This window comes from Lepidochelys olivacea, assembly GCF_965140295.1.
Source record: "Lepidochelys olivacea isolate rLepOli2 genome assembly, chromosome: 14".
NCBI lineage: Eukaryota > Metazoa > Chordata > Testudines > Cheloniidae > Lepidochelys > Lepidochelys olivacea.
In genome coordinates this window covers 371,687-649,759 of record NC_140424.1, presented here as the reverse complement: position 1 = coordinate 649,759, position 278,073 = coordinate 371,687, and the positions used below count along the sequence as shown (strand labels likewise).

Below are 278,073 nucleotides of genomic sequence, written 5' to 3'. Positions count from 1 at the left end.
TGAATTTCATCCTATTTACTTCAGACCATTTCTCCAGTTTGTCTAGATCATTTTGAATTTTAATCCTGTCCTCCAAGCACTTGCAACCCCTCCCAGCTTGGTGTCATCTTCAAACCTTATAAGTGTTCGCTGTATGCCATTATCTAAACCAGCGGTTCTCAAAGTTCATTGCACCGCAACCCCATTCTGACAACAAAAATTACTGTACAACCCCAGGAGGAGAGACCGAAGCCAGAGCTCACCCAAGCCCGCCCATGGGTGGGGGTAAAGCCTGATTCACACTGTCTTGAGATGGGGGGGGGGCAAAGCTGAAGCCCAAAGGCTTCAGCCCCAGGCAGGGGCCCTGTAACCTGAGCTCCACCACTGAAGCTTCGACTTTGACCCCAGGCAGTGGGGCTTGGGCTTCAGCTTTGGCCCCAGGCAGTGGTGTTCAGGCTTTGGCTTTGGGCCCCAGCAAGTCTAAGAGCGCCCTGGTGACCCCATTAAAATGCGGTCCCGACCCACAGTTTGAGAACCGCTGATCTAAATCATCGATTAAGATATTGAACAGAACGGGACCCAGAACTGATCCCTGCGAGATCCCACTTGATATGCCCTTCCAGCTTGACTGTGAACCGCACATAACTACTCTCTGGGAACTGTTTTCCAACCAGTTATGTACCCACATTACAGTAACTCCATCTTGGTTATATTTCCCTAGTTTGTTTATGAGAAGGTCATGCGAGACAGTATCAAAAGCCCTACTAAAGTCAAGATATACCACATCCAGTGCTTCCTCCCTTTCCACAAGGTTTGTTACCCTGTCATAATGGTCCTGTCTGGCTTTAAAAATATATGAATCTATAAGAGCTCTGGATCTCTCTAAAGGGTCCTAAAACCCATTACACTGCCCAAATAAAACACAGGAGAAACATCAGGTTATTTCTTTTAGGTCAGTAAGGAGTAAGTGCAGTTTTTCTGCTACTCCCTCTTACCCTTCGTCTTAACAAATTAAAGAGTCTTTGGACCAAATTCTGTTATGGCAGAATAGGTGAAGCTCCCCAAGGACTGAATTTGATCCCTGGTGTTTTCAATTTAGCTTTGGATGGAACTGTATAGAAGTTGCCATAGTGGATCAGACCTGCAGCCCATCTAGTCCAGCATTCCATCCCTGACAGTGGCAACAAAAGATGCTTTAGAGCAGTGGTTCTCAAACTTATTTGATCATGCCCCCGCTTCTTTGTGTCCATAGTAGTTTATGTAATACACATCCTTGCCAGGCAGGTACATATACCGATTAAAGAAGAAGAAAAAAAAAGCAGTTTTCACTAAATATTAAAAACAGCAAGGCATTGATTCAAACAGAGCCAACAGTCCATTGTCATAAGAGCAAAAGCAAAACTGTGATTGTGGTCGATGCTTAGAATTAAATGTGCGCACTGCGTCGTAGCAAACGGATTAACATACAGATGGCAACAATTTTGTATAATGCTATGCAAGCTTAACAGAAATCTGTCAAAATACACAGCACCATCTGGAGTCAACTGCACAGTGCTATCTGAGGATCTGTTATGTCTGGAGAAATCAACTTTGCTAATTATTTATTGGTGTGGGTAAAATATGCCCAGTAAAGTTTGTTTTTTTCCCTAAAGTTTCTCATGCCCTCACAGAATATATTTTGCACACACACACCCCTCCAGTGAGGCCTTCCCCACAGTTTTGAGAACCTCTGTTTTAGAAGAAGGTGCAAGAATTAGGTAAGAATATCTCACATTAGGTAGATGTGGGATAGTCTACCTCCTCCAGTGTGAGGCCATTATACAGGAACATGCTGTGAGGGGCTGGCAGAATAGGGTCACATCATTAGGGGTGGAGTACCTGCACTTAAAAAAATCAGAACTACACCCCTGTTTAAAGAGAGGCCTTACAATTATATTTAGAGATTGTTTCAAACCCTGAAGGGTGAAAGTTAATATCTCTGCCAAAATGTGTTACAGTTAATAACTGTATCAGAGGGGTAGCCCTGTTAGTCTGGACCTGTAAAAGTGGCAAAGAGTACTGTAGCATCTTATAGACTAACAGACGTATTGGAGCATAAGCTTTTGTGGGTGAATACCCACTTCGTCAGATGCATGTAGTGGAAATTTCCAGAGGCAGGTATAAATATGCAAGCAAGAATCAGGCTAGGGATAACGAGGTTAATTCAATCGGGGAGGATGAGGCCCTCTTCTAGCAGTTGAGGTGTTAATAACTGAATATTCTTATCAATATAAATGTCCAGTTTCTGTATGGATTCTCCCCCTCCTCTCCTACATGGATGCCTCTAATTATTTTTGTTCCCCTTTTCTGGCTGGCAGATGAGGCAGCTAAATCTAAATGTACTGTCCCTGATGAGGATTCCCCTTAGATTAATCAAATGGGTGTCATGGGTTCCAGATTAGTCTCCTTTCTTGTCAAGGCTACGGGGCTACTTGCACCTCCTTCCCTTTTCTAGTGTCTCTGAGTGCACACCATCAGGCATTAGGGCTTTTGCTCATACCTGTCTTGGGGTAAGACAGGTGTTATAGGAGACTAACGGGTAATTTCACAATTCTCCCACAATTGGACTGAGGTCTGGGCACAATGGCATTATGGGGGGAGGGGATAAAGGTGGGGCCCAGGCTGAGCCATATCTCCTCTCCCACTCCTCCTTGCCCCAGCATACCCTGGAACCAGAACTGTGCAGGGGTGACCCCCCCACTTCACTCTGGAGGCACTAGCATCCAGGTGGTGCATCCCTGTCTCTATGTTGCCTTGGTAGAAAACTGGAGAGAGGAGCCAGCTGGAGACACCAGCTGGTAGGAGCAGAAGCAGCCAAAGCTGGGACTTCTGTACATTGAGAGAACTTTCTACAGTTTTGACTAGACATGTGCTAAAAGTCTTCTGCCCAGGATTGCAACACACCACCTCAGAAACCCTACACAGAAAAATACATTAGCATCCAGATCCACATTCACCACCAAGCATACTCACATCAATCACACTTCTTCTTAACATCTTATTTGCTCTTTTGATGGCCACAACTGCGCAGACATTGTCATCAGTGCACAATACCTAGATTGTTCCTAAGATGTGACCTTATTTAGGCCCCAGCACTGTGTCTGAGTTGAAGTTGCATCTTTCTGTGTCTATACAAGACATTGAATTTCACCTGCCTTCCTGCTGCTCAGATACCTCATTCTGCTGGACCTCTCTGCAGTTCCTTACTCTCCTTAGGCCATATCCACACTGCCAAGTTTTGTCAGCATATCTGTATCAGTCAGGGGTATGAAAACATGGAGTCCATAGTGGACATACCCCCTAGCAAAACCCCCAATGTAGACACAGCTATACTGACAGAACAGAGCTTTTATTAGCACAACTAATATTCAGGAAGGTGGTGTTACTGTGCTGACAGAAAAATTTCTGTCAGCATACACTGTCTACATTAGGGGGCTCTGCCAATATACAGTGGCTATATTGGCAAAACATTTGTAGTGTAGACAAGACTTCAGTCTCCTATAATACACATCATTTTGTATCATTGGCAGATTTTTCCAAGTCCCAGGTAATTAGTTCAGAGTGGTACAGAATCCTCAGAGCAAAAAGACAAACAACAAAAATACAGCCAACCAAAGAAATTTAACCAGGGAAGGAGACTCCAATCAGCCATAGCTGCTGACTCTGTGGGCGCTCAGCATCCACTGGCAGCCCCACAGATCAGCTCCTCTCCACCCCCAGCACCTCCTGCTGGCCGCTGATCAGCAGCATTCAGGAAGCTAGGAAGAAGGAGCAGGGGCAGGAAGAAGTGAGGGAGGGGGCGGAGCAGGCAGGAAGAGGCAGGGTGGGGGCGGGAAGAGATGGAGTGGGGGCAGGGCCTGGGGTGGAGCAGGGGTCGAGTACCCTCCCCCCGTAACTGGGGAAGTCAGCGCTGTGACGATCCCTTCTGGTGTTATCTGGACCAGTGATCTGCTAGGCCATTCCAATCCTTGATTCTGGGAGCCAGCCTGACCCTGCTCTGCTGTGAGAACCCCCACACTTGGGCTGTTCACACACAGCCTCTGGCATGTAAGCTGCTCCCAGCTACTTGCAAGCGAATGATGCTAGTCAATATCTTTGGTCCCAGACACAACCCTGGGAACTTCTGTCTTGCAGTGTCCAGTTATGCCTGCTTGACACTGCAAGTTTATATAAATTCGTCAGTTTAACAAAGAAATTGATATGTACCAGGCTTGTTCTCCCAAGGGGAGTCTCTGACACTGCAAACCAAATGTGCTGTTTAAGGTAGAATAAACAAACAGATTTATTAACTATAAAGGTAGATTTAAGTGATTATAAGTCAAAGCATAACAAGTCAGATTTGGTCAAATGAAATCAAAGCAAAACACATTCTAAGCTGATCTTAACACTTTCAGTGTCCTTAAAAACTTAGATGCTTCTCACCACAGGCTGGTTGGTTACATTTCAGTCAGGCTCTCCTCTTTGATCAGCATTTCAGTTGCTTGGTGGTGGTGTCTGTAGATGTAGGTGGAAGAGAGAGAGAGCATGGCAAAATATCTCTCCCTTTTATCATGTCCTTTCTTTCCTCTTGGCTTTGCCCCCCCCCCCTTCAGAGTCAGGTGAGCATTACCTCATCGCAGTCCCAAACTGCCCAAAGGAAGGGGCTGACTCCCTTGAGGGTCTTAACAGATTCTTTTGTTGCTGCCTAAGCCAGTGTCCATTGTTCCTGTGAGGCTGGGCTGGGTTTGTCTCATCCTTGCCCTGAGGAGGTGTGAACTGCCTCTCTGTTCTTGGAGAGTTTTTGCATGGGCTTGCTTTAAGCCATGAGGATACATTTTCAGCCTCATAACTATATACGTGAAATTATAACCTGTAACCTTACTATAACATTACTGTAACAATTACTATAACATCACTATAACAACCATGCTCAGTGCATTATGGGCCTTCCAAAGACACCCAACATGACAAACTTTGAATTGGATACCACACAGTCATTTTATAAACATGAACATGGGGGTGAAGGGTGTTCCCCCGAGGTACAGAGTGTCACAGGTGCCTCTGCAGTCAGGCCTCACTGCACACAGCACTTAGTGATGTCATCTCCAGCAATAAACAGCACCTGCTTGCTGGACACCTGTTACTGGTGACCAACTCCCTGGGCTCCTGCCAGGCCTTTTATATCCACTGCAGATTCCTCAAAGACATGTTGTCTTAAAGAGACAGTATTTTTTTTCACTTGCACTTTTTAGAAAGCAAGCCAATAATTCCTGTAGAGAGTTCCACACCTTTCCCAGCATGTGGGCCAAGTCCATTCAATAAACACCAACAAAAGAAACATACTTAAATACTTTCAGTAAAACCTAGACTAGATGGGGTGTGAACAACTTTTTTTTATTTGGTGGGTGATAGAGTTAAAAATATAATACCAATTGAATATTTCTTTGAATAGTTTTGTACCATGACTACTTTTGTCCTCTTTTAATTAAGTGAGATAAATGCACTTCCACATTTGACGTTTTATTCATGCAATCCATAAAACACCCCTAGTTATCTGGTACTGTCACACTACATAGTTTTGGTCTCTTTCTATTACTATTGTCCCATTGAGCTGGCTGGCTCCATGTAGCTGGATGCCTTCCGATAGAGCCACTCATTCTCTTTTAGAGCTCCTGTCCAAGATGGGAATCTGTGCAGGAGGAAAATCCCCTGGAAGGCTTTTGTCTATTGCTCCCTAGTGTGGTGAAAACCCTTTTGGGAAATGTCTTTCATGCATTTTCTTGTTTGACTGTGGGAGCAGCTCTCTGTCTTGGGCTTGATAAAGCTTGTCCCTGGGGTTCGTAGCCAAAATGGTTGCTTCTAACCTGGAGAGAGAGCAGCAGAATCACCCAGCATCTCTCATATAGTTTTTCTTTAGCTGCCCAAACTCCATGATATACATTGAGACACTGTGAAATGGTTCCTTCCTTCCAGATTGCACCTTCTTCTGAGAGAGAGAGAGAACAGCTGGGATCTTTAGAGACCCTGGTACAGAACATGGTGCTCAGTGGACTTGACTATTAGATTTTGTACACCCACCCTAAGTTATGTTAGACAGCGCACACTTTATACATTAAAATATAAACCATAGGCTGTGCTTTTTTGGGAACAGGGGGAAGGTATGCGTAGAAATCTGTGTTGGGGGGGAAATAGAAGAGGAGTGTCTGCTGGTGTATTTTTGGTGGGAAAGGTAACGTTGGGGAGGCTGTATCTGGGGAGGGGAAGGTGGGAGTGTATGGATCTGCATTGTAAGGTTACCCTGTGACTTTATTTCCAGTTAAACACAGTTACTTTTGACAATGTGTCATTTTTATTTGTGGCTTCTAATCTGACCTCCTAATAGATTCACACACATTCTGCACAAGTATCTGAATAAAAGCAAACTGCTTTGGTTTCTTGCTGGACTGGGAATTCCTTTGGATGAAGAGCAGTTTCCATTGGGTGTAACCCTGAAATCCTGAGCCATGCTATAGGAGACCAGAGAGGGTGTTTGGTGGAGATGCAAGGATACTATCCAGTTTGCTATGCTATTCCTTTCCCCTATACAGAAGGGATGAAGCAAATGTTGAAGGGTAAGAAAGGTTGTTGTCTTCTTTCCAGACTCATCTGCTGCCCACCCATTACATCTTGTTCATTTACTGGTCCAGTCTTAACCTTGAAGTTTGTTACATTTATTGGTGTGTCTGGCTCAGCAGCTACTTTCTGTAACCCCTGTCTCCAACAACTCTGTTGTTGCTTGAGCCCTGATGGTTTTGCAGGGGCAGCATTGGAATTTAAGGGTGTGAGACAAAGCGGATACGTTGAGAGTATGCCAAGTCCACAATGTAAAGCACCAGGTTCACATAAGTAAATATAGCAATCACCAGTTGGCTGTCCCAGGGGCATTTGCCCTGGGAGCACGGGTAGGGGCGCCATGGGGACCCATACTTACTATCAAAGCAGAACACTGGCCAGATCACTGCTGCACTCACATACATGAGGATGGCCATGAATGTGTAAATGACCACAAAGCGCTCAAAGGGGCACCGCAGCATTGCTGTCCTTCCCGTGACATTGAAGGCCACTACCACCACTGTCACCACAAAGCAGAAGCCATAGACAGCCACACACCATTGGGTAGCCACATAATTGATGTACTGACTGTCATTTACCAGTGCCCCAAAGATGATGCAGGCCACAAAGGCCTGGACAATTTTCAAGAGGCCAGATACTGTGGCCATGTAGTTGGTCACCTGTCCTGGCTTGGCTCTGGTTAGAAACACCTCCACAGCATAAGCAATGAACATGAGCCCTGCAAAGACACTGGCTGCTATGCGGAAATCTCTCACCTTGCAACTGATGGAATAACAGCCAAACTGGGCAAAATAGAGCGGGTAGATCACAGCCGCAGTGATGGACATGAGTGTGGCCAGCATGGCAAAAGCAGCTGTGAAATTTCCCCAGGAGATGCTCAGGCAGCTGTGGAGACGAGTGAACTCACAGGTTATTATAAAGATGGTGACAGCAAAACAGAAACACCAGACGAACATGCAGAAGGTGCCATAGGCTGCACTAAATCCCCCCTGATGGGCCACCAGGCTGAACGTAGTACATCCAAACGCCACTTGCAACAAACGGGCTATTCCCACCGGGGATGCCACTGCTGCTGTGTTCAAATACGGCCCTCCTGAGCTCTCCATCATCTGATCAGAGCAGGTAACAAGGCAGTTGGAGACCCCAAATCTTTTCAGGTTAGCTCAGTTCTCTATCCCTCTGCCAGAATCTTCGCTGAGCGCGTATTTCTGGCAGCCTCTCAGAATAGCTTCATTTTCCTGTAGTAAGATTATTGACTGGTTCTGTTTTCAGGCTGAAGGTAGCAGAGAGCTATGAAGATCAGCTAACCCAGCGGTACCAGGCAGGATCTGTGAAGATTCTCTTACTCTGTCTTTTCACTGTCTCTTCCTTCAGTCTCTAGCATGGTCGCTTTCTCCTTGGTGGCTGACATTTTATTCTGTTTTAGCTCGGCAGCTGTAGTGCTCTGCTTTAGTGCTGTAGGAACGCAGCAGTATAAATAGCTGGCTATATTAAGAGTCCTGGAATGGAGTGAACTCTGTCCTCTGGAACTATGATGAGCTGGTGTTAGTTACACTCAAACTGTGGACTCCATCAGGGGTTCCTGATTAACAGCCTGCATTTCCTCTACTGCCTGTTTTGTCATTTAAGCACTGACCGTCTGTCAGCATTCCCAGACCCTGCAGAGGTCTCAGATCCTCTTGGGGAGAGTGCTCAGATCCTACCACACCACAGAACCTGGAATTTGGTGTTGCAGATTCAATGGCACCAGATGGGTATATGGATCTGGTGGGATCACAGAAGCTGTGGGAGGGAGGGGTGTGTGGACCCAATGGCACAACAGAAACTAATTAATTTTGCTTCATTTGATATTGGGCACTAGAGTAGTTTGGCAAATGGCTAATGCTATTGTGGTGGGTCCCGTGCTTTTCCTTGGTGTGGTGGGTCAGGGGGCTGCCCCTGCCCCTGTTCTTGAGCTCCACTAGTACCCTGGACAGGAAGAAAAGGGGAGCAGGGAAGGGACCCAGGTCCACCTCCTACTCCGGTCCCAGCCCCTTCAGCTTCGCAGGCTTCTTACCCTCTTTCCCCTTGGGCAGGGTTTCTCTTGGTCCTCTGTGCTGGGGAAGTCCCTCTGCCCTGCCTGGGCAGGGTCTGCCTGCCCCAGTACTTTGATCCTATGGTCAACACCAGTCATCTCCAAACTACAGTCAGCTCTCCTTCCCTTCTCCTGTCTGACTGAAGCAGGGGGGGTTTATTAAATCTCTGGCAGGGTCTTAATTGGTTCCAGGTGCTCTAAGTAACCTGCAGTCGCCTCTCCGTAGTCCACAGGAAATAAGGCTCTGATCATCCTGGGGCTTCTATACCTCCCATTGAGCAGTCTCCTTCTGTATCACAGTAGTTAGATGTAGGCCAGGGTCCTGAGGGGCAGCATCCTGGGGCGGAGATAAATGTTTCCATTGCCATTATGATCTGATTCTGTTCTGTGCTTGGCTCCAGCAGCTCTCTTATCTCTGGAACATTATATTCAATGGCTCCTACCAGCACATGCAGGTCTTTGACCCCTTGGATGGGGTTCACTGATCACTGGGATGCTGAATCTAGTGTGCCCTCTTGGCTTGGGATGGAGGTTTTCTGATCTGTGGAATTTCATGCCCGGTTCTTGTCTCACTGAAGTTTTGTTTGTGCACTGGATGTAAGGGTGTGGAGGAATATGTATTTTATTTACTTCCTTAAAGTGAAACAGGTGGTAGATAAATTGCATTTTTAGTCTTAGCCCAGAAAAGCAGAAAGGGTTAACCCTACAGCAATATGGGGATATTTGTCACTAAAAGGTATTGCTGTTGTTTTGTCCTGGACACCAGTGTCAGCCTTTAGTATGGGAACACCTTTAGAAATGGGTTGGCTGCTCGCTTTCTTGCTGTGTCCTGTCCTGCTCCTTCCTTTCTCTCTTACTTTAACAGTAAAGTGCAGGTTCCTAGAGCTTTGGGTGACAGGAAGGACTGCAACTGGCAAAATAGGACTAACTTTTGTTCTCCTACCTTTGCAGACTCCCCTTGACTTAACTATTGACCAGGTGCTTGAAGTGCCCACAGTAATTATGGCAATATTCTTATCCCCTATTCTCAAAGGCTCAGAACTTTCCAAAAAAGCCATTTTGGCATGTTTTTCCCCAGGGTTGGTCTTTACCCGAAGGTGGATTATATTTTATGTATTGTAATTTTTGAAAATTTTAAAACCCCTGCAGCAATTTCAGAGTGATGGAAGAGAGACAAAAATATACAAAAAATCCTCACCCAACTTTTTTAGACCCTGCCACAGCCAAAAAATGAATAGCTGGAGAGTGAAGCTTGGCCTGGACATAGTCCTCAGTAAGAGCTAGCATGTACTGAACATGCTCTAAATAGGTATGCACTACTAAAAGGCCCTGGTTTGCAATTGGATCTATGCAAGTGGGTCTTTGTGTGTGTATGGAGCTCCATGAACTTCAGAGGGAGTCTGTTCACTTGCAAGAGTCCATCTGACTAAGGTTTAGGGCTCTAGTCAGTAAAAATGCACTGATTGGTTGAAAGAACTTACAAGCTGTCCTGATGAAGCCTGTGAACTCCCAAAGTATAACTCTTGTAGAGCAGGAGTTCCCACATTTTATCATGACAACAGAGTGGCCTATGACCATCTATGAAGCCCTGACTTCTTGGAATGCAGCCTAAACTACCATCAGATAAAGTCATATAGAAAGGTGAGAGATGCTGAGATTGTCTCTTACTAGGTGTCTGTGCAGAGCCAGTTCTGATTGGGTCCTTTTTACTTTAGGCACTACAGCAGTATAAATAAATAATAAGAATGAATTTTTTCTGTGAGAGGCTCCCTAATTCCTTTCTCTCCTATAAAGATTTCCCTGAGTCCTTTCTCTGGACTCCAGTCTTGTGTCCTATATGGTGTTTTATACCATTGATCACAACATTCTTTAAATTTCACTGGAGCAGATTGTCATTCTTCCTGGCTGTTCATTTTCTGTTTTTTGTTCTTTTCAGCCCAATGGACTATGCTTTGTTTGGTTAGACTCACGGCTGATAGGTCTCCAGGTTCCATCTATGGGGTGAAGCCCAACACTGGAGTCATGCTCCTTCTGAGTACTGGTTAGTCACTTGTCTCGTATACTGGTGCCATTGAGTGGTTACTCAAGTTTTGTATGAGTCCAGAGAAAGCACTCTATTCCATCTCTTCTTGTTTTCAAGAGTTCTTGATGTTATTCATTGGATGGGGCTGCTTCTGAAGCCAGTTCTATAAATTTATTTTGGTTCCAGACATGTATGTTGTGTGTCATTGTTATTCTGTGAGTATCACATTTCTTACATTAGAAAGGTTTTGTGTTTCCCTGCGTAGAATTTTTCAAAGCTGTTCAGAGCACCTCTCGTTTTGTTACACTTATATTTCTAATTACGTTGTCTGTATTTCTGGCTCCAGCTGTCTCTCTGAGCTGGCATTTAGTGTAAGTAGAGTGGGGACAGAGACTACTCTTCTTTTGAAGATCAGGGGACATTTGTATTTCACAGAAGAGACAGCTCAGGGCCAGGAGAAGCAAAGATGACTTTGAGCCACATTTTCATTGCCTGAACTTTTGGGTTGGTTGGGGACAAGTGCAGCCCCCACAGCTATTCAAATTTATGGGTGCCCTATGCAGTCTGCATTGAAGCCCAGAATCTTCGTAGCACTCAGCACCCTGGATACTCCCTCCCCAGGACATCTCCCCATACACATTATGCTATGGGATCAGAGTAGGGTGGCTGGATGCTGCTCTTGTGCCAGAGAAATTCTTCCCCAGCCTGTTGCGATTTCTTTAAATCCCTTCTGTGCAGCATATAGGGGGCCAGAACTGGCCCTTGAGCTTATACACTTTCTCATTGTGAAACTGGTAGACATGGCTGATTTCTAACAGGAGTAGGAGTAGGCAGGATATTTTACCTCTGAATTTGGCACTAGTGTGACCACTGCTGGAATACTGTGTCCAGTCCTGGTGTCTACTGTTCGAGGAGGATGTTGATAAATTGGAGAGAGCGTTCAGAGAAGAGCCACAAGAATGATTAAAGGATTAGAAAACATGCCTTATAGCGGTAGACCCAAGGACTATAATTGGAATGATCTTAACAGAGAGAGAGTTAAGGGATGACTTGATTACAGTCTGTAACTACCAATATTTAATAATGGGTTCTTCAGTCCCCCAGAGAAAGGTATAACATGAACCAGTGACTGGAAGTTGAAGCTAGACAAATACTGAGTGAAATAAGGTGTAAAATTTTAACAGTGAGAGCAATTAACCCTTGGAACAACTTACCCAGCGTCAAGGTGGATTTTCCATCACTGACAATTTTTAAATCAAGTTTGAATGTTTTTCAAAAGGATCTGCTCTAGGAATGATTTTGCAGAGGCTTGTGTTCTACAGGAGGTCAGACTAGATGATCAGAGTGCTTCCTTCTGGCCCTAGAATCTATGAATGTAAAGATTTTTAAACACTTAATATTTGAAACTCTTTACTTCAGTTTCAGCTCTGCTCATAGTCTGGAACTGTGATCCTGTATTAATCAGTGCCATAGGATGGTGAATTCTGACTACCAAGTTCTGTAACTAGACGGTGCATTACATCCTTTCCATTCCAGAAATAACAACAAACATACTACAAGGGGAACATTGGAATCTAATAATAATTATAATAATGCCAATACTGCCCTCTCCCACACATGTGATCAGAAGAAAACCCCATCCCCAGGAGCAGTATTTAAAACTTTACTAAGACATATGAGCAGTTCTCCGGTCAGCCCTTATAAATAGCATTTACATATTAAAATAAATATGCCCACATTGCCATAGTAGCAGGAGGTTTTTTCATTATTTAAAAAAAATATGTTACAAAACAATATCATTAATTTTATATTTCTTGCTTATTTTTTTTAAAAATAAGTAATAAAAAAGTCATTTTATAAAATAATAAAAAAGTAAATTGAGTATAAGAGTGTCCGTTCCTAGCACATGTCCTTGGTTTGTACATTATGATACATCATGAGATGTTGACCTCTAGGAAGTCATGTAATCCTTCACTTCTAATTGGACAAAAAAATCCAGTGCTTTTTTCACCATATGTTGTAAGTCTATGATGTGAAACATTCTCAGCAAGGGTAAGAGTCCTTTTAGCTCTTGGGAAGGGTTCTCAAAGCTGGTGTTTATAGCATTGCTGCTCCCTGCTTCAGGCCACCTTGTGTATCACAGAAAGAGATTCTGAACAGCCAAGACTAGGCCCTGAAGTTTAGAGGTAATGAGTTTCAGTCAAATGGTGTAAGCAAGAATCTGTTCTTTTTTTTTTTCTTGACACACACTAAGCGTGCTTGTGAGTGTGCATGTGTGTAAGTGTGCCTGCATGAGAATGGAGAAGGTTAAAGAGTTTGGGAGAGAAGCTTAGAGCCTCCCCTTCCTTATCTGATCATTCTGCCCTTTCATAGAGAACCCTTTCTAGCTATCACTGCTCAGCATCCCCAGAAGTTTACTGGGCTCCAGGCCCTGTTGCTGTGCCATCTTCTGAACATCAAACCCCATGTGCATGAGGAACTGGATCACATTCATCTCCTGCCCCGTGAACTGGTCCCGGATGGTAGGGCATGAGGGGTTACAGTGGGGCCAGGGACAGCTGTCAATCAGGTGGATTGGGCAACCCTTCAAAGGGGCTTTCCCATTTTTGTTGCTGTCATGCAGGCTGCGGTCCCAGCAATGCAGGGCACGGGGTAACGAAGTTCCTTTCACCTGAATGTCTGTCCAGTGACTGCAAAATCAAACCAAAAGATTGTATCAGTGGGTTAGGATATCAGTATTACCATATTCCCTTTCTTGCTAATTCATGACATTTCATAGACTCCGTGAAGAGAGACACTTACTTGCGCGTAATGATCTCATGAGACAAACAGGCTGGAGCAAAACTAGCACTGAAAGGAAAACACAGATCAGGTATGGTGAGAAGGCAAAAAGGTGACTCATCTCACAGATAATTTCTGCCCCTGTCCTGGAATTGGCTAGAAGTTCTGCTGTCCCTGGCATGATGCTTGGATACCACAGTGCTGGGCATGATATAAGAATCTGAATAGACTAGAACAGGGTGGAAGTTTCAGAAAATGGCACGTTTCCATAGCCTTATTGGTCGGGTGCATTTATAGGGGCTCATAGGTGCTACAGTGACTCCCATGAATAGCTGATCTAGCATGAAGCGTCTAAGACATACGAGAGGTTTCATGTCATCCTTTCACCTGTTGCCGGGGTGTTTTATGATCAGTGTCTCTTAAAACACCCCTGTAGAACTCTGTTCCTGCCTCATTTTTTTTCAGATATGTTAAGAGCATGTTTCCTGATGCAGATTAGGTACAGATACCAAATAAATCACATTGGTATCAAGAGAGCCATTGTGAACTTCCCACAAAACAGCTTATGCAGGACTTCTCTTAGGGGGAAAAACACCCCAGCTTTTCCTACCGCAGTACTCACGTCACATCCTTCAGGGTATTTCTTAGCTCCCGGCCCAGATTCTGGATGTAGAGCCACTGCCCCTCCTGGACAGGCTGTCCAGTTAGGTGCACATTATCTACTGTGAGCTGGGCCTCATCAAAGAGCCATTGCACCACAAAGACTGGACCTAGAGGGGAAAAGAATTGGAGAGAGTCTTCATCAGGTTAGCAGCAGTAAATGAAGGAACTGCCCAGGACCAATTTCAGACTCTCAGGCAGGTAGGCCTTTCTTTTTGCACTTACATCGAAGAGTGGGATAAATTTTATAGCCAAAAAAGCAATTCCATTCCTCTCCCTCTTTAAACTGCAGTTTGCAGCGTTCAGGAACAATGCCATTCCAATATCTGAAAGATATAGCAATGGTGGGGTTAGTGCCATGCAGTCTCATTCTGCTTGGAATATGTCCTATTCACTAGAACACTGGGGCGTTTGCTGGTTGCAGTTGGAGAGTCCTCTGTGCACGAATGAAGCAGTGAGTGCAAAAAACCGTGCACAGAAGAACAGAGCTAACCTTTCTTGATTCAGCTGGAAGGCAAGCAGGTCTGAACAGTACTATTTAATCAAACTTGACTTATAAATGAGAAGAAGGAGAGCTGGCATTTCATTAGCCAGTGATACTCTCTGTTCTGGAGGTGGACTGGCTACTCTGATAGGACTTTTCCCGTCACTTGCTTTTATGATCCTAGGGTATGGCACCTTCCCCTAAATAACAATCAGATACTCAGTGATGGGAGCATTAGAGAGATGGCAATTTCAGTTTATTAACAGCAACATTCTTCCCTGTGTCTGTCAGGTCACATCAATGTATTGTGTTACTCAATACAGTGTCTGTAATGTCACACAGTCTCGTGAATATGCCTTTGAAATGATGTTTTTTTTCTTTAGAGGTAGAAGCTCATTAACAAAGGGTGAGGCATGTGATAGGTATCTTATAAATACAAAAAGGACGCAAGGAAGACAGGAAGAGTGTCAGAGCCCCGCCTCAGGATTTCGCCTCATCCTTAGCTCTTGGGGAAGGGTAATTTAGAATAGTTTATTGTACCTGATTCCTCTCCTAATAGCTTCTGTTGGGGCACAGGTTATGGTATCAATACAGTCAGTTCTGCGGTACTGTTTATTATCCAGGAACCAGCCAGAATCTGCCAGCCCTCGGACCTGAATCCCTTGGTAACCCATCTCCTCCAGCTGCTCTGCTACTCGATCCACATTCAGAAGCACCCCAGTTCCCCCAGCACTGCAATGAGAAGATCACTAATTCAGTTACAGACCTGACATTGTTGCAAGACAGCTACGATACATACTCCTTTTACAGTTTTGATGCATTGAGCAATTTGACCAGTCAGTAAGGGCATAATCTAGTCACTAGTCAGCAAGTTATTTCCTCACTTCATAAATTCTCAGAAATAAAATCAATGCTAACTAGTTCAGCAACCAAAAGCCATCCATTTTATTTTCTTCTTTCTGGCATAGCTCTTTCCTGTTATTAGCAAGAGCTTTGGCAGCTCAAAATAGAAAGACCCTGAAATTTGGAGACAAAATTTTCCATCTGTTTCTATTATTGTCTAATATTCTTTCCCCATAAATAAATTCCTCTGAACCAAAAGCCAGTATTTCTACATCATTCCCTATTGCAGCTCTTACAGGAAGAGGCTGAGAGGAGTATTTGTGCGAGCTTTCCCCTACCAGTGCTTCTGCCTCACTCCTCGTAGCACCACCTGCAGGCAGTGTCTGGGAACTAATCTCCCATGACTAATCTCCTGTAAAGACAGTGCTCCATTGCAGTTGCTCTTTCATATTCTTTATCTCTTCATTATAGGACAATCTTATGCAGACACTTACCTGCTTCCGGCCAGGAGTAGTACCTTTGCATTATTAAGGCCTTTTCCCACCAGCTCCTTTACTACCTCTTGTATTATGAGGGCTCCCATGAAGGCATATTCATCTGGAAAAGAAAGAGTTCACCATCAATAGGACTGTGATGTGTAGGCTAAAACTTTGCTGAGGAGGCTTCCCTCACTCATGCCCATCCCACAGTTGCTCTGAGGTGAGAGACAGTAGCTGCTTAACTGTTGCACAGCAACACTGAACAACAGGATAGGAAGTGAAAAAGAATATTATAGCCAATTGAAACTACAGGGGAAATTTAGAAACGGAGAATTATTTCATTATCTCACTTGGAATTTGGCCAGGACACCAGAGCTAATGCCTCTGTTCTTGCAAAAACTGTCGTGGGCACCCACAAGTGGTCAGAATATCAATTTCACATCAGTGGAAAGACGACACATCCAGCCAGCAGCACAATGGCTGACAGTACAGCATTGGTTCAAGCACTGATTCAGAGGAAAGCATATGTCCTGCTGAATTACTAGTACTACTTCATGCAGCACCTTCGGGCTGATGCTCCTCTTAGTTACACCAGGCTATATCAGGAATAACTTGACTAAAGTCAATGGAGATTTATCCAGTGTAAGTGAGAAAATAAGCCCCCTTGAGTCTTCTGTAGTGGTCTCACATCCAAGTACTAATCCTGGTTATCTTTTAAGACTCATCATATCCTGAGGTGGCATGATTCATCTGCAGGATGTTAAAGATATTTAATTTTATCTGCGTAAGGAAATGTCCATCTTTGTGTGCCAAGGAGACATCACAATGTTGCACTGTTGTCACAGTGACATTGTGTTGATCCAAAACCAGTATCATCAGGCAACAGCATCATATTATATTATAATGCACAGGTTTTTGTCTTGCAGGCCAAATTGCAAGCAGCTTCTGCCCAACAATGGGTGAGTTTCACATCCATTTGGGACAAGAATGAGACTGAATTCATTACACTTATCACTGAGGTCTGCAATATGAGAAGACACATTACAAGCCATGGTGCCCCAGCCACTCCATTTAATTTGCAGTATATGCAGGGTGGGAGAGGCTTATCTAAAAGGAAAGGCTGCTTCAGGAACTCCAGGTGCAACCTGCAGGGACTAGATGTGCATCTGTGACATCCCTGCATGCAGGGGCTCTGAACCATGTCCCTGCAGGATGTGATGAGGGGAGAGGGATGTTTTGTCTGGAGGTTACTTGTTATTCTTTCCTGCTTCTCAGCAGGAAAAAGCTTGTCTCTCATTCGAATAATTTCAGAGAAATCAGGCCATATCCTCTAATGTGTGATGACTGTCTGGCAGCCAGCCTATTGGCAGCACTCACTTTTTTCAGATTTGGAAGAGGCACCACTCCAAACATCACTTGAGCAATAGGGGATGAAACTGCAAGAGATGAGAAGTTTGTGAGCACTCATTTTCCCTTGACATACACGGGGTGAGGCTGGGGTCAAGGAACTGGAAGGAAATCCTGCGAAGAAGGGAAGGGACCGGTTTTTTGTTCAATGAGATGCTTATACCACCCCCTTGAATACTCAAAGGAAGGATTACCTCCAGTGGCGTCAGTTACAGTTGCTTTTTTTTTTCCTTCTGGATGTTACCCTTTTTACTGAAATCTTTTTATTGATCTAATTGAGTAAGGCTATGATTTAATCACGGGTATTCTTAGTAAAAGTTATGGACAGGTCACGGGCAAGAAACAAAAAAATCACTGTCCGTGACCTGTCAGTGATTTATGCCATAAATACCTGATTGAATCTTATGGGGAGGGGTGCTGTGGGGGGTGGGGGTGGAGCCCATGGCACCAGCTGCTGGGCAGGGGATCCCCAGGGGCCCACGGCACCAGCTGTGGGGGGGAGCCCCAAAGGGCCAGTGGCTGCTCCGGCTGCTGCCGGAGGAGGAGCCCTGGGGGGCCAGCAGCTGCTCCATCCGCCACTGTGGGGGAAGCCCTGGGGGGCCAGCCTCTGCTCCAGCCGCCCTGGGACTGTCAGGAGCTGCGGCTGCTCCTGCCACCTCCAGGACTGCTGCTCAAAGAGTCCCCAGGCCCAGCTGCATTGGCCCTGCTCAGACGGTCCCAGGGGCCACCAGAGCAACGGTCAGCGTGGCTGACTCCAGGGCTGGGGCCGCTCCAATGGTGGCTGCCTCCGGGGTCGCCTGAGCGGCTGGCTGCAGAGCCACTCAATCAGTGGCCATTGTGGCTGTCCCCAGGGCCTCCTGAGCAGCTGGCTTCAGGGCCAGCTGCTTGGGCAGCCCTGGATCAGCCGCACTGGCCGCTACAGAAGTAACTGAGGTCACAGGAAGTCATGGAATCACTGACTTCCATGACCTCCATGACAAACATGGAGCCCTAATTATGAGGCATCATGCTCTAGAGCACAAATCTAAATTCTAATCCTGGCTTTTCCATTGACTTGGGCAGCGTTGGGCAAGTGCTTTTCTTTGTGCTTCAATTTCCCTCTATGTAAAATGGAAGAACTCACCTACCCTATGTAATTGCTAAGTATTGTTATTAAATGTCTCTGCAGGAATGGAACTATTTTTCTATCTCTTAGCTTTTTGTCCCCAGCTGCTGCAATAGAAATTGTCACCTATATCCGCTTCTCTTCCCCTCTTGCAGCACTGCAGTCCAGAGGGTCTATGTATAAGCACAAGCAAGCCAACCTCCCCCTCCTAGGTCTCCCCTCTGGACAGAAGTAGCCATCCAAAGCTCAGAGAACTGTCAGGCACATCACCAGCCACAGGACCTGATATGGTATTTCCCAATTTATTCCTTTGGGGGATATCCTCTGGGATCTCCCCAGTTTTTCTTGACGTTTATCATTAGACCAACCTATGCCTTCAGCTGAACTGGACACAGGTCACTCTGGACCTTGTCAACACCAGTCCTGGGAAAGCTGAAGTGGTAGACAGAGAGAACAATATAGGGTTTTCCCTTTTACCAAGGATTAATTATGTTATCTGCCATAGTAGCACTCCCTGCTCTTGCTGTCCTAGGAAGCAATAGACCATGTTTGCATGGTCCACTCCCCATTCTTACACCATGTCTGGGGTATAATCCCCTTCCCTTTTCCTCTCATGGTGCCTCTTTGTACATAATTTTTGGAATATAAACTTGTTCCCCTTGGTGCCCCTCCTTACACCATGTTTGCGTTCCACCAGTGCGGATTTTCTTCTGGCTGTGATGACAGGATCCCAGTTCCTGCAGGTGGATGAAAAGAAATATACAAACGCTGTTCTCAGATTTTAAAGCAATAGGAATGAGCCTGGTGTGGGGGCTCTGGCCGTACAGAACGGGAACTTACACTTTGATAGCCATTGGTGAAGTGGGAGGAAAAAAGAGAAATGTGTCTGTGCCTACATCTTGGTGGATGTGATTTTCAGCCCTTGATTCACATCAGACGTGAACCCCAGCACTTCAAGAAGCCTTATTACCTCATGATGAAGAGGCGCTGTGGCACCTACTTAAAAGTACATTCTTCCTGTAACCCCTAAATTCTGGAAGGTAAATTCCAATACTAGCAATTATAGGATTTGTGTGAATGAGAGAAAGAACCTACATGTACAATCAGCCCTTGGCATAAACGGGGCAAGGGAAGGTAGAGACCCCATAATCCTGTGCTGACTCAGTAACTCTGGTCCACAGACATGTGGAGATCCATGGTGTTACCTCCGCCTTCTAAGCAGTATTAAAAGAAAATAAAAATTCATTAAATGCTTCCCTAATCTTACATCTTCACAAAGGCAATTGCAGTATAGTAGAACCTCAGAGTTGTGAACACCAGAGTTACAAACTGACCAGTCAACCACACACCTCATTTGGAACCGGAAGTACACAATGAGGCAGCAGCAGAGACAAACAAAAAAATGCAAATACAGTACAGTGTTAAACATAAACTACCAAAAAAATAAGGGGAAAGCAACATTTTTCTTCTGCATAGTAAAGTTTTAAAACTGTATTAAGTCAATGTTCAGTTGTAAACTTTTGAAAGAACAACCATAACATTTTGTTCAGAGTTACGAACATTTCATGAACACCCTCCGTTCCCAAGGTGTTCATAACTCTGAGGTTCTACTGTACATGCCAAAGGAATATTATGCAGTGATGAATGGGAAGGAAGGTGGGGCCTTCACAAGGCCATATGGGAGGGCAGGTGAGGCCCAGAAACTCACAATCTGGTTTCGCATCTACAGCAGTTTGGGGCCTCCAAGTCATAGGACCAGGCCTATCTGAGATAGATAAACCGATCCAAGTGAATTACATAATAGTGTGTGTGTGTCCCGCTGTGAAGGCCTCTCCCCCAAACTACAGTGAATGAATTTCTTCTGGAAATTTGACAGGCCAAGATTATTGTACAAGAATTTCTAAGAGCCTGTTATGATGATTACCCCTTTAAGAACAACAGATGAAATATTGAAGTCCAAAGGTTCCAGTGAGGCTGGCCAAAGAAGTAGGAGACACAGAGTCAGATTCTGGCCTGCACTATGACCCATTTATACCATTCTAGTGATGTAATAGAACCTCAATGGCCCTGATGGAAATTCCTCCAATGCAAGAGCAGTGTAGAGCTGATGTGGGCAGCCCTTCATCATTCTCCTGTGCAGTCCCCAAAGTAGAGCCATGTCAGGGAGAGAGCTGTGGTTGGTGTATTGAGAGCTGGATGGGGAGTGGCCCAAGTGCAAAGTACTCCAGTTATTTCCATCTGCAGCTATGTCAGCTATGCAAAGCCGCCATAAATTGAAGCACCCCCTAGGACTACTCTAATTTATGCTGGGAGTTAAGCCACCTCTTAGAGAAGCTCAGAATTAGGGAAGTGAAAATGTGATGTATATAGCTCACCTTTGCTCCCCACCTCCTGTGCTGCGCCTTCTGTGCTGTGCCTCCTGAAAGGTGCAGCATTGAATTTGGCCCACAGTCAGGGAGCAGTGGGGTATGAAGCTCAGCAGCCAGAAAAAGGAAAGAGGGGAAGGAAGGTTGGTAATCTGTATTTCTAGGCATTTATCTGATGCTTTGAGCATCAAGTATCATTCACCCCATTATACAGAGGGAGAGAGGTGAAAATAAAAATAAGATAAGGGAAGTCACCAAACAACAAGAATAGGAAAGCATTTAAAGAGAAACTGATGTAATTGCTTCCAGTACTACAAGAAGCTAAGCACAAGAACCCATATCTTTTGGTATGATCTACTTTCCACTACCCAGCAGCACGAAGTAGATGGATTCTGGCTGAAAATGGCTAACAAAATTCCCCTTGTGGAGGGAAATTCCAGTTGGCATAAAGGCAGCTGAGGCAGTGCCTGCACCAGGTTTAGGCACCATGTTAGGAGATGGAGGACGGCTATCTTTCTCTTACGACAGTGCTATCAGTTAAAGCAGCACATCAGCTGCTCTGAAACTGGAGCAGAATCAGGGAGCCAGTTGTGGATCGGCCCCTGTCCTGCACTGAGAGGAGTTTGGGCACAGAGAAAAATTGCACCTAGATTCACTAAATAAGAGTATGTACCATTAAACGTCAATTTTCAAAACAGATTCTGCTGCTGGCTTTGAGTGGCTCATCCATTATGGGCAGAATTGCTGACTGAGGCTCAGGTCTTTCAACATGAGGGTAAGGGTCTCAGAGGGAAGAAATCTGTGTGAGCATCTCCTTGCAGAGATCCCTTCCACCGCATCCTATTGGCGGTGAGGAGTCAGGACAGTGTTCTTCCCTAATCTTGACAGATCCCCAGAGAACCACACTGATCCCTGGGGATCTGCAGGAAGTCAGGGCCATCCACATGGTGGCACTGTCTGTCTCCACTGACTCTAGCTCCTTAGCACATTAGAGCCATGTTACCATGGTGGTCCTCCTGCCATAGCTCCCTCTGGGACCTCAGAGGGAGAAGAAAGGGAGGGACCTCCCCCCCTAGAATATTGTATATTTGATTGATCTACACAGGGCTGGAGGAGGGGGGTGATATGTAACCCGCAACCCACCCACCCGGTGTAGACCTTGGACTACACTTTGAAAGACTCTTGTCTCCCATGTGGTCCCGTAGGGCAATATATAAATCAATGATACTCCTTTATCTGGGATGTGTACCGTACTGGTCATCCCATCTGTAAAATGATATTGCAGAATTAAAGGGGGTTCAAAGAAGGTTGACATCCCTGCAAGTGTACATGCATACATGTATATGTTTTCATGTTTCTGCGAGAGCATGTGCATATGTATACTAATTAATGGCAGTGTGTATGCATGTACAGGCAAATGCACGTAAGTGACTATTACATTGTGTTACTATCTGAAGAGGAGCAATTATGGGGAAGTGACAGTGTATGTTGTGAGGAACTCTGCTACACTACACTACAAAATCTGTGTATCCCCCCTTTCTTTTTTTCTTTTGTTATTATGTGTAGAGGGTAGATGTAATGTGTAATGGTGTTTCTACCCCCTGCACAGAAAGACTTACCAGTTTTGGTAATGGGCCACTCCTTGGAGCTCATCAGCCTCCTCATCGTATCATAACGGGTATCACAATTTTCTCTGTTAAAGCAATACCATCCCCCTGGGTCATGAGAAAAAAAAAATCAAGTCAATTCCTTGCTGTCATTTTGTTCAGGGAAGGAGTGGCAGAGTATCACAGAGAGAAAGAGATGAACGTGTACAATAGAACATGGGATTTCCAGGCTGAGATGAATGGTGCAAGCAGTGGGTAAAGGAAATAGAAGAAAGAAGTAGTTGGATTAAGAAGCTCTGATTAGGGTCAGGTGGGTAGTTAGGATGCCAAGAAATGCACTAAATTGTCAGGCAGCGGAGGCATATGACAAAGTGATTGGGTTGCGTGGAAGGATGAAGACACTGGTTATGCAGAAGGCAGCCAGCACACACATTTTGCACAGCCTTTGAAGAAAGCAGCTGGATAGCTCTCCCCTACCCCCACCTCTTCATTTACCAAAAAAGGCTAAAAAGCTTGACCTGTGCTTAAATAAAAAATAACCCAGGCTCACCTTCCAGGAACAGCAGCCACCTTCTACTGCCTTTCGATTCTTTGAGGTAGTAGCTGAAGAAAAAACAAGCAGAGAAAGCAGCATTAAATTCATTAGGCAGACTGACTAGCTTAACCACAAGCTCTTTGATACACCAACTCATTATAATATCAAGAGGGTTACATAAAATATTTGGTTAAAGAACAAGAGTAAGAAACAGGAAGACTGTCAGAAGAGCTCCAAACCCTCTGATCAAAGGGCCTTCCCCGAGATCCTGAGCCAGGCAGATTGGCTTTTATCTGTCTCCAAAATAAATGCATTAAACAAATTCCTAGAATTCCTGAGAATTTCCAGGCAGGAAAGAGTTATTCCACCTGTTGCTTGCTGTGTTTTTAGTAATGACCACGAGGTGGAAGCAGAGTTTGAGTGCTAGACAAAAATGTTCATACTTTGTTTTAATATACATAAAGCAGGAATAGGAGAGGGCCAGCGATCATAATAATAAATAATAATTGGCACTTCTCTGGCTTCTTCCAGTAGAGGATCTCAAGGCACTTTACAAAGTGGGTAAGCATTATTATCCCCACTTACACACACACAGATGAACAGAGAACAGTGCTGGCTCCCTGAATTAACTACCTCATGCTGGTGAGGGTAAAAATAAAAGAGGGATGAAGATGAGGGTGATGAAGATAATGCAGAAGGAGTCAGGATCAAGTAAAATAGCCCCAGGCAGCTTTCTTTCTTAGGACTGTGTCCCCATGTCATCCTCTCCACCCCTGTGTCTGTGAACTTCTTTGGCTGCCTTTGAATGTGCCCTTAAATGCTTCGGATTCTAATGGATTTTGGAAAACTACTGATAAGTTAAAATGAAGGACATTGACCCTCCCTTCCACACCCCACAGCCTTCAGGGTTGGGAAGCAAGCACAGAGACCACTGTCCCTGCGAGGGATGTGAATGAAGTAGCTCTAGTAAAGTGAATGAAGCAGGATGGGAGATGAGCATGGAAGAGATGAAGTAAAGGAAAAGGACTAGAGCTGGAGAAGCAGGGGCGCGTGGGGTAGGTCATTCCCCAAGATCTCTGGGGATGGTTCTCCGGCATCCCTTTCAGTCCGCAGGAGCCCTCCAAGGAGGCCGCTCTGGGGCACAGGATAATGCGGGCAGAATCGTGAAGCCAATCGTGGGGAGATGAAAGGGCCCCTGTAGTGCGGGAGAGCAGAGGGGCCAGGACTCGGAACTGAGGCCGGCTGGGGGTGTATCGGGAAGGGCTGCGCTGGGGGCTGGTCGGGACCAGGCTTACCCCAGGGTCAGGGGAGGCTCGAGCTGGTTATGTTCTGGAGAGGACCCCAGCCCGCACTCACCCTGCCGGGCTGCCGTCGTTGCAGGTGACCGAGCTGTTGAGCAGGAGATGGAGGCGCAGCTCGTGGTGCAGGTTCTGGGCCGAGCACGGATACAACGACTGCGCCAGGCTCTTGATCTGAGCCATGAAACTGTCCATGTTGCCTTCCACGGCGGTGAAGTCCAGCGGGAAGCTCTCCACGGGCTGCCCGGTCGCTTCGCTCCGCTCCCGGGCTGCCGCCGCAGCCGCCGGCTGCTGCCCTCGCCGTCTCCAGTTCTTCCTGCCCTCGCCACCGGGGCCCCAGTGCAGCAGTCCCAGGAGCAGCAGCACTTGCACGGTTCCTCTGCCCATCGCGACCCGGAGCCACCTGCGGGGGAAGGAGCAGAGGAGTTGGGCGCTCGGACGGGCTCTGCCCCCTGCTCCGCTCGGCTGCAGACTGGCGGGGGCTCCGGGTCCCGGGGGAACTAGTCCCTGGGGGCGGGCAGTGCTCCGCGGGCTCCGTCTCCCCCGTGCTGGCCGGGGTTGGGGTCTCTGGCCCGGGCCTGCTCCCGCTGTTCCCAGGGCAGCGCAGGGTCTGGTCGCTCGGCTCAGTCCCGCTCCAATGAGCGGCGAGGGTAGCGCCTGGGCGTAGTTAGCGGGGGCCGGCGACTGGTGCCCGGGCTCTGCGGCGGGGCTCGGGGGCGCTCGGCTTTTCTTGGCGCACGGACTCGCCTTCTCGTCCCAAACCACACGCATGACAGAGGGGCACGGGGAGCCCGCCGGGGGCGCCGCCAGCCCGGGCGCCGCGTGGGGCAGCAGCCGGCCAGCCCCGCCCTGCCCTCCGCCCCTTGGGATCCAGGCGGAGGGGGGGCTTTACTGTTTCCTTGCCAGGAGATTCCGGCCTTTGCTCTGCCGGCTCTTGCCCCGCCTCTCCCGTCCCGTCCCGTCCCGTCCTGTCCGGGCGCTGCGAGGCGATGCGCAGCGGGGGGCAGCAGCGGCTCCCCGAGCCAAGGGGCGCTGCGCTCCAGGGCGGGCTGAGCCCGACAGGCCTTTGAAGTGCCCCGCGCCCGCCGCCAGGCCCTCTGGCCCGGCGGGCTTCTTTGCTCTGGGAGAAAGTGCCCAGCCGCGCCTCACCTCCTCTCCGCGGCTGGGCTCGCTGCGTGGGGCTGCGCGCCCGCCCCAGCCCCGCGAGCAGACTCACGGCCTGGGACATTTCCACGGGCTGCTTCTCCAGTGGCTCCTGCCCCCTGCCAGGGCGCTTCCCTGTCCCCTGTCCTGCCGCAGTGGCTCGATCTGTGCCCCCTTCCCGGGGCTCTCTGGCCCTGCGCGGCTCTGAACTGCTCCTCCCACTCTTGCACGCTGGCAGGGCTTGCTCGAATGAGTGTGGCAGCCCGATCCCCATTCAGGAGCCGAAGGATTCCCCGGCTCTGGATGTTTGATTGGAGTTTGAAACAAAGGCCTCAATGTTCAGGACTGTAGGGGGTGCAGGCGGCTGCTCCCATTGCTCCTCTCTTCCCGCCAGCACCTGCCTGGGGAACAGCGGGGCAGAATGAACTCCCCGCGTGTGAGCCAGGAGCCACCGGCCTCCCCTGGCCTGGAGGAACGTGCCCGGCCAAGGCTCTGGGGTAGGGTCCGGAGCTGGGGCTGCAGAACTCACCAGGCTCTGGAGCGGAGGCTGAGGCCAGGGCAGACCCGGTTCTGTCTCTGGTGCTAGAGCTGAGCAATCCAGAGTGCTGCATGGAGTGGGACCCCTTCAGGCCCTGTGCCTGGAGTCTCTCTCCTATGAGATGGGGTCATGGAGGCTGCTCTGCTGCACCAGAGCTTGGGGGAGAAGAGAATGAGCTTGGTGAAGGTTGAGATGGGACCCAGGACAGGTGTTCCTGGTTTTCAAAGGAGAAAGAAGCTGCCTTTGGTTAGCTCCAATTCTTCCCCTCTTGTGTCCTCCCTAAGGGCCTGTTATATTCCCCAGGGTTTAGATGTGCAGAGGAGGTAATTTGGTCCTTTTGGAATTTCAAAGGAAAACACTTGTTGCCTGGAAAAGCCACCCAGGCTTATATCTGAGAGATGGAATCCCTCCTCCAAGGATGGTCAGTACCTCTTTAATTATTGGTGAGGGTGGCTCCTTTGTCTATTTCACTTGAAGTTATCCCAATAGCACCCCCAGAATTTTTTCACCTGGTACACAAAACAGAACCTCCTCATGCCTGTCCCCTCCCCACAAGGCTCCTCACTGTCCCTCTCCCGGCTGGCTCCCCTGGGTGGGCACTAACTGCAGCTCCCCATACTTGTCAGCAGGTCTTGATGCACTCTCTGAGTGAGTCCTGCAAGCAGAGAGCTGCTGGAATTGGGGCAAGGCCACGCAGCGCCCTAGAGTGGGGTACCTGTGGGCAGGAGCTGGCTCTATGGCTGCATCGAGGAGGGGCAGAGCTGGCCACCCCCCTGCCCACTTAGGGTTGGCCCCACTCCCCCATGTTGGGAGTCATGGGCCAAAATTGAGTGAGTGGCATTGCAGCCTGGCATATGAGGGTTGCAGCACCACTCGTGTTTGGCCCTGCTGCCCCCCCCCCATGACGGTGGGCACTGCAGGGCCTTACCTGAATAGGCAGTGGGACAACCAATGCCCTACTTTTTGCTGCTGCTGTGGGGACAGAACCTACACCAGTCCTTCCACCTGGGGGCCTGCCCAGTGCTTGTGCCTCGGGAGCCCCTGCCAACGGTTAGACCACACATAAGGTGCAGGGCTGTGAGCACCGCTGAGTTATCTCTGAGTTTTGGAGCCTACTAGATCCTCTCTGCCCTACAGCATCAGCACCCCACCCCAGCTGTGATATCAGTCACAGCTCTCTGGGCTCTGTTACTCTCTTTGAAGTCTTGACATAGTCCCCAGCTCACTCAAAAGCAAAGGGGCTAGCTCAGGGCAGACCAAAGCTGTCTGTGGAAAAGCCGCTGTAAATGGTCAGCATAGCCCCCAAACAAGGAAATGCCAGCTGGGGAGTCTGCATGGCCAGGCAATCAGGAGGGGTGTGCCTTGAGTTGGGACCTGAGATCAGTCTGGGACTACTCATGTGAGAAAAGGATGCAGGATACAGACAGTACAGTTAAAATCTAACACCGTACATATACGTACAAAAGGAAATTAAAAATACCCAAATCAAATCAGCAACTTTCTTCATGGAGGCACCAGTCATGGTTCCATCATGAAGGCTGAGTTCCATTTTGAGAGATTCAACCTCATTGTTCTGTATGAAAACTACAGTGTATCCTCTCTGAACTTCCAGCGTTCACTCTGAGTGCAGAAAAAAATTCTTGAGAATTTACAAGTAAATCTGTTAGTTTATTAAAAATAATTTTCAGATGGGTCCTTTAAGATATGTAGCATCTGTATCAGACTTTTATTTGTCACAGATAAATGGCATAGACTCATCAAAGTTTCCTCATAGTTAAACTTCACTTAAACCTTGTTTGTAGGCTATATTTGAAGAAATTTAGGTGTAATTAAGCTAAAGTTATTAATGGCTGTTGGGTGTAATTGTTATGGTTATATAGACTACAGGCAAAGTCAGGTCAATGTCTCAGGTAACTTAAATGGGTCCATTTTTACTCCACTGATCACTCTTCCCCTACCAATCATTTGCATACAGCAGTTCTATTGGTTGTAATTAATCGATGGTATGAGGAAGACTGGACTCGTGTCCAAAGTTCTCATGAGTCCATCTGATGCTGCTGCTCTTTAAAGGTTCCGTGGCCACATGCTAGTGGTTCCACTGCACACAGTGAAGCACTGTCCGGGGGAATTGAGACAGGAGCATATGGGAGACCTCAAAGTGCAGATGTTGAGCTCTCCAACCTCTTCTTTTCCATAACACCAGTCTCTGTAACTTAGCCCTCTAAACCAATAGAGTAATTGCAAATTAAGGATCAGATCCACCAGTACACGTTGATTCTTTTTTGCTGCTATGGAGATGCAAAGCAGCTAGAAACCCAGCCTAACTAGCCAGTGTGCTATGGCTGATTTATGCTTCTCTAGTATACTGGTGAATTATTCTTAAAAGTTAACATTTTAAAAGTGATTTAAGTTTGGTATTATTTAGTATCAGATCATGAGGACTATCTCACCGTAGCATTTTCTTTGTGTGTGTGTTTTGGAGGGGTTAGTATTCATCATGTATGACATTTTTAATAATTAAAAAAAAAAATCCCAGGCAAAAAACTATGTTCAGATGGAGTTAGGGTTGAGAGCACATAACAGTAATTTAAGGATAAAAAATATTACATCCCCAAACGATGGATTGTAAAAGGAATACACTTAAAACACAAAAAGAAAAGGAGTAGCACTTGTGGCACTTTAGAGACTAACAAATTTATTTGTTAAAACACAGACAAATTCAGATAGGGAAGTGCACAATGAACCAAACAGTCTCCACTCTGCCATATAGTGACACCATCAGGGGAAAAAGAAAAACATCTACTTTTAAATCAGTTTAATCTAATCTGGGTCCACAAGAACTAAAATGCCTTAATCACATAATTATATGGTATTTGCAGGGGAGAGTTAAGGCTGTTTGGATGCAGGGAACGGGGCGGTTGGATAGGGCAGAGGTTCTGGGAGGGCAGTCAGGGGAGCGGGGAGGTTTAGATAGGGGGTGGGGTAGGGTCCCAGGGGGCAGTTAGGGGTGAGGGTCCCGGAAGGGGGTGGTAAGGGGACAAGGAGCGGGGGGGGGTTGGATGGGTCGGGGTGTTTTGAGGGGGCCAGGCAGGGGATGGGAAGTGGAAGGGGGTGGATAGGAGGCGGGGGGCAGGCTGTTTGGGGAGGCACAGCCTTTCCTACCCAGCCCTCCATACAGTTTCGCACCCCAATGTGGCCCTCGGGCCAAAAAGTTTGCCCACCCCTGCCCTAGAAACATGGGCAGCCAGGGAAGCTCCTCACTGTGTGCACTACCCTTGCGCCTGCAGACACCGTCCCCACAGCTCCCATTGGTCGCGGTTCCTGGCCAATGGGAGCTGCGGAGCTGGCCTTTGGGGTGGGGGCAGTGCGTGGAGCCACCCTGGCCGCCCATGCTTCTAGGGGCTGCAGGGACCTAGTGGCCACTTCCAAGAGCTCTGCAGAGCTAGGGCAGGCAGGGAGCCTGCCTTAGCCCCGGGCCTCCGTTGTGCTGCCAACTGGACTTTTAACGGCTCGGTCAGCAGGGCTGATTGCAGCCGCCAGGACCCTTTTTCAACCAGGCGTTCCAGTCAAAAACTGGACACCTGGCAACTCTAGCTCAAAGAGGGCTGAGGTAGGCCAGGTGGTCCCAATCAGCCAATTAGGCTGCAAGCTGGGAGAATTACGGGTGAGAGGAAAGCTCTAATTAGGAGGACGCTCATTTGAGTAGAGGTAGGATGGGCTAACATAAACTCAGGAAGCTGCCAGCAGCAAAGGCTGCTGGGAGGAAGTTTGTGGTCAACCCTTTGTTTAATAGAGAGAGAAGGAGGGAACCTAGGGAAAGAGTAAGACCCTGGGGGCCTGGCATAGCCCGAAGGAAAGGGCACATCCTGAAGAGAGCTGTGTGGAGAAGAGAACCTGTGGGGTAGGACATAGCAAGGCTGGGGACTGGACCGACATTGACTGCATATTGTAGGGTCCCTGGGCTGGATCTCAGAGTAGAGGGTTCCCCTGTTTGCCACTGGGGAAGGAGCAGTGGCAGGGCAGTGAACTGGAAGACTGCCTGGGTCACTGCAGAAGTGACAGGATCAGGGCACTAGGCATGAGGACTGCTGGATGCCCCTTGAGCAGAAGAGACTTTGAAGAACTCTATCCTAGAAGGGGGAAATTCTGAGTGACCTGGCTAGAGGGCCATGTCACAAAGAGACAGCTCCTGCAGCGAGAGAGGGGGCTGTAGAAGGAGAAAGAAGGATGGAGGGACAGCATGCAACTGTGGGTAGGGGTGTCGACCTTGTGAACCTAATCCTCAGAACAGCCAGGAGGAGGTGCCATACTATGAAGAGTAGAGCACCTTGTCACACTCCCCTAGTCATCTCTTTTCTAGCCTTAATAGTCCTGGTCTTTTAAATCTCCCCTCCATATGGAAGCTGTGCCATAGCCTTAATAATTGTTGTTGCCCTTCTCTGTACCTTTTCCAATTCTAATATATCTATTTTAAGATGGGGGTGGGGGTGCCAGAACTGCGCACAGTATTCAAGGTGTGGGTTTACCATGGCTTTATATAGTGGCTTTATGATATTTTCTGTCTTCTTATCTATCCTTTTCCTAAAGGTTCCTAACATTCTGTTCACTTTTTTGACTGCCACTGCACATAGAACAGATGTTTTCAGAGAATCATCTACAATGACTCCAAGATCTTCCTTGGGTGATAGCAGCTAATTCAGACCCCATCATTTTGTATGTATAGTGGGAATTATGTTTTCCAATGTGCATTACTTTGCATTTATCAACATTGAATTTAATCTGTCATTTTGTTGCCCAGTCACTCAGTATTGTGAGAGCCCTTTGTAACTCTTCACAGTCAGCTTTGGACTTAAGTATCTTGAGTAGTTTTGTATCCTCTGCAAACTTTGCCATCTTGCTGTTTACCCCTTTTTCCAGATCATTTATCATCTGCACCCAAACTTCCTTCCGGATCCTGTACCCCGCACCCCCACAACATCCCAACAGCCCTGAGCCCCTTCCTGCACCCCAAATCCCTTGTCCCTAGTCCCACCCCAGAGCCCACACCCCCAGCCAGAGCCCTCACACACATCCCCAACCTTCTGTACCCCAAACTCCTCATCCCCAGCCCCACCACAGAGTCCCCCCGCCGGAGTCCTCACTCCCCCTGTACCTGAACCCCTTGCCCCAGCCCAGTGAAAGTGAGTGAGGGTGGGGGAGAACAAGAGACGGAGGGAGGGGGATGGAGCATGCTGGGGCGGGGCCTTGGAGAAGGGGGCCCAGCAGGTGTGTTTGGTTTTCTGTGATTAGAAAGTTGGCAACCCTACCTGCAGTCCTTATTTAACTAGAACTCCTTGGTGGGGTTTGTATTGCTCACAATTGGGAATATGCACAAGCGGAAAAGGACCTAGGGGTGGCAGTGGACGAGAAGCTGGATATGAGTCAACAGTGTGCCCTTGTTGCCAAGAAGGCCAATGGCATTTTGGGCTGCGTAAGTAGGGGCATTGCCAGCAGATCGAGGGACGTGATCCAGGACCAGCTCTAGGCACCAGCACAGCAAGCACAGGCTTGGGGCAGCACATTTCTAGGGGCAGCGTTCTGGCCATCCTTTTTTTTTCAGAAAAATCCACCAATGTACGAAAAAAAATACATGATGATCAAAAAAATCTCCAGTAGTGCGATAGGAGCATGATGTGAAAAATATTGTATCACCTCGTGACATGGTCACTCATAAGGTGAACATGCATAAATGTGTAAACGTTAACGGTTATTGATTAAATCAGGACTCACGATTACTTGTGTGTACTGTGCCGCCCTATCGGCGCCATTCGCGCTAATTTCCATGTCGCGTCGGTGCCGGTGGTTATAGGGCTAAAATGCTGGGACAAAAACGAAAATGACTTTCCGGTGCTGCCTACTGGCAACAAAGAGGGAAATGGCAAAAAGAGTTAGAAAAACCAGCTTGTACTTCAAATAAGTATTTTTAAAAAGTCAACAATCAAGGAGAAAGTTAACGTTTTTCATTACAGTGTATAGTTGAACGCAAATTGTTTGTAATTGTGATTTTGTTAAAATTAAATGAGTACACTAGTAGGAAATTATTTTATTTCACTAACTACAAATTCTCTGTTTAAAATAAAAAAAAAGAAGTCAAAACAAAACAACAACAAAAATCCCAAAGTGCAAATGTGTAAAAGCCCGCCCCAAAAAAGGAGGGGCAGCCAAAAATTTTTTAGCTTGGGGTGGCAAAAAACCTAGAGCCAGCCCTGACATGATCCTTCCCCTCTATTCAGCATTGGTGAGGCCTCATTTGGAGTACTGTGTCCAGTTTTGGGCCCCACACTACAAGAAGGATGTGGAAAAATTGGAAAGAGTCCAGCGGAGGGCAACAAAAATGACTAGGGGACTGGAATACATGACTTTAAGAGGCGAGGCTAAGGGAACTGGGATTGTTTAGACTGCAGAAGAGAAGAATGAGGGGGGATTTGATAGCAGCTTTCAACTACCTGAAAGGGGGTTCCAAAGAGGATGGATCTAGACTGTTCTCAGTGGTACCAGATGACAGAACAAGGAGTAATGGTCTCAAGTTGCAGTGGGGGAGGTTTAGGTTGGATATTAGGAAAAACTTTTTCACTAGGAGGGTGGTGAAACACTGGAATGGGTTACGTAGGGAGGTGGTGGAATCTCCTTCCTTAGAGGTTTTTAAGGTCCAGCTTGACAAAGCCCTGGCTGGGATGATTTAGTTGGGGATTGGTCCTGCTTTGAGCAGGGGGTTGGACTAGATGACCACCTGAGATCCCTTCCAACCCTGATATTCTATGCCACTCCAAGAGGAAGGAAACTTATCAATAAGTAGGGTCTTGTCTCTGCATAGCCACATGACTTGTCCACTTACTCCTCTTCTTCACAGTTCTACTGTCATTGACTGTGAGGTGCAGTGGATAGAGCTGTGTCAATTGAATCTCCATGTCCCTGTTATAACTTTTGCTCTGAATTTTCAGTGCTACAAGTGACCCTGGTGAAACAAGTGCTGGTTTCCAGAAGGAAAACTTTTTGAAGGATCACAAGTACTCTAGGGTAAATAACTGTTTCCCTGTGTGGTTATTTTTTTAAACTTGAAATCAGCCACAGTATATTTTAAATTCTCTTAGTAGATTTTCTGTCCATTCTGATGAAACAGAACTCCCCCATCCCCCACAACTATCAGTAAATGTATGGGCTTATCAAATTCCATTATTATTGGACGTGTGTGTGTGCACGTGTAGATATAGATATAGTGACAAAGTTCCTGCTCTACCTTGGTGGGTCTTGCGCTTATTGGCGGATTTGCTCACCTTGGAGCTTCACAGCAGCCCTCAGCGTGGCCATTTTTCTGAACCCACAGTCCAGGTCGACTCCTCCTGTGTCTGACCAGGAGTTGGGAGGATTTGGGGGGAACCCGGGCGCACCCTCTACTCCGGGTTCCAGCCCAGGACCCTGTGGAATGCAGCTGTTTACAGTGCCTCCTGGAACAGCTGTGTGACAGCTACAACTCCCTGGGCTACTTCCCCATGGCCTCCTCCCAACCCCTTCTTTATCCTCACCACAGGACCTTCCTCCTGGTGTCTGATAATGCTTGTACACCTCAGTCCTCCAACAGCCCGCGTTCTCACTCTCAGCTCCTAGTGTCTCTTGCTTCCAGCTCCTCACACGCACGCCACAAACTGAAGTGAGCTCTTTTTTAAAACCCAGGTGCCCTGATTAGCCTTCATTCATGCAGCCTGGCTTAATTGTCTCCAGAAGGTTCCTGATTGTTCTGGAACCTTCCCTGTTACCTTACCCAGGGAAAAGGGACCTACTTAGCCTGGGGCTAATATATCTCCCTTCTGTTACTCTCCTATAGCCATCTGGCCCGACCCTGTCACAGTATACACACGCACACATACATATACACACGTGCACACAGACGTACCCACTATACATATCCGTATGTGATATGAAACGTTTACAGCTTCGAAGTGTTTCTAGCTCAAGGTCACTCGAGTTCCTTGTCTGTAGTCTCCAGTGAAATGTAAAAGGATTAGAATGTTTGCAGACGCAGTTTTGTGCGGGGGTGGGGTGGTGGGGGGAGAGATAGAGGATACATCATTTTGGTGAGAATTGAAGGGGATATTTGGAGGCATCACATTGATCCTGTTAGTGGGAGAAATGTGAATTGTTTGGTATTTTCAGCTGTTCCTTGATTAATTCATCCTCCTCTGTAGAGCCTTAATGAGCTCCAGGTTGTAATCCCTTCCCTCTGCCCTGATGCTTCTAATTTCATACACGTATTTGAAAATAGAAGTGGCTCTGGATATGAAACATGACCTTTAACCTCCTTGCAACTTTTCTGATTATCACAGCCTTTGGAAACTAGATGCATCTCACCAAGCCTGTAACTTGGAAATATTCAGCTTAAGTTACTTCAAAGAGTGTCTTTCTAACTTTTCTTAGGGATACGCCACTTTCAGATGTAAAATAGGAAACAGCTGCATGCTTCAGACAGACAATAGGGACCATCCCACATCTTTAGTGGATGAGGAAACAAGCCCAAGTTCCACATGCCTTGTAAGAAGCAAGACTGTCCTTTTGAATTGGGTTATTGCTCTGCTTCTGAATAATCACTAATGTTTACATGGCCAACTTAATGCAAAAAAGCATCTGTTTCATCATTCTCTACTTACCACTAAGATATTAATTAATGGGAAGGCAAATACTCACTGTGTTCCAGACACTGACTGTAGTTTGAAAGAAGATATGTGTCTTCACACCACCTCTCTCTTTTCCACCCTTAAGATTAAGGACAATTTGAAAACTATAGAGATTTGTCCCCAATCCATCCTGTCATAAAATGGCTGGGCCTTTAAGGGGAGATGGGCCCCAGTCCACCTGTGACAAACTTAACTCATTTCCACAGAATGAGTAGTAATGAGTGATGTCATGTGACTGACACGGCTGCTACTCTGAAATGTGACAAATGGGTCATGTGGCTAAAATCAGGTCTCTGGCTGTCGATAAGAGAAGCCTGGGGAAGCATAAAAGGAACATTGCTACGGGAGGAGGTAGGGCCTGTGGTGGGTCCTGGAACAAGGCTCAGGCTCCAGGGAGACAGCCCTGGGGCCAGTGTTTCTGAAAAGCAATAGGGAACTGAAGAGACTCCAAGAGTGGGGAGATGTGGGCCTGGAGAGGGAGGAAGAGGCTTCAGTAGTGTCTGGTTTGTTTGTAGTTTCAAATTCTGCTGAGGGGCTTGAGGAAGAAGTCCTGGGACCAGTTACTCCGCAAAGAAAGCGTGTGACTGGAGAAGAACCTAGGAGGGGCAAAGGTGTGGCTGAAGAGGACTTTTGTTTTGAGGTTCTCCTTAATTTGGGAAGACTGTACTGTGGGCCCTGGTGGTGCTGAGTGAGAGTAAGATGCCATCTGGACAAAGCCAGCTCAGGGCCTGACCAATTACAGGTGGATTTGGATACCCTGAAAGGCTAGTGAACTCCAGAATGACCCAGCCAGAGGGCTGAACCACATTAATCCCTGAGAGAGAGAATCACAGGTGCTGACTTTCTGATTGTTTTTCACCCCCAGTGGTGCTCAACCCGTGCTCTGCCCCCACCCTCACTCCACACCTTGCCCCAAGGCTCTGCCCCATTCCATCCTCTCCCCTGAGTGCATCCCACCCTCATTCCAACTCTTCCTGCCTCCCGTTCTCTTCTCTATTCCCCCCCGCCCCGCTGCCTGCCTGGTGCTAAACAGCTGTTCATTGGCGGGCAGTAGGCGGTGGGAGGAGGAGCTGATTGGTGGGGCTGCTGTTGGGTGCACCCACTATTTTTTCTTTTTTTTATTTTTTTTCCTGTGGGTGCTCCAAGCCCAGAGAAAATAGACATTGCACTTTGCACTAACAACAAAAATTTTTGCTATAAACTGAGAATTTATCAGTTGGAAGTGACAGAGGAGGAGAAATTGATCACAGGCTGATTATCAGCTGCCAGTGTGTTGGGGCCCTGAAAAAGGTTAATGCAATCCTAGGTATTTCCAGTAGAGATAGGGAAGTGTTATTACCATTGTAAAAGGCACTGGTGAGACCTCATATGGAATACTGTGTGCAATTCTGGTCTCTCATGTTTAAGAGAGATTAATTCAAATAATGGAGACTTTTCCTTATAAGAGGAGACTTAAGGAGCTTCACTTGTTTAGCTTAGCCAGCCGAAAGCTGGGGGGAGATATGATTGCTCTCTATAAATACATCAGAGGGATAAACTCCAGGGAGGGAGAGGAGTTATTTATGTTAAGGGCCAATGTTTGCACAAGAACAAATGGATATAAACTGGCCATCAACAAGTTTAAGCTTGAAATTAGATGGAGGTTTCTGACCATCAGAGGCATTAAGGTCTGGAACAAACTCCTAGGGGGAGCAGTGGGGGCAAAACAACTTACTTTTTTCAATACTGTTAAACTTGATAAGTTTATGGAGCTGATGGTATGATGAGTTTGTCTACAGCAGTGGTTCTCAGCTGGGGGTGTGTACCCCTGGGGGTAGGCAGAGGTTTTCTAGGGGGTACATCTAGATATTTGCCTAGTTTTGCAACAGGCTACATAAAAAGTACTATCGAAGTCAGTACAAACTAAAATTTCGTACAGACAATGACTTGTTTATACTGCCCTATATACTCTACACTGAAATGTAAGTACAATACTTAACATTCCAAATGATTTATTTTATAATTGGTGAAAAGGAGAAAGCAGGCAATTTTTCTTTAACTTTGACACGTTTGTATTTTCATCTGATTTTGTAAGCAAGTAGTTTTTGAAGTGAGGTGAAAACTTGGGGGTATGCAAGACAAATCAGACTCCTGAGAGCGGTACAGTAGTCTGAAAAGGTTGAGAGTCACTAGTCTACAGTGACATATGGCCCATCTATGACTCCTAGTAGCAAAAATCTCCAATGACTAGAGATGGAACCCTAGACGGGGAGGGCTCTGCGTTATTACAGAGAATTCTTGCCCAAGTGTCTGGCTGGTGAGCCTCACCCACATGCTCAGGGTCTGATTGCCATATCTGGAGTTGGGAAAGAATTTTCCCCCAAGTCAGATTTACAGAGACCCTAGCATTTTTTCACCTTCCTCTGCTGCCTGGGACACAGGTGATTTGGTGGTGTGAACTAGAGTAAATGGTGGATTCTCTGTAACTTGTAGCCTTTAAATCAATATTTGAGGACTTCAGTAACCCAACCAGAGATTGGGGTCTATTACAGAGTGGATGGGTGAGGTTCTGTGGCCTGTCAGGTGCAGGAGGTCAGCCTAGATCAGGGGTAGCCAATTATTGTTAAGGTCCAGACTTCAGAGAAATTAATAAGTAAATAAAAAGATTTCGGGGTCTGTTCAAAAGTGTTTGGCAGTCTGGATTTGGACCATGGTCTGCCTATTGACTACTACCCCTGGCCTAGGTGATCATGATGGTCCCTTAGAATCATAGAATCATAGAATATCAGGGTTGGAAGGGACCTCAGGAGGTCATCTAGTCCAACCCCCTGCTCAAAAGCAGGACCCATCCCCAATTAAATCATCCCAGCCAGGGCTTTGTCAAGCCTGACCTTAAAAACTTCTAAGGAAGGAGATTCCACCACCTCCCTAGGCAACGCATTCCAGTGTTTCACCACTCTCCTAGTGAAAAAGTTTTTCCTAATATCCAACCTAAACCTCCCCCACTGCAACTTGGGACCATTACTCCTTGTCCTGTCCTCTTCCACCACTGAGAATAGTCTAGAACCATCCCCTCTGGAACCACCTCTCAGGTAGTTGAAAGCAGCTATCAAATCCCCCCTCATTCTTCTCTTCTGCAGACTAAACAATCCCAGTTCCCTCAGCCTCTCCTCATAAGTCATGTGTTCCAGACCCCTAATCATTTTTGTTGCCCTTCGCTGGACTCTTTCCAATTTATCCACATCCTTCTTGTAGTGTGGGGCCCAAAACTGGACACAGTACTCCAGATGAGGCCTCACCAATGTCGAATAGAGGGGGACGATCACGTCCCTCGATCTGCTCGCTATGCCCCTACTTCTACATCCCAAACTGCCATTGGCCTTCTTGGCAACAAGGGCACACTAACAACAAGGGCACACACACAAAACAAGGGCACAGCCTTCTGGGCTGAAAGTCTGAATCACACTTATAAGATGGGGGACTGTATGCTGGAAAAGAGACTCTGAAACTGATGTAGTTTTCACAGTTGATACTCAATTGAATATGAGCTTCCGGTTCAGAAGATTAATGCAATCCTTGGATGTATAAGAGGAGAATATAAACTAGGAGTAGGGAGGTGGCATAACCTCTTATATACAGCTTTAGTGATCCTATTTCTGGGATACTCTGTCCAGTTCTGCTATCCATATTTCGAAAAGGATGTGGACAAATTGGAAAGGATTTGGAAAAGAGCTGCAGGAATGATCTATCTAAGGTCTGAAAAACATGACTTTTATAGTGAGAGATTAAAGAAGCTATATGTATTTAACATATCCAAGAGAAGGTTAAAAGGTGACTTGATTGTGATCTATAAGTACCTATGAGGAAGAGAGATCTGATAGTAGATGGCTCTTTAATCTTCCAGAGAAAGGTGTATAACAAGATCTAATGGTTGAAAACTGAAGGTAGACAAATTCAGACTGGAAATAAGGCATAATTTTTTTAAGAATGAGGGTAATTAACCATTGGAACAACTTACCTCGGGATGTGGTGGATTCTTCGCCGCTGGAAGGATCAAACAGAAGTCATGAACTTGATGCAGAAGTTACTGGGCAAGGTTCTTTGACCTCTGTTTTGTAGGAAGTTAGTTTAGGGCCATGTCTACTCTATACTACGAACTTCTGCTGGCACAGCTGTGTTGGTCAGGGGTGTGATGAGGTGTGATCCCTGACCAACAGAGCTGTGCCAGGAAAAGCCCCTTCTGTAGACACAGTTATACCAGCAGGACTGCTCTTTGTCAGCATTGTTTATTTATGCAGGGGAGCCGGAGTTAGCCACACTGTCAAAAGTGCCGTTTTGCCAGCATAGCTGAGTCCACACTAGGAGTATGGTGCCAGTGTAGTTACGAGTACGGCTGTCCGACTATACACATGGACTAGATTATTATAATGGTCCCTTCTGGCCTTAGCATCTCAGCCCTGGTCTACACAAGGAGTTGAGGTCGAATTTAGCAGCATTAAATCAATTTAACCCTGTACCCATCCACACGATGAGGCCCTTTTTTTCAACTTAAAGGGCTCTTAAAATCGATTTCCTTACTCCACCCCCGACAAGGGGATTAGCGCTGAAATCGGCCTTGCCGGGTCGAATTTGGGGTACTGTGGACACAATTAGACAGTATTGGCCTCCGGGAGCTATCCCAGAGTGCTCCATTGTGACCGCTCTGGACAGCACTCTCAACTCAGATGCACTGGCCAGGTAGACAGGAAAAGGCCCGCGAACTTTTGAATGTCAATTTCCTGTTTGGCCAGCGTGGCAAGCTGCAGGTGACCATGTAGAGCTCATCATAAGAGGTGACCATGATGGAGTCCCAGAATCGCAAAAGAGCTCCAGCATGGACCGAATGGGAGGTACGGGATCTGACTGCTGTATGGGGAGAGGAATCCGTGCTATCAGAACTCCGATCCAGTTTTTGAAATGCCAAAACCTTTGTCAAAATCTCCCAGGACATGAAGGACAGAGGCCATAACAGGGACCCGCGTGAAACTTAAGGAGTTGAGGCAAGCCTACCAGAAAACCAGAGAGGCAAACGGCTGCTTCAGGTCAGAGCCCAAAACATGCCGCTTCTATGATGAGCTACATGCCATTTTTGGGAGTTCAGCCACCACTACCCCAGCCGTGTTGTTTGACTCCTTCAATGGAGATGGAGGCAACACGGAAGCAGGTTTTGGGGACGAGGAAGATAGCTCACAGCAAGCAAGCGGAGAAACCGGTTTTCCCGACAGCCAGGAACTGTTTCTCACCCTGGACCTGGAGCCAGTACCCCCCGAACCCACCCAAGGCTGCCTCCCGGACCTGCCAGGCAGAGAAGGGACCTCTGGTGAGTGTACCGTTTAAAATAGTATCCATGGTTTAAAAGCAAGCATGTTTAATGATTAATTTGCCCTGGCATTCGCGGCTCTCCTGGATGTACTCCCAAAGCCTTTGCAAAAGGTTTCTGGGGAGGGCAGCCTTATTCCGTCCACCATGGCAGGACACTTTACCACTCCAGGCCAGTAGCACGTACTCGGGAATCATTGTAGAACAAAGCATTGCAGTGTATGTTTGCTGGCATTCAAACAACATCCGTTCTGTATCTCTCTGCGTTATCCTCAGGAGAGTGAGATATCATTCATGGTCACCTGGTTGAAATAGGGTGCTTTTCTTAAGGGGACTTTCAGAGGTGCCCGTTCCTGCTGGGCTGTTTGCCTGTGGCTGAACAGAAATGTTCCCCGCTGTTAGCCACAGGGATGGGGGAGGGATGAGGGGCTAGCCACGCGCTGGGGGGAGGCAAAATGCGACCTTGGAACGAAAGCACATGTGCTGTGTATGTAATGTTAACAGCAAGGTTTACCGTGAAAGAGTGAACCCATTGTTCTATAAAATGTGGTTTTTTTAAATACCACTGTCCCTTTTTGTTTCTCCACCAGCTGCATGTGTTTCAAGGATCACAGGATCTTCTCCTTCCCAGAGGCTGGTGAAGATTAGAATGCGAAAAAAACGCACTCGAGATGAAATGTTCTCTGAGCTCATGCTGTCCTCCCACACTGACAGAGCACAGACGAATGCGTGGAGGCAGACAATGTCAGAGTTCAGGAAAGCACAAAATGACCGGAAGGAGAGGTGGTGGGCTGAAGCTGAAAGGTGGTGGCAGCATGATGAGAGGAGGCAGGATTCAATGCTGAGGCTGCTGGAGGATCAAACTAATATGCTCCAGCATATGGTTGAGCTGCAGCAAAGGCAGCAGGAGCACAGACCGCCGTTACAGCCCCTGTGTAACCAACCGCCCTCCTCCCCAAGTTCCATAGCCTCCTCACCCAGACACCCAAGAATGCGGTGGGGGGGCCTCTGGCCACCCAGCCACTCCACCCCAGAGGATTGCCCAAGCAACAGAAGGCTGGCATTCAATAAGTTTTAAACTTTTAAAGTGCTGTGTGGCCTTGTCCTTCCCTCCTCCACCACCCCTCCTGGGCTACCTTGGTAGTTATCCCCCTATTTGTGTGATGAATTAATAAAGAATGCATGAATGTGAAGCAACAATGACTTTATTGCCTCTGCAAGCAGTGATCAAAGGGAGGAGGGGAGGGTGGTTAGCTTACAAGGAAGTAGAGTGAACCAAGGGGCAGGGGGTTTCATCAAGGAGAAACAAACAGAACTTTCACACCGTAGCCTGGCCAGTCATGAAACTGGTTTTCAAAGCTTCTCTGATGCACAACGCGCCTTCCTGTGCTCTTCTAACCGCCCTGGTGTCTGGCTGCGTGTATCTAGTGGCCAGGCGATTTGCCTCAACCTCCCACCCCACCATAAACATCTCCCCTTTACTCTCACAGATATTGTGGAGCGCACAGCAAGCAGTAATAACAGTGGGAATATTGGTTTCGCTGAGGTCTAACTGAGTCCGTAAACTGCGCCAGCGCGCCTTTAAACGTCCAAATGCACATTCTACCACCATTCTGCACTTGCTCAGCCTGTAGTTGAACAGCTCCTGACTACTGTCCAGGCTGCCTGTGTACGGCTTCATGAGCCAGGACATTAAGGGGTAGGCTGGGTCCCCAAGGATAACTATAGGCATTTCAACATCCCCAACGCTTATTTTCTGGTCTTGGAATAAAGTCCCTTCCTGCAGCTTTTGAAACAGACCAGAGTTCCTGAAGATGCGAGCGTCATGTATCTTTCCCGGCCATCGCACATTGATGTTGGTGAAACGTCCCTTGTGATCCACCAGTGCTTGCAGCACTACTGAAAAGTACCCCTTGCGGTTTATGTCCTGGCTGCCCTGGTGGTCCGGCCCCAAGATAGGGATATGGGTTCCATCTATGGCCCCACCACAGTTAGGGAATCCCATTGCAGCAAAGCCATCCACTATGACCTGCACATTTCCCAGGGTCACTACCCTTGATATCAGCAGATCTTTGATAGCGTTGGCTACTTGCATCACAGCAGCCCCCACAGAAGATTTGCCCACTCCAAATTGATTCCCGACTGACCGGTAGCTATCTGGCGTTGCTTCCACAGAGCTATTGCCACTCGCTTCTCAACTGTGAGGGCTGCTCACATCTTGGTATTCTTGCGCCACAGGGCAGGGGAAAGCAAGTCACAAAGTTCCATGAAAGTGCCCTTATGCATGCGAAAGTTTCGCAGCCACTGAGAATCGTCCCAGACCCGCAGCACTATGCGGTCCCACCAGTCTGTGCTTGTTTCCCAAGCCCAGAATCGGCGTTCCACCGCATGAACCTGCCCCATTAGCACCATGATGCCCACATTGCCAGGGCCCATGCTTTGAGAGAAGTCTGTGTCCATGTCCTCATCACTCTCATCACCGCGCTGACGTCACCTACTCGCCCAGTATCGCTTTGCCAGGTTCTGGTGCTGCATATACTGCTGGATAATGTGTGTGGTGTTTAATGTGCTCCTAATTGCCAAAGTGATCTGAGCCGGCTCCATGCATGCCATGGTATGGCATCTGCACAGAAAAAAGGTGTGGAACGATTGTCTGCCGTTGCTCTGATGGAGGGAGGGGCGACTGACGACATGGCTTACAGGGTTGGCTTACAGGGAATTAAAATCAACAAAGGTGGTGGCTTTGCGAGAAACAAAATGGCCCCCTCAAGGATAGAACTCAAAACCTCAAGGATAGAACTCAAAACTGGGTTTAGCAGGCCTTTGATTTCACGGAGGGAGGGAGGAGAAAATGAATACAAAACAAAATCTGGTCTATTTCTTGTTTTGATCCACTTCATCTATCTTTATACATCTTGCTGGCAGCAGACTGTGTAGTACGACCGCTAGCCATCGTCATCTCCTGGGTGCTCGGCAGAAGACAGTGCATTGACTGCTGGCCATCCTCTTCTGCTGGCTGCAGATTAAAAGACAGTGCACTGCTGGTAGGACTGAATAGCCATGAAACAAAACTTAAAAGGGAAATGACTTGGCTGAATCACTCCCATGTTTGCCCAGGCGCCCCTGACCTCATCGAGGTCGGATAAAAGAGCACCCTGGACTATGTTGACGACGGCTACCAGTCATACTGCACTGTCTGCTGCCAAAAGGCAATAAATTGTTGCTGTGTAGCAATGCAGTACTGCGTCTGCCAGGACCCAGGAGACAGACGGTGACTGTTAGCTGAGTGGGCTCCATGGTTGCCGTGGAATGGCGTCTGCACAGGTAACTCAAGAAAAAAGGCACAAAACGATTGTCTGCCCTTGCTTTCACGGAGGGAGGGAGGGAAGGGGGGCCCGACGATATGTACCCATAACCACCCGCGACAATGTTTTAGCCCCATCAGGCACTGGGATTTCTACCCAGAATTCAAATGGGTGGCGGAGACTGCGGGAACCGTGGGGTAGCTACCCACAGTGCAATGCTCCGGAAGTCAACGGTTGCCTCGGTACTGTGGACGCACTCCGCCAACTAAATGCACTTAGAGCATTTGTGTTGGGACACACACAATCGACTGTATAAAAACGCTTTCTACAAAACCGACTTCTATAAATTCGACCTAATTTCGTAGTGTAGACATACCCTATGACTGTATGAATACTCATGATGTTATTGCCATATATACATTGACCTTAACAATTATAGTAATAGCAACCTACGCACTGTTAGATGAGAGTGGTAAAAATGCCTGAATTTCATCTACACTATAACTTTTCACCACTGCTAATGCTGGCAGAGCTACATTGGTAGTCAAATATGTCTATGAAGTTTGCCTAGTGTAGATAAGACCTAAGGGCTTGTAGTGATCCAAATTTGGGGCCATTTGACCAAGGGGTTTCTGAGTAAGGGCTCAGATTATCACACCATGGTGTCCAACACCCAAAGGTTACCCCCACAGCATGCATGCTGCCCACCAGCCCTTTGGGGAAGATGTAATTAAAAGGTTATTTCAAAAAGATTTTGCTTCTCCAGTTTGCATTTGTCACAAGCCTCATGTGTTAATTCTGGCACCAAATTAATTATACTAAATATATGCTTGCAGAGGCATTAATAGAATTTTTAGCTTTTAAAGTTTCATACCAGCTGGCTAACTCAAGGGGCTAGGCAGTAGTCCTTTGAACCTGACCCCTCCTCACATTAGCCACTGTCAGTTTGAGTCCCACTTTAGGCAGAAATCTGGAAAAGGTTAGGAGGCATATTGCTAAAATCTGTCTTGGGCAGGGAGGTGGGTGTGTATTTTGGGGGAATATGATCAAAGTATTTGTTTAAAATTAAATATGCAAATGCTTTCTGGCAGAGGAGGGACATTTTAGGTGGTGGGGGAATAGAGGCAAGGAGTTTGGGGCTGCACTGAGGGGAGAGGGATAAGTGGAGATGAGTGGTAGGGGAGGTGAGAGCAGTTGTGTGGGGCGGCTCAGGTGAGGGGGAAGGGCATGGAGAAGGGGACATGGGGGTGAGTGACATAGGAACTGGAGGAAAATTGGGGGAGCACCTGTCACACCCACATTCTTCCATTCTTTGTGTGCCAGAATATGGAGTGTCTGAGCCCCTGTCCCTTCACACACACCGCATCCACTGCGATCTGGGTTTCCCTGACCCCTGGCAGCCCCCTCTTCCTCCCCTGTGTGAGCTGGGTATCTGGGTGTGGTGCTTAGAACAGGCATAGAGCATGCACCAGGAACACATGGCTGACACTGGACACTCAGCTTCTCATCTATGCTTGACACATCAGAAACCTTCCTGTAGTGGGGATGGGGGAAGGGCACACCCACTGACAGGAATGGGGTTGTTCACACATCTCAGAGCTATTGTTTCAGGCTGTATTCATCTGCATCTGGTATTCTCTCTCAGCTGAGAACATCCAGGGCCACTTAACACCTCTCTTATCCTGTAACTTTCAAGTCTGAAACTCTGAGAATGAACTGTAAACACTTAGCACAAAGCCGCCTCTGTCAGGGTTTTTCTTTGGATAAATGTAATCTGAGTACAGCAGAATATTCAGAAAGAACAAACTATTTTAAAAAGAAAATAAATCATACATGCAAAAGCTCCCTGGGGAGTTGGGGTGTTTAGGGGTGCAAGAGTGAGTGATAATAGGTAAGAAGGATTTGGGTCTGCTGTGACTGATAAGTAGGGTTACCATATGTCTGGGGTTTTCCCACATATTGCCTCTTATTTGAAAAATCCGCCCGGACAGAGGATCAAAAAAAAAAAAAAAAAAGCAATGTCTGGGTTTTTTGTGGAGCAGACATTGCAGTTCAGAAAGAGCCCCAATTGGTGCCTCCCTTGCATCTGCATCTGATTGGTCCCTTGCAGCTGACAGATCACACCCACTCAGGCCACAGCTTCTAGCCCTGGGGTGGGGGAGAGCTGTTGCCAATCCTTTAGGATCTAAAGGTTTATTTATAAAAAGAAAGGTGAGTTAAAATTGGTTAAAGGAATCAAATACATGCAATAATTGCAAAGTTCTTGGATCAGGCTTGTAGCGGTGATGGAATAAACTGCTGGCTTAAGTCAAGTCTCTGGTTGCATCCAAATCATTGGAAGGTCCTCAGTCCTTTGGTTAGAATGTTCCCATTAGTACAGTGGCTCTCAAACTTTTGCACTGGTGACCCCTTTCACACAGCAATCCTCTGTGGGCAACCCCTCCCCCCCTTAAATATATAAAAAGTGTTTTTAATTTATAACACCATTATAAATGCTGGAGGCAAAGCGGGGTTTGAAGTGGAGGCTGACAGCTTGTGACCCCACCCCATGTAATAGCCTTGTGACCCCCTGGGGGGTCCTGATCCCTGGTTTGAGAACACCTGCATTAGTACAAGTTCATAGTCCAGAGGTTTGAGCAAGAAAGGCCAAATGGAGATGGTTCCAGGACCTTTTATAGCTTCTGCCAAGTGAAGAGAAACCCATTGTTTTCCTTGTGGAAAATTAAAAGGAACAAGATGGTGTTTGGAGTCACATGGGCAAGTCACATGTCCATGCATGCTTTCGCTTAGTCATAGTAGAAGCCATCACAGGAAAGTCCATTAAGTGTAGATAGGTGTCTTCCCCAGTCCATTGTGAGTTAAATGTTCCTTGATGTACTGTTTAACCTGAATAGTTCCTTCAAGATGTGCAGGCTAAACTCCTTGTGGGTTTTACCATAGGAGCAAATTCATCTGAAACACAGGTACAGAGCCTGTACCTAACACAGGTACATAACCTCAAATACAAAAATGATACATATTCAGCAGATCATAACCTTTCCATAGACACTTTACTTCTCATACTTTGTATGAGATTTGTTGCAATTCTATAACAATGGTAGCAACAATGAACTACATGGTCATATTTTATCAGATAACATCACTGATGGATCCCTCACTGCTCTCTTATGCTCTGTTAACTGCCATGAAGACATCATGGATGGCAGTGCAGTTAACCATCAAGTTCCTAACCTAAGAAGACCGTCTACCCGGGGGCATTGGCATCCAATATTGGATTGACAGCAATCTCTTCAACCTTTCTCATCTCCGTGCCAGAACTAAAGTAATATCGGCAACAATAACTGAACTCCAGTAGGCAGGTGACTGTGCTGTAATTGCACACTCAAAGGAGGATCTTCAAACAGCCCTTAAGTGCTTCTCTGAAGCTTACAAAAGCCTGGGGCTGACTCTGACCAGGGACTGGCTGGTGGAGAACTTTTGTTTTGCCGATGTTCAATGGTCAGACTCCACAAGGAAGATCTGTATCGACAAAGAAGAACTAGGAGATGTAGACTACTTTGCCTGTCTTGGCAGCCATCTCTCACAGAGGGCAGACATAGATGTTGAGATTCAGTACAGAATTTGCTGTGCCAGCCTTTGGCAGACTGACTCACTGGGTGTTCGACAATCACAACATCAGAACACACACTATATTTCTAGTTTATAAAGCAGTGGTAATACCAACTCTCCTCTGCGGCTGTGAGACTTGGGTGACCTACAGAAAACACCTGAAAAATCTGGAACGCCAACACCAGCACTTTCTTTGGAAGATCCTCGAACATAAAGCGGGAGGATCATCGCACTAATGTCGGTGTCCTCACAGAGGCCAGCATCGTCAGTGTTGAGGCCCTGATTATCCAGCTCCAGCTGAGGTAGCCCAGGTACTGTGTGTGCATGCCTGATGGACGCTTATCAGAACAATTGCCGTACGCCCAACTCATCAAAGGAGAAAAGAAATGGGGAGGCCAAAAGAAACGCTTTAAAGACACCCTTAAGATAAACATCAAGAGATGTGGCATTGACACCACGCGCTGTGACACTGGGAGACAGCAGTCCAGGACAGGGATAACCAGCAAAGACTTGTCAGAGAGGGAACGTCCACTTTTGAGGAAAATTGCCTTGCCTGGTCACAGGAAAAACGCCAGAAAAGAAAGGAAAGACAACTGTCACACAGCAATCGCAGCCCAGCCCTGTCTTCAATTATCACTTGCAATGTCTACCAACAAGCCTGTGGCTCAAGGATCGGACTCCTCAGTCACTAAAGGACCCATGAAAAATAAAACCTGTGAAAGAGATCATCCTCGAGGGATCGCCAGCAATCTCGCTGTGAAATCACTCCTTTTTTGGCAGTGCAGACATAACCAACGTAGCAGGGGCAACAAATGATACAATGTTTCAATGTACAGATGACACCCAACCTGGATGTAGCAGGTATTGACTTTTCATTAACTGACTCCTACTAAAAAAAGAAAAGGAGGACTTGTGGCAGGCACCTTAGAGACTAACAAATTTATTTGAGCATAAGCTTTTGTGAAGTGAGCTGTAGCTCAAGAAAGCTTATGCTCAAATAAATGTGTTAGTCTCTAAGGTGCCTCAAGTCCTCCTTTTCTTTTTGCGGATACAGACTAACACGGCTGCTACGTATACTAGGGAAGTAGCAGTGCAACAGACCGAGGTAGCATTCTCTTTTCATTCCCTTGTAGAGTTAAGCTGGAGTGGGGGGAGGGAAAGGGGAGTATGCAGGGCATGAACAGAGATGTCCCTAAAAAGAAAAGGAGGACTTGTGGCACCTTAGAGACTAGCCAATTTATTTGAGCATAAGCTTTCGTGAGCTACAGCTCACTTCATCGGAGCTCATGCTCAAATAAATTGGTTCGTCTCTAAGGTGCCACAAGTCCTCCTTTTCTTTTTGCGAATACAGACTAACACGGCTGCTACTCTGAAACCTGTCAGAGATGTCCCTGGAATCCTTCTGAGAAATCTCAATTAAACTTTCATGGAGGTACTCTGCAATCCTCTCCCAAGGGTTTTTAGGGTTATTTGTTCCTCTGCAGTAGGACACTTTGCTGTGCCACTCTGCAGTGACTTCAGCAGGCAGGCACCACTGCAGTAAACAGACTCGTGGCATTCAGGCCCAGCTGGCTTCAAAACACCAGGAACAGCTGTCCTCTGTGCCTTTGTTACCCTCCGAAGTGAGATCAGCTAAAATCACCACCACCTGTGGAAAACAGTGCCAGTGCTCAGAGCCATTACCCTGCACGTGTACCTAGGGAAATAGGGTCTGAAATTTTGTTAAATACAAGAATTCCTTCTGTCACGGAGTCCCTGGGCGATGCTCTGGAACTGCTCCCCATGAAGCCAGTCAGGACTCTGGGGCAGTCGCCTTTCTGTGAGCAGCCTGTCTTCAGGACACACAGCTCACACAGCTTCCACCTTCCTGGGTCTGACCTCGGAGCATTCAGCATCCTCTGCCCCTCCGTGCGCTTCCCCCAGCGAGTCCGCTCAGGCGGGGCTCCTGGGGAAGCCAGAGGGTCCGGCACCCCAACTTCGCATTCAGACGTGACTCTCAGCCAGCCAGTAAAACAGAAGGTTTATTAGACGACAGGAACATGGTCTAAAACAGAGCTTGCAGGTGCAGAGAACGGGACCCCTCAGCTGGGTCCATTTTGGGGGGCAGTGAGCCAGACAACCCGGTCTGCACTTCACTCCATGTCCCAGCCAGCCCCAAACTGAAACTCCCTCCAGCCCCTCCTCCTCTGGGCTTTGTTCCTTTCCTGGGCCAGGTGGTCACCAGATTCCTTTGTTCTCCAACCCTTTAGCTTTCACCTTGCAGGGGGGGGAAGGGCCCAGGCCATCAGTTGCCAGGAAACAGGGTGTTGGCCATTCTCTGTGTCCAGACCCCTGCACACACCTGCCCTCTAGGGCTTTGCAATGATCATACACCCTTACCCCACCCCCTAGATACTTAAGAACTGCATAGGGGAAACTGAGGCACCCCCACAATATTCGGAGGAAACATTAAGAACAGGCCCACTTCGTCACACCTTCTCTTCCCCCCTCCCCAACACCCCTGAAGGCCACACTCACCATGGCTGGGGCTGAAGAGCAGTGCTTTGTACAGGTGTTTTGAAGCTGAAGTGTCAATAAACATCTTGTTTAAAATGTTAGGAGAGCAAGCAAAGGGAGTGCTGAAACTTAACTTTCGTTTTCTGTTGTGACTATACATATGTTACCTCTGTGTTTTATCTGTAACTGCTGCCTTTGTGGTCTTGAGGGGTACCCTCTCCACACTTGCAGAATGCTTGACCTTGATAAGGAGAGAAAAGAAGAGGACATAGGAAGATATGTTCAGCGAGATTCTGCAAGCCAGAGCAGCATCGGACCATGAACAGAAGGCCCCGAGTGTGAATATTTCAGACTTTATGGAGAGGGAAAGAGCAGCCGGGAGAAGGGCTCAGGAGCTGTATTAGGGAGATGGATTAGGACATAATGGGGCTTCTCTAGCACTAAACAAAAATGCTGCAGATTCTTGTTGATCCACAGGCTTTCCTTCCTTTATAGTCAATGGAGTACTCCATTTCAACACCTCCCTTCCCGCTTCCCACATTCCACATGACATCAAGGGGCTATGTCCATATCCAAACCACTCCATGCCAGGGGACAAGGAGAATCACTGCTTTACATACAGCAACTGTGACTCTCACAGCTCTTGCTCAAATAAATTGGTTAGTCTCTAAGGTGCCACAAGTACGCCTTTTCTTCTCACAGCTCAGTGTATGTATAACTGAAATGGATGTGAATATTCTTTCTCCTTGTTAAGTCCTGTTCTGTTAATTTCAGAAATGTTTCTTGTATTTGTTTGTCTACACATTTTTTGCACTGGTTTTAGTATGCAATACAAATCTATTTGTTGGTAAATAAACTTTATTACTTCATACTATTTAAAGTGCCCACTACCTGTTCTTGCACAGGGTATTAGAACTTATAGGTTCAATGGCAAACTCACAGCTGTGATGGTGTGTACTGACACCATGCTAAGGCTACGGGATATGGGGAGCAGTAGTGAGGGGACCCATCCCTCAGCAGCTGCAGAGCATGCTCTAACTAGAGGGCCTACTTAAAAAGAGAGACAATTCCTCATAGCTGCTAAAATTTCAGGGCCAGGTACACCACAGTCCACCACACCATATTTCTGCAGTTGACTGTTAAAGTGATCTTTCAAGGCCTCCCTCTAGCCTTATAGCTCCATATTGAGCTCTTTAACAGCTCTTATGTCTGGCTGTTCAAACTCAGCAGACAGGTGCTCCATCTCTGCCTGACAGCAACATTTCCCTGTTTGCATCACCAGTATGACACAGGACACAACACGCAGCTATAACCATTGAAATATTTTTCTCACTGAGATCCAATTGTGTGAGTGAAGGAACACTGGCGTCGTATAATCTCCCAAAAGCAGATTCAAATGTCATTCTGCACCTGCTGAACTGATAGCTGAATCTTTCCTTGGAACTGTCAAGGTGGCTGGTGTATGGCTTCATGAGCCAGAGGATGGAGTGGGTCCCCCAGCATCACTAGTGACATTTCAGCATTGCCAATAGTAATCCGAGGGTCAGGAAAGAAAGTCCCTTTTTGTAGCTTTCTGAACAGTTCTCTTTTTTTTAAAGATGTGAGCATCATACACCTTCCCTGACCAGCCAACAGGAAGCATCCACAATAATCCATCAACACTTGCATAACCGTAGAAAAGTAGTCCTTTCTGTCAAACTCTGTGGGACAAGGTGGTGCCAGAATACACATTTATGCCATTTCATCACTCCACCAGAGTTTGGGAATCCCATTGCTGCAAATCCATCCACTAGTCCCTGCACATTGCTGAGAGTCACAGTCCTGTGTAGCAGGAGATGATCAATGGCCCTGCACACTTCCATGGCAACAGCCGCCGCAGTGGATTTTCCAACTCCAGAATGATTTCCCACTCAGTGGTAGCAATCTGGCGTTGCAAGTTTTCACAGTGTGATCACACTCGCTTCTCCGCTGTCAATGTGGCTCTCATTCTAGTGTCCCTGTGCTAGAGGTCTGGGGCAAGCTTGGCACACAGATCCAGGAATGTGGCCTTGCAGATCTGAATGTTCTACAGATAAGTGCTCATTGTCCCAAGGCTGCATTACAATGAGATTCCCTCCAGTCAGTGCTTGTTTGTTGGGCCCAGAAGCAACATTCCATCATCTGGAGCTGCTCTGTGAACACTACCAATAACCTTGAATTGGTTCTTGCTGGATCCCACAGCAATCTGTCCTCCATGAACTCATGATGTTTCCTGCTGAATTGGTTCTTCTCATGGCTCTGCAAACACCAGAGGATCATGAGTCCTATGCATTTGCAACATTTATGACAATAGTGCAGAGCTGGGCAGGCTCCATGCTTCTGTCAGAGATGGCAGACAAACGGGAAGGGATTTTTAGAAAAGGGGCAAAAATTATGGGATAAAGGTGACATTATGGGATGGAGTCAGTTGCATGCTGGGAAGTTGATCCTTTGGTCCCAGTCACCCCTGCATGACTCGTTTCTGCCCCACCTTAGACTGCCACAACTTCCCAAAAGGCAGCGCGCGGAATGGTGGCAGGCTGTACACTGGGATACCTATTGATGGCGCACCACACACTGCATTGACACAAACACTGCTGGTGAGTATGTGCAGCGCTGATGCAAGCAGACATGCACAGGTGCACAAGCAATATACTAACTGTGGTGATTTTATGCCGACGTGACTTGTGTCACCCGCACTTTGTAATGTAGACATGGCCTGACAGCTGTGGGTGAGGAGGTGTAGGCTGTGGGGGACTGAGCAGTGTGGGCAGGGAGTGAACTTTGAGGAAGTAGTGAGCTGCAAGCATGGGATGATAGGGGGATGAGTGAGATATGCAGCAGGCGGAGAGCAGGGGAAGGGGAACTGTGGAGAGAGCATGCTGTGAGAGTGGAGGGGGTGTGAGCTATGGGGGAAGCAGCAATGTGTGGGGATGCCAGGGCAGAGCTGTATAAAGGAGGAGATGGGTGAGGAGGGAAGGGATGAGCTGTGTAGAAAAGGGGGAGGGAAGGGATGAGCTGTGAGCTGTGTAGAAAGGGGGGTACAAGGGAAGGGATGAGCTTTTAGCAGGGGGATTTGTGTAGAGGAGGGGCAGATGCAGGAAGTTGTGTAAGAGGGTAGAGGGGGAGGGGCAGAGGGTGCAGGAGGAGGGGAGCTGTGGGGGGAGGGACAGGGCTGCAGGAGGAGGAAGGGCTGTGTGAGGGGAGAGGCTGGGGTGTGCAGAAGGAGGGGGGCTGTGTGTGGGGGAAGGGCTGGGGTGCAGGAGGAGGGGGGCTGTTGGGGAATAGGAGGGGCAGCGGTGCCGGAGGAGGGGGGCTATGTGAGGGGAGAGGCAGGGGTGCAGGAGGAGGGGGGCTGTTGGGGAATGGGGGGGCTGGGGGTACAGGAAGAGGGGAGCTGTGTGAGAGGAGGGTCTGGGGGTGCAGGAGGAGGGAGTCTATGTGAGGGGAGGGCCAGGGGTGAAGGAGGAGGGGGGCTGTTGGGGAATGGGAGGGGCTGGGGGTGCCAGGGGAGGGGCTGGCGGGTGCAGGAGGAGCGGGGCTGTTGGGGAATGGGGGGGTGGGGGTACAGGAAGAGGGGAGCTGTGTGAGAGGAGGGGCTGGGGGTACAGGAGGCGGGGGGCTATGTGAGGGGAGGGGCAGGGGTGCAGAAGGAGGGGGGCTGTTGGGGAATGGGAGGGGCTGGGGGGTGCCAGGGGAGGGGGCCTGTTGGGGAATGGGAGGGGCTGGGGGGTGCAGGAGGAGGGGGCTGTTGGGGAATGGGGGCCTGGGGGTACAAGAAGAGGAGAGCTGTGTAAGAGGAGGGGCTGGGAGTGCAGGAGGAGGGGAGTTGTGTGGGAGAATAGGAGGGGCTGGGGGGTGCAGGAGGAGGGGGGCTGTGTGACGGGAGGGGCTGGGGGGTGCAGGAGGAGGGGGGCTGTTGGGGAATGGGAGGGGCTGGGGGTACAGGAAGAGGGGAGCTGTGTGAGAGGAGGGGCTGGGGGTGCAGGAGGAGGGGGTCTATGTGAGGGGAGGGGCAGGGGTGCAGGAGGAGGGGGCTGTTGGGGAATGGGGGGCTGGGGGTACAGGAAGAGGGGAGCTGTGTGAGGGGAGGGGCTGGGGGTGCAGGAGGAGGGGGGCTGTTGGGAAATGGGGGGGCTGGGGGTGCAGGAGGAGGGGGTCTATGTGAAGGGAGGGGCAGGGGTGCAGGAGGAGGGGGGCTGTTGGGGAATGGGGGCTGGGGGTCCAGGAAGAGGGGAGCTGTGTGAGACGAGGGGCTGGGGGTGCAGGAGGAGGGTGGCTATGTGAGGGGAGGGGCAGGGGTGCAGGAGGAGGGGGGCTGTTGGGGAATGGGGGCTGGGGGTACAGGAAGAGGGGAGCTGTGTGAGAGGAGGGGCTGGGGGTGCAGGAGGAGGGGGTCTATGTGAGGGGAGGGGCAGGGGTGCAGGAGGAGGGGGGCTGTTGGGGAATGGGGGCTGGGGGTACAGGAAGAGGGGAGCTGTGTGAGAGGAGGGGCTGGGGGTGCAGGAGGAGGGGGTCTATGTGAGGGGAGGATCTGGGGGTGCAGGAGGAGGGGGGCTGTTGGGGAATAGGAGGGGCTAGGGGTGCCGGAGGTGGGGGGCTGTGTGAGGGGAGGGGCTGGGGGTGCAGGAGGAGGGGGTCTATGTGAGGGGAGGGGCAGGGGTGCAGGAGGAGGGGGCTGTTGGGGAATGGGGGGCTGGGGGTACAGGAAGAGGGGAGCTGTGTGAGGGGAGGATCTGGGGGTGCAGGAGGAGGGGGGCTGTTGGGGAATAGGAGGGGCTAGGGGTGCCGGAGGTGGGGGGCTGTGTGAGGGGAGGGGCTGGGGGTGCAGGAGGAGGGGGTCTATGTGAGGGGAGGGGCAGGGGGTGCAGGAGGAGGGGGGCTGTTGGGGAATAGGAGGGGCTAGGGGTGCCAGAGGAGGGGGTCTATGTGAGGGGAGGGGCTGGGGGTGCAGGAGGAGGGGGCTGTTGGGGAATGGGGGGCTGGGGGTGCAGGAAGAGGGGAGCTGTGTGAGGGGAGGATCTGGGGGTGCAGGAGGAGGGGGGCTGTTGGGGAATAGGAGGGGCTAGGGGTGCCAGAGGAGGGGGTCTATGTGAGGGGAGGGGCTGGGGGTGCAGGAGGAGGGGGCTGTTGGGGAATAGGAGGGGCTAGGGGTGCCGGAGGTGGGGGGCTGTGTGAGGGGAGGGGCTGGGGGTGCAGGAAGAGGGGAGCTGTGTGAGGGGAGGATCTGGGGGTGCAGGAGGAGGGGGGCTGTTGGGGAATAGGAGGGGCTGGGGGTGCAGGAGGAGGGGGTCTATGTGAGGGGAGGGGCTGGGGGTGCAGGAGGAGGGGGCTGTTGGGGAATGGGGGGCTGGGGGTGCAGGAAGAGGGGAGCTGTGTGAGGGGAGGATCTGGGGGTGCAGGAGGAGGGGAGTTGTGTGGGAGAATAGTAGGGGCTGGGGGGGTGCCGGAGGAGGGGGGCTGTGTGAGGGGAGGGGCTGGGGGTGCAGGAGGAGGGGGTCTATGTGAGGGGAGGGGCAGGGGTGTAGGAGGAGGGGGGCTGTGTGAGGGGAGGATCTGGGGGTGCAGGAGGAGGGGGGTTGTTGGGGAATAGGAGGGGCTAGGGGTGCCGGAGGAGGGGGGCTGTGTGAGGGGAGGGGCTGGGGGGGTGCCGGAGGAGGGGGTCTATGTGAGGGGAGGGGCAGGGGTGCAGGAGGAGGGGGGCTGTGTGAGGGGAGGGGCTGGGGGGGTGCCGGAGGAGGGGGTCTATGTGAGGGGAGGGGCAGGGGTGCAGGAGGAGGGGGCTGTTGGGGAATGGGGGGCTGGGGGTACAGGAAGAGGGGAGCTGTGTGAGAGGAGGGGCTGGGGGTGCAGGAGGAGGGGGTCTATGTGAGGGGAGGGGCAGGGGTGCAGGAGGAGGGGGGCTGTGTGAGGGGAGGGGCTGGGGGGGTGCCGGAGGAGGGGGTCTATGTGAGGGGAGGGGCAGGGGTGCAGGAGGAGGGGGGCTGTGTGAGGGGAGGGGCTAGGGGGTGCAGGAGGAGGGGCGGTGTGTGGGGTGGGGGAGGGGAGGGAGCAGCGGGACGCACGAAGCCTTGCGGGGACGAGGCGCTGAGGGGGTGGGGCTACGCGCATGCGTACTGCGCGGTGAATGTTGGCGACCGCGCAGGCGCGGCGGCGAGGGCGGGGCCAGGCGTCGGCGGCTAGGCGCGCGGGGCGCCGAGCGCAGGGCGGTCCGTGCCTGGGCCCCGCCCACCGCGGCTCGCTCTGGCGGCGGGGGGCGCCGGGCCTGGGCGAGGGAAGATGGCGGCGGCCGCCGGCGGGCGGGGCTTCGCGGTCTCGGTGCTGGCGCCGAACGGGCGGCGGGTCGCGGTGCGGGTGGGGCCCGGCACCACGCTGCTCCAGGTTGGTCCTGCCCGGCGGGGGGCGGCCCCGGGCGGCGGCGGCGGGCGGGCGGGCGGGGGATGATACCCGCGGAGCGAGGCCCGCTGCGAGCAGCCCCGGGCCGCCCCTTGCGGCGCCCGGCTGCGCGGCGGCTGTCGGGGCCCCGCCCGCTAACGGCCCTTCTGTCCCCGCAGGTTCTGGAGGAAGCTTGCGGGAGGCAGAACTTCGATGCCGGCGAGTTCGGTCTGAAGTGAGTCTCGGCCGGGGTGGACGCGCCCTCTCCGTGCCTGGCCGGGCTCGGGGCGCGCAGCGGGCTCGGCCTGGCCGGGCTCGGGGCGCGCAGCGGGCTCGGCCTGGCCGGGCTCGGGGCGCGCAGCGGGCTCGGCCTGGCCGGGCTCGGGGCGCGCAGCGGGCTCGGCCTGGCCGGCCTCGGGGCGCGCAGCGGGCTCGGCCTGGCCGGCCTCGGGGCGCGCAGCGGGCTCGGCCTGGCCGGCCTCGGGGCGCGCAGCGGGCTCGGCCTGGCCGGCCTCGGGGCGCGCAGCGGGCTCGGCCTGGCCGGCCTCGGGGCGCGCAGCGGGCTCGGCCTGGCCGGCCTCGGGGCGCGCAGCGGGCTCGGCCTGGCCGGCCTCGGGGCGCGCAGCGGGCTCGGCCTGGCCGGCCTCGGGGCGCGCAGCGGGCTCGGCCTGGCCGGCCTCGGGGCGCGCAGCGGGCTCGGCCTGGCCGGCCTCGGGGCGCGCAGCGGGCTCGGCCTGGCCGGCCTCGGGGCGCGCAGCGGGCTCGGCCTGGCCGGCCTCGGGGCGCGCAGCGGGCTCGGCCTGGCCGGCCTCGGGGCGCGCAGCGGGCTCGGCCTGGCCGGCCTCGGGGCGCGCAGCGGGCTCGGCCTGGCCGGCCTCGGGGCGCGCAGCGGGCTCGGCCTGGCCGGCCTCGGGGCGCGCAGCGGGCCGGGGCCGGGCTCGCCCTGGGCGCCCTGCGGTGGACGTGCTCGCCCTGGGCGCCGCTCCGCCCGCTCCGTGCGCCGCGCAGGACGAGCGAGCTCAGCGGCGAGCTGCCCGGCGAGCTGCCCAGGCCGTTCCTGCGCGGCGGGCGGGCGGCGGCGGCTCCACAGGGCAGCCCGGAGCCGGTCTCTCTGGGGCTCCGGCCGAGTCCCGCGGCAGAAGGCGCCGGCCTGGCCGTGGCTGAGCTTTGAGCCTGGAGGGAGGAGGCGCTGGATCAGCAGGCAGACTTGCCTTGGCTGCTTTTAGGGGTTGTTAGTTTCTCCCGGTTGGTGTTGCGGGAGCGTATACACAGCGCGTTTCAGGCTCTGCCCGGCTGTAAAGATGCTTATAGGCCTGACGTACTGCTTTGTGCAAAAACCTCAAAATGGATGTTTATACAGTAACTCCCCACTTAACGTCCTCTCGCTTAACATTGATTCGCTCTTACATCCCTGCTCAATTACAGAACAAGCTCCATGTGAAGTTGTGCAGTGCTTTGCTATAATGTCGTTTGGCTGCTTGCTTTGTCCACAGCTGGCAGCCCCCTATCAGCTCCCCTATGCGCCCCCCCCCATCAAAGTGCCTCCTGCTCGCCAGCAGACTGTACCGATCAGTGCCTTCCCCCTCCTGCCCACCACAGTCAGCTGGCTTGCAGCTTCAGGAGGGAGGGGAGAGGAGCAAGGACTCTGTGTGCAGGCTCCCCCTGCCTCCCCAAACCTCGCAAGCCAGCTGATTGCTTGAGTCTTCACGGCTGAGGATGTGAGGGAGATTCCCAGACCTGAACCATCTTTTGTAGGTGACAAATCTGAGGAATTGTCACAGATTGAACTGTCACTAGAGGAGGTTTTGGAATTAATTGAGAAACTGAACAGTAACAAGTCACCGGGACCAGATGACACTCACCCACGGGTTCTGAAAGAACGCGAATGTGAAATTGTGGAACTATTTTCTATGGTTTGTAAACTGTCCTTTAAATTAGCTACTGTACCCAATGACTGGAAGATAGCTTATTCTGGCATTAGAAAAGGTTCAGAAAAGGGCAACTAAAATGATTAGGGGCTTGGAATGGGTCCCATATGAGGAGAGATTAGAGGCTAGGACTTTTCAGCTTGGAAAAGAGGAGACTAAGGGGGAATATGATAGAGGTGTATAGAATCATGAGTGGTGTGGAGAAAGTGAATAAGAAAAAGTTATTGTTCTCATAATATAAGAACTAGGGGCCACCAAATGAAATTAACTGGCAACAGGTTTAAAACAAATAAAAGTAAGTTCTTCACTCAGCGCACAGTCAACATGTGGAACTCCTTGCCTGAGGAGGTTGTGAAGGCTAGGATTATAACAGGGTTTAAAAGAGAACTGGATACATTCATGAAGGTTAAGTCCATTAATGGCTATTAGCCAGGATGGGTAAGGCGTTGTGTCCCTAGCCTCTGTTTGTCAGAGGGTGGAGATGGATGGCAGGAGAGAGATCACTAGATCATTACCTGTTAGGTTCACTCCCTTTGGGGCACCTGGCATTGGCCACTGTCGGGAGACAGGATACTGGGCTGGATGGACCTTTGGTCTGACCCAGTATGGCCATTCTTATATTCTGTTCTTGCCGTGGTCAGGAGGGAGGGGGGAGGAGCGAGGACGAGGCGTGTCTCCCCCTTCCCTTTTCTGCCTCCTGCCCGGGGCATTCAGCTGGCTTGCGGTGTTCAGGAGGTAGGGGAGGGAGGGGGAGCCTGTGTGCTGTGTCCTTGCTCCTGCCTCCTGAACACTGCAAGCCAGCTGATTGCCGCGGGCATGAGGCAGGGGAGGGAAGGGGGAGGAGCGAGGACACTGCAAGTGGAGTAAAGGGGGAGGAGCGGGGGAAGAAAAGGTGGGTTAAGGGTAGGGGCTTGGGGGAAGGGGTGGAGTGGGCGGGCCGATGGTTGAGGCCCCCCGCCCCTGGTGCTTGCAGAGTAGGGGAAGCTGCTGCGCAACTTGCTTCTCCTAGCCTACAGCACCTTCAGCCTCCTTGGCTGCCTCATTGTCTCCAGTGCCAGTGGGCTGTGCCTGTGTGGGGTAAGGCAGGGGCACCTCCCAACTATAGTAATGTACTGTATGGCAAAAAAAAAATTTCCCTGGAACCTAACCCCCCCATTTACATTCATTCTTATGGGGAAATTGGATTTGCTTAACATTGTTTCACTTAGTCACATTTTTCAGGAACATAACTACAACGTTAAGTGAGGAGTTACTGTATTCTGAACCAGGCCTCCACCTCCAGATCTCCATAAAGGTGACAATTCCACCATTCCTATTACTTTCTACCCCATGTGTTGCCTAGCCTGTTCACTTGTATTCTACCTCTTCCTTATAGTCTTGGGAGAAGAGATGAGAACCGTGAGTCCTTGCAAAGTCTATGACCTCCACCACCAATCTGCACATTTTCAGTATGATGAATTATTTTTTGTGGGTTTGCTTACTAAAATTACAGCTTTGCACCATAGACTCCAACCCATGACGCTTCATCAATCTATGGAGAAGTGCAGAGTTTTTTTCCTGCTTCAGGCAGTGTATTGCTAGAAATCTCTGTAATGATCTGAGGGGAAGTATGTGGTTTTACCTGATCTCCTTCTTGGGCTTGTTTCTTTTGCAGATTTCAGAGGTCTGTGCTAGATCTTTCTCTGCAGTGGAGATTTGCCAAATTGCCCAACAATGCCAAGCTGGAGGTGGTGCCAATCACTCGTAACAGAGCGGGAACTGAAAACAGAGTATGTCAATTTCACAACATGAACTAAGTTTATTTAGTTTGCAGCCATACTGGGTTTGATCTTGTCGGATCAAATAAGAATGAGAGACCAGAAGAGTGAGGTAATATTTTATTGAACATACGAACGGTCATACTGGGTCAGGCCAAAGGTTCATCCAGCCCAGTATCCTGTCTTCTGACAGTGGCCAGTGCCAGGTGCTTCAAAGGGAATGAATAGAACAGATAATCATCAAGTGATCCATCCCCTGTCGCCCATTCCCAGCTCCTGGCAAACTGAGGCTAGGGACACTTCTGAGCATGGTTTTGCATCCCTGCCCATCCTAGCTAATGTTCATTCATGGACATATCCTCCATGAATTTATCTAGTTCTTTTTTGAACCCCATTGCCCTGTGTAAGCTCAAAAGCTTGTCTCTCTCACCAACAGAATTTGGTCCCATAAAAGATATTACTTCACCCACTTTGTGTCTCTAATATCCTGGGACCAACACAGGTACAACAACACTACATACAACTAATGAGGATGGTCAGCCTTGGCCAGTACTTGGATTGGAAACCACCCAAAGAATGCTCAGGTGCCGCAGAAGGTAGTGTTGGTGATTCAGTAGTTGACACTCCCCATTTACAATCAGTGTTAAATCAGTGTCCCAGCCTTATGCTAGGACATGCTATTGGAGGGGGAAATTTTTTTAGGTGAGATATAAAACTAAGGTCCTGATCATCTGTAGTCATTAAAGATTCCACATCATTTTGTCCAGAAATTGAGGCCATTTTCCTGACCTAATTTTTGTTTCAGGAATTATATTCTGCAACCCTAAATTCCACCTGCAATCTCAAATTCTTACAGGATTCTTTTTCACTTCTTATTCTGTGTTTTTTTTACTGTTGTTTTACTGTGCACTCAGACAACTTCCAAGTTTTATCTCAAAGGTGGCTGTGTTCAGCAGTGGGTCAGATAGCCCATTTATATATTGTAGGGCTGTCAAATGATTACGAAAATTAATCACGATTAATCTTACAATTATAAAAATTAATTGTGCTGTTAAACAGTAATAGAATACTTAAATATTTTTGGATGTTTTCCACTTTTTAAAATACATTGATTTCACTTTCAGCACAATACAGTGTACAGTGCTCACTCTATATTTATTTTTTAAAAATAAATGTCAAACTTTAGAGTCTATAAGTCCACTCAGTCCTACTTCTTGTTCAGTCAGTTGCTTATACAACAAGTTTGTTTACATGTGCAGGAGACAGTGCTGCCCGCTTCTTGTTTACAATGTCATCCGAAAGTGAGAACATGCATTCGCGTGGCAATTTTGTAGCTGGCGTTGCAAGATATTTATGTGCCAGATATGCTAAACATTCATATGCCACTTCATGCTTTGGCCACCGTGCCAGAGGACATGCTTCCATAGTGATGATGACGCTCGTTTAAAAAAAACAATATGTTAATTAAATTTGTGACTGAACTCCTTGGGGGAGAATTGTATGTCTCCTGCTCTGTATTTTACCTACATTCTGCCGTATATTTCATGTTATAGCAGTCTTGGATGATGACCCACCATGTTGTTTGATTTAAGAACACTTTCACTGCAGGTTTGACAAAATGCAAAGAAGGTATTAATGTGAGATTCTAAAGATTGCTATAGCACTCGATCCAAGGTTTAAATATCTGAAGTGTCTTCCAAAATCTATTGGGGTGAGGCGTGAAGCATGCTTTCAGAAGTCTTAAAAGAGAGAAACTCCGATGCAGAAACTACAGAACCCAAACCACCAAAAAAGAAAATCAACCTTCTGCTGGTGGTATCTGACTCAGATGATGAAAATGAACATGCGTTGGTCTGCACTGCTTTGGATGGTTATTGAGCAGAACCCATCATCAGCATGAATGCATGTCCTCTGGAATGGTGGTTGAAGCATGAAGGGATATATGACTCATTAGCATGTCTGGCGCGTAAATATCTTGCAACACCAGCTAAAACAGTGCCATGCAAACGCATGTTCTCACTTTCAGGTGACATTGTAAACAAGAAGTGGGCAGCATTATCTCCCGCACATGTAAACAAACTTGTTTGTCTGAGCGATTGGCTGAACGAGAAGTAGGACTGCGTGGACTTGTAGGCTCTAAAGTTTGACATTCTTTTATTTTTGAATGCAGTTTTTTGTGTGTTCATAATTCTACATTTGTAAGTTCAACTTTCATGATAGAGATTGCACTACAGTACTTGTATTAAGTGAATTGAAAAATACTATTTTTATTTTTACAGTGCAAATATTTATAATATATAATGTGAGCCCTATACACTTCGTATTCTGTGTTGAAATAGAAATCAATATATTTGAAAATGTAGAAAAATATACAAACTAATAAATTTCAATTGGTATTTAACAGTGTGATTAAAACTGCGATTAATTGTGATTTTTTTAATCACTGTTAATTTTTTTGAGTTAATTGCTTGAGTTAACTGCGATTAATTGACAGCCCTAATTTTATAAAATGCTGGAATAACTCCCTTGGCCACTTTTATTCTCCTTATGATGTTTGTATTACAGATTTGTAAAGTATTTATTGCTGTAGCAGCTAAATGCTTATTTGCAGTAAATTAAGAAAAAATAGTATTAAATAAATTAAAAAAAAATTACCCTGTATTTTATTATTAGAAATGGATACTGTGTGATCTTGCTGAAATGGAGTCTGCAAATATTAAATTGTCTGTCACTGTGATCCCTATGGATATTTTGTCTAACAGAGGTTCTCAAACTTTGTGACAGAACACATGATGCTGGTTTCTTTTTATTTTCATCTGCTAAATTGTGATGGAAGACTACTATCCCTAATGTTATATTTCTTCATAGGCATTTGCTGAAGTTCCAGTAATGTTATATGATTCATACATAAAGGCAGATATCCATGAGCTATTGTCTGTATAGACAAGGAGTAATTGTGGCACCTTAGAGACTAACAAATTTATTTGAGCATAAGCTTTTGTGAGCTACAGCTCACTTCATCCGATGAAAGCTTATGCTCAAATAAATTTTAGTCTCCAAGGTGCCACAAGTGCTCCTTTTCTTTTTGCGAATACAGACTAACACGGCTCCTACTCTGAAACCTGTCTGTATAGAGTTGTGGTCCATATTGTGAAAAAGTTTGTGAGCCTTTGCTCTAGCAGGCTGTGTTGGACTTGGGGATGTTATCATGTATCCACACTTGTCCTCTGCATGACCCCCCCCCAACCTCCCATGTTATGCATTGCTTCAGTGACTTTACTTTTCACTTTGTGGAAGAAGAAAGCTCCGGCTGGGTGGTGTTTACTTCGGGTGGCTCCTGAAAGTGACCGGCACATCTCCCTGGCAGTGTCTCCTAGGTGGTCTCCCTGTGCTGCCCCTGCCTGCAGGTACTGCCCCCACAGCTCCCATTGGTCGCAGTTCCCGGCCAAAGGAGCTGCAGAGTTGGTGCTCGGGGTGGGGGTAGCTCGCAGAGACCCACTTGTCCCCGCCCCTCCAGGGGTCGCAGGGATGTGCCGGCCACTTCTGGGAGCAGCGTGGAGCCAGGGCAAGCAGGGAACCTGCCTTAACCCCACTGTGCTGCTGCACTTTTAGGATCTAAAATCTTCTAGTTTGGCTTCAGTAACCTCCAGGAAATAGTGGGAGGAGGAGGAGTTGATCAGTGGGGCCCGTGGATCCCCTGGAGTACCCTTGGGGACCGTGGACCTCAGTTTGAGAAACGCTGAGCTACAAGAGATTTAAGATATTTATTTATATTACAGTACGGTCTAGAGGGATCAGGCCTTTTTGGGGCCGGGCATTGTACAGAGAAGTAATTAAAAAAAGCACAGTTACTATTCCAAAGACTCTTGCTTTTAAGATCTTGAAGGGTGGAATGTAAACAGAGTTCCCATCCCATAATGCAAGAACAACAAGGTATGGAATTTAATGGTATAAAGCCAGTATAAGAAAATACATTGTACAATACGTAGTTGGCCAAAAGAACTCCCTGCCAGTGTCAGATTTAATAATTTTATTAAGATAATGTTGAAGTAAAAAGAAAACGGTACAGAGTTTAAGCATAGAAGTTTCTGGTTATCAGGGAATAAGGTACAGATTATCAAGGGGTGTGAAATTCGGATTAGGAACGGGTGGCGTAAGGAATACATAATCTGCAATCTCCCCGATTGGGGGTAAAAGTTAAACGGGTCAAAGTACAGACATTGAGATATGGGGGTATGTTGTCCATATAAAAGCTATGTTCAGGTGTGGAGTATAATGAGTGGATACGATGATTAGGATGGATCTCATAGAATATCAGAGTTGGAAGGGACCTCTGGAGGTCATCTAGTCCAACCCCCTGCTCAGAGCAGGACCAATCCCCAACTAAATCATCTCAGCCAGGACGTTGTCAAGCCTGACCTTAAAAACCCCTAAGGAAGGGGATTCCAGCACCTCCCTAGGTAACGCATTCCAGCCTCCTAGTGAAAAAGTTTTTCCTAATATCCAACCTAAATCTCCCCCACTGCAACTTGAGACCATTACTCCTTGTCCTAGAATAGATCTTGATCTAGAATAGTCTAGATCCATCCTCTTTGGATCTACCTTTCAGGTAGTTAAAAGCAGCTATCAGGTCCCCCTTGTTCTTCTCTTCCGTAGACTAAACAATCCCAGTTCCCTTAGCCTCTCCTCATAAGTCATGTGTTCCAGACCCCTAATCATTTTTGTTGCCCTTCACTGAACTCCCTCCAATTTCTCCACATCCTTCTTGTAGTGTGGGGCCCAAAACTGGATACAGTACTCCAGATGAGGCCTCACCAGTGTTGAATAGAGGGGAACGATCACGTCCCTTGATCTGCTGGCAATGCCCCTACTTATACACCCCAAAATGCCATTGTCCTTCTTGGCAACAAGGGCGCACTGTTGACTCATATCCAGCTTCTCATCCACTGTCACCCCTAGGTCCTTCTCTGCAGAACTGCTGCCTAGCCATTCGGTCCCTAGTCTGTAGCGGTGCATTGGATTCCTCCGTCCTAAGTGCAGGACTCTGCACTTGTCGTTGTTGAACCTCGTCAGATTTCTTTTGGCCCAATCCTCTAATTTGTCTAGGTCCCTCTGTATCCTATCCCTACCCTCCAGCATATCTACCACTCCTCCCAGTTTAGTGTCATCTTGCTGAGTGTGCAATCCACACCATCCTCCAGATCATTAATGAAGATATTGAACAAAACCGGCCCCAGGATCTACCCTCATTTGATGGGATTTAATGTTCAGTGAGTTTATGGTTCCAGTTCATATGGTCCAATGGAAAAAGTCTCTCAGTCCTTTCCCATAGTTGATGTAGGATGTCGTACCGGTTCACACCTCCTGGTACTGTCGGTGGCCGGTGATGTGTTTGATATAGATGTCCCTGGACCATCGGATGGTGTCCGAGACCATGAGGCGCTGCATGAGCCGTGCGTAGCGTTGACCGATCCCACAGGTCCACAGCACATGCTTGTTGCAGGGGTCCCAAGCGCCCAGGGCTTTGACGATCAGGGCATCCATGTGCACCTTGTAGCCCTTCGCTCTCAGGGTGTCAGTCAGGGGGGCATATTTTTCCAGCTTACGAGCTCGGGCTTCGCGGAAGGCCAGGGTCCTGTTCTCGAAGGAGACCGTGATGTCGACAAGGATGATCTTTTTCTGGGCCTCGTCGGTGACTACCACGTCAGGTCGCAACTGGCTGTCAGTACCGGGGATGGCTCAGTTCACGGCGACCTCCCCCAGGCGCGGTGCGATGGCACTTGGGTTTTCAAATCTCTGGATAATTTCATGAGCAGAATTGACATTAGTAATTATGTGCTGAAATGGAGGCAATCCAACCTTATGCTTAATGGTGTGGGCTGATTTCCACAGGCTTGGGGATGAATTCTCACTTTGTGTTCCCCATGGTATGGTAGCTTGGGCCGATGTGGAGGTTTGTGAACGTGAGGAGATGTGGTTTCCCCTGACACATTTGGCACTGGGGTAGTCAATTCTAGAGACTGGATCCTGGATTTGATAAATCACTGATTTGTTCAACAAATTGGATGTCTGGGAAGTAGAATGGTAATTGGTCTGGGATTTATCATCAGCATTTGTTTGTAAGGATCCTTGACCCCTCTAGAACATATCTGCAGAGCAGTGCCCACCAGATTCCTATGTGGTGTGGATGGGGAAGGAAGGCACTATTACAAAGAACTAACCTAGAGATACAGCCAGCCATCTTTTATGCACATTTGTAAACTTAGCAACTATTTGGCACCATTCTCTGTAGTATTTTATATGCAGCCTGGGATTTTTGAAAAGAGTTTTTAATTGACTGACTATGACTTTCGTGACATTTTTGGCTTTGAACTGTTGCCCAAAAACTGATGTAATTGCCAGTTTGAATTTCTGGGCAGGATTCTTGTAGCATGGTGATGTCAGCTGTCAGCACACATCTGTAGCTGAGGATAATCTAAAGCTGGTCTCTGGCAAAGAAGAAAATAGGAGACTGTGTTAGTGATGGGATGAAACTACTTAGCTACCATGTAGTGGCTGATAATGCTCACTGTTTCTTCTGTGCAGGAAGGTTCCTGTCTCTTAGCAGTATTACAAGAGCAGGACCTGAGGTAGATAGCAAACACATGCCACAAAGGAATTTGTTGTAGATTGTCTCCTTTTTTTAACCCTCCTTTGAAAAGGAAAATATGCTAAGATATTTGGCTTGACTCTCTTGTCTCTGTTTCCCTCAAGCTGCTCAGGCACTGTGGTGGAAGGTTTGTATAAAAACCTAGATATATAGGAAGAAAGCATTTGTTGATGTTCTGTGCGCGTGACCTTTTGAGGTTGTTCACATTCTCTGATTCCTTGGGTAATTTTGGTTTTATGGGGCTGGTGAAAACCATGGTTCGCTAGAAATCATGGGATACTGCCCTATGGGGGATTCTCGGTAACAGTGCAGCCAAATAGGTGCATCATCAACAAGCTACCTATGTTAGAAGTTCACTTGCCACCCAAAAAGTGGAGTTTACAACTAGAGGCAACCAACGCCGCCTCCTGTCTCAGTCTGCTACTTACTGATGTGGAGGAACTGATTGAGAACAAAAGGGAAGCTTTGAACCAGTGATCATAAGCTACTTAAGTTGCCATGGGATAAGGGAAGATCCTTCCATGGATTGAGAACTAGTAAAAGACAGGGAACAAAGGGTAGGAATAAATGGTAAATTTTCAGAATGGAGAGGGGTAACTAGAGGTGTTCCCCAAGGGTCAGTCCTAGGACCAATCTTATTCATAAATGATCTGGAGAAAGGGGTAAACAGTTAGGTGGCAAAGTTTGCAGCAGATATTAAACTGCTCAAGATAGTTAAGACCAAAGCAGACTGTGAAGAAATTCAAAAAGATCTCACAAAACTAAGTGATTAGGCAACAAAATGGCAAATGAAATTTAATGTGGATAAATGTAAAGTAATGCACGTTGGAAAAAATAACCCCAACTATACAGACAATATGATGGGGGCTAATTTAGCTACAACTAGTCAGGAGAAAGATCTTGGAGTCATCGTGGATAGTTCTCTGAAGATGTCCATGGAGTGTGCAGCGGAAGTCAAAAAAGCAAACGGGATTTTAGGAATCCTTAAAAAAGGGATAGAGAATAAGATGGAGAATATCTTATTGCGCTTATATAAATCCATGGTACTCCCACATCTTGAATACTGACAGGTGTCAGAGTATTCAGAGTTTCAGCCATGTTAGTCTGTATTCGCAAAAAGAAAAGGAGTACTTGTGGCACCTTAGAGACTAACAAATTTATTTGAGCATAAGCTTTCGTGAGCTGTACATGGCAGAGGGGCATTGCTGGCACATGATGGCATATATCACATTGGTAGATGTGCAGGTGAATGAGCCTGTGATAGTGTGGCTGATGTGATTAGGCCCTCTGATGGTGTCAGTGTAGTGATAATCAAGGTGGGCGATTTCCAGCAGTTGACAAGAATGTCTGAGGAACAGTGGGGGGGGATAAACATGGGGAAATAGTTTTACTTTGTGTAATGACTCATCCACTCTGTCTCTATTCAAGCCTAAGTTAATTGTATCCAGTTTGCAAATTAATTCCAATTCAGCAGTCTCTCGTTGGAGTCTGTTTTTGAATTTTTTTTGTTGAAGAATTGCAACTTTTAGGTCTCTAATCGAGTGACCAGAGAGATTAAAGTGTTCTCCAACTGGCTTTTCAATGTTATAATTCTTGACATCTGATTGGTGTCCATTTATTCTTTTACGTAGAGACTGTCCAGTTTGACCAATGTACATGGCAGAGGGGCACTGCTGGCACATGATGGCATATATCACATTGGTAGATGTGCAGGTGAATGAGCCTCTGATAGTGTGGCTGATGTGATTAGGCCCTCTGATGGTGTCCCCTGAATAGATATGTGGCCACAGTTGGCAACGGGCTTTCTTGCAAGGATAAGTTCCTGGGTTAGTGGTTCAGTTGTGTGGTATGTGGTTGCTGGTGAGTATTTGCTTCAGGTTGGGGGGCTGTCTGTAAGCAAGGACTGGCCTGTCTCCCAAGATCTGTGAGAGTGATGGGTCATCCTTCAGGATAGGTTGTAGATCCTTGATGATGCGTTGGAGAAGTTTTAGTGGGGGCTGAAGGTGATGACTAGTGGCGTTCTGTTATTTTCTTTGTTGGGCCTGTCCTGTAGTAGGTGACTTCTGGGTACTCTTCTGGCTCTATCAATCTGTTTCTTCACTTCCACAGGTGGGTATTGTAGTTGTAAGAACGCTTGATAGAGATCCTATAGGTGTTTGTCTCTGTCTGAGGGGTTGGAGCAAATGCGGTTGTATCGTAGAGCTTGGCTGTAGACAATGGATCGTGTGGTGTGGTCTGGATGAAAGCTGGACGCATGTAGGTAGAAATAGCGGTCAGTAGGTTTCCGGTATAGGGTGGTGTTTATGTGACCATCGCTTATTAGCTCTGTAGTGTCTGGGAAGTGGATCTCTTGTGTGGACACTCGATTACGGACCTAAAAGTTGCAATTCTTCAACAAAAAAAACTTCAAAAACAGACTCCAACGAGAGACTGCTGAATTGGAATTAATTTGCAAACTGGATACAATTAACTTAGGCTTGAATAGAGACTGGGAGTGGATGGGTCATTACACAAAGTAAAACTATTTCCCCATGTTTATTCCTGCCCTTCCCCCCACTGTTCCTCAGACGTTCTTGTCAACTGCTGGAAATGGTCCACCTTGATTATCACTACAAAAGGTTTCCCCGCCCCCCGATCTCCTGCTGGTAATAGCTCACCTTAAGTGATCACCCTCGTTACAGTGTGTATGGTAACACCCATTGTTTCATGTTCTCTATGTATATAAATCTCCCCACTGTATTTTCCACTAAATGCATCCGATGAAGTGAGCTGTAGCTCACGAAAGCTTATGCTCAAATAAATTTGTTAGTCTCTAAGGTGCCGCAAGTCCTCCTTTTCTTTTTGTGAATAAGAGTGGATTGAAGTGATGTGTGTTGTACCTCCATGGTCCCACATGTGGATGTGCTCAATTGCTGTTTGTTGTGCCTGAGGGAAGCCCATTCCTCAAACTGATGCTCAGTCTGTGCCCGCACCAGAAGGTCATGGAGGGTCTAGGTCATCCTTACTGAGGAGGTCTTATGAGACCAGTTATTCATTCTGATACTGGATCAGTCTTCTGTTCCTGTGAATGGACAGAGGTGGCTGCCTTTGACTTCAGTGTCCCTGGTGCCAAAGAAGACTGTGCCAGATTGGTCTGGGGCTGATGACTGTACAGGGTAAATCTTCTGGTATCAAGGCCTAACTGGCCTTGAGAAATGAGCACTTAGAAATCTGAATTGGCCTAAGGACCATATTAGTGCGGGTCCTTTATTGGTGCCAGGAACTTGGGTGTCTAAGAAACCTGGTATTAAGTAGGTAGGCACTTCATGAGGGTGCCGAGACACTCCCTTGGCACGAAAGGGCTTCATTCTCTTGGGACACTCTGGTTCCAGCAGCTTCCCTGGTACTGAGGAAATCTGTGTAGGGCCTCTCAGCACCTTTTCTTCAGCCTCAAGTGGATCTTAGCCCTGGTCTACACTGCGGGGGCGGGGTCAACCTAAGATACGCAACTTCAGCTACGGCGTATCTTAGGTCGACTTACCTGGCCATGAGGACGGCAGCGAGTCGACTGCTGCCACTCCCCCGTCGACTCTGCTTCCACCTCTCACAAGCTGGTGTTCTGGAGTTGATGGGGAGCGCGTTTGGGGATTGATTTATCGTGTCTAGACGAGACGCAATAAATCAATCCCTGATAGATCTGCCTTTAGTTTTGCAGAGGCTTTGATTCATAGATTCATAGATATTAAGGTCAGAAGGAACCCTTATGATCATCTAGTCTGACCTCCTGCACAACACAGGCGCCGACCCACTCCTGTGATAAACCTCTCACCTATGTCTGAGCTATTGAAGTCCTCAAATCATGGTTTAAAGACTTCAAGGAGCAGGAAATCCTCTAGTAAGTGACCCGTGCCCCATGCTACAGAGGAAGGTGAAGAACCTCTAGGGCCTCTTCCAGTCTGCCCTGGAGGAAAGTTCCTTCCCGACCCCAAATATGGCAATCAGCTGAACCCTGAGTATATGGGCAAGATTCACCGGCAAGATTCACCAGCCAGATACCCAGGAACGAATTCATAGAATCATAGAATATCAGGGTTGGAAGGGACCCCAGAAGGTCATCTAGTCCAACCCCCTGCTCAAAGCAGGACCAATTCCCAGTTAAATCATCCCAGCCAAGGCTTTGTCAAGCCTGACCTTAAAAACCTCTAAGGAAGGAGATTCTACCACCTCCCTAGGTAACGCATTCCAGTGTTTCACCACCCTCTTAGTGAAAAAGTTTTTCCTAATATCCAATCTAAACCTCCCCCACTGCAACTTGAGACCATTACTCCTCGTTCTGTCATCTGCTACCATTGAGAACAGTCTAGAGCCATCCTCTTTGGAACCCCCTTTCAGGTAGTTGAAAGCAGCTATCAAATCCCCCCTCATTCTTCTCTTCTGCAGGCTAAACAATCCCAGCTCCCTCAGCCTTTCCTCATAAGTCATGTGTTCCAGTCCCCTAATCATTTTTGTTGCCCTTCGCTGGACTCTCTCCAATTTATCCACATCCTTCTTGTAGTGTGAGGCCCAAAACTGGACACAGTACTCCAGATGAGGCCTCACCAATGTCGAATAGAGGGGAACGATCACGTCCCTCGATCTGCTCGGTATGCCCCTACTTATACATCCCAAAATGCCATTGGCCTTCTTGGCAACAAGGGCACACTGTTGACTCATATCCAGCTTCTCGTCCACTGTCACCCCTAGGTCCTTTTCTGCAGAACTGCTGCCTAGCCATTCGGTCCCTAGTCTGTAGCTGTGCATTGGGTTCTTCCGTCCTAAGTGCAGGACCCTGCACTTATCCTTATTGAACCTCATCAGATTCCTTTTGGCCCAATCTTCCAATTGGTCTAGGTCCTTCTGTATCCTATCCCTCCCCTCCAGCGTATCTACCACTCCTCCCAGATTAGTATCATCTGCAAATTTGCTGAGAGTGCAATCCACACCATCCTCCAGATCATTTATGAAGATATTTATGAATTCTCTGTAGTAACTCAGATCCCATCCCATTTAACATCCCATCACAAGCCATTGGGCCTATTTACCATGAATATTTAAAGATCAGTTAATTGCCAAAATCATGTTATCCCATCATACCATCTCCTCCATAAACTTATTGAGTTTAATCTTGAAGCCAGATAGGTCTTTTGCCCCCACTGCTTCCCTTGGAAGGCTATTCCAAAAATTCACCCCTCTGATGGTTAGAAACCTTCGTCTAATTTCAAGTCTAAACTTCCCGATGACCAGTTTATATCCATTTGTTCTTGTGTCCACACTGGTATTGAGCTTAAATAATTCCTCTCCCTCTCCGGTATTTATCTCTCTGATATATTTATAGAGAGCAGTCTTATCTCCCCTCAACCTTCTTTTGGTTAGGCTAAACAAGCCAAGCTCCTTGAGTCTCCTTTCATAAGACAGGTTTTCCATTCCTCGGATCATCCTAGTAGTCCTTCTCTGTACCTGTTCCAGTTTGAATTCATCCTTCTTAAACATGGGAGACCATAACTGCACGCAGTATTCCAAATGAGGTCTCACCAGTGCCTTGTATAACAGTACTAAAACCTCCTTATCTCTACTGGAAATACCTCGCCTGATGCATCCCGATCCTAATGCACCGCATTAGCTTTTTCACGGCCATATCACATTGGCGGCTCATAGTCCTCCTGTGATCAACCAATAGTCCAAGGTCCATCTCCTCCTTTGGTGCTGTGCTTGGCTGCCATCAAGCGCAGGGGAAAGAAAAATCCTGGGAGAAGAGGAGCAGCTTCATTCTCGCCACAGACCTGACCCTGGAGTTCGTGATTACCAGTCTGGGTTATTGCAACTCATTTTATTTAGCAATGAAGCCCCATGCTCTGTAAAAGCTTCAACTAGTTAAACACAGTAGTTCGTCTGCTTACTAAAACAGGTCACCCGGAACTCTACACTGTCTTCTGTGAGTCCAGTTCAAGGTCTTTTGTCCTGATACTCAAAGCCCTCTATGGGATTGGCCCTGGTTACCTGAGAGATTGAGGTTTTCAGCACCTGTGACTTCCTTTCACAGATGCATTCTATAAGAACGGTAAAACCATTGACAGATATGGAGAGACATGTGAGTGCAGGAGACAGAACATTCACAAGAGATAATCTTAAACTATGGAATTCATGCCCTAAATGTGTGCTATTACGTAGAATTCAAATTAACAGATCATTGGAATGTATTCAGTATTTTGAGCCCATTTGCTGCCTGTAAAGAAGGCTCTTGATTTCCAGAACGGTTTGAAAATGCAGTTTGTTTGTTTAGCCATGAATCGAAGAGAGATCTGTGAACGCGGTAGTGTTTCTTCTGAGTTAATCTGCATGTTGTACTTTGATGCAGGTATAGTGCAGAGAACTGGGAGTCTGGAGATTTGGGTTCTAATTCTCATTCTGCTACCTACTCACTGTGAGGCTTTGGGCAAATCACTTAACATCTCTGGGCCTGAGTTTGTCTATCTGTAAAATGAGGATGATGATATTGACCTCTCCTTTATAAAGCACTTTGAGAACCTTAAAGAATCCTTATTGAGGTTACAGGGACAAACCATCCTGATGTGTAGAAAGAATAGTAAATATGGCAGGCGACCAGCTTGGCTTAACAGTGAAATCCTTGCTGATCTTAAACACACAAAAGAAGTTTACAAGAAGTGGAAGACTGGACAAATGACCAGGGAAGAGTATAAAAATATTGCTCGGGCATGCAGGAATGAAATCAGGAAGGCCAGCTCACACCTGGAGTTGCAGCTAGCAAGAGATGTTAAGAGTAACAAGAAGGGTTTCTTCAGGTATGTTAGCAACAAGAAGAAAGTCAAGGAAAGCGTGGGCCCCTTACTGAATGAGGGAGGCAACCTAGTGACAGGGGATGTGGATAAAGCTAATGTACTCAATGCTTATTTTGCCTCTGTCTTCACGAACAAGGTCAGCTCCCAGACTACTGCACTGGGCAGCACAGCATGGGGAGGAGGTGACCAGCCCTCTGTGGAGAAAGAAGTGGTTCGGGACTATGTAGAAAAGCTGGACAAGCACAAGTCCATGGTGCTGGATGTGTGGCATCCGAGAGCGCTAAAGGAGTTGGCGGATGTGATTGTAGAGCCATTGGCCATTATCTTCGAAAACTCATGGCGATCGGGGGAAGTCCCGGACGACTGGAAAAAGGCTAATGTAGTGCCCATCTTTAAAAAAGGGAAGGAGGAGGATCCTGGGAACTACAGGCCAGTCAGCCTCACCTCAGTCCCTGGAAAAATCATGGAGGAGGTCCTCAAGGAATCAATTCTGAAGCACTTAGAGGAGAGGAAAGTGATCAGGAACAGTCAGCATGGATTCACCAAGGGCAAGTCATGCCTGACTAATCTAATTGCCTTCTATGATGAGATAACTGGCTCTGTGGATGAGGGGGAAGCAGTGGACGTGTTGTTCCTTGACTTTAGCAAAGCTTTTGACACGGTCTCCTACGGTATTCTTGCCAGCAAGTTAAAGAAGTATGGGCTGGATGAATGGACTATAAGGTGGATAGAAAGTTGGCTAGATTGTCGGGCTGAATGGGTAGTGGTCAATGGCTCCATGTCTAGTTGGCAGCCGGTATCAAGTGGAGTGGCCCAGGGGTCAGTCCTCGGGCCAGTTTTGTTCAGTATCTTCATTAATGATCTGGAGGATGGTGTAGATTCCACCCTCAGCAAGTTTGCAGATGACACTAAACTAGGAAGAGAGGTAGATACGCTGGAGGGGAGGGATAGGATACAGAGGGCCCTAGACAAATTAGAGGATTGGGCCAAAAGAAATCTGACGAGGTTCAATAAGGACAAGTGCAGAGTCCTGCACTTAGGACGGAAGAATCCAATGCACTGCTACAGACTAGGGACCGAATGGCTCGGCAGCAGTTCGGCAGAAAAGGACCTAGAGGTTACAGTGGACGAGAAACTGGATATGAGTCAACAGTGTGCCGTTGTTGCCAAGAAGGCCAATGGCATTTTGGGATGTATATGTAGGGGCATTGCTAGCAGATCGAGGGACGTGATCATTCCTCGCTATTTGACATTGGTGAGGCCTCATCTGGAGTACTGTGTCCAGTTTTGGGCCCGACACTACAAGGATGTGGAAAAATTGGAGAGAGTCCAGCGGAGGGCAACAAAAATTATTAGGGGACTGGAACACATGACTTATGAGGAGAGGCTGAGGGAACTGGGGATGTTTAGTCTACAGAAGAGAAGAATGGTTCTGCTTTGAGCAGGGGTTGGACTAGATGGCCTCCTGAGGTCCCTTCCAACCCTGATATTCTATGATTCTAACCTCAGAGAAGAGGCACTAGAGACAAAGTATTGTTTATTATAAATAATTATCGTTCCAGACTTATGCTTAGAAATTGTCTTCCCATAAAGCAAACTATAGGAACGCTATTTTTGGCGATGGAAATCTTTCCTCTTGGCATAGAATATCAGGGTTGGAAGAGACCTCAGGAGGTCATCTAGTCCAACCCCCTGCTCATAGCAGAACCGATCCCCAACTAAATCATCCCAGCCAGGGCTTTGTCAAGCCGGACCTTAAAAACCTCTAAGGAAGGAGATTCCACCACCTCCCTGGGTAACCCATTCCTGTGCTTCACCACCCTCCTAGTGAAAAAGGTTTTCCTAATCTCCAACCTAAATCTCCCCCACTGCAGCTTTTCTGTGGCCTGGCTCAGTCATTACCCAAATCGTCCCGCTGAAATCTGCCGGTTGAGGGTCCTCCAGAGATAGATCTCAGCCCTCTGTGATTGGGGTTTGGGTGCCTCTGTGGTACTATCTTCTCCCTGGATCCTGTGCAGTCCATTGTCGGCGCAGTGAAGGGCTAAGGGGGCAGGAGGGACTTCAGAAGTTAACAAAAATCATAAGATTTAATGCAGCCCAAGGGACCTAGGGGAAGCTATGGCTAGAAGGAATTGCTTCCAGCATGGCTCCACTAGAACTATACTCGCAGGAACTAAGGGGACTGCTGGGGGCCACCATTGCTGCAGGGGAACAGAGCCTTTGCATGAATGGCTCTAGAATCAGCCAGGTTTTGGGGCAGTTTTTCCAGGAAGCAAACCGTGCTCCTCAATGGGAAGATGTGGTGAATTCTTCTCAAGGATTTTCTAGTGGAGTTCCTTTGCAAGTGATCTCCTCTTAAGGCTTTCACTATAGGAGAGGAGGATTTAGACCACGATGGTCAGTCAAGTTTTATTGTGTTTGCCCATGCATGAGTGTGAGGAAATTTAGCTTGTGTGCCCCTGAATAAAAATCTGACAGCACCATGCACTGTATCTGTGCAGGCCATGTCAGTGTCACATTAAAAGAATCGACCCATCTGAGACTATTCAAATGGAAAGAATCAAAACTAGCTGTGCTCTCTTGGCTGGGGGACTGAAAGCGGAGTGGTTAGTTTCACTCTGTGGATATTAACTAAAATATGGTTGTATTAGGTTTCCAGCAATGCAGGGGAAGGTTTAAAGCCCAACAATCCCCAATAAAAGAAGTTTACATGGCATTTAAAAAAAGTTAAATATTTCTATTCACACTACGGTTTCTAAAAATTTGCTTTTAAAGCAACCCTTAGGTGTGCCCCAGCCTCCATGCATCTTCAGAGTGCTTTCTGCTGGTCTTGTGGGAGCGTTGCAAACATCGAGAATTCCATACTGTGGCCACCCCTTCACAGAATCACAGTATCATTCATAACTCATTTCTGCTCATAGGGATAGCTGTTTTAGGCATCCCCCCAACCCTCCCCCAGTATTACATTTGGGGTGGGAGTTACAAACTGTACATTACTGCCTTATATTTCGGGAGAAAATCTGGAACCAAGAACAGTCTCTGAGATGGTATCACTGTATTCTCAAGTCACGTCTTTGGAATTAATGTTTTGAAGTTCAGAATGACCCTGATGGCTGCCAGTCAGGAACATAAATAAAAACACAGGACTGGAAGTCAGGACTCTAAAGTTCTATTCACAGCTCTGCCATTGTCTCTCTCTATATGATTTTGGGCAAGTTATCTTGCCTATCCTTTTTTCTCACTAACTGTAAATTGGAAATGATATTGACATATAGCTCCTGGGGCTTGTGAAGTAATTCCTTAATGTTTGTAAGATGCTTGATTCAGCCTTGGATAGGAGGTCCTAGAGATGAAGTACCTTAAAAAAAAATTGTGAAGAAATTGAATTTCCTCCCTGTCCTTAACAGTGGATTTTCCCCTTTAGGTTCAGATTGCATTGCAGTTGAACAGTGGTTCCCGGTTACAGGACACCTTTCACTCTGGCAAGACACTGTGGGAAATTCTCAGCCATTTTACACAAACCAGGTGAGCAATGAGGCATGTAGAAGGGAAAGGGCTTGTTTCCAGGGACACTTCCAACAGTCAGCTGAAGAAGGATGGATAGCTACCACTTTTAGACATTGTCAAAAGACACTTGGAGATTTCTAGAAATTATATGTATTTTTATTGTGCTCTCCACTCTCTTACATTCTTCACATGTCTTATTAAATTACATTGATTCATAGTTAGACCAGGATAAAAGAGAGAATGTAACTTCTTGCTTCAGAATATAAAGCAACCACTAACTCCCTGAGGCTGGGAATAAACTTCCCTGTGGACCTGTTACTGTATGTGTCCATTATGGGGACTTACATTGAAGTATTTGCTACTGCCAGAGGTGGGGGCTGGACTAGATGTACCACTGGTGTGTCTGCTCTGGCAGTTCCATGTGTTCGGACAAGTGGAGTTCTTTCTTGAACAAACGGCTGGTTTCCTCTGAACGCTTTGGGGAAGCCTAGAGTACAGGCTAAAGTGGCATTTTCAAACCATTGACTAGGTCTTGTTTAAAGAGCAGGGTTTCATGCCTGCTCCTGCTGTCTTGCTCTAGCTAGAAAGAACGTCATACATATTTCTAAGGGTTAAGAAGTTTCTGTAGTTTGCCTCGGCTTTGCTGCAGTCTGCATTCCGCGGCTCCTTCCGTCTTTAGTTGACTCAAGAACAATAGCAGCATTTTTTTAAAATGTCAAACTAATAAACTCTACTCCAAAGACAGTTCTGCTCTTTGATTTCATTTTTGTTTGTGGCTTTGGAAGGCTGAGCCTCTTGAAGCTGAGGCAAATTCTGTCAATTCTGCCAGGAGTAGTATGGAGGATTTCAGCTTCCCGTTTTTTTAGCAGGATTTACCTTTTGCTAATGTGCTGTCTCTTCTGGCCTTGTCTGCTTATTTTATTCTTTCATTTGCTCAGTTCCCACTTTCTGGCTGGTGCTCTGGGCTTTTTCTAACTTGATGGGAGAGTTTCTGTTGCATTTGAAGCTCTTGCACCATGGTGCAAATGCTATGCTGCAATGTTGTGTAACTGGAAGCTGGTTTGACTACTGAAACCATTCAAATATCCATCTAAAAAAAGTAAGTGATTCAGTATCATGCCAAACCCTCCAAAGGCTCCCAGAGCTCTGACACTAGGACTTCTAGGAAATAAAAGGTCATTTGGAATAATCTGATGAGTAACAGCATGCAGATGAATGTCTTAGTCCATGTCAACCGTGTATGATTAACATTTTTAATTTCATGTGATAATTGATGCATAAGATCTCTACAGGAATGTGATCTAAGGAGTTGGGGGCCAGGTGGGAAGGAAACTCCTCTCCTTCCCCCCATTCCTCAGAGCTGGGTGCTGGAGGAGCTCGTATGCAGGTTTTCCAAATACTTTTGGTCTCATTGCTTCTAAAAAGTAAAGGAGTACTTGTGGCGCCTTGGAGACTAACAAATTTCTTTTTGCGAATACAGACTAACACGGCTGCTACTCTGAAACCTGTCATTGCTTTTAAAGTCCCTTTGATAGTGGGACCAATTGAGGAGTTAAAATATGTGGAAATTCAGGCAATTCCTGGCATAGACTGAATTACTGAATTAGTATATTTACTAAAGCTGCAAATGGAGGATAAAGTGTCCCCTATGAGCGGATGTGGTTATGAACTGAGAGCGGTACATGCTGTGGCTCAGGCAGGCTGGCCTTGGGCTGTGGAGACAGTCCTCAATGTAATTTTTCAGAGCAGAACTTTGCATCATTTCTGGGAGTGTTAGAGGGCAGCATCAATCCTTTGCCAGCCGGTGGCTGGGGGCTACTGAAAACCTGAAGCTTGCTGATTGCTCCTCTATCATTGGAATACGCTGTCTTTGCTAGGGCCCAAGAAACTGCATAGTATACACTAGTCCTGAAGAGCTTCCCTTTGGCACAGGTTCTGAGGGGAAGTAATCGTTGCTTTTTAGGTCTCTCCCGTGTTTGATACATGGGAAGAAAGTTGTTTGGGTTGGCTGAATGCACAATCCAAAAACAGGTCCTTTAAGGCAATTCAAACTAAGGACAAAAGAAAACAAAGATGTTTGATACTAAAACAGCTGCCTGAGTACCCGTCTCAGAAGGACAAGAAAGCTGATATGCTGGTGACTGGGGAGGCATTATTGTTAAGATTAAACTAAACTACAGTAAATTGAATGGCTCTCGTAACCCAAAACATCCATTCTAAAGATAACATACGTGTAGGATTCTCACTTTTGGGTCTTAGCTCCTTCATGTGAGACTGGGAGAACTCCTGTAGCACTTAGGTTTTTGTTTTTAAATTGTAAGGGCAGGTACCTGGGTAAAGCGTGAGCCAGATTCCCTTCCAGTAGTCACACACCAAGCCTTCCTGAGTTTAAATTTTCCCCTCTGTACGTTCTAGTATCACAGAGACTCTTGCATCATCCTGGTAATGGGTGACACCCCCCCTCCCCCTCCCCCCAGGACTTTCTGCCCTTGTCCCAGTCTAGGGACTATCCGTAATTAGAAACAGACTTCCAAACACCACCTGTTCATAGTGTGACCACAGATGTATGTAACAGAAGAATCCATGGATGTGGACTTCTCACCATGGGAATTTAGTCCCTCCAGGAACGGCAGTAGCACAAAAATGTTCTGGAGACAAGGATGGTCCTGTCTGCATTAAGGACCTTTGGAGACCTAATAAATGTGATCCTGGTTCAAACAGATAATTAGGTCTTCTTATCTTACATAAACAAGCAAAGAGGCACTGGAACCTATATGGATATGTAAACCTCCTGCATCCCACAAAAGATTCTTTATAGTAGTGTACCTGGCAGGGAAGTGAATAAGACTGTAGGTGCACTGCAGCTGATCCATGTTAGCTCCTCATGAATGATTTCTGGATCAAGAAGAGGCTCTTCTTCCAGTGATGGACAGCAATCTCTTCCTATCCACTTCCCCGCATGCTTTGTGTCAAAAAATACTTGGGTTCTACTTGGGTCAAATAAAAGGACAAACCAAGTTCTTGTTTTCTGACATCAGTTCACTGGGCAGTGTTGTCAGTAAGAAGACTGTGTCTACATGGTCGTGTCAAGAAATAGTCATGGCAAGGCTCACTCAGTTTGAGGTGAGGTGGCCACCACTGCCTGCCTCAGATGTGTTTTCATCCTGTACATATGCAATGCTGCGATATGGTCTCCTCTCTACACATTTACCAAAGCAGCATTGCTTGGATTGGGATGCAGGAAGGGACTCCTGTTTTGTAGTAGCTCCAGGGTAGGCGGAGGCTGAACTCTCTTAACCCCAAACACAAGTTTTTCTTTTGGGATATCTCATTTTCAGTTGGTCACATCTTAAATATTTTCTTTAATTGTTGTTTCGTCTTCAGGCTTGAATGCTGAGCCTGATTATCATGAGGTATTTGTAGTCCTCTTCTCTAAAACAGTCAGCTCCCTAAACCCTCTCTGTTCACACTGTTGGTATTGTCCTTAGCAATGTCACTTGTTACAGCTTTACTCACTTGTCTTTTTGGATGTCCCTCATGCTTCTTCCTTTTCAAGAGTACTGATTGTGCTCCTGTGATGTCATTAGAGAAGAGAAAACTGTTTGTCTCTGAGATTATGCTCTTGGAGGGCTCTTACTGCTCCACTCACCTCCTTTCAAAAGTCTGGAGGATTATCTCTTTGAGATGTTTTTCTTAGTTCTGTTTTTTTAAGGAATATTTCTTTTGATCACATGTTGATCATATTTGGATCTGCCTCGGCCTTTGAGAGCTCTACCTCAATGCTGTCAGTCAGAACTGACTAGAATGATTGGAGGGGGTGGAATATGAGACAGGAAGGGGCCGGACACATACACATGTCCTGTCTCACTGCCACTGCCCTCAAGGGTTTAAATACCCCACCCCCGATAGAGCTGAGGGCATTTCAATCTTGTGTTAAGGAGCTAAGACCCAGGGGTGTCAGTAATGTTATAAGGAAGGCCCCCTCTTAACGGTGGAAATACCTGCTGTCTAGTGGGGAAGCCATCTATGTGCAGTGAGTGATAAATAACCTCTCTACAGCTCGCTCACACGTCAACTAGTTTTTCCTCAGTTAAAAATGTGAGCTCTTTCTTGTGTGATTTGGTTTCATGGAGTGGTCTCATTTGCTGTGGGTTATTGTAATGCCAACTTAATAGTTAATGTACATACAGCTCTTTGAAGATGTAAAGTGCTACAGAAGTGTTAAGAATTATTAACTTCACCCCATCAGACACAGGTGGGATTTCCTGCCCTCTGGGAGGTGAGATCAGCAGTTTGGATGGACTTTTCATTAAATGCAGGAAGCAGTAAAGATGCCATTTGTGACTTGGTCATGTAACATTTGGACTGATGGTCTCTTGGCTGAAGTCACTGACTTATGGTTACTTCTGCGTGGGTCCTGCTAGCATAAGTTAATTCTCCGTTTGTTGGCTTTTGCTGCATCCTTCCTTGGGCTTTCCCTTTGGAGATGTTTTCCTGGAGAGCTCTGCCGCCTGAAATGCATAAAGGGAAGTCTTCTAAACCCACTGGAATTTCCCTCGGGTCTCCAGTGTCCATCTCTGCTAATTGAGTCTGAAGAAAGTCTGGAAGCTATTGCAGGCTGCTCCTCCTCTCAATGTGCTGCACTCCTTGCACAAGATGTTTACAGGTCCTGTCAGATTACTACATGAGAGAATCTAATCTGCCTGCTTTCCCCTTCTGAAGAACAGCACATCAAAGAAATAGCAGTGTGTTTGATGTGTCTGCTTGCCTCAGTGAATGCACGTAATGGATTAGCAGCCGTTGGAGGAGGAGCCTGCTGGCTTCCAGCAGTTACACAAAAACAAATCTCTTGGATCTTTGATTTGTGTCTGCCCTACAGAGACTGGATTGAGGCACGTGGTCCTGCACACCCCACCTCTGGCAGCAGGATTAGGGGATGCTGTCCCTTTTCTCTCTCCCACTCCTGCCCATCTGGCAGCTTCCTCTGTTTCTGTAAATTCTTTCACTTAAACAGTGTTTGTTTGCCCTGGTGTTTGTGAAGAACATTCTGTCACTCTGACCCTGTGCTGTTGTTTATTTGCGGTAGTACCCACTATAAAAAGAATGTGCTTTGATCCAAGGAGCTCACAATCTAAGAACAAACATGTAGACAGAGGTCAGGGGAAGGGAAATAACAATAGATAATGTATACAAGTCCAACTTGTTCACTATAAAGTAGGTCTTTTTGATAGGGTGCCACCTTGCCTCAGTTTCCTCCTCTTCCAGCTGGTAGTCTGCCATCTCTCCTGGTAGTTAAGGAATTTGGAGTTTGAATGATTAGGCCTCTGGCCAGTTCTCCATTTTAGTATGCCCTTTTGGGGGGTTAACAAAACAAGTTTCAAAACACAAATTGTACACTGCTATCCTCCCTGGTCTTGGTAGTCCTTTGGCCCTTGCTGCAGGTTGTCCACAGCTTGCTTCCTAGGGACTGGATGGTCCTTTCCCTAGCCTCTCTTGGGTCGGTGATCTTTTCCCTTACAGCAGGGATGTTAGATGGTCCCTTCCAGAGGTGGCACAACAATGGTGTAGGATCCCAGAATGCTTGCTCTTAAAGGGCCCAAGGATTGTAACACATGTCCCAACTACCAGTGCCTTGTTACAGGCCAGAATGGAGGCTATTGTAGTAATTAAGGAGGCATATAGTGAGGGCCTGAATGAAAGATTTGACTGTGAGAATGGAGAGAGAAGGATGAATCCTGGAGAGAAGTGGCAGGACTTGGAACGGGCTGTATGTGTTGGGGTAAGGGAGGTGGGAGGAATGAAAGGTCGCCCCCAAGTTGCAGACCTGTGGAGGATGGTGGTGGTAACAGCGAAGAAAAAGGAGAGTAGAGTTGTTTGGTGGGAAGATAAAAAGTATGATTTTACCCATGTTCAGTTTCAGATAAGGAGACATCTAAGAGGTGGTGTTTAGAGGCTGGTATGCAGGATTGGATAGAAGGAGAGAGTTTAATGATGGAGGGGAGAGAGTTTGCGAGTCATCAGAACGTGGCAGGTAGCTGAAACCATATACGCTGATCAGATCATCTATAGATAGGGTGTAAAATGAGAAGAAAAAAGGGCCAAAGATGGAGCCCTGGGGAAACCCGCACAGAGCATCAGAGAAGGACCTGCTGAAAGAGTTGCTAAAAGAATGGCCAGAGAGGGACAAGGAAAACCAGGAGACCGACTGTATCTTGAAAGCCTAGAAGGCTGCCTGAGACAAAATCTCTGAAAGGGGGACCTGTGCTAATACAGAAACCTAGCAGTGGGAATGTTCATAGCAGCCATGGTAACTATCTCAGTTCTGGACCCTTCCCTTCAGCAGAAACATTGGACTCCTCAAGGGGTTTGGATGGAGCTTTTGCAGTGTGGGTGGAGTGTGAGCAAGGCCCAGCTATTGTTCTTTGCTTGATCCTGCTTCCCTGTTCCATGTGATTTCTTGATTGCAGTCTCCTGAAACAGGCCTGTTTTTCTGGGACCTTCAGGCTTGAGCTTACCTGTCGTACTGGCCCTTGGTCACCCAGTGTCCTTGAGAGTAACTGTGTTATGCATGATTCTAAGTGAGGAAATGAACTTTGGATTCCTTCAGATCTCTGCATGCAACTCTCCCTCCCTACAGAGGGGAATTGATTGCTGGTCCGTAAGTCTGTGTTGAACCCTTGGCAGCCCCATTTTGGATCATTTATTGGCTCTTGGTGATGGATAAGGAAGGATTTGGCAGAAGAGCCCTCACCTTTCATAATCTGAGGGCTGAGAACAGAAAGTTTACAGCACTAGCTCTTGCACTGAAATACTAAAGGGATTGACTGTAACCTGCCCCATGTCGAAGCCTTGCTGGGACGATGCAGAGAGCTGAAGTGCTTTTCTGCTAACTCTACTGATTTTGCGATGAATCCAAATACTACTTCAAATCCAAATACTGAACTCTTAAAATTTAGTTATTTTACTATTAATGCCTATTAACACAACTGAATTTTCCTCAAAACTGAAATGGTCTCTCTCCAGTGTTAACCTATGATCTGGTCAGTTCTGTGCAGAGGGAGAGATCCTGGAAATTCAGTCCCCATGCACCAGCAAGATGTTCACATCTTCCTCTGGGAGCCCTATGCACTCACCCATCAATTACTGTCCAGCCTCCAATCTCCCTTTTCCTGGCATGGTTATCTGGAAGGTGGTGGCATCCAAGCTCCAGAAGCATATGTCCTCTGCTGTCACCCCGCACCCCTGACACTGATTTCAGACCAGGCTGCAGGACAGAAAGTCTTGCTGATGCTGATGGATGGCTTCTCTCTGGTTCTGGATGAGAAACAAACCTTTGTGCTGAAACTGCTGGATCTCTCTGTGGCCTTCAACACTGTTGGTCATTCCATGCCTGGAAGAGATCTGCGGTTACATGAAGAATAGTTGGCACAAGCTCTGCTCAGGAAAGAGAAGAGTGATTCTAGTAGGGATGGGGAGGCACATGGTATTTGGAAGTTCCTTAGATTTCACCTGTGATCAACAGAATCAGCTCACATGTTGAAAGAAGTGTGTCACTGTGGGGTTGTGCTGGACTTTCCTCCTAGATGCACAGATTGCTACAGTGCTAAAGAATTATTTCGTTCATCTGTGCCTGATCAGGAAACGGTGCCTCCTCCTTTAGCCTGAGAGCTTTCCTTTGGGGCTTAGGTTGTCTTCACCTCCAGGTGAGGTTACTGCAAATCACTGTTTGGGGCTGTACCCAGCATGCAGCAGGAGCTTTCTAAACTACAAAGGCTGATTTTGAGCATGTCACACGTGTGCTACATGTACTTCACTGTCATCTGAGAGCAGAATTAAAGGGTCCGAGTCTCAAAATCAAAGCCTTTAACAGACTATGACACAGCTACCTCAGAGTCTGTCTTACCCTTCATGTATCTCCAAGGCAGCGGTGTGTCACAGGAACACAGTAGCTAGAGAGAGTTACATTTAAACTACTTGCTCCTGGGGCCAGAGCATTCTCAGTAATGGAACTCTAGCTACAAAACTCCTTGCCAGGAAGGGTTAGAATGAATTCAACTCAAATGGTTGGGATCAACCTGTGAATTTGGTCTTACTGCCCATGGCAGCAAGATGGAATTTGATGGCTTGCATCTGGTGCCATGCAGCAGCCTCTCTTCAGAACCTGTTAGATAGGAACATTTTCCTGCCTTTGGCAGCTTCTTGTTTTATTTTAGTCGATTTTGACTAATTTTTTTCAGTTTAGTGCATCAGTGCCTTAGTGCTAAATGGCTGAGTTCAAACCCTTGTGCTTCAAGTTCTGCGTATATTCAGTGGTCTTAGTCTCTTAATGGATGAATATAACTGTTGCCTTTTTTGTTTGGGTGTGGGCTGTATTCTTGACCATTGTTCAGGGTGCTGGTCCTTCTCCCACAGAACCTGCCACTTCAGAGATACTCTGTTAAAACTCTTTCTGTTGGAGCAAGAGGTGTATTGGATTCAGAAGGACAGCCCGCTGATTCAAAAAAGGAACATTCTCTCAGAAATCCAGTTCCTTCAGCGGCCCAGTAAGTAGGAATTCTACCCCAAAGCTCCTTTCGCTACTCCTGAGGAGAAAACTTCTACTCCTTTGACATGCTGTCCTCAGTCCCTCATATCAAGCTGTATGCGAGTTGAGACCTGAGCACTGAAGACTGGTACCACCTCAAGGCAGGGCAGGTAGAGGACAGTATCAGGGATGACTCAGAGCACCATGCTTCTTTCCTAGAGCAGGAGGAAAGAATCATGAACCTACTGACTCTTCTAAATCTTGGACCCACAAGCCTTATCACTCAGTGCTGGCCACTGTGGTGGACCCTTTGCTTCCTCCAGCACTGACTGAAGCCAAATCAACCGCAGTACCAAAGGGTGGAACCAGCAACAGTTCCCTCTTGGCTACAGTACTGATATCCATGGTACTGGACCTGGTGATAATGCCAGAGTCTAATGATGCCACGTTATTATTGATTACTAGCTACAGATTTAGAGTTCCAGACACTGCCTTTGGTACCATTGCTACAGGTACTGGTTTCCCCAGTAATGAGAAATCCTAAGAAGCCCCTAGCACCAGTACCTTCCCCTCTTACCAAGGGGAGGACAGCAGCACATCCAGAGCAAATATATTTCTTTTTCTTTTTCCTCAGAGTCAAGCTGTTTCCCTTTTCTGGTCATCCAACAACTTTTCCCTTGTGATTACCTTGATTAAAAAAAAAAACCACCTACAGCCCCCTATGGTCACCAGGGATTCAGTATAGGAGGCACTTGTCCTCAGGGATTCCTAGAGAAATCCAAATTACGATTGAAGATCTTTACTTGAAGGACCGGATCTTGTCAGTTCCCCTATGGATTAGTCATTACACACCCACAAGAGAGCCCCTCTTCTTTTACCAGCATCCACCTTGCATTAGCTCCCAAACAGCAGGTTTGATGCTCCTATTGAAAGCTGTATACCAGTTCCGCCACAACTTGCCTTTCTCTTTTTGCCATTTTTAGTTGACACCTTTCCTATTTTTCTCAGGCACAAACTGGGATTATTTCAGAGCATTTGTTACTGGAGATTATTGCCAAAGACCACTCCATAGAATTCCAGTTCTTGCCTCCTGTCTCAGGTCCCTAAGAGGGACAAATCTCGGGGAGACAATTGAGGGAAGAAGTGGGTTCTTTATTTCAAGTAGGAGCCAGAGAAGCACCATCTCAGGAGTTCAGAGAGAAGGGTTTCTATTTCAGCTACTTCCTTACTCCCAAAAGAAAAGGGGGAATGTGCCCTATCCTGGATCTGAGGCAACAAAACACATTCATTGACTCAGATTCAGAATTGTGATACTAGCCTCCATCATCTTTTTGTAAAGGTCTTTCCCCCATCCCGTCATACGCTGGTCGTAATGAACATCAGCCAGGCTGTTGTCACAGTGATACTTACAGCTCTTTATTGGACCAAACATTACTGGCTCACAGACCTCTGCAGATCTCTCGCCTCAATCTTCCATACTTATGTTCCTAGAATCAGGGAAAAATTTTGCACCCAGACCCCATGTCTCTTCACGTGACTGCTTGAAAGTTAGCTGGCTGAGCATAACGGATGGAGACTATTCCACAGAAGTCCAAGGATTATTGATATTGAGCAGGAGCCCTCTTCCACTTTGATCTGTAGACTGATCTTGCAGAGATTTTTTCCATCTGGGCTTCACAACAAAGTCCTAACCCATTCTAGATTACATACTCCACTTTAAGCTATCGGGCTTCACTGTCAGCTCTGTCAGGGTCCAGTTAGATGCCGTTTCAACTTGCCACCTTCCTGTTCAAACTCATAGTGTTCTCGTCCCATTGTTATAAAAGGGCTGCTTTATGCCTATCTCCCCCCACCCCCATTCAGGAACCTCCCATGTCTTGGGATCTTAATATAGTTCTGGTGGGCCTTCTGGCGCACTCCTTCAAATCTTTAACTAAGTGCTTTCTTCACCATTTCACCCTGAAAACAGACTTTCTGGTAGCTATCACATCAGCTAGAAGGGCTGGTGAGATCCAAGTATTAATGGCATGTCCTCCATACACAGTAGTCCATCCACAGGGATAAAGTAATGCTGAGACCCCATCCTAAAGTCCTCATTAAGGTGATGTCGGATTGTCATTTAAACCCAAAGTATCAGTTTCTCAGTTTTCCTCTCCAAACTCCACTTGAACCTAGGGAAGGCAAACTGCATACTATAAATTTTCCCAGTGCCCTGCTATATTACTTGAATAAAACAAAGCCACTTGATAATCCTCCTCTTTATTTGTGGCATTGGGGAAAAACTGCAGGGCCAACTAGTCTCTCCTCTGAGATTATCCTCTTGGATTACCCAATGCATTACAGTATTACATTAGTTAGCTAGTCTACCCCTTCATCAGGAATTGAATCACACTCAACTATTGCTCAGGCAATCACTGTAGTTTGCCTAAGAGACATTCTTATACCAGAAATCTGCAGAGCAGATATAGCTTATTTTGTTCACTGAACTAGTATAAACAATATTTGCAATCGTGCTTTTTCCAGTATAAGATGTGTCTGCATTGGGAAGGTTTGACGTCATAGGTATGCCAGCAAACCTTTTCAAATGGAGATTTGGCAGCAGGAACTAGTTCTTAGAGATGTTTTATCCATGTTGATCCCATGACTCCCCCTCCATCCCAGCTCCTTCGGAGTCTCTCTCTGCTGGGATTCTGAATTAGTGAGGGAACTGAGAACTGGTTGGGGCTGCTCTGCCCTGCATGCTGTCAGGCTGAGGTGGAGCACAAGGACATGCAGGGCATGGCCCCCATAGACACTGCTGATCAAAAGATTCTGACCTTGAGCACAGGAGACACATGCACGCTACCAGTACCTGGACAAACTTCTCAGAGAACCAGAGTTGCTGCAAGGTAAAATAACTGTTGTTTTTGTGCTGATGACTATCAAATATACAAACCTTTTACTGGACCCCTTTTACTGCCTCCTTCTTGGCAGTCTTCTTTCCCTGTCTTGAAGTACATTTGAGATTAAATCACCCTTTCAGATCTAAATGTCTGAGGCCATGTCTACACTACAGGGACTGTTGAGGCATAGTTATAGCACTGAAGCTATGCTGGCGTAACTGTAGTGTGGATGCAGCCTACAGTGGTGGAAGGGGTTTTTCTGTCACTGTAGGAACACCACTTCCCCGAGTGACGGTAGCTAGGTCAATGAAATCATTTTGCCACCAATCTAGCTGCGTCTACACTGGGGGTTAGGTGAGCATAGCTACAGTGCTTAGTGTGGTGGATTCTTCACCTCCCTGAGTGATGTAGTTATGTTGACCTACATGTTAAGTGTAGACCAGGCCTGAGAAAAGTGCTTCTCTTTGGGGAAAGGGGAGAAACAGCACGTTCTCTGGCTGCTTCTCTGCTGTTCAAAACTTGTGCTTCTTCCTTGACTCTGAAGTCCCTATTTCCCTCATCTCCTCTGCCTGCAAACTGCCTGTGACCAGCTCTGCAACATTGTTGGTATGTGCCCTGCCTCACTGAAGTTCTTAGCCATGTCTTCATCTCACACCTTGGCTATTGCAGCTGCCTTCTCTATGGCTTCCTCAAGTCCTTGCTCTCCAGAATGTATGAAATAATGCTGTTGTCCATGTTGTATGTCTGGTACCAAGACACAACTGCATCACTCTCCTCCTTAGATTATTTATTATTTGTGTCTCCTTTCTGCTAGATCAGGGGTGGGTGAACTTTTTGGCCTGAGGGCCACATCGGGGTTGTGAAACTGTATGGCAAGCCGGGTAGGGAAGGCTGTGCCTCCCCAAACAGCCTGGCTCACCCCCTCCCATGTCCTGCCCCCTGTCAGAGCCACCGCCCCCATCCCTGACCACCCCTTGGGACCCCACCCCCTATCCAACCCCCCCTGTTCCCTGTCCTCTGACTGCCCTGACCCCTCTCCACTCTCCTGCCCCCTGACAGGCCCCCTGGGACTCCCATGCCTATCCAACCCCCCCGTTCCCCATCCCCTGACCGCCCCCCCAGAACCTCTGCCCCATCCAACCTCCCCCTGCTCCCTGTCCCCTGACTGCCCTGCCCCTTATCCACAGCTCCACCCCTAACTACCCCCCGGGATCCCAACCCCTATCCAACTCCCCCTGCACCCTGTCCCCTGACTGTCCCCTGGGACCCCCTGCCCCTTATCCAGCCCCCCCGCTCCCTTACCATGCTGCGCAGAGCAGCAGGAGCATGCAACCCTGCCGCCCGTGCTGCCCAGCAGGAGCGGCAGGCCGGAGCACTGGCAGCGTGGCTGCGGGGGAGGGGGAACAGCGGGGGAGGGGCGGGGGGGGTATCCTCCCCAGCTGGGAGCTCAGGGGCCGGGCAGGACGGTTGCATGGGCCAGGTGTGGCCCGCGGGCCGTAGTTTGCCCACCTCTGTGCTAGATGCTTACATACATAGTAAGAAACAGTCCCTGCTCCAAAGAGAATACAATCTAAATTGTAATAGATACCTTAAGCTAAACAAAGCGTTGTGAAAAATTGTTGCCAGTTTTAGAGATGGGGAACTGGTGGATGGGGAGATTGACTTGCCCAAAGTTACAAAGAAAATCAACTTTTCTGATTTCTTTCTTTATCTCAAAATCTGGATGAGGAATTAGCTTTTCTTTGTTTGTTTTTTTAAAACCCTCCATTGGTCTGCGTTTGATGGAATAGTGGACATGTTGGGCCAAATTCTGCTGTTATTGACCTTGCGGAGTTATTCTGGATTTACACTGCTGTACGTAGAGTAGAATGTGGCCCCCTGATCTTACCTAGTGCTGTTCCACTCCAAGGGTTTCAGAGAGGTTGAGTTGTACAGACAGCTGCACTTCCTTTTCCTTGCAGGGAGTGTGTGGAGCAGCATGGTGAATTCTCTCCAGTCTGTATTTACATGCGAGATGAGGTAAGTCAGAAAACTCTTCTCAGCTGTCTCCCTTTCTCTGTTTCTGAAAATAAGGAAGACCCAGCACTGCTTTCCAGCCTGGAAAATGTTCCCCCTCCCAGCTTTCTTGAGGGGAAGTAGAAGAGCTTTGGTCTTTTCAAAGCCTGGTGTGTGTGTGTGTGTGTATGGGGAAAAAAAGCCCCTTTGGAACATAATCTGGAGCCATTCAGGCCTCTGAGCCCATAAAATGCTCTCAATGACCTGTTTGTGGGTGTTTTTAACTTTTCTTAAAGTTCAAGAGTCACAACAGTGGTTTCACTTCAGTAAATATTTTCTTTTCTCCATGTTTTGATCTCTCGAGCATTAATATTTTTGTTTAATATTTTGTGAGAGTATTTTGGAGTCTGCCTTCCCCAGCTGTCCCCTTCATCTCCTTCTGAACTCTGTGGATAGATCCTCCTTATTCTGGGAGTGGGTCAGGGAGGGGAGGGACATGAATGGAATCTGATTTCAGAGCCTAGAGGCGTTGCCTTTAAACCCACCTCTGGGGTGGAACTGGCCCTGAAAAGAACTCCTCAGATATGGCCATGTATGTCTAGTTAACTTTGCAGCTAGAATGGTTAAGAATACTACAAAGCATTTGAGTAAGTTTGGTAAGAACTGTGAAGGTGGGTGTTATGGTGGGAAGCTTTGATGCCACCTGCAGAAGGGGTGCCTGTGAGCTGGCCACTAGATGGCACAGTGCTGACCTTGCTATGCATATGTTTCTGGGCAAAGTCTCCTTGGCTGCCTCCTCTGGTAAGTACATGCCCTAAATCTCTGCCTCTGTTCTTGTTGCAGATAGCAGGGAGAGCTTCCCTGGAGAGTACAACGCTGAAATCACTTGGTCTGACTGGAGGCAACGCCATCATCAGGTTGGGAGGAGCAAAGTGCACTTCCTGTTTGGGAACTTTCCTCCTCTTCTCTCATAATTTTTCACTCTAGTGGTAAATTTGTTTTGTTTCAAGTACCAAAAAATGCATGAAAAAAAAAAGTTCAAAGAGATGAACATCGTGGCACTCAGTAATTATTGTATTTGCCTGTTTATCTGAAACTGCTGCCCAGATGTGCTTCCCACAGCTGCAGATCCTGGCACTGACCAGATGTGCAGATTAAAGGGGCTTTTGCAGATTTGTTTTTTCTCTTGAGTGAAACAAACAATTCAAAGCTAAAGTCCCTCTGACTAAGGAAAGGCCAAAACCTGCTACCACATCTTCCCTACTTTAGATTTCAGGCATATTAAACTCACAGGGCCTGCCATGCCTCTTGCTGGCTAGAATGTGGGAGGTCTCATTCTGTGTCTGCTAGCCAATCCACCTGCTCAATTTACTGGTGGCGGTACAGATGATAGTTGCTGTTTCCTGGAGGGGGGGTTTTCTCCCAGGGAATGCATCGGTCTCAGGTTCTTTAGGACTGACTTCAAAGTAACGAAAACTTATTTTCTGTGGGTTTCCTATGGAGGCACCTTGTGGGGGTTTGGGCTTTTGTGACCAGCAGTCTCCTCTGTGTCCAGGGCATTTTGGGAGGGGAGGACAGTTCTTCCAGTCAATGATTTTGCTTTTACTTCTTTCTGTGGTGTCTCCTTTTAAGGGTTGTCATGAAGAAATGTGGCTCCTCTGGCCAGGAGGAGGCTCTGGACACAGCGGCCCCATTTAGCAAGCTGCCAGTGAGCCCGGTCTTTACTGAAGGAGCAGTGGATATGCCATTACCTCACACAAGCATGCTTTCAAAGGACTTGGACCCCAGAGATGTGGCCTTCTCTTTAAACAACTGCACAGATAAGCAGGACTTGATTAAAAAATCCCAGGCCAGCTTGGGGGAGTTGTGGCCTCCCTCAGATCCTGCGCCTGCCCCATTTGTCCCTTTCTTTGGAGATGGACAGCGTCTGGGGGGGACCCCTGTAGCTGCAGACTTTCCAGTGTCAGATGTGCTGTCTTCAAAGCTGCCAACATCTCTCTCTAGTCCTGGAGGCCCTTCTAAGCCAAAGAAGTCTAAGACCAGCCAAGAACAGCTAAAGGAGCAAGAGCAGGTAAGGGGAGCTTTGCTTTCTTTAGGTATCTGGGGTAGAGGGGCTTTTCTCTCATCCTGCCTTGCCTGAGATTAGGCTTCTAACAAGGAAAAAAAAACCTGTCAGTTTTTAGTATTTTCTGTCCTGTAATCCTAGGACTTGAGCCACTGGGCTTGTGGCTTCTGACATTGAGGACATTGTGTTGCTGGGGAGTTGTTGCCTTTTGGACTGCTTGACTGATGTTCCAGAGATAGATGAGTGGTGAGGATTTAGGAACTTGCCCTCTGTGCAATGGACAGAGGAGTTGGACTGGGTTTCGAAATGTGTTGTCTCCTTTACAAATGGAGGCAGCAAGGCTGAGTTAGAAGCATTAAAAAAAGGGACTGGTTTCTATAGTGCCAGTCATGCCAAGTGCATGACAAACGCTCTCTGCAGCGCTAAGCGCAGTAGCCAGAATCCGTGCTTGCTTCCAGGAATGGGGCACTGAGCTCTTTCCCACTATTACTCACTCTGTAGTTTTGCCAAAGGAAAGATAGGATTTAGCTGGCCAGACTTGTACTTTTCCCCCCAGATATGCTTGTAACTTGTGGAGGCTCTGTTACCTTCTGCATGATTAGAAATATACACCTGTGGGTAGTGTCCAGGGAGAATGGATGGCCTTTTCAAATCTTTCGCAGCATGACCCAGTGCCTCTCTGTGTGGACACCAATCTGTTGTGAGTGGACCTAGATCCTGGGTTGCATGTGCTTCTAACCCAAATGGGTCTGAGTAGAGCCTAGTCGCTGTTTTAGTTCCGGGATTCTAGGGAGGACTCCCCTGGATCAAACCATTTGTCTGAGCTTTCCCTAGGACGTGAAACTCTCCAATCCAGCTGCCCTAGTCCTCAAAACCAGTGCCTTGTACCATCTTGTACCCTGCAAGCTGCCTAGTTGCTTACATATGCTCCCCCAGATTTCCACTTAGCAGATGGGACTCTGGCTTCTGGTTTAACACCTTCGGGGATAACGTGTCAAGAAAGCAAGGAACACAGGCTTAGCAAAGAAATTTCTTAACCACAGTCACTTTACTCTTAAAAAGAACTAGAGAGTTACAGATATTTGAAAAATAACAAAAGTCTTGAGATGGCTCCTCCCAAGTCTGATCTCACCCCTTCTATGAGTTCGAGGCTTCTCAGTGTTTCAGGCAAGCGAAAGTTCTTTCTGCCTTCTCTTTCCACCCACTCCTGCTTGTAAGTCGCAGTGTTTAGCCCCCTGTTCAGAAAAGCATTCTCTTTCTTCCCCACCCCCAATACAGTCTCTTTCCCTTTAGCCATGTGCCCATATTGACAAACAAATTGCATATCTACTGGCCATGCAGGTGCCCCTGTGCAGAAAATCCATTGATTCATGGGCCAGCAGTTGAGAGACCAAAGCTGACTGCTTCTCAGTGATGATCCTTCAATGAGGTGTCTGACATTTTGGGGTGCAATCTACACAAATGAGGGGGCTGTCACTACTGCCCTGCAAACTTGGGTGCCTTACAATGCTTTGCTGTTGTAGCTTCCAACTTGGGTCACTCACAGTCAGCCTGCAGGTCACACCAAGAGTGTCTTTGTAAAGCCATAGCACTTGTCCAGCAACACTGAAGCCAGCAGCCACCTTCTGGCTTCCAGCAACCTTGGTTACTACATTCAGGGTGACTCCAACACATCTAATCTCAGATTTCCCCCCAAAACATGTGTTCTGCACTATCCAGCTCTCTCCTGGACAGTCCAGATAGATGAGATCATCCATTGCACCTCTAAGGGGATTGAGGTACAGCAGCTTGCCTCCTCAAATGGAGTTACCCACACAGTTCACAGCACTGGATTAGTTTTGATAAAAGAATAAAACAAGCTCGTTTCATTACAAAGAGAGAGGTTTTAAGTGGGTAGAAGTATTAAGGCATTAGTCAGAAATGGTGACAAGAAAAACAAAGATAAAACGCTTCCTAATACTAAACGTAACAAACTAAACTTGATTCAAGGTGAAATTCTTACCACAGGTTTTCAGTATCATTGCTGACCAAGTTTCAGGTCAGGATCTCCTCCCAAGGTCCAACGGCTGTTTCTTTTGTCTTCGTAGGTGAAAAGAGAGAGATGGACAGGGAGAGAGAAAGTGGGGTGTTTTTGGCCCTCACTTTTATAGTTCAGTCACCCTTTGAAATGCATGTTCCTGAGTGTGACCCCTAGATACAGTTCTTTCCAGCTGAGAGCAAGGAAACATGGAGTCGGGTGGAAGAAGGCTTCTTGCTGTTTTTTTCCTCACCCGTGTATGCTGAAATTCAGATTCTTTATTTTTTTCTTCACCCCCTTGCTGTCTGAGGACTTTGTTTACCACTTACATGCAGACTGAAGTAAACACACTCCCTTTGTTTAAGACAGGCCTGGTTGACCAGTTATATCTAATAGGGGCTACGTGAGTTTGAACATGTGCCTTTAACATCACCATGGGGGGATTTTATAACTTGACACATAAGGTTGCTACATACATTTTACCATGATATTATTGACCAGCAAGTTCAGTTTTCAAATGATACCTTACAAGGCATATTTTGTACAAAAATTATTATAACAGTGTGTAGGGTGTGACTAGAGGAGCATATTCCATCAGTGTCAAAAACCTTTCCTGGGGAGGGAGGCTAGCTGGAATGCAATTCAATAACCTTACCTTGGGCAAAGTTAAATGTGTTCAGCACATAATACAAAATGGAGGTCCTAACAGAAAATGGAGATTACAAGACAAAATGGAATTCACAATTTGATTAAAAACTTCTCCTGCTGTCACTGGGTCCACTCTCCAGAAGCTGGGGATGATAGTCTCTTGGGTTACTTCGCAAACACAGGGGCTGACTTTTTTTTAACCCTACACAGAATCCCTTTCTCTGTTCTTTCCTTTTGAATGCTTCCTGCTATGGCATCCTTGAGGTTTGAGTTTTACCTTTTGGCCTCAGCCCTGAGCCAGTCAAGAAATTAAACAAATAAAATCTTAGAAGTAGCAAGAAAAATGTCTGGTGAGGTTCAGAGAGAGCCTGGCTTCATGGGAGCTCAACAGGGTGGAGCTTGTGTGCATGATCTCCCCCTTTGCAGGTTTCTCTGTGGCTGCTCCCCATTCTTGAGAGGGTTTCACTGCCTAGAAACAGAAGCCAGACCCTGGAAGGATTCCTGAGCCGCAAATCATGTAGCAGTCAGGTTCTTTTCCAGTTAAATTATGAATATTCATGTATGCTCCAGACTGGCTGGTCCCTTCTAATCCTCGGAATTGAACTCCTGAGAGAGAGGGGTTTGAGCCTGAAGAGCTGGACAGTGTGCTGCCTGCCCAGGCTGAGCTTGTCTCCCTCTGGCTGCTGTTCCTCCTGTATGGGAGTCCGGAGTGGGGAGCGGACTCTCCCATTCCTCCGTAGGGAAATGGCTGAAGAATCAGAAGGGCTGGTGTCATCCTTCACCAGCTCTGTTCTCTCTCTCCACCTCCATGTGCTGATGTGTGAGGCCAAACCTAGCTCCCCTTTCATGTCTTGCCTGTAGCTATATGGGATGCTGCTCTGCAGCCTGGTGTTCAGACAGGCATGGAGAGCTGAGTGGGACTCTGATCTCACACAGCGGAGGACTCTAGTTGCTCCTACCTCCTCAAGTCTTCTCTCCACCAGAACTGTAGTGCTGTTCTACCCAGTTAGAGTTGCTTCTAGAGCCAGCCTCCCACTCCCAGTTTGTGAGAGCTGCCTCAGGAGCAGGTTCTGCTGGAGGTTTCTGCCCTCATGTTCAACAGAATGTGACTTTGACTGATGCTTTCGTGCCCTTTGATCTTGGGTGCCTTTGCTGCTGATTGATTAAGCTGAGCTTCCGCCTCCCCTCCTGGCTTTCTCTGCCCTCCTCACTCCCAGCAGCAACACAGAGTGTAGAGCTGGCCACATGGCATCTGCTTTTTGTCCCTTTTCAGACCTGAGGAAAAAACCCAAAACAAAACAATTTTTTTTTTAAACATCAAAGGTCCATTTTAGTAAAAGAATCTTCCCATTAATGCTGTGCCTGTGTGTGGCTTTTGGATTGAAAGGGAGAGACTGGATAAAATCTGTGCGGGCGTCTCTTCATTTCTGGGCTAAGGATGGTTTACAGACCAGCCGCATGCTGGCTTTGATGTCAAAACATTAATTATTAGAAGGTAGCTTTACTCCAAGTTCCCCTGGAGATCAGAGCTCACTGCAGTGGGGAGAGGAGCTGGGTCTGCCTACCACTTCGCTTTGAAGTCAGAGGGAGCTTTTAAAGCCTCCCTCCACTGCTCCCTTTTTTAGAGCCAAAGTGATGACCTCAGATAGGCATTTTTGCTGACATTGGGTGTCTTGTGTGGGTTGGAGTCATATAGACATTCTGAAGCCTGATGGGTGGCTCCAGCATGTTGATCAGATGTGCCTGAGAACTCAACTTTGGGCAGCAAATATTGGAGACCATGACCAAGAACTGGTGTTGCAGGGTGTATCATCTCCCTGATTTATAATGCTTTTGCTCTAAGCTTCCCAGAAGGAGCTTCTGCCTGAGAAAGGTAAAACATGCCCTTCCCATTAATTATCTAAGTAGAGATTGGAACTTCCTAGTGTCAGCTAATGATTGTTTCCCTCTGCCATGACTTCCTGTTCAGAGAAATCTGGACCAAACTGTGAGGTGGAGGTGGGGTGAGGACAGCAGGATTGGGCACAGTTGGTGGGATTAGGATGTAGCTGACCGTCTCCTCTGTATGAGCAGCCTTAGCTTGTTGCTCCCTCAGCTCCTTCGTTGCCTATGAGAACACACAGCTGCTTCTGGCTCTCAGAAGCTAAGGGGCATGAATCTGGGGGGAGACTTCATTGATAGCAGGTGTTCTTAGATCACAGGCTTTTGGAACTCGTAAAGAGGGACATGTGTATGCCATTTACTCTGTCCCCTTGTTGGGTGACGCTGCTGACAGGAATGGGGGTTGGAAGGTAGCTTTCAGACTCTGCTTATACTTAAGGTTATTAGTTGCCAATTGAGATAATTTCTGACCCAAACTTGAGATGGGAGCAACTGGACTCGGAAAGGCCCATGGAATGAATATCAATGGGACAAGAAGCAGCAAATGGCAACTGCTGTCCTTTGGGTAAAGCACAGACTGGGTGAAGTGACAGAAACAGATTGGCCCTTCCAGCCCATAGATACTGTTTGCGTGGGTGGGTAGAGATGGGAGTGGGAGGGGGCACAGATGTTACCACTGAGCGTAAGCTACCTAGATGAAGTATTATTCAGTAGCAGTCTCTCTTCAGGCTGTATCATCTATTGCAAAATGATCACCTCGGTGGTAGGCCGGTGTGAGCAAGATGTGCTGCTTTCTTCATGTTTCTGTCATCGGAACTGGTAGTGCAAATGTAGGGCCTGAATGGCAGGAGCTCTGCATGTATGTGCTGCGGCCCCACAAATTCATCCACGACAATTCTCTCTAAAGCTTAGAGCTGTTAGTGTCCTATTGGGGTCTGGCTTAAAGGTCGAGTGGGTGGGAATTCTTGTTCTGTTTGCATTGGTTTTTTTGCAGACCCTTTGGACAGGCTTGGAATTTCTTATCTCTAGTGTAAGTTGAATATTCTATAGAGAGAAATGTTATGCTAGTTCAGTCACTAACTCAGAGGCTTGTTTCTATACTTGTATGTTCGGAATTTGTTTCAGATATTCGGCATTCAGTGCTGTTGAAAAGGATTAAAAAGTTCTAGGATGGGAATATTTCATACCACAGCAGGTGCACAGCTTTGTTGCTGGACTAGTGTGTGGCAGGTATTGAGGCAGTGCTGGAGCACATGGGCATGGAGATAAGAGAATTTATCTTTTGGATGATACAGGTTTTGTTGCACAATTTATCTGTAATTCTGACTAGCTGACAGAGAATGACATTGGGGAAGAAGGACCTTGGCCTCCTGCTATCTGAATGGAGATGTCTGGAAACCAGTGCCTGTGTGACTCTTATGGCAGACTGTAGCCCAAAGGAGCTAAACACAAAGCAGGAGAAGCAATTGAGCAGGGGGGACCAGAACGTAGCTGCCCTCCTCTGAAGTGGAGTATCCCTATGGGGACGTTACACCTATGCTCTATGATATGTATTGGCTGAAGGGTTTAATGTACAAAGCCCTAAATGGTTTGGGCCCTGCCTGACCCTCTTCTTGTGGGATTCTGCTACCGTCGTGATTAGTCAAGGTGCTTGAGTTGTTAGCCTCAGTTACATTAAATGCGGCACTCCTGGCGAGGTGTTCTCAGTGAGGTCCCTTGGCTCTGGAATTCTCTCCTGGGGATTCCAGAGACCCTTCAGGGCATGTTGCGTGTCCCATATGTTTTCCCCAGGCTTTTCCTGAGTTGGTGGGTACAGAGCTATTTGACAAGGCTGTAGATGTGCTTTGAGTTGATCATTGCAGCAAGATCAAATCTAACTACCTCTGTTTGGGAGGATGGCAAAGTGTCCTGTTCATGTGAAGCCCAGAATGATGCAAGTGAGGTAGCCTCCGCTGCCTGGCTTGAAGGAGACCCAGGGCAGGTCTACAATACTGCTTAAAAAGAAAAGGAGTACTTGTGGCACCTTAGAGACTAACCAATTTATTTATATTCTCTAAGGTGCCACAAGTACTCCTTTTCTTTTTGCGAATACAGACTAACATGGCTGTTACTCTGAAACCTGTCAATACTGCTTAAGTTATTTCACCTCATTCCGGGATGTGAAAAAGACACCCACACCCCACCCTGAGTGCCGCAAGTTAGATTGACCTAAGTGGAGTCTATACTGGTGCTATGTCGGCAGGAGATGCTCTCCTGGTGTCATGGCTTGCGCCTCTCACAGAGGTGGAGTAATTATGCTGATGGGAGAGCGCTCTCCCATTGGCATAGAGCATCTTCACCAGATGCGCTACAGAGGCACAGCTGCATCAGTGCAGCTGTTAACTAACTCTGTAAACAGTTAGCGCTGGAAGATTGATATGCAGGAGTCTCTTTCCAAGAGGGCAATTTGGCAGCTCAGGAACGCTTCCTGTGCTCGCAGTCCAGGGAATGCTGCAGCTCTGGGCACTCCTCTTCACCAGCCCAGGGAAAGCTGCAATCAGGCTCTTTCACCCTTTAGTTAGAGCTGACTCCACTTGACTTTCTAAAAGTAGCTGAGAGTCCCACCCACGCAACCTCACTCTTTTAATTTCTCAAATTACCCTTTGGTGCCCACAAACATAGCAAACCTTGCCTTGTAATTTGCGTTGTCTCTGAGAGACTTTGTATTCCCAGGGGGCCCCGTACATATGAGTAAGGAGAATGGATGGGAGAGGAGGCCATGTGCAGGGTGTGCTGGAGGTTGGTTGGAGGGTATATGAGTCTGTGTGGGAGAGAAGAGGGCCAAGAGGTTTGCGTAAATAGGAATATCCTAAATCGTGGCGTCTTGGGCCATGTCAGGCAGGCAACTGGCTGTCAGGGGCTCCTGGTTACAAAACTGCATATTATCCATAAAAGCTCGTGTTCTCCCACTGGCCTGCCTCTCAGCTCTGGAGATTGCAGCACTTTCTCCTTTTCTGTCTCATACAAATTCTCATCTACCTTAGAATGTCTGGGTTCTAAAAGGTTAGAATTGTTCCAAAACTGACTAATCTGATTGGCTGGTGATGATTCAGACATCCAGGTGTTTGTAGCAGAACTGCTGCCAGGTAGCTAGCATGCTTTGCCCCAGGGCAGGGAGAGAAGGCAGCTGTGCTCTACCACTGGTAAGATTTGTGTGTGTGGACAGACACTGGGACAGGAGTAGCTCCCTGGTGCTTATAGCATGGGAGTGGTTAGCTGGAGCTGCAGTACAATATAAGGTCTTTTGTATTATGTAGGTGAAGAGATCCCTTTGGGTAGGTCTTTTCTAGAAGAGAGATGCATCCTGTGAATGGACCTTACTTTGCAAATGCTGAGGTCTGATTCTTTGTGCTATGCTTTGGCGCTAGCTGGGGCATAGCATTCAAGTCTAACCTGTGCTCCCTCTCTGCTCTGCAGCTTTTGGAGCGAGAGCCAGTCGTGTGCCATCCAGACCTGGAGGAGCCACTGTCTGCTGGCCCACAGGATCTTCCTGATGAGTTCTTCGAAGTCACAGTGGATGATGTGAGGAAACGCTTGGCCCAGCTGCAGAGTGAGAGGCAAGTTTTCTTTTCATTAGCAGTTGAAGTTCCTCCTTCTCCTCTTGCCATTCTGAATGTGTTGCATTGGTTCTCTATAGATTGGTTCTCTATATATAGGGAAAAGGTTCTGGTCTGATCGATGGCTTGGGCTCTGTGTACCTGGGAATTCTGGCTCCCCAGTTTTATAAAATACTCTCCTGTCCTTGGTGGTTTGAGAGATCTCAGGCTTTAATCTTGTTGTTAATCACTTGGCCTAAGCAAGGAGTTTGGCACCTGTCCAGGACAGAACATACTAGGTTCCAGACCTGGGGCATTTGTGATTTTCAGATCAAGAGCTTAGCTACTGAACAACACAACAGAATTGGTCAACAGACTAGAACAGAAGACACTCCAATAATGAGTGCTGGAGGGAGGAATGGGATTGGGGATTCCGGGACTAGACTGGAATTTAGGAGATTTTGTTCTGTTCCTGGTTCAGTCACAGATCTACTCTGTGACCTTGGGCCAGATTCTTTGCTTTTCCCAACTAGGAAGACTCCTTGATCCTAGAGCTGGTTGTGTGCTGGCCATGGTTTATTTTAGAGTGGCCTAGTGGCTTCTCCATGGTATTCTACGTGATAATGGCCCCTTCTCAGCCCCCAACGTACTCCTAATGCCAGTGGCTGCATGGTACATTGTGTGATGTAAGTGGAATCACCAGCATGGGAGATTTGGTTGCCTTCTGGCCCCTTGGCACTGCCAGAGCAGTGTATAAGGGATGGATTGGATCTCTGGATCTGGCCCAGTGTCTCTCTGTGCCTCAGTCTGCCATCTCTTAAAGGAGGATAATTTTTCCCTACCTCACAAGGGTGTTGAGGATTAATTCTTCAATGCATGTGATGTTTTTAGATACTATGGTGTTGAGCATCATAGAAAAACCTAAGGTAAATAAACTGACTGGAGGGCACATGGTGCCCACATTGGGACAGGATTTAAAATTATTTCATGTCTTGTCATACCTGTTAAGTACATTTCAACCAGTTACACCAAAGCTACTGGATTCCCCTTCCCCACCACAAATAATTGCTGATTTTAAAGATGGATGTGCATTCATATGCCAGGGGCCTAAAACATGAGAGCTGAAATAACATTTCACACTGCCCCAGTGCATGTGCTCTGATCTGACATTACAACGATAGCTGGTAACTAAACAAGCATGGAAGTTCCAACTTGTCCATACATTTGTTTGTCATATGTTGACACAGGCCCTGATCCAGCTCCCATTAAAGTCAGTGAAATGACTCCCATAGACTTCAATGGGAGGTGGATTCAGACTGCAGCCAATAAGCAAATCTCTATAATTTTAATGACAGAATTGCCTTCTGTTACCAGCTGGAATAAATCAATCTGAGACATGACAGAAGGTGAAAATCAAATCAAACTATAAACGCCAAACTAGGATGTGATGACCCATAGCTCCACACCTGGGGGATACCCAAAGAGAAGGAAGGAATACTGAACTTATTACAGATATAAGGCATTACAGCTCCTGAACAAAAAGAAAAGGAATACTTGTGGCACCTTAGAGACTAACCAATTTATTTGAGGATAAGCTTTCGTGGGCTACAGCTCACTTCATCGGATGCATGCAGTGGAAAATACAGTAGGGAGACTTATATACACGGAGAACATGAAACAATGGGTGTTACCACACACACTGTAAGGAGTGATCAGGTAAGGTGAGCTATTACCAGCAGGAGAGCGGGGTGGTGGACACCTTTTGTAGTGATAATCAAGGTGGGCCATTTCCAGCAGTTGACAAGAATGTGTGAGGAACAGAAGCTGGGTGAGCTCCTGAACAGATTCTGTTAAAAGTTGGGGACCTGTATAGGAAAATTTCTGAACTCTTAATCCTATTTTGTAACAAGTATTCAGTTAAGATAAACCCTTTCCCCTCCTAGTAAATTAATGCTCTGAATTCAGTGTTTGAGTCATAATCTTCCTTTAAATATGGAGCAGCCCATGTAACATCATAGTTAGGGCTGACCAGAGCTTTCTGCTTAGAACTGCGTTTTCAAAGGGCTCTAAAATCCACATGGATATTCAGATTGGTAGAGCCCTGCATGGATACAAATTTATATCCATGGATGCGGATATCCACAGATATAAATTGGTATCTGCGGAACCTCAGGGCTTTCCCAGGAACTGTAGTGGCGAAAGGAGCAGAATGTGGGACCACCACTCCCAGGAGCCTGCGCCTTGTGCTGGCAGCTCCTCCGGCGTGGCTGTAGCCCCCTGCCCTGCCTCCAGCCCTTCCACGCAGCTGTCTGTCTCTCCTGTCTGGGGGTGTGCATGCCGCTTGAACACAAGAGTGTGACCAGGAACAGCTGCTGGTGAGCTGAGAGTGGTACAGGTGCACTGGAGGAGCAGCCGATGTGGGACCCTGGCTCCTGGGAGTGGTGGTCCCATGGTCTGCTCCTTTTTCCGCAAACCGGGAGAGCCCTGCGGTTCCGTGGATACTGATTTATATCCGCATCCACGGATATAAATTTGTATCTGTGCAGGGCTCTACGGATTGGCCTGGAAATTGGCATGCCACTTGGGGTATGTCTGTGCAGCCCGTGGAATTGAGCCTCGCCGCCTGGGTCAACAGACTTGCGCTAGAGAGCCAGTTTGAGCTCTGCAAGGCAGAACTCAGTGAATGAGAAATGTGAGCAACCCATCCACCAGCCCAGCTGGTGGTTTAGACTGTTGATCTGCAATCCTAATGACTCTGAGTTCCAATCCCCTGCTTGCCTGACTTCTGTATTTAGTTTATACACCTGGGCTTTTATGGATCCAACCAAAAACTATGGCTAGTTATCCACATTAATATTGTATCACTTATTACCCTGGAGTTCATGTAATGTCAGATGCTTCTTCTGGGCCCTGGTAGGGGTTTCCTTACTGCCTAGTGGTACCTCTGGTTGATATCTGAAAAGTGCCCCTGAAAACTCTCCACAGCACTTTGTTCTGCCCACATTTGCCCTTGAATCATACCTCCTCACTTCCCCCACTTTCTCAAAAACCAAGAAAAATTCACATGCCAAAAAGTTGTTTATGAGGAGATAAGAGTGTGGGAGCTCAGCGCTATTCTGTGCTCCTTGTGGTTTTTCAGAATGGGAGAGTTTAATTACCAGAACTCAAATGTTGGGAAACTAGGAAATGCATTACCCCTTCCTAACCAAGTGTGCCATTTTCTCTGTGCCCTGCATTCCTATTCATACAATTGAATTTACCCTCACTATGGTCTGTGCAGCATCATTGGTCTGGGAAGTACTTGCGGTTGGTTGGCAGAGGTAAGCTACTCTGATCTCCTTGAGGGGACTCTTTGGACAGAGTTCAGTTGGTATAGTAGTTATATGGGAAGTGTCGACTAAACTCTGCATTTCCTGGTTTGACATTTGGGCTTAAATTGCAGCAAAGGAGATTTAGGTTGGACATTAGGAAAAACTTCCTAAGTGTCAGGGTGGTTAAACACTGGAATAAATTGCCTAGGGAGGTTGTGGAATCTCCATGATTGGAGATTAAGAGCAGATTGGACAAACACCTGTCAGGGATGGTCTAGATTAGGCCTGCCACGGGTGCAGGGGACCGGACTAGATGACCTCTCGAGTTCCCTTCCATTCTATGATTCTGTGATTGTTCTGTGATTTACATTCTGGGAGCTAAACTCCTGCTTGGGCAGGGCAGGATGAGCACAGGGCAATTTTGCGTGTCTCTAGTCTTAACTCCATGTTAACTCGGTTTTTGTGTGTGATAGTGTGATCCTGCTGCTCTTCTTCCTGCTGCCATAGACTGAAGATGGCAGCATGCTGGGGGAACTAACTTCTGTGGCAAGATCCTGAAATTCATTGGCAGGCTGGGAATTATACAGCAGCTTCTTTTCCATTTAATCAGTACAGAATTGATTTGATATGAAATTCAACTGACTTTATGCTGCCCCCACGTCTCCAGTTTTCAATATGTTGTATATTTTTGTATTGTTATGGAATTAATTTCATCATCAATATGGGGGAGTCCTGGGATGGGGTCGTTTGGGTTTTTGCATCTGGGGATGTGTGGGTGGCAATTTGAGATTGTGGGATAAGCACATTAGCAGAATGATTCTGCTACAGTGATGCACTGTGAAACAGTTCATGGTCCAGAGTGAAATTGTCACTTTGAGGTTTCAGAGTTATTACCCCATGATTGAGGTGAAGAAGGGATGTTTACACTTGTCTGAGTTATTGATTCAGGCTGTCTACAAAGTCAGGCAGGCATCATTGTGTCAGTTGGGTCATGTTCTCAAGGTTTTCTTCACAACCATGAGGTCTAGAAAGGTTGTTTTGTTTTTTTGTTGTTTTTTTTTAAAACGATGCTGAGGCTCTGGAGCCCTGTTCTATGTAAAGGGGAAATGGCAGAGAATCCATGAAGCCTGCTTAAGAGGGAACCTGTACTGGTACAAATATTCAAAATGTTCTGGGATCTCATATATCTGGAAGCAAAAAGGAGTTCCAAGGTAATGTTATGGGCAGATTTAGGAGTTGGTTCAGAATAGTGTTGCAGAGTGGGTGGTGGTCATGCACAAAGAGTGGAGCAGAGCTTTATGGGGAAGGAGAGAATGTGGAGGGACCTAGGTTTGGGCTTTTAGGGTGGCTGTGGTGGTGCAGTTCTGGGTTTACTGGTGGTGGAGAGGAAGGTGTGCTGAAGGGACTGGGATCTGAGGACAGCTGGCATGGAGGTGGGAGCGGGGAATACATCGAGCAGCAGTTGGCTGCATTGGCCTGTTTTTGCCTTACGTTTACATTAACAAGATGAATCTTAGTGGTAGAACTAACAGATTATCTCCTTCTCACCCTATTTAGGAAACGTCTGGAAGAAGCTCCCTTGATGACAAAATCTTTGAGAGAAGCTCAGATGAAGGAGAAGTTAGAGCATTACCCAAAGGTAGCCTTTGTTCCTTTTCCTCTTTCTGGTTGAGTGTAAATTTAGTGGTCAGATAGCTTCAGGGCCCAGACTCTGACCACCAGGATCCTAAGCGCTTGCAGCTGCTCTTAGGGGAGGGTTTCTAAGGCCTTGTACACTACACAGTTTTGTTGGCATAACAGTGGAGGTGTACACACTACAATGCTTCTCCCGCTGACAAAACTCTCCTGCTTTGCCAACAAAATAAAACCACCTTGACAAGAGGGCAGAGATTTTTGCGGCAAAGATAGATCAACAAAGTGTCAGTGTAGACCCTGTGTTCATTATATTGCTGTAACTGGCCTCCAGGAGGTATCCCACAATGCTCACCATGACCACTCTGCTTACCATTTTGAACTCCACTGCTCTGCATCCAGCCACCCAGACAGGTTCTCCTCTCCTTTCAAAGCCCCAGGTAGTTTTTGACACTGCTCAGCGTGGAGAGCTCATATAGCTACTGCCCAGCTGAGCATGTGGCTCCCGGCAGCAAATGCACTCCTGCCTGGACTACTGGGGATGGGGTGGATCTCCTGGGTTTGTGGGCAGAGGAGGCTGTAGGAGAACTCAGAGGGAATCACCAAATCAAAATTTTAACGTGGAATCCTGCTCTCCCCGGCACACATCAGCAGGCAGGGTGGGCGGGCTGCTGCTGGGGCATGGGGAGGAAGAGACTTGCGCTGTGCAGAGCCAGGAAGTGAGGCAGGGGATGATGCTGGGGTGTCCCCCTCTGCTCCCTGGTGTACCGGTATCTGCTGAGCCAGGGTGAAGGGGCAGGGGGACACCAATTATCTGTGCCCACCAGCTTCTGCCTCAGGATTGGTTGCTTCCGGCTGCTGTCTGAACTTAAAGACAGCATGCTGACACACTCACTCTCCACAACTGTGTGTCTGTGTCTCTCTCACTCTCTCACACCCACCCACCCACCTCTGTGGGCTTCTTGAGTTATTGTTTAGCAATGTCAGTTTGTTCATATTACCAAGTGCTACTTTAAAATGTGATTTACGATGTGTTACTTTTCGGGCACACACAGCAATGATAACCAGTCTCCTAGCATGGCGCAAACAAACAATGCCAAGCTCAGCACACTACAGCAAAACACATTACTGTGGCTCAGTGTTAAAATGCTTCTTCAAGGCATCCCCCACCCAAATAACCTGTTGGGCTCCTCTTTTTTAGCCTTGTGTTCATAATGCACAGCACAATACTGAACACAGTGCAGGATCCATGCTTTCTGACAGATGGCTGGGGTGCAGGTTACCAGGGCAGCTGAAAAGTAGCTGGCAATCTAGTAGGATGCCCATGAACGATGGCATTGAGAAACCCTCATTATGTGATGCTGTACCTGACCCCATAAGGCATTGCAAACCCTTCCCAAAGAACCCTGCGGCCAGCTGCATAGTGGGATAGCTACCCACTGCGCACTTCTCTCTGTGTCCGTGCAAGAGCTGCTATTGTGGGTGTGCTCCGCAGACACAAGGAGCGTAGTGTGGATATGCAACAGTGGTTTAATTACAATGGTGGCTGTATGTCGGCGTAACTTGCGTCGACAAAACTCTGAAGTGTAGACAGGACCTAGTTGTCTGACGTGGCTTACGTCTGCGGTGATGTGCATGTGAAATCGTCTGCTCATAATGGCTCCATTCAGTGGCAGAGAGAATTAATTTTATTCAATACAAAATTATGCAAGACAGTTAAATCCAAAGCTGACTGCAAAGTTACCAAGGGATCTCACAAAACAGGGTGACTGGGCAACAAAACGATCAGATGAAATTCAATGTTGATAAATGGGAAGTAATGCATGTCGGAAAACATAATCCCAACTATACATATAAAATGATGGGGTCTGAATTAGCTGTCACCACTCAAGAAAGATCTTGGGGTCACTGTGGATAGTTCTCTGAAAACATCTGAGTGCAGTGGCAGCTAAAAAAGCGAACAGAATGTTGGGAACCATAAGGAATGGGATAGATGATAATAAGACAGAAAATGTCATAATGCCACTATTAAATCCATGGTACACCCGTGCCATGAATATTGCATGCAGTTCTGGTCGCTCTATCTCAAAAAAGATACACTAGAGTTGGAAAAGGTACAGAGAAAGGCAACAAAAACGATGAGGCGTATGAAACAGCTTCCGTATGAGGAGAGATTAAAAAGACTGGGACTGTTCAGCTTGGAAAAGACGACGGGGGGGAGACGATGGAGTCTGTACAGTCGTGACTGGTGGGGAGAAAGTGAATAAGGACGTGTTCCTTATCCCTGCACATAACACACGAACTAGGGATCACCCAATGACATTAATAGGGAGCAGGTTTAAAACAAACAAAGGAAGTACTTCTTCACACAACACGCAGTCAACCTGTGACGCTTGTTGCCAGAGCATGTTGTGAAGGCCAAAACTATAAATTGTTTTTTTAAGAAAACCCAAAACCTAGGTGAGTTAATGGAGGACAGGTCCATCAATGGCTATTAGCGAAGATGGTCAGGGATGCAACCTCCTGCTCTGTGTGTACCTAGACCTTTGACTGCCAGATGCTGGGACTGGATGATAGGATGGATCTCTTGATAATTTCCCTAATCTGTTCTTCCCCTCTGGGGCACCTGGCATTGGCCACTCTGGGAAGACAGGATATTGGGTTAGATGGGCCATTGATCTGACCTAGTATGGCCACTTTTATGCTCTTTCTTTATTTTAAAATGGCTTGGAAGCATCAAGTGGTGCATATAGCAGTCTGTGTGACTATATGTGAGCTTCCCTCTGTTCCCCTCATCCTCTCCCTGCGTTTCTCTCTGCTGACTGTTACACTCCTATAGTATGTTGTTCCAAATTAAATGGCAAGGTCTTTGGAGAGGGGCTGTCACTGTCTGTGTGTATGTGTGGTTCTCATCCCATTTGGGGTCTCAAGGTGCCACCACAATACAAATAATAGTTGACGTTCTTGGGTGCAGCCTCTCAGGAAGAGAGTCAATCCTGTATGAGCCTCTTGTGAGGCAGAGGTAACCTGGTCTCTACCTGAGCCCTGACTTTAGCTTATTTAAATGTAGCTCTTGCTCTTTGAGAGTGAAGGTTTCACTGATGCAGCTTTGTTTCTAACCAGGTTGTGCTGAGAGTCCAGTTCCCAGACCGTCATGTTCTGCAAGGGTTCTTCCGCCCCAATGAAACTGGTAAGAGCATCCCTGCTTCTGTCTGTCCGGTGACGATAGCCTGCAGTGCCACTTACATCTGTGAAGTAGTGTTACAGGAGGGGGGCCCCAGGCATCTCTGCACTGCTGGGGAGAGTGACACAGCTCTGAAGAAGCTGCAGTAATTAGTTGCACTGTCACATCTCCACCCACCCGAGTGGGTGTCCTTTCAAAGGTGGGTGCATAACTAGTTGGAAAACTGTTCCTAGAGAATAGTTATCAGTGGTTCACAGTCAAAGCTGGAAGGGCATATCAAGTGGGGTTCTGCAGCAATTCGTTCTGGGTCCGGTTCTGTTCAATATCTTCATCAATGAGTTAGATAATGGCATAGAGAGTACACCTATAAAGTTTGAAGATGGCACCAAGCTGGGAGGGGTTGCAAGTGCTTTGGAAGATAGGATTAAATTTCAAAACGATCTAGACAAATTGGAGAAATGGTCTGAAGAAAATAGGATGAAATTCAATAAGAAAAAAAGGCAAAGTACTCCACTGAGGAAGGAACAATCAGTTGCACACATACAAAATGGGAAATGACTGCCTACGAAGGAGTACTGTGAAAAGGGATCTGGTGGTCATAGTGGGCCACAAGCTAAATATGAGTCAACAGTGTAACGCTGTTGCAAAAAAAGGCGAACATCATTCTGGGATGTATTAGCAGGAGTGTTGTAAGCAAGACACAAGAAGTAATTCTTCCGTTCTACTCTGTGCTGATTAGGCCTCAGCTGGAGTATTGTGTCCAGTTCTGGGCGCCATATTTCAGAAAAGATGTGGACAAATTGGAGAAAGTCCAGAGAAGAGCAACAAAAATGATTAAAGGTCTAGAAAACATGACCTATGAGGGAAGATTGAAAAAAATGGGTTTGTTTAGTGTGGAGAAGAAAAGACTGAGAGGGGACTTAACAGTTTTCAAGTACATAAAAGGTTGTTGGAGGAGGGAGAAAAATTATTCTCCTTAACCTCTGAGGATAGGATAAGAAGCAATGGCTTTAAATTGCAGCAAGGGAGGTTTAGGTTGGACATTAGGAAAAACTTCCTAACTGTCATGGTGGTTAAGTACTGGAATAAATTTCCCAGGGAGGTTGTGAAATCTCCATCAGTGGAGATTTTTAAGAGCAGGTTAGACAAATACCGGTCAGGGATGGTCTAGATCAGGGGTGGGCAAACTTTTTGGTTCGAGGGCCACATCTGAGTATGGAAATTGCCCATGAATGCTCACGAAATTGGGGGGTCGTGGTGCAGGATAGGATGAGGGCTCTGGGGTGGGGCCAGAAATGAGGAGTTCAGGGTGTGGGACGGGGCTCCAGGCTGGGGCAGGGGGTTGGGTGCAGGGGGGTAGGCCCTGGCTGGGGGTGTGGGCTCTGGAGTGGGGCTGGGGATGAGGGATTTGGGGTACAGAAAGGCGCTCTGGGCTGGGACCGAGGGATTCGAAGGGTGGGAGGGGGATCAGGGATGGGTCTGGTAGTTGGAGCACGGGAGGAGGTCAGGGGTGCAGGCGGTGCTCAAGCAGCTCCCAGAAGCCGCTGCATGTCCCATCTCCAGCTCCTATGCGGAGGCGCGGCCAGGCATTCTGCGCACTGCCCCATCTGCAGGCGCCGCCCCTGCAGCTCCAATTGGAGCTGGAGGGGGGACATGCCACTGCTTCCCGGAGCCCGCGGAGCCATGGCACACACAGAGCAGGGCAAGCTCCTGACCCTGCTCCCCAGCAGGAGCTCGAGGGCCAGATTAAAACCTCTGATGGGCTGGATGCCGCCTGCGGGCCGTAGTTTACCCACCGCTGGTCTAGATAATACTTAGTCCTGCCATGAGTGTAGGGGACTGGACTAGATCACTGGCTCTCAACTTTTCCAGAGTACTGTACCCCTTTCAGGAGTCTGATTTGTCTTGCATACCCCGAGTTTCATCTTAGTTAAAAGCTATTTGCTTCCAAAATCAGACATAAAAATCCAAAAGTGTCACAACATACTATTACTGAAAAATTGCTGACTTTTCCCTTTTTACCATATAATTATAAAATAAATCAATTAGAATATAAATATTGTACTAAAATTTAATTGTATATAGAGCAGTACAAACAAGTCATTGTCTATATGAAATTTTAGTGTGTACTGACTTCGCTAGTGCTTTTTATGTAACCTGTTGTAAAACTAGGCAAATATCTAGATGAGTTGATGTATCCCCTGGAAGACCTCTGCATGCCCCCGATGGAGAACCACTGAATTAGATAGCCTCTCGAGGTCCCCTCCAGTCCTACAATTCTGTGATTCTGTAAGGAGCTAGTGCAGTCTGTTCATGTTGCTTCAGTGAGTTGCATAAAAAGGGTGGGAGACATTCACCTTTAGCAGACCTACAAAGAAAGAGGACTTTTTCCCAGGACTGCATGATGGGGCCATCCCAGAAAAGCTGTGGGGTCCCAACTGAGGTCACACTATTCTTGCCATACTACATAGTGTTGTTCCATTAGAGTTGAGGCTTGTTCCAGCCAGAGTGCGAGAGAAGGCTTGATTTAGCTGTTGTGTCTAAAGTTACCAAAGACCAAAAAAGCAGGTGTCCTCAGCTCAGTCAGAATAGTGGGGAAATTAGAGCTTCTTGCAGGGAGTATGTCAGGGTATGCATCCAATTGCTCTCCTTGCTACTAATTTAGATCCTCCATCTTTGGTGGAGTCAGGTGCCCTTGCCAATTAGACTACTTGATGTTGCCCCAGGAAACACCTGTCGTCTCATTAGACCTGAGAATTGGTGACCAGAGTCTTAGGTGTCTGTTACCCTCTGCAGATCCGGACTTCCTGACTGTCTGGTGCAAGATTTTAAAGCTTCTGTTTGTCAGGTGTGGTGTGGATTTTTGTCCACCCTGTTCCCAGGGCATTGGGGGTGGGATGGATAGAAGAGTTAATAACAGAAGAATTAACTTGGTAACGAGTTAATACCATGTAGTAGAATCAAAGGAATAAATAAAGGTTCCAAAGATCCTCAATCTAGTTGCAGCTGCAACTTCAGTCATTTGTGTAGCTAGTGATGCTTCCTTTTGAAGGGAGCAACTGGGGTCTGTAACAACAGGCGATGTTATTACTCTGTGGCCCAGCTGTGGCACCCAGTCTCAGGCTTCTGGCTCACCAGCTGTTGCCTCTCTTGCATGGAGACCAAACTTCTTGTTCACTTCTTACCAGGGTATGTCCTGACTGAGCAGTTCCCTACTTTCACTGGGTTACTGCCAGGAAAGACAGTCTGCCTAAGCAGACCCCCTTGCTTTCTCTTCAGAGACTGATAAGAGTGACTGCTACAGACATAAGTTACCACACAGCTCTTTCTAAACAAGACTACTTGTGTCTTAAGATAAAAAGCGCTACTGAGAAAAGATATTAAAAACAATATAATAACCTGTGCACATGCTCAAAGCTTACCAGAGTTCATCCCAACTCTAGCACTGGCTCTGGCAAGAACAGACTTTCAAAACCCCACCCTAGGGTTTCCTTGTGGTTACAAGTTCATCATCACTTCAGCACAGAACAAGCACTCTCATGACTAGTTGATGCAAATCAGGGGTCTTTGATCTAGAGTTTCCAGGAGGTAATTAGTATACAATGGCGGTCTCTTCCCAGGGCATATCTTCAAAAGGTGGCTTTGGAGGGGAGAATTTGCATTCCCCTCACCTAAAGGTATTTCCTAGGAAATCCACTTCACACACATTGATCTAAAAAGACCTTTGAACTTCCACATACCTTCCATAGATTGCATTAATCTTGTTTTCCTCCTAATGAAAGTTCGTACAATCTCAGTTGTACATAAACATTTGCATTTCCAATACAATGTACCCCAAAGGTCATAACGCTACTTCAATTAAGTTGACTTAATTCAGTAAAGTTCATTCAGGATATTCAGTCCGTCACAGACGTGACTGGTGCACAGAGCTGTATTTTCCATGTAAATGAGTGACCCTGGGGGTGTCTGGGAAGATTCCATGTGAGCCTACAGCAGTAAGTGTAAGGCTCACTGACTCCTTTCAGAGAAACAGGACCTCCCTTCCATCCCTTAGCCAAAATGGAGGGCCAAGGGGATACTGTGGATGGAGGAACTGATGAACAGGTAATGCTCAGATACTATGGTGAGGTGGGCTATATGAGACCTAGGTAGAGTACGCTCTCCGTCAGGACTAGGTGTGTTTGGAAATCCAAGTGCAGTTTATGGCCTAAAAGGAGAAATGGGGGGAGGAGGAGTTTTGCTGAAAGCAAGGGCTGATGCACTGATTTACCCACTATCTGCTTTGCTGGGACCCTGTGGTGCTACCAGCGGGTCTGCTCCCTCTTTCCAGAGAGGGATATAGTGGTGACAACTGTGATGTTTGTTTCAGAGAGAGGTACCTGATATACAGACTCTGCTGTCATGCAGGGGGGAGTATTTGAGGAACAGGCTGTGTCCCTTGCCCAGCATATGGGCTGTGTTGGTGGGCTTGTGTGACATATGGACTGTCCCCCTCACCCTGCAAACCCTTCTCTTCTTCACTTCACAGTTGGCATTTTGAGAGACTTTGTGAGAAGCCACCTTGCAGATGCAGAGCTGCCATTTTACCTGTGTGAGTCCAGTGGTTTCTTGTACCCATTCCTTCCCTTGCACGCCTTTCCCTGGAGTGATGGTCTGGTACAAAGCCCATCTCCCCTCCATCCCCTAGGGTGGTGCCCTGATACTTGGCCCAGGTAGGACTGTGTCTCCTCTCTACGGCCCAGGAGTGCAAAGGGATGTAACCTACTCACCTCAGACTAATTTTTGTAGCCATACTGTACTCTTGCCTGGACTTGAGTTGAAGCATGTGTGGACAGTGAGCTTGTGTCCTTCTCTTGAGTGGAAACAGTCCTTCCCCAAACGAGCTGCTTGTTGTTCTGGTTTACGTGCTTTCCTGATTGTAACTTGTTCTTTAACTTCAGTTATTGCACCTCCCAGAGCCATCTTGAGTAATGAGAATGAAACACTCTTCCAGGTAAGTACTACTTCTCTCCTGTCTGAAATGCTCCCCCTCTCTCCACTGTACCAGCACTGTACTAATTCTAAAGGGAGGCTGGATAATACTATAACCTCTGTAGATTTGTGATCAGCTATGGCCAGTGGATTCAGGTTTCCAGAGCATAAGCTCCTTACTGAGCGGTCCCCTGTGTGCAGCAAAATGCAGTGTCTGGTGAATGGAAAATTGTTGTGCCTAAGTTCTCTAGTCAGGTGTGAAGCAGAACCCTTGCCCTAAAGAGAGTCTGGGTAATTGCCCTTTGAAGAATTGCAAGAGGCCCTTTACTGTGCTCGACAGACTTGTCGTCTGACCCATTGTGACAGGAGGTGGAATACTGGAGGAGATCAACCGTTTCCCTTACCTGCCATTATAAGAGGTAGAAGGCCAGACGTAAAGGGACTAATGGTCTGACACTGGAAATAGTCTCTCTTGGTTTAGTGATGATTTCAGGGCTTTCAGGAAGGTTGATTTAGGTGGACCTGGGTGTTGTGGAGGATTCACTTTCCGTGTTGTGAATTTTCCAGCAGTCTGGAATTCCTGGATAGGGCTGTCCCTCGGGGGCTGCGGGGCCCGGGACTTAGGCAGTGAGTTTCTATCTGCCAGGGGGTGCTTCCCCTGCTCTACTCAGGCCCCGCCCCCACACCACCTCTTCCCTGCTCAGTTCCACCCTCGCTCTTCCCCCGTCTCCCCCCAGCACCTCCAGATGCTGTGAAACAGCTGATCGGCGATAGGCGCTGGCGGGGGAGGGGGAGGCGCTGATTGGCGGGGCTCGCTGGCAGGCAGGAGGCGCTTGGGGGAGCGGGAGGTTGGTAGCAGGGCTCCTCCTTGCCCCCCCGTCCACCTCCCACCTCATCTCCCTGCCCACCTTCTCATGAAGTGCAGGGGCCCCCAAAGTGCAGGGGCCAGGGCGGTCGCCCCTATTCGCTGTACCCTAGGGCGACTCTGCCTGGAGGCTTTTGCACTTGCCAGGTAACGTGGTCTAACTGAAGTCTCAGTACAGAGCCTGCTTTGGAGTTAAGAACTATTAGAGAGACAGTGAAATAGCTCTACCATTGACTTTGCTAGCAACTTCACTGTGTATAGACAGGGCTTCCCTTCAGGACTAGAGTGTGGTCATTTGTAGAGTGATATGCCAAAGATCATTTGTAAGGTGAGGAGTGAGGCAGAAAGTAATAGGACATTTTGCTTCCGGAGTGTATGTGACAGAGCGCCTTTCTGGCGACATATTGAATTAGGAAGGGATTAGAGCTCCTCTGAAGCTGTTTATAATGGAGCTTTCCAAATTCCACACCTTCCTAGCCAGGCCATGTGGAGGAGAGACAAGTGCAGCTGTTGCATGGAGACAAATAGTATGAGCACCTGCGTTCACACCCACAGCCTGATCCCTTCCTGGGCTTGGAGCCTGCTGAATCGCCTTGATCAAAAGCTACAGTTAGCCCTGAAGATGGTGGTTCTACAAGATTTGCTAATGGCTGAGCTCCTCTCCTTGTCACAATGCCTTTGCCCAGGATCCCCAACTAAGGAACGGTTTCAGAGTAGCATCCGTGTTAGTCTGTATTTGCAAAAAGAAAAGGAGGACTTGTGACACCTTAGAGACTAACACATTTATTTGAGCATAAGCTTTTGTGAGCTACAGCTCACTTCATCGGATGCATTCATCCATGAGCTGTAGCTCACGAAAACTTATGCTCAAATAAATGTGTTACTCTAAGGTGCCACAACTAAGGAATGTTTCAAGTGTGCTCGCCTTCCTGAGTCTCCTGGTACTGATCACAGCCCTGGCTGGTCAGTGGCTCAGGAATTGCACTGGACCCAGCTACACTGCCTGAGTGTTGCTGCGTCTGTATTGACCTGGCTTTCTCCACCTGAGCCTGGCAGCCCAGCCCCAGGCAGGCATGGGACAGTCAGTGTTGAGAGACACACAATGTCGTCTTGGTGGAAAACAGCCAGCCGAGCGTTTTTCTCTTCAAAGACGCTTCATGCATTTTAATTAATAACAGAAATGCCAATGGAAAGCTCCTCGTGCCTTTGAACTGGGAAATTTTCCCACTCAGTGTGAGGGCAACGCCTCCCAGCTTCCCCCAGTTTGTGCCACTTGCCCACAGCTGCCACCCAGCACGCTGTCTCAGATTTCTACGCAGGTGCTGCGGTGGGAAATGGGGGAAAGCTTTTCTGTTTGGAGCTCTGGGAAGTTTAAGGAAAATAAACGAAACTGTGATTCAATTTCTAATGACATGATTGGAAAATGGGAAGTAATGGGAGATGATTCCCACTGGAGTGGGTGGGGGGAGTAGGGACACCTTCCCTTCTGCTTTCTGACTTCCCTTTATCCCTGCCCCCAACAAACCCCTTTTGATCCCACCTGCCTCTCTAAGGGCTGGTCTGCATTGGGAACTTACATCAGCATCGCTGTGTCTCTCAGCTGTTGCTTCTCGAGAAGGTGGAGTACCTATACCTACAGGAGAGCCCCGCCCTTTGGCGTAGGTAGTGTACACTGAAGCACTACAGCAGGGCAGCTTCAGCACTGTAGCATTTTCAGTGTAGACATATCCTAACTCCCAATCTATGCCCTCCTCCCTTTTCCTTTTCAGCTCCTCTGGTGTATAGGTCACATTCTTCATCTACAGCTTCTTCCTCCAGTTCCCATTTTGGCCTTCTCTTGCAGGATGAATGGTCTCGAGAAGGTTGAGCAGGACCTTCTGTTTTCCTAGACTCATAACACGAGGCCAGAGGTATACACAGCAAAACTGAAAGATGACCCATCCAAACTGAGTTTAAAAAAAGAAACGCTATTTTTAACACTGGGTGGTAATCTGTGGAAATTATTGCCACAGGGTGTTGTTGAGGCTCAGAATTTAGCAAGGTTCAAAGAGGGATTGGATGCTTATATAGATAACAGCAATATCCAGAGTTGTTATAACTATTGCTAACAAGATTTGGAAAGGATATAAAATCTCATGCTCCCGTCTTTAACTATTAGGGATTAATGGAGAACAAATTATTCATAGAGTCATAGAATATCACGGTTGGAAGGGACCTCAGGAGGTCATCTAGTCCAACCCCCTGCTCAAAGCAGGACCAATCCCCAACTAAATCATCCCAGCCAGGGCTTTGTCAAGCCTGACCTTAAAGATATCTAAGGAAGGAGATTCCACCACCTCCCTAGGTAACGCATTCCAGTGTTTCACCACCCTTCTAGTGAAAAAGTTTTTCCTAATATCCAACCTAAACCTCCCCCACTGCAACTTGAGACCATTACTCCTTGTTCTGTCATCAGCTACCACTGAGAACAGTCTAGATCCATCCTCTTTGGAACCCCCTTTCAGGTAGTTGAAAGCAGCTATCAAATCCCCCCTCATTCTTCTCTTCCGCGACTAAACAATCCCAGTTCCCTTAGCCTCTCCTCATAAGTCATGTGTTCCAGTCCCCCAATCATTTTTGTTGCCCTCCGCTGGACTCTTTCCAATTTTTCCACATCTGCCTGACGCAGTGTTTTATTTACCTTCCTCTGAAGCATCTGGTACTAGCCATTGTTGGAGACAGGATACTGGACTAGATATACCTATGGGGCTGATTCAATCTGACAATTCCTATGTTCCACTCTTAACCCAGGTACTTTATAGACCCTGTAGGTTTTATGGTAATTCATGAATAACATTGTCACAGACTCACAGGTCGTGCCCACTCTTAGCCCCGTGCGGTCTGTGGGGCGCGAACCCCTGAAAAGTAATACATGGAACTTCATGTATAATAAGGAAAGCAGGAATATAAACTGCTGTGTCTGGTATGGGCAATTTGACCAAGTGAACATTATGGAGAATGACAGGTTTCAGAGTAACAGCCGTGTTAGTCTGTATTCGCAAAAAGAAAAGGAGTACTTGTGGCACCTTAGAGACTAACCAATTTATTTGAGCATGAGCTTTCGTGAGCTACAGCTCACTTCATCGGATGCATACCTCCGATGAAGTGAGCTGTAGCTCACAAAAGCTCATGCTCAAATAAATTGGTTAGTCTCTAAGGTGCCACAAGTACTCCTTTTCTTATTATGGAGAATATAACTCTTGGAATTTCCTGGCATTTTAGTGCTTGATTTTGCAGCTTTTAGGTTTCATTTAACACAATTATTTTTGCATTTGGTTTTAGGGGTGATGGTGAGAAAAATACAGATCATTTGGCCTCTCTAGTTCTGGAGCAGCTGCTGATACCAGTGGAATTTGTTAGCTAATGGGCCTGACAGCCTGTGTAATAACTTACACCTCTGCAAAGTGGGTATATAGATTAATAGATTGTAAGGCCAGAAGGGACCATTTTGATCATCTGGTCTGACCTGTTGTAAATCACAGTTCATAAAACTTCCCCAAAACAGTTCCTATAGCTGATCTTTTAGAAAAAAACATCCAATCTTGATTTAAAAATTGTCTGCGATGGAGAATCACCCATTACCCTTGGTGTAAATTGTTCCAGTGGTCAATTACTCTCACCATTTAAAATGTACATCTTATTTCCAGTCTGAATTAGTCTAGCTTTGACTTCCATCCATTGGATCATGTTACACCACCTCTGCTAGACTGAAGAGCCCACTATTATATATTCTTTCCCATGTAGATAAGTACAGATTGAATCAAGTCATCCCTTGGCCTCCTTTTTGTTAAGCTAAATATATTGAACTCCTTGAGTCTATCGCTATAAGGAACATTTTCTAATTCTTCATGTGCAGTGTTGTAGCCCTCATGTCAGTCCCAGGATATTAGAGAGACAAGGTTGGTGTGATGGTATCTTTTATTAGACCAACTTCTGTTGGTGAGAGAGACAAGCTTTTGAAGTTACGTAGAGCTTTTCTTTAGGTCTGGGAAACTTACTAGGCTACATCTACATTGGGGCCATGTCTACACTAGAGACCTTACAGCGGCACAATCATACCAATGCAGCTCCGCCACTGTAAGACCACTTGTGTAGCTGCTCTATGCCGATGGGAAAGAGCTCTCCCGTCAACATAATAAAACCATCCCAATGAGCGCAGTAGCTAGGATGGTGGGAGGAGCTCTTCTGCTGATGTAGAATTGTGCGCACAACCACTTATGCGGGCGAAACTTTTGTCGCTCAGGGGCGGGGTTTTTTTTCATACCCCTGAGTGACATAAGTTTTGCTGACATCAGTGGTAATGTAGACATGGCCTAGCAGCACAGCTGCACCGATGCACCGTCTGGTGAAGATGCTCTAAGCCAACAGGAGAGACTCTCCCGTCCGCTTAATCACTCCACTTCCCACAAGAGACAGTAGCTATGTCGGCAGGAGAAGCTCTGCCACAGGCATAACACTGTCTACACTGGCACTTAGGTCGGTATAACTTTTATGTTTCTTAACGGATCATGCTGAACAACATAGGTGCTGAGTTTCTAATCTGCTGGGGATGCTCCCCCCGCCTCCACCCAACTCCACCCCTTCCCCAGTGCCCCACCCCCATCCTGCTTCTTCCCACCCCAGCTCTGCCCCCACTCTGCCTCTTCCCGCTCCGTTCCACCCCCTCCCCAGAGTGTGCTGTGCCCTTGCTCCTCCCTCCTCCTTCCCAGCGCCTCCTGATGCCTCAAAACAGCTGATTCGTGGGAGGTGGTGGGAGGGAGGGGGAGGTGCTGATTGGCAGGGCCCGCCAGTGGGCAGGAGGCGCTGGGGGGAGGTAGTGGCTTTGACAGGGGGGCTGCACCCACCATTTTTTCCCTTGGGTGCTCCAGCCCAGGAGCACCCACGGAGTTGGCGCTTATGCCGAGCGACACAAGTTATACTGAGGTAAGTTCTAGTATAGACTGTCTCAGCGGTGTCATAGCTAAATACAATGTGGAACAGATTGGTTAACATAAGTAGTTCACACACATTTCATGGGACCATTCAAGGTGAATTGCCCTGTCAACACCCTTCCAGTCATAGGGAGGAACAGGGCAGTGTGAAAGGAGCTCTTGGGGTTGTTAGTGGGTTATAGATAAGGCTGTGAGTCTGTCATGGAGATCACAGAAGTCATGCATACTGGGACCTCCGTGACTTCTGCAACTGCTGCTGCTGGAGTGGCCCCAGGCAGCGGCCTGTGCGGCTGGCCCCTGCCCCCTCTCCTGAGCAACAGCGGGGCCCCAGGACCCTCCTGGAGTAGCTAAGATTAGTCATGGGTATTTATAAAGTTATGGACAGGTCATAGGCCTGTGAATTTTTGTTTATTGCCCGTGACCTGTCTATGACTTCTACTAAAAATACCCATGACTAAATCTTAGCCTTAGTTATAGATTGTTGCAATAAATCAGTGTGTCTGTTAAGTCCATGGTTTTTAGTGTCTTAACAAAGTTATGAATTTATGCTCTAATTCTTCAGTCATTCTTGTGGCTCTTTTCTGAATCCTCTCACATTTATCAATATTGTTCTTGAATTGTGGACAGCAAAACTCTACACAATATTCCAGCAATGGTCACACCAGTGCCGAATTCAGAGGTAAAATAACCTCTACTCCTACTTGAGATTACCCTGTTGATGCATCCCAGGATCACGTTAGCACGTTTTGGCCAGAGCACTGCACTGGAAGCTCATGTTCAACTGATTATCCACCACTACCTCCAAATCTTTTTTAGGGTGTAAAGTGCTAGTTACCAGAAATCAACACTTACACCAGTGAGAGCACTTTGTACACACTCTGTATAGGTGCAAATGAGGACTTACCATGGGGGGAATCAAGCCTGGTGAGTATGTGGACCAACAAAGACGCTGTGAACTCCTTGGTCTGGCAGGTCTACATAGAAACTTTTGCTGGTATAGCATTGTCTGTCTGGGGGTGACGCTTATATACCAGCAAAAATCCCAGTGTAGTCACTTTTACTGACACAAAAGTGCTTTTGCCAGAATAACTTATTTAGTTCAGGAGTCCAGTTATAAGCTGTACTAGTAAAGATTTTTTTGCTGTTACATACTGTGTTTACAGTAGGAGGGTTTGCCGGTAGAGCTGTAGTGGCAAATCATTTCAGGTGTAGATATGACTTACGCTGTTTGGTATGCTCACAGGATCTGCTACTCTGAAGCCACTTAATTTTACACACTCTGCTTCAGCAGCTGAGTTTATTAACTCCTGGAATTAAGTATCTGCCCAGTTCACTGCCAGTGCAGTATGTGTCCACCTTTATTTTTATCTATGATGGCTGGGGTAGAAACACCAGGAAGTGGGGCATGGGTATGTAACTGTACAGTTAACAGCTTCATGGCATTTCGTGCTACATGCGCTCAGTATGACATTTCCAAAAGCTCATAATTGTTGTGTTAAAACCTGTTCTTCTCCAAAACTTAGTAAATCCTGCCTGGCTCATCAGAGTCTATTTGTAAAAACAAGCTGGGACTAAGGGAAGGTCGCTGGAATACTTTTACATTGAGGATTTAAAAAAAAAAAAAAATTTAACTTGAAAACAACTGACGGGATTTTGTCCAAACGTTTCCTAAATTCTTCTCAGGAAGTTTCCATCCCCAAATGTGAATGTTTCAGGAAGTGGGGAGAGGACTGAAAACAAGATAGATTGGAAATGATTTCACAATCTGAACTGCAGGGGTTGAGACTGGTGACACTGCTATGATTAGATGGTGGTGGCAGAAGCCAAGGTATAGGGCTGAGAAGGGGAGTGACAGTTTTGAGCGGGTTGCCTGGAAGTAGGGTGACCAGATAGCAAGCGTGAAAAATCGGGATGGGAGTGGGGGGTAATAGGCACCTATATAAGACACAGCCCCAAATATTGGGACTGTCCCTGTAAAATCGGGACATCTGATCATCATACCTGGAAGCAGGAGGAAGATTGGTTTGAAGGGGAGAGAAGTTGGTACAGGCTTGGAGTGGGAGGCTTGAGGGGGAGAAGGCAAAAGGAAATGTAGGCCTGAGATTGGGTGGAGGGATGAAAGCAGATACTCAGACTGAGGCTCCAGAGCTGCAAGTGGCTCTTTAATGTCTCCCTTGCGGTTCTTTGCAGCATGTGATATTAAAACAATGTGATTTAATTATTAACCAATCAGGATGCTTTTACTATGCTGCTAACCAGTTGTAGTTGATAAAATAATACTTGGTCAGTCATTTTGCTGTGAGAGTAATTGTAGAGAGAGTTTGAGTAGCAGCCGTGTTAGTCTGTATCCGCAAAAAGAAAAGGAGGACTTGTGGCACCTTAGAGACTAACCAATTTATTTGAGCATAAACTTTTGTGAGCTACAGCTCACTTCCACTGCATGCATCCGATGAAGTGAGCTGTAGCTCATGAAAGCTTATGCTCAAATAAATTGGTTAGTCTCTAAGGTGCCACAAGTCCTCCTTTTCTTTTTGTAGAGAGAGTGTAAATGAAACAATGAATTCACAGTCCTGTGTCTCTTTTGGGTGGTGATGAGGACTAATTTGGCTCCTGAATCACTGAGGTCTGAATATCACTGGATTAAAATGAGGTGGAGAGAGAGGGAAGGGCAAGGTGTGGGCAAGAGGGGGAGGGGAGAGGGCAGGAGGCCTGGGGTCCTCCTGTTTTTAAAGTTGTTTAAAGTGCTTTGGTGGCAGCAGACTTGTGTGTTCTTCCCTCTGCCCCCCTACTGTTGGGAATGTGAGCTAGGGGAGGGGCACTCGGCAACATATACTAAAACCTAGAAGCTGTTTATTGATAGCTGGGTGTAAAACAGCCTCCTATGAGAAGTGGGTTTGTGGAGTGGAGGGGTTGAGTTTGGTGCTAGTGGCCATGTTGCCTGTGTCCCAGGCCTGGGGCCCTCAGCTCTGTAGCATCATGGTCTGGTTGAGACAGGAATGAGTCTGTGTGTTTATAAAAACTTTATTTAGAAGAAGCATCAATTGGGAAGGAGTGATTCCTGTTCAGAGTGCCTCATACCCTTCCAATTACTCGGTCTGCCTGCTGGAGACCACAGTGTTCTAACTTACTAGGCTGGTGCCTTGTCCCAATTTAGGTTGGCTGATTCTGGGTGACACTTTGCTCCCCGCTACCAGCATAAATCGTCTTTCATCTGTAATTTTTGCCTTGAGTCAGCGGAGGCTCCATGCTGTAATGTCTTCTGCTTGGATAGACTTTCCCTGCCGCCGGAGATCTGAGTGCTTGGCAGGGGCTGAAGGGGGCTTTCTTCTCTGGAGAGAAATGGGTGCGGAAGCTGCTCTGGCTTTCATGTCCCTGGCAATTCTGTTATTGTTGGATGCCCTTTTTATGGGCTGCTGTTACTAATCAGGCTGCTTCGCCTAAACCTTGGTGCTCTCAGTAAAATTACACCAGCACAGAACAGGAGGAGAGGTTGTGTATTTGTTATTGGACCTGTCTGGGCACCAGTGTGGGGGAGGAGGATTTGCACACCGTTCTCTGACTTGCTGGCATGCTCCAGTATTGTTTGCCAAGTAGTGAAATCCTGAGTCTGGGAGCAGGTTTGTGCTGCTTGTGTCTGTTCCTGTAGAGATGGGGCTTAGAGAGGAGGCTTCTGCACCCAACCCTTCACTAGATGGGGCTTGGCTCCAGATGGAAGTTTCTGTGGGGACTTTGCCTCTACTTAGGCCTCTGCCTTCCTTAAAGAGGAGGCTTCCTATCCCCAACTCTACCCAGTATATGAGATTTGGAGGGGAGGCCTCTATGCTGGAATCTGCTCCCACTCCCAGAACTAGATGTCAGAATACAGGGGTGGGAGGACAGGGCTGCTCCCTGGGGTTGGTGGGCTTCAGGGTTAGATGAAAGCTGCAGAGCGCCTCTGGCCTCCAATACTGGAGAAGTGGAGATCTGCACTTAGGGGACCTTGGAGCACTTTACCCCGGCAGGGAGGCTGTGTCCTGGCATGAAGCACAGCTAATGGCCGAGAATGTGGGACTTCTCTCTCCATCCAGTAACAGAAGCAGGATGTGGGTAATGTTTGTTAGGAACAGCTAGAAGCCCTAAGCCTGACTTGCTGCCAGTAGGCCAAAGGAACAGTTTCTTTGGTGGTTCCATGGTGGGGGAGGGTTGCCTTGCTTTAGTGAATACAAGTGTCCTTTATATTTGTCCCTCCAAAATGTACAGCCCTTGTTCCCAGTGTTCTGTGTCCAGGCCATAGTAACAGGCACTTATAGCGCTTTGTACCCAATGTGACTTGCTAGCAAGGGGGCTAGATGTGTACATGTCCTTGTGACATTTCACTTAATGCGATGTTCCTTATGTTATTGTAGAACCCAGCAGAGGTTTAAACCAAATCTCAAAAAACCCCAGACAAATGTATGCTGCCCTATAGAATCTTCATGCCTGGTAATGCTGTATTTCTTCATTAACATTTAGGGACATTGGACTGGAAGGACCTTCCTAGATCATGGACTCCAGTCCCCTGCTGTCACAGAGAACCCTATCGTATAATCTTGTTCATAAACATAACAAGCTCCATTTTAAAACTAGTTGGGTTGTTTTTCCCCCTCTATTCCTACTGGGAGACTGTTCCAGAACCTACCTCCTCTGATATTAGAAAGGGTCTTCTACTTTCCACCTAAATGTATTCATGGGTAGTTTATTTCCATTTGTTCTGGTGCCAGCATTGTCCTTTAGTGTCAATAGCTCCTCTCCCTCCCTGGGGTTTGCCCCCAGTGTGTTTATAGAGAGCAATCCAATCCCCTCCGAGCTTTCCCTTTGCTAGGCTGAACAAGCCAAGCTCCGTTAGTCTCCTCTGGTCAGATGAGCCCTCCACTCCCCCAATCATCCTAGCAGCCCTTCTCTGCGCCTGCTCCAGTCTGAATTCAGCTTTCTGGAACTGAGGGGACCAGAATTGTACACGGTATTGCAGATTTAACTGTCATCTTTTCAAGCTCTATTATGTATTCATTCTGTCTTACAAAAATCTCATCAGAGCAGCAGCAAACATCTCAAAATAAACGGATTTTGCCTGGGACGTTTGCTAGGCTGCATGTTCATTTCAGGAGTAACATGACAGTTGACAAAAGCAAAGGTACTTGTTAGGGAGAGTGCATTGAGATTTGGTTATAGAGCTTTAATTTGAGTCTCCCCATCCTTAGGGACCACTTATATATAAATATGAGACCATCCATTCAGCCTGCGATTAGCCTATTGTATAAATGCCAGTCTATTGACCTTTGGTTTTTAAGTTGTTCTCCTTTCACTCCTGGGGATTAGACGTATGCTTCCCAGTCAGGATGCCTGAACTCTAGGGAGAGGGGAAATGGGACACAGTGGTAGAACCCCAGGAGAAGAGGAGCAGGGACTGGTTTGATGCTTGTTGGCTCATGTGCAAAGCAGCTTCAGATTTTTGTGTCTTCTCTCTTTCTAAAGCAGCTTGTGTCATAGTGTCTCAATTCTACATGTGGGTTACAAAAAATGGGATGAAGATGCAGAAGAGCAGCCAATCCTCCAGTGTCCGTTTGGTTCAGTTTCTTCAGCTTCTGTTCTTTGAGCTCTGCTACAGAGGGGAGTTTGACAGTGTGGCCTGAAAATGGTGAGGCTCTTCCTGATCAGCTTTCAGAGGGGTTTCTAGAGCCTTCAGTCAGCTGTAAAGAAGGCTTTGCCTCTGGCACCCTCTGTTTGAACATGTGGTATGCTGGATAAATACGTCTGACTGTTTATCTGGTCCCCATTACTGCAGTATCTCAGCACCCCACACTCGTTAATGTATTATCCTCACAACATCCCTGTGCAGCAGGGCTGTTATCCCCATTGTACAGATGGTGAACTGAAGAAAAGAGATTAAGGGACTTGCCCAAGGTCACACAGGAGGTCTGTAGCAGAGCAGAGACTTGAACTCAAATCCTGGGCTAGTGCCCTGGTCACTGGATCATTCTCCCTCTACACCGAACTGCCTTGATGGAGTGATTTCTGAGAGAGAGTGGGCTTATTCTAGAACCTTGCAATGGATTTGATATTGAATTGGGAGCCAGCACAAGAGGAGGAATACAGTCTTATTGACACTTCTTTCACTCACCCAATAAGGCTGCTGGAGTCACAAGCATTTATTAAATTTGATAGCCACAGTAAAGGGCTGCAATCAAAATCAGGGAAACAAATGTTGGCAACTTATTTGCCAAGAAGCCTGGTAGAAGGAATTGTTTCTGAAGTGTGTGTGTTTACAGTATGGTGAGCGCACAGACTGGCAACAACATGGAGTTTTTGGAACCTATAAAGACTTCAAGGCATTGCTTTGATATTTTGTTATTGCTGTTTTTCCTGGCTGCATTATCCCCATGTCCATTGAATTACTTCATAGCTTTCTCAAGGGCAGAACTGGATCATCTGCAGGCTTCTTTGCAGCAGTGCTCAGCGAAGGGGTCCTTACAGCCCCAGCTGCTTGTTTGTGCTATTCTAGATTAGTTGAACTTCTCAAAGATGCTTTTTCCCTTCTCTCCCTCCCACCTCATCCCAGGGACAGACACTGGCATGACTCAGGTCTTGGGCTTAGCAGAGACTACAGCACTGATCTGTGAACTAGTGCTGAGAAACAGTGAGCAGAAGGTACGAATCCCAGACTCTGTAAAAGCCGAGGCAGTAAAGGGAGCAGACGGCCATGGTCCCACCTTCAAAGAATCTGAAGGAACCCATACTCTTCCATATAAATACTTATTTTTTCTAATCAGATCTTAGAATTCTCTGAGTGTTGGGAAAGGCTCCCACTGGCCTTTACCCTGGGGAGGGACTCCAGGGGAGCTGTTTGTTCCTTTCTGTCCCTTCTGTTCTGGTTCCATTTCTTCATTAGTGTCATTTGCATTTCTGTTCTTTAGCGATGCTGACAATGTCCCTGGGCTGTGTGAAGCCGCCTCTGCTGTTGGGCTTGCAGTTCTGGCAACAGTTTGAAAATAAGTTCAGAAGAAAACCTATCCCATTCAGGGTCAGCCCATCATAGAGGCATTTCCAATGGCTGGTCTGGTGAGGCAGACACTGGAATTCAGCCTTCTTGGTACAGCCTGGAACCTGGCGCACACCTTCACTGTTTGGGGTCTTAGACCATTTCTTGTCTGTTCAGGATGTTCTGGGCAGATAGGATTTTGGGTAGTAATCTTACTTCTCATAAAATAAGGCTAAGATTTTGTCATGGTTATTTTTAGTAAAAGTCACGGACAGGTCACAGGCACTAAACAAAAATTCATAAAAATCACGACTGTGGTGGCTGGGAGCTGTGGGGTTCCTCCTCTGCCCATGACAGCTGGAAGCAGCAGGGGGGCCCCCCTCCACCCACAGCAGCTGGGAGCTGCAGGGTGACCATATTTCCCAACGAGAAAACGGGACACCCCCAGCCGCGCGCCCGAGGTGTGTCCCCCCTCAGGAGTCTGTCGCCTCTGGAAGTCATAGATTCTGTGACTTCCATGACCTCTGTGACATAAACGTAGCCTTACCCATAAAGCTTTGTGCCTGCCTGTGTCTTACACTGATTTTGAGGAGCTGATGACAGCACCCAAAAGGTGGTATGAGGAAATAGGCATTGTGGGCAGCATTAAGGACTTCCTCAGACTAGATGATTTAGCACAGAAATTCTGCTTTAAAAATGTTTCTCTCCAGCTCTTTGGTTAATTTTCAGGGGCCACGTCCTTCTGACCTCCACGCAGTGGGTCACTGAGTGCTCCTTCTACTGGGATTCCCTTTATCAGCCTTGTCAAGATAGCATGTGCAAACCTTATCTGATAAAGTTTAATTGGCCTCAGACCCCTCTGCCAGCTGATATTTGTCTCAGGGTATCCATCTCAGTGGTTGTAGCCTGCCGGTTGGGAAACTTTATTCTTGGGTATTAAACAGGAAAGAGCTATTTAGGCAGAATGTCCCTTTGGCTGTGGCTCTGTTTATTTCCGTTCTGGAGATGCTCTTTGCTCTTTTGTCAGAGAAGCTTTTGATCCATTGGCTTCCCCAAGTGGTGGTTTCTGTGTTTGATGGTGGGGTGGGGTTTGCTTGCTGTGCAGTATTTCATGTTGGTCGCTTTGGTTTCTGCATCTATATGGTTGTCCCTTAGAAGCGCTCATTTTCTTATTAATCTTTTAACATCAGCCAGACTACCAGCAGAGCTGTGCCACTCTAATAATTCCAGATCATATAATGGAAAGAATGCTTCTCATCCTAGCAGCTGCAAGTTCCCCCTTAGACAGGAGTCTCTGACTGACCGTAGAGCTTCTGAATTCATTCAGTAAACCAGTGGTTCTCAAAACTTTTTTTTTCCCCCTGACCACTTGAAAATTGCTGAGTCGCGGCGGACCGCTTAATGATCTTTCCAAATGTTGTTTGTACTGTTAGCTAACTATTGTAAAGTGCTTTGGATAAAAGTGTCATATAAAAAAACTAAATAATGATTAACGTGTTTTTGTTCTACAAATAAAAGCACACAACTCATTTTAATATCAGTAGTCTCTTCCCCACTACGGCAGCCCCCAAGCTGGGCTGGGAAGGAGGGGATTCTCTCCCTGGCAGCTGCAGCCCTGAAGCTGGAGAAAGTTGCCTCTTTCTCTGGTGTTGCAGCCCTGCATGTCCCAAATTCCCTCTACCCCCTCTTTTCACCCCACTGCCCCCCCCACCTCCTATTCCCCCAAGGCCACCACCTCACTGTACATGAATATTTTCTTCAGGGTCCAGGCACCTAATTAGTGGAGCCAAGCCTGTGTGGCTCCACTAATTAGGTGGGCAGCCCTTCATTCTCTCGTGTGCGGCCGCCTGGGTGCGCACCATAGAAGGAACGATCCGCGGACCACAGTTTGAGAACCTATGCAGTAAACCAAATTACAACATAGTTATAATGTGCATATTTTTGCAGCATTCATTCATTTCAGGGTTTGTGTGTGATGCGGGGAGGGAGGGTGGGGATACGCACTAGAAGTACTGGATAGAGAGCACTGCCTGAGATCCTCTCTGTGCTCCAGAGTACAAACTATTAAAATGTGCAATAAAAACTAAGTCAAAAATGTGTCCTCATGGGTCATTGCTGGTGGTCTAACTGGGAAAAATCCCTCTAATTTAGGCATTTATACCATAATATGCAATGCCCCATAGACCCTGATGTTACTGGTTCCCCCTGGGGTGCCACCTGGAACTGGGATACCACTGAGCCCCCTGACACAGCAACCTGGGCTCCCTCTCACACTGTACACCTGTAACAAGCTGCAAAGTCCTCCAGCCTGCACTTTCACCAGCCTAATACAGGTAAGGATACACCCAGCTGCAGTTACATGCAGGCTTTGTGACCAGCCCCTGCATAGGAAGGCTACAGTTAAGGCAACTCCCAGCTCTCCAGGCACGCACCTCCTCTGGAGTATAAACCCAATACTGTCTTGCACTGCACAGGGAACTAACTATACAGCGTAAGGTCATAAAAATTCGCCTCCTCCCTCAATGTGGAGAAGAACATGCAACAGTCTTTGCCCCTGAGTTATGATTCCCACACACTTCACTCCAACTCATTCATTTAGATAAAGCAAAAACAAATTTATTAACTACAAAAGATAGATTGTAAGTGATTATAAGTGATAGCAAACAGATCAAAGCAGATTACTTAGCAAATAAAAAATGCAAACTAAGCTTAACATACTAAATAGATTGGATAGGAGTAGCAGATTCTCACCCTAAGAGATGATACAAGCAGGCTTTACAGCTTGGATCCAGGTGTTTTATTCACAGGCTAGAAACCCCTTTAGCCTAGGTCCAGCACTTCTCCCAGTTCAGTCTTTGTTCTTCAGGTGTTTCCAGGAGTCTTCATTTGGTGTTCTTCACTTCCCACCCAAGATGTCACTCCCTGCCTTATATAAATTTTGCATATGGCGGGAACCATTTGTTTCAAAGCTTGGTTCTCAGACCAGTCTGTGGAAAAATACTGACATCCCAAAATGGAATCTAGAGACATGTGGTCTGATCATATGTCCTTGTAGAGTCTCAGAAGCCATTACTTGGAGGCTGTCTGTAGCCATCACAGGAAGGATTACCAGGTGGGAGATAAGCTTCTCCTAAGGCCTATTGTTTTTTGCTAGTGGCTCATTCCCCTGAATAAGCCCTTCCCCACCCACTATCCAGACTGAAAGCATCTTGTCTAGTAGTGGGCGTTACCCAGGTGTAACTACATTTGAAATACAGTTATACAGTCAACATTCATACCTTCAGACAGAAAAATGATACATGCATACAAATAGGATAATCATATTCAGCAAATCATAACTTTTCCAATGCCCCTTCACATGACTTATCTTGTATAAAATACATTACAATTATGTCATAATCTATCGGTGAAGAATATGGGGTGCAGCGTCCCACCTGACTCACCCTGTTCCAAGGCTTTCTGGATGTTGTGTACCACACTCACCACCATGGTTTCTGAGTGCCTTCATATTTAAACATGTGAAATAGAACTTCAGATCACTAATCACTCAAAGTCAAAGAGAAAAGGAGTACTTGTGGCACCTTAGCAGACTAACACGGCTGCTACTCTGAATCAAAGTCAAAGGCTGCTCCGTCAGTAATGGGTGGATTCTTAGACTGATGGCCCAAAATGTGAAGCTTTCCTAGATGTAAGCTTAGGCATTGGATCACCTCCTCTACCTGTGGAATATAATTGTTTAGTCTCCTGTGGGCTGTAGTATTTTGGTCTAATTTTGGTTGTTGGGTTTGTTGCGTGGGTGTCAGGTAGTGGTGGTGGCCTGTGATAGATTAGGTCAAACTAGGAGATCTGATGGTCGCTTTTGGCTTTAAACTCTGTGGAAAAAAATAATGCCAAGAGAATTGATGATTTATCTTTTTTTGAGACACCTGTAAAGCTTAAAGAATGGACTGTTGGGAACAACCCTGCCCTAGTAGGGGAATGTGAATACTGTGGGGGCAGCTGTGGCACTGGTTTCCTGGATGAACTACTAAGAATTCTCTGTATCTAACTTAAGTTGATAATCACTAAAGAATTTGCCAGGTCATCTTGGAATGTAAATTAACACCTGAACTTTAAGAACTGAACAATGGCGAATGTGCAAATTCCCCTTCAACACAGTATGTACATGGACTACATGTGGTTATAGCAGCCTCTTGGGACTTTCTTCTCAACCAGTTTTGTGAACCAGGCAGATTGCAGCACAGTCACTCCCTCTGTGTCAGGATGTCCTTCCTTCTGTTCTGATGTTGAGAAGAGCAGCCTCTCTCAGGATCATTTCTTAAAGTACTCAAACTAAAGAGTGCTAGACATGTTGAGGTTATGTATTTTGAAGCTGCTGTATGCATACTGTGTCCATGAAAGGTGCTCATTTGAATCACTGCTGTTTTTCATGATTCTTGGGGCATCAGGACTTGGGAAGGGCATGGAATTGGGATTACTGGCTGTCTACAGGAAATTGAATATGCAACTATGCAAACAGTCAGTTGTAAGCCTGATGTGTTGTACTTACTAGACACCCCTTATCTATGTCATCCGTGCTTTTACTGCGGCAGAAGTTCTCTAGCTCTGCTCCCATCAGCCATTGCTAACGCTCACAAGAGAGAATTCTTAATGATCCTGAGAGCTGGTCTTATTTGTGTCTCACATACTTCATCATGAAGCTGGGGGGAGAGGTAGATACGCTGGAAGGCAAGAGTGACCTAGACGAATTGGAGGATTGGGACAAAAGAAATCTGATGAGGTTCAACAAGGACAAGAGCGGAGTCCTTCACTTAGGATGGAAGAATCCTATGCACTGCTACAGGCTGGGGACTGATTGGCTAAGTAAGTGGCAATTCTGCAGAAAAGGACCTGGGGATTATAGTGGATGAGAAGCTAGATATGAGTCAACAGTGTGCCCTTGTTGCCAAGAAGGCTAAAGGTATATTGGGCTGCATTAGTAGGAGCATTGCCAGCAGATGGAGGGAAGTGATTATTCCCCTCTATTCAGAACTTGTGAGGTCACATCTGGAGTACTGCATCCATTTTTGGGTCCCCCACTACAGAAAGGATGTGGACAAATTGGAAGGAGTCCAGTGGAGGGCAACGAAAATGATTAGGGGCTGGAGCACATGATTTGTGAGGAGACACTGAGAGAACTGGGATTATTTAGTCAGCAGAAGAGAAGAATGAGGGGGGGATTTGATAGCTGCTTTCAAATACCTGAAAGGGGGTTCCAAAGAGGATGGATCTAGACTGTTCTCAGTGGTAGCAGATGACAGAACAAGGAGTAATGGTCTCAAGTTGCAGTGGGGGAGGTCTAGGTTGGATAGCAGGAAAAGCTATTTCACTAGGAGGGTGGTGAAACACTGGAATGGGTTACCTAGAGAGGTGGTGGAATCTCCATCCTCAGAGCTTTTTAAGGCCCAGCTTGACAAAGTACTGGCTGGAATGATTTAGTTGGTGTTGGTCCTGCTTTGAGCAAGGGGTTGGACTAGATGATCTCCTGAGGTCTCTTCCAACCCATATCTTCTGATCCTAAAATGTAACCTGCCTAGAGCCACTGTCCCAATGGTCTGACTTGCTGAATTGACCCAGGACTCTAAGGTTTGTCTTTAAGTTTCTGGACTGGACTGTCCAGGATTCTTCTGGAGAGGAAGGCTGGTTGTCTGGTAAAAGCCCTGGGCTGGGACTTGGGAGATCTGGGTTTAATTCCTGGTTCTGCCACACGCTTTCTGTGGGTAGGTCATTTAATCTTTGTGCCTCAATTCCCCATCTCTAAAATGGGAATAATAGAACCTGTTGTCTATCTTTATTTATATTGTAAGGTGTCTCTTACTGTATGTATACATAACATGTAGCACAATGGGAGCCTTGATTTCAGTTAATAATATGTATGTATCCTGGAAATGTAACTTGTGTAAAGTGATTTTCAGCATTCTCAATCTGTGGGATTACAGAGTCCCTCTCCCAAGTCACATTGGCACTACACTTCTGGACAGAAATCACAGCAAAGAAATGGGGCTGCTGGATAGTAATATTTTGAATATGGAAAACAGCAAATGGCAGATGACTCACTCATAATATAACTCCTTGCATTCAACTGATGGCAGGTTTCTAAAATCTTGTTTCAAATAGCTTTTGATTCTACTTGCTATGTTGCCTGGCCTGTGACTGTAAGAGTTTTAATCTTTTTTGATCCAGTGAGACTCTATTCCTATTAATATAACATAGAACTTAAAGGAGAATGTAATCTCAGCAGGTCTGGAGAATTCTTGTTCTCTTGATGCATTACTCAGGAAAGAGAGCAGAGCTAAGCACTCATTGAAGGGATCCAGTCTGGAGATAATGATTCAAACACTGGAGACAGCTGCTGCATCTTCTCAAATGAGAAAATGAGAGATGACCCAAGAATGTTCACTGAAAACATTCTGCCAAGTGAGATAAGAGTGAAACTCAAGTATTGACACTGTTGATTGATGCAACACTTGGCAGCGTGAGAGACCTGCTGACAAGTTCTGTGACTTCGCGACAGTATGATTTTTTGCACCTTCCTAGACTGAGCAAATACTAAAACCACCACATCTTTATGCTAAAACATTCCATGGCCAATATCAACGTACCTTGATTTTTCCTGTGGTTAAATCTGATGCTGACTTAAAGACTATTACATAACTGAAAGAGCATGGTCCCTACCAGGGGAATGTGCCCTGCCTGGGGCTGACTGGAAGATTCGTGTGCTAGTGGGATGCCTTCTTCTAACCCATGAATCATATTCAACCTTGAGGGTTCAAATTAAATTGGTCTGATACTTGAGATCCATGTAGGAAGCAAAGTAAAGGGTTACATCAGTGACCTAATATTGTACCTAAATTGAAGGGAAAGGCATATATTTGGGATAAGAATTGGGAGGGAAATCGGTCACGGCTGAGCCATAGGAAGGGAAAAGATGTGTGGGGTAATATAAGCCACGGGGAGGAGGCTACAATTTTTGCACGTGTGACCTGCTATCAAGTTCCTTTTTCTCTCCCAATAAAAAGGGTTTGGACTGATGTTTTGCCAGTGGTGGGAAGTGGTTGCGGAGGTGGAGCCTGAAATCTAGAGCTGGGGTGATTTATCAGCTTGTGAGTAAAGAGGGTAGTGGTTCCTACTAGGGCGTGCTCTGTCTCTGTGTGTTTGTGTGGTTGAGTGTGTCTGTCTGTTTCTCCCTCTCTCTTGGTGCCTCACTCACAGGCCCTGCCATGAATTTTCTCTGACCCCTTGGGGCCATTCCCACATGCTGCTTTGATGTGTGTGCCCAGAGCTTGAATGACAAGGAAGTTTTAGTGGTGGCAACGGGAAACGAAGAGAAAAGGGCAGGGCTTTGAACTAAGAGGGCTTTGAGCTCTGAGATGTTGTGCTTAGTTATCTCCTTCAGAATGTTAATTATTCACCACTATAATTGGGCGGGAGGGGAAAAAGAGAGAGGGGAGGTTATTAAAAAATTCCAACACTAACACGCTACAAAAACCTCATTTTCCAAGTCACAGCTGCCATGAAAAGGATGTTGTGTGTAAAGGGGCTTGTGTGTGAGGAGGGGCCGGACGGGGGACTCCTTTCTAAGCCACCCCTTCCAAATAGTGGGATCCCTTCAGATGAATGCAGTGGAGACATCAAAGCTCTCACAAGAGTTTTCTCTGGGGTTTCTTAACCATGTCTGGTACTTTTTAATTACAACATTTACGGAGAGCTGCCTTTGTGACTGGAGCAGGCAAGCTTTGGTCTTGCTGATTGGCAAAGGAAATGTTAAAAGGTCTAATAAATAATGTTTCCTGCCGCTAAAATGTCAATTTGAGGATGTACAAATTCCTGGCTGCTAGGAGGGAGCTCAGACTTAGTGGATGGGGGTGTCTCTTTTCCTGGATGTTACATGCTGGCACCAGTACCATCACTGTGTGCTCATGCCTCCCAGTCCAGAGAGCTGTAAAATCACATTCTCATTTCAAGTTTGTGGACAAGAAAATAGGTGATGCCATTAAGTTAATAATTGTATTTAATGTTTATACTAAGTAGCATTCAGATGTTCCAGACAGGATCAGGGGCCTTTTGAGCTCAGTGCTGTATATGCATAGGAATACAGGAATTACCACATTGGATTAGACCCATAGTCCATCTCGCCCACATCTCATCTCTGAGAAGCCTAGCATTTGAGGCTTCAAAGGAAGGTTCAAGAAATCCCACAGCAGGCAGATGTGGGATAATCTTCCTGCTCACTTCTCTTTCCAGATCATTACTAAATATTTTAAACACTACAGTCCTAGTACAGACCCCTAAGGCTCCTGCTGTTCACCTTTTGCCGTGATGGAAACTGACCATTTAATCCTACTCTGTTTCCCATCTCTTAGCCAGTTTTTGTTCCATGACAATACCTTGCCTCTCACTCTGCAACAACTGGGTTTCTTTATTAGCCTTTTATGATGGACTTTGTCAAAGGTCTTTTGAAAGTTTGACTAAATTACGTCAAACAGTTCTCCTTTATTCACAACAAAGAATTCTAACGGATTAGTAAAGTATGATTTTCTTTTGAAGAATCCATGCTTGTTGACCATATCATGTGATCTTCCAGGTGTTTTATGTTTCTATTTGTAATGAGCATTTTGACCAATTTGCCAGAAACAGAGGTAAGTCTTTACTGATCTGTAATTCCCCAGATGACCCCAGAGCCCTTTTTAAATAGAGGTCAACATTGTAATAGTAGCTATATTTAATAGGCCAGTTAATATTTTTGATAGTAGCTCATTCTTCAGAATGAGAACTTGAAAACTTCCTTGAGAACTCCTGGATGGACCATCTGTACCTGGTGATTTATTGCTTTTTAATTTGTTTTCTCCAGCGCCTAGGCTTCTGCTACCTCAGCTCTGAGAGCACTTCATCTGTATTACCAGGAAAGATCAGGTGTCGGATAAGAACTTCCTCAGCACCCTTAGTGGTGAAGACTGATGCAAATAAATTTTGCTTCTCAGCCAATTTCTTTATTTTTCTTAATTGCTCTTTTTAACCCCCGGTGATCCACCAGACCCCCCACTTCTTTTGGAAGTTTCCTGCTTCTGATATACTTCATGTAATTCCTTGATGTTTATTTTTGTCCCTTTAGCTGTTTGCTCTTTTAATTCAAGTCTAGTCCTTCAAATTTACTTCTCACACATCCCTTTGTTATTGGCTTCACTAAGATTAGTTTTCCAAATCTGAAGGATCACTGTTTGGCTTGAATAACCTCTTACTATTTACCAGGCTGACTGACTGCTTGCCTTTCTGCTTCCCTTTTTGCTCAGTGGTACGTATGCCTTCTGAGACTCCGTCGTTTTCTTAAGTGACATCCATGCCAAATCTAGGGATTTTACTTGCTTTGCTTTTAAGTTTAGGGCCTTTTTGATCAATGCCATGAGTTTGAGATCTTCCTTTCTGAAATTTAGTGTCATTGTTTTAGTTTTTGGTACCTTATTCCCCCCCCCCCCATCTTGAATTTAATTCTATTATGGTCACTGTTACTGAGAGCCTCATCCTCTGTTACTAATTGAACCAGATGCTGCATGTTACTTAGGCCTAGGCCTAAGTTGAGAATAGCTTTTCCTCTTGTGTGCTTTAGAACTAGCTGTTCCAATAAGCTTTCCTTTGAGATGTAGAGAAATTGCATCTCTACAGTTTGTCCTCCTGTGACATTTGACCAGGTAGTGGAACATACAGTAAATATAATTCTCGCCCCAAAGAGTTTGCTATCTAAATGACATGACACAAGTTGAGCATTAAAGACCGTGGAAGGAGGGGAGGAGGAAGACCAAGTTGAAGATATTATCTGAATGTATACTTTGCAGGCTACCTAGGTGTGTGTTTTTTGTTTAATAAATGAAGAGGTGATGAGTAAATTACTAACAGGTCAGTAATTAATGAAATTCTGGATGGTACAGAGAACCTGAATAGGGAAGTGTTGGTTACCCCTTCACAATACATACAAACCAGGGGTCACTCATTCAAATTAATAGGTGGCAGGTTTAAAACAAACAAATTTCTTCAAACAACGCACAGTCAACCTGTGGAACTCGTTGTCAGGGGATGCTGTGAAGGCCAAAAATATAACTGGATTAAAGAATTATGTAAATTCTTGGAGGATAGGTCCATCAGTGGCTATTAGCCAAGATGGTCAGGGACACGGGGGATTCAGCCTCAGATCTCTGGGCCATTCTCAGAAGAGGTAGTTAGATTCTGACTATCTCCCCATTCCTGTGGCCAGACTTTGTATTGCAGTAGTGTTCTTCTATCATGGCTCTTTACACAAAGAGATTTCATTATACGATATTACAAATTGATTGGTAAAGGTAACTGCATAGAGGTAGTATACTTAGACTTGTAAGGCATTTGACATACTACCGCACAACAGTCTCGTTAAAAAATTAGCAACATACAGTATCAATAAAGCACATGTTAAATGGATTAAGAACTGGCTAACTGACAGATATAAAAAAATAGCTCACTGAATGGGGGAGTTTCTAGTGGGGTTCTGCAGAGATCAGTTCTCTGCCCCAGTGCTATTCAACATTTTCATTGATGATCTGAAAATAATTATAAAATCACTGCTGATTAAAATTTGCGGATGACACAAAGATTGACAGAATTATAAATGACAGGCCAGTCATACGAATGTATCTGGATCACTTGGTAAGCTGGGCTCATTCAAGCGAAATGTGTTGAATACAGCTACATGCAAGGTCAGACATTGTAGGAATAAAGAATGCAGAGCATGCCTACAGAATAGGGGCTGTATCTTGGAAAGCAATGACTCTAAAAAGGATTTAGGAGTCATAGTGGACTAAAAACTGAACAAGAACTCCCAATGTGATGCTGTGGCAAAAAGGGACTAATGCAGTCCTTGGGTGTATAAACTGGGGATTAGTGAGTGGGAGTAAGAAGGTGATTTTACCTCTGCTTCTGGCATTGGTGAGACTGATGCTGGAATATTGTATCCAGTTCTAGTGTCCACTTTTAAAAAGGACAGAGAAACTTGGGAGAGAGGACAAAAAAGAGCGACAAATAATTTGAGGGCTAGAGAAAATGTCTTACAGGGAGAGACTTGCAGAGCTCAATTGGTTTACCTTATCAAAAAGAAGATTGAGAGGTGACTTGATTAGTATAAGAATACCATCTCAGGGAGAAAATACCAGGTGCTAACTAAAGAGCTCCTTCATGTACCAAAGAAAGGTAGGACAATGGTTGGAAGCTGAAGCCAGACTAGCTTAGAAGTAAAACAGATTTTTAACAGTGAATGATTAACTACTGGAACAAACTACCAAGGGAAGTGATGGATTCTCCCTCTCCTGCAGTCTTCAGATGAAAACTGGATAAAAAAAGAGATGTTTTAGTCAGACAAGTTATTTGGTTCACTTCGGGGTAACTGGGTGAAATTGTCTGGCCTATGATATATAGCATGTCAGACTATATGAGCCAAAGGTCCCATCTGGCCTTAATATCTATGAATCTGAAAACATTGTTCCTTGTCCATCTGTGGCTAATAGGACAATACTGTAATCACTTGCTCCCCACAACTTGACCAGGATGCATTATTTTCACATCACACCCAACTTTCTTTAAAAAGAACAAAACAAAAAGCAAAGTCTGTGTTTGTATAGCACTCTGTAGGTAAAATTCACTAAGGCTAAGCATTCTCTAGTATGATTGGCAGCTTCTCCAAATGAGATGCAAACCTAGAAGAGCAGGGTGGAGGACTGTAGGCCTGGCTTGTGGAGCAGGACTAAAATAGCAAGGGAGACTTGAAGGGTGCACTGTGGTGGAACTATATGGTGGTGACTTGCACAGGACTAGCCCCCACACTGATTAGCTCAAGTCAGCACTGCTAGTTCCTCAGTTTCATCGTAGCTGGTCTCTGTAGCAGACTGTAAGACAACTTCTTTAATTGCATTAATGGAACATTGATCCTCAGCCTCTTCAGGCAGGCAGTGCCAGTATGACCTGTCCAAAGCAGGGAACTGAAGAACATTTCAGGCTCCCTTCCAGGAGAGGAAAGGGGCAGCTGTTAGCAACAGTGAAACCAGAATCTGAAGCCAGAGATGTTCTAGTGTTCTCAAGGAGGGAAGGAAGAGCTGGTGACCCTAGTAATGCAGACTGGGAGAGAGAGTGGGGCATGATGCAGGCTTGGTGGTGGGGTGATGCCCACAAGATGGCTATTCTGCACATGCCAATGGGATGGTATAAACATGGGGTGGAGCATGGCCCCTGGGGAAACTGCTTCTCACAGGGAGTCAGGAACTCTGAATGAAGCTGAAAATCACTGAGAGTAGCAGATTCCAGGGGCTGTCACTGAATGCCACCAAGGCTCCTCAAATATGACTGTGTAGATGATACCCAATACCCTGAAAATTGGCTTGCCCATCCTGCTTGCATTTGCTTTTATTTTAAACTGGGCTCCAGAAGATGCAGCCAGGACATAGCTGGCAAAAAAGTGTCCGAGCTGCTGTCATGTTCAGTTTCAGCCCTCCTGCAACTCATACAGTTGCATTTATTTTAAGGGGCTTTGCTGCCCACAGTAGGGATTGGTGCTTTGGGGGTGGAGAGGGTTGATGAGCAAATACTCATGTTTTCATGGCTGCAGTGCCTTTGCCCTGGGTTGGGGAAGAGATTGGACTTCCCTTAGAGATGTACGTAATGTCCGAGGCAGGCTGGCTGTGACAGCCCTGCAGTTTGCCCTGTCCCCTTCTCATCCATCTCTTTTCCTTTTGCTTCAGGCTAACCTCTTCCCAGCGTCTGTCATTCACTTTGGATCTGAGGAGCGCAGAGGTGAGTTCTCTCTCTCTCCAGCTGGCTCCTCAGATGCTGTATTTTAGCCAGATTAATCGTGTCCGTGGCTTCAGAATTGTTCCAACAAGAGATCTCAAAGCTGGGAGTGGAGAAGCTGTAATGAAGGACAGGAGGGTTAGATGGCTCAGGTATTTGGGGGTGGAATATGGAGCCTTGCATGGGCAGCACTGGTTTGTGTTCAGTCTAAGGTTGGAATGAGTGTAAATCATTAATCTCCTTGGTTGGGTGAAATGAGCGGGGGGTGCGGTAGCTCTCTGCTATTCCTAGCAGACAATTCCCCACAATTAGCACTAATTAGCTCCTTTTGTTAGCAGAGAGACTTGTGAATTCTGGAGAGAGAACTTCCCAGAGGTGGTACTTCCAGCTCAGGGTTGAGTGGCATTGGTAGGAGAAGGAATGAGGTTTATGTGAATCTTGCGTTGCCATTACCTCTGCCCCTACTGTGAATCACTAAGGGTATGTCTACACTGGAAACTCGCTCCCATGGCAGCACTTTGAAGTGCGAGTATGGTCGCGCTTGAGCGCTGGGAGAGAGCTCTCCCAGCGCTCCTGGTAATCCACCTCCATGAGGGGATTAGCACTGGGAGCCTGTCTACGCTAGTGCTTTAAAGCGCTCAGACTTGGTGCATTCCGGGGGATGATTTTTCACACCCCTGAGCCAACAAGTTAGATTGTTATGAAATGTAACTGTAGACAAGCCCTAAGGCCTTGTCTAGACTAGCTTTGTTCTGTTTCAAAGTTGATTGCCAGTTAATGCAAGTTAACTAACATAATTGTAAATGTAAATCAGGAAGCATTTCTTATGAGATTTTTAGGCTATGGAGTAGGCACAGTAGACAAACATGGAGTGGTGGTCTCTGAAGGAAGTGTGGAAATCCCATTGCTTTAAAATTAAACAAGACAAAGAACAAGAAATTGTACTGTAGGGACCAACCTGTTGTGACTTCCTGTGGAGATGGACAGTCTCTGATTCTCTGGCATAGTTGTAGTGCTGTTAATATTTGTGTTTGCTTCTCTCAGAGGTGTAAAGGGAGTTCTGGGTCCAGAGAACATAACCTCTGAGATGCAGAGATCAAGTGCCTGAAAACCACAAGTTTTGAGGGATGGATTAGAAATGGCAAAGAATAATCAGAACATTGAAGTTCGGCGGGAATCAGCATCCCTTGAGAGGGTCACTATCACCCAGTGGCTAACAATGTTGGCTATTGTATTGGGAAAAAGCAGAAACTCACTGAAGCACACAAAGGGGGATTAGCTGGAGCTATGTGGTTCTGAGGTGCTGCAGTAACAGTGTCTACAGGCTGGCTGATGATACTATCTTAACAAATGTATGTGTTTGGGTTTGTTTTACAGATTGTTACTTGAGACCAGAACTGCTGGAGTCCACAGTGTCCCTTTCCACAGCTGACTTGCTAGTAGCTAGGTAGGGACTGTGAGCAAAGCTACTTAATGTGAGTGGGCATTTGTGGGAAGGGAAGGGTGGAATCAACACCTCTCCTGCTGGAGAGGAGCAGAACCTACAGGCACCAGAAAAAAACTCCCCTGCTCTCAGGCTCATTTACAACTTTGCAGCTTGGTGAATCCTGCTCAAATGGAGAGGCATGTCTGTTGCTAAATCTGGCAGGAGCTGGAAGATCTGCTTACAGACTGGTATGTGCCCTAAAGCCTTTGCTTCTGGGGTGAAGATTAACCTTTTGAGGCCTGGGCCTGATGAATCACTGGGCTGGGGTATGTGGAGACCAGTGTGAAAATCTTGCTTTCATTCTGCTTTCTTGTTTCTCTTCTCAGAGGCTTGTCCAAATCTCTAGTCCCTTGTGCTCCGCCAGCTTCAGAAACAGCTGTTCCACCCCCAGTTGGGCTAGAGGAGACAGATGGGAAAAGAACTGCAGAGAACCCAGAACCAGCAAGAGCCTCTGAAGCTTCACAGCCAGTGAGAAGCCCCCCTGAAAAAGTACCAAAGTGGCTGAAGCTGCCAGGTATCATCTGGGATCAGAGGGAGAGCTTTCCCTTCCTGCTCTGTGGAAGCTACCTCTGCAGAGCCTCACTGCAGGAATCAACTGCCATGACTTGTGATCCCAGAACTATTCAGTTTAATTGCTGATGGGCATGATGTGGATCTGATGTCCCAACTGTGATAAGAAAAGGCCCCGAACCTCTGTAAAAGCTATTTGGGTTGTTTCCATGTGCTGGCACAGTTGATCTCAGAACCATCCCCTTTGTCTTGATTGTGCAGTCTTGCTAAAATTCTATCATTAATACTTCATTGTTGGTGCTTATTGCTATGGAGTGGTGGCAATCGCTCTGTAATTAAGATTGCAACTGAGTTTCTATCACAATCCACAGTATCAATCTCTGTGTCAAAATGGTAGGTTAGATCTGGGACATGATGTGAATTGGAAGAGAGGTTCTTGAATTATGCTCACACAAAATGGGTCAGCAAAGTTCAAAAAGACCATCTAACATTTTTGTAACCAACCCCCTCCTCTCCTCTCCTTCCAAAAAACCCCAAAGCAGAGCTAAAATCTCTGGCTGAGATCTGATGATAGCTTTTGAAATTAAAATTTTATCATTTGATTCTGGCAGGTGCTCCAGCAAACTTAAAAGTAGGGCATCAAGTAACTGGAAATATCAAATCTGTGGTTTAGTCCATTTGCCCCCATATGGCTGAACTGCTTTAGAATGACGCTGGGATTTTGATGCAGGGTACATGGGAGTATTCAGAAGCAGTATATGCATGATGCATTCCCATGCTGGGTAAAGAACCTTTCTCTGCCCTATGGGGAATATTTGGTTAAAGTCTGTAGTGCAAGAAGTGAAGATGTTAATCACCTGTCCTGCCTGCCAGAGATCTGCAGTGTTGAGAGGGCTGTGAGCAGCCAAGTAGGAGTGGATAGCAGTGTGTCTGGCAGTGGAGGGGTAGCCATATCTGCCCTGGAAGTCACACGGTTGTTGTAGGCTCCCCCATTCAGTTCTTACCAAGCTCTGAGCTAAAGTGCTATAATTATACTGCCTGGGTACAGCTGGAGTGGGGAGCCCAGTGTGTTCAGGGCCTCAGCTAGGTCGTTACATGATTGGGCAAGTATGTAGGACAAGCCCCTGTGACCCTGGTAGGGTTTGGAGAAGCAGCCCTCACCCTTTCTCTCTAACAGGATTCCAATAAGAGCTATAAGCCCGTCCTTATGTTTTCTTCTTACAGCTGGGAAGAGATGAAACATCCCAGGTGCTGGGCGTGCAAGACTACTTGGCTGGACTGAGAAGCAGCAGAATCAATTGCACTTCTTTCCATTTGAACTGCTACAAAGTTTGTAATAAACCATTGGTGGTCCTGGAGAGACCTGAACAACATGATTTATTTCTTAAAAAAATAAAATAGAATAGCTGTTTTATGTTGCTACTTCTATCTTGTTGTGAGCAGACAAAGCCCTATGTGTTGTAAGACCATCTGCCTGGCAAGAGAAGCAGGGCCAGAAGGAGAAACTGCATGCATGTAATCTGAAAGGAGCAGGTAGAGAGAATTCTTCCTAGCCATCCCTTGACTGCTGACTTTGCTTCTATAGGTGTTTGACACTCAAGCCTTCTAATTTCTGTCTTCAGAGGTTACCTGAAGCAGCGTGGCTGCTCTGCTGCCTGGAACAAGATCTTAGTGCTGGAATCAGCTTCATAATTTCACCTATAGCTGTAAAGTGTTGCCCAGAACTGGGCTGGTCCCTATGGTGTGGCAGTGGCTACTTGCTGCTGGTAGTCCTGCAGGAGCGTTTAGATAACTCACAATTTACTGAGTGGCTTTTGTTGAAAACTTCCTTGTTCATTGTACTTGTCTGTTTTCCACTGGTGGAGTCTTGTTAATGAAAAATGCAGGTATCTATTAATGACATGCCTATAGAATATGCCTCTGGACTAAGCTGTTTTATTTCCATTACACATAATTAACTACTCCTCTAATGAGAGCAAAAATCCAGTGAAAGGTCTCTTCATTTGACTCTCCATCTGCTGATTTATTTGGCTTTGATGTTGCCTGCAGTGGACTTACTGTGTGTTTGCAGTATGGGTACAGTAAGGAACGATGCTCTGCCTCACCCATATGCAGTGTTGGGATGTGAGTTAAGGTTTAGAAATGTGCCTGCCATAGAGATGAGGTCTGTAGTGCCACAATATCCAGGCTGCTGTATTTTATTTGAAGTTTTTTTTCATAGTCCAGTAATTCCAGTTGGACAGAGTTACTATGTTATGGTAATAATTCTCACCATTTGTTTTCCCTGAACAGACTTTTTTCCTTGAACTATGTGTGTGTCTGCACAATTTGTAGATGTAATAAAGCAGAGTGGTCACAGGCAGCCTTTTTGTCGGGGTCTTTGATAATGTGTTTCTTCCCCACTGTTCTGTTTCTTTATCAGTTCACAGGAACCTGCTCCCTATTCACTGGGCCTGACATCCCCCCCACCTTTTTTTTTTCCCCAACAAAGCAAAACTGAGTTTTGTACCATCTGAATGAACTTCAAAGTGGCTGAAAGGGGCACCCAGAGTTCCTGGCACTTGTCATTGTCTCCCAGACTGGCCAACATTTCCCTTCAGGTCTAATTACTTCCACATGCTCCCAAATGCTTTGATGAACATCAGAGGGAGGGGGAGCAATGAAAGAAAGGTAGAAGAGGAAAAAGGAAACTCAAAGCTGAGGGAGCAGGCTGTAAGGGAGAGAAGATTGATTTCTTACGTGATACCCAAACATGAACAGATGGGATGTGTGTGCTGCAGCCTCTGGCACTGGGGAATTGACTATTTGCTGCTCTAAATAGTAAATGTTCTTATAGAAAATAACCGCTCACCCAGGCATGTGAGTAGTTGCACAAGTGAGACAAACTACAGCAAGATTCCACTGGTATGAAAAGGATTAATCTAAACTTAATTCTAAGATTGTTACTTTGGGATTAAGCCTGGGATGGAAGAGTTTAATAACAGAATCCATCTTTTCTGTCCAGGTGCTTGGTGAGTTTCCTTCCAACTGTGCCCTATCCTAGAGCTGCTTCTGCTTTGCTGTTTCCTCTAGGACTGTGCTGATGGCTGGGAGTTGCTCTTTCACATTTCCTTGTGGAATAGTCCATCTTAATCAATATGCTGTGTGTACTGTGAGATGGGCTGAGGGACAGAGCTGCTTCACATGACACACACATTTAGGACCAGGGAGCTACTGCATGCTATTTCTGTATGGGTAGCATGTATGAGCCAATGTTGCTTGACCCATCCACCAGTAGAATGGATAACAGAAGCTTGGCTGATAGGAGCTCCTATCACCGCTTATCCCTTGTGATTTCACTGATCCTCCTTTATCTCTTCTAGATACTACAGTCATGATGAAATGCTACTACAGGGCTTGCATGTGGCAGCAATTCCCTGAGACATGCCTTACTGCTAGTTAGAAAGTGCTTTGATAGGAATATACAGAACACTATTACAGAGCAAAGTATCCTATTGAAATACTAAAGGTTTCTCTATTTTCCCCTTCTACCAGCAATAATGAGCTGGTCTTGGGGCAGTGTCTGGGTTAATAACTGATGGGGTGAGAGGCTACAGCTGCTAGCCTAATCTGGGGTATGGTGTGTGTGTGTGTTTCAGAGAAGAAGTTTAACTGCTGCTTTACCAAGTTTAGAGACACTAAAGTCCTGGCACAATTTCTGTTTAACTGCAGGTGAGCAACAGCCACAGGAGCAGTGCTGGGTTTAATTGGATTCCCAAAGTGAACTTTCTAATCATTTTAAAATCAAGATAACTCTTGCTTCTCCAATTACACTGTGACTAATGGGCTGTGCCACTGGGAAGCAGGTGGCATTCAACTTCTGGGTTGTAGGAGCCAGCCTTCATACTGCTAATTATGCACATTACCTCATTCAGTTAATTCTTCTTTGCCTAAGCTTGTCTGCTGAACAGACTGTGCCCTGTGCAAACTGTACCTCATCAGTGAGATGGTGAAAGGCTGTCCCGTTCAACAGTTACCAAATAAACCAACCCTCTGTTCATGGAGCCGTTGGTTAATGCTGACAGCCACCAGTTACACACCTCCACTTCTGCAGTTATCTTTAGCCTCTTTCACCCAAGGAAGTAGACTTATAGAACAGCTGTCTGTTTCTTGCTGGCTCATGGAATTGACATCACAGGGTACCCTTGCTGGATCTTTAACATGCAGTTTCTATAGAAGGAGCAAGAAAAGCAACAGGTGGGCAAGGTAAGTGCTCTCTGGAAAAGAACAGCTCGACCCTGAGACAATCTTACACACTGACAACTGCAGGCTTTCCAGCAGGGCAATCACAATGAGAAGTCCTTGTTCCCAATGCTCAGTACCTGAGTCATGCATGAATTACTTAGCATCTGATGACTTAGATAAGCATCATTTGATCTGACCTCTACTAGTAATCTTTTCATAAAGCCTCAAACTGCCTGGTGCTTGTAGAACTGTGATCTGCAGACCTTGATCAACACACAAACAAGGCAACAAAAGCTTCCCCCTTCATATCACCAGTGGTCATAGCCTGAAAGGGAGAGAGCAGTGCTACCAGCTCATCCACTCCTTGCCTGCTACCCATGGCAGCTGGGAAATCTCTACCACTTTTCACAAAGGACCCCACAAAGAGGAGACAATAAGCAACTGGAAAGCTAGTTCTCAGACATGTTGGTGTCAGCTGCTTCTGCAGCAGCAAGCCTAATATTCCCCAACAAAGCCAGGTTCAGCAGTGTAGGTCCTGCCTACATGTGTAAGGTTTCTTATTTCACAGCTTCCCTCTCCCCTGCTGGCAAAGGGGACATGCTGTCCCATGATGTGGGATTCTCACACATGCTGTTTGTTATTCTGTCCCTTTTTAAGAGTTTTCCTTTCGGCCTGTGAAGATTTAGAGAAGAGGGTGGGGGAAGCTGAGCAAGTCTTTGAAGCAACTTGACTTTCGATGATTAATTGCAGTGAAAAGCCTGAGCCAGGGAGACTTATTTTTGATTTATTGATGTTTCTTTGTGAGAACAAATTTATAGCAGAGGGAAGCAGCTTCTGAGAAGAATATCAAACAGTTAAAAGGTTCTAAGCACTCTTTGATGTCACTGCCCTGGAGGAATGCTGGAAAGTATTGGGGGAGAGGCACTGTTTATTTAGAAAATAAAAATCAGGTACCTGCTTTTGGCACATCCCTTCAGCTGAGCTCCTGTTTAAACTACTCAGACAGCCATGGAATTGGACTTTAAACTCCTGCCACAGCAGCCTCCTGAGGTGATGAGAACCCACAGCTAGAGGAAGGTTTCCAGCCACTCACTCTTTCCACACAGGCTGGCACCTGTTTCTCTGGCAGAGAAAGTAGCAGTGCTCTGGCCATGCTATTCATTCTGGGCTGTAAACTGCTACTGCAGGAGCAGGATGGGACCCAGCTTTTGAGGGCAAGATGCCCTGCTATAGTCATTTGGTCTACAACAATCAAAATGAGAATGGCATCTTACTCTGCAGTTGCTGAGAGCTTGCTCTGCTCAGATGAGAGGGGTGAGGAAGCAGCAGTTACTGCAGCAAGATGGCAAGGGCATAGTGAAGCAACAACAGTGCCAGTCCAGACGTTCAGTATCAGATTAACTCCCAGATCAGGACTTTCTCCTCTTAGCAGCTGATGCATCCCTTTCTGCTTGATCAGGCCTCTAAAAATCCAGAAGCTGTAAGAAGAAAGCAGCAGTTGCTTTAGTTCTCATAACAGTAAGAGGCAGTTCCAAGCTAGTCATTAACACATCTGTGGGGTCCCCAGCAGCGGTGTAAGGATATTACTAACTAGTCAAACATCCCCCTGAAGGAAGGGGATTAAGAGGCCTGTGCCCACATCCTTTTCCTGTGAGCTGGGAAAGCGGGACTGCACTTTACATACCAGCTGTGGCAGCACTTTCTCCACGTGTTCGATATCCACCCTGTCCAAGTCCTCTGCCTGAGCCTGCCGTGCTCCGCGGGCTGCAGCTTCTGCGACACACATGCAAGATAAGGCTCACATCACAAGTAGGTGTGGAAAGGGAAGTCCTAAGCTAACAGGGCTGGATTTTAGGGTGCAGTTACAGAACCACAGGGTAAAAGGGAAGCACTTTCTCAAGATCCCTCTTGGTTTTAGCATCCCAGTCTTGTGTAAAATGGAGTCTTTCATGGCATTATACAACCACAGCTGAGAAGATAGCTGGTTCCTCTCCATTCACCACTCTTCACTCACACTGGCTTGTGCTGTTGCACTAGGGAGTGGCACCTAACAAGCAGAAAGCCATTCCACAGGTAGAGTAGGTATAATAACCTAGCAGTGAGGTCCCTGCAACTTGACAGAACAGGCTCGTTTCTTTACACTGTCCTGCCACAGAAGCCTGGATATGCTAATCAGACTACCCCAAGGAAGAGCAGCTCTATGGAAGATTGCCTTTCCTGGAGGCAAGTTTTAGAAAAGCTCCATCAAAGCACAAGCAAAGTGCCTTGCCAGAACTGCCACAACTTTTCTAATTGACCCAAATCTACGACCACAAGTATTGAGAATAAAAGGGCAGCTCCTAAGCACTTACCTCGAACAAATACGTTCAGCATTTCTGCCATTAGCAGCAAAGCATCACTGCTGACTAGGGGAAAAGGAAAGTGGCGTTATCAGAAGACATGCTACAGAAGGAGGCAGGATGGGCACAAGCTTAGGGAATTAGCCTAGAACTTAAGGCCTGGGTTCAAGTCCCTGCTCCACCACAAACTTCCCATCTGCCCCTGGGCAAATCCCTTGAGTGAATTAAACTAAACCACTTTAATTCTGACTGAGTATTCACATATGGTGTGGGTTTGCGGACACTGTGCTTGCATTTCCCACTCTCAGAAAGCCAGGCTGGAGAGGGACTATCCAGTGGGAAAGGTGACTGCTGGTGGTATCTTTCAGGAAGCAGGTAGAGCTACAGAAAGAGGTGGCGATTCTGAGGAGCATCCGTGCCCACGAGGAATACATTGAGAGTATTCATACAGAGATGTCAAAGGCTGAGGAAACTATCCAGCTAGAGAGGACTAGAGTGTGCCCTTGTTGCCAAGAAGGCGAACGGCATTTTGGGCTGTATAAGTAGGAGCATTGCCAGCAGATCGAGGGACATGATAATTCCCCTCTATTCGGCATTGCTGAGACCTCAGCTGGAGTACTGTGTCCAGTTTTGGGCCCCACACTACAAGGATGTGGAAATATTGGAAAGAGTCCAGCAGAGGGCAACGAAAATGATTAGGGGGCTGGAGCACGACTTATGAGGCCGAGGGAACTGGGATTATTTAGTCTGCTGAAGAGAAGAATATGGGCGGATTTGATAGCTGCTTTCAAGTACCCGAAAGGGGGTTCCAAAGAGGATGGATCTGCACAGTTCTCCGTGGTAGCAGATGACAGAACAAGGAGTAATGGTCTCAAGTTGCAGTGGGGGAGGTTTAGGTTGGATATTTGGAAAAACTTTTTCACTAGGAGGGTGGTAAAGCACTGGAATGGGTTACGTAGGGAGGTGGTGGAATCTCCTTCCTTAGAGGTTTTTAAGGTCAGGCTTGACAAAGCCCTGGCTGGGATGATTTAGTTGGGGTTGGTCCTGCTTTGAGCAGGGGGTGAGACTAGATGACCTCCTGAGGTCCCTTCCAACCTTGATATTTTACGACTGCTGTCATGCCACCAGGGAAGAAGGACATGGCTGTCACAGGGAGCACACTGGCTGCTAGTTACTTCTGGCAGCAGGCCCTGCTCCACCCACCCACCATAGCGATGAAGAACCGTTATGCTGCTCTGCCAAGAGCCATGAGGAATCAACCCTGGAGGAGGAGGAGAAGCCGTGCACCCCTAAGGCTGGTAGGATCCCAGCCACCGCTCCCAGGAAGAAATGTAGTTTAGTGGTGGTTGGTGACTCTCTTCTGAGGGGGATAGAGGCACCAATCTGTTGGCCTGACATGACATCCCAGGAGGCATGCTGCCTGCCAGGGGCCTGTATCTGAGACATTATGGAACGATTGTTGAGGATCATCTGGCCCTCTGACTACTACCCCCTGCTACTCATTCATGTGGGCACTAATGATACTGCAAGGTATGACCCTGAGCAGACCAGAAGTGACTACAGGGCTCTGGGAGAAGGGTGAAGGAGTTGGGAGCACAGGTGCTGTTCTCTTCGATCCTTCTGGTCAAGGGTAGGGGCCTAGGCAGAGACAGATCCATCCTAGAAATGAATGCCTGGCTGCGAAGATGGTGTCGCCAGGAGGGCTTCGACTTCCTTGACCACTGGATGCTGTTCTGGAAAGAAGGACTGCTAAACTACATTCTGTCATCTGCTAAGCAGAGAAGGGGTCCATCTAATGAGGAGGGGGAAAAGCATCTTTGGATACAGACTGGCTAACCTCATGAGGAGGGCTTTAAACTAGGTTTGATGGGGGCGGGTGATAAAAGCCCACAGGTAAGTCCAAAACACGAAGACTTGGGAGAAAGGTCAGAATCTGGGTGTGAGCATGGGCTGTCATAACAGGGATAAGAGACAGACAAGAGAACATAAGGGGGAAATCAAATCAGTATCTTAGATGTCTGTATACTAATGTGAGAAGTATGGGAAATAAGCAGGAAGAAATTGAAAGGCTAGTTAATAAACAGAACTATGACATACTTGGCATCACAGTAGTGGGACTATACGCATGGCTGGAATACAGTATGGGTATAGAAGGGTACAGCTTGCTCAGGAAGGACAGGCAGGGGAAAAAAGGGAGGTGGTGTTGCCTTATATATTAAAAATGTACACATTGGACCAAGGTTAAGATGGAAATAGGAGACAGACTTGTTGAAAGTCTCTGGGTAAGGATGAAGGGGGTAAAAAAGAAGGGTGATGTCATAGTAAGGGTCTACTACAGACCACCTAACCAGGAAGAAGAGGTGAATGAGGCTTTTTAAAAACACATAAAATCATCCAACGCACAGGACTTGGTGGTGATGGGGGACTTCAGCTACCCAGACATCTGTTGGGAAAATAACACAGCAGGGCACGGATTATCCAACAAGTTCTTGAAATGTATTGGAGACAATCTGTTAGTTCAGAAGATGGAGAAAGCTACTAGGGGAGAGGCTGTTAATTTTGACGAAGAGGGAGGGACTGGTTGAGAATTTTAAAGTAGAAGGCAGCAAAGGTGAAAGTGATCATGAAATGGTAGACTTCATGATTCTAATGAATGGTAGGAGGGAGAACAGCTCAAAGATAATGGGAGAACAGCTCAATAAAGATAATGGATTAAGAAGGCAGACTTTAGCAAAGTCAGGGAATTGGTAGGTAAGATCTCATGGGAAGCAAGTCTAAGGGGAAAAACAGTTCAAGAGAGTTGGAAGTTTTCAAAGAGACGTTATTAAGGGCACAAAAGCAAACTATCCCACTGCATAGGAAAGATAGAGTATGGTAAGAGACCACCCTGACTTTTTCAGATCATTGAAGATCTGCTTCTCGAATCCAACAAGAAGTGGAAACTAGGTCAAATTACACAGGATGAATATAAACAAACAAACACACAAGCACATAAGAACAAAATTAGAAAGGCCAAGGCACAAAACAAGATTAAACTACAGGAGAACCTCAGAGTTACAAACTGACTAGTCAACCGCACACCGCATTTGGAAGTATCAATCAGGCAGCAGCGGAGAAAAAAAAATAAAAGTACAGTACTGTGTTAAATGTAAACTACTACAAAAATAAGGGAAAGTAAAAAAGATTTGACAAGGTAAGGAAACTATTTCTCTGGTTGTTTCATTTTAAATTAAGATGGCTAAAAGCAGCATTTTTATTCTGCATAGTAAAGTTTCAAAGTTGTATTAAGTCAATGTTCAGTTGTAAAGTTTTGAAAGAGCCACCGTAACCTTTTGTTCAGAGTTACGGTCAATCTTCATTCCTGAGGTGTTTGTAACTCTGAGGTTCTACTATAGCTAGAGACAAAGGTTAACAAGAAAACATTCTATAAATACATTAGAAGCAAGAGGAAGAGCAAGGACAGGGTAGGCCTGTTATTCAATGAGGGGAGAAAAATAACAGAAAATGTGGAAATGGCAGAAGTGTTAAATGACTTTTTGTTTTCACCACAAAGGTTAGTAGCAATTGGATGTCTAACATAGTGAATGCCAGTGAGAATGAGGTAGAATCAAAGGCTAAAATAGGGAAAGAACAAATTACAAATTACTTAGACAACTTGATGTCTTCAAGTTACAAGGGCCTGATTAAAAACATCCTAGAGAATACTCAAGGAGCTGACTGAGGAGGTATCTGAGCCATTAGCAATTAATCTTTGAAAAGTCATGGAAGACAGGAGAGATTCCAGAGGACTGGAAAAGGGAAATAAGGACAACTTGGGGAATTACAGACCAGTCATCTTAACTTCAGTACCTGAAACAATAATAGAGCAAATAAGCAAGCAAGCAATTTGCAAACACCTAGAAGATAATAAAGTGATAAGTAACAGTCAGCATGGCTTTCTCAAGAAAAAATCATGTCAAACCAACCTAATAGCTTTTTTTGATGGGTAACAAACTTTGTGGATGGGGGGGGGGGAGAGTGGTAGATGTGGTATATCTTTACTTTAATACCTATGGCTTTGATACTGTCTCATATGACTTTCTCATAAACAAACTAGGGAAATACAACCTAGATGGAGCTACTATAAGGTTGGTGCCATCTTCTGTTGGTGAGAGAGACAATGGTTTGGAAAACCATTCCCAGAGTAGTTATGAGTGGTTCACAGTCAAGCTGGATGGGCATATTGAGTGGGGTCCCGCAGGGATCAGTTCTGGGTCCAATTCTGTTCAATATCTTCATCAAATTATTTAGATAATGGCATAGAGTACACTTATAAAGTTTGTGGACAATAGCAAGCTGGGAGGGGTTGCAAGTGCTTTGGAGGACAGGATTAAAATTCAAAATGATCTGGACAAACTGGAGAAATGGTCTGAAGAAAATAGGATGAAATTCAATAAGAAAAAATGCAAAGTACTCCACTTAGGAAGGAACAATCAGTTGCACACATACAAAATGGAAAATGACTGCCTAGTAAGGAGTACTGCAGAAAGAGCTTGTCATAGTGGATCATAAGCTAAACATGAGTCAACAGTGTAATACTGTTGCAAAAAAAGCAAACATTCTAGGATGTATTAGCAGGAGTGCTGTAAACAAGACACGAGAAGTAATTCTTCCATTTTACTCTGCGCAGATTAGGCCTCAACTGGAGTATTGTGTCCAGTTCTGGAAAATATAGACAAAGTCCAAAGAAGAGCAATAAAATTGATTAAAGGTCTAGAAAATATAACCTGTGAGGGAAGATTGAAAAAATTGGGTTTCTTTAGTCTAGAGAAGAGAAGACAGAAGGACATAACAGTTTTCAAGTACATAAAAGATTGTTACAAGGAGCACAGGACAAGAAGTAATGGGTTTAAATTGCAGCACGGGCAGTTTAGGTTGGACATTAGGAAAAAATTCTTAACTGTCAAGGTGGTTAAGCACTGGAATAAGCTGTCCAGGCAGGATGTGGAATCTCTACCATTGGAGATTTTTAAGAGCAGGTTTGACAAACACCTGTCAGGGATGGTCTAGATAATAGATTAGTCCTGCTGTGAGTTCAGTGGACTGGATTAGATGACCTCTTGCGGTCCCTTCCAAGCCTAAGGTTCTATGGCTTTAATCCAGTTTAACTAATGCACTTTAAATTCACACCTTTCATTAGTCAGTCTTAATTTTCCTAAGTGTTCCCATGTAGACAAGCCCTTAGTCTCTCTGGGTCTTAATTCCCTAACAGCACTTCCCTACCTTGAGGATAAATATATTAAAGTTGCTCAGATTCTATGGCAATGGGGGCCAGATTAGTGCCTTCGACCAGTGGTTCTCAAACTTTTTTTTCCTCCCACGGACCACCTGAAAATTGCTGAGGGTCTCGGTGGACCACTTAATGATCTTTCCAAATGTTGTTTGTACTGTTTAGCTAACTATTGTAAAGCGCTTTGGATAAAAGTGTTATATAAAAAAGTAAATAATAAATGTGTGTTTGTTCTACAAATAAAAGCACGCAACTCATTTTAATATCTGTAATCTCTCCCCCACCACAGCAGCCCCCAAGCTGGGCTGGGAAGGAAGGAATTCTCTCCCCAGCAGCCGCAGCCCTGAAGCTGGAGAAAGTCACCTCTTTCTCTGGCGCCGCAGTCTTGCACGGCCCAAATTCCCCCTACTCCCTCTTTCCCCAAGGCCACCACCTCACCTTACATGTGCATCTTCTCCAGGGTCCAGGCACCTAATTAGCGGAGCCACACCAGTGCGGGCAGCCCTTCATTTTCTCGTAAGTGCACACCATAGAAGGAAAAAGAAAAGGAGTACTTGTGGCACCTTAGAGCCTAGCCAATTTATTTGAGCATAAGCTTTCGTGAGCTACAGCTCACTTCATCGGATGCATCCGATGAAGTGAGCTGTAGCTCACGAAAGCTTATGCTCAAATAAATTGGCTAGGCTCTAAGGTGCCACAAGTACTCCTTTTCTTTTTGCGAATACAGACTAACACAGCTGTTACTCTGAAACCTGTCACTATAGAAGGAACTATCCGCGGACCACCTGAATGGAGCTCGCAGACCACAGTTGGAGAACTTCTGCCTTAGACAGCATGTACATCTAGGGAACAAGTGTTTGCCTTGCAGAAACTGCCAACACTACAGCATGTACATCTAGGGAACAAGTGTTTGCCCATTTAAACCGAGAACCAACACAGAGCCAGGGTGGCTTCCTGGTCACCTCTGGTATTCCTGAATTTCAGAAGAGCTCTGTGTGGCTCGAAATCTTGTCTCTCTCACCAACAGAAGATGGTCCAATAAAAGATATGACCACACCCACCTTGTGTCTCTAACACCCTACACAGCTACAACTACACTATGTACTATTGGCAGCTAGGTAATTTTCAGTAGGAATCTAGCTCTCTGCAGAGAGAGTACAGGAGAAGCACTTACCTCGAGTTTTGTCATCTTTGAAGTGGAGATGAAGTATTTTGTTCACAGTCTCCTGCATGAAAAGGGAACATGATATAGAACTGGTGAGTGAGAAACAAATTAAGCTCCTTTTCCTGCCTTTCCTGGCCATAAACTGTATAAACAGTCCTGTCCTCCCCTACCCCACAATTGGAGGAAATCCCCCAGCCACTTCTAAGGCAGTACTTGTCTCTATCTGTGTTTTTCTTCCCACCCCTTTGTCTTGTCTACTACTTAGGCTGCAAGCTCAAGTGTAAAAGGGATTGTCTCTCACTAAGCATCTGTACAGTACCAAGCAGATAGGACCCAGGCCTTGTCTGGGCTTCTAGGTGCTACCACAATACAAATAAATAGATATTTAAATCCCTTATTTCTGCACATTATGTTTTTGGAGAGAAGGACTTTCCTTTTCTGATCAGCACATGAGAATCAGTGGTTGGAAACATTTGCTTACACACACATCTCCTCAAGTGTTTCTATTCCTAACAGAAAGAAAAGGAGTACTTGTGGCACCTTAGAGACTAACAAATTTATTTGAGCATAAGCTTTCGTGAGCTACAGCTCACTTCATCAGATGCATGCAGTGGAAGTGAGCTGTAGCTCACGAAAGCTTATGCTCAAATAAATTTGTTAGTTTCTAAGGTGCCACAAGTACTCCTTTTCTTTTTGCGAATACAGATTAACATGGCTGCTACTCTGAAACCTATTCCTAACAGGCGGCAAGATGTAAAAACTTAAATCAACATGAATGCTTCATGTCTCTGAAATCTGCCATTCTCAGCTTCCAATGACACAAAGCTGTGGTTTCTATCTGTGAGGTTTCATCTTGATAAAAATCTTAAACACTTTTCCCCTTTATCTGCACCTTAGGCTACTTTCATGGAAACAGTTCTGCATTATTCTTCACTGTGAGTCAGTTAAGTCAATGTCAGATTCTCAGTGCTACCATGGTTGGTTTGCACCTACTACAGGGGATTTAGAAATTCCCATGCAACCTTTTCAGTTAGGTTTAAGGTAAATCTTAAAAGTTGTTGTAAAGTCTAAGTTTTGGCTAGGCTGTAGTTATCCATCTCCCTCAAACGATCCCTGCTCTGTCAGATTGCTTTTGGGAGACCAGGCCAGGACTGAACACACCAGGCACCAAACCTTAGGCAATAACTCTGGGTGTAGGGCATCCTATCTGATGACCAGTTTTTGGCACAGGAAGTTAAAGGGGTGCAAGAAGTTGATGAGGTTGAGGCAGGGAAAGAGATTTGCATATCATCTGCACAGGCACATTAAACAAGATTGAACTCAGAAATGAATTGATCAAAGACAGCAGGAAGGAAGGACCTGCAGAAGCCACAAGGAGGGAGGACTATCACCACCAGTGAAGAGTCAGTGGGTAGGTCAAAACAAAAGTACACAGTGCAGCACAAGAAGCCACACCTAGAGCTCAAGGGCCTAGTGCTAGCCTACCAGGCCTGCCACAACCTAGCAGCCTTGACTGGCCGATAGAGCATCGCTGCTGAGAGCAGCGAAGGGAGTGAGATGAAGGCAGGGCGGACAGCAGCCCACTGACTGCTGTCAGGAGAACAGAAATGGCTCTTCTGTGAGGCGACCATGGGGGGACAGGGCTAAGCAGGAGACCTCAGGTTTCAGAGTCGCAGCCCTGCCTACGGCTTTGTGAAGGGGGCCAGGGTGGGAGCTGGCGGAAGGTGGAGGATCTGGAGCTGCTGTTCACAGGCTGGGGCCCCAGAGAAGCGCTGACCGTCTACTCCGGCCCGTGCCCACCTGGAGCCAGAGCCGGCGGGTGTCGAGCAGCGCGAGCCCGGCAGGGACAGGCGGGAGGGGCGAGGCGGTTGCGGGGAAACCGGCCGCTGCCCTGCGCGGGAGGGCCTGGGGGTCGCCGGCAGCGGGGCGGAGGCGGGACGGGGCTCCCGGGGACGAGGAGACGGAGCCTCCCACGGCAGCGCCCGCCCGCGCGGGGTTTGAGGCGGGGCGCCGCACAGCGCGGGAAGCGCGCGCGCCAGCTCACAGAGCGCGTGCCCGCTGCGCCACAGGGGGCGGGCGGCGGCGCGCTCCAGGCTGGACCCGAGAGCGCCGGGCCGGGCCGCTGGTTAGCGCGGGGCACCTGGTACAGCCCGGGGCGGCCCCCGCGCCGCACCGCGCCGCCCCGCGCCGCGCACCTTCCTGAAGCCGCTCGCGCTCTCCGCCCGCTTCTCCATCCTGCGGCGACCCCGTGGGAGGGCGGGCCGCCTACTGCGCGCGGCATCATGGGAGCTGTAGTCCCGCAGCGGAACCCGCCCCCGGACGTGAGTCGCGGGTGTTTCCGGGCTCAGTCCCATCTGCGGTGCATGCTGGGAGCCGTGGTTCGCGCTGCCTCGCCCTGGGCCGTCGGGCGGGGCCGTAGGGCGGGAACGGGGGCCAATGGGGGAGGCCGTTTCCACGCGCGGGACGAAGCCGTCGGCGGGCGCCTCTTAGCCCCGCCCACAGGATAAGCCCCGCCCACGGGACACCCGGAAAGAGCCCGAGGTCGGTAGCCGCGCCGGGGCGGGGAGCGCGAGGCTGGCGCGGGAAGGCGTTTGCGGGCCGGGCTGCCCCTCCCCCGGTCTGTTTGTGGCCTGGCGGCACCCGAGCCCCTCCCCCGCCGTGCAGAGCAGTGACCGCAGCGGCGTCGCGCGCGCGGGCGGGCGGGAACTGAGGCCGCGCCTCGGAGGTGGACAGGGACCGTTAACGCACCTCAGAGCTGCGGTGTCCGGCTCTCTGCCCACCGCGGCAGGCCTCGTCCACACGCACTCAAGCGGCACCGCTTTAATTCTGCCAGTGCCGTTACCGGGATACGGCGCGCTTCGGGCGGCTGCCCTGACAGCGGCGGCGTGCGAGTCCTTAGGCCGGTGCGCCGAGTTCCCACATGTGAGGGGGATAAACTGTCCGAGCATCAGGTACTTTTATAAGAGTGAGGCGACAGCCACATTAGGGGTTTCACCCGTCTAACTATTTCAGTAAAGGAAAAATGCCGCCCGCCGCCCCCAATCTACATCATTAAAATGGTACGAGATCTGTATGTGTAGAGCAGGCCTGAGGCAGCTGTTGCTGCGTCAGTTTACGCTCCGTTCACGTTTGACAGAATTAAAAAAAAAAAAAAAGGCAGACACTCTGCAGAGTAAAGATGGCGTCTTGGCAGAGGGTTGGCTCAGCCCAAGCCCTGTGTATCTGGATATCAGGATAGTTGGCTTCCAGGAAATCACTGTCCTGAAGAGTCCAGAAGGTAGGTGTTGGGCATGTGTGGTGCTGTGGTGATAGGCTTTGTTGGGTTCATCTTTCTTGGGGTTTTGCTAAGCACCTGCCTTGCTTTGGGGTTTGTGGCTGTTCTGCTCCTGTGTGAGATTTGCAGGCTAAGGCTTGATGGATGCTCAGCATCAGAAGTTCCCAAGCTGTGGTTCCTCTAACACTCGCTGGTCACTGGGCACTGGTTCTTTATGTTTCTAGCTGAGCAATTGGAACAGCTGCACGGGGAGGTGAAATCAGAGCTAAAAGAGACAGGGCAACTAACTTCCTGCCAAAGACCAAAACATGTATTGTGTCAGAGTTAATAATACATAATTTTTTTCTTGCTGGGGCTTCACCATATGAGCAATTGCTGTGGTTGCCACATGAATATAACACTATTGCTACTCTTGCAAATTAATTGTGAATCACAGGACTGTGGTCCTTGCAGGAGGAACTCTACTAATGGAGTAAGAAGCCCCTCCATTCCCTTGATTTTTCAGGGCTGGAAAAACAGCCAGAGCTCTGTGAAAGATGACACAGATGTACCTTGCCACTGAGCCCTTCCTTCCTGTATGGATTGGCCCTACAGATGAGGACTGGGTCCTGGGGTAGTGAGAGGGAAGAGCTGGGGAACAGCTGCTGCCTGGCTCAAGCAGGGTCCTGGAGACTGCAACAGAGCTTCTGGGGCAGTGGTCTTCTCCTTTGCCCCAGACAGAGCTGTTCTCTGACTCCTCCTCCGCCCCTTCAGTACTGCTTTGCCTGGGACCAGCAGCTGCACTTCCTGAGGCAGCAGGAGGTGGGGGTGGGGATAGTTGGGGGAAGTGCTTCTGGGTCCCCAGCAGAGGAGAAGTCCTGGTGCAGTGAGAGGGAAGAGTAATTAAAATAAAAATATATTATTTGTAGCTATTTGGACAATTATGAGATTTTAAAAGTAAATAATTTATTGTAATCACTGGATAACATTTCTGTAGTTAAAATTATACAAAGAAAACTATTTAAAATTATTGTTTATATGCTTTAAATGTGAATGAATTAGTTATTTAAAAATAATATTTAAGATTGAAAATATAAACACTGTACTGAGATGTAGAAAGCTCTGCTTGGGTGATGGTTTTCCAACAATTAGCAAGGTGGTTGATGTAAAGACATGTGTTGCAGTTCACATAAATCTTCACTGAAAAATCATTTGAAAACCTGATCCATAGGGAGAATGCTCTGTTTTTCTTTGGTGGTCTTTGTTCGGTTCCATTTTATAGTCCTTGTACAGTATATTCTAAAATAACAATGATTTTTTGTGTCTGAAGGTGAGGTTACAGCAGGATGGCAGGAAAATATGAGAGGGGGCAGAGGAGGGAGGAAGGCTGAAAAGGGAAATGTAGGGGGAAGGTAGGAAATGAGTCTGGGGACAATCAAGAATAATATGCAGTGGGGCCTGGGGAGTTACCTAGTTTTAAGGGTGAAGAAAGGGCAAGGGGCCTCTACATCAGAGCAACCTGGGAGAGGTGAGCATTTTTGTGTACAATTAAGCATTGACTTTTCAACTTGAAATTCTCACTTACACACTGGAGAGGAGTTGCAGGGAGTTAAATCAAAAGATTTAAAAAATTATTTTTTAGTCTGTGTCATGATTTTTGATCTTTTGAGGTTGGCCATACACTGATGTTATGGGAGGAGCAGTGGGGCCTCTGCAGCAGGAGACACTATCTCTACTGAGATGGGACTGCACCATGTAACATTCTAAATTTGGCTCTGTACTATATCTCCCAGCATGCCCTCCTCCCCTGGTTACTGGGGCAGGGAGGGAGGGGGAAAAAGAGGGGAAGAGCAGAACTACAATCCCCAGCATGCTCTACTCTTCCTAGTTACAGGGTGTAGGGGGTGGCTGTTGTAAGGGGTTGGGGCTGTATCCCAGTAACAGTCAACGGGTATATGAGAAGAGGCTGTAGTGAGTTTCTCCCTATCCTGGGAGGGTGGAGTTGGGACTGGTGTCTTGCAAGGCTCCAAGTGGGTGTTTATAGGGTGGGGATGGCTCTGGTTCTGGCTCTGAGCACTATTTGTATCAGTCCTGCTTATGAGAGACCTTAGAACCATGCACGATAGTCCAGAGATAACTGCTTCTTGCCTTTCACAGTAAAGCCTTTCCTGTCCACCAGGTTTTCCTGCATTCCCTGCTCTTCTCTGAGGCCAGCTTGGTCCTTCGTCATGCAGAGGACAGGAAGGGAGTGACATTAGCACCTGCTGTGGCAATGGAAGAGTTCCGAAAGGCCTATGTTCAGTTATGTAAGGAGAGTGGTGCTCAGCCACAGGAGACAGTCCTACAGCAGCTACATGAGCTCCGGGAGGGGCCAGGACCAAGCCGCTTGGATTTTGCCACCCAGAGTCTTTCTGTGGACACATGCAGAGTTCTAGGGAAGCTTTTACAGGACGAGATCCTGTTTACGGAGATCATGCTGAGTGACTGCATGCTGAATGAAGAAGGTGGGACTCTCTTTGCCCACACTGAGAGACTTGCATGTGTGCTATGCCTCTGAACCATGAGATCTGGGAGTCAGGCTCACGCTGAAAGTCAAATTCTTAATCTTAAGGGAGTTGCTTTGAAGAGTGAATAAATGTGTGCTTGTGGGCAAAACTGCAGCCCCACGCACAGGGAATTAGATCCAGGATTCTTGCTAATAGGAATTTGTATGTTTGAATCTCCTGGCCTTACATTTACTCCTATGAACTAATCTGTCTCCGAGAGAATATTATCTAAGCCCAGATGAACCCACACGTTCTGTTTGCATTTTTTACTTTTTTACCTCACCAAGTTGTTTGAGCTTTGAAAGCTGATATATATTCTTATTTAACTAATCTTATCACAAAAGCAAAACTCCTTCATATGTTTCAACCAGTGATGCCAAGGTGGGTGGTGGGTCTTGTTCTGTTCAGGACCTGGGCCTGAGACGCTTACTGGGACCACATACAAACTATTTTGTGAGCATGAATAAAAGATCTGAGCCCCAGAAACTCCTTGCACTGCTTTCATGCTTAGTGAAAGTTAAGTGGACATGCTGAACACAATTAGGATGGAACTTTCAAATCTCAAACAATATTTTTATTCTCCAATCCCTCATTGCAAGGTGTATGAATGCATATGCAGGGATTTTAATTTTTGTGGGTGTTGATGTTAGGCAAAGGCTTTATCAGAAAAGTATGTCTTAAATATAGATCTGTACAGTCAGGCTTGGGCTCAGCTTTCTGGTTTCTGCAGAAAGGGGACTCACCACGGAGAATACTCTGCCTCAACCACTTAACAGTCTAAAACTGGGTTTCTGCCACTGCGTTGTCCCTGTAGAGCACAGCATGATCAGAGATCTTCAGGAGCGCACGTTAGTAAGAGGTAGGATTAGGGGGTGGTGGGAGGAAGCTGTTTGCATTTGGAACATGAGGTGTGACTCTAGCTGTGCTGGACTAATGAGGCCACAGGGTTGTTTGAAACTGATTGTGTGCTTTGGTGATTAACCTTGGTGCCCTGCTGCATATGCCAGAAGCACATTCCCTCTGCCTGGGAGGACTTGTCTGTCATACATTTCCACTCATACGGCATGTTTACACTGCAGCTGGTGGTGTAATTTCCAGCTCACGTAGACATACATGAGGTAAGTTTGATGGAGCTTGTGTGCTAAAAATAGCACCGTAATTGGGGCCACATGGGTAGCGGCTTGGACTAGCCACCTGAGTTCATACCTAAGTTCTCTGAGAGGGCTGGACTCGGGCAGCTATCCTGCGCTGCCACCAGTGCTGCTGCAGCTTTGCTAATATTTTTAGTATGCTAAGTTGATCAAAGCTAGCAAGTGTACATCTACCCAAGCTGGAAATTAGCCCTATAGCAGCAAGAGGAATTGTTGGCAGCTGCAGATGCTGAATTTACTTTCTGGTGGCTCAGGGGACTGGAAAAGAGACTTGGAGCCTTTACCCTCTCCATAAGAGCATACATAAGAGCGGCCATACTGGGTCAGACCAAAGGTCCATCTAGCCCAGTATCCTGTCTTCCAACAGTGGCCAATGCCAGGTGCCCCGGAGGGAATGAACAGATCACTAGTTTCAGTGTGGGCCAAGTCAGTAGCAGCCAAATGCTGTGTGAGATCTCTGTCCAAATCCTAGAGGAGAAGCGTCTACATCACACAAACCACCCTATCAGCAGAGACCAAGGGCTGAATAAGCCATAGAGTCTGAAGTCCCCCCTCGCTCCTAGAAGAGGGTTCTCCAGACCAAGGATGTGACCATACTGGCGGGGCTTGTGAGAAGCCTCTACCCAGGCTCTAGCTGGTCTGTGTGTAAAGAGAGGTCTCCAGGTCAGGTTGGCATTTTCCAGCAGCACTCAAGTTACTTGTCAATGAAATAGTTTCTCCCTGTTGCTACCTCTCCTTGACTGGGGGTGCCAGGGTCAAGAGGTGTTTACTGACACCTCATGTTCAGGTGCACGAGAGGGTTGAAGTCCTGTGTGAAATATAAATCACCTTTTTTCTTTTACAGGGGTCAGACATCTGCTGAATGGACTTTGCTCCAACACCGTAGTAAAATCTTTGGACTTGAAGGTGACTTTATTTGACTTTACTTGAGCAACTCTTAGCACAAGACTTGGCCTTCAACACCGAGAAAGCAACTGAGGAGGGCACAGAGGTGCAGATCTCATGGGAATTTAGGATGGAAAGACCCGATGGTCCCATGCTGGCCACCAACAGAAGGGACCAGTGCAGAGTTGTTCCCTGTCACACATGTCCTAATGCGGTGTCCTGTCCATTGTAATTGCCTCATGTGATGGGACTCACAGCTCTCCTCTTGGGGAGACTGCTTGGTAGAACTCACGGGCGGGAAGGTTTTCCTAGTAATCCGTTGCTAAGGCCTTGTCTACATGCAGAAATTGCATACTTTTAATATAAAATTGTTTTTTAAACTGATTCATTTAAACTGGTGCAAACTCCTGTGGACACGTTTATTTTGGTTTAATAATGACTTAGTTCAGTTTACTTTAAAACTATTGCTAATTGACTATGAATGACATCTGTTTTAATCCGAAGTGTGTCCACATAGCCTTTTGCACCAGTTTAACTAAATCTCTTTAAAGTCCCACATTAACTACACTCTGATCTACACTTAAAATTCAGACTAACACGGCTACCACTCTGAAACTTAAAATTTAGATCACCTAGTATGTTGCTCAGGGGAGTGGAAATTCACACCGCTCAGCACTATAGTTAAATTGACCTAATCCTCAGTGTAGATGCAAATTCTTCTGTTGACCTAGCAACTGCTGCGTGGGAGGTGGATTAACTACACTGACGAAGAAACCCTTCCATCAGTGCAGAAAGTGTGTGCCCTGTGGCACTATAGCTCTGGTGCTCATCATGTAGACACTGCCTACAGCTGGTTCAACTTTCTCATAGAGACTAGCCCATCTTTACTTACTCATGGGCAATTATTGCTGTGTGTCTCCCTCTTAGCTACTGCTTGGTCAAGCTAGACATATTTAAGTCTTTTAATGTTTCAACATCAGTGAGGGAGTCCCCTGGTTATCTGAATTGCTCTTCTGTGAAGTCCCTCCAATTTATCAATATCTTTCTATTAACATGATATGGAGAACTGAACACATTATTATACCAGAATTGCATGTGAAAAGGACTATCTGCCCTGGGTCTATCATATGTTGCCTTTATGTATACAGCCCAAATTTGTGTTTAAAAAATACTAGCAAAGCAGAATCTGGGTTCTGATTGAGTACTACCTACACATACGCATTGCAACACTGACAACCAAGCTTGAGTTATGGGGTGTGTGTGTGTGTGTGTGCAGAACAGTGGGATCTGGAGCCCCTGGATAGTTCACACTTCCCACAGGTCCTCAGGGGACACTGTTAACAAAAGATTTATTTAAAAAAACAAAAACAAAACATAAAGACAGCCTTCTGCTAGGACATGGTATCATTCTGAGTTAGTTCCCAAACCCATCCATCGTGCCTTGCTCTGCTGTCAGATGAGCCCTTCCTGGTGAAAAGTCGAAATGGCCACAAGATGCCAAGAGTCTGAGGCTACCTTCTTATCACAGGTAAATGACACCACAGTTTCCATATGGGAGGTATTTGGCTCCCCCATGTGGAAAGTGTTTCCCAGCACAGTAAGGCCAGGCAGCATTGTTTCTATTTGGCACTGTCACCGGCAGGATTTGTGCATTCCACACGGGGGCTGGAGAGCCCGGGTTTAGTGGGCAGTGTGCATGGGACCAGTGTTACCCACATGTGATAAATCATAACCACAACTCGGCCTTGGCACCACCCTGTGTATCAGGCGCGATGAAACGGGACACAGTAAGCCACTCACCTGCGGTATTTGTTTCAGGGGAATAACCTGCGAGCTCTGGGTGCTGAGGCTTTGGGGAAACTCCTGAGGCAGAACAAATCCATCAGAAGGTGAGGTGTAAAGTCACTTCCACCCGTCTGTCCACTCTGTACTGGGTGAGTGGGTGTGAGGGTTGGGGGCTTCCTTCTCTGCTGGACCAGAGCGGGGGTGGACACTTGAGAGCCTAGCTCATGAAAGCTTATGCTCAAATAAATTTGTTAGTCTCTAAGGTGCCACAAGTACTCCTTTTCTTTTTCCCTTCTCTTTGGAGTCTGGTCTTTGTTGGCTAGGGTGGGCCTGTGATTGGGTCCCCACAGGAGCTAAGCTGAGGCAGCCCCTTCAGCCTCTTGCTGTTCCTTGTTCCTAGGGATGTAGATTAACCTGTGACTCCTGTTTAACTTTCCCCTCAGCCTCACCTTGGAGTGGAACAGCCTGGGAATGTGGGAGGAGGGCTTTTCCCTCTTCTGCCAGGGACTAGGAGCCAACCGCTTCCTCCAGTGGCTGGATCTGCGCAATAACCAGATTAACCACCAGGGGGCAGGAGAGCTGGCCTTGGCTCTGAAATGCAATTCCAGCCTACGGGAGCTGGGTAAGAGCAACTCCCCTTCCTCAGGACTCGTTACCACTTTCAGGTAGTACCTGTGGCCTAAGCTCCCTCTAAGCTGCGCAGTCTCACGCAGCTGCCTGTTAAGCCCTGTGCACGGGCTTGCGGCTGAAGCGGGGAGAGATGCAGCATGAACCCCAAACCTCTCATCCCCGGCCCCACCCCAGAGCCCACACCCCCACCCGGAGCCCTCATCCCCCACATCCCAACCCTTTGCCCCAGCCCTGAGCCCCTCACCCCTGGCTCCACCCTCCTGCACTCCATTCCTATGCCCCAGCCAAGAGCCCCCCTCCCACACTCCAAACCCCTTGGCCCCACTGCATGAATTTTGTTATGTGCCCCAATATGGAGGTGATGTCACACATCACCTCCATATTGGGGCACATAAAATTCATTCCGCACATGCATGGGAAAAATTAGAGGGAACATTGCCTGTGGCACTGCCTACCCATTTCCAGTCACTCCAGAGCTGTTCAGAGACTCTATGTCAGTGGCAGCCCTGGCAGCCGCTAGAGATTTCATGACTTAGATAAGCAGGGGCTAACCAGAAACTCTGGAGTGGAAGCACAGAGTCTAAATGTGGGTACCTGGTGCAGAAGCACCACCCTTGGGGTTGATGAGAAGAGCCATCCCCCCAGCTTATGACTGTCCTGTTCGTTTGAGACTCATGCATCTCATTCCAGGCCCTGAGGTTTTTTTGTGCAGATGCCCTGCTACCTCAAATAGACGCCTTGATAGAATTTCCCTTCCCCTCCCTAACTGGGCAGAGGCTGCTGCTGTGTTGTCTCTCTGCAGGGAGTTTCTTTTCTTTCAGACTAGAAGCAAGCTTCTGGGCTGGGCAGCCTCTCTAAGGAAGTTGGGTTTGTTGAGTAATGACGTGATGGGAACATCCTGCAGGCTTGTCTGGCTAGAATGCGCAGACTTGCGCAGATTTAGCAGTGTGTGCAGCGTTTATTGCAGGTCCTTCTGCAGGATGCTGAGAGGGTAGATGAAGTTGCATTTGCTATATGTTTGCACTGGCCATCACTTTCTCATTCCATCACTCTCAGATGGGTGAACCACACCAACTGGTGGCTTTATGCTGAGGCTCTTGGAGGGAGCTGACCCACTGTGCAGGGGTGCCATGTGTGAGGAATATATTCAATATGGCCTGATGGTGCTGGTGCAGTTGCCAGGGTGATGGTTTGTTGCCTCTCTAGATTTGCGTTGGAATAACATTGGGCTCCTGGGGGGCCGAGCATTACTGAGCTGTCTGCACAGCAACAAGACCTTGAGGAGGCTGGAGCTGGCTGGGAACAACGTCCCCAGTGACATCCTAAAGGCTGTGGGTATGTGGCCAATGTTGTGTGAGCAAGATGTGTGCATTCTTCTTCTCACCACAGGGATATGGATGGTGATGGGGCTGCTGCTATCTCAGAGGAGCCCCATGTCTCCCAGTCCACGACAGGAGCCATTTAGGGCCCTGCCTACTGGTAAGGAAGGAGCTGTGCTGAACTTGGGTACTGCAGGGAGCTGTACTGTGCTAAGGGGAGATATGTTGGAATTTTTCCAGTTCTGCCCTGCAGAGACCAGCTAGGGGAGGAGATGGTTGGGTTTGGTTGAGTGCAATCTTGGAGTGTCATGTAAACAGGGAAGGGCTCCCCCTTCAGTGGGGCTTTGTATTGTTCCGTAGTGGCTGTGGTACAGTTTGGAAGTTGCCAAAAGCAGTTTCCACTGAGCTGCGTTACTGTGGGTTTTGGAGGCTATTTCTTTAACACAGAACACTTCCTTCATTCTATCCATTGCACCCATATTGTGGGAACAGTCTCCCTAAAGGGGGTCCATGGGGAGCCCACAGGGGTCTGGGTATCATCCTGCTGTAGAACCTCTCACTGCTCTATTGCTATGGAAATGTGCATATCTACTCTAGTTCTCTCTGTGTCAGAACAAGCCATGGATCATAACCAGGATCGCCAGACCATTCTCGCTGAGAACCACAGCCGGACACGCGTGCTCAGTAAGGAGGTGTTTAGTCTGAAGGAGGAGAAGGCTAAGCAGGTGAGTGGCCTCCTAATGCTTCAGCAGCTTGAATGTGGCAGCCATGGACGCTGGCTTTTCTGCGAATTGTCTTTGTAAAGTAGCACAGTACCAGGAATCCTGGCCCAAGGAGCCACTTGCACATACTGACGTGCTGCGTTCATACTTGCAGTAGGCATACAGCAGATTGGGGCTGGGTTGCCCTTGGGAGCAGATCCACCAGTAGGTAGATTAGATGCATTGGAAACATCCTCTGGTTGACACACTTGTCTTTGGGAGCCAAAGAATTTCAGTGGTTTCATTTCCATTCATCCTGTTCTTTCTCTTACTGGGACAGTTCAGTACTTACCAGTTTATGAAATTGTTAATACATGTGATTTCCACATCCTCTCTCTCCCTGTGGTACAAAGTCTCTGAGACAGAACACTAGCTTTGATCAATGATCCTAGTCAAGCCAGGTGGTGACACCCATCAGATCACCAGTTTGGCTTCTTCCAGTAGATCAGCTGGTGCTGCTCCCCATGCGGTCCCAAAGGGAGGGTAGGGAGAGGCAGGTCTAAATGCCACAAACTTATGCAGTTCACAGTGTGACTGATGTTTGTCTCATTCTCAGTTCCTGGATTTGATGGACACTATTGATAAACAGAGAGAAGAAATAACTAGGAGCAGCAGGTCAGTGAATCTCTTGGCTCCCTCCTCGCATAGGGGGAAAGATCAGGTTCTCAGAGGGAAGTCTGAGATGGAATGGGATGTTAATGTTTTTCTTTTCCCAATTCAGGACATCAGCAGCACGAGTTGGCCAGTTACAGGAAGCCCTGAATGAGCGGCAGTCTGTCATGAATTCACTAAAAGCCAAGTATGGAGGAAAGAATCTGCCCAGTTATTCCGTTGTATGAGAAGTAGGCTGTATTGATCAGAGATATGGAGAGAGGAGGGAGTACCTGGCTCACTATTTCAGTTGGTATTTTGTTAGCATCTAAAGGTCTGAATAAGGATCAGGGCCCATTGTACTGCGTGCTGCACAAATGTAGTAAACAGTGACTGCCCCAAAGAGCTTGCACGCTAGAAGAAGTAGCAGACAAGCAGGTGGGCTTAGGAGTGGGTCAAGGGGGACAGTGACAAGGCAGCCCATTGTGGGGATGGGCTCCCAGCAGTTTGCAGGCTGGAGAGATAAATGGACACTAATCATGTCAGTTTCCAGGGCACCTGGGAACTTGTTGCATTGGACAGACCTAGATGGAGAGGTTTGTGCCATGTGGCTGTGTCCACTTTTGAGGAGTGGCATGTGAGGTCTCACAGGAAAAGCGAGCACATTGTAAAGCCTGTGCCTGAAGCCCTCCCCCCAACAACAACTACACTTGCAAATCAGGGATCAGACTTGCTTCCCACGTGAAGAAACCATAAAAACAAATAAGCCCAAAACTTAAGTCAATATCAGCTGAACTCTCAGCTATCGAAGTGATGGGGGAATCCAACAATCATGTCAGTGAACCCCACTGGCCGCCTGCCTCACTGCTGTCAATTGGCAATTTCCCATCAGCATTGATCTCTGTGGAAGTGGATCTTGTACAGGGTTTTGAGGGAGGGTGGGTTGTGGCCTGACAGATGGATACAATACGGACATTCTGTGCATTAGTGGGAGAAGCTGAGAAACGAGCTGCAAGAGCTGGTATCACTGTTGAGTGGTTAAGTAGATGGGAAGCTCGGCCATGCAGAGCTGGCAGGAGGCAAGAGATGGGCTGTGCAGGGCTGGTATGGAGGAGAGGACATGGGCTAGGCTGTCCAGGGGTTGAGGACAAGCAGTCTGTCTTTGCAGAGTGGGAGGGAGTTGGCCCATTTGCTGTGTGTGTTTAAGGCCAGTTCTATACTACAGACTTCTGCCAGCAGAGCAGGGGTGTGGCGAGGTATGATTGTCACAGACAGTGAAGAGGGACCCAACAACCTAGGTGAGTGGGTACATGAAATTCACTGTTGAGAAATGCAATATATGGTGCAGGACATTGAAGGAATAAGTGGAGCTACTCAGGCCCCTTATTGGTGTATAAATTAACTGTAACAACTGAAGAAAAAAGTTCTCTAAGTGTCCTGTAAACAGCTCAGCGATCACAATCAGATGCTTCTATTCAGCCTTTTTTACAAGAGCAAAATTGAAAGGCAACAAATTTATAACTGATGATAAATATTTTGTTCTTCGAGTGCTGCCCCTGTGGGTGCTCCATTCTAAGTGACAGTGTGTCCCAGCACCGTTGATTGGAGATCTTCGGTAGCAGTGCCTGGTCAGGATGCACGCGCTCAGCTGGTGTCTCGTGGTCTCGTTAGAATCTGCCTGAGCGTGCGCGTCCCACGCCCCCCTCGGTTCCTTCTCAACCGTCCTCGGCTGAAGACGGGACTCGCGGCAGTGCTGATTCTCTTCCCTGGTCTCTCTAAGAAACAGTTGCAAAGAACATAGGAATAGTTGTTAGTAACATCCCAGTTGTTTCCCTTCCTTTAGAATAGTTACATAGTTTAGTTGCTTAGTTTTAAAAAAAAAAAAAAAAAAACTTTTTCGCCTCAGGTTTGTCTCCCGCTGAGACACTCTCCCCTGCCATTTCTAATTCATAATGCCCGGCCTTCAGGATTTAAAAAGTGTGTTTCCTGTCAGGACTCCATGCCAAGGTCTGATGGGCACTCACGCTCGGCAAAGTGCCTCGGCGAAACACACGTCCCCACAACGTGCCTCCACTGTACGAGCCTCAAGACCAGGGCTCGTTGCGACAGGGATCTGCGGCTTAAAATGCTATTAATGGAAAGATCTCTGCAGCCGCCTTCGGAGACTGGGAAACCCTCTCCTTCACATTTCCTGGCCAGATCGGAACCAATTGGGAGCGTGGTTTCACCCTCTCAGGAGCAGACGCAAGAAGCGCAACAGTCTCTGAGGAGAGACTTTAACAAGGGTAAAGGGTGTCCTGCGAGATCCTTGCCCTCTGTATTGACAGCGCAGAAGGCAGGTGCCTCAGGCTGTCACAACACCTCAGCCGCAGCTTCCGCGGAGCACAGAGGCAGGGACCCGATCTCCCGTACCAGGAAAGTCTCCTCGGCACCGGTCCACTTGGCACCAAACACAGACGCGGTGCCGACAGTGCTCTGCCCCGGTGCTGGGAAGAACGTCAGCACCGAGCCTGCCTGCCGCTCCGGCACCAGCAGTGGACCCCCTGCAGGGCACCTCCAAGTGACCCGCGAGACCGGAAAAACTCAGACTCAGTGATGCGCCTGAGCACAGATCATGCTCCGCGCAGCCTTGGGAGCAGAAGCAGCAGTTTCTCAGTCAATGTGACCTCTCAGTGGCACCTGAGCCTAATTCCCCGCTCCTGGATATACAGGGCTCACTCTTCGAACAGCCGCTCTCCCCACCTGACTTGGCTATCTTCACTGATATGCCTGCAGAAGTGGAAACGTTTCTCCTGGTGCTCTGGTGCTCATATAATCACCTAACACCCCCATACAGTAACCCTCCCTAACATCCTAGACTACCTTCTAAAATTGAAACAGGATCGACTCTTGCTCAGCTCCATCAAAGTACACCTGGTGGCACTTACCATCTTCCGTGACTTGTTAGAAGGCTACTCAGTCTTTACCCACCCCATCATAAAGTGATTTATCACGGGCCTACAAAATCTCTACCCGGAAATTTATCCAACAGCAGCTACATGGAATCTTAACCTTGTTCTTTGCGGTCTCATGAAACCTCCATTCGAGCCCTTGGCTACCTCCTCTCTTCTTCATATGTCCATGAAGGTGGCTTTCTTAGTTGCAATAACATCAGCAAGGAGAGTAGGAGAAATAAGCACCCTGATGGCCTATCCTCCCTACACCATCTTCTCCAAAGACAAAGTCACCCTGACACCACATCCTAAATTTCTCCGTAAGGTGATGTCCACCTTCAACCTTAACCAACCGATATACTTACCTACTTTCTATCCCAAACCTCACAAGACTCCTCACGAGGCAACTCTGCATGCTCTCGACGTCAGGCGAGCAATCGCCTTTTATTTAGACAGGACTATACCATTTTGTAAGTCCCCACAACTCTTTGTCTCCATTACCGAAAGATCGAAAGGTATGGCTATCTCTAGGCAATGCCTGTCCAAGTGGATCTTTGACTGCATCAGATCCTGTTACCGCATCCAAAATATTCAGCCACCCAAAGGCATTCAAACTCATTCCACTCGAGCCATGTCGACATCCATTGCCTTCCTACATAATATACCCATTCCTGACATCTGTAAAGCAGCTACATGGTCATCTGAACACACGTTTGCCAAACACTATGCTATCACGCAGGATACCATGGCAGACACCATAGTAGGCCATACAGTACTCTCTACAGTACTCACTGCCGCATCTCTAAAGTCCTGCCGACCATAGTGGGTACTGCTACACATTCACCTAGAGTGGAGCACCCACAGGGACAGCACTCGAAGAAGAAGGGGAAGTTACTCACCTTGCAGTAAAGGAAGTTCTTCTAGATGTGTGTCCCTGTGGGTGCTCCACTCCCTGCCCTCTCCCCTCTACTTTGGAGTACTAATATGATTTCTCCATGGTAGAGAAGGAACTGAGGGGGGCGCAGGATGCACACACTCAGGCAGATTCTAACGAGACTGAGACACCAGCTGAACACATGCGTCCCGACCAGGCACTGCTACCAAAGATCAACGCCGCCAGGACTCACCATCACCATCACCTAGAGTAGAGCACCCACAGGGACACACATCTCGAAGAACTTCAGTTACTGCAAGGTGAGTAACTTTCTCTTACACAATATAAAATTAGTCTGCTCAAATTCTTGCCACAAGTTTTCATTGCAGCCAGGAGCTTAGTAGGATTCCAAAAAGGATCGAGGTTTTAGAGTAGCAGCCGTGTTAGTCTGTATTCGCAGAAAGAAAAGGAGTACTAGTGGCACCCGATGCATCCGATGAAGTGAGCTGTAGCTCACGAAAGCTTATGCTCAAATAAATTGGTTAATCTCTAAGGTGCCACAAGTCCTCCTTTTCTTTTTGTGAAAAAGGATCCAGTATCTCTGGATAATGAGTAACATTAGACGTGATACAGATACATTAGGGGATACAAGTCCTTGTGCTTCAAGATCTGAGCTAACCACTAACTGATGAGGGGTAGGAAGGAACTGCCCCAATGAGCAAGTTATTCTGTAATTGCAAATTCCAGAGTTTCTTGCTCCTTCCTCTGAAGCAGCTGGTGCTGACCATTGTCTGAGACAAGAGATGGAGCTGGGAGGACCCCAAGCTGATCCTCTGGCTCTTCCTATGTTGCTGTGAGGTTGTGTCTTGCTGCATATCCTGTACTGTCCAGTGTAGAGAATTCACTGGGACTATGATATATTTTTGGGAGGACAAAGATTAAAATCTCATCTGTGCCTTCTGTTGTGTAGGCTGCAGATGACTGAAGCTGCATTAGCTCTGTCTGAGCAGAAAGTGCACAACCTGGGAGAGCTTCTGAGTGCCACAAAGCAGGAGCAAGCCAGCATGACCGAGTGCCAATTGAAGGAGCTCCGGCAGCAAAAACAGGTGGGCTGGATGGGGGCTGGTCAATATTAGATTGTGGGTGGCATTCTGGTTTGGGGTATCCGGGGATGCTGGATGGGATGAGAAGTCAGGTGGTTCCGTATATGAACTGCTGTGAACGGTGAAGGACAGAGTAGTGACTGTGGAGAATGATCTGTACTGTGGGTGGGAGAAAGTGATGGTGTTGGGCACTTGGGTTATTTTGAAGTGGTATTGGATGGCGGTGTGGGGCCTCAGGAGGTCTGGGATGGGGTTTCCTAATCCTGGGCTCCGTTTGCAGGAAGCTTCTGATCGGGAAACAAGCCTTCTCCAGCATCTATCTGCTGCCAATGAGAAAAACCTGCTTTTAAGAAACCAGGTAGGAGAGCCAAGCCTAGGCTGAAACATGGGATGGGGATAGGGAATTCCCAACATACTTTTCACTTTGCTAAGTGTGTGAAGGTTTCCAGACCCTTTCCTGTGCTCCCACTGCCTAGTGGCCATGCACAGCCAGCCACCCATCCCAGTGCTAGTGGAAGCAGAAGCTCTGTTTGTCTTCACTTCATGGTGGTAATTTCCATTCAGGTGGATGAGCTAGAGAGAAGGTGCAAAGCCCAGCAGGACCAGCTGTTCCAGGTGAAGCAAGATTTGATAAACACAACAGCAGAGCTGAAACTGCGAGTCGCGCAGGCAGAGGGTGAGTGGAGGAGCTGGGCAGCCAGGCCTGGGGGGAGTCAGAGAATTGAGTTATTAGGGAGCCAGACCCTGGAGTCCGAGCATAAAGATTTGTAGTGAGACATGTAATGTGAAGGGAAGGTGTGGAGTACCAGGGGGAAACCTTGGTTGATAATCCGCTCCCTTTTAACCTCCAGAACGCCTTGAAATGGAGAAGAAGAGATTTAAACAGGGCCTGGAAGATATGGAATCCCTTCGACTGAAAGAGGTAAGAGCAGCAACTGAACCAAGTCTCCCCACTGGCCTCTGGGCTACTGACCCCTTTGGTTTAGTTACTGGGACTGTTTGTTGATGTCAGGTGAGGATCCAGCAGCCTCTGGCTCATCCATGGGAACAAAAGGCCATTTATAAAAATAGAAACTCTTTCCAGTCAGCCTGAGGCCTGAGCCTGGCAGGAGAAATTGCAGGGCACCCTGCTGCTAGGCCATCCAGCAAAGTTCTGCAGCCCTCAGGAGTGTGCTGGGGTGTCAAAGAGATTTGTCCTTTGATCCTGTCTCCAGAGGGCAGTAACTGTGAACTCGTGGCGTCGTCATTTTTATCCTGAAAAAGATATTTTGCTGGAGCAAACAACAAAATGTCTCAAACACTCATTTGTGCAATTCAGGGCCAATGATCAGTGCTCGGCTCTTGTCATGTTCTAGGTGCAGTTCACACCAGTGAGAGGTTGTATCACTGTTGCATTATATATAACCTGAGTGCCTCAAAATGTTTCTGCTACTTGTGGCTCCCTGTCTGGGACATGCACACAGCCAGCATGCATTTGGTCTTCTGTGTGCTGTAGAGCTCTGATTCAACCATTTTGAATCGAACAGCCTGCCTGCAGTTATCACAGACATGCTTTTGTCTTTATCAGACTTGTTTAATGTTAGCAGGTGACCCCAACATCACCCCCAGTCCTGAACTTCCCCAGACCTGTGTGCTCTGAAATGTCCACCCCTCTCCTGCAACATTCAGAGGAATAATAAGATCTGTTTGCTCCTTTAAGGAGATCAAACCCACCAGCTTGTCAAATTACCCAAAGTTCACTTTCACTGTAGTACAAACACAGCTGGCTTAGAGTAATCGTAAAACAAGTTTAACAACAAAAGAAGACAGGATTTTAAGTGAGTTCAAGTGTAAGAGATAAAGTTAGAAATGGTTACAAGAAAATAAAAGTGAAAATACACATCTACAAGCCTAAAACTGAATCTAGCAAGGTTTGGTTTGAGGCATTGTTCAAGAAGCTTTTCTCGCCCACAGTCTTCCTCAGTGGCTGACCTTCTCAGTCAGGATCTCTTCCAGAAGTCCAAAGATGCTGATTTCTTTATCTTCTTGGGTGAAAGAGAGAAGAATTTTCTGCCCCTTTCTTTTATAGTCCAGTGAACCTTTGTAATGGATTCTTCTGAAGGTTACTCCTCAAAGTAAAGTTTATTTAAATGGTGAGGAAGTGACATGCAGCTTGCAGTCTGGTGGTGAAGGAGGCCCCATGTTTTGTTGTTGGTTTTGTTTTGTTTTAAAATCCTGCTCGTGTTTGCAGGAAACCAAACAATTCGCATTTTTACCAATCTCTCCTCCCACCCCATGCTGTCGTGAAGGTTCTGTTTACTACCTATATGTAAACTGAGGTAAGCACACCTTGCTTTGTTTAGGGTAGGCCTGTTTAACAACTTTGGCCCTGGCAGGGCTATCTGGTTTTGAACAAGTAACATCATACAGGGGGAATTCATAACTTTATGTATAATGTTGCTACATATATTTTACCATGATATTGACTAGTGAGTTATTTATTTTCAAATGATGCTTCACAAAATATATTTTGGACCAAGATTATTGCAGTAGTGTGTATGGTGCGAATACAGGGTGCTTAGAGTCCCAGCTCTATTAGCAGTTCCTCCCTGGGATTTGGGGACTGATTCTCCACTGGCACAGGCAGTGATGAGGAGGCTGTGATCAGATCTGGATTGAATTTGGGTCTCTCAAAACTAAAACCTTCCAAATTGTTCTTGGGTGTGTGTGTAAATCTCATGAGAGATCTGTTTCAGGAAGACCTCATCCCATATCCCAACTGGAGCCTGGGCCTTTCCCGGTGTTTGGCTCCAGTCCAGGACCAAACTACAGGGTGGTCTGAGCTTCTGGGAGTTGACTCCAACTCCCTTTCTCCAGAAATGTGGGGGAATTTGTATGCAAAGCTATGGCTTCCTATTAAAGGCATTGCTGCTCAGTTTTGTTTGAGCCTCACAGAAGAGTGGTGTTGGGAAAGGAGGAAGCTTTGTTTGCTCTTGCCAGTAGCTGGCTAGAGAGGAGTGTGCTATTCTCAGTGCTGGGTGACTGCTGTATCTCAGGAATAACAAGGTGCCAGAAACCCACTGGAATGGCTCCTGCTGCTTTGCAGGTGGATCACATGACACATCACATGGAGGCAAGTGAGCATTCCATGCAGGAGAGAATCCAGAGGCTGGAAGCCACCCGGATTGGGCTGGAAGAGGTGAGATCGAGTGGTCCGGGTGCATGTGTGTCTGGGAGTCATTGGTTGTCGTGGAGTTGCAGTGGCAGGAATGTGCTGCCAATATTTTAACAAGGGGCTTCTACAAAATTTGCCACTGCTGGGCTGTGACACTCACTGTGTTGTGGGGCGTGGGGGCTGGGGCAGAGATGAGAAGACAAGGGAACTGAGGCATCTGTTCATTTGATATCCCATTTAAACAAAAACTCTTTCTACTGGATAGTGGTGGCGTGAGGTCAAACAGAGTCCTGGATCAGAAACTAGGTAAGATAGCAGGGCTTGGGCACGCAGTTGGGAATTAAACGTTGCCTACAGCAGTGATGTATTTGCCTATGGGCTAAGGCCCATGGAGAACAGCACCTCAGGGGAAGGGCTTCCTTAGGAGACAGAGAGAAGGGACACAGATTTTATATCAAATATCCTATTTTCATTTTGATTTGACTATCAGGTTTTTCAACCCCCGTGCCCCTCCTGGCTGTAGCTCCCTGGCCCTGGAACAATGTGTCTGGTGCATTCCCACCTGCACCTGAAGCTTGATCTGTGAATCAAATGACTGACCCAGGCAGCCTCAGGGTGGGGGATGCCTTTTGCTCCCTGCCCCTAAGGGAAAGGATGTGGCTGCATCACTTTTAGCCCTGTCCCATCTGTGGCCTGAAGCTGCATGATATCACGGCTGGAATGTGTGTGTTGTGTGTGTTTGTGATAGGAGCTGAGCCGAGTCAAAGCAGCGGCATTTGCTGAGCGAGGTCAGGCAGAGGAGGAGTTAATCAAAGTCCGGGGCCAGGCCAGGCTGGAAGAGGTAAGACCGTGACCCAGCTGCTGGGCCTGTCGGTGGAGGTGGGAGCAGATTTATCTTTCCAGCATGTGTCTTTCTCCAATATCTGTTCAGTAACTTGTTCTTCTTGGTCTTGTTATCCTAATTATTGACTGAGTCATGAGGGGGAGTTACCCTGAGATGTCTGCATCAAGCTATATCAGCACTTTCCATACCAAGTTGTCTCAAAACCCTCACCCCTGTCCCCAACAGCCCAGCGCCTTCCAACTCATTACATACAGAATTAGTGGTTATGGTGTAGTAGGGTGTCATTCTAACTGCTTATGCTCAAGGTCCTGGCAGACAAGTGGATCCCTCCGCTGCTATGTTTCTGCAGGCTTCATGTGCTGCTGCAGTTCTCTAGGCTCGGTAGAATTTTTCTTGTATGGCTATTGTTGTTGGACAAGAAATGTTACTTTCTAGACTTGAAACCCGTGGAAACCACAGTGAGACCAGCATGCAGGGTGAGGTGCCCCTTGTGTGGCACAGAAGTCTTCCTCAGGATCCAGACCTCTTCTAGCACCTTACATCCCAAGCTAAAATGCTTTATGAGCTTATAAATACACACACACCCCCTCACACTTCACCACTGCATAAGTGCTGTGATGTCTGAGGTGGGATGCAGCAGCTGAAAAATCAGATACAGCAATGCTGCCCAGCCATTTAGGACAGGAAGTGAAGAAGAATGCTGTGTCAAACTGAAATGAACCCAGGCTATTGGATGTAAATACCAGAACTGGGGCTCGTCCAGGACTCTGGTGTTAACGGTCCTACCCCATGAAATGCCCATTGGGATCTTCAGTGGGTGGTTAGGGCCTTGCTTTTACAACTCCTCCAAAAGGCAGCCCTTCCACCAGATCATTGTCTCCATCATCAGAAAGAGGCACTGGCCCCTGTTCAATTCAAGAGAGGCGTGTCCCTTGGTGACTCCCTGCCACCACACACTGCATAATTTCTGCTTCCCATCCAAACACTTGCTAGGCCAGTCACTGCTCGTGACCCTGGGCTGGGGAGAATCCTCTTACAGGAGGCCGAGAAGCTACGTGCTTGTGTTTTACAGCAACAGCGCCTGGATCACTTGGAAGAGAAGCTACGGCTGATGACACAGTCACGTGATGAAGCTCAGAACTACTGCCTTCAGCAGAAGCAGGCAGTGGGAGAGGCACAGGCCAAGGTCGGCCAGATGACCCTGCAAACCGAAGGGCTCAAGAGGCGCATGGAGGAACTACAGCAGGTACTAGGGCAGTAATTGATGCAGAACTGTATGCTGAGGTTGCTGGTCTCTCATGTCCTGTGTATGCTAGGACCTGAGTGGCAAGGAGCAGGAGAAGGTGGCTGAGGTGAACAAAGTGAGAGTTGAGCTGCAGGAGCAGATTGGACACCTGCAGGCTGAAAGGACAGCACAGGAAGGGCTGAAAGAGAAGATTGCTGCCCTGGAGAGGCAATTGAAAGGTGATGGACGTGGGGGTTGGGGGTTGGGGGTTATATACAGCATCTCTCTTACAGACTGCAGGGAGTAGTATGAGGTGTCATGTCATCTCTAGTCCCGCTCCATGGTCTAGAGAGTCTGGGGCCGAATGGTACCTGCTGTTACCCTTGACGATACCACCTCATATTTCTTTCCTGCCTTCCAGTTGCTCTACAGATAGCGATGAATTAAACTGCACAGGAGCCTCTGGAAGTGTCTCAGGATTCTTATCCCCATTTTACAGATGGGAGGCTGAGGCTCAGAAGTGAAATGCCGTGCTCAAGTTCACACAGCGGGGGGGGATAGAACCAAGGTCTCTTGACCCTCAGTCCTATGAGCATGATACCACATCTGCACACAAATGCCCCATCAGTGTCTTGTTGGGCCCACTAGATAAAGCTAGAGGTAAAGGCCTCCAGCAGTCTGTGCGGTGTGTGTGTGTCACCACTCTGCCTCCACAGGCATACTCCCACTACAGCAGGTTATTCCCTGGTACTGACCCCCTGAGCCAAAGGACACACCCACTCCCTATGCTAACATGGTTCTTTCTGCCCAGTGTTATCAAGTAACCACCGAGAGGCCCTGCTGGATAAAGAGAGTGAAATCTCTACTCTCCAGGAAAAGCTGAGGATGAAAGAGGCTGAGATCTCCAGGATGAGGGAAGAGGAGGCCCAACGAGCTAGTTTCCTGCAGAACGCCATCATGGCCTATGTGCAGGGCTCTGCCCTTGGAGCCCTCAGCCCTAGGAAATGAGCATGTCCGAAGGAATCCCAGGTGCCTGCTGTCAGGAATAGGGGGGCGTGATCTGTGTGCAGCTCCTTCTTCCGGAGCAGGCCTGGTTTCTCAGGAGAGTGGTGTTACTCCTCTCGGAAGCACAAGGGGGTCACAGACACAGAATCCCTCAGGCCATTCAGAAATTCTGCTGCTGACAGCAATGAAGTCTGAAGAAAGCAACTAGCCAAGGCTGGGGTTAGGGATAGCCAGGACTGAGTTCTCCCACTTCACCGTGTTAGACTCTGTCCACAGTAGAACCTGTAACAGCCTTTGAAAACAGTTTTTATGTCCTGTCACACAACGTAAGTCTATCTGTATCTGCCCCACACACTGATACTAACCATGTTGTAGGAGCCTGGGAGAGAGGTGTCCGCCTGCAGCACTAATTTGGATGCTATGGCTGTTCACAAAGAAAGTCTTGTCACCGCTCGACAGGGGAACTGTCAAAAACAGATCCCATGCTTGGGAGCCATCTGTGTCACTCTAGGCAAAGTACAGTGAGCACAGATACTACGGTAATGGGTGACACAGACATACTTGTAATAAATAAAATCAGCTATGCTGGCAGGTGACTGCAGAACCAGGCTGGATAATGAATTGTTAGCTATGGCTGAAGCCCCTACAGTCCTAGTTGATACTGAAAAGTAGGGAAGATCCTGTCCTTGCTCAGTATAAACCACTGTCCTAAACTGGGGCCTCTTTAACAAGACAGTGGCAGAGAACAGCATTTAGTTCCACATGGTGGGGGAGTCACAGTGGATCCTACTAAAGTGACAAGCTGCAAAGAATGAACTCCTGGCTCCAGAAGGTCCCTGAGCTGTGCAGTGCCTATTTCCTTGGCTTTGAACTGGTGAAGAGGGTGTGAGTTGTTCTTTCCATTGCTATAGTATTTCAGAAAATAATGTGTAGGAGATGGTGAATGATTTTATATTAATTTTAATGCACATTTTTAAAACGAAGATGAAAGTGAAGTATGTGTCCTTCTCTCTGGGTCTAGGGGTTGATTTGTTTTCATGCTTTGTTTTGCAGGGTTTATTTTAAAATAAAGAGCTTTTGCATTTTGTTATAATACTGAGCAATCATTGGTTGCATGCTTTAACAAATTTGGGAACTCTAATGTTTGTTCTTAACTGTTGTGTTGATCTCTGTAATGTGCTTCCTGCAGGGAGACCCTCTGGGGCTGGCCAATAAACAGGGGGCAGCTGTATGGAGAACTAGCTGAGGGCATCTAGAGGTTAGAGATTTAGAGCACAGCTAAAAACAGAAGGGGCCTGGAATTAAACCCCCAGGGTGGTTGCTCAGCTCCAAGTCTCTCCTTGAGACCCAGGAGAGGCCCATGGACAGCAGCTGTACAGTAGCTGTAATTGACTGAGAGGCCAGAGCCTCAGCTGCTCAAAATGGAAAAACTGGTTTCTGAGAGTTTTTGTAGATGGTCAGATTAAAGGAGAAGCCCTTTGTATTGGGGGTGGCCTCCCCACATGATGCTTCTCAAGGTATGTCTACTCTGTAATAAAAGATCCATGGCCATGGCTGGCCCAGCTCAGCTGACTTGGGCTCATGGGACTCCGGCTGCGAGGTTAAACAATTCAGTGCAGATGCTCAGGTTCAGGCTGCCACCTGGGTTGTGAAACCCTGTGATGGGGGTGGGTGTCAGAGCCCAGGCTCCAGCTTGAACCTGGATGTCTAAAACTGTAAGTTTTAGCCTCACAGCCCAAGCCTTGTGAGCCCAAGTCAATTGACCTGGGTTCTGAAACTCGATGCCGTGGGTTTTTTATTGAAGTGCAGATGTACCCTAAGTTCTTGGCAGAATATTGTTGGATTTAGAGGAATCTAAAAGTCTCATCTCTGGCGGATTCTCACTCCTGCATCTTTGCTGCTGAGCACAAGATGGCTGGAACTTCTCCAGCCAAACACATTAGGGGGAAACTGCAATAGCAGTTCCATAGTGGAGGTTGCATTGTTACTACCTTTTAAAGCTTCCTGACCCTGGAGGCCATTAGTAACAAAACAGAATGAACCAGACCAGCTGCGGTGCAACACCCCTACACTGTCCTCCCAAGCAGAATTAGAGGTAACTTTCTTTTCATTATCTGTTTGTTCTAAATTACTAGAAGTGACTGGTGAGCGATGGAAACCTTGAGGGGATTGGTGTATTGGAGAGGACGGGAGTGTTGGGGGTATGGGGCAGGGCAAAACTAATCCAGCCTCTATGTTCTGACTTTCTCTTTCAAAATCCTGTGTGAATGGTTCTCATATCCTGGCCTCAGGCCACTAGCATCCTAACAAAGTGATCTCTTGTTTGCTCTCTCATAGAATCATAGAATATCAGGGTTGGAAGGGACCTCAGGAGGTCATCTAGTCCAACCCCCTGCTCAAAGCAGGACCGATCCCCAATTAAATCATCCCAGCCAGGGCTTTGTCAAGCCTGACCTTAAAAACTTCTAAGGAAGGAGATTCCACCACCTCCCTAGGTAATGCATTCCAGTGTTTCACCACCCTCCTAGTGAAAAAGTTTTTCCTAATATCCAACCTAAATCTCCCCCACTACAACTTGAGACCATTACTCCTTGTTCTGTCATCTGCTACCACTGAGAACAGTCTAGAGCCATCCTCTTTGGAACCCCCTTTCAGGTAGTTGAAAGCAGCTATCAAATCCCCCCTCATTCTTCTCTTCTGCAGACTAAACGTCCCCAGTTCCCTCAGCCTCTCCTCATAAGTCATGTGTTCCAGTCCCCTAATCATTTTTGTTGCCCTCCGCTGGACTCTTTCCAATTTTTCCACATCCTTCTTGTAGTGTGGGGCCCAAAACTGGACACAGTACTCCAGATGAGGCCTCACCAATGTCAAATAGAGGGGAACTATCACGTCCCTCGATCTGCTGGCAATGCCCCTACTTATACATCCCAAAATGCCATTGGCCTTCCTGGCAACAACGGCACACTGTTGACTCATATCCAGCTTCTCGTCCACTGTAATCCCTAGGTTCTTTTCTGCAGAACTGCTGCCGAGCCATTCGGTCTCTAGTCTGTAGCGGTGCATTGGATTCTTCCGTCCTAAGTGCAGGACTCTGCACTTGTCCTTGTTGAACCTCATCAGATTTCTTTTGGCCCAATCCTCCAATTTGTCTAGGTCCCTCTGTATGCTATCCCTACCCTCCAGCGTATTTACCTCTCCTCCCAGTTTAGTGTCATCTGCAACCTTGCTGGGGGTGCAATCCACACCATCCTCCAGATGATTAATGAAGATATTGAACAAAACCGGCCCCAGGACCGATGCTTGGGGCACTCCACTTGATACCGGCTGCCAACTAGACATGGAGCCATTGATCACTACCCATTGAGCCCGACAATCTAGCCAGCTTTCTATCCACCTTATAGTCCATTCATCCAGCCCATACTTCTTTAACTTGCTGGCAAGAATACTGTGGGAGACCGTGTCAAAAGCTTTGCTAAAGTCAAGGAACAACACGTCCACTGCTTTCCCTTCATCCACAGAACCAGTTATCTCGTCATAGAAGGCAATTAGATTAGTCAGGCATGACTTGCCCTTGGTGAATCCATGCTGACTGTTCCTGATCACTTTCCTCTCCTCTAAGTTGTTCAGAATTGATTCCTTGAGGACCTGCTCCATGATTTTTCCAGGGACTGAGGTGTGGCTGACTGGCCTGTAGTTCCCAGGATCATCCTCCTTCCCTTTTTTAAAGATGGGCACTACATCAGCCTTTTTCCAGTCGTCCGGGACCTCCCCCGATTGCCATGAGTTTTCAAAGATAATGGCCAATGGCTCTGCAATCACATCTGCCAACTCCTTTAGCACTCTTGGATGCAACACATCCGGCCCCATGGACTTGTGCATGTCCAGCTTTTCTAAATAGTCCCGAACCACTTCTTTCTCCACAGAGGGCTGGTCACCTCCTCCCCATGCTGTGCTGCCCAGTGCAGCAGTCTGGGAGCTGACCTTGTTTGTGAAGACAGAGGCAAAAAAAGCATTGAGTATATTAGCTTTTTCCACTTCCTCTGTCACTAGGTTGCCTCCCTCATTCAGTAAGGGGCCCACACTTTCCTTGACTTTCTTGTTGCTAACATACCTGAAGAAACCCTTCTTGTTACTCTTAACATCTCTCGCTAGCTGCAACTCCAGGTGTGATTTGGCCTTCCTGATTTCACTCCTGCATGCCCAAGCAATATTTTTATGTTCATCCCTGGTCATTTGTCCCATCTTCCACTTCTTGTAAGCTTCTTTTTTGTATTTAAGATCAGCAAGGATTTCACTGTTAAGCCAAGCTGGTCGCCTGCCATATTTACTATTCTTTCTACGCAGCGGGATGGTTTGTCCCTGTGACCTCAATAAGGATTCTTTAAAATACAGCCAGCTCTCCTGGACTCCTTTCCCCCTCATGTTATTCTCCCATGTTATTCTGCCTGTCTAGAGTAGTGATTCTCAAACTTATTTGATCAAGCCCCCCTTCTTTGTGTCTGTAGTAGTTTATTTCCCCCTCCTTGCCTTCAGAGCTGGGCAGCTGGAGAGCAGCGGCTGCCAGCCAGGCGCTGAGCTCTGAAGGCAGCACTCACCAGTAGCAGTGCAGAAGGGTGGCAATACCATACCATGCCATCCTTAATTCTCCGCTGCTGCAGGCAGCAGCGCTGGCTTCAGAGCTGGGCACCTGGCCAGCAGCCACGGCGCTCCAACCACGCAGCTCTAAATGCACCATGTCTTTTCCCCCAAAGTTTCTCAAGCTGCCCCCAGAATACACTGTGTGCCCCCCATTTTGAGAACCGCTGGTCTACAATGATCAGTGCCCTGTAAACAGTCACCCTGTGGCAAAAACAGTTACACATATGAAGGTAGTGCCCTTGGGCTTCAGAGTGCCAGCCTGCGAAAACTCCTGATGTTTAATGGGGTTTGACTGAGTCTGTGGAAAGAAGAAAACAAAATCTACTTTTTTTTAATGCCTGTATAATTACTTACAAAAACTACACTAAAAGACCCCTAGTGCAACCTGAATACAACCCCCTCGGCATATCCCTGACGATACAGTCTTTAATTACACGATCATGTCCTGTTTTTTCCAAAGGACCCCTGCCTCCTTCAGTGCACAGGACAAAGGGAACTTCACCACCCTCTGCCTCTTCCCAGGTGAATGTTGTGGGGAAAGGCAAAGGAGCTGTCCCATTTCTCACAGAAGGGGAAGGAGGGAGCAGAGCCACCCTGAATTGCTAGGCTTTGTCTGCTCCCTGTCCCACCGGTGAGAATGGCTCTGGGTTGCTGAGGGGAGCAGGAGAGAGAGAGAGAACTCCTACAGCAGCTCTGATTGGTTGCTCTGCTGCAAGAAGCAGACAGGTGGGGCGAGCAGCCAATCAGAGGGTTTTTTTCCCCCTAGGCATGGCTCAAATTCACTGTAGAGGACTGGAGCTTCTTGAGTCTTTCCTGGGCTCTTCCAAAACACTGGATGTACTTATACCTCAATCTCTGTAAGCCAGGAAACACAGTTAAGGTACATACCAGCCCTGGCCCACAACCGTAAGCCTTGCCCCTGGAGCTGGCAAGAGCCACTGGGACTAATTTTACCCTAAATTAGTTTTTAAATGTTCTTCTTTGAGTGATTGCTCATATCAGTTCCCATTAGGTGTGTGTGCACAGTCGTTGAAAAGTTTTTCCCCTAGCAGCACCCATCAGGTTGGCTGTGGAGCCCCCTGGAGTGACGCCTTCATGGTGCTGGATATATACCCCAGCCGATCCATCGCCTCCTCAGTTCCTTCTTACCGCCTGTGATGGCCGTGGGAACTGTGGCATCTTGCTTTGCAAGCTCTCCATGTTACCGTAACTTCTATTCGGGCTCTTTGTATTTTGTAGTTGTTTAGTTCTTAGTTATTGTAATTCTAGTCAGTAGTTAGTTAGCTGTTGGACGGGGGCGTTTACTTTCCACCCCGACTGCGTTCTCCTTGGGGGACTTACATGCCTAAGTCCATGCCTGCAAGTCCTGCAACGAGCCTATGCCAATGGGTGAACCCCATGGCACTTGCTTAAAGTGCCTGGGGGAAGCACACCAAGCGGACAAGTGCAGGATTTGTAAAGGGTTCTGCCCCAGAACAAAAAAGGGGCGAGACTTTCACCTCAAGCAGCTCTTTATGGAGGTGGCACTTAGACCGCATCCAGCACCAAGCTCAGCGGTGCGCAGCGCCCTGGTGGCAGTGGTAGAAGTGGCACCATGAGAGGACTCTGGGAGAGACCTGCTGCCCTGAATCGTCGGGATCGACCTGGCCCTGGTCCGACTCCCTGGTGCAGAAGCAGCACCAGAGGCAGGGGAGGAGTGGATCTCCGACTCAGAGACCCACCCCTTTAGAGCTGGCCCATGGGGCACGGCCCAGAGAGGAGCACCGAAAACTGTGGGGCTGGCCCTGTTGACTTCGGCCCCACAAGGGGGACCGTCCAGTCCGGTGCGGTTGGACTCTCCAAGCTAGATCATTGAGGTGGTGGAATTGCCATCCACCCTGGACACCACTGAGGCTGAGAGGGACCTCATCGCCATGACAGCACCCCGGTCCTTCGAGCCAAGCCTCCGGTACTGCAACGCGTGGCACGGTCTTGAGGCAAACCGGCGATGTTCCATCACTCAGCGCTGTCGGTGGAATGAGGGCACTGCTCCAGGTTGCGCCAGTGCTCCCAATTACACCGCCGATCCTCACGCCAATCCCCATCACGCAGCAGGTCCCTTCGGCGACCTCTGAACCGTGGGTGCCGGAGGCGTCAGCCAGTCGCCCCACCCCTAGGGTGCTGAGGAGGTACCGGTTGCTCTACCTCCCTGGGAACCAACCCCAGCTCCGGAGCCTGATCCAGGAAGTCACAGAGGTAGAGTTTGCACTAGCTTCGGAAAGGATCCACTTTCACTGGGCGACTGAGGCCTGGTTCTATGCTAGCACCTCAACTCCCGCGACGGGCTTGAGTTTCTCCTCAGCGTCTTTGCACGTCCCCACCCCTCCACTATCCCTAGGGGCCCGTGCCTGTCCCTCCTCCCCGCCTAGGCCTTGACTCCCTGCCCTGCGCCGTGTCCGGCTCACTGCGGCGGGGAGTGGGGGGCGGTGTGGGCTGACGTCCAACCTCTGTCCCGATTGCAGATTTCTCGTATGTGCACACAGGAGAGGTGGCCTGCGGAACTCCCTGCCCCATGAGGGCAGGGTGCTGGGCCCGGGGCCGGGCGTTCCCCCACCCTGGGACCAGGGAGCCCTGCCTGCCAGCGGAGCAGCGCTGGCTCCCCCGGGCCGGGGGCGGGGGCGGGCGCGGGGCTCGGGGGGCGGAGGCTGCCGCGGCCCCGGCTTCGGCTCCCCCCGCCGGGGGCTCGGCTGCGCTCGGCTCCTCGGCCCCGCCCGGCTCCGGTCTCACTGCGGCGGAATCGCGGAGGCGCCGCCATCCCGGGGCAGATGCAGGCGATCAAATGTGTGGTGGTGGGAGACGGGTGAGCGCCTGGGGCGGGCGGGCCGGGGAGCGGGGCCCGGGGCCCGGGCGCAGGGGGCGAGGCGGGCCCGAGAGACCAGAAAGCCCCGGGTGGGTCCCAGCCGCCGGCAGCGCCGTGCCGCGCCCCAGACGCCCCCTGAACGGCCCCTTCCCCCCGCGCATCGCCCCCCCGGCTGCCCCCCCGACCCTTTGTCTCCTTCCCCCCCCCCGCATCGCCCCCCGGCTTCCCCCCCCGGCCCTGTGTCTCCCCCCCCATCGCTCCCCGGCTTCCCTCCCCGGCCCTGTGTCTCCTTCCCCCCCCCGCATCGCCCCCCGGCTTCCCCCCCCGGCCCTGTGTCTCCTTCCCCCCCCGCATCGCCCCCCGGCTTCCCCCCCCCGGCCCTGTGTCTCCCCCCCCACATCGCCCCCCCGGCTTCCCCCCCGGCCCTGTGTCTCCTTCCCCCCCACGCATCGCCCCCCGGCTTCCCCCAATGGCCCTGTGTCTCCCCCACACACATCACCCCCCCCCCGGCTTCCCCCCCCCGTGTCTCCTCTCCCCAGCCTTTCCCTCCCACCCCTGCCTCACCGTCTGGTCCTATATCTCCCTCCCCTGCAGCGCTCCTCCGGCCCTCTGTTCCCCCCCCCTTGCAGCACCCCCCTGCTCTGTCCCTCCCCTCCCCAGCCTTCCCCCTCTCTCCAGGCCTCTGTTCCCCCTGCAGTGCCCCCCGGTCCTGTATCTCCCATCCCCAGCCTTCCCCTACTGCATTGCTGCCCCAAACAACAAGATCTGAATTATGTGGGAGACCTGGCATCTGAGCATATCATGCCACAGTGTGAAATGCAAAATGCAGGAAGACTGGCCAAATTCACATGTGGCTGTGAACAATGGAAGGGATCTGGGGCGGACAAAGTGCTAGGCAGGCCTGAAGAAGAACATTTGCCTTCAGTTGTGGGCACTCTAACTCCGTAGAAATTGGGGTGAGATGGTCTGAGAAAGGCCATAATAATGAGCGGCTGAGGTCTTTGGGGTTGTCATTTACTTCATGTCCCTCCTCCCCAGCAGCCGTTAGTCAAGATAATATGATTTAGCACCTTCCTCTGAAGCAACTGGTACTGGCCGCTGCTGAAGACAGGAGATGGAGCTGGATTCTTATTGTTGGGATTTGTAATACAATAACTCCCAAGGGCCCCAGCCAGTGCACAAATACAGAGTAGGTGGGAAGCTGTGCCCCGGAGAGTTGACGGTCTAAATAGACAAGACATACAGAGCGTTGGCAGGGAAACAGGCCTAGAGAGGGGAAGTGACTTGTCCACAGCAGGTCAGTGGCAGAGCCAAGACGAGAACCAGGTCTCCTTACTTCCTGTTCAGGTCTTTGTCCCCTGGACCTTGGTCTTATCTGATGCAATAATGCCTGTATTTCATCCCTATGATGGGGAAAGCTGTTCTGCTTCAGTGTTCAAATCACTGAGTGGGACGAGAAGGCAATTCCCTTGACTCATCGGTGCCAGAACTAGGGGTGCTGGGCATGCTGCCACACCCCCTGGCTGGAAGTGGTTTCCATTATATGCAGGATTTACACTTTGGTTCAGTGGCTCTCAGCACCTCCATTATACCAGAGGTGGGCACACTACGGCCTGCGGGCCACATCCGGCCCACAGGACTGTCCTACCTGGCCCCTAAGCTCCCAGCTAGGGAGGCTAGCCCCGGCCACTCCCCCGCTGTCCCCTTCCCCCCCAGCCATGTGGGCAGAGCTCTGGGCGGTGGGGCTACACGCTCCTGCAGGGCAGCGTGGGTGGGTAGCTCTGACTGGGCGGCAGGGCTCCCAGACATGCTGCTCTGAGCAGCATGATAAGGGGGCCAGGGCCGGGGGGTTGGATAAGGGGCAGGAGGTCCAGGGGGAAGTCAGGGGACAGGGAGCAGGTGGCGGTTGGATGGGGTGGAGGTTTGGGGGGGGCAGGGAAGAGGGGGGAGGAGTAGATAGGAGGTGGGGTCCCAGGGGGCGGTTAGGGGCGGGGGTCCCAGGCGGGGGCGGTCAGGGGACAAGGAGCGGGGGGGTTGGATGGGGGGGGGTGGCAGGCTGTTTAGGGAGGCACAGCCTTCCTTACCTCGCCCTTCGTACATTTTGACACCCCGATGTGGCCCTCGGGCCAAAAAGTTTGCCCATCCTTGCATTATACACATTGTTCCAGCGTGCCTGCCTTGACTTATCAGAAATGCTTTCCATAAAGGAGCAACAAGGAAAAGTTGACCCTTGGCCAGCACGAAGTGTTTTGTTGAGGAAGGCAGTAATGGGAAGTCACATGATTTAAAGCCCCATTCTGGTTGGGGCCTGGATGCTGTAGCTGCTTGGGCCAGAGCCTTGGAGGCTGGTGCCTTTGCAGCGTGTCACCACATGTCCCTGGTTATGCCAATAAACACGTTTGAGCATGAGGTAGCAATCTTTGAAAGTGGTGCTCTAGTCAGGATAGCTCCCTGTTGGAACATGGTCAGATGTATGCAAGGACACAGCACTTGGTATGTTCAGGCCTGGTCCCGGACCCCGAGAGTGCTGGAGATTCTGGGCAGCACACTTCTGCCTTTCACTGACTAAAGCTCCAACTTGCTGCTTGTACCCTTTTCTCCCGTGGACTCTCCCATTCATCCGCATCATGCTCTGCCCTTTCCCCCTCTGCAGGGCTGTGGGGAAGACCTGCCTGCTGATCAGTTACACCACTAATGCCTTCCCTGGAGAGTATATCCCCACTGTGTGAGTATTGGCACTGTGCTCTTTGCACAGTTGTTAAGAGGGGTGTGGGGGTGCGAATTATTATCATGTGATGATTCCAGGGCTTATTTTGTGCCAGGGCTTGCCGGGGCTGAGCCCCAGCACCTCTGGGTTTGGCAGTTCAGAGTCCTGGCACCTCTGGGCTTGCTGAATCAATTATGAATGTAAAAAAATTACTTGAGCCCCAGCACCTTATTCCCTGAGCCCCCACACCTTTCATTACAAATTAAGCCCTGGACAATTCCCTTCTACCCCACCCTGGGATTGTGTTCTTGTAATGGGTTCCCTTGTTGTCAGTAACAGGGATTCTTCCTGTGGCAGGTTTGATAATTACTCTGCCAATGTCATGGTGGATGGGAAGCCGGTGAACCTGGGTCTCTGGGATACAGCAGGGCAAGAGGACTATGACCGACTGCGGCCCCTCTCCTACCCTCAGACGGTGAGTGAACAGCCTGGGCTGGCCTCATTCTGCTCCCTGCATTGTGGGTGGGGTGGTCTCTGGGTACACCCTTTGCTTCTCTTTGACAGGTTCCCAGTTTCTGAAGCTGGGAGTTTGTGTTTGCATCACTGGAGACGCTACCTTGAGGTCCTGTATGATAAGGAGAACAGGTGTCTCTTTCCCCCTGCAGACCATCCAGGTGATTCCTGCTGCTTTCTGGGGGCCATTTGCAGTGCAAAAGCCTACAGTTTGTTTTGGGGCATTTGCAGACCACTAATGTGCTGGGGGGCATGTGGAGGAGAGAGGGAAATTAAGTACAGCAGGGGTCGGCAACTTTTCAGAAGTGGTGTGCCGAGTCTTCATTTATTCACTGTAATTTAAGGTTTCGCGTGCCAGTCATACATATTAACGTTTTTTAGAAGGTCTTTCTCGATAAGTCTGTATATTATATAACTAAACTATTGTCGTATGTAAAGTAAACAAGGTTTTCAGAATGTTTAAGAAGCTTCATTTAAAATTAAATTAAAATGCTGATCTTACGCCGCTGGCCCGCTGAGCCTGCTGCCAGCCTGGGGTTCCATTCACCTAGGCTGGCAGCAGGCTGAGCGGGGCCTGCGGCCGGGACCCCAGCTGGCAAGGGGCTGGCAGCCAGAACCCCAGACTGGCAGTGGGCAGAGCGGCTCAGCCCGCTGCCGGTCTGGGGTCCCAGCCCTGCCCACATAGGGTGGGTACCTACCTTCTCCCTGGTTCTAGGCCATTCTCTTCCTCTCTCTCTGCACTGAGCTGAGGGTAGGAGTGCACTGAGCACAGGGCTGGGGGTGAAGGAGCAGGTTGGGATGTAGGGTCTGGCCAGGAGCTAGCATGAGGGAGGGGGTCAGGGTTGGGGCAGGAGGTTTGGGTGTGGAGTGCTTACCTGGGCAGCTCCCATTTGTTGCGAGGGGTGCAGGTGCTCCTGTTTGGTGCGAGGGATGGGGGTGGGAATGTGGGGGGTGCAAGAGTCAGAGCTATAGGTTGTGGGGGGCTGGGTATGTGTGGGGGGTGCAGGAGTCAGGGCAGCGGCTGGGTATCTGTGGGGGGTGCTGGAGTCAGGGCTGGGATCGTGGTGGGGTGCAGGGGTCAGGGCAGAGGGCTGGGGGTGTGGGCTAGGGTCGTGGGCGTGCTCCCAGCCCCCTGCCTAGAGTGGCTCACGGCAGGGGGCTGGAGGGGATATGCCCTCATTCCACCCCCCTTCCCCAAGTCCCCGTCCCCACCTCTTCTCTGCCTCTGCCCTGGAGCGTGCTGCGGCTCTGCTTCTCCCCCTCCCTCGCAAGGGCCATCAGCTGATCGGTGGCAGGGAGGGAGAGGAGGAGGGGCAGGAATCCAGCACGCTGGGGGAAGAGGCAGGGGGAGGGGGGAGCTTGCCTGCCCTGCAGCAGTAGCTGGCAGGACCAAGCTTCTTCACCCTGCCCCCGTGGGGGCGGGGGGCGGAGAAGAGCGGGCCGGGGCGGGCAAGATTTTTAATGGCACACTGCTGCCTGCCAGGGTCCTGGCCGCCGGCCCCGCTCAGCCTGCTGCCAGCCAGGGTTCAGCAGCGGGCTGAGCGGGGCCGGCGGCCGGGACCCAGCAGGCAGCAGCGTGCCATTAAAAATCGGCTCGCATGCCGTCTTTGGCATGCGTGCCATAGGTAGCCGACCCCTGGAGTACAGCATGGTGCTCTGATTGGTAGCTGAGGAGCTGCCCCCACAGAAATGTCATCTATTTTTGGTCTTTCAATGGAGGGCTTTCCTTACCCCTCTCCAGTGCTCTGCGGCGGGAGGGGCTAACTGTCCCTGACTGGTGCCCCACTAGTCCTTGGCTGTTGCTGCTGGATCCTTTCCTAGTGGTTAATGCTATTGTCCCCTCACAGGATGTCTTCTTGATCTGCTTCTCCCTGGTGAGTCCAGCCTCATTTGAGAATGTCCGAGCCAAGGTAACTCGCTTTCTTCTTTTTGGGGGGGAGGAGGGATGGCAAGGTCCCTTGCCCTCATGAGGGGCAGACAGACCCACTGCTGTACCATGTAATCTTGTCATTGGCAGCACTGGGTCTTGGCACAAGCATGGCCCAAGGTCAATATAGTTGGATGAGCATAAGCAACAGTCCCTGCCCCTCGGAGACAAAGCCGAAATCTCTCGAATGGAGTTTTGTCAAGCCCTCCTATGAAAACCAGAGGAGAGGAGGCAGCTGCAGAGTGGAGGAGGTGCCTGAGCCGCATCAGCCACACTTCCTTTGGCTATGTCCCGGCCTTCTGAGATTTAGATAAAGCAGAGAGCACCCTAGAAACAAACATGTGGCAAAGGGAGGCAGCATGGGATAGCAAATGGGGCAGGAGACCTGTCTACTATCCCCAGCTGTGCTACCGACTTGCTGTGCAGCATTCCCTGTGCCTCAGTTTCCCCAGTTGTATTGACTTCTCTTTATAAAATGGTTTAAGAGCTACGTATAAAACTGTCTTCTGTGCTGACTGTTACTAGTATTTCAGTATAGTGCATTGGGGCACTATATACCTAATTAATGAGCAACTGATTAATTATGCTGCAAGATTCTTTCCCCTACTGTCTCTGACAGTTCTCAGTGAACTACTCTGTTTTAGTGGTACCCAGAGGTCCGGCACCACTGTCCTAATACTCCCATCATCCTGGTGGGCACCAAGCTGGACTTGAGGGATGACAAGGACACCATTGAAAGGTTGCGTGATAAGAAACTGGCCCCCATAACCTATCCCCAGGGCCTGGCCATGGCACGGGAGATTGGTAAGTCTTGGATACCTATTCTGACGAGAGCTGGAGCTCCTCACTGGGTCTGGCTTGTCATTTCCAAGGGGAGACTTTTTATCGTAACACCTGGGAGCCCTAGTTGTGGACCAGGTCACTACTGTGGTAGGCAGTGAAGAAATATGGAACAAAAAGACAGTCCCCACTCCAAAGAGTTTACAGTCTAAGCCAGGTCTTTCTAGGCTTGGAGTGGTTGAGACAGATCTCTCTTCCCACAGGATCAGTGAAGTATCTTGAGTGCTCAGCCCTGACACAGCGGGGCTTGAAGACAGTGTTTGACGAAGCTATCCGTGCTGTGTTGTGCCCCCCACCTGTGAAGAAGCCTTGCAAGAAGTGCACTGTGTTCTGAGGATGTTGGCGAGGTGCTGACTCAGCATGTCCTTGTCATCCTCCTCCAACAGATTGAGTGTTCACTGGGTGCTTCTGGAGGGGGCTGTGATGTGTGGGGCCCTTCATCATGTACGAAGTCAGTGTTTTTTAAATGTCTCTTTGATTTAACGTCAGTGTTGATGTGAAGGGGCAGTGGGGGCGGGAGGTTAGGTGGATGCTGTGCAGCCCCTAGGGGAGGAGCAGGGGGCGTGGCGCAGGGTAGCTCCCTGAGATAGTGAGGTGCAGCTCTCCTTAACTTCAAGTTGAAGAAGCTAAGACACCCATTCTGTGATGGAAGCACCTCTGCTTGCAACGCACAGGGGGAGACAGGTGGGAAGAATCCCTAAGGGGGGGGGGTAGGGACCATTGTGTGATAGTTTGTGAATGACAAAACCAGCTGGAAGGGTAGTGGGGCCTCCTCACCCCAGCACATTGCTGGTGATACTTAACTAACCGGTGCTCTAAGGAGATGTGCCAGAGGCTTATGGGAGCCAAATAACTAACTCCAGGAGTGGTGAAAATAAGCAGAAGACAGAGGCTGAAGGAATTACTATTAGCTTTATTAAGTACTAATCACTAGTCAAGCTCAGTGAGTGCAACAGTCCTGTGCACTTAGTGCCTTTTAGGGCACTACCTTGGGCGCTGTTCCCTGCCCATCAGTCATGGCAGAAGGATGTTTCGCAGGGGGCCTCTCCTCCCTCATCCAGTCTCTGCAGAGCAGGGCTGAGGTTGTTGCCTCTTTTTTCTATCAAAACCCATAAAAGAGGCAGTGAGGAGTCTGGTAGCTACTCCCTCCCTTTCCCGCTGGGAGTATGGTGCTGGGCTTTATCGGTTTGGATGGAGCAGGGAGAGCTTTTGAAGGTTTTTGGGGAAGAGGGTCAGAACAAAGACAGGTCCTGTTTCTAATCATCATGTAGAGTGACAAGATAAACACCTCTTATTTTGGTACAATAAACATTCTCCATGAAGGAGTGTGGTGGCTTTGTTCGGAGCAGAGAGCACAGCTTTTTGGAGGGAACAGCTATGCTTTCAACAGTGGAATGACCTGCCACACTTTTCTGCCAGGTCCCAACCCTGTTAATATCCGTCAACCCCTCCCCTCTTGTGGTCTGAGTCACTCACTGTCTCTCCATCATGTTTAGAATCACTTAGTAACAATAGGTTTCAGAGTAGCAGCTGGGTTAGTCTGTATCTGCAAAAAGAACAGGAGGACTTGTGGCACCTTAGAGACTAACAAATTTATTTGAGCGTGAGCTTTCGTGAGCTACAGCTCATTTAAGGAATGATTCTCTCCTTGGGATGCCAATGCAGATGTATCATCCTAGGAGACGAGAAAACCCCCATCAACCAGCAGCGAGACACCTGTTGTCATAGCGCTCTTGTCACTCAGCAGGAAGAGGATGCTGTTCACCACATCATCTACCTCTGGAACAGGACAGAGAGAGCGCAACAGCTGAGGCACCCCACAAATTGCACTAGCAGCCGGAAAAGAAACCTACACACTTTCAAGAGCCTGCCATCATTCTGCCTTCCAGTTGTGTCCTCTTGGCCAATAAGGAGACATAACTGAGAGGGGAGAGATTTCTCCCTCCCTGCACTGGGCTGTGTCTGGTGCAGTGAATGAGACAGTGTGGCCGGTCCCTTGGCATTCAGAAGCCCTTGCTGTGTTCCCAGGATGGATGGTTAGCTGATGACAGGGTCATAGCATCAAGTGTTGTTATCCTCCAGCGCTCAATCCTATTGCTGGTGAGGAGGGTAAAAATGTCTCCCGCCCACCCTAAAACAAACCCACGTTGGGAAGTTTTTGGAGGAGGGGAGAACCTTGACTGGTTCTTGCTTGCTCCAAGTGGAAACACTACAGCTGCTTCAAGGACTCTGACACAAACTTTGAGCAGAGCTGTATCATTGCTCTTCCTGGGCCTGGAGGGCATTAGCCAGAGAGAGGCAGATACACGTGGCTGAGCAGCCAATTAGAAGGAAGCACTAAGGGTGCAGATGAGCTGAATATGGAGCCAGCCCCAGTAACAAATCCCCACCACTGACCTGCAAACTTCCCCAGAGGAATTCGACTGATCATGGCAGCAGCTTTCTGAGGCTCACTCCAGTTAATTTGCCCCATGTCAGTCATGACCACAGTGGGGTTCACGCTGTTCACCCGGATCTGTCACCAACAACAGTACATTAGGTAACTGAACTACCCTGAGAGAAACTGTCTCCACTTGCTCACTCCCACCCCATCTCAGAGATTGCACCTTCCCTGCTCTCTTGCATAGACTAGGTCTTACCTTGTGGGGTCCCAGCTCCAGAGCCATCACCTTGGTCAGCATATCTAAGGCACTTTTTGTAGAACCTTCAATAAAACCCAACAGAAGGAAGAAGCTGAGTGCACAGCACCTGGGCTGGGTCACACATGTTTGTGGCACCCATTCCTGGGCTTGAACTAGGTCAACATATTCACTGCATCCAAACCCAGGTCCCTGTGCTTGTGGCTTCCCGCTACTATAGGTCATGAATGGATTAATGGGCAGGTGTGGAGTGTGCTGAAGCTGAGACACTCACAGTAGACAGCATGCTCCCGTAGAGCCCGCTGAGATGCCTGGCTCGAGACGTTCACTATCGCTCCTTGCACCCCTCGTGCAATCATCTGCCGGGAAATGATCTGAAACACAGCACCAGAGAACAAGTGGTGGGGACTCATCCAACCCAGACTGTTGGTGCCTTCTTGGGGGATTAGAAGATCTTGCCAGAGCAGTTACCCAAATCGCCTCCCAGCTCTGAACTAAGAGACATGGTCAGAACTAGGGGGTGTAGCAGGATCAGCTACACCAAGCACAGCCTGTTCAACATACACAAACAAGGTCAGGCTCTTGTGGATCCTCACAAGGAGCGGAGACGCAGGCAAGGCTCCTAATGAAGACTTTTATTTCCATTGTACACATGGCTTCAGGGAAGCTGAAATGTCAGCTTATCTCTGGCTGCACCCCACTCCAGTTCACAGTCCCTTCTCACCTGGGAAACATGAAACACGGCCCGAAGATTCACATCGAAAGACCTATAAAAAAAAATTGTCCAAGTCAGAGAAAAAGAAAATCACAACATTGCGGCAGCCCTGGAGGGGGGCGGAAATGGGAGGCTGGGTGCTGCCAGGGCCTCAGAAACACTGATCAGCTGTGAAAGGAACTGGGTATAAACTCCAGTCCAACTGGCTAGAGAAGTTCACCCCCTTGGAACTAGTCTTATCTAAACACAACCCATTAGCATTACAGAGCACCTAGGTGCAATACACCCAGCAATGACCATTCACAGGAGATGAAATAAGCTGTTTAGTTAGCACCTCCCCCATGTAGCAGAGAAAAGAACATAACCAGGACTTCCTTGAGTTGTTTCCTATGGGACCCTCTTCTAACCGAGTACATTTATTAAAATTTAAACAGAAGTGTCTCGGCCAGTGGCCCCTCCTAGAACAGTCAAACCTTTACCTTGTCCAGTCGATTCATCAGCTCTTACAGAGAGAGTACTGATCACAACACGCTGCTTGTGTTGTTTTAGCCATTCCTTCAGCCACCTGCTGGCCAGGCGTAGCGCACTGCAGCCCAGAACCCTAGCGATCCCCCTCTGCCTCCCACGTAGCTGGGATTACAGGCATGCGACACCACACCTGCAAACCTTTACAAGGCTTCAAAATACTAAAGAAACCTACAAAATATTTCACAGCATTTCCTTGTATTTGCTTCAATGAGATGCTGCTCCTTCCTCAGTCCAGAATTTCACCTTCTTTGCCCGGTGTAACTGGACTAGCAAGTGACCAGCTGTTTCATATCCCAGCTACTAGCCATCAGTTAATCATTTGGGGTGCTACATTTGCACAACCTTTTCTTCTTTACTTTGGGAATAAGGTACTACCCACCAAAGAGTTTCCTCCAAGAAGGGAGGAAATGTACCTCTACATCTGCGAGAGCTCACACCCAGTTTGAAAGAGGGATGACAGAGAGAATCATCTGAAGAACAATTTTTTGCTGTTGGAATGCACTGAAGAATAAGCAATTTGTTTCCCACCCAGGTAAGATCTTGAATTCCCCTATCCTCTTTCCTCTCCATACCTTTGCCATCAAGTGAAGCCAGGCTGATGTCTGAATGGGAGACCTAGGGATAGAGGCTGTAGGGAATAGTGTGGTTGAAGAGTAGGGGGCACTCTCCCCTCTGGGTTGGTTCTGACTATGCTGCCCTAGCCTAGTGGTAAGAGGCAGTCTGGGTGACTCAGTAGGGTTTTTTCCCCTTGTGTCAGTACTGACCCTTGTGCCCAATGCATTTTCCCAGTGGAGATATATCCAGTGTGCCAAAATGAGAAAAGTACTTTGGGTGCTGCCAGAAAGAATTATTTCTCTCCCAGCCTGCCAAAGGGAGGAGTGAACATCACCTAGTTTCCGACAGTCAGATGAGCAAGCTCTGCCCCGGCAAAGGGGAGAAGTGTCCTGATAGTTGCCTTGACTTTCAGTTCTGCAGAACAGCTGGGGCATAAGTGTGCCCTGGCACTCCCCAGAATGTCCTTGACATACTCCCTGGGGTGGGGGCAGTGGCTCTGCAGGTCCGCTACACCAGGGAGAGAGAGGGCTATTGTGTGACATGGCCACATCCCCACTGTGTGCTGACCCCAGGCTGCAGGGACTGGAGAGCCAGAGAGAACCACAGGCTCTGTCTCCAGCAGCCCTTGTGTTTATTAGAGCAGAACCCAGTCTCTCCCTTAGTACTGCCCCGCCTCCCTCCATTCCCTACCATATGCTCAGGCTCCTGGAGCTGCTATTAGCTTTGTGCCAGTCCTTACCTGTCGAAGGCCTCCTTGGTCACCTCCAGGAAGGGCTGGAGCACAGCCACAGCTGCATTATTTACCAGCAGGTCAACGGCGCCCACCTTGCTCAGCGCTGCCTCGGTGGCATCCCAATCACCCAGGTCCACACAGAGTGTCTCAATCCCAGTACGCTGGAGGACACAGCAGAGGGGCCAAAGATGATAGTGCACCAGGGAGGGTAGGAGGCTCCCCTGGGGTGTGAGACTGCCCTCAGGGAGATCTGGGCCCCTGTCACTGAGGCAGGGTGGGTTGGTTAGGCCTCCGGAGGCTGTGTCGTTGGAGCAGGACAGTTGGGGCCCGGGGGACCCTTGAGGGAATGGTGGGTGTCTGGGTCATGGGGGGGTTGGAGGCCCCCCAAGGGAAGGGTGTGTATGGACTGACCCCCCTGGGAGGAGGGGGTTGAAGGCCCACCTGACTGGAGGGGGGGTGTCTGGGTCAGGTGGGTCCCCTGAGGGTGGAAGGTATCTGGGCTGCTGGGGGGATCCTGAGGGGGTGTCCAGGCCAGTGGGGGGACCCTGGGGGATGTCTGGGCTGCTGGGGGGGACGAGACCTGGAGGAGTGTCCGGGCCAGTGAGGGGGTGTCTGGGCCGCTGGGGAGGGGGGAACGGGACACTTGGAGGGGGAACCCTAGGGGGGTGTCCGGGCTGCTGGGGGGGACGGACCTGGAGGGGTGTCCGGGCTGCTGGGGGACCCTAGAGGGGTGTCCGGGCCAGTGGGGGAGTGTCTGGCCGCTGGGGGGTATCCGGGCCACTGGGGGGACCCTAGGGGGGTGTCCATACCAAGGTGGAGGGAAGACACCTGGAGGGGTGTCCGGGATGCTGGGGTGACTCTAGGGGGGTGTCCGGGCCGCTGGGGGGAGGATGGCACCTGGGGGGGGTGTCTGGGCTGCTGGGGGGACTCTAGGGGGTTTCCGGGCTGCTGGGGGGACTCTAGGGGGTGTCTGGGCCGCTGGGGGGAGGATGGCACCTGGGGGGGTGTCCGGGCTGCTGGGGGGACTCTAGGGGGGGTTTCCGGGCCGCTGGGGGGACTCTATGGGGTGTCCGGGCCGCTGGGGGGAGGATGGCACCTGGGGGGGTGTCTGGGCTGCTGGGGGGACCCTAGGGGGGTTTCCGGGCCGCTGGGGGGACTCTCGGGGGTGTCCGGGCCAGTGGGGGGTGTCCGGGCTGCTGGGGGGAGGATGGCACCTGGGGGGGTGTCCGGGCCGCTGGGGGGACTCTAGGGTGTGTCCGGGCCAGTGGGGGGTGTCCGGGCCGCTGGGGGGAGGATGGCACCTGGGGGGGTGTCCGGGCTCCTGGGGGGACTCTAGGGGGGGTGTCCGGGCTCCTGGGGGGACCCTAGGGGGGTTTCCGGGCCGGGGAGGGGGTCCGGGCCCCCGGGGGAAGCGCGGTTGGAGGCGGGAGCGCCGGGCCGGGCCGGGGGCAGTCGCTCGGCGGGGCCCGGCCAGGCCCGGCCCGTTACCTCCCGCTCCAGGCTCTCCAGGTCCGCCTGCGTCCGGCTCAGCGCGACCACCTGGGCCCCGGCTCCGCTCAGCGCCAGGGCCGCGGCCCGGCCGATTCCTGCGGGGCGAGAAGCGGTCAGAGCCGGGCCGACCCGAGCCGGGCCTCCCGCCCAGCCAGGGCCCGTCTTACCTTTGCCCGCCCCGGTCACCAGGGCCCGGCGGCCCGAGAAGCTCGGATCCGGCTCCGGCTCCATTCCCGGCGGGCGGCGAGCGCGGGTCCCACCCCGGACACGGGACATCCCGGGGCGACGCCCCGCGCGACACCCCGCCCATCGCCCCACACAGCCGGCCCGGGGCGCGACCCCGCCATGGGGGGTTGGGGGGGAGCGGCAGAGCGAGGGGCGCAGCCGGCCCGGGGCGAGACCCCGCCATGGGGGGGGTGGGGGGGGGAGCGGCAGAGCGAGGGGCGAGACCCCGCCATGGGGGGGGTTGGGGGGGAGCGGCAGAGCGAGGGGCGCGACCCCATCATGGGGGGGTTGGGGGGGAAGCGGCAGAGCGAGGGGCGCAGCCGGCCCCGGGCGAGACCCCGCCATGGGGGGTTGGGGGGGGAGCGGCAGAGCGAGGGGCGCGACCCCATCATGGGGGGGTTGGGGGGGAAGCGGCAGAGCGAGGGGTGCAGCCGGCCCCGGGCGAGATCCTGCCATGGGGGGTTTGGGGGGGGAGCGGCAGAGCGAGGGGCGCAGCCGGCCCGGGGCGAGACCCCGCCATGGGGGGGGTGGGGGGGGGAGCGGCAGAGCGAGGGGCGAGACCCCGCCATGGGGGGGGTTGGGGGGGAGCGGCAGAGCGAGGGGCGCGACCCCATCATGGGGGGGTTGGGGGGGAAGCGGCAGAGCGAGGGGCGCAGCCGGCCCCGGGCGAGACCCCGCCATGGGGGGTTGGGGGGGGAGCGGCAGAGCGAGGGGCGCGACCCCATCATGGGGGGGTTGGGGGGGAAGCGGCAGAGCGAGGGGTGCAGCCGGCCCCGGGCGAGATCCTGCCATGGGGGGTTTGGGGGGGGAGCGGCAGAGCGAGGGGCGCAGCCGGCCCGGGGCGAGACCCCGCCATGGAGGGTTTGTGGGGGGAGCGGCAGAGCGAGGGGCACAGCTGGCCTGGGGAGAGACCCCGTCATGCGGCGGGGGGAGGGGCAGCAGAGGGAGGGGTGCAGGTATGTTGCTTTGAGATAACTTGACCTGTGGGGAATGCAGAAAGTAGGCCTTACAGGCCACTGCTGTCCTGACCAGGACACTGGGACTGGAACAGGAGGCCCATTTCCATCTTTGGGGTTTCCTTCCACTGCCATACTCAGGCAGGGCTTTCTGTAGGCCTAAGGTCCAGGCCATTGCTCCTGCCAGACCCTTTCCTTTGCTGTAGCTGGGGAGGTGTAAGCGGGTGGTGCAGGCAGCAATGGAGCAATGTGGCAGACAGAAGGACATGGCTGCTGGTGATAGAATGGAAGGAGCCACTCTCCCACAGCCTTGGTCCACACTAGGAGTTGAGGTCAAATTTAGCAGCCTTAAATCGATTTAACCCTGCACCTGTCCACACAATGAAGCCCTTTTTTTTGACTTAAAGGGCTCTTAAAATCGATTTCCTTACTCCACCCCCGACAAGGGGATTAGCGCTGAAATCGGCCTTGCCGGGTTGAATTTGGGGTATTGTGGACACAATTAGACGGTATTGACCTCCAGGAGCTATCCCAGAGTGCTCCATTGTGACCGCTCTGGACAGCACTCTCAACACAGATGCACTGGCCAGGTAGACAGGAAAAGGCCCGCGAACTTTTGAATTTCAATTTCCTGTTTGGCCAGCGTGGCAAGCTGCAGGTGAGTGCGGAGCTCATCAGCAGAGGTGACCATGATGGAGTCCCAGAATCGCAAAAGAGCTCCAGCATGGACTGAACGGGAGGTACGGGATCTGATCGCTGTATGGGGAGAGGAATCCGTGTTATTAGAACTCCGTTCCAGTTTTCGAAATGCCAAAACATTTGTCAAAATCTCCCAGGGCATGAAGGACAGAGGCCATAACAGGGACCCGAAGCAGTGCCGCGTGAAACTGAAGGAGCTGAGGCAAGCCTAACAGAAAACCAGAGAGTCAAACGGCTGCTCCGGGTCAGAGCCCCAAACATGCTGCTTCTATGATGAGCTGCATGCCATTTTAGGGGGTTCAGCCACCACTACCCCAACTGTGTTGTTTGATTCCTTCAATGGAGATTGAGGCAACACGGAAGCAGGTTTTGGGGATGAGGAAGATGATGATGAGGTTGTAGATAGCTCACAGCAAGCACGCGGAGAAACCGGTTTTCCCGACAGCCAGGAACTGTTTCTCACCCTGGACCTGGAGCCAGTACCCCCCGAACCCACCCAAGGCTGCCTCCCGGACCTGCCAGGCAGAGAAGGGACCTCTGGTGAGTGTACCGTTTAAAATAGTATCCATGGTTTAAAAGCAAGCATGTTTAATGATTAATTTGCCCTGGCATTCGCGGCTCTCCTGGATGTACTCCCAAAGCCTTTGCAAAAGGTTTCTGGGGAGGGCAGCCTTATTCCATCCACCATGGTAGGACACTTTACCACTCCGGACCAGTAACACACACTTGGGAATCATTGTAGAACAAAGCATTGCAGTGTATGTTTCCTGGCGTTCTTTATTCCTCTGTGTTATCCTCAGGAGAGTGATATCATTCATGGTCACCTGGTTGAAATAGGGTACTTTTCTTAAGGGGACATTCAGAGGTGCCCGTTCCTGCTGGGCTGTTTGCCTGTGGCTGAACAGAAATGTTCCCTGCTGTTAGCCACGGGGAGGGGGGAGGGGCTAGCCACGTGGTGGGGGGAGGCAAAATGCGACCTTGGAACGAAAGCACATGTGCTATGTATGTAATGTTAACAGCAAGGTTTACCATGAAAGAGTGTACCCATTGTTCTATAAAATGTCTTTTTAAATCTCACTGTCCCTTTTTTTTCTCCACCAGCTGCATGTGTTTCAAGGATCACAGGATCTTCTCCTTCCCAGAGGCTGGTGAAGATAAGGTGAAAAAAATGCACTTGCGATGAAATGTTCTCTGAGCTCATGCTGTCCTCCCACACTGACAGAGCACAGACGAATGCGTGGAGGCAGACAATGTCAGAGTGCAGGAAAGCACAAAATGACTGGGAGGAGAGGTGGCGGGCTGAAGAGAGTAAGTGGCAGGCTGAAGCTAAAAGGTGGCTGCAGTGTGATGAGAGGAGGCAGGATTCAATGCTGAGGCTGCTGGAGGATCAAACTAATATGCTCCAGCGTATGGCTGAGCTGCAGGGAAGGCAGCAGGAGCACAGACTGCTGCTACAGCCCCTGTGTAACCAACCACCCTCCTCCCCAAGTTCCATAGCCTCCTCACCTAGATGCCCAAGAACGCGGTGGGGGGGGGCCTCCGGCCTCCCAGCCACTCCACCCCAGAGGATTGCCCAAGCAACAGAAGGCTGGCATTCAATAAGTTTTAAACTTTTAAAGTGCTGTGTGGCCTTGTCCTTCCCTCCTCCGCCACTCCTCCCGGGCTACCTTGGCAGTTATCCCCCTATTTGTGTGATGAATTAATAAAGAATGCATGAATGTGAAGCAACAATGACTTTATTGCCTCTGCAAGCGGTGATCGAAGGGAGGAGGGGAAGGTGGTTAGCTTACAGGGAAGTAGAGTGAACCAAGAGGTGGGGGGTTTCATCAAGGAGAAACAAACAGAACTTTCACACCGTAGCCTGGTTTTCAAAGCTTCTCTGATGCGCACCGCGCCCTCCTGTGCTCTTCTAACCGCCCTGGTGTCTGGCTGCGCGTAACCAGCAGCCAGGCGATTTGCCTCAACTGCCCACCCCGCCATAAACATCTTCCCCCTTACTCTCACAGATATTGTGGAGTGCACAGCAAGCAGTAATAACAGTGGGAATATTGGTTTTGCTGAGGTCTAACCAAGTCAGTAAACTGCACCAGTGCGCCTTTAAACATCCAAATGCACATTCTACCACCATTCCGCACTTACTGAGCCTGCAGTTGAACAGCTCCTGACTACTGTCCAGGCTGTCTGTATACGGCTTCATGAGCCAGGACATTAAGGGGTAGGCTGGGTCCCCAAGGATAACTATAGGCATTTCAACATCCCCAACGGTTATTTTCTGGTCTGGGAATAAAGTCCCTTCCCGCAGCTTTTGAAACAGACCAGAGTTCCTGAAAATGCGAGCATCACATATCTTTCCCGGCCATCCCACATTGATGTTGGTGAAACGTCCCTTGTGATCCAACAGTGCTTGCAGCACTATTGAAAAGTACCCCTTGCGGTTTATGTACTCGGCGGCTTGGTGCTCCGGTGCCAAGATAGGGATATGGGTTCCGTCTATGGCCCCACCACAGTTAGGGAATCCCATTGCAGCAAAGCCATCCACTATGACCTGCACATTTCCCAGGGTCACTACCCTTGATATCAGCAGATCTTTGATAGCGTTGGCTACTTGCATCACAGCAGCCCCCACAGTAGATTTGCCCACTCCAAATTGATTCCCAACTGACCGGTAGCTGTCTGGCGTTGCAAGCTTCCACAGGGCTATTGCCACTCGCTTCTCAGCTGTGAGGGCTGCTCTCATCTTGGTATTCTTGCGCCTCAGGGCAGGGGAAAGCAAGTCACAAAGTTCCATGAAAGTGCCCTTACGCATGCAAAAGTTTTGCAGTCACTGGGAATCGTCCCAGACCTGCAACACTATGCGGTCCCACCAGTGTGCATGTTTCCCGAGTCCAGAATCAGCGTTCCACCGCATGAACCTGCCCCATTAGCACCATGATGCCCGCATTGCCAGGGCCCATGCTTTGAGAGAAGTCTGTGTCCATGTCCTCACCACTCTCGTCACCGCGCTGACGTTGCCTACTCGCCCGGTTTCGCTTTGCCAGGTTCTGGTGCTGCATATACTGCTGGAGAATGTGCATAGCGTTTAACGTGCTCCTAATTCCCAAAGTGATCTGAGCGGGCTCCATGCTTGCCGTGGTATGGCGTCTGCACAGAAAAAAGGCGCGGAACGATTGTCTGCCATTGCTCTGATGGAGGAAGGGGCGACTGATGACATGGCTTACAGGGAATTAAAATCAACAAAGGGGGTGGCTTTACATCAAGCAGAAACAAAAACAACTATCACACAGAATGGCTCCCTCAAGGATTGAACTCAAAACCGTGGGTTTAGCAGGCCAATGCTCAACCGACTAAGCTATCCCTCCCTCTAGTATGTCAAGCAGGACTGAATCTCCATTAAAGTTTTCAAGGTGCCCCTGACAGACCTCACCAAAACGATTGTTGGCCATTGATTTCATGGAGGGAGGGAGGAGCAAATGAATACAAAACAAATCTGGTCTATTTCTTGTTTTGATCCACTCCATCTATCTTTTACATCTTTGGCTGGCAGCGAGACGGTGCAGTAGGACTGCAAGCCATCCACATCTCCTGGCTGCTCGGCAGAAGATGGTACAATAGGACTGCCTGCAGGACTAAAGAGAATGACCTGGTCGAGTCACTCCTAATTTAGTCCCTGTGTCCATGTCTGCCCAGGTGCTCCTGACCAACCTTACCGAGGCGGCCAGGAGCATCTTGGACACAATGAGGATGGTTTTCAGGCCTATTGCACCGTCTGCTGCCACAAGGCAATGGGTTGTTGCTGCTGTGTAGCAATGCAGTACCGCATCTGCCCGCACCCAGGAGACATAAGGTGACAGTGAGTTGAACGGGGTCCATGCTTGCCATGGAATGGCATCTGCACAGGTAACTCAGGAAAAAAGGCGCAAAACGATTGTCTGCCGTTGCTTTCACAGAGGGAGGGAGGGAGGGAGGGTAGGAGGGCCTGATGATATGTACCCAGAACCACCCGCGACAATGTTTTTTGCCCCATCAGCACTGGGATCTCAACCCAGAATTCCAATGGGCAGCGGAGACTGCAGGAACTGTGGGATAGCTACCCACAGTGCAACACTCCGGAAGTCGACGCTAGCCTTGGTACTGTGGAAGCACTCCGCCGAGTTAATGCACTTAATGCACTTAGAGCATTTTGTGTAGGGACACACACACTCGAATATATAAAAACAATTTCTAAAAAACCGACTTCTATAAATTCGACCTAATTTCGTAGTGTAGACATACCCATAGAGAGAGACTCCTACTGGCTGAAGCCTACAACCTCATGCTAAGGGATCTGCGCTCTGTCTCGTGGCAGCTGAAGAACTCACAGCACAGGGTGAAGGGAAGCAGAGAGCAAGCACAGGCCCACTATGAGGCCATAAAGCAGGAGCTGGCAGCTCCAGTGTGGGCAGGGTGGAGGCTGCAGTGAGTAAGATCCCAATGGTGTGGACTTTTATCTGAAAATGAAGGGAGACAACTATTCCTACCGGGCTAAGGTGGCCAATCCCAACTACAGGGCAGCACTGGTGTGGGCTGCAGAGACAGCTATGATGAAGTCCAGGAAATCAGCCAGAAGTATCTAGAAACTACTTAACCCTCAGCAAGTGTCCAAGCTGGCCCCAAGTGCCTCCTGGCAGCCATTGTGGGGGTGGAGCCCCTCAGCCCAGTGTCTTACAAGGACTCAACAGGCATCATGCAGCACCTACAGGACAATATAATACACTGGACCAATGGTCAACAGCCTCAGCAAGCAGAGCTCATGGGGAGAAGGTAACAGAACCACAGCCTGTCAGCTGCTGCACCATGAACTGCTTCATGCGATATGGTGAGGGGTAACCATTTCAGGGAGGAGTCCAGCGTCTGCCTCTGGCACAAACTGTGGCATAGGGACTGTTCGGTCACTGATTAATGCACATGCATCTAGCTTTACTTTAACTTATTGCTAGAAACAAAGGGCCATTTCTGATGATTTCTAACTCAGCTATTGGCTCCTGAGGGGCATCAAAGCTGCTCTACGTTTTGGTCAATGCTTCAAACAGGTGTTTGGCAATACTGCACAAACTAAATGGGAAGGCAAGAGGATGCTCTAATATTTCTAAGCCCCTCCGCTCACTCAGGTTTATTTTTATCTAGCAGTAATGAGAGTGCAGGTCTGGCAACACCATTTAGTGCACTGCTTCTCAACCCTATTTCTCCCTCCCAGGACCCCAAAACTGCCTAAATCCCACAATTCTTTGCAGCCCTTTGGGGGCTGAAGCAAGAAATCATAGGTGGCTTTTGATTTGGCAGAAGTTTGGGGGCTGGTGGATGTTGGGTAGGGACTAAGTTTGACGCAAGGCAATAGTTGCAGGGTGTGTGAGGCTCAGGGCAGGTTGCTGGTGTAGAGTGTTAGAGATTTACTTCATATATTGCTACTGATGTCAGGGAACTTAACAGAGGACACTGAAAACCTGGCCCACCTTTAAATATTTATTTAATTAAAAGAAAACACTTTAGATGAGACATACCAGATAGTCTGGAACACTCCCATCTTATGGCAGCAGCGGCTACCTTAGTAGAAACATTTATGAAAAAGGAGCCCAAACAACAACTTGTTAAAGGTCAGTGCTCTGCACTGCCATATAGGAGGCATGCATTTCTTTTCGAAGTCCAGCCTATAGGCCTTTCCGTTGTGGGCATGCCAAAGAGGTAGCATGCTCAGCCCTGGGAATCAGGAAGAGTATTGGACCAAACTTTTAAAACTCCGTCCTGGTGCTACTGAAATCAATATGAGTTTTGCCATTGATTTCAATAGTAGTAGGATCAGGCCTTAGTCTTAACTGATCTGTCACATGTGGTATATCTGGCAATTCCAGGGCAGTCCATGGACCAAGAACAGATGCTGCAGTAAAGAAGCAGTTAATCAGCATTTGGAGGCACAGAGTCCCATTAATGACTCGTTAATTTATGGAATTCTTTGCCACAGGAAGACAGGCATTGTGGCCAACTACTTAAGATTCAAAAAGGACTGGATATTTATATGGCTATCAAGAATATCCAGTTGTAATTAATGACAAAATTTTTGGAAGGGATATTATTCAGGCTTAAGGGATCAGGAGGAGACCTAAGGTGCAGACCGATTATTCCGCATTATGGCATCTCCTGTAGCATTTGGTTCTGGCCACTGTCTGAGAAAGGAGGCTGGGCTAGATGGACCACTGAGCTGATGCAGTCTGGCAATTCCAGTGTTCCCAGCCTGGCCTCTTGGCCAAAGAATGGAGTTAGTGCCACATCAGGAAGCATGAAGGAGGGCAAAGAAGGGTCACAACATCTGAGAAGTCAGAGAGACAGATTCAGGATTGTGACAGCTAGAAGGCCGGGACCTTATCCCTCAGTAGAATTAGTCTCTCTAGAAAGCAGCAAAACATGCATGGCTAAACCCTAAAGGGTCTTTGTTAGGGAGAGATGGGAATAATCCTCTTCAGAAAGAGTTACACGACTCCATGAAGCCTCATGACTGCATACCTGAGAGGTGTGCCTATACACTCTACCCACTTTACAAATGAGAGAGGTCACATGACTCAACCACGGCCACACAGTGCATTGGTGGCAGAGACAGAATTAGAAACCAAGAGTTCCTTCCTGACAGCTCCATGCTCAGGTCACAGTGCTTGGAATTACAATTTGCCAATATGTAATTCTGCTGCTTTCCCCCCCATTTCAGTGTTAGTCATTAGGACCAGGAACCAGTGAAGAGCCTGTGAAAGGCCCATTAGACTAAGGGAGGGTCTTGCAAAGTAATTTTTGACACTGCTCTTCCTAACCATGCCAGCAATGGAGTGTGCAAGTCTCAGTGTGGACTAAGAGAAAAACAACAGACTTTTGGAGTCCCTTCTTTCCCCATGCCAAAACCAAACTCCTTTTCCTTTGCAGAGCACTGGTAAATCCTACAGCAGAAGCTCTGCAGACAAGGGGCTGAGCCCCGCATTTGGAGGGAGTGTGCAGGCCTTTCTTCTAGCGCACCTCTGCCTGTCTGGCTTGCGGAGCCTGGAGCTCAAAGGTCCATTTATGTAACTGGCCTGGGTGATCACACAAGTCCAGTCAAAGGCCGCAAATGACAGCACCTGAGGACACTGCAGCTAACCCAGGTTTCTCCTCCCAATTAGGCTTTGGGATCCAGCAAGACTGCAGAAGCAGGAAGGAGGCTGCAGGCTGTTTTAGCGACCCAGGATCAGATGCCAACCAGGCACCATGCTGTGGATTACACTGGGAGGAGGGACCTAATAGTATTCCCACAAACATCTCTCTCAGTATCAAACTGCCAGGAAATAGTATGAGCCAAGACCAAGCACCTTTGGATCTGTAGCCCATCATGGAAAACCACCACCATCTTCCAACCAGAAAGAGATCCAAGTGTGCTCTCCTCATGGAAGCCAGACTCAAGAGACCAGGGGGGCTAAAGGAGAGAACATATGCTTAAGAGGTTCTGATGTGGTCCTCAGCCTGTCATGCAGGGCAGACTGGCATAATTTTGTTCTTGGTAAACACATCTCTGCCTCACTGGAAGTGCAGATGTTTCAGCTAAATTCCCACACAGCTCAGACATTGGGAGAAGAAAAAATAACAAGTTGTTCCTGAATCATTCTGCTTCCAAGGGAGCCAAATTAAAAATCCCTCGCTCCCCACCATGGGCTCTACATTCTGCCCTGGCATCTCAGCAGCACAAAGACTGATCCCTAGAAGCCCTATTCAGAACACTAGTTCCAGTGCTATGATTCCAGGCACTGCATTCCACTCTAATTTTAAGGTACAAACATACATGTGATAGCCACAGGGCTTTTAACTAGCAAAGCATGGATAAAATCAGACAGGAAGTAGGAGGGGGCGCTTAACCTTCGAGACATTATAAGAAAAGCTGCAAGATCAGAGAGCAAAGCGTAAGAGAGTTTCTTCCTTGGGATATTTCAGACAGCAGCTGATGAGGCTCACACTCCTGCCATGGGAATGAAGTGATCGGGGGATCTTACTTTTGTAGATTTTTCTTGTTCAACTCCAAGAAAAGCATCCTGTCCAATCTTGTGCAGGTAAGATACCAAATGTCAAGGTTAGGTCTGAGGTCACAGTATATTTTTAGTGGGACACCAGGTAGTGTCAGGGTAGAGAAGACAATGGACAGATCTGAATCTGTGAAAAGAGAAAGATGAGAAGACAACATGAGATATGAGTTCATCAGTTTGGGGACACATCAGCTAAAACTCTTGGAACGTTCATGCGTCCCAAAACTGCAGGGAAATTGGCCATAACCCAATTGGAGTGTGGAGGCAATACAAGAAATGCTGACCCAGCCTGTGTGCTTGAGTTTTCTGGAGTCTGTAGGTATGGACAGAGCAAGCGGAATTTGTTTTGGAAGCAGGTACTCACCGGGTTGGATCTTGCTGCAAGCCAAACACTCCTGCCACACTCACAACATTGTGTTTGTTCTCAGGGCCCCCATAACTCAGGGTGACCTGAAAAAGCAAATGTAAAGTCAGAACCTGAAACATAACGGAGAGTGACTGAGTGGAAGAGGTCTTAATGAGGGATAAGGAGGAGGATCTAAAGGGAAAGAGATGTCCTAGGTGCTCTGGGTGTCAGAAGTTACACATAAAAGGTGATTGTCATAATGGTTCACTTAGGATAGAAGCCTTTTGAGAGAACCTGCTGACCATCCAAAGCAGAACAGGAAGAAGAAATCAGAGTGAGGGAGACAAGAAAAGCTTAGATAAGCAGCCTTGGAGGAGAAGATACCACCTAACCAACTATATGTGTAAGCTTTAGAGTGGCATCCATTACCATAATGTCTGAATGCCTAACAAAACAGTAATAAATTCATCCTCACAGACACTCCTGTTAGATCAGTCATATTATCCTCATTTTACACAGTGGGAAAATGGAGGCACAGAGAAGTTAAATGACTTGTGCAGGATCACACTGTGAGTATGGCAGAGCTGGCAACAAATCTCTGAAGCCTGAGTCCAGTGTCTTAACAATAAAACCATTCTTCCATACTGAGGCTGCATTACACATTTCCTAAGTCTAAAACCTAAGAGTTCAGTTTTCTGATAATCTTTACGAACAACAAGATTTTCTGATTAGCTGTTAAAGTTAGTCTCAGGAGAAAGGGCAATCACAAAGGGAGGGCAAGATTCATCACCGCTTACTTCTGGTGTGATTACAGCAGATCTGAATGTGGCCCTGACTGTGTTTGCCTAATAAAACTGTTAGAACAATTCGAATGAGTGTTCTGTGGGTGGGCAACTGTGTTCTTGTTTAGGGCGTACGTAGATAAGTAGAGGAGGAATTTTAGTTTGAGGCACTTTACAGCACCACCTATTGTCCATCAAAGAAGATGCTGTAGAAGTAATTATTTCAATACTCACAACCAATACTGAAGAAACCTCTTTAGCAACTTAACACTTGATATGCAGACAAGTCACTCTCTTAAGAGAGTCCATATAATTTAATATATGATCAGACAGACATTTAATGATGTCCCCATTACTGGTATGAATTAAAGCTGAGGCTGAATCACTTTGCCAGAAAAAAATGCACATCTCTTGCTTTCATAGGTGTAGTGTACATTCGTGTGCCTCAGGAATGGAAAGGAAGAAGACAGAGGTGGTAAGGTAACAGCATGCTTGGGGCTGGAAGGGACAGTCAGAGAAGGGGAGAACTAAAGGTGACCCAGCTGGCCAGGATGGAAATGTGCCTGTTATCCAAATGCAGGTGGTGGACATGGGACTGCCCTGGTCAACTACATAAGCAGCTTGGAGTAATGGTGAGATTACAGGCCTGATACCATCTGCCTTTCCTGGAAACCAGGGAGAAGGTAGCTGCACCTGCAGAGATGGTTTCTTTTGATCAGACTGAGGAGCATCTCAAAGGCCAGGGCCTGCTTTGAGCAAGGCATGAGGCTTACCCTTACCTGCTGCAGCACTGTCTCGCCTTGTAGTCGCTGCAGATTCTCCAGATGGGAATGGAACAAGGGGCTGTGCAGCAGCTTCACTTCTAGCAGCCCCTCGATGATGTAACCGATGGTGCAGTCATCAGGAAGACGGACCCTCTCTGCAGTGCTGATGAAGTTACCCAAGCTGTCAGGAGAGAGGATGGAGATGGAGAGTCAAATGCACCCTTAATCCTATCAAAGCCATGGGGTCTCTGCTACAGAGGTGCATTTACCTGGCCCAGGGACTCATCTTCAGGGCAAGGCCCCTGCTGACACAGAACCCTGCTCCACCTGTGGCAAACCAGAACTTCACAGTTGTCTAGTGAACAGCAAAAGCAACAAGAAAAAAAGAGACTTGTTAATGATACTCAGCTTTTCCCATCTGCCTGGGTAGGGAAAACGATCTTCTGCTCTGCAGCACATTGGACACATGCTCTGAGCAAATATCTGGACTTTGGGCTACCCCTGCCTCTTTGAACTCCTGGAAGCTAGACATTCTCTCATCAGGCAACTCTTATCACCTTGCAGCTGCCCAAGATAGAGATGCTCATGTATCTTGTGACTGAGACACACTGGGGCTCCAGGGAAATGACTGCTCAATACTGGAAGTGACCATTCCCAGCCAAGTCACAGAGCGTTGGTATAATCCCCGGAGGTTAGCTCAGGATGGCAGCAGATGAAGTACTGGGATGTTACTTTCTAGAAGAGAAAGCCTGACATTCAGAGGACTCTACAGTTTTGACTGGACTTTTCCTGCCTATACTGATTGGCTGTCTGCTCCGGCCCTCTCCCTCCTCGCTTCTCCCTTAATCTCCTCACATTAGCTTCATACCACACTTGTCCCTCTTACCCTCTTCTCCCGTGACTTGTTCCCTTCCTCTTCCCTGCCCTTCAGTGTCCCCTTTCCCTTCACCTTTATTTCAATTTCACAGATCCCCTCCTAACTACCTCCCTCCACCAAAAGCTATGGAACTAACATGATGTTTGCTGCCATCACATTGTTCACTCTACTTCTGTGTTCTACCCCTTCCCCTTCCCTCTGTCTGTCTTGTCTGTTTTGATTGTAAGGTCTTTGGGGGCAGGGACTGGCTACTACTGCTGTGTTTGTACAGTGCCTAATACAATGGAGTCCTATTCTTGGTTAAAAGAAAAGGAGTACTTGTGGCACCTTAGAGACTAACAAATTTATTTGAGCATAAGCTTTCGTGAGCTACAGCTCACTTCATTGGATGCATTCAGTGGAAATTCAGTTTTTCCACTGAATGCATCCGATGAAGTGAGCTCTAGTTCAGGAAAGCTTATGCTCAAATAAATGTTAGTCTCTAAGGTGCCACAAGTACTCCTTTTCTTTTTGCGAATACAGACTAACATGGCTGCTACTCTGAAACCTATTCTTGGTTGGTATTTAGGCATTACTGTAAAAACATGATTAATAATCATAAGTAAAGGAGGATCAAGATGGTAGCTCCCAGAACTGAGTGGAGATACCTGAAGAAACTGACCTGGCTGAGGGGTGCTAAGGGAGCATTCCTCACGCCCAAAGGTTGAAGTAGGGAGAGCCTGTTCTCCCCCAGCTACCCGTAAAGGGAGAAGAATCCCTGTTCAGCTCACAAGACCATTTGTAAATTGCAAATTAACTCAGAGGTTTTGTACATGGGATGTTGTGAACTGTTCGCCCTCTTAAAAGCTCGGAGGCGGGGGGAGGGGGATAGAATGGACAGTTACAGAGCATGCTTACTGATCCATCACTCCGGACATGGTCAGCTGCCTCAATGGGGTGGTCCAGGCTTGGCCTGCCCACATATACATCCTGGCTGTGTGAGAAGGCAGACAAGAGACGCAGGAGATTCTGTGGATTCACATAGTTGTCATCATCCACATGGCAAAACCATCTGCGGACAAAGCAGGGCAGACACAGTCACTCAGCCGAGGCACTGAGGAAGCGATGTAAAGTTTCTATGTACTGAGTTCTCTCCAGTGAAAATCTTAGTCTCTCAGATTTGGGATAAAGCGACTGGAAAAAAGAAGCCCTCAGACTGAAAACGCAGAAGTTAGAAGCCAAAGTTGCCAATACTTCCCAACTCTAGGAGAGAGGTTGAAGTCAGTAGCCCGCTTGTGAGCTCTTCTTCCCTATAGCCTTTCACCTGACTCTTGTGTATAAGTGCTTCTCTTCCTGCTGCTACCCCTTCCCTATGCTCATCACCACCACCCTCTGGGATCACAGCCTGGATCATGCTCACTCACTACTGGAATTAGAAAGGAGAATGTTGGGACTTCCCTTGAACGCCGCATCGGAGTGAACAAAGCTATAGTTGGAACAATGAGTCTCACATACTTTCTCCCAGATTCGAGGAATTTATCGTATTCCACAGACATCTTGCAGCAGAGCGCCTGGCGGGTGTGAACAGCAGAGCAATTGGTGTTGATCATGTGATCTCCTAAGAAAACGAAGGTCAAATGGTCAAGATTGGGGTGAATGCATAATCTGGGAGAGAGAGCATGTGCACATCTTGAGCACAAACCTGAAACATGGACATGGTGCACACGCAATACACATGGAGAGAGCTGCATGTAGGGTGTGTGGTGCTTAGAGAGTAGCATGTAGCACATAGGGTGAAGAGCACGTGAACATGGAGCCAGACCGCAGGGAAAGTGAATCATGTACAGGGACAGTGCACAAGGGGGATTGTGAACATTAACCGTCAAACAGTTACACTGAAACTTACAAACAGAAAGGAAAAAAGTGAATGTGAAGATTAACCCAGTGAATGATGAAGTTCCTACAAATCCAAATTAGGAAAGAAGAAAACATCAATCACACGCACAGCACAGAATGAGGTCCCTCGAGGGAGAGGATGGCAGCAAGTCAGCATCCATAGTCAAAAGACCAAGTGTGCATTTGAACTACATGGCTTACCTGCTCTTAGGCGCAGTTCACGGTCCTCCCAATCTGTGAATATAAACGTCTGTGGGAGACACAAAGACATTAGGAAAAAAGGGGCTTCCCTTTCCAAAGATTTCAGAAATGGACAGATTAATTTTAGCTTCACCCAGTCCCCAGTTAGAACTGCCAGTAAATTTATCTAGTTATTTTTCAGTGGCCATTGTGAAAAGAACTGGTGTTAACTTGGTCCGTTGCCTATTGGATTGGTTTCTACATCACAAAAACCACCAGCATATTTGGTATTGACTGATCCCTCACTGGCAATTTCAGCAGAGAATCCAAGACAGAAGTACCCTCCTGTCTCAGGGCAGGGCTGAGGCATCCCAAGTTCAGGAATAAGCTGTTTTTCAGAAGTTTCTTCCTCTGCAATCTCCTCTTCCACCCCATCCTAAAAGATAGCACACCCGCTTGACTGGATATTTCCCCAGATAGTCAGTGGGCCTAGAGAAATCAACAGAATTCTGGGGAAGAATGAAAGTAAGGGTGAAAAGATCCAGTTGGTAGCAATATCCTGCCCCAGACAGATGGAGAAGACTCATAACATCTGGATAGGATTTTATTAATCTCCACAAATGCATTGAAACTTCTACGTTAAGGGACAGATTCTGTGCTACATCTCATACGAAGACCCAGTCACTGTACTGAGGAGCATATAGTCTGAAACTATTGGCTCAGACACATCAGCACTAGCATCAGGAATTGTGGATGACTATGCAATGGCTCCCTCCAAGCTTGGCACATTTTCTCCAGCTGCAGCTTCTCTCTGGACCTGTGACCTGTAGCCTTTTATTTTAAGTGAATTTAGGGATGCTATCTTACACCACTGTGGATTCCGCTCTGGTTGCTAGTTTCAAGCTCAACAGAGTCTGCCTTGAAAATTTTATTAGTCACACGCAAGGTTATAATAATCCAAGCATATATCAATCCCAAGAAAACTCCTACACAAGATACAGACCCCAGGCTGCAAGAAGACAGATTGTGCATCCAGACTAATGTTCTACCATCCAGTAGCAGCTCATTTTAGGCTTTTGGTCCGATGGACTATTTACAGAAACTCAGTTCCTAATCCTGCAGGAAGAACAGGTTTAATGAACTGGTAGGGAATACACAGAGTAAAATTGCAGCATGACCATGGAGGGCAGTGGGATTATGGCAGATCTTGAACCTGCAGTCACAGAGAGGGGGTTTCCCACTATAACTGTCCTATCCCTGTGAGGAAGCTCTCTCACCTGTCTTTTGGCCTGCGAAATCCAGGTTTGGAAGAGCAAGTCCAGCCTAGTTTTATGATACTTTCTTGTCGTTTTCACAGCAATAAAAATATCCTTCAGCTCCAAATTCTCCTTAATGGAATCACCTGCAGGTCCATGGTGGTCCTTCAACATAGTGTGAAGAGAACTGGTAGGGCTCCCATCCTGCTCCTCAAGTTTCAGGCTGGCTCCCCCAGCACGTAGGCTGTAATCCCCCCATTTTTCTACAGTTTCATCTTTCACACTGTGTGCATTATCAGTTCCCTCACTGTCCAAATTGTCTGTTGAGCTGGGATCTGCCTGATGGTGGTGGAACTCACTTTTGCAGGAAGCATTAAAAGGAGGTGGTGGACGGGGTTGTGGATATCCCCTATGTCTCCAGTTAGTCTGGAATTTGGGGATTAGCAGGAGAAGGAAAGCACAGAAGGTCACGGACAGCAGGAAGCAGATCTTATTGAGTCCAATGCAGGAAAGTGTCATTCTTCAGCCCCCAGGGCCCCTGCCATGTTGCACAGTTGGGACATTACGTCACATAGAATGGATCACAGCTCTGCAGGAGAGAATAAGAGAGGTTGAGGGATCTGTGAGACAGACTTGCAACACAGTCTTGGTATAATTTTGTTTACAAACCACTGAACCAACAGAGCTAGGTGTGTTCTATGCCTGGAACATCTACTTGCCTCTGCCCCATGAAACCTCACTTTCCTCTTTTACATCCTACCTCAAGACACTTCTTTTTCTCTAGCCACCCTTTCCCCAGTGCACATACATTGCTGTCCCTAGTCACCATAGCCTCAGCACCACCCCAGTCATACGAACACCAACACCAATTCTCAGTTATAGGTACTGCTGTATTGATAATTGTATCTCTGTCGCTCCCTGACCTTGTTTCAAATCCCTTGCTTGTTGCTACAACAGTAGACCATTAATTGTGTTTTGGGGGCTTTTATCAAGTTATTATTCACTTCCACTGTAACAGCTGCCATTAAAAACTTAACTTTTTATTAAACACACAGAAAAAGGAAAAACAGTTAAAGCATTTGAAATTTAAGGAGTTAAGTAAAATCTGTATTTAAAGAACTTCCCTTATTCTCTTTCTTTGTATAGTTTAAAAGGGGGAAGTCCCTTGTTTGACCTTCTTTTTAAGTGGTATTACAAAGATGATTTTAACTGTCCACGTTGGGGACAAGTGGAAAAAATAGTTTAGACCATCTTGACTTGTTCCCAGTCAAACATTTTAAGGCCAGAAGGAACCATGATAATCCTCTGCGTCTAGTCTGATCTGCACACAGGCACAAGAACCACACCTACTAATCTCTGCATCAAGATCATAGCTTTTATTTGAGCCATAGCACATCTTTCAGAAAGACATCCAGTCTTCACTTAAAGCTGTTGCTGTTTCCTTCAAGACAAAACACAGATGAAGGGAGAAAGAAAAACTAGCAAAGGTAGAAAGAGCACCTTCTATTCAGTGGAGTTTTCTGTGTGTAAATCAGTTGCTGCAAAGTTATAGTCATGCGGTCTTATTAGACGCTCAGACTTAGCAAACTTTTACTAGTTGGGCTAAAACCATTGTTTACAGCTTGCCTTTTCATTACAACAGTGTTGCAAAAGATGGATTTGTCTTGGCTGGCTAAACCAGACTGTGATTAGATAGAAGACCAGTAGGAAATGATAGGAAAGAAAAAAGAAGAAGAAGGAAGACGTCACCCAAGAAATGGTGTGGTCATAGGCAGTTCTGTTTCACATCCCATGTGGAGTTCAGGATTCAGCAGAACCAGATGTAGGTGCTGAGGTCACCGATTTCCTCTTTTTCAGGGTCTATGTTAGAGCTCCAAGTAGGTGGCAACAGCCATGACTGTAAACCTTGTTCTTCACCAGCAAACTGTTCTGTCCACAGGTTCCTAAACAAGTTGTCGAGTGACCCTGGAAAAGCACCATCCAGAAAGGTGCAGCAACCTTTCCTCATTAAAATTACTCAATTAAAACACACATACAGTGATTCCAACTAGAAACTGTTTTCCTCCACTTTTCTTCTATTTCTATAATACTTCAGCTTGTTGTTATGCCAACCTGGGACTTCCCCAAAAGTGTCAACCCCCATATTAAACACATTCAGGTTGTGTCAATCTTTTTGTTTCACTTTTTGCTTGATCTATAAATATTACAGAAGAGGCTGAGCTGGATGCATTTTACCTTTCATCTGTTTGGGTGGCTTGGGACATTTGCCTTGGCACAAGCGTCCTCTTCTGTCGGGTCAGATCTGTGTCCCTGAGAACCCATGGGCTCCTCGGGGCTGGAGCTGCGGCGCTGGCCTGTGCATTGCAGGGTGCTCCCCGTGCTCTCGCTGTCCAGGATGGGCACAGCAAGCACCCAGACAGACAGACAGAACATGGAACAGTAATGCGGGTCACCCTCAGCGTCCTGGAGAAGGCGCTGCGGGCTCAGGTGGACGTGGGGGGCACTGCACGTTGGGCGGGGGACGGCCCGGGGGCACCGCGCGTGGGGGATGACGCGGGGCGGGGGATGCCCCGGGGGCACCGCGCGTGGGGGATGACGCGGGGCGGGGGATGCCCCGGGGGCACCGCGCGTGGGGGATGACGCGGGGCGGGGGAATATCCTGGGCGGGGGGGCACTGCACGTTGGGCGGGGGACGGCCCGGGGGGCACCGCGCTCGGTGGGTCTCGTGGGTACCCAGGGGGGCACTGCAGGCTTCGGGACACCCCGGTGGTCACTCCGGCCAGACCGTGGCTTCTCCCAGCAGCTGCCCGCCGCGCTCTCCGCAGGGAGGGGTGTCCCCCCCGCCCTTCCTCCCGCCGTCGGCCGACTCGGAGTCCGAAAGCTCCCGAGCGGCAGAGGGGCCGCGGGCCCTTTAAGGGCTTCACCTGCCGGAGCCCAGGCTGGGCTGTGTGACCCGGAAGTGAACGTTAACCGGAAGGCCGGAGCAGGCGTGACCCGGAAGTGAAGGCTCTGAGGGGAGGATGCCGCTGCCCGTCCAGGTCTTTAATTTACAGGTAAAAAGTCCCCCGAGGGCTGGGTCGGGGTTGCGGGGGCCGCGCTGCTGCTCGCTGTCCTGTGGCGCGGGCCCGGCCCGGCCCCCCGGGATCCGCTCCGAGCCCCCCGGCCTGGGACGCTCCGGGGCGGCGGCGAGGGGTAAACATTGGTGCCGGCGGCGCGGCCCCTTGCCCGGCTCGGGCGGGCCCGCGGTGTCCGTCCGCCGACGCGGCGGCCGCTGTGGCCCGCGGCGGGGAGCGCTCGCTCCCGGGGCTCTGCGCGAGAGGCGCCTGCAGGCCGCCTGCCTGTTCCGTCCTCAGGGGCCCGCGGCGCGGCCTGGCCTGGGGCGGCTCTCCGGCGGGGGAGCGCGGGGCCGCCGCCCGTGCTGTTCGGCTTGGCCGGTGGGCGTGGCGGGCTGCTCGCGGCTGTGTTCACCGTGGCCCCTGGGTGCAGGCGCCTTCGCAGCCCTGCCTCGGGATGCATTGGCTCGGCCTGTTGAAAACTCTGTCTTCTAATATTTCCTGGAGCTGTTTCGCCTCCTGCCGTCTCCCTTCAGGATGTGTAGCTGCTGGCTTCTACGGTCCCCACATGAACGTAGTTGCAGAATATTCTGGTCCCATTCTAGTGACTTTCTGTACGGGGGGGGGAACTTACTGACCTTCCCAGCCCCATATGACAATCCCCCGAAGTTCGAGAGCTGGGGCTCCTCTGCTGGAGCTTGGGGCTTCATCTCTGTGGGAGCCGCTTGCCCCGGCAGCTTCAGCCCTACTCCTGTTGAAGCCCCTTGCCCTAGCAGGTGCACCATATGGGGCAAAACCCCTGAGACTCCCCTCCCCGCTGGGCAGAAGCCCCTACCCCACCGCTCTGCTGCAAGGCAGAGGTCCCGAGCTCCCCCTTCCGCCAGTCTGGTTGGTGGAGAACGCGGGAGGGGGGAACTGCGCTTTAATGGTAAAAGCCACATGTGGCTCCTACAGTTTGGCCACCCCTGTTATATACAACAATAGTTCTTGCTAGCTCCACTCTGCAATATAACATGTACGTTACAGTAGCTGCTGGTTACTTTATTCTACTTTCTGAGACCTATGCTTTGGCTATCTTTTATTTTATTGGACTATGATGCTAAACTTCTCCTGACTGCTGATCTTTCTATAGGAGTTGAACATACCTGCCAACAGAGCTGGACGTGGTCTTTTGAAACAGCTGGTTAGCAGAAAATTCAGGGAGATTAATCTAGCTTGCTTATACCACTCATTACATGAACAACATGCAAACAAGTATGTTGAAGGAAGGGACAATATTTCCAGTAATTATAGCAGCTTTGCTGGGCTTCTTTCAAGTCTATTTATTTCTAAAGCAATATTCATTGTGTGCCAGTTACATGTAAGTTCCTGAGGTAAGGGAATGTGGCCCAGTAAATCAGCAGGTAGAGAGGAAGTGAAGGCTTGCAGTGAAGAGGTAAGAATGTAAGAACCCATAAGTCACTGTTCAAACCCCAAAGGGAGTAGGAATGCTAATCATAGGACTGTCTAGGGACTGCCCAGTGGATCCCTCTGCAAGTTAACTGTCTTTCTTCCCTTTAGCAGCCGGCAAGTTCTGTGTCAGGGAGAGGGGGTGCAGAGAGTCAGGACAGGATGAGGGATAGCTCAGCTCCCAGCTCAGCTTCTTCATCAGTGACAGATCTATACTGCACTCCCCACAGCAGTAGGTCAGACCTCTTCCTTCCGAGTACAGCAGGAGACTTCAGCTTGAGTGCCAGCTTGTCAGCTTGTACACTGCTTTATGAGGTACCTTAAAAAAGAGGGCACTCATGTGGGTTCAGAAAAACTTGGGGAGTGAGTGAGTGTGAATTGAGTTTTAACTACTCTGTGATGGTGAATGTTTGTACAAAAACTATGACTCTCTGAAAAATGAATAACCAATTTTAGAACAACAACCGATTGTGTGCATTCTCTTCAGAATCCTAATGCAAAGTTACTGTGGTAAAGGCACTTCTCCCTGTCTCGGAGTAGCAGGGGAAAGAGGAATCTCATGGGTGGGGGTGATGCAGGGTATTGTCCCTTATAATGATGGAAGAGGACTGTTTCGGTTCTGTACATAGGCTTTTCCCAGCTTGATTTGTACATTATTGTTGTCCTGAGCACTGGTGTATATAATCCCTGGCAGTCTCTCTCTCTTCTATGGCAACTGAAAAACACTCCTCTGTATACTTATCTTGGCTTGCTTTTACTTTGGGCCTTGGGAGAGTCTTCTTGTCACTCAAATCATGTCAGCGTTGTGTACTTTGGAGTTGTGCAGTATGTCAGAGCAAATGGGGGAAAACCAATGGGTTTTTTAGAACTAGGAATTCTGGAACGTCCCTGACCCTCTTTAAAATTTTTTCACTTTTTACCCTTGATTCCTGGGGAAGAGGAGAGTCTATGAAAATATGGGATAAATTTCTAGTCAGGTCAGATTGGTGGGAAGAAAAGTTGGTGGTACGCTAGGCTCTGCCCATGTGAATCGCCAAAATCAGACCTTGCTTGCAGTAGATTGTGCACCTGTTTGTTTGTTTGCCAGAAACTGGGAACTGGCGACAGGGGATGGATCACTTGATGATTATCTGTTCTGTTCATTGCCTCTGGGGCACCTGGCATTGGCCACTGTTGGAAGACAGGTTTCAGAGTAGCAGCCGTGTTAGTCTGTATCCGCAAAAAGAAAAGGAGGACTTGTGGCACCTTAGAGACTAACAAATGTATTTGAGCATAAGCTTTTGATGCATCTGATGGAGTGAGCTGTAGCTCACGAAAGCTTATGCTCAAATAAATTTGTTAGTCTCTAAGATACCACAAGTCCTCCTTTTCTTTTTGTTGGAAGACAGGACACTGGGATAGATGGACTTTTGGTCAGACCCAGTGTGGTCGTTTTTATGTAAAATACGATTCTCGGTGCTTTTTGCTTTTGCTGGCATCCTTCAGTTTGGGTCCCCTGGGTGAGGCTTGAATATGACCATGGGGTGGGGGGAATATGGTGGTTATCTCCAAAGCACTACTGATTTATGGCATCAAAAAGGGTCGTTGCTTGCAATTCCTTCTGTGCATCTTTTGACTCTTTCCAGTCCAAGGGCTTGTCTACACAGGGAAATTGACAAGTAGAACTATAGCAGTATAATTATACCACTGTATAGTTACATCAGTATAACACCTCAGCTGGACACGCTTATTCTGGAATAAGTATGCCTTTTTCCAGTATAGTTTATGTTGCTTTCAAAGTGACATGCTATGCTGGAAAAAGGCACTCTTATTCCAGAATAAATTTGCACACAGGGCATTGTAACTATATAGCAATAAATTTCCGTGCGTAGACAAAACTTTACCTGAAGCATGTGTTAATTCTTCATAGAGATGAATGGGGCAGTTCACACCTCCGACAGCTACTGTTCCAGGTTTTCTGCAGACCCTGTCTGCAGCTCTTACTTTGTTCATGGTATTTATGGTTCACCCCGCCCCCACCCCCGAACCAGAACAGCTAGAGACTTTTTAAAAAAAAACAACAAGATCCCAGAGAGAAAGGTATTAGTTTCAGAGAGTTGCTGGTGTGGTGTATGGGTGCGCATCGGGTATTTCCAAGCCCCACTTGTAGTGCTGTCCCTCAGTGGATGACCTCCCTGACCCTGCTCAGAAGAGAGCAGCAGGATGTCTTTTGGAATATGCCATGCATCTGTGTGATGCTGCAACATGTTTAGAAAATATTCTCATGCTCTTGCATTTTCTTGCTTGAAAAGCTACTGAAAGAGGGAAAGTGTTGTGTGTGAATGGTAGTGAGCAGTTCTCACTCTGGAGGAGCCTTTAATTCTGAGGAATGGGATTGTGTGTGGGGTAGGATCCTAAAGAGAAGATTTTTCAAGAGCAATGTCTTCATTTCTCCATTACATGTGTGTTTAAGTGGAATCTGTCTTGATTGTGAACCCATCTTTGAGCAAGCTGTTTCCTGTGGGGATGTGAATGAACCATATTTGACCCCATATTTTCTGTCGCAGGGCGCAGTGGAGCCTATGCAGATTGACGTAGACCCACAAGAGGATCAGCAGAATGCACCTGATATCAACTATGTGGTGGAAAACCCAACTCTGGTATGTACTAATTGGGGGGCAGAGAGATGTTTGTGCTTGGCCTCTCCTCTTGAAGGCTCTATAGAATACTCTACTCTCATTTCTCTCCTGTAAATCTTTAAACAGCAGTCTGACAGCAACTCCTGTGTGGGAGATGATAGAGTAACAATGAGCTCTCCCATAGCCTCTTTTCCTATGCTAATCTTTCTTGCATCTCCTGGGTCATATTGGTGGTGCACTGTATATTAGCCTTGATGTAACTTCTATTCTGAAATGGCTTAGTGCAGGTGTTCTCACAACAAATTTTTTGGTGGCCTCGGAGTGCAGCCACCAACTCTTGCTGGTGGCCATTCTGACAAACTTTCCTGAAAGACCTAGTTAACTTTAGGAAAAACAAATAAATATGTACATATACATGTCCAAATCATTGTAATTTACTAATGTAGGTTTTTTCAGACTCAGTCATAAAAATAATGTAGAGTTGTATTTTGGTGCCTTTGGCCGCTGCTGCCTCCCCCCCTCCCATGGATCCCCATTGCCCCAAGTGCCTATCCATAGCCTCGTACCCTGCTCCTTGCCTCTTGACCACTGCACCCTGTAAGGCTGGCCCTACGGAAGCCCCACTGCTCTGGGCTGAAGCCAAGAGCCAGAGCCCTACAGCTGGATTCAGGGTGTGTGTGTGTGTGGGGTGGGGGGCGGCAAAGCCCCACAGCTGAAGCTTGGGGGGAGGCTGAAGCAAGAGCCCCACAGCTGGGGGAGGAGAGTTAAGCCCACCCCCAGACCCTGTGGCTGAGGGGGGTGTGTGTGTGGCTGAAGTGGGGGAGGGAGGGAGAAGCCTGCTTCTGAGCACTGCAGGGAGGGGGTGCTGCTTTGCCCTCTTCCCCATCTCTGCCCAGGAGACTGTTGTGGCCGCAGGAAAACCCTTGGTTGCCGTGAATGGCCACAGTGGCTTCATTTGAGGAACGCTGGCTTAGTGAATCCCTCTGATACCAGTAGGTGAATCTGCCTTTCTTCTCAGGCTTACTCTTTACTGTGAGGTGGTGTTAGCCATGTTTCTTTAAGGGTATAATTATAATGGGGTTTTTATTCTTGGGTCTCAAGCCTTCCAGCTGAAACTGGCTGGAATTGTCAAAGCTAAAGAGTTTGGAAGGGCTGCATTCGCCGCATGTCAGAAGGCAGAACATTCTGATCCTGTACCATTTCCGGTACAGCCTTCAACAGCCACTCCTCTTTTTTTCTGAGATATTGACCAACTTCAGTTTATTTTATTAACTTTGCAAGGATGGTGGATAAGGCCCAGCCTCTGAAGAGGATACAAATAAACAGTCAAAATATAATATTACAAAAAATGAAGATTGTAAAGTCAAGCACTCCAAAGTTAGAAAATGGCATCAAGCACTCTAAACAAAAATGGCATTAAAAGAACACTATTAAGGTTGCGAAGTCAAGCACTCAAACATCTGGAAATGCCAAAATTAAGGTTGCCCTTGTGAATGTGCATTATGATAGTCTTTAATTACATGATCACATCCATTTTTTCCCCACAGGCCCCCCCAGCCTCATTCAAGGCACAAAATGGATAGTGCTCACTTAATGAACAGCTATTCAATATTTTGTTTGTTCCTCATTCTTCAGTGTGTGGCCCCTGCCCTTATTGTCTACACACTGTTCAAACCCTGCTCCGAAGACAGAATTATTAATTTCCTCATGAATTTGATATTATCACTCCAATACCTCAATGCTTCACAAATGTTTTTTTTTCAACACCTCTGTGAGATGAGGGGGAAGTATTATCCTCATTTTATAGGGAACGAGACAGAGAGATTAAGGTCAAACATGTCCACTAACTTTGAGTGCCCAATTTGAGAGATCTAGGACCTGATTTTTCAGTGTATGTAGCATTATATAGTACTTCATATGTTCAGAGCACATCTCCCATTGGTTTCAGTTGCAAATGTGAGTGCTCAGCTCTTCTGCAAAATCAGACCAAGACTGGCATCTGTAAAATGAAGAACACACAATTACTAGCCAGCTGTGAAAAGTTTGCTTTAAGTGACTTGTCTGGCATCACATAGGCTCTCTGGTGAAGAGGCACTGATAGAATGCAATTCTCCAGGGCAGTATTCCGCTGCCTTTACCATGAGACCATCCTTTTCTTCCTGCAGTCCTCTGACTTATTCGCTGTGCTTCTTCCGTTAGCTATGGGCAGGCTTAGGTCTGCTGTTTTCCCAGAACTGCACTAGGTACAGGTCTTCCAATGTGGCCTGGGTCCACTGGCCCCTCCCACTCAGTTGAGGGAGAGGGATTTTAGCTCTCCTGGCAACCACAAGTACTACTTCCAACTTATGCAGAAAATGAAGTGGGAGTCATCTTACACAACCTAGAGCAGATTCATCCTGTGCATTTATTAGGCAAGGGTCCTGTGGGAGAAAAAAATAGATGTGATCATGTAATTAAGCCTGTATCATAACACATAAACACAAGGGAAACCTTAACTTTGGCATTTCAGGATGTTTGAGTGCTTCACTTCGCAACCTTAATAGTGTTTTTTTAATGCCATTTTGGTTTGTGTAATTTCCTAGATTTGAGAAAAAGCAAACCCTATCTGTGATAACATATTGACACACCCACACAGGTAATCAGATGGATTTGAACCTTTGGAGAGCCACTGCACAAATGTCTACCACTTGAGCTAATGGAGTAACAGGTAGCAGTAGTAGGTTGTCCTGCTCTGTATGTATTGGCACTAGAAGGCAGTGAGGCGCACTTTGGCAATGGGTTTCAGAGGTAATTGCAGACGGCAACAGAATGATGCGTTCAATTCCAGGCTCTGGAGGGGAGTGTGTTCCAGGAGTCAAAGACCTTTCCGTTTGTTCTGTTGCTGGCTTGACTCTCTTTCAGCACTGTCCCAGTCTTGTTTCTTCCCAAGTCCCATTCTCTTCACTGGTCCTAGGCAATGTCCGTCTTTAGTACTCCAGCTTCTCCTCTTTGTCCCAGTTCTCCTCTGCATACTGATTCCATGTCAAATCTCTCTCCACTGATTCCCAGTTCCTTAGCGCTGCCATCCCTAGCCATCTACTCATTTCCCTCCTTGGCTCCCAGGCCTCCTCCCCTCCCCTGGCCTCTCCTCATTTTTTGGTTCAGGCAGCTTTCAACTGCCTGGGTGTCAGCAGTGGGAGCACTGAAAGCGTAAGGAGAGACAGTTTCTCTTCCCGTGCCTGAACCCAGACTTGAACCGTACCTGCCCTGCAGTATCCCAGAGCTGCAACTGTTTCAGGGAAAGTGTGACACTGGACCCCATATTCTTCATAAAAATATTGTTTATAATATGAATGCATAACTAAGATATTTCACAAGACCTGTCTTGCATAAAACATATCATTGGAAAGGTTGATTTACTGAATATGATTATCCTATTTGTATGCATGTATCATTGCTGTATCTGAAGTTAGGAATATAAGCTGTGTATCAATTGCAAAAGTGTTTGCATCTGGGAAATGCCTACCAGACAGTAGGCAATCAGGCTGAATGGGCCATTAGGAAAGACAATGGAATGGGTCTCTGAAGATGCTGATCTCCCATCTTCCTGGGATTCTTTCCTGTGGACATTACAAATAAATCTTGTCTCATGGTTGCTTTGACACTGCAAGGTCATGTGACCATGTCACCTGGTACAGGACATCTTGAGCTGATGATTTTCCACTGAATGGGGGATGGGGAGCAGACTAGGAAACAAGAGTTTCCCACCATATGTAAATCCTGTTTATGGCTGGGAAATGAGTTAATCAAGGTTGCCGATTCTTCACTGAATCCCTGCCCAGGATGACTGCTGGAAATACCTAAGACTGATCTGGGGAGCAGTACTGGGACCCAGGCTGAGAGAGGTCAGCCTGGGAAGGGTATACCTGGAGATTTAAGCTGCAAGCAATGCAGTTTGAGAAACTCTGCAACCTGCATAAAACATTTAGGGTGAGAAATTACTATTTGTAGTCAATTTCTTTAATGTACTAAGTCTAGTTTGTGTGGTTTTGTTTTGTTTGCTCAGTAATCTGCTTTGATCTGTTTGCTATCCCTTATCACTTAAAATACGTATTTTGTAGTTAATAAACTTGTCTTTGTTTTCTGTAAACCGGTTTGTACAATTCATATCGGGGGGGGGGGGGGAGGATGTGCAAAAACATGTGCATATCTCCCTCCACATTGAGAGGGGGTGATTTTTTTATGAGCTTGTGCTGTACAGTGCAAGACAATATTATTTTGGGTTTGCACCCCAAAGGAGGTGTACACGTGAGTGCTGGGTAAATCCCTGAGCTGAATCCTCCACCAGAGAGCTGATTTCAGTCTGTGTCTGCAGCTGGGTGTGGCCTTCCCTGTGTGTGTGCTAGAGAAGACTTGAGGGCCTGGCCCACCAAAGACAGGGTGAGGAAGCCTAGGCTGGTGGAACAGGTGGGCTTAGTGGGACCCCAGTATATCAGGTGGCATCATGAACTGGGGGTCCAACCTGTCACAGAAAGTCCTGCTCAGTCTTGGCTAGAGCATACTCAGTGCAGACAGAATTTTTTGGGACAATAGCTGTGAAGTTCTGGCAAGTCTTCTGAGCATGTGCAAACTGCAACTCTGCTCTCCCTCTCCCTCCACTCCCCCCAAAAGGTTCAAATCTTAGCCAAATTTGGGCAGATTTTCACAAGTATACAAAAGTCATCTTCCTGCCATATATAAATTCCCTCCTCCAAAGCATGGGGGCGCTGGAGATTCTCAATTGAAGAGCCCCAAGAATTGTTTTGCCCATGTTAAAGAATGTCCTTTCCCTTACCTTTGTTTTCAGAAATGGCTGAAATTTAAAATAATAATTCAGCCTGAGGCAAACATGTCTTGGAAGTTTGAATGGTTAAAATCAACAAAGTAATTAATAATTGAAAACAGGGTATTCTAGGGAGTGTCTACACTGCAGTTAAACACCATGGGTGGCCCATGTCAGTTGACTTGGACTTTCAGGGGTTGGGCTATGGAGCTCTTTAATTGCAGTGTAGATGTTCAAGCTCAGCATGGAGCCCAGGCTCTGGGACCTGAAGAAGAGCTCTGTTCAAGCTCAAAAGCTTCTGTCTGTCTCACCAACAGAAGTTGGTCCAATAAAAGATATGACCTCACCCCCCACACTTGTCTCTCTAAAACCTGGAGGGAGGCAGAAATGGAGAATGAGTAATTTTCATGTTCTGCTGAGTGGTTTAATGTTTTCAAGTGGGGTTGGGCTGCAGGAACAGACTCTGCAGGACAAGGGGAGGTTGGGGGCTTGTGGGCCACTCTGGTATTTGTATTAGTGATGCTCTCTCTGGGCCTGGGTTTTGTTTGCAGGATTTGGAGCAGTATGCATCTAGTTACAGCGGCTTGATGCGGATTGAGCGGTTGCAGTTCATTGCTGACCACTGTCCGCAGCTTCGGGTGGAGGCCCTCAAGATGGCGCTGTCATTCGTCCAAAGAACTTTCAATGTTGATGTGTATGAGGAAATCCACCGAAAACTGTCTGAGGCCACCAGGTACCAGGAGGTGGTGGGAATCTGGAGTGCTTCTTTGACCATATCAGGGCAAATGCAGCACAGGAAAACCTCTGTGAAAGAGGAGATTGTGTGTAACAGCAAAATACTCCTCGTGGAGATTAGATGGGAATCTGACATCACATTCCAGTGAACTGACCCTGCCTACACCTTGGGCTTAGTGCTTTCTTCGAGATGAAATACACAGAAGGGTCTGTTCTCTCTCTGATCTTTCACATTAGTAAAGGTTAAACATGGATGTTGAAGACAGGCTAGAACTTGTAGGTGTTCTCAAATGCCTTATGTACATAAATGCCTTCTGTAAAAACAGAGTTAAATTTAGAGTTTAATATCTGGCAGACTGCTTACACCCCTTCCCCACTGCAGCCATGCATTCAGCGGCATGCAAACCTCTGGCTGGGAAGAAAGGGATAGGGTTGCTTTTGCTCTGACACACAGAGAGATCTGTGCCTTGGGGAGGTTTGGAAATTCAGCTTCTATTGGGTGTTCTGCATTCTCTACATCAAAAACCCTGTTTAAATGTTCACTTCTCTGACTTAGCCTTTCACAAATTGCAGCCTGGCTGATGAGCTTTGGTTGTTAGTGATTAGCCTTGATACTTTCCTTATTTATCCACAGTTCCCATCTTGATCTTTACAGTGCAGTTATGATGCACATGACATGATTTCTTGATTGATCTGCATTGGATGGGACCCTTCTATTGTGTGTAGAATCTTACTACCTTGCATGGCAATGTATTGATGCTTATTGGTTTCTTGTGGGTTTGGGAGGAAATGTCAGTGGAACAGAATGGGTTTTAAACTGGTTAAGTTGTGTGTCTACCTCAGTTAACATAAATCTTGGGAGAGGGGAATTCAATTCAAGCAGGAAGCACTGATCTGAGAGAGGTGGAATTAGGCCATTCTCTGGAGCTGCTTTTCCATTTGTGGCTGACCTATGGGCACTTCATTTAAAGACTGGGGGTATTGTGGCCTTCCTTCTTTAGCCTGGTCCTGAAGTCATTTGCATGTTGCTGTCTAACTGGTTGAAACCAATTAGGAAGAGAGCAAAGTGTAGGAAAGTGTGCACGCTTTGTATCTTGTATGGAGGTGCTTGAAGTAGGTTTGGTGACTCTTGATGCTTGCGAAGTGGGTTAGTGGCTCACAGCACCATTACTGACTCGCTAGAATCGGATTTATGGAATAGGCTCACTCTATTTTTCTGTTAGTCAGGAACCCGCTTGTTCAGAGCATATCTGTAAAAGGAACATTTTTTTGAAGGAAGAGGGTTTTTTAACTGTCTGTGACAAAAAAACAAGGCAACTTTTAAAATCCAATTAGAATGCAGATTTTCACTACTGATTATGGGCTTTCCGTTTTCTCTTGCCTACTTATTGTTTAGATGGTTTCTCTCGTAATGCATGGTGCTGTATGCCAGGGGAACTGTGCCACATAAATAGCAGGTCCCTGCATTGGAGAGGTTATAGTTTAACAGCCCAATTCAGACTCTTATTGGCTTGACTTTCAGAGAGCTGCAGAACACCCCTGATGCTGTCCCTGATGGTGGGATTGAGCCCCCTCCTCTTGATACAGCATGGGTTGAGGCCACACGGAAGAAAGCCCTTCTCAAACTGGAAAAGCTGGATACGGATCTGAAAAACTACAAAGGAAATTCAATCAAGGAGAGCATCAGGTGAGGAGGGAAAGGCTCGACTGGAGTGGGAAAGAGCATTCTGCTTCCCTGGGAGAATATAGCTCAGGGCCTGGGCTGCATTAGATGGGGCTGGGTGCAATGTCCGTTTGAGTGGCACAGACAAGCTTTGTGCCTCTCTTTCCCACAGTCAAACGGAACCCTGCACTTTTTTGAGATTTTCTGCCTGAGAATGCAGCTCACTGCTCTTCTCATCCTTCTCTCCAGGAGAGGCCACGATGACCTGGGTGATCACTACCTTGACTGTGGGGACCTCAGCAATGCCCTCAAGTGTTACTCACGAGCCCGTGATTACTGTACCAGCGCTAAGCACGTCATTAACATGTGCCTCAATGTCATCAAGGTAGGGAGCCATGCAGCGAGGGAATCGTACAATCCACAGAGGAGTCCCTCTCACATAGATGAGTTACACCTTTCTATCTCTGAAATGACATTGGTCAGCCAGCAGGTAGCACTATTTGCTTGTGCTCTGATTTGTTTCCATTGCACTGTTGTTTGTCTGATTGCCTCCTTGCAGGTTAGCGTTTACCTTCAGAATTGGTCCCACGTTCTGAGCTACGTAAGCAAGGCGGAGTCCACCCCAGAAATTGCAGAGGTAAGAGGTTTCTTTCCCTTACAGTTCTCAGATGTTTCCTTTGTCTGCTCTGTACCTCTTCAGTCAGGGTTGGCCAGACCTCCCCTCTTCCTTTCCTCACTCTCTATTGGACTTGCTCCATGCATGTTTCCTTCCCTCATTGCTCAAATTCACACACAAGCCAGTGTTCTCCAGCTAATCAGACTGTCAGTCCCATCCCGCTGCTTGGTATACTCTCCTCTCTGGGCTCCACCGCCCCTTTTATCTCCACAATGACTTGTGCCTGGAGCACTTTACCTCTCATTTGACCACCTCTGTCCCGTGTTTGCCATTAGCCAAAGGCTGGGCACTGTGTGAATGGTGTCCTTGTTGCCTTCCCTAAGGGAGTCGGGTGAAACTACCTTCCTATTGAGAATGCTGCCTACCTTCCCAAATGGGTTCCTGGGTTTTAATATCCCTAGGACTATCTGGGGATCCTGCTGCTGAGATGAAAGGGAGCTCCCAAAGCAGATCGGCTTCCCCCAGTATGGTTAAGGGATCTGTATAAGTCACTCACTCCTGCTCCTTTCACCCTCTAGCAAAGAGGAGAGAGGGACAGCCAGACACAGGCGATTCTCACCAAGCTGAAGTGTGCAGCAGGTGAGTGAGCTCCTCTGCTTCCTGGATGCCACCGGGCAGTCTTCTCGCCCGTTTGCCATTCCTGGGGCTTTAGTGAAGTCGAGAATGCCTCTCACCCAGCCAAGGAGTGCTCAGAATGTTCTCACTGGTCTCTGTACTTCATGTTCTCTTGGCAGGACGCAAACACAGTTGACAAGTTTTGAGCAGGGAACCATCCTGGAGTTCCCATCCCTGACTGGTTCCTGCCCCTCCCCAAACTTTCCAAGCCCAGGGTCCTTAGGGCAGTTCATTTCAGTCTCTAGAATGTCACTTACTTAACTGACAGTGTCTGCTTCCCTGAAACTGTGGGGCTCTAGCAACTCCTCGGGATCCTGGTGCCCACTCCACTCTTCCATATTTCTTATTTATGTCCTAACTAGTACACGTATGGTAGTGGACAAAGAACTAACTAAGTCTTATTCATAGGCTTAGCTGAACTAGCAGCTCGGAAATACAAGCAGGCAGCAAAGTGCTTCTTGTTGGCCTCATTTGACCACTGTGACTTCCCTGAGGTAAGAGGACTAAGAGGGGGCTGTGTGCAGGGGTCAGAGGGGAAGCTATGTACAGTATCTGTCTGTGTAAGGTACTTATGGGCCCCCATCATGGTAGTATCCGAGCCCACAATCTGTAATGTATTTGGCAAACAGGATTATCCCCATTTTACAGATGGGGGAACTGAGTTATAAAGGAATCTGCCCAAGGTCACACAGGAAGTCTGTGGTGGAGCAGGGAACTGAATTTAGGGGAGTTCAGATAACAGAATTGAAAGGCTGGCTGCTGGGCATTATTCCAGCTTTTGGGGTCTGAGTGAAGCCTGATTTGGGGAGTGTCCATGTTTTTCACTTGGTCCCACTGTATTTGTCAAGGGTCAACCTGTATTCTTGCTGTGGGAGGGATGGGTCTGGAGGCTTAGCTCTGCCTTGCTCCATGTTACAGCATTCAATAATACTTCAGTTCTGGTCTCGATCTCTGTCCCTCTCTAGCTGTTATCTCCTAGTAATGTGGCTGTGTATGGTGGCCTCTGTGCACTGGCCACTTTTGACCGTCAGGAACTGCAACGCAATGTCATCTCTAGCAGGTGAGTGATGCCTGGGGAGGAGTTTGCAGGATGGATACTGGAGCTTTGCTCAAGAATGGTCTCTGGTTGGAGGTGAGGCCTGAGTTCCAGAACCCCACTTAGTTAGGTATCTAAACCTTAAATGATAGTTGGGATTTCTCTATGAAAAGGCACCAGTTTAGTCACAGATGAGACTTTCATAATAGCAACCTAGGAACTGTCAGAATGGATCGTACAAAGGTCCATCTAGCTCAGTCTCTTTCTCTTGACAGTGGCCAGCACCAGATGCTTCAAAGGATGGTGTAAGAACTTCTCGGTAGTAGTTGTGGGATAATCTACACCCACATTAGTAATTAAAGATTGGCTTACACCTTGAAGTGGGATGTTTAATATCCCTTCCAAAATTTGTCATTAATTATACCTCTGGATATTCATGACAGCCATTCAACTATCCAATATAATAACCCCCTAACTGATAAGGGTGCGTCAATCCTAAATTGAGGGGGTAAAAGAGTTGTCCTCTCTCTGCTAACCAACCAGCTTCCCTGGCATGACAGGCAGGTGGCTTGCAGGGAGAGGTCCACAGCATGCGGAGATTTGTGGGAGGGACTTTGGAGGTGCTGGACTCCCTGGAAAGATCTGTGTCCTCTGTGGATTAAAATCTGTTATGCTGAGCCCTACCCTGCTTCTCAGCACACTGTGAGTAAAGGTCGTGTTCCCAAAAGGGTTGCTGAGCGCTGGTTAGCATAGTGCTGCAGCCTGGTGCTGCCCAACCCTGATAGTACTGATGCTATTTTGGTCCTGATCTGCCCCACTCCACATACTTTCCTATATTTTATGGAAGGGCACCTCCAGTACAGGCTTTGGCAGGAGGCTCTTGGCTTTCACTGACCCTGGCACCTTTGCTATGCTGAGTCCATCACAGCCCCTGAGAAAACGGGCTGTCCAGGCTGCTAGAGTGTTAACACTTGGAGCATCATAGGGCAGTGAGGAGAGTGTTCATAGCCAGGCATTGGGGTGGTAGTGTTTGTGGGGTGGGGTGTGTCAATGTCAGGTCCCAGCATCTGACTACTGCTGTGTGTCTACAGCTCCTTCAAACTGTTCTTGGAGCTGGAGCCTCAGGTGCGTGACATCATCTTCAAGTTTTATGAATCCAAATATGCTTCATGCCTGAAGATGCTGGATGAGATGAAAGTAAGTCCTGGGAGGGGAGGAAGCAGGGGGATGTCGGAGCTCAGGTTTCCATGTGATGTGTGTGGGAGAGGGTGACACAGGGCCTGAGGGTTCTTCTCTTTTGTCTTAAGAAAAGCAACGTACGTTCAAATTTGTCTGAAGTTGTAGGTGTTTCATGTTGGACTCTTCTGCTCTGCTTCTTGGTTCTAGGTGGCAGTGAATAAAAATCAGGATTTAATTTTTTTAAATTGATCTTTATTTATATGTTGCTAGTTCTTTACTTCCCATTCTATAGACTTAAATTCTTACAGTGGATGTTTTGTCCTTGTTCCTTTAATTAGTTGCTGGACTGTTACTAAAATTTCAGACTTTGCATTGACTATTTTTCTGCCAAGAAAATGCACAATTATACTGAAAATCCAAGTCCGTGGCCTCATCAACAACTGCAGTGTGAGAACATATCTCAGTAGCTAATGGTGGGATTTTCAACAACATCCAAGGGGCATAAGAGCACAAATCTTATTGATTTTAGACAGAAAACCCTGATGGAGTCTAGCCTGGTCAAAGCATTTCAGCTTTCTTGCCTTATGGAAGTTTCAATATATGGGAAGGTGGTGCTGGCTCCAAAAATAACATGGTCTACTTGATCATTAATTTCATGTGTGAATTTGTGGTGTTCTTTTTATAGAAAGGAAAAAATGTTTGTAAAATCTGTAACTCTTAAGAACATAAGAATGGCCCTACTGGGTCAGATCAAAGGTCCATCTAGCCCAGGATCCTGTCTGCCAACAGTGGCCAATGCCAGGTGCCCCAGAGGGAATGAACAGAACAGGTAATCATCAAGTGATCCATCCCCTGTCACTCATTCCAGCTTCTGGCAAACAGAGGCTAGGGACACCATTACTGCCCATCCTGGCTAATAGCCATTGATGGACCTATCCTCCATGAATTAATCGGGTTCTTTTTTGAACACTGTTAGGATGTTGTGAAGGCCAAGACCATATCGCAAGGAGTTCCACAGGTTGACTGTGTGTTGTGTGAAGAAATACTTCCTTTTTATTTGTTTTAAACCTGCTGCCTATTAATTTCATTTGGTGACCCCTAGCTCTTGTGTTATGAGAAGCAGTAAACAACACTTCCTTATCTACTTTCTCTACACCTGTCATGATTTTATAGACCTCAGTCGTATCTCCCCTTAGCGGTCTCTTTTCCAAGCTGAAAAGTCCCAGTCTTATTAATCTCTCCTCCTATGGAAGCCGTTCCATACCCCTATTCATTTTTGTTGCCCTTTTTTGAACCTTTTCTAATTCCAATACATCTTTTTTGAGATGGGGCGACCACATCTGCACACAGTATTCAAGATGTGGGCATACCATGGATTTATATAGAGGCAACATGATATTTTCTGTCCTATTATCTATCCCTTTCTTAATTATTCCCAACATTCTGTTAGCTTTTTTGACTGTCGCTGCACACTGAGTGGATGTTTTCAGAGAACTATCCACAGTGACTCCAAGATCTTTCTTGAGTGGTAACAGCTAATTTAGACCCCATCATTTTATATGTATAGTTGGGATTATGCTTTCCAATGTGCATTACTTTGCATTTATTAACATTAAATTTCATCTGCCATTTTGTTGCCCAGTCACCCAGTTTTGAGAGATCCTTTTGTAGCTCTTCGCAGTCTGCCTCAGTCTTAACTATCTTCAGTAATTCTGTATCATCTGCAAATTTTGCCACCTCACTGTTTACCCCTTTTTCCAGATCTTCTAAGGAACAAGGTCAAAACATTCATTGTAGCAAGTTAAGATTATAAAATGGGAACAAAATAAAGGACTAGCAACGTGTAAAATAATTATTTTAAATTTTAAGAGTTTTTTTTGTTAGTCAAAATTTTAAAAATTTATTTTAAAAAAATCATTATTTTTATCCAGCCAGCTTCCTGCTCTAGCTTCTAATATTTTGCTCTTTCTTTTGCGTAGGATAACCTGCTGCTGGATATGTACCTGGCACCTCACGTGAGGACACTCTACACGCAGATCCGAAATCGTGCCCTTATCCAGGTAACATTTCCATGCAAACCTGAGGAATGGGTAAGGGTTAGAGGTAGGACCTATCTTTCACCATAAAGTTTCAAAGGAGTGGGGGTGGATGAACCTGGAAACTGACTGTATTTTCTGGTTCTTAGTATTTCAGCCCCTATGTGTCAGCAGACATGCGCAAGATGGCTACAGCATTTAACACCACGGTGGCAGCGCTGGAGGATGAGCTGACCCAGCTGATCCTGGAAGGACTGATCAATGCCAGAATAGATTCTCATAGCAAAGTGAGTGTCCCCACACCTCAGTTTGTTTCTGATGGCAAGTGCTAGGCTGCGGATTGACGCTAACAGCTGGCTAGGGATGCAGTATTAAAGATCTCTGATCACCTTTCCTGTACCACCATCTTGGTTAATACAGCAGGAGCATTACTTTTTAATGATGAGCTCCTGAAGAACTCAGCTTCACTCTCCCTCTCTTTGCCCCTGGAATACTGGTTGAAGTTGCATTTGCCTGTAGTGAGGGTGTGTTTGTCTAGCTGATATGTCAAGGGTTTGAGTCCTGTAGATTCCTTCCAGTCTGTTGTGTGGAAGGAGCTTCCTAGTAATTGAGTCCATTTCCAGTTCCCGTGTTGAGTTCTTCTTGTTGGTTACAGATTCTTTATGCTCGGGATGTAGATCAGCGCAGCACCACCTTTGAAAAGTCCTTATTAATGGGCAAAGAGTTCCAGCGACGTGCCAAAGCCATGATCCTGCGGGCAGCAGTCCTGCGCAACCAGATACACGTCAAGGTGAGCAAAGGGCCCCTTTGTGATGGAATCTGAGGTAAATGGTAACCATTTGGATGATGTGGTACAGAGGGGTAAAAGCTGGTGACTAGGGACTCTGGGGAAAGAGGTTTTCTTTACCCACAAGAGGATGGATTCTGAGAATGTTAGAGAATGGAGCTTGCAGCTAGCAGGACAGATCCTGGTTACTATTTACTCCAGTCAGTAGGTGAGTGGCTGGTTAAATTACAACAAGGGATTTAATTATTCATAACTTTTTTATTTTCATGAGGGAAATTGAAATACATACGTTGACTGGAGCAATCCTGCCTAAGAAATGGTTCCGCAGGACAGTGCCCTGGAGAGAGCAGGCTGACTGCTGTATAAAGTGTTCATGGGATTCTGTTGATGCTGCCATAGTACGCTCATCCCTGTGGCCAAATGCCACATGGCATTCAAGTTCTGAATGGGTATTTGATTCAAGTTAGGTGACCAATCACACACCTTGAATAGCTGAAGTGAATAGTTTGCAAACACCCATAATCTGTAAACTGTAGTGCAAATATTTATGAATAACAAATTTTTTTGTAAAAATAGTGAAAGATTTATTAACAGAAAAATGATTGAAACGTAAGATTTATTTGTAACTAAATAAACAAGCTTTGTGCTCCTGGTGTGTAGGACTCACTCCCTCCACCCAGTACTTGCTGGGAAAGAGGGAAGGCTGAGCTGAGAATGTCACTACCCTGCTGTATGGTTTATTTGTGCTGAGCATACCCTCTTTGGGAGTGTTCTGTGTTTAGAGCCCTGGTGCAGGGGCAGTTCCAGGCCATCATTAACCAGGGCTGTATTTTGGTTTTCTTATTGCAGTCTCCTCCACGAGAAGGTAGCCAAGGCGAGCTCACTCCAGCTAACAGCCAATCCCGAATGAGCACCAACATGTGAAAATCTTCATGTACAATCAAAGAACCTCCCCCACTTCCCTGCCCCAGCTGTTTGTCCTATGTCCTAACCACAGACTACTGAGCTTCACAAACTATCCCTGTCATTCTCTCTCTCTCTCTCATTGGGGCTGGGAGAGTCAGGGCTGATGGTGGGGGCTAACGTTCAGATTTGGATAACTTAATTCCTTTTGAACAGAAGCTGTCACTAAATGCAGCATCCCTGGAATTGTCCATCATTTCAGTGCTGGTTGCATGTTCTCTGCCCTCTCCTCTGTATCCACCACCCCAGAAAGAACTCTTAGTATATTTCAGAGAGATGCTGATCTTGGGTCTCTTCAGCTGCTATTAGAGCTTTCCAGGATCAGAACTGCAAAGGAAGATTGTAAGTTCGATGGATGGGGGTGTATCTAAAGGGAGACTGTTTTACTGACCTGACAGTGTTGCCTTGTCTCTGAGCAATGCAGTGCTTTTCCTTTACTTCAAAGCCCTCAGACTGAAATGCTCTCAATGGTATGGGCCCAGCATTCAGCCAGAGGGGAGCTCCTCTCAGGAAGCACATTCTAGGACTTCTCACCCACCCTGGGAAATATGGCACCACTTCTGCATACTCAAAGGCATTTATTTCAGGTTGTTGCACTTATCCTGGATCCAACCTCTTTCAGTCTGGCCTGTCCCTTTTTCAAAGGCCTGTTTCCTAATTTGTTTCCACATGCCTATCACTTGGCTTTGGATTTTGGTGGTGGTTTGCCACTGCAGTAAGGCTCCATCGTGTGCAAATGCTGTTGCTTGTCCGTTTTACTTCATCAGCGTACAGTGGCTTCTTAGCCTGTGCACCAGTGGCTCTTGGTGGCATGAGTCCATGCCATAGAAATACAACACATCAGGTCTGGGGCAGAAACCAAAAGAAGCCAGCCCAGGTACCTGCTCAGCAGGTGCATCTGTTCCAACTTTCCTTTTATAAATGGGTTTAAGGTGGCAGCCCAGACTCATATAGTGTTGTATTAATGAGCGTAGTTAAGTGTTGAATATTCTGGAATTACAGCAACTTTGCATTCATCCAGTCCCATAGGACAAAGTTAAGAATTTTGATCCAGCCCTGACTGGTCCAGCAATGTACTACAAACAAATGTTATTGTTAATGCTATTTTTGTTTTTAAAATAAGTCATTATCTCTAGTTCATTAAAGAAGGTAATTAAAAAGCTCATTGCAGTGTTTGGAGTTTTGTGTTAGTTGCTTTTAGCTGTCCTGATTCTTTTCTTTAATACTAAACTTGGTGACAGGCTGCTGTTTTGAGCATTTTAATATGGTTGGAGGTGTTTGGAAATAAGGTAATACCACTTGTGTGAGGAGGTCTGAAGAATGCCACTTGATGGAGTTTTACTCTCTTGCTTTTCTGGAAGCCATGTGTAAGACGCATTTGTGTAGTTGCTAAACTGCAGCAGCTTCCTCCATTTGCACATTTCGGTTGCTGAAGCATTTTGTGGCTTATGTGGAGAAAGTTGAGGGAGTACTTACTATGAAGTCTTTGGTTAGGTATTGTCCATATTTTGGAATTACAGTAACTTTGCATTAATCCAGGCCCATTTCTGGAAGGGCTGAACTCACCTTGCTAAGATCTGGTTCCAGGAAGCTTGGCTATTTTACCCTGATTCTCAGAAGTTCTGATTCAATAGGGAAGTGGGAAGCAAATGTGACTTAGTCTGTTCTAAGGCTGTGCAAGAGCCTACCCAGCCCCCAGTGTAAATTAGAACACCCTCAATGGTCAGAGGCAGCCAAGAATAGTTGGAGTGCAGTGTGCTATGACCCCTTCTCTTCCCCCCTCCCAAGGTCCAATATTCTCTGGTCCTTACCCAGAGGCTTGGAAGGGGAAGAGTGTTGAGCTGCTCTGACAGCAGAGGCACTCCCTTACACAATAGATATTCTCTCAGGGCCACTTCTACCCACTTTATGCTACTGTAGTGATGTGAAACGCTTATGTCCCTAGAGAGAATTGGGTCCTTCCTATCTGAGGCATAGATTTCTCAGCTATCTGGTCACCCTCACAGATGGAGAATACTTTGTTCTTGATCTGAGACCTGCCTCAAAATGGAATTGCAGATGTCACAGTTTGAAAGGTCAAGCTCATATTCAGCAAAAGCTATTTTTCTTTAAAAAGGGAGCAGGATTCACAATAATTTATAGTGGAAGATTCAGCTCCAGTCCATCCACTCTTAAGTTCCACATCTTTAGCAAGGATGCTCCGATTAACGATGGCCATTGAGAACAGTAGTTCTGTAGACTATCCTTAAATTAGACAAAAAGAAAAGGAGTACTTGTGGCACCTTAGAGACTAACCAATTTATTAGAGCATAAGCTTTCGTGAGCTACAGCTCACTTCATCAGATGTAGTGAGCTGTAGCTCACGAAAGCTTATGCTCTAATAAATTGGTTAGTCTCTAAGGTGCCACAAGTACTCCTTTTCTTTTTGCGAATACAGACTAACACGGCTGTTACTCTGAAACCTTAAATTAGACAGTATTTCAGCCTACTAGACACAGCCATCAAGCCAGGTTCTTTATGCTCAAACAGCAACTCTCCTCGCTGGCCTAATTACTAACCTGCACATTAACTGGGGTATAACATATATGTAGTGCAAAGGTTGACAAATAAGAGATCCACCCTAGAAGCCAGCTTAAGCCAAAATGCAAAAGACCTAGTACCAAAAAATACTGAGTAGGGTCAAATTCTGTCGTCTGGTGCACCCCAGTCTTTGGTCTTGGATCCTTATCCTCCCTCCACCTTTTTCCTTCTTTTGGCTGTCTTCCTCCATTTCCTCTCTCACTTGTCTCTACCTCTTTAGGTTAATGGTTAAGGTGGAGGGAATAGTCCAAGAGGTCCTTGCTAATTGAAAGTGGTGTTTTTTCTGATCTCTTTAGAAAAGTTATGAAATCAATCACAGGCAAAATATTGGAGAGTGGCTGATATGGGACTTAATTATATTATCCTCCTTTAATTCTTGATTGATTAATGCCAATCAACATAAATTTATGGAACGCAGATCCAGTCACACTAATCTGATATTTTTTTTATGAGATTACAGATTTGGTTCATAAAGGTAATAGTGTCTTTGACTTCAAGTCTTAGACTTCTGTAAGGCATTTGATTTCGTACTTCATGACATTTTGATTAAGAATCTAGAAGAATACAAAATTGACAGTGGCACACATTACATTAGTTAAAAACTGGCTAACTGACAGATCTCAAAATACAATTGTAAATGGGGCGGCATCATGGTGCTGAGCTGTACAAATGCCTCCTGATGGGGATTGATGGCAGGTATTGCACCTGCTATACTAGTAATCATGGTGCTCACATGATGATTAAAAGCGGCAGATATGGCTTTGGACAAGACCTTTTTGGGCTAGGAGGAAAGAGATCCCTTCACCAGAAAAACTCCTTAGCACAGGATCTAGCAAGTCATAGGATTTTGGTTTGAGAGAGTTGATAAAATCCTAAATAGAAACAATTTGATTTCTAGCTGCTTCCCTCACCATCCAAAAATATTTTAAAAGCTCCCTCCCCCTAACTGAAAATACCCTGACAGTCACCTGTGCCAGCAACTCACTACCCACTTCGCCACTACCACAGTAATCTCCTAAACAAGGCTTTGAGGATTTGCATTTATAGTGATCCATAACTAGAATGCTGCATGTAAGTAAGAAACTATAATTCTGTGAAAAGGCTTTTTTATTTTAAAGGATGCTTGGCTTGGCCCAGCCTATCGGTTCTCTCTCCTTTTGCCCCATACTTCATACTAGAACCAGTGGAGAAAAAATAAAGAACCAGCTTGTCTGTCTGGATTGGCTGAGGGCTCATCACAAAGTCACTGCACTGCCAACGGACTTTATATGAACAAACTAGGCATTAAGGAAAGTAATTTCTTCAGATACAAAGTAGAATCACTAAAAGTTTTGCTATTCCAAGTCTAATCTGTAAAGAGATTACTGGTATGTACTTGTATCTACCTAAACCCTGGTCTACACTAGGACTTTAGGTCGAATTTAGCAGCGTTAAATCGATGTAAACCTGCACCCGTCCACACAATGAAGCCCTTTATTTCGACTTAAAGGGCTCTTAAAATCGATTTCCTTACTCCACCCCTGACAAGTGGATTAGCGCTTAAATCGACGTTGCCAGCTCGAATTTGGGGTACTGTGGACACAATTCGATGGTATTGGCCTCCGGGAGCTATCCCAGAGTGCTCCATTATGACCGCTCTGGACAGCACTCTCAACTCAGATGCACTGGCCAGGTAGACAGGAAAAGAACCGCGAACTTTTGAATCTCATTTCCTGTTTGGCCAGCGTGGCAAGCTGCAGGTGACCATGCAGAGCTCATCAGCACAGGTGACCATGATGGAGTCCCAGAATCGCAAAAGAGCTCCAGCATGGACTGAACGGGAGGTACGGGATCTGATCGCTGTTTGGGGAGAGGAATCCATGCTATCAGAACTCCGTTCCAGTTTTCGAAATGCCGAAACCTTTGTCAAAATCTCCCAGGGCATGAAGGACAGAGGCCATAACAGGGACTCGAAGCAGTGCCACGTGAAACTGAAGGAGCTGAGGCAAGCCTACCAGAAAACCAGAGAGGCGAACAGCTGCTCTGGGTCAGAGCCCCAAACATGCCGCTTCTATGATGAGCTGCATGCCATTTTAGCCATCACTACCCCAGCCGTGTTGTTTGACTCCTTCAACGGAGATGGAGGCAATACGGAAGCAGGTTTTGGGGACAAAGAAGATGATGAGGAGGAGGAGGTTGTAGATAGCTCACAGCAAGCAAGCGGAGAAACCGGTTTTCCCGACAGCCAGGAACTGTTTCTCACCCTAGACCTGGAGCCAGTACCCCCCGAACCCACCCAAGGCTGCCTACTGGACCCAGCAGGCGGAGAAGGGACCTCTGGTGAGTGTACCTTTTAAAATACTATACATGGTTTAAAAGCAAGCATGTGAAAGGATTACTTTGCCCTGGCATTTGCGGTTCTCCTAGATGTAGTCCTAAAGCCTTTGCAAAAGGTTTCTGGGGAGGGCAGCCTTATTGCGTCCTTCATGGTAGGACACTTTACCACTCCAGGCCAATAACACGTACTCGGGAATCATTGTAGAACAAAGCATTGCAGTGTATGTTTGCTGGCATTCAAACAACATCCGTTCTTTATCTCTCTGTGTTATCCTCAGGAGAGTGAGATATAATTCATGGTCACCTGGTTGAAATAGAGTGCTTTTCTTCAGGGGACACTCAGAGGAGCCCATTCCTGCTGGGCTGTTTGCCTGTGGCTAAACAGAAATGTTCCCCGCTGTTAGCCACAGGGAGGGGGGAAGGTTGAGGGGGTAGTCACGCGGTGGGAGGAGGCAAAATGCGACCTTGTAACGAAAGCACATGTGCTATGTATGTAATGTTAACAGCAAGGTTTACCCTGAAAGAGTGTAGCCACTGTTTTATAAAATGTCTTTTTAAATACCGCTGTCCCTTTTTTTTTCTCCACCAGCTGCATGTGTTTCAATGATCACAGGATCTTCTCCTTCCCAGAGGCTAGTGAAGCTTAGAAAGAAAAAAAAAAAAAACCGCACTCGCGATGAAATGTTCTCCGAGCTCATGCTGTCCTCCCACACTGACAGAGCACAGACGAATGCATGGAGGCAAATAATGTCAGAGTGCAGGAAAGCACAAAATGACCGGGAGGAGAGGTGGCAGGCTGAAGACAGGGCTGAAGCTCAAATGTGGCGGCAGCGTGATGAGAGGAGGCAGGATTCAATGCTGAGGCTGCTGCAGGACCAAACCAGTATGCTCCAGTGTATGGTTGAGCTGCAGCAAAGGCAGCTGGAGCACAGACTGCCACTGCAGCCCCTCTGTAACCAACCGCCCTCCTCCCCAAGTTCCATAGCCTCCACACCCAGACGCCCAAGAACGCGGTGTGGGGGCCTCCGGCCAACCAGCCACTCCACCACAGACGATTGCCCCAAAAAAAGAAGGCTGTCATTCAATAAATTTTAAAAGTTGTAAACTTTTAAAGTGCTGTGCTTAAAGTGCTGTGTGGCATTTTCCTTCCCTCCTCCACCACCCCTCCTGGGCTGCCTTGGTAGTCATCCCCCTATTTGTGTGATGAATGAATAAAAATGCATGAATGTGAAGCAACAATGACTTTATTGCCTCTGCAAGCGGTGACTGAAGGGAGGAGGGGCGGGTGGTTAGCTTACAGGGAAGTAGAGTGAACCAAGGGGCGGGGGGTTTCATCAAGGAGAAACAAACAGAACTTTCACACCGTAGCCTGGCCAGTCATGAAACTGGTTTTCAAAGCTTCTCTGATGCGTACCGCGCCCTCCTGTGCTCTTCTAACCGCCCTGGTGTCTGGCTGCGCGTAACCAGCAGCTAGGCGATTTGCCTCAGCCTCCCACCCCGCCATAAACGTCTCCCCCTTACTCTCACAGATATTGTGGAGCACACAGCAAGCAGTAATAACAGTGGGAATATTGGTTTCGCTGAGGTCTAAGCGAGTCAGTAAACTGCGCCAGCGCGCCTTTAAACGTCCAAATGCACATTCTACCACCATTCTGCACTTGCTCAGCCTGTAGTTGAACAGCTCCTGACTACTGTCCAGGCTGCCTGTGTACGGCTTCATGAGCCATGGCATTAAGCGGTAGGCTGGGTCCCCAAGGATACATATAGGCATTTCAACATCCCCAACAGTTATTTTCTGGTCTGGGAATAAAGTCCCTTCCTGCAGCTTTGAAACAGACCAGAGTTCCTGAAGACGCGAGCATCATGCACCTTTCCTGGCCATCCCACGTTGATGTTGGTGAAACGTCCCTTGTGATCCACCAGAGCTTGCAGCACTATTGAAAAGTACCCCTTGCGGTTTATGTACTCGGCGGCTTGGTGCTCCGGTGCCAAGATAGGGATATGGGTTCTGTCTATAGCCCCACCACAGTTAGGGAATCCCATTGCAGCAAAGCCATCCACTATGACCTGCACATTTCCCAGGGTCACTACCCTTGATATCAGCAGATCTTTGATTGCGTGGGCTACTTGCATCACAGCAGCCCCCACAGTAGATTTGCCCACTCCAAATTGATTCCCAACTGACCAGTAGCTGTCTGGCGTTGCAAGCTTCCCCAGGGCTATCGCCACTCGCTTCTCAACTGTGAGGGCTGCTCTCATCTTGGTATTCATGCACCTCAGGGCAGGGGAAAGCAAGTCATAAAGTTCCATGAAAGTGCCCTTACACATGCGAAAGTTTCGCAGCCACTGGGAATCGTCCCAGACTTGCAACACTATGCGGTCCCACCAGTCTGTGCTTGTTTCCCGAGCCCAGAATCGGCATTCCACAGCATGAACCTGCCCCATTAGCACCATGATGCATGCATTGGCAGGGCCCATGCTTTCAGAGAAATCTGTGTCCATGTCCTGATCACTCACATGACCGTGCTGATGTCGCCGCCTCGCCCGGTATCGCTTTGCCAGGTTCTGGTGCTGCATATACTGCTGGATAATGTGTGTGGTGTTTAATGTGCTCCTAATTGCCAAAGTGAGCTGAGAGGCCTCCATGCTTGCCTTGGTATGGCGTCCGCACAGAAAAAAGGCGCGGAACGATTGTCTGCCGTTGCTCTGACGGAGGGAGGGGCGACTGATGACACGGCTTACAGGGTTGGCTTCAGGGAGCTAAAATCAACAAAGGGGATGCATGTACATCAAGGAGTATTTCAGGCAGGACTTCACGGAGGGTTCCAATAAGAAATGGTGCACCTAAGTTATCGTTCTTATTGGAACAAGGAGGTTAGCCTGGCCTCTGATTGATACATGGCTAGATTTACCTCGCTGCACCTTCTCTGTGAGTGACTGCAGTGTGACCTAGAGGAATGAGTCCCCTAGACAGGGGAGGAGGCAAATGAGTACAAAACAAATCTGGTCTATTTCTTGTTTTGACCCACTCCATCTATCTTTTACATCTTTGGCTGGCAGCAGACGGTGCAGAAGGACTGCATGCCATCCACATCTCATGGCTGCTCGGCAGAAGATGGTACGGTACGACTGCTAGCCATCCTCATCTCTTGCCTGCCTGGCAGAAGATGGTACAGTACGACTGCTAGCGGTCCATATCGTCTGCCCGCTCACCATAAGACGGTTCAATAGGACTGACTGCAGGACTAAAGAGAATGACCTGGTCAAGTCACTCCAAATTTAGTCCCTGCGCCCATGTCTGCCCAGGCGCTCCCAGCCGACGTGGCCAGGAGCACCTCGGACACGACGAGGACAACTACCAGTCGTATTGCACCGTCTGCTGCCAGAAGGCAATGGGTTGCTGCTACTGTGCAGCAAAGCCGTACCACATCTGCCAGCACCCAGGAGACATAGGGTGACGGTTACCTGAGCGGGCTCCATGCTTGCCGTGGTATGGCGTCTGCACAGGTAATTCAGGAAAAAAGGCGCGAAATGATTGTCTGCCCTTGCTTTCACGGAGGGAGGGAGGGAACGGGGGCCTGACGATACGTACCCAGAACCACCCGCGACAATGTTTTAGCCCCATCAGAGTGCTCCATTGTGACTGCTCTGGACAGCACTCTCAGATGCCCGATTGTTTGCTGTTGCTCTGATGCCAGGAGGGGCGACTGAGGACACGGCTTACAGGGTTGGCTTCAGGGAGCTAAAATCAACAAAGGGGGTGGCTTTACATCAAGGAGTATTTCAGGCAGGACTTCATGGAGGGTTCCAATAAGAAATGGTGCACCTAAGTTATTGTCCTTATTGGAACAAGAAGGTTAGCCTGGCCTCTGATTGATACATGGCTAGATTTACCTCACTGCACCTTCTCTGTGAGTGACTGCAGTGTGAGCTAGAAGAATGAGTCCCCTAGACAGGGGAGGGGGGGAAGCAAATGAGTACAAAACAAATCTGGTCTATTTCTTGTTTTGATCCACTCCATCTATCTTTTACATCTTTGGCTGGCAGCAGACGGTGCAGAAGGACTGCATGCCATCCACATCTCATGGCTGCTCGGCAGAAGATGGTACAGTACGACTGCTAGCAGTCCGTATCGCCTGCCCGCTCACCATAAGACGGTTCACTAGGACTGACTGCAGGACTAAAGAGAATGACCTGGTCAAGTCACTCCAAATTTAGTCCCTGCGCCCATGTCTGCCCAGGCGCTCCCAGCCGACGTGGCCAGGAGCACCTCGGACATGACGATGACGGCTACCAGTCATACTGTACCATCTGCTGCCACAAGGCAAGGGGTTGCTGCTACTGTGTAGCAATGCCGTACCGCGTCTGCCAGCACCCAGGAGACATAGGGTGACGGTTACCTGAGCGGGTTCCATGCTTGCAGTGGTATGGCATCTGCACAGGTAACTCAGGAAAAAAGGCGCGAAATGATTGTCTGCCCTTGCTTTCACGGAGGGAGGGAATGGGGGCCTGACGATATGTACCCAGAACCACCCGCGACAATGTTTTAGTCCCATCAGGCATTGGGATCTCAACCCAGAATTCCAATGGGCAGCGGAGACTGCGGGAACTGTGGGATAGCCACCCACAGTGCAACGCTCCGGAAGTCGACGCTAGCCTCGGTACTGTGGAAGCGCTCCGTCGAGTTAATGCACTGATAGCATTTTCTGTGGGGACACACACACTCGAATATATAAAACCGATTTCTAAAAAACCGACTTCTATAAATTCGACCTTATTCCGTAGTGTAGACATACCCTAAATCTTTTTAAATAAATCTCTTCCTCTATAACATTAACCCAAAACTCCATATCTCAAAAAAAAAAGTTTCCTTCCTTTTGAAGAGATGCTGCATCTGAGAGCTAAAACCATTGGTTGCTAAATTTTAACATGTTCCTTTTATGTAGAGGTGCAAAGCTCCTGTGCAAACTCCTAATTCACATTGCTCTTGTCTTACCAGACCCAGAAAATCTAGAGCTTGCATTTGAATGTACATCTCTCAGTCCCTATAAGTCACTGTCTCTCTCTTCCCTTCAGGAGACCCTGTTTACAGTTAACATTCCCACAGGATAAAGCTTTAGAAGCGTTCTGGTTTGGCGTCTGGGTGCAGGTTGCCGGGAGGTCCATGATGCTGTTTCAATCTCCCATTACAGCAGGAGATGGCAGTGATCAGTGCAGAAGTTGCACTGCAACCTGAGGGTAAGGAGAGATGGACTGCTGCAGCTGTCACGTAGGTCTCAGGCTAGCCGGTGTTGAAGTCAGTGGGCAGCCTCACCTGTAAGTCAATTTTCTGATCTAAGATTGTATCCAGTAAAATGGCAGACAGCTTGGTCTCCATTTCTTTAGCCTTTTACCATAACAGGTTAATGTGTCTGAATTCACACTGTTGAAGTTCTCTGCGATATGCAGAAAGATTTGTTTATAGAATGCCTAGGGACAGGCACTATGAATCAGACTCTGCAGGATGCACATAGAGCACCAGGGGCAGGCATATATATGTAGCACTGCCTGAGATACAGAGAGATCTTGAGAGACTGTTTCTGTTGCAGAATAAAGAGTCTGCTGTCTGTCCTTTCACAGAATTCACCACTAGGAAAACAGGATGGTCCATCTTGTAGTTAAACCCCTGGACTTGGGACTCAGGAGATTGGGGAAATGTGGTCTAGATGAAATTGCTACAAGGTGGGTGCACAAGTGGTTGCAAGACATTATTCAGAGAGTGGTTATAAATAGTTCACTCTTGAGGCAATTCTGCTGGACACCTGCAGAAAATGTCATGCACTCCCCCTCCCCCGGTGCCGAGAAGTTCTGTGCTTCCCTGCAGAAAATGGCAGGGAAGCTGCGTGGGGGCAGGAGGACAACCATGAGTGCAGTGTTTTTTTGGGGGGACTGTCCACCCAGAGGCAAGGCATGGGGGGCACATGTGGTTACGTGCCACTTCTCTCCCCATTTCTGCAAGTGCAGAGCTGCCCAACTAAAGGAAGCTGTGTCTGGGCTCCCCTGACTGCAGCTGAACGCCACCTCCTGGGTCCTAATGCCAGTCGTGCTCCCCTTCTGTTTGCTGGGAGCCCTCCTGTTTTCAGTGCAACAGTGAGTGCTAGCTGTGGGGCTGGGTAAGGCAGGGTGGGGGAAAGGGGAATGTGGGAGTGAGGCATAGGTGCTGGAACTAGCAGTGTGGAGGGTGCTCCTGCACCCCCGGCTTGATGTGGTTTCCATTACATCCAGGGTTTACAGTTTGGTTGAATGGCTCTCAGCACCCCCACTATACAAATTGTTCCAGCACCCATGGAGTGAGGGGCAGGGGATGAGGCATGGGGCAGTGGAGATGAGATGGGGAAGAAAAGGGGTTAGGGGAATCCAGGGGGGGAAGTAGGAGCCCAGCCTGCAGCATCCCCTTGGCAGCAGCTGGGGCTCCCCCGTTAAACAGGCCTGTCGAACCTCCCTACACCTGGACCTCCCTCTCTCCCCCCGGACAAGTCCCCCACCCCACTGAGCTATAGCCAGCTGCACCTGGACCCCCAAACCCTTCACACACACCCCTGCACCTGGATCCCCTGCAGAGTCCCATTACCGCTGCACCTGGAACCCCCCCAATGAGCCCCTGTGCGTCCAGATGTCTGACTGAGCAGCCTGCACCCAGATTGCCCCCCACACAAATCTCTCACCCCACACCTGGATCCTCCCACACTAAGCCCCTCCACACTTGGATCCTGCTGGGCTAAGCCTGCCCCACACCTGGTGCAGAGGAGCAGGGCCCTGAGGTGTTCCTGGGGCAGGCTCAGCCCTTGCACTGTCAGGGTTGGGTGCAGCCTCACTGCTGAGTCCCTGTAGCGGGGGAGGTTGGGGCTTCAGGATGATGTCCCACTTCAATGCAGCCATTTGCCTGTGGTTCCACAGTGCCATGCCTTAGTCACATTTATTTATTGACAAATAACATTTCCATAATTATTTCTGTGGTGCAGAATTTTTAATTTTGTTGGTGCAGAATTCCCTCAGGAGTAGGTGTATCCATTGGGGGTCTACTGGGGTCTGTCCTGGATCCAGTACTAGTCAGTATTTTCATTATGAGTAGGGTAATGGAGAGTATGCTTATAAAATTGCAGAGGACACCAAGCTGGGAGGGGGCTCAAGTACTTTGGAAGACAGGTTTAGAATTCAAAATAACCTTAATTAGAGAAATGGTCTGAAATCAAAAAGATGAAATTCAATAAAGACAAGTGCAAAGTACTACACTTAAAAAGTAAAACAATCAAATGCACAGCTACAACATGGGGAATAACTGGGTAGGTGGAAGTATTGCTGAAAAAAATCTGAGGGTTAGAGTGGCTCACAAATAGAATATGAGTCACCAATGTGGGGTGTATTAACAGAAATATCATCTGTAAGACACTGGAGGTAACTGTCTTGTGCTACTCGGCCCTGGTGACACCTCAGCTGGACTACAGTGTCCAAGTTTGGATGCCACAGTTTAGGAAAGATGTGGACTAATTGGAGAGAGTCCACAGGCAAGCAACAAAAATGATACAAAGTTCAGAAAATCTGACCTATGAGGAAAGATTTTAAAAAACAAAAAAAACCACCCATGCCTGTTCATATTGCAATAAGAAGACTGGGAGAGGACCTGATAACTCTCCAGATATGTTAATGGCTGTTATAAAGATGACTGATCAATTGTTCTCGACCTTCTCTGAAGGTAGGGCAAGAAGTAATGTCCTTAATACGCAGCAAGGGAGATTTAGGTTAAATGTCAGGAAAAACTTTCTAACTGTAAGGATAGTTAAGCTCTGGAATAGGCTCCCAAGGAACGTTGTGGAATCCCTGTCAATGGAGGTTTTTAAGAACAGGTTGAACAAACACCTCTCAGGGATGAGTCTAGGCTTACTTGGTCCTACATTTCTATGACTATGAATTCCTGGTTCTGCCAGATAGTGTGTGACCTTGGACTAGCCTCTAAGTGTATCTGCTCCCCACTTATAAAATCTGGATATTATTTCCTTTTGCCCACCATTTGTTTTTGTGTCCGAGACTCATTTCTTTGACTATAAATGTGTACGCAGCCTAGCACGCTAGGACCTCCTGTTCAGGGGCACCCTTCAGGTTCTATTGTAATAACTAGTAATTATTTATTACATGTAACACTTCCTATCCAACTCTGTCATTAGAGTAACACTACGGAGAGTTAGTCACTGAACGCTGCTGTCCTTGAACACTTAGCTTCCTTCCTGACCTGAAAATGTCATTTAAGTGACCTTCACCCTATATTCCTGAAGAAATATTAGTTTAACACTCCAGCAGGATGTTCTAATATCAAAGATTTATTCCCCACTTTTAAAACAGCACATGAAGGGTTAATGTACAACAGGCAGTTCATGACTTTAGTACATCATCTTCCCCCCACCCCAGTGCAGCATTTTCAGGCCAGGGTTCTGGCTGAGTCCTTTAAAGTCTTTAAAAGACATTGAGAACTTTAGTTGCATCCTTTTATTCAAAGGCAGGATATTTCCCTGAGTAAGCAGCTTTTCCTTAAATAAAACTCATCCAGACCTTAGAACAAACCTGTGGAACTACTCCAGGCTTCAGATGGTGCTCTGGAAATGGCAGATTCTTTGGCCGAGGGAAGCAGAGACGCAGATCCAGCAGAATCTAGTTTGAAGGCTTACAGTACAGCGTCAATACCCTCTTTCAGTCCAGCAGTTTCCTCCACATCTCCTTTCTGTGTCCTTTCAATCTCCTGCATCTCTGTTTGGCCACTTTTCCACAGAAGGGACTTTTCATATTTGGTTTTAAAAAGTAATCCATGACCTGACAAAGAAAGAAGCGAAATAATAAATTGACACTGAACTGCCTGTTCAGTGGGGAACAGAGCAGGCCACTGCCTTGGGGTAACTATATGCAGCTGTAGAAAATTTATTATGCTTTTAGCTTGGAGATGATGCACCCTGAGGCTTCAGGAGGAAGAGCAGATGCTGGTGTCATGTTCGTGCTCTATTACAGAGGCCAGTGCTAAGTAAAACATTTCCATGAAAGCTAGGACCCTCAGGATTTTAAACTAATATTTCTAAAACTATCACAATTATGCATATTAACAAAGGACTTTAAAATGTCATACCGCTTTCATATGTATTAATCACTCATTTTGACTTGGACAGTTTGTTTTTATACAGGCCCAGTGGTGCTGAAGAACAGGACGGAGTGGTGGGGTCTATACTTGCCTGGACAGTCTGCAGTCTCTTTAAATGCTCTTTTCTTACAGCATCCTCGGCACAGATTAAACACACATTTGTTACCCTGGAAACAGATACACACCAGTTAAGTCAGTGGAAAAAAAAAATCTTCACTGAACTGCTTATGGGAAGCATAACTGCAAGGATGCATACGCAGGGCTTCTGAAGACAGCTGTCGTGGTCTGGGTTCCTGCAAACAGTGATGGGGACAGTCAGTCTTCAGGCTGCTGATAAAGGATATGGAGACCGGGGCCAGGGGAGAAGGGAAATGCAGAAATTCAGAGCTGCCTGCTGGATAAACGCTCTGTGCTTCTAGGTGATGATAACCATCCCAGAACGATTATATTCCACCTTCCAGGAATTTCTCCTGCCAATGAGGAAATCCTCTTGATTAATATCAAATACGTGTAGGAAATTAAGATACTCTGAAACCCTTTCTGAAAGGGTTTCAATACTGTCATAACTGGAGTTTGTCCTGTTTCTCTTCAGAAGCTCTTATTTTCTGTCTTTGTTTGCTGCTCCCCTCATTAATAGTCATCGTTCCAAGGAAATCATTTCCCCTTTTTTTTTAATTCCTAAAATTGCCCAAATCATGGACAGTAATAACATAAGGCATGATCCATCCTCTGAAGGTGAGAGAAGATGAGTCATGGATATTTTGCAACTCAGGAATGGCCGACTGAGTGCACAGGAAGGGGAAAAATGTATCTGCCAGTTTTAATATCTGTAAAGCTCTTTTCTGGCTTTCATTGTTGGGGGAAGTTTGTGCAACATGATTTGAGTGCAAACAGTTTGAGATGGTGCTACAGCAGAAAAAACTACTAAAGGTACTCTTTACTGTATTAAGTTTATTGACAAAACAATAAACTTAGGACCAGGGTTGCGCTGTTGTATCTTATTCCAGCAAGTCAAATTTGAACTGTGACAGGAGGAAATCGGGAGGCCTGTCGTCCTTGTTTGGTCTGAGTTGCCCCTGCCCACTGCTGTGTGAGATCAAAGAAAAGAGGTGCATGTGTACCTTGAGGGGTTCAAGTGTGCCTCATTTCAGTGCTGAGTTCTGCAAATTGTCAGGCACAGTGCACAGATTCTTTTTGCAAGGGGGCTTGTCAGTAGTGAGGTGTGGTATGAGAGTGGTTTGTGGGGGGTTAGTGATTAAATGAAAGTATAGCATTAGCTGGAATCCTGTGGCTGAGAGTGAATGGTTTGTAAAAAGGGGATGGTGGTGTTGTACGCTTTTTCACTTGTGACTGTTTCTGGGGCTTAGGCTCAGTATTCGCGTAGGACAGGCATACGTAGCTCCTGTTCCACAGAGGTTGCCTAAACTTGAGTTTTGCCTTAGCAACAATATGACATTAGAATTTGTCCTACAGTTGCATATAGTCCCTGAGAATTCTGCAAATATGAGTCATATTAAAAAGGGCAGAGTTAAGGGTGCAGGCATGTGTGCCTTATCACTTCAGTTCCTGGTTTTTCAGACATTTGAGCATCACTGACTGTGATAGCCTGGACAAGCATGCAACAACCTGCATCACTAGAACATGACTAATGAAAGTTTTTTTTGTCCATGAATTTTGTAATTTTATGAACATTGTTTTCTGGAGGAATGCTCACTCCAGCAGTTGTAATTATCACATAGGTTTGTCCTATAAATCCTCCTATGGTTTGGTTAGGTACTCATCCCTCATGCCTTTCCCATTATCTCATGTCAGGCACGAGTGACAGGTAGGTCAGTACCTTTAGCCCCATTTTACAGATGGGGAAACTGAGGCAGAGGTGTCACGATTTTTCTAGTGGGTCAGTGACAGAGCCAAAAACAGAACCCAGGTCACCTATGCTGCAATGACAAATCCGGCTGCAGTGCATAAGGCTGAGTTCATCTCAGTTGAATGAGAATACTTCCTGGAGGTGTAAAGAGTGTCAAACAATAGCTCCTGATAAGTTGGAATGGCTCCATTTAACTCCCTTGGTACACTCATCCAGCCTCCCCCTCTGCTGGTGCTTGACAGCATACCCGTTCTCAATTTCTCACCTCACTCTCCACACTAATGCTTGGTGTATGCTTGTTCTCAACTCCCCCCATAACGGGTCAGGGCTTCCACAAATTTTGATTCACATGATGAACTAAACGCCCCTTCAGCAGGACAGGGCCCCCAGCTTGCTTACATGAGTAGAGGCAGGGAAAGGGCTTCAGCCCCACCCTGCTCCTCCACCCCCCCCGACCCCCCCGAGAGCCCATTCCCATGAGATGCAGTAAGGAGAAGGGATTGGATTCCCTCCCCAGCTTCTGGGCTCCCCTTAGAGCAAGGGGCTCAGACTGTCTGACACCATCAGCATGGCAGGGGCCCTCAGAGCTGGAGGAGTGTGGAGCATCACTGTTCCCTGTAGTTCTCCCCACCCTCTCACCTGAGTCCTAAGCACCTCCCATCCCTAACCACCATTTAGCCCTCTCCCCTCCCAGCAAATATTTGGCTATGTAATTTCTTTTTTAAACTAGTGTGGGTACCTTCCAAATGTTCTGCTGTGTGCAAATGATAAATAAGATGCCCCTTTATGAGAAGCAAGGTGTGGCAACGGGTTTGTTTCATTTTTTTCAGATTGCTGCCAAGGGTGGCTACTGAATTTATATTGGTTGTTTCTAGCTCAGGTTCAACAACCAGAGCATGTCTCCTGGAGCCACCTCCATCCTGTGACAAGGGCTGGCTCACCACCCTGTCTACACATGCACAGTGTAATCCCTTGGGCACATTAGCACGAGACTCAACACGTCGTTGAATAACATTTTCAATATGTTTCCCCGGAGGGGCTGTGGGCCTGGGGAGCTATTCAGTAGCTAGGGTAACTGTGAACACTTCAGATCATGTGGGTAAAAACTCAGAGCCATGGTTTGACCACTGCCCCCTTCCCGCCTGACAATTTGCAGGAAGACACATTGATATGTCAACCTTATGAAATACTTCTTTTCTTCTTTGTATTGCCCGAGAGAGCTGTATGTCTAGAAACGCTTTCTCAAATGACCCCAAGTTTGGATCACTAATCCTAGCCCACAAGCCCATGAGGCACCCCAAATTGCACTCTGAGCTAAGTAAGCAAGCCAATTTTAGAGCACTTGTAAGAGCTGGCTTTTAAACATAAAGGGGGCCTACAGCTTAACTATAGTAGAGCTGACATTCCCCTCCAGTCAAGAGGCCTGTGAGGCTTTCTGTTCTACTCAGCAATGAGGAAATGCTTTTATTAAAGATCTTATGTGCTCGAGAGAGATTTTTTTTTTTTCTGATTAACAACTGCCTCTATACAATGCCCCAGTTTAGTCACCCCACTTGAGCCCTTCCCTAAAGCTCCAGCTACCTGGCTAGGAAACCTGATAAAACATGCTTATGGATCAATAACTTGCTTGCCTTATTGTTATCTAGTTACTGCTTCCCTCACATTTGTTTGTCTCATCTACCTGTGTCTTGCCCTAACCTGAAGTCTAAAATCTTTGGTGCAACGACTGTCTTTTTATTCATGGCTGTATATAGCCCAGTACAATGAGCCCCCCCCCATCATGATTGTAGTCCCCCTGCGCCCTAAAGAACAATAATAACCAGCTAGATACACATCCAAAATAACACTTCTTAGTGACGCACTCCACTGACCAAATACAAGTCAGACTACTACAGGACGTAGAATTCTCAGTCAAATGGGCTAAGGGAAAGGCCAACTGTGAGTGGAAAGCATCATAACTGCTTCTCAAAAAGTAACAGCAAAAAAGAAAAAAAATTAAATACGTCAGAAGCAGGAAGCCTGCTAAACATCCCGTGGGGGGACACTGGATGATCGAGATACTAAAGGAGCATTCAAGGACAAAGGCCATTGTGGAGAAAATGAATGAATTCTTTGCATCGGTCTTCATGGCTGAGGATGTGAGGGAGATTCCAAAACCTGAACCGTTCTTTTTAGGTGACAAATCTGAGCAACTGTCCCAGATTGAGGTGGCATTAGAGGAGGTTTTGGAACAAATTGATAAACAGTAATAAGTCACCAGGACCAGATGGTATCATCCAAGAGTTCTGAAGGCACTGAAATGTGAAATTGCAGAACTAACTGTAGTCTGTAACCAATCATTTAAATCAACTTCTGTACCAAATGACTAGAAGATAGCTAATGTGACGCCAATTTTTAAAAAGGACTCCAGAGGTGATCCTGGCAATTATAGGCCGGTAAGCCTGATGTCAGTACCAGGCAAACTGGTTGAAACTATAGTAAAGATCAAAAGTGTCAGACACATAGATGAACATAATTTGTTGGGGGAGAGTCAACATGGTTTTTGTAAAGGGAAAATCATGCCTCACCGCTCTACTAGAATTCTTGGGGGGGGCGCGACACGAAGGAAGGTCAACAACCCCGTGGTACTCCTGAGGGCATTCTGCACCAAAAAAAAAAAAATAAAAAATTCTGCACCCAATATTTTGAAATTTTGCAAAATTCTGCAATTTTATTTGTCAAATAAATGTGGAGGCTTCAGCATGGTATTAGGGAGCCTAGGGCACTGGCTGCACAGAGGTGGGAGATCACTGTGCAGCTTCCCACCAGGACACAGACTCACCGGTGAGGCTATACCCAACCCTGAAAGGACCGGGCCTGCTCCAGAAACACCCCAAGGCCCTGCTCCTCTGTGCTATGTGCACCAGGTGTGGGCAGGCAGGCTCAGCAAGGGAGGATCCAAGTGTGGCGGGGGATCCAGCTGTGGGTTGAGAGGGTTCTATGTGGGGCAATCCGGGTTCAGGTGGCTCAGGGGGGGATCTGGATGCAGAGGGGCTTGTTGGGGAGTTCTGGGTGCAATGGTAATGGGACTCTATAGCAGTGTCCAAGTGACGGTGGTTGGGGCTCAGCAGGGGCGAAGATAGAGCTCAGCAGGGGGTATGGGTGTGAGGGGTTTCAAGAGGGGTCCAGATGCAGCTAGTTAGTGGTGTGGGGGGGGGGGGGAGGAGATGGGCTCATTGGGAGGGGAGTCTGAGTGCATGGGAGTGAGGCTCAGCGGGAGAGAGTCTGGGTATGAGGGGCTTTGGAGGCACAGGGGTTGAGTGGATGAGGGATCCCTCCCCGAACAGGGATCCCTCCCCCTACAGCTGAGGAGGGATGGCTGCAGGAAGCAGGGGGCAGGGAAAGGAGTTTGCAGAGCTTCCTTCAGCTGAGGAAGAAATCTGGCGATGGGCCTGACCCAGCCCCGGATGCTGTGCACGGGAAGAGGCAGTACCATTCTCCCCAGCCCAGTGGGGATGAGCAGCTGAGCCCAACGGAGGCTAGGAGCCACCAGCTGGGTCTTCCCCTGTCCAGCCTCTTGCCCCCCCGTGATTTACCTCTCTGCTAGCTGTCCTGGGCCCCCGGAACATACTGCTGGGGAGGGTCGCATGACCGCTCTTGTGGTTTCCCTTTGCTTCCCCATCAGAAAGTCATTATTCTGTGAGGAAGCAAAGAAATCTGTGAGGGACATAAATTCTGCTCATGAGCAGTGGTGCAGAATTCCCCTGGAGTGATGTGGACAATGGGAATCACGTGGATATAGTGTACTTAGAGTTTTAGAAAGCCTTTGATTAGGTCCCTCCCCAAAGGCTCTTAAGCAAAGTAAGCTGCCATGGGATAAGACGGAAAGTCCTCTCATGGATTGGTAACTGGTTAAAAAGATAGGAAACAAAGGGTTTCCCACTCTCACAGATCTTGGGAGACAGGCCAGTCCTTGCTTACAGACAGTCCCTCCAACCTGAAGCAGATACTCACCAGCAACCACACACCACACAACAGAACCACTAACCCAGGAACCTATCCTTGCAACAAAGCCCATTGCCAACTGTATCCACGTATCTATTCAGGGGACACCATCAGAGGGCCTAATCACATCAGCCACACTATCAGAGGCTCATTCACCTGCACATCTACCAATGTGATATATGCCATCATGTGCCAGCAATGCCCCTCTGCCATGTACATTGGCCAAACTGGACAGTCTCTACGTAAAAGAATAGATGGACACAAATCAGACGTCAAGAAGTATAACATTCAAAAACCAGTTGGAGAACACTTCAATCTCTCTGGTCACTCTATTACAGACCTAAAAGTGGCAATTCTTCAACAACAGACTCCAACGAGAGACTGCTGAATTGGAATTAATTTGCAAACTGGATACAATTAACTTAGGCTTGAATAAAGACTGGGAGTGGATGGGTCATTACACAAAGTAAAACTATTCCTCCCCCCCCATTCCTCAGACATTCTTGTCAACTGCTGGAAATGGCCCACCTGGATTATCACTACAAAAGGTGTCCACCACCCCGCTCTCCTGCTGGTAATAGCTCACCTTACCTGATCACTCTCGTTACAGTGTGTATGGTAAGACCCATTGTTTCATGTTCTCTGTGTATATAGATCTCCCCACTGTATTTTCCACTGCATGCATCCGATGAAGTGAGCTGTAGCTCACGAAAGCTTATGCTCAAATAAATTGGTTAGTCTCTAAGGTGCCACTAGTACTCCTTTTCTTTTTAACAGTAGCAAGTATAAATGATAATGTGAGAAGAGATGACCCACCACCTTTGCTTCTCTCAGACAAGGCAAAGGGCACAGAGCTCACCCACCTGTAGCAGAACCTAATTCACAAGAACAAACAGAGTGAAATCCCAGTGCCCTCTCAGTACTCAGAGAAATAAACCAACTAATTGTGCAACCAACAAAAATCTTATTAGAGGGAAGCTCCTGCTTTTTAATCTAAAGAACATCTGTGTAACTAAGGGCAACATTTTCCACATACTCAGGACTGAATAGTGCCCACCTGCCTGGTCTGTATCCTACCATGGCCTCATATGGTGGGATTTTCCCTTTACTGGAAACAGATCAAAGTTTCTCATCGCTCCAGCTTTCTATTTGCTGCAGACCTTTTCCTTAAGACTATGGGTATGTAGACTCTGCAATTAAACACCCATGGCTGGCTCATGCCAACTGATGCAGGCTCGCAGGGCTCGGGCTAAGAGGCCGCTATAGACGTTTGGGCTCAGGCTGGAGTCCGGGCTCTGAGGCCCTGTGAACAGGGAGGGCCCCAGAGCCTGGACTCCAGCCTGAGCCCAAATGTCTACACCACAATTAAACAGCCCCTTAGCCCGAGCCCTGAGAGCCATGTTGGCTGGCATGGGCCAGTTGCCTGTGTTTAATTGCAGTGTCACATACCCTAAGTTTCTGGTGTCTAAGTATTTTAGCAGCACTGTACCCTCCTGGTTCAGCCCCCTCAGTGATTTCTCACTTTTCATGGGAACAGCTGTACTCTTGAAAAAAATATTTGTATATTTTTGCACTTGGATTCCAAATCCTCCTGATATTCACAGAATGCAATAGGTTTCATTAATAAATAGGACTGTCAATTAATTGCAGTTAATTACTTCTCCTAACTCAAAACAAATTTAACTCAATTCAAAAAATTAATCATGAGAGTTAAAAAATTAATCGAAGTTTTAACCACACTGTTAAACAATAACAGAATACCAATTTCAATTTATTATAAATATTTTTGGATTTTTTCCTATAATTTTCAAATATATTGTATTCTGTGTTGTAATTGAAGTCAGTGTACAGGGCTCACTTTAATCAAATATACAAATATTTGCACTGTAAAAAAGATAAAATAGTATTTTTCAATTCGATGATAAGTACTGTAGTGCAATCTTTTTATCATGAAAGTGCAACTTACAAATGTAGAATTATGTAAAAAACCAAAACAAAAAACCCCCAAAACACAGCACTCAAAAATAAAACAATGTAAAAACTATAGAGCTGACAAGTCCACTCAGTCCTACTTCTTGTTCAGCCAATCACTAAGACAAACAAGTTTGTTTACATTTACGGGAGATAATGCTGCCTGTTACTTATTTACAATGTCACCTAAAAGTGAGAACAGGTGTTCGCATGGCACTGTTGTAGCCGGCGTTGCAAGGTATTTACATGCCAGATATGCTAAACATTTGTATGCCCTTTCATGCTTCGACCTGTAGATTGCAAATATTTGTAATAAAAAATAAATATAAAGTGATCACTGTACACTTTGTATTCTGTGCTGTAATTGAATGCATTTGAAAATGTAGAAAATCATCCAAAAATGTTTATAACAAGTTTAACAGTATAATTAATTCTTTTAATCTCACAATTAATCGCGATTAATTTTTTAAATCATTTGACATCCCTATTAATAAACCTTCCCAGTAGTGAAGTCTGGATTTGATCTGATATCCCACGAACAAATGCCTTTTCATTAGTGGAACCTTCAGCACTGATGGGGGTTAATTTTCTCTTCTAATAAAGGGAATAGATCAAAATCCTCCAGTTCTGTCTCTGCCACTACCAGGCACAGATATAGAGTTTGATTTTCATTTAAATCTGATGCAGTCTGATCTGTGCCTTGCCTTTCATTAGTATTTTTTCCTTTTAATTTCCTGCTGTCACGGCAGACCAACTGCCCTTCCCTACTCAGTCACTGGAAAGTTTAAAATATCTGTCTTGTATACCTATTAAGAGAATCACTCAGATATTTAATTCTTACAGAAAGCTACAAAAATAACCATAGTATGAGCTTTATTACCTAGCAAACAGAGGAGTTCCCATGCTGCAATTTGTAAAAGTTCATTTGGTCAGAGATTTGCTTCCAAGTGTGCTTGGGGGACTGATATTTAATAATGTAACAATCTTTCAGATGATTTAGCAATTCAGACTGCTGACCAGCATTTGCTGAGAGCAATAAACCACCAAGACTGCTCTTTGCAGGAAGAAGAGAGATTAAAGTATCCAGAATAATCTATTTATGTCATCTTTACCCTAGGTAATAGCTTCACCTCAGCATCTGATATAATCACTTGCCTAATTAGCACAATGGCCTTTGCCTGAGAAGCAGATATATTGTTTGCATTTCATCAGAGTTTAAACAGCATCCATTACTAGAGACTTGAAAAGGGATGGACCTACCTTTGGGTTTCCACAATGATCACATTTTGCATATTTAGCTGGAAAAGAGAAACAAATTTGGTCTATGAGTATCCCAGACAGTGAATGATATTTAAAAGAGAACAGCAAATTCAATGCTCCAGGGTGACCAACCTTTGCAGCCAGAAGGTGCATTTTTTAGGAGCAATATTTTATACACAGAAACAAATTAAAAGGGATTAAGAGATTTTGTTGACGTTTTAAAAAAATTATCTGAACTAAGACCAAACATGGAAATATCAGTCCCAATGAATTTGTCTGAGAAAGTTATAAAACAAGTTGGGGAGAGGAGAAGAAAGGGGAGCTGTTTAAAACAGACACTGCATTTCAACATTACACAATAGTGACTGCAGTTGTTATAACAGAGTTATAAAGCACTCTGAGATGAAAGACCTGATTTCACTGTGAAACTGGTGATAATCTGCCCCTTTCATAATAAATCCCCCACTTCCTGGTCAACTCCACTTAGACTGAGTTTCCTGTTCCCAAGGTTTCCCAAGCCCCTTTCTGCTCTAATTGTAGGAAACTTTCCCCAATTGCATAATGGGAATAAAGAGGAGGAGAAGGAGGAGATGGCTTTATACTAAAAAGGTAATGCTAGCAGCCTTCCCCCTTCCTTGTGCTGATCAGGATTAGGACAGGTTTCAGAGTAACAGCCGTGTTAGTCTGTATTCGCAAAAAGAAAAGGAGTACTTGTGGCACCTTAGAGACTAACCAATTTATTTGAGCATGAGCTTTCGTGAGCTACAGCTCACTTCACCGGATGCGCATCCGATGAAGTGAGCTGTAGCTCACGAAAGCTCATGCTCAAATAAATTGGTTAGTCTCTAAGGTGCCACAAGTACTCCTTTTCTTTTTGCGGATTAGGACAGGTTCTCTTACGTTTCAAAGATGGATCAAAGCGTTTATTTGGATTTCTCAGTTTTTTCTTTTGTTTATTCTTTGAGAGAATATCAGAGTTTCCATCGTCCTCATCCTCCAGGGCTCGTTTCCCTCGCATGCCTCCTTCGCTCCCACTGGTTCCATTTTCCTTGCACATCTCCTTTGGCCTGAAATGGTTGAACATCACTGTAAGTTAACAGAAGGGGACAACTTTGTTCCTTTGACAACAGTGCTTTTACAGAAGTCTAGGCAAAATGCACTGTCTATCATGGCTATGTCACAGGTGAGACGCAGCCCTTAAAAGCATGGAAAAAAAGCTCAAATATTAGGGTTTTTATAGAATAGCTCAGAGTTCTGAGCCTGCTATTAAAGCAAAAAGGCAGGAGAGCAGTATCTAGTGTGTGGTGGGCAGTTAAATTAGTCAGTTCCATAAAAAGCTTTTTGTTCTCAGGGTAAATGTTTGTACTGAAATTCTCAGTCGGGTAGTCTTCTCCTGCAACCCAAGTTTTCCCCCTAGGTAGGTCATGCTAACAGTTTAAAAAGATCTCACGCAAAACACACAATCATCTCCGATATAAAGGTTTCAGAGTAGCAGCCATGTTAGTCTGTATTCGCAAAAAGAAAAGGAGGACTTGTGGCACCTTAGAGACTAACCAATAGGTGCCACAAGTACTCCTTTTCTTTCTGATATAAAGGGCATTCAGTCCCCATCTCTACTCCATTGGCAGATCTAGGTAACAGATGAATGCTGCCTGTAACTACAGCACATTGTCAAGTAGCAGTATTTGCTTCACGTGCAGGTCCTTATTCTAAGCTTCATTTGATCTATTTTATTTTTTACATTTTAGAGGTAGATAATAAACTTGAGGAAGGAACCAAAAGGGGAAGATATTTTTTTGTGAATTACTCCCCTGCAAATACCTTACTTTGTTCATTGAGATGTCATTTTTAAAAACTATCCAGTTTTTTTTTTTTTTTTAAACAATCTTTCAGGGCATGAAAACTGGAAATGTGTATTCTGAGATGGTGGCACACGTGCATCCTTGTCCAGTGAGTTCTCCTGGGAGCAGTGCTAGAGTAGGCAACTTACCCTGGCCTGACGTATGGCTGACAGATCCAATGGAAGAAAGGCAATCCTCCTTTTGGCTTCTCTCCTTCTTTCTGATTAGCTATTTCCTCCTGCAGGACACAAATTACAACCAATGATACCTATTCAATTTGCCTAGATGCCCCCATGTCATTACTACTTTAAATTCCTGGAAAGGCACAAAAATTTAATTAAATTTACACACACCAACAGTTACAAATGAAAAAACCCACCCTCAAATAAAGCTATGGAAAAAACATAGCATATCTGAACACTAAAGAAAGAAATTTAAATGGGAGGGGCCAGTACAACATTTAGCTAGCCAGGCTGTGATGGTAGGTTACAAAGTTCCAAGACTGCATGAATGCAGATCAAGTGACACCATGAACGCATGTGACACCAGCAGGTTCCCTCCAAGTAGGGTCAGTGTTACTCCAGCAGTTAAGGCCCAAGTTGTTACCTGGCATCGTAATTTCAGGTCTCTGTTGACATCTGCAATGCCCTCTAGTGTCTTCGCTTTTGCCAGTTCTTCACGAAGCTGCTGGTAAACCTGCAGCCTGAGACAAATCACAAACATCCAGTTACTTTCATTCACCATTTCTAAATTGTGGAGACTGAACAATTCCTTTACAAGAGCTTTTTGTAGCCTTTTCTTGACACATTTGCCAATTGCCAAGAGTTTAGCTATTTCATTCTTCAAATATTATCTTCTCTGACTTGGTTCTGCAATTAGGTCAAAATGTGAACTCTGTGATACCATGCTCATTTACACAAGAGAAGACTGAAGTCCTAACATTATTAGGAATATCATATTAGTGGCTGGATATCTATAATCAGATTTCATAAGGCTAATTATGTCTGCTGACATGCAGAGCGAAGGGGCAGGCAGGTACTTCTCCAGTTTCAGAGAGAGAAAGAAAGAATCAGTTTCCCAGGGATATCTGTGAAGGTTAAAGGCCTCAGCAAACATCTTTCTCTCCATGCAGAGCCAAGAGAGGCTAATCTAGCACCAGCAAGATTGGCCAACCTTCTCCCAAAAGGCAAAGTACTTCTACGCACGGTGAACTCTCAAAACACTATAGCACTGTGGAGATACTCACGTGTGATGCCAGAGCTTGAAGAGATGAGCTCTGACATAAGACAGCGGGCAAGGATATTGGTGCACTATCTCCAGGTACTCCTCAGTCATCTCCCATACCACAGGGTTTCGTCCCTCAAACAGAGCTGGGTTATGAAGATTACCTTCTGGGGAATAACAAAGAGGAATTCTAAAAATTTCATTTCAGGGTAAAGCAGGTGGCACAACCTCTTGTGTCCAAGAGCTGGACCAGCTGTGGCCTGGCCTGGCCTGGCCACCCAGGAGGGATCATTAGATCAGCAGGTCTGACCTCTTGTAGAACATAGGCCATTACATTTCACTCAGTTACCCCTGTATTGAGCCCAATAACTTTTGTTTGGCTAAAGAATCTCTCAGGAAGGTATTCAGTCTTGATATGAAGACACCAAGACCTGGAGAATCTACCACTTCTCTTGATAGTTCATTCCAATGGTTAATCACTCTCACTGTTTAAAAATGCGTGCCTTATTTTTAATCTGAATTTGTCAGGCTTCAGTTTGGAACCATTGGTCCTTGTTATGTCTTCTCCACTAGATTAAAGAGCCCTTTAGTACTCAGTATTTTCTCCCCATGAGAAATGTAATTGAGTCCCCACTCAATCTTCTTTTTGATAAGCTAAACAGATTGAGCTTTTTAAGTCTCTCATTGTAAGATATTTTCTGCAGCCCTCAAATAATTTTTGTTTCTTTTCTGCAGTCTCCAAGTTTTCATGATTTATTTGCTTGCAACTCCAGCCCAGCAGGGGAACCCTGTGTCTGGATTGTAGCAGTCTACCTTCCACCCCATGACTCAGGCTTTTTGCCACCAGCACAGGCAGCCTTCAGTGGCAGCCTCTGTTTTATTTCCAGTTTTGTTGCACTATGGTGACATCTTCATCACAAGCTCAACACCATGGGTTCAGGAACTGCTCAGCAACATTCCACAGACCATGACTTTGAGGATTTCAGGCATCTCTACCCACCCCTTCTCATGACAAACAAACACTCTCAGAGCTCCCTGATCCAACCCAAGCCTTCTCCACCCCCCTCATTCTCATCAGCTCAAAAAAAATACCAAGTAGCCTTAAGGCTACCATTAAGAATTAATCAGCCATAACTAGATTCCATTAAATACTCAAGAGTGAAGTTTTGATGTCAAAATTTGGAACAAGGCATCACCATGCCTAACTTCTAGAAGCCTAGAAAATCACTGGGATTCATAAAGCCTGTGGCCTTGTCTATATGGCATGGCAAATCACATCATATCTTTTAGAGCATACCAGCAAGGTTGATGTGGGACAGTTAGGCACATGTTAGAGAGTTTACAAATTTCATTCCTCTGGCACACTTTGCTGCACTGTGTAGACAAGCCCTGAGTAAGGTGTCTAGACTCCCCATACAATGAATGGAGGAAAATAGGCATTTAAGGATGGGATTCACAAAAGCAAGCATGCTAGGCGACTTCTCACCTATGCTAGGAAATGGGAAATGCTAAGGAGAGGGACAGTGTTGTAAGTCCCACCACTCTCACGGAGATAGGTGCCTAGGTTCAGGCTGCAGGGAGTCGCCTCTCTATGCATGGGATTTTCTGTTGCAAAGCCTCTCTTGCAATTAGGTTCCTATGACATTTTTATAACAGGGGCTGGATATAGGAACAGGAGGAGAGAGAACTTCCCTCACAACACTTAGCCCAGTGGTTAGCGTACTCCCTTGGGATGCGGGAGACCCCCAGTTAAGGCCTCCCACTATCTCAGGGGTAGAATGGATTTGAACAGGATCTTCCACCTCTGTGGTGAGTGCCCTAGCCACTGGGCTATTGGACAGTTTGATGTGGAGCTCTCAATCTCTCCCATGGGGTCTGCTTCTGGGATTTAGGTGCCTAAGTCCTTCTGTGAATCTAGCCCTTAGGTTTTTGTGGGTTTAACTGATTTTGTAAAATTAACTAAATATTTTGCTATTTCAACCATAGATTAAAATCCACAATAAACTAAACTATAAATGCTGTTTTCCAAATGGCACTAACGGTAGAGCATCTTACTTGGATTTTACAAAACTGCTACAGGCAAAATACATAAAACTAAAGGACCTGATCCTGCAAACACTGAAGCAGGTAAGTTAACATTACTGAGAAGACCAGTCCCATTGATTTTAATGAGACTACTCATATGCTTAATGTTAAGCATGTGAATAAATGTTTAAAACATCAAGGGTTACAATTTTACTTTTATTAAAACCTTTTTCTTAATGATATAAAATGTCACTTCAAAACAAATTTGCTTCAGTATTAACAATAAGTTACTTAGAGTCAAACACTAACAAAAAGTTACTGAAAACTTTTACACACATGCTAGCCAAAATTTTCAAACTAGGTGGCTAAAGTTCAGCTCCTAAACACATAGTTCGGCACTTACAGGTGTGATTTCCAGAAGTACTTAAGTGACTTAGGAGGAGTTTGGTGTGGTCAAAGCATTTCAGCTGTCTTGATTTGTGGAAGTTCAATAGGTATCTAAAGGTTGTACTTGTTGCAAATATAGTATGGACTATTTGTTTCTTAATTTTTTGTGTTTCAGTTTGTTTTTCCTCAGAGTAAGTTAGTTAATAAGGCCACAGACTTGTCTTTTTCAGCATAGATGATTACTCTAAGCGTTGAACTTCTTAGCAGAAAAAAAAAAGTAAAATCTGAAATTCTACTAATAATTCGGAAGCTAAAGAAACAAGTATAAAACATTAACTTTAGCAATTTAAGACTATAAAATGGGAAGTAAAGAACTAGCAACATGTAAAAAACAAAATCTAATTTAAAATTTTAAAAATCAATGTAAACAAAATCATGAATTTTATCCACCCTGATCAATAAATAACCTTTCACCTCATACATCTAAGTGGTGCTGTCTCAGAGGAAAGCCTTTGTGGGTTGTAGATGTACCAGTAGTAATATGGTAATTTTACAATGTTTTATATTTTCAAAGTGCTCTACAAACATTAACTAATTAATCTTTACCAGCCAACATGAGGTAGGTATCATTATCCCACTGGTGCTCAAGGGGAAACTGAAGCAGAGAAGATAAGTAACTTGCCCATTCTCAAATGAGTCAGTGACAGAGCCAGGATTGGAACTCGAGTACAATTTTCAAAAGCACCTCTGGGCTTGTCTACATGGTAAATTCATGGGGATGTTAGTGTAAAATAGCTAGGGTGGGAATTTAAAGCCACTAGCTATTTTGCACTAGCTCACCATGTGGCCACTCTTATTCTGCGCGAAGAATGCCTTTTTGGAGTTTTGGTTAAACCACTGCAAAAAGGCACTGTTCAGGGCAGCATCAGAGTGTCCACCTGGGGAACAGCTACTCTGCACTAGCTATTCTGGGCTTCCTTCCCTGTAAATAAGCGCAAAGTCCCATTTTCAAAAGTGAGTTAGGCACTTAGAAGCCTAAATACCATTGATTTAGGCTCCCAAGGTCCATACTCCAACGGCAGTTCAGTACATAAATACCTATGAGGATCTGGGTCTAAGTGCCCAAATCACTTTTGAAAATTGGACTTCGGCATCTAAATCATTTAGACGCTTTTGAAAAATTTTACCCTCTATTAAATCATGCTACTTTAATTGAAGCCATAAGATAATCCAACAGACAGTGCCAAGTATTTGGAACAGGCCACTCTTTCTAAAGGAGGAAGCAAGCATCCAGGTAAGAAGTAAGATGCCTAGCAGGACAATGAGTATTATAATGAAGGAACCTAATGCTGCCCCATCTTAAACAATACCCTAGAGATCTTCTGTTTGCAAAAATGCCAAACACCAACCAGTAGCCACAGAGTCACTCAACAAGCAGACATAAAAACCAAAGGCCCAGAACAAGTCTTCTCTTCTGACACTTCCCTCCTCAGCCCTCTGGAAACCATACACGAAAACCTTTTTTATGTACTGATTTGTCTGGATGACAGAGTGACAGATATTATGGACACTTGGAAGATCCAAAGATTATCAACTTTATAAATGTTATATATATATTGATGGGCTAGGAAATGTATTCTGGCTCCAAGGGGATGTAACAGAGATTTCCTGAAGGAACCAAAACCACTGGGGGATAATTAATGCACATACCTAGGCAAGTAACAAGCCTGCAGAAGTCTCACCTCCTGGGGAAATTGCATATATTAGTTTGACCTGATTCAAGACATCGAACAAAGAAATGAAAACTCTGTAAGTGACCATCCTAACATAGGGAAGGAAGTCACTCTTATTTGATCCAAGACCTGACATGAAACTGTGACAAAGGGAGCCAGACCCTGCAGAAAGGGCCTGAAGTACTTTGTTCCTATCAGGGTCTCCATGTGGTAGATGGATGACTGCTTGATAAGCTAAGATCTCCACATGAGATAATTATTGTTTTCAAGATGTTTTCTCTGTATGTTCTGAATAAATAACATTTTGCTTTATGTAGGCTGGTTTGTCTCTGATTAACTCTGTCATTGCCTCTGTGAGCACAGGATTGCAGATACTGAACTAAACCCAATTCTGCAAAGGTCAACACAGTGAATTGCCAGAGAAACTACAGCCTACCTCCCCAGTCAAGAGGGTGAGAGTCACGGGAAACCACCCCAAGAAAGGTGGCAGCTAAAAGCCTGACACCTAAGTGTGGTGCCCTCAAGGAGGCCACAAAGGGGTCAGAAGTGCAGTTATCTCAGGAATGGTGACAGATCACTCCCTCCAAAGGCCAAAGCTCAGCACTAAGATAAAGTCCAGTTTATTTATGGACTATTGACTTCTGTTTATTTCATCCAAGTCCATTCCTATGTCTTTGATTGAAACAAGCAGTAGATCTTATTCACATGATCAAGAAGGTGCATACTGCAGCTTGATCAGCACATTGTGTTGCTTATAGTGCTAAAAACAATGTCTGAACAATATCTTTTACACGAATCTGTTCTGGCCTCCCTTCTCTTCTTTCTTGTTCATAATTATGGCAATTTTCTATAACTAGTGACAGTCATTCAATAATTTGTGTCTAAAGTGATCAGTATAAATGGTAACAGGTTTCAGAGTGGTAGCTGTGTTAGTCTGTATCAGCAAAAACAACAAGGAGTCCTTGTGGCACCGAGACTAACATATTTATTTGGGCATAAGCTTTCGTGGGCTAGAACCCACTTCATCAGATACATGGAGTATAAACGGTAACAATTTTATTTTTGATTCCTCAAATTCTGACCAGATTAATCAGCGAACAATTTAAGCAAAAGGCATTGTATTTAGGAGAAGATGCCCTAAAGAGCCAGATTGTTAAATTCACATTACAAAACATTTACCTATGTGTTGCCATGGGAAACAACAGTCCCAGACAGCTGATGGGACACAGTTCCTGATACTTGCATTTCACATCCTCTGACAGATTACAGAACATTAACAGAAAAATTCACCACGGAACACTCTTGCAGGGTCAGGGTTTCACCCTAATGGCTCTGAACTACTCTAGGGCAATACAGCACTGAAAAGCTTATGCTAACTAGTTAAACTCAATAAAGTTTGAATTATCCACACAATAGTATTTTAAGTCCAGTACAGCAACTTTTATTATATAGTGATTCCTGGTTTTGATAAGAGATGCCAGTATGAGGGAGATGCAGATGAAGAGCAGTCCTCTTTAAATCAAGGCCATTCAACAAACCACATTTGACTTTGGCTTTAGTTTCTAACAGATTAGGCTAACATGGATCCATCAAGGGGATTCAGAAACAAAGTTATTATACAAGAAAGTTCATTTTCCTTACCTGCACTCATGACACCATGCACTCCTGTCTTCTGCATACACTCTTCCACATCACTGAGGTATTGGATGTTTCCATTTGCAAACACGGGGATGCCCACAGCCTTCCTACACAAGTGAAGAGAACAATCACACAAAACAAAGAATCGGAAAACAGAGACCAACCTGCTCACAATTCGTTGAATGAATCAGAAACTTCTAATGCGATCACAAATCCCTGTTTCCCCTTTGATGCCCCTGCACCACGTTCTGGATCTAAACCTTACACTGAAACTGAATGTGTTTAGCCAGAAGCTTGTCTAACCCTTAGGTATGGAGTTAAGGGGATTATGCACACTATGCATGCACATGTTGATATCTGTACAGGTGCACTTACCTCACAGCCTTGATATGCTCCCAGGATGCCACACCAGCAAGAGGTCCCTTCTGTTCCTTAGTGCGGCCATGGACAGTCAATAGCTAGAATGCAAAGTTACACTTAATTTTCATGTACATGGATCATTAGAAACAAACAAACAAAAAAATCTACACCAGGAAATTCCCCCCTCTGCTCATGTACAGGGATGCCACAGAACTCCCAATGTTACCTTGATTACTGTGCGGACTCTGGCCCCAGAAATGCCACCAGCTCACATACTGTGGCAAGGACTTGGGCATCTCTGAACTCTCCACTCCCTAACATGGCACAGACATTTCCTGGGAGATTCTATAGCATTCCTGTATCCTCAGCTCTCTTACTGATTTGGTATTCACTTTGGAACAAGTAACAAACATGGCTAAACCTGTTGCTTTTGGGCATAAGGCCAGGCCACCATCTGTTATATTATCTCTTTTGTGATAGTCCCTCCCAATTTGTACAATTTAATTGGAGTTAAATCCCAGGAAATCCTCCTTTCTATTTCTCATTTGTTACTGGCTGTATCTGCTACAAGGTGTCCTTCACAGACACGTTGATTTCACACTTTCATGTTGCCTCCTACAGAGTTGTGCCTAGACTAGAATTCTCACTCCCAGTGAAGGAGGCAGCATGGTGCAATGGTTAGAGCAGGGCACTCTGAGTTAGGAGACTCAGGTTCTATCGCTGACTCTGCTATTGACTCTGCTGTGTATGACAATGAATAAGTCACAACTCTCTGTGCCATTTTCTCCATCTGCAAATTAATATAACCTATCAGTTTCCACAAAACACAGAGATCTTTGGATGAAGGTGCTTTATAGATATATTTATGTCTAATGCAACAGTATAGGAAGCAGCTGCCTCCTTACCTGGCAGCCAGCCTTCTCCAGCAACTGTGCATACTTCACTGTCTTGTCAATTTCTGGGAAAACACGGATTTTGCATGTGATGGGAACAGAGAGCTTCTCATGAGCAAGCAAAACTGGGGAAGGATTGAAAAGACAGGTAAGTGGATTGCACAATGCTTTGAAGAGAGTCTGTTCTCCCCAAGATCTGTGCTGCAGAATGGCCTAAAGAGCCAGCACTCCTGCGACAACTGTACTGTTTATACATAAGGCTGTGAGTCTTTCACAGAGGTCACGGACTTTCTGGGACCTCTGACTTCTGCAGCAGCTGGTGTGGTTGACCTCAGGGCTGCCTAAACAGCTGAAGGTATCCCCAGCTGCTACTTGGGTGGCCCCAGGCAGCTGTCTGGGAGCAGTAGCGGCGCCCCAGGCTGCCCCACACCCCAGAGCATCAGCCACAGGAGACGCCCAGAGCACCTAAGTTTTAGTCAGGGCATTTATATAGTACAAGTCATGGAAAGGTCATGGGCCATGACTTTTTGTTTGTTGCCCGTGACCTGTCCATGACTTTTACTAAAAATACTTGTGACTAAATCGTAGCCTTATTTATACTGCACTGTCTGTATGTCTACACAGACTAGGGTAGTGGCAGCAAAAAGTCAAAACCTGAACTGCAACAGGAAAGGCATCAAATGCTGAAAATTAATTTGCTGTGCCTTCTCCTCCCTTTCCTCTATATCAAGTCCTCATTCTCCTTACTTTCAAGACCCTTAACAGCTCTCATTTTCCTTACTTATTCACTCTTTATTCTTATCACGTCAACCCTTGTTCCTTCTGCTCTACCAACAATGCCAGTCTTGATCTCCATTTGTCTACCTCTCCCACAAATGTCTCTGTTTCTTTCCATGCTACCCTTCATGCATGGAATGCCCCTCTGAACTGGCCTATAAAGTCACCATCCTCTTCTCAAGACTCATCTCTATCATGATGCTTGTGAGGAATTATCACGCTACTAATCATGGCTAAGTAGAGGGTGTGTTCAAGATAGCCAATATAGTCTGTGTCTTTTTCGCGTGTGCGGTCAGCGCCCAGTATGTTGTGGGGCTACCAGAATAAAAAATAAAATAAAATGCCCACTAAATTTCTCCTATATTATGTCCCCCCCACACTCTCTCCCAAAGTGAGACCTCAGCTAATGAGGCCCCTTTTGGGGACTTACTCATTTTCTGGAGAAGAGCCCACTCCTCTTGCAAGAATGCTCCATAATGACCTGTAACAAAATAGCACATTATGGGCTGGCACAGACAGACAAAATGATGATCCTAAAGGGTTCTGTTTTACTTACACACATGGACCAACCACATTCTTACTCCTCACAGATAGATACAGAATTCCACTCTTCTGCCCAAATTGGAAGAGCTAGATCATTCTGCTTCCCATGATACCCCAGATTCACAGGTTAAACAATGAAACCCCACACCCTGCTCTCTCTAGTGCTCCCCAAGGCTGATGAATGTATTGACAGTTCACAGTCTTATTTTCAGGGTTTTAGAACTGGTATGTAAAAATTCACTCTGGGTTTAAGGTTGGGAGAATAGAAAGGTCTATTGTCTCTGGATGCTGATGCACAGTTCCTATTAATCCTTAAAAAACAACTTGTGCTTAGGAAACTGAACTGAGGAACAGATGAATAGCAAACTTTTGGTTCCTCCCTTTTCTTCCCAGCTGAATTACACTGATCTAGCCCAGAATCCCCGATATCGGTCTCTTTCCCCCCCACAGATATCCCTGCAATCTCCTTAACCCTCCTGCAACTCTTTAATTTTTGTAGACGTTAATGTGAATAAGCTCTGTATGTGCACTGGGGACACAGGAGACCCTAAATGTTGGCCTGCAAGAGATTATTTTAAAGGAAGTCTTAAGAAGTTTGACTGAATAATTAAAATAAATTTCTAGTTTCTGATGGTGGAAGGTTTCATTAAACTCTTTTAAACTCATAAAATTATACTTTTTGGATGGATATTCTGCACACAAGAGCTGGCTAGCAGTGCTTTGTAGAACTACACTTCAAGCAACTAGTTTTAGCTTCAGTTACTTACAAGGTACCAAATCAGCCCTGGTTAAAATGGGTGTAACTCTGCTGATTTCAACAGAATTGGAAGGCACATCAAGGCAGGATTTGGTCCACAGGATGTTGCACTGCCACAGGGTACGTTTAGACGTGCAACGTGTCACTGCTTTATTCATTCAGAGCTCAGGTTTGCACATACCTCTCTTTGCAATCATCTGAGGGCAACCCAAATTCAGGTCTATGGCATCACAATAATCCTGAGCCAAGAGTGCGGCCTGGACAAACACTTCAGGGTCATTGGCACAGAACTGAGAAAGATGTACATAAGTAACAAGTTAGGCACAGCTCAATTTCAAGTACTGACAAAATATTACAACCACTTATAAAGGACCTCATTGCTATAGTGTATGGATACAATTTATAGATCTTAGATTAGAAGCAGAGACTGTTTCTCAAATTAAAGGAATATATAATCCTTGACACGCAACTGCTGCAGAGCGACAACTTTAAATAACTCCCTCACCCCCCAAAAAAGCTCCCCCCAAAAACCCAGAAAGCATAGCATTCCAGAGCCAAAGTCAAAAGAAACCCTGGCCAAAGTGATGCATTTTAAACACATTTACATGTGCCAAGGCCAGGTGAGAATGGATTCCAAAGGAGAGGATTCACTATCCATATCTACCTGAAATAACAGGTTTCAGAGTAACAGCCGTGTTAGTCTGTATTCGCAAAAAGAAAAGGAGTACTTGTGGCACCTTAGAGACTAACCAATTTATTAGAGCATAAGCTTTCGTGAGCTACAGCTCACTTCCTCAGATGCATATCGTGGAAACTGCAGCAGGCTTTATATATACACAGAGAATATGAAACAATACCTACTCCCACCCCACTGTCCAGGACAGGACAGGACAGTGGGGTGGGAGTAGGTATTGTTTCATATTCTCTGTGTATATATAAAGCCTGCTGCAGTTTCCACGATATGCATCTGAGGAAGTGAGCTGTAGCTCACGAAAGCTTATGCTCTAATAAATTGGTTAGTCTCTAAGGTGCCACAAGTACTCCTTTTCTTTTTACCTGAAATAAACAACTGAAGCATTCTGGATATACATAGGTGGCTGTGGCTGGCAGAAGAGAGGAAGAAAAGATGTCTCTGAGGTAACTGGGTCCTGAGCCAATCAGGATTTTGTAGATACCAATCATCAACATTACTTTCCACAGGTGGATTCTTAACCAGTGCAGAATGTGGGAGCACAGATACGATATGCTATTGGTCAATTGTTCATAGTCTCAGACTGAATTAGTATTTAATATATACAAAATATCAGTTCCTCAAGAGCAAGCGTGCTTTCATTTTGTGTTGTTTTGTTAAGGGGGACTCAGATAGTTTAGGCTCCAAATTTAGTCATTTTTAACAGGTTTTACAAAGCCCAATGCAAGTGACAAAAATGGTGTGATGACTGAAACTGAAAACAGACTAGTCAGGTTCATTGTCCAAAATGAATAAAATATAAAAACCAAACAAACAGCATAACGGGGGCAGTTAGAGGGTAAAAATGCTCTGTACGGTAGTATGGGTTCAGTATCACCTGTGCCTGATTTACTTCCTAGGGCCTACAACTGAGAACCAGGTCTGCTGGGAGATATAAAGGCAGCCTGTACTCAGTAGGAGGGTGAGCTGACAAAAGCAGCAGCAGCATGATGAAAGGTATTGGAGTAATGAGGAAGAATAGCTGTTGCTCCCAGGCAAGTTAGCTCAGTAGGAAATAGTTTTTGGAACAAAGTGACTACAGAGATCAAAGCAGTTGGCTGCTTCACTTATTAAGGTCTTGACACTAAGGCCTGGGGAATTGGACTTTTGCTACACCCTGTGGTATCACTACTTAGGTAGATCAGAAATCCCTGCACTGAAGGGGGGAGGAGGGGAAAAGAACTGTTGAGCCCTGGGGAGGGGCTGAAGGAAGCTGTGGCCTGGCGTAAAGTATGATTAAATAATTATGGAGCCTAGGTGACCAGCTGTGACCCAACAAGAGGCTATGTGGAAAACTTTTATACCCTAAAAAGGAGACGACTGATGATTTAGCTAGACAAACCTGAAACACTAGATGGCTTCCAAACTGATATGTGACCTTTTTGCCTTGTTACAGGATAACACCTCCAATCTATACCCTTTAAGGAGTAATGGGAGCTGAAGCCAGTCAATCACTGTTCATCATATGAGCCCTTTAAGGAAACAGCTATTCAAGGGAGCACCAGACTAGCTGGGGAAGGGGGCCAGCTGTTAATCAGGTACCTCCTTAACATGACAAAACCCAGCTGTTGGGTAACTTGCAGGAGGAGAGAGTAGGCAGATAGCCCAAAAAGAGAAGATCCCTGGGATGGGACCCAGAAAGGAGATTTGTGGGCTGGGGAAGCCAATTTTAATCACAGCCCCAAGAAGGAAGGCTGGGCTGGGGGGGCTGAACCAAGGGAAAGAAGTGTATGAGTTCAAGGACCAAGGGAGCCCCTGTGAAGCAAGGCTGGAACCTGGATATTGGTGGGCTGGGGAAGCCTGCTTGAATTGCAGCACAGTCCTGTCAAGGAGGGCTGTGGAATCCCTTTGCCAAGGGGGAAGGAGTTGAGTGCAGGGACCAGGCGGAGACTCTCTGTGAGAGGCCATAAGCTGTAAGGGGACTAGTAGAGCTCCCTGGCTTGGAAGGAACTGGGAAACTGAAGCTTTGTAACAAGGGTGAATTGGAACTGAAGTTGCTTGGTGCCCAGGGTGTCAATAGAAGACTTAATGCAAGACAGTGTATCAATAAAGGAAGAGTTGATTGAATGGTTACATGAAGGTGGACTCTCTTAAATTCAACGAAGTGCCGTCAGGTAGCTTTTGGTTGAGCAGTAGAGAGGTGTTTATCCTGATATAGGAATTAACTTTGAAACTTCTGATGCCTTTCAGCACTACAAATCTCTGAGAGACTGGCTTTTCTGCCCTGATATCCTGTACTAGCTATTAATGGCAGAACCGGACCTATGACTGAAGTGAATCAATAGCTCATCTGACCTAAAGAAACTGTGTGTGATGCAAGCACACCCTTCCCAGTAATGGCACTTTTTTAGTATTTAGTGCTACTCAATACTTAGTATCTCTCTTTATTTAAATTTTGTAAAAAGGCAAGCAAAGTGAACTTTTGGCTCCTGTTCAACAATTCTCCAAATAAGGATTAGGAGGAACTTCAAGTGAGGTAAGTCAAAGTCAAGCCATTGACTTAGTTCAGCAACATACCAAAATATATCAAGATGTCACTTATGACACTTGTTTCTTGTAATTTGAGTAACAAAGACAAATAATTGCTGCTGACTTTTGATTCACTATCTTAAAAATTTGAGATGCTTTAAAAGGATGTTATAATCTAATATTTTAGGATGCCTTGAGTTTTTACTATTGGAAAGCCCAAACTAGATGTACATAAAAAGAAGTGGTATTTCATACATCAGGTGTGTTTTTTTTTTAATAAGGTGAATCAAAATTTGGGAACTACTGGGCTACAGCTTGGGCTAGAGCTTAGCCAAGACACCAAACTACCTGTCCAGCCAAGGGGGAAACTCGGCATAGCAGCATACCTTAATGGGGAACGTGTGTCACTGCTGCTACAAGGGAAAGTTAAATTTTAAACATCTAATTTTAATTCTAAAGTTAACAAGGAAACTTTTAAAATAAGACCTAAGCTGACAATCATCAAACAAATCCCAGATTCACTCATTTCAGAAGGTTCTGTATACCTAGTCTCTCAAGAATATATTGGTCTGTTTATACCCTGAAAGTTCTTTCTCGCCCTCCGTTACAATCTCTTCACTGAACAGGCAAGACCCGAGGGGGTAAGACTTCTTATAGAGGAAACTCAATAACTTCAGGTATATGGCATGGGTTAGTGTTTGTACAGCACTTCAAGTAAAGGGCTATAAATAAGTATTCTGGAGCAACATACTTTCCAAATTATTTATATTATTGTAGCTCCCAAAATATGCCATAAGAACATATACTAAGATGGGGACGAGCTCTACAGAGCTTACAACATAAAATTAAAATTCCTTTTAATGACTTTACCTGCACAATCAGTGGCCGATCCTCAGGGCACACATCACAGTACAAATTCTCTTTGCGGTAATTGGCATCTCTGACAAAGACCTGAGCATGCAGCATGGGCGTGTAACACAACTGGGCTCCATGGCGACGGCTCAGTAGTCTCCAAGCTAGTTCACTCTGATCCACCATGGGAGCAACTACATAGTGAGCACCTCTCAATGTGTTCCTCCAGAACTCAAACCCCTGGAGCTTTGGCATCTTACCCAGACTAAAAGGAAAGAGAGAAATACAGATTTTTTTTTGAAGTGCAATCAATCATGAGCAGAGCCAAAAGAATCTGACAATCTTTTCCTAAATAAACAGTAACAAATATTTCTAGTGCCATGTGAAGTGTGCAAAGAGAAGCCTGTCCCCTGCTGTACTGTTCTATAATATTTCTAAGGTGACCACCACAACGTGTACAGAGGGCTCATTCAGTCCTAGTTGTGATAGCTACTGTACAAACAGCGCCCACAAGACTTTTTTTCAAAAACCAAAACAAAACCCTCACCACCTACCCCCTTCCAATTTCAGACTATTGGTCACAAGAGAAAGCTCTAAAGAGACTCTACTCAGGCTCCAGGAAGCAGCCAATTCCTGAATTACTTAAATCAAGCCAGACCTCTGGCACTTGGTAAATCTACCTGGATTTCACTGTACTTCAGCTTGGTGGTGGTATACCTAAAAGGTCCATTACCCCCATAGAGACTTCTGCCTTGCCTTTCAGGTAGGTAACAGAAATGCCACGGTGTTGACAGCAGCTTTAAAAAGTCAAACCGCAGGGGAGTGTAGGAGTAAGTGAACGTGAGGTGAAAAGCCTGACTCTCCTGCTCCATGGCCAAATGTGACCGGCAGGAGAAGACTCCAGCCAGGGGCTTAGAATAAGAAAGTTCTGAAAAATCCTGTGACAGCATATGAGAGTGAGGATGAAATCACAGCAATAAAATTTGTTTGCAGTGATGTAACTTTGTTGATCCCAGAGTGAGAGATGTGGTAGGTGAGTTAATTGTCTCTTAGGAATAAAACTGTAAAAGCAGGATCAGGTAAGCCATGGTTAAAGAAGAATCAGAGCTAAAGAAAGAACAGCTTTGATCCTATAAATTTGGTGTGGGTTAGACACTTTGAAGCTTTAATTTCTATTAAATAAAGAAACCTTTTAAAGTAGAGAGAGCTTCAGCACAGCAACATTAAAATCAACAGAAGAAGGGATTTGAGGCTGTTGTTTTTAATATTTGATTTTCTTGTGAGGTAGAAAACAGACTGTCACAACAGTAAAGAACATCTCAGAAATGGCTTGGAATCCTCTGGCAGAACCCACATTTAAAGGACTAAATAGTTGACAGGAGTTAGTGTTTTACTATTTTATTCGCAAAAACATAAAAAGCACTAAAGATGTAAGCACCTTTTGGACCCATTAAATAAAGCAGCAGGCTCTTTAAAAACAGGAAAAAACAACAACTTTAAGTCAAGATCCTTACCCTCAACATTCAGTCTCCCCTCCCCAAAACCCTCCAAAAACGATGGGTCGTGCGGTGTGCCCATAAAGACCAACAGATTCGGGTGATTTCGGACCAAGGGGCGGGGGAACGTGAATCTGAAAGGCTGGGATAGCTCATGGAAAGTGTCCCGCCTTAAGCACTCCGCTCTCAAAGGGAGAGCGCCAGCCGGAGCGCCTCCACCGACCCCGGCGGCAGCGGCACGCCCCGGGGCGCGGGTCTCTCAGGTCGGCAGGTCTTAGGGCTTCCTGGAAGAACTGCAGTACCCGGCACCGGGCAGGGCAGCTCGCGGCGGGCCGCGCACAAGGCCACAGCCCAGGGGAGGGGGCGCCACGTCCCGCCTAGTCCCCGGCCCGGGACACAGAGCCACAGCCCCCCGCCCCGGCAGCCCGGGCTGCGCAGGCCCCTGTTCGCTCCGGAGCAGCCCGGCGGCGCGGGAGCCCCGCCCACCCCGGCCTCGGTCCCGCGCTGCCCGGGCATGGGGCGGGCCCACCTGCTCCCCGCCCAGCCGGACGCGCCCGTCAGGGCCGAGGCGGGCTCAGCACATCCGGGCCGCCGCCCCGGCCGGGAAGCCGGCGGGGCCGCGCACCGGGGATGGGGCGGTGCCTGCCGGCCCCGCACAGGCGCTTCGCCCGCCCCCGCCGAGCCCCCCACGGTACCTGCTCCCCGAGCCGCTGGGAGGCTGGAGCCGCCGCCTGCGGGCCGGGACGGGGAGGCTCGGCCCTTGGCTGGGCGCTGAGGCGGCCGGACGGTGCCTCCGCCATCCCGCTCCGACCGGCTCCCCGGTGCTACATCGCACAGGCCCCTCCGAAACCGCGGCGCTGCCCGAAGGGGCCGCGAGGGGAGAAGTGGGGAGCCCCCGGCCCTCGCGCAGCCCGCGGGAAGGGAAGGGGGGACCCCGCCCCGGCCACGGAGGAGCCGGGATGGGGTTCCTCCTCACAGGCACCCCATGAGTGGGGGGGGGGCGTCTGTCTGCCTCGCCCAGGCCGTGGGGGGCGGGAAGCCTTGGGCCTTGCCTCGCGCCCTGCGGGGGCTGGTTGGGCATGGGCTGGGGGGCTGGTGACGATGCATCTGGGGTGGGGTGGGGAGACTGGTTTCAGGGCTGGGCTTTGCCACACCCATCCCTGTGTGACTTAACAGGTCTACCCTGTACTTCAGTCCCCTGCCTCAGCATAGGGCGGCGGCCTTCCTGCTTCCCTGGGGTGTGCGAGGCTCACCCCCGCCAGTGCTAGCGAGGAGCGCAGACGGGGGGATGAGGGCCAGAGCCGCACCTAGCTAGCGGGAGGGGTTCTGTCACGCACCCCCGAGGAGGGCATGGGTGGGGAAGGGGAGTCTCCCCTTCACACATATGGAGTGGGGGATGGTGAACACTGCCTTACTCCTTATTTGAGGGGACATTCTGAATTTGGTGCCCACAGGGTGTGTTGTGTCCCATAATCTCACACTGATGCAGGCATGGGATTGTGTTCCTTGACTTGCATGCTACTGGACCTGGCATTCAGCTGCAGTGCTAGCCCATTGGGGGCCCTAAGCCGGAATATTTTGCCCCC

The 278,073-nt window shown here is 47.5% G+C and overlaps 11 protein-coding genes and 1 long non-coding RNA gene across 34 annotated transcripts; 6 read left to right on the top strand and 6 right to left on the bottom strand.

The window, feature by feature from the left end:
* Window positions 1-5,461: 5,461 nt before the first annotated feature.
* Window positions 5,462-8,099, bottom strand: MYADML2 (myeloid associated differentiation marker like 2). Its single transcript, XM_084646485.1, has one exon. It carries the CDS (start codon window positions 7,716-7,718, stop codon window positions 6,810-6,812), a length of 909 nt encoding a protein of 302 aa, XP_084502611.1. The 5' UTR covers window positions 7,719-8,099; the 3' UTR covers window positions 5,462-6,809.
* A 4,354-nt stretch (window positions 8,100-12,453) lies between these two features.
* Window positions 12,454-25,959, bottom strand: NOTUM (notum, palmitoleoyl-protein carboxylesterase). Of its 4 annotated transcripts, none has more exons than XM_084647010.1 (12): window positions 25,944-25,959; window positions 24,330-24,674; window positions 22,989-23,041; window positions 22,451-22,546; window positions 19,142-19,202; window positions 17,331-17,389; window positions 15,969-16,071; window positions 15,172-15,363; window positions 14,373-14,473; window positions 14,110-14,257; window positions 13,509-13,556; window positions 12,454-13,396 (listed from the first exon to the last, which is right to left on the bottom strand). In XM_084647010.1, exons 2-12 carry the CDS (start codon window positions 24,656-24,658, stop codon window positions 13,090-13,092), a joined length of 1,497 nt encoding a protein of 498 aa, XP_084503136.1. In that variant the 5' UTR covers window positions 24,659-24,674; window positions 25,944-25,959; the 3' UTR covers window positions 12,454-13,089. The 4 variants fall into 4 exon arrangements, with proteins under 4 accessions (XP_084503136.1, XP_084503137.1, XP_084503135.1 ...); XM_084647011.1 differs by lacking the exon at window positions 25,944-25,959 and adding an exon at window positions 25,421-25,580; XM_084647009.1 differs by lacking the exon at window positions 25,944-25,959 and adding an exon at window positions 25,488-25,566.
* Window positions 25,960-55,655: 29,696 nt separating this feature from the next.
* Window positions 55,656-143,168, top strand: ASPSCR1 (ASPSCR1 tether for SLC2A4, UBX domain containing). 4 transcript variants are annotated; one of them, XM_084647178.1, is made up of 16 exons: window positions 55,656-55,806; window positions 55,980-56,035; window positions 59,383-59,497; window positions 76,374-76,474; window positions 89,824-89,881; window positions 90,701-90,774; window positions 91,490-91,928; window positions 99,925-100,064; window positions 104,912-104,993; window positions 108,110-108,176; window positions 112,699-112,761; window positions 113,111-113,163; window positions 138,762-138,813; window positions 140,188-140,257; window positions 140,623-140,810; window positions 142,031-143,168. In XM_084647178.1, exons 1-16 carry the CDS (start codon window positions 55,705-55,707, stop codon window positions 142,042-142,044), a joined length of 1,674 nt encoding a protein of 557 aa, XP_084503304.1. In that variant the 5' UTR covers window positions 55,656-55,704; the 3' UTR covers window positions 142,045-143,168. The 4 variants fall into 4 exon arrangements, with proteins under 4 accessions (XP_084503304.1, XP_084503306.1, XP_084503305.1 ...); XM_084647179.1 differs by lacking the exon at window positions 76,374-76,474 and having other exon boundaries at window positions 55,724-55,806; XM_084647180.1 differs by lacking the exons at window positions 55,980-56,035; window positions 76,374-76,474 and having other exon boundaries at window positions 55,673-55,806.
* A 2,632-nt stretch (window positions 143,169-145,800) lies between these two features.
* CENPX (centromere protein X) lies at window positions 145,801-156,129 on the bottom strand. Its single transcript, XM_084647189.1, has 5 exons — window positions 155,999-156,129; window positions 153,813-153,864; window positions 147,382-147,435; window positions 146,715-146,803; window positions 145,801-146,508 (listed from the first exon to the last, which is right to left on the bottom strand). The coding sequence occupies exons 1-5, from the start codon at window positions 156,035-156,037 to the stop codon at window positions 146,494-146,496; spliced, it is 249 nt and encodes an 82-aa protein (XP_084503315.1). The 5' UTR covers window positions 156,038-156,129; the 3' UTR covers window positions 145,801-146,493.
* LRRC45 (leucine rich repeat containing 45) lies at window positions 156,043-178,955 on the top strand. Of its 6 annotated transcripts, none has more exons than XM_084647172.1 (18): window positions 156,043-156,124; window positions 159,236-159,560; window positions 161,598-161,659; window positions 163,457-163,527; window positions 163,867-164,045; window positions 165,443-165,532; window positions 165,985-166,097; window positions 166,690-166,748; window positions 166,855-166,932; window positions 171,502-171,637; window positions 171,915-171,992; window positions 172,199-172,310; window positions 172,486-172,556; window positions 174,720-174,812; window positions 175,537-175,629; window positions 176,705-176,878; window positions 176,949-177,096; window positions 177,669-178,955. In XM_084647172.1, exons 1-18 carry the CDS (start codon window positions 156,086-156,088, stop codon window positions 177,863-177,865), a joined length of 2,118 nt encoding a protein of 705 aa, XP_084503298.1. In that variant the 5' UTR covers window positions 156,043-156,085; the 3' UTR covers window positions 177,866-178,955. The 6 variants fall into 6 exon arrangements, with proteins under 6 accessions (XP_084503298.1, XP_084503297.1, XP_084503299.1 ...); XM_084647171.1 differs by lacking the exon at window positions 165,443-165,532 and adding an exon at window positions 165,260-165,388 and having other exon boundaries at window positions 156,048-156,124; XM_084647173.1 differs by lacking the exons at window positions 156,043-156,124; window positions 165,443-165,532 and adding exons at window positions 156,215-156,344; window positions 165,260-165,388.
* Window positions 178,956-185,189: 6,234 nt separating this feature from the next.
* Window positions 185,190-192,648, top strand: RAC3 (Rac family small GTPase 3). Its single transcript, XM_084647188.1, has 6 exons — window positions 185,190-185,339; window positions 187,993-188,064; window positions 188,404-188,521; window positions 190,407-190,469; window positions 191,131-191,290; window positions 191,530-192,648. Exons 1-6 carry the CDS (start codon window positions 185,305-185,307, stop codon window positions 191,658-191,660), a joined length of 579 nt encoding a protein of 192 aa, XP_084503314.1. The 5' UTR covers window positions 185,190-185,304; the 3' UTR covers window positions 191,661-192,648.
* DCXR (dicarbonyl and L-xylulose reductase) lies at window positions 192,220-198,314 on the bottom strand. 2 transcript variants are annotated; one of them, XM_084647186.1, is made up of 8 exons: window positions 198,155-198,314; window positions 197,985-198,082; window positions 196,503-196,657; window positions 194,690-194,732; window positions 194,240-194,339; window positions 193,966-194,030; window positions 193,724-193,841; window positions 192,220-193,105 (listed from the first exon to the last, which is right to left on the bottom strand). In XM_084647186.1, the coding sequence occupies exons 1-8, from the start codon at window positions 198,261-198,263 to the stop codon at window positions 193,002-193,004; spliced, it is 792 nt and encodes a 263-aa protein (XP_084503312.1). In that variant the 5' UTR covers window positions 198,264-198,314; the 3' UTR covers window positions 192,220-193,001. The 2 variants fall into 2 exon arrangements, with proteins under 2 accessions (XP_084503312.1, XP_084503313.1); XM_084647187.1 differs by having other exon boundaries at window positions 192,220-192,425.
* An 854-nt stretch (window positions 198,315-199,168) lies between these two features.
* On the top strand, window positions 199,169-201,591 carry LOC311531145. The gene is made up of 2 exons (XR_014714147.1): window positions 199,169-200,407; window positions 200,969-201,591. It is a non-coding gene; the product is annotated as an uncharacterized lncRNA (long non-coding RNA).
* A 22-nt stretch (window positions 201,592-201,613) lies between these two features.
* RFNG (RFNG O-fucosylpeptide 3-beta-N-acetylglucosaminyltransferase) lies at window positions 201,614-216,984 on the bottom strand. Of its 5 annotated transcripts, none has more exons than XR_014714146.1 (10): window positions 216,249-216,672; window positions 214,035-214,602; window positions 212,779-212,827; window positions 212,197-212,299; window positions 211,600-211,753; window positions 210,095-210,180; window positions 209,841-210,006; window positions 208,298-208,383; window positions 207,904-208,060; window positions 201,614-203,008 (listed from the first exon to the last, which is right to left on the bottom strand). XR_014714146.1 is itself a non-coding variant. In XM_084648271.1 (10 exons), exons 3-10 carry the CDS (start codon window positions 214,530-214,532, stop codon window positions 207,994-207,996), a joined length of 1,209 nt encoding a protein of 402 aa, XP_084504397.1. In that variant the 5' UTR covers window positions 214,533-214,602; window positions 216,249-216,399; window positions 216,938-216,984; the 3' UTR covers window positions 201,614-207,993. The 5 variants fall into 5 exon arrangements, 4 of the variants coding, with proteins under 4 accessions (XP_084504397.1, XP_084504396.1, XP_084504398.1 ...); XM_084648271.1 differs by adding an exon at window positions 216,938-216,984 and having other exon boundaries at window positions 201,614-208,060; window positions 216,249-216,399; XM_084648270.1 differs by adding an exon at window positions 216,747-216,926 and having other exon boundaries at window positions 201,614-208,060; window positions 216,249-216,399.
* GPS1 (G protein pathway suppressor 1) lies at window positions 216,944-236,794 on the top strand. 6 transcript variants are annotated; one of them, XM_084648264.1, is made up of 15 exons: window positions 216,991-217,066; window positions 218,627-218,830; window positions 221,062-221,154; window positions 226,486-226,667; window positions 228,192-228,356; window positions 228,582-228,717; window positions 228,892-228,969; window positions 229,527-229,587; window positions 230,032-230,117; window positions 230,589-230,683; window positions 231,751-231,856; window positions 233,818-233,928; window positions 234,024-234,161; window positions 234,530-234,664; window positions 235,511-236,794. In XM_084648264.1, exons 1-15 carry the CDS (start codon window positions 217,034-217,036, stop codon window positions 235,583-235,585), a joined length of 1,698 nt encoding a protein of 565 aa, XP_084504390.1. In that variant the 5' UTR covers window positions 216,991-217,033; the 3' UTR covers window positions 235,586-236,794. The 6 variants fall into 6 exon arrangements, with proteins under 6 accessions (XP_084504393.1, XP_084504392.1, XP_084504389.1 ...); XM_084648265.1 differs by having other exon boundaries at window positions 216,996-217,066; window positions 233,818-233,898; XM_084648267.1 differs by lacking the exon at window positions 218,627-218,830 and having other exon boundaries at window positions 216,944-217,066; window positions 233,818-233,898.
* A 1,271-nt stretch (window positions 236,795-238,065) lies between these two features.
* Window positions 238,066-241,781, top strand: LOC311530318 (uncharacterized protein). The gene is made up of 2 exons (XM_084646764.1): window positions 238,066-240,523; window positions 241,110-241,781. The coding sequence occupies exons 1-2, from the start codon at window positions 239,950-239,952 to the stop codon at window positions 241,613-241,615; spliced, it is 1,080 nt and encodes a 359-aa protein (XP_084502890.1). The 5' UTR covers window positions 238,066-239,949; the 3' UTR covers window positions 241,616-241,781.
* A 7,072-nt stretch (window positions 241,782-248,853) lies between these two features.
* Window positions 248,854-277,451, bottom strand: DUS1L (dihydrouridine synthase 1 like). Of its 2 annotated transcripts, none has more exons than XM_084646495.1 (14): window positions 277,183-277,451; window positions 275,010-275,256; window positions 271,122-271,230; window positions 270,071-270,121; window positions 268,876-268,988; window positions 267,986-268,068; window positions 267,614-267,717; window positions 261,850-261,994; window positions 261,210-261,306; window positions 260,753-260,841; window positions 259,663-259,829; window positions 258,763-258,800; window positions 249,772-249,847; window positions 248,854-249,361 (listed from the first exon to the last, which is right to left on the bottom strand). In XM_084646495.1, exons 2-14 carry the CDS (start codon window positions 275,244-275,246, stop codon window positions 249,216-249,218), a joined length of 1,455 nt encoding a protein of 484 aa, XP_084502621.1. In that variant the 5' UTR covers window positions 275,247-275,256; window positions 277,183-277,451; the 3' UTR covers window positions 248,854-249,215. The 2 variants fall into 2 exon arrangements, with proteins under 2 accessions (XP_084502621.1, XP_084502622.1); XM_084646496.1 differs by lacking the exon at window positions 277,183-277,451 and adding an exon at window positions 276,506-276,955.
* Window positions 277,452-278,073: the final 622 nt, after the last annotated feature.

Excerpts from the sequence above, each read along its gene's own strand:
- DUS1L (XM_084646495.1), bottom strand. The coding sequence starts at position 275,246 with ATGCCAAAGCTCCAGGGGTTTGAGTTCTGGAGGAACACATTGAGAGGT. Across the intron at positions 271,231-275,009 it reads ATCGGCCACTGATTGTGCAG|TTCTGTGCCAATGACCCTGA; the intron begins GTAAAGTCATTA and ends CATCTTTCTCAG. Across the intron at positions 249,362-249,771 it reads AGAGACTGCAGACTGTCCAG|GTCATGGATTACTTTTTAAA; the intron begins GCAAGTATAGAC and ends TTTCTTTGTCAG.
- RAC3 (XM_084647188.1), top strand. The coding sequence starts at position 185,305 with ATGCAGGCGATCAAATGTGTGGTGGTGGGAGACGG. Across the intron at positions 185,340-187,992 it reads TGTGTGGTGGTGGGAGACGG|GGCTGTGGGGAAGACCTGCC; the intron begins GTGAGCGCCTGG and ends CCCCCTCTGCAG. Across the intron at positions 191,291-191,529 it reads GGCCATGGCACGGGAGATTG|GATCAGTGAAGTATCTTGAG; the intron begins GTAAGTCTTGGA and ends CTCTTCCCACAG.
- RFNG (XM_084648271.1), bottom strand. The coding sequence starts at position 214,532 with ATGACACTTTCCTGCATTGGACTCAATAAGATCTGCTTCCTGCTGTCC. Across the intron at positions 210,181-211,599 it reads ATGTCCGGAGTGATGGATCA|ACAACTGTGAAGTTCTGGTT; the intron begins GTAAGCATGCTC and ends GCTGTTCACTAG. Across the intron at positions 210,007-210,094 it reads AAGATGAGTCCCTGGGCCAG|CTTGGGTAACTTCATCAGCA; the intron begins GTAAATGCACCT and ends CTCTCCTGACAG.
- GPS1 (XM_084648263.1), top strand. The coding sequence starts at position 217,034 with ATGCCGCTGCCCGTCCAGGTCTTTAATTTACAG. Across the intron at positions 228,970-229,526 it reads CCACCCCAGAAATTGCAGAG|CAAAGAGGAGAGAGGGACAG; the intron begins GTAAGAGGTTTC and ends TTCACCCTCTAG. Across the intron at positions 231,857-233,817 it reads AGATGCTGGATGAGATGAAA|GATAACCTGCTGCTGGATAT; the intron begins GTAAGTCCTGGG and ends TCTTTTGCGTAG.
- MYADML2 (XM_084646485.1), bottom strand. The coding sequence starts at position 7,718 with ATGATGGAGAGCTCAGGAGGGCCGTATTTGAACACAGCAGCAGTGGCA.
- NOTUM (XM_084647008.1), bottom strand. The coding sequence starts at position 25,042 with ATGCGTGTGGTTTGGGACGAGAAGGCGAGTCCGTGCGCCAAGAAAAGC. Across the intron at positions 23,042-24,329 it reads AACGACGGCAGCCCGGCAGG|CTACTACCTCAAAGAATCGA; the intron begins GTGAGTGCGGGC and ends TTTTTTCTTCAG. Across the intron at positions 19,203-22,450 it reads GTGGCCCATTACCAAAACTG|GAACTGGGATCCTGTCATCA; the intron begins GTAAGTCTTTCT and ends ATCCACCTGCAG.
- CENPX (XM_084647189.1), bottom strand. The coding sequence starts at position 156,037 with ATGGAGAAGCGGGCGGAGAGCGCGAGCGGCTTCAGGAAG. Across the intron at positions 153,865-155,998 it reads GCGCGAGCGGCTTCAGGAAG|GAGACTGTGAACAAAATACT; the intron begins GTGCGCGGCGCG and ends CTTTTCATGCAG. Across the intron at positions 147,436-153,812 it reads CAAAGATGACAAAACTCGAG|TCAGCAGTGATGCTTTGCTG; the intron begins GTAAGTGCTTCT and ends CTTTTCCCCTAG.
- DCXR (XM_084647186.1), bottom strand. The coding sequence starts at position 198,263 with ATGTCCCGTGTCCGGGGTGGGACCCGCGCTCGCCGCCCGCCGGGAATG. Across the intron at positions 198,083-198,154 it reads GGTGACCGGGGCGGGCAAAG|GAATCGGCCGGGCCGCGGCC; the intron begins GTAAGACGGGCC and ends CTCGCCCCGCAG. Across the intron at positions 193,106-193,723 it reads TCCTCTGGGGAAGTTTGCAG|AGGTAGATGATGTGGTGAAC; the intron begins GTCAGTGGTGGG and ends GTCCTGTTCCAG.
- LOC311530318 (XM_084646764.1), top strand. The coding sequence starts at position 239,950 with ATGCAGAGCTCATCAGCACAGGTGACCATGATGGAGTCCCAGAATCGC. Across the intron at positions 240,524-241,109 it reads AGGCGGAGAAGGGACCTCTG|CTGCATGTGTTTCAATGATC; the intron begins GTGAGTGTACCT and ends TTTCTCCACCAG.
- ASPSCR1 (XM_084647178.1), top strand. The coding sequence starts at position 55,705 with ATGGCGGCGGCCGCCGGCGGGCGGGGCTTCGCGGTCTCGGTGCTGGCG. Across the intron at positions 90,775-91,489 it reads GGAGGCAACGCCATCATCAG|GGTTGTCATGAAGAAATGTG; the intron begins GTTGGGAGGAGC and ends TCTCCTTTTAAG. Across the intron at positions 104,994-108,109 it reads AGTTAGAGCATTACCCAAAG|GTTGTGCTGAGAGTCCAGTT; the intron begins GTAGCCTTTGTT and ends GTTTCTAACCAG.
- LRRC45 (XM_084647171.1), top strand. The coding sequence starts at position 156,086 with ATGGGAGCTGTAGTCCCGCAGCGGAACCCGCCCCCGGAC. Across the intron at positions 159,561-161,597 it reads CTGCATGCTGAATGAAGAAG|GGGTCAGACATCTGCTGAAT; the intron begins GTGGGACTCTCT and ends TTTCTTTTACAG. Across the intron at positions 163,528-163,866 it reads CAGAACAAATCCATCAGAAG|CCTCACCTTGGAGTGGAACA; the intron begins GTGAGGTGTAAA and ends CTTTCCCCTCAG.